Source organism: Tetrao urogallus (assembly GCF_951394365.1).
Source record: "Tetrao urogallus genome assembly, chromosome: 2".
NCBI lineage: Eukaryota > Metazoa > Chordata > Aves > Galliformes > Phasianidae > Tetrao > Tetrao urogallus.
Window position 1 is genome coordinate 96,746,646 of NC_136814.1, and position 288,358 is coordinate 97,035,003.

The window sequence follows — 288,358 nt, forward strand, 5'->3', positions numbered from 1 at the left end:
CTTAAAACACAAAGTACCAATTATCACTGAAAATTTTCTTGTTTCTGATACAGCCCAGTTTCTTCATATGTATGTTATCTTTTTTTCTCCAACAGAGATGAGATGAAATCACTTTCCATTGCAAGTGACAGGGTTTTGTTTCATTAGAAAGAAGGTTGTTGCCCTTAGCCACAATGCAGCAACTTGGGCAGCTGTTTGTAGCCCAGCAGTATTATGTTGCATGCATGAAAGGAATGTGGTGATCTAGTTCAGATCTTCAGCTGGTATAAATCTGCATAGTTGTCTCAACTCAAAACAGATCTCTGTTGTTTTATGCATTCTGACGATACATCAAAGCTACAAAATGAGGTGTGGTGTAGAAATTACTGAAAAGGAGAAAATCTGTCAGTACATACATATGGTGTAGTATGGTTCATTCATGAATTGATCTGAGCTTCAGCATGATGTCAGACACGATCTCATTAAAGCCAGCTTAATCAGTAAGCTTTATTTAAGTGTACTATATTGTGAATGTGACTATCAAGCTTTAATGCTGAGTTTGAACTTGATTGTCTGTTTTGGTGCTACAGAATCACAGAATCACATAAACACCAAGGTTGAAAAAGGCTTACAAGATCATCCAGTCCAACCATCCAACTATCCCCAATAGTACTCACTAAACCATATCCCTCAACACAAAATCCAAACGTTCCTTGAACACCTCCAGGGTCAGTGACTCCACCATCTCCTTGGGCAGCTCATTCCAGTGCCTGACCACTCTTTCAGAGAAGAAGTATTTCCTAATGTCCAGCCTAAATCTCCCCTGGTGCAGCTTGAAGCCATTCCCTCTAGTTCTATCACTAGTTACATGAGAGAAGAGGCCAATCCCCAGCTTGCTACAACCTCCCTTCTGGTAGTTGTAAAGAGCAATGAGGTCTCCCCTGAGTCTTCTCTTCTCCAGAATGGACAATCCCAGCTTCTTCAGCTGCTTCTCATAAGGCCTGTGCTCCAGACCCCTCACCAGCTTTGTCGTTCTTTGAACCCGCTTCAGGACCTCAATGTCTTTCTTGCAGGGAGGGGCCCAAAACTGGACACAGTACTGGAGGTGCGTCCTCACCAGAGCTGAGTACAGGGGAACAATAACTTCCTTGTTCCTGCTGGCAACACTATTTCTGATGCAAGCCAGGATGCCATTGACCTTCTTGGCCACCTGGGCACACTGCTGGCTCATGTTCAGCTGAGCATCAATCAATATCCCCAGGTCCATTTCCTCTACACCACTCTGCCCCAAGCCTGTAGCGTTGCCTGGGGCTGTTGTGGCCAAAATGCAGGATCTGGCATTTGGCTTTGTTGAACCTCATCCCATTGGCTTCACCCCAGCTATCCAGATGTATACTCTAATGTAGATGTATACTCTGTTTCTGGAGCACGAATTGAAATGTTCACTGATAAAGTTCCCATAATTGAAATCTTGTTGCTTTTTTTTCAACAGTAAATTCTTCTTCAAGGGTTTGTTCACTGGATTCTGGATTCCTCACTGCAGCTCTTGTACATGTGACTCCATTGGAATCTTCTGTGCCTTTAACAATCTCCAGGCTACCACAGCTGGAGGTGTAAGGGGTAACCACAACCATCACTGAGAGAACCTTTTTACCCTGATGGTACATCTCAGAACAAATGCGATACATGATCTTACAAGACAATTATTTTCTTACCTACTGAACTCTGCTTCTAGCCACATTTTCTAGGTAGCTGTCACTGTTACCTTCTCCTTGTTGAGCTGAGAGTGTTTTGTTTTTTCAGGTTTTCACCAGAACACATAATCTGCCCATCATGTGTTTTTTAGTCCTTTCTTTCTAAATGCATGTGTTATCCTTCATTATACCCTTCTTTAGACTAGAGTTTTCTGATTAGCCCTTCCCTCTGCTGAAGTTTCTGTCCTGATTCCCACTCTGAGCTCTGCAATGGGTTTTCAGACACTTATTCCCAGTCTGGTCTTCTCAAATCAGACACTGAATCCAGACCCATGTTTTTCCCACGAGGCACCTCAAAAAATAGGTAGATGAGAAGACCTCTTGAGAGTACTCAACTCATCTGTTTTGAGAAGATGTTTCTGCAAAACATGAATCCAACTAAACGTAAAACCTTCAAAGAAATTGGTGTTGTTTTCTGTCATGGTGGCTGAAGAATAACTTCTGCTCTTCTCTGCTGAATTTTGAATTAAGACATAGTTTTGTCTCTGCCATAAGGAGAAGAGTCAGTATCACAAATCCCACTTACAGAAACTTCCAGCAATCGTGACTATAGACTCGGGAATTCTTCACTGGTTTTGGTTATGGGTCCCTTCTTACCCTGAAAGTGGAAGTTCAAAAGAAATTAAGGGCTTTGGTATAACCACAGTGGATAATGCTCCTCAGGATAATCTGATTTACATCTCTTTGGTGTTTATGCCTGCTAAGAACAAGACAACATGGACTGCACTCAACAAAGAAGCACAGCTACTGCATGCTCAACACTATGTCTGCTTTCAGCAACTACAGACAGCTTCAAGGAGTTGTTGGGAGATTCCTGTGACTGCTCCAGAGGTATTGCTTGTGGTCTTATTATTGTCAGAGTTTTGGAAAAGGTGGGATTTATTTTTGTAGGTAAATCATCAACTAAGAGATGTGCTCTGTGGTTGTATATTTCTTATTCTTCTGCTATCTCACACTAGAAACTGTCATTCTGATATTGCTGCAGTGAGCTATGGGTTCCTACAGCAGCTGCCAATCAGAAGCAGAATGAACATATCATTCTTCAAATGGAAAAAGTTAGCAACTGACCTTCATTATTATGTAATTAAGAATCTGATCTTGATCTTCAAAACCTTCAAACTGCTTGGCACAAACTGTTCCTGGGAAGTTTTCCTTTCCAAGCCAGTGGCCACTAACATCATAGCTTTCTGAGAGAACCACAAAAGAAACTTATTTGCTTTAACTTGTTTTTCATTGCATAAATTATTCAGTAGACAAGCAAGTCACAAAAAATAGGAAACAAACCCAATACATATGAGAAATTTTAAACTAGTAGTTAGCAAAAATTTCTCAGACACTACCGACTAGTCAAAAATGCAGAAACAAAATGAAGCATCTTGGAAGGGAATTACTGCTGTATTTTAGACCTGTGCTATCTGAGTGTTACTTTGGTATTTGCATGTGATGGACAGCGAGAGAAGTTGTGCACTCCTGCACATTTGTACACTCCCACTGGGAACATGTTGGTGCTCTGTTTACATTTTTCCCCACTGAACCACTACTCCTTCGTGGCACTTGCACAAAAATCATTTCTTCTATTTTTAGACTCCCCGACTCACACCCTGAGAAGAGCAGTAGTGCGCCGGGCATGTTCAGTTTCATTTATTTATTCCTCATCACTTATTAATAGCGTATAACACATGTATATGTCATTTAGCCTCCTGAATTTATCCCTCATATTTTTAAAATTATGTCATGAAGTCTCAGCAGACTTGGGATGCTTCCGTTTGTTCTTTTTATTTTTATATTTTTCTTTTTGTGCTGGTTTGGTTGTGTTGCCTTTGTCAGAGGGAATACCGTCACTGACTCCAGTGGAAAAGAGAATATTTCCCAAGTGAAATTTTCACCCTGTATTCTCTCCCCACCTCTAAGTTTTCTATTCTGATGAGTATTTAAACTTGACACCAGATCTCTCCTCCGTCTGAAGGGGAAAATATATATTCTTTTAATTGCATTACAAATGAGACCTCAAGAAAAATCCTCAAAACATGAGAAGATGTTTTCTAAATGTTAAAGACCTCAAACCATGCCTATATGGAATATTCAATCTCAATATCAGTGACCTAGTTACTGTTTTCCTCTTAAAATAATAACCCAAATTTCTGTTCTATTACATTGTTATAAGACCAAGCTTCAGTTCTTCAGTTTAAGATTTTCACTTCCAGATAATATGTATAAATTTTTCACATGAAGTTTAGAAAAAAAAAAAAAAAAAAAAAAAAAAAAAAAAAGGAAGAAAGAAAGATAAAGAAAGATAAAGAAAGAACAAATTCAGTTACAAATGCAGTTACTGAACACTTATAATTGTCACTGGTGTTAGTGAAAACTGTGGCTGCATGGCACTCCCAAAAATCAGGCCAGCCTACTATATTTGGTGACCACTGAGTATGTGGTGACCTAATTTTTGAAACTGTTGAGTACAAATACATGTTGATAAAGCCAGGGCATCCTCAGGCCCTTCACGACTTTGGATGTTTACGCAAGCCAATACTTGAACAACATTACTCAGAATTTGACTGACTTTCTACATATCTCCAGGTACGTAATAGAATCTTAATTTGTCTGTTGAGTTCATTCTGTAACACTGATCATGAATTCAGTATGTAGATACAAGAGTGATACTGTTAGAGTTTAGCTACTTCTAGAGCTTTCCTTTTAATTAATTTTCTCAATGAATGTTACAATATGCAGTAACATTTTGGTACAAAGAGCAATGATACATCCTGTACCAGAACAGATATGAATGCTGATAATAGAACAGTGAGGTCTTTGTTCATCTGTTTGAAAAACAACCAGCCACACTTTTAATCTCTCTCTTTGAAAAAAGTATTTTGTGCTCATTCTATAATGTATAAGGAAACAGATTTGTTTTTGAAGAAAAAAAAGTCTCTTTTTTTTTTTTTTTTTCCAAAAACTCAGGAATCTGGAAAGATAAGTCTTTTTTCACTGAATTCAGAATCACAGAATGGTTGGAAGGGACCTCGAGGGTCGTGAAGCTCCAATCCCCCTGCCACAGGTAGGGCCACCAATCTCCCCCTTTAATAATCAACCAGGCTGCCCAGGGCCCCATCCGACCTGGCCTTGAACACCTCCATGGATGGGGCATCCACAACCTCTCTGGGCAGCCTGTTCCAGCACCTCACCACTGTCTCTGTAAAGAACTTTCTCCTGACATCCAACCTAAATCTTCCCTCCCTCAACTTAAAATTATTTCCCCTTGTCCTGCAGTTATCTACCCTTTCAAAGAGTTGATTCCCCTCCTGTTTGTAGGCTCCCTTTAGGTATTGAAAGGCTGCAGTGAGGTCACCCTGCAGCCTTCTTTTTTCCAGGCTGAACAAGCCCAGCTCCCTCACCCTGTCTTCGCTGGAGGTGCTCCAGCTCCCTGATCATTTCTCTGGCCCTCTGGATCCTCTCCAACAGCTCTCTATCTTTCTTGTGCTAGGGATCCCAGACTTGGACGCAGTAGTCAAGATGGAGCCTCATGAAGGCAGAGTAGAAAGGGACAATCACCTGCCTGTCCTTGCTGGCCACCCCTCTTCTGATGGAGACCAGGATTTCCAAGCTGCACACTGCTGGCTCATGATAAGTTTTTCATCCATCAAGACCCCCAGTCCTTCTCTGCAGGGTCAGTTTAATGAGTGTCTGTTCTTTACTCCTCTGTATATATGTGATTGATGTGTGTTTGATTAAATGCTCCCCCATCATCCAGTTGCATTATTCTGCAAACAGAATAAAGACTTAATCTCCACTTTACCTCCATCTCAAAATTTGAAGGATAGTCCTCCTCCTTCTCCCAAAATATATTTAAGTTCATCTTGTGAGAAATTTAGTACTGGAAAATCTCATTCCTCTTTCTCTCTTCAAAGATCTTACATAGTTTTATGTATAAAAAAGTAATATATATACATCTACCTCAGATGCAAATATATTACTTTTTCTTTAACCAATCTGTCCTCTTTTACTCGTATATTTTTTTCCTTTAGAAAAAAATAAGAAGACCCTCTGAGGAGAGGACTACTTGCCCCAAATCAAGGAAAATGCATACCTTTATCCTGTGATATTTTATTACTCTGTCTTCTGGGCCAGAATCGATATTGTCATTTTTCCTTGAAATCCGGAGAGCTCAGAGTTACCATTTTAAATTCCTTAATGTTTTTATTTGATTCATTTTCATTGTTATTACTGTACTGATCTTTGCTCTGCTATAGCCCTGCTTTGTAGTAATCACAGTGATTTTGACAATAACATCTAGCTCATTTGTATTCTAAAAACTCTTTAGGACTGGGAAAGGAGAAAAATGTCTTTGCTACCTTTTGCCTGCTGAAAAGCAGCATTCTGAGATTGTTTTTTTAAAAATTTAATCCAGTAATTAATTTAATGTAGAGGCTTTAGCTAGTTATGTGAGCCATTTCTGGATTGCCCCCTATAAGATTAAGATGACTCCTCCTTTATTTACTCTGCTCAGGTAGTATACAGATCACATCTTGCAGCTGATCTACTCAGAAATATTTTCTTCCTCCTGCAAAATGCTGTGTTTTGATCTGTTTCGGTATTACTTTGGGCACTTTACTGAGCTATCAGCACATGGCTGTGCCTATGTTATCAGGAGATTTGTTTTTTGTCTTTGTTTTTAAATCTGTCGATTTACACTTGATTTGTTGTTCTTTTTTTTCTTTTGTTTGTTTGTTCTTTCTGACATTAACATTAGAAGATTCCAACAACCTCCCCAAATCAAAAGCATTATTATCAGCTTTGATGAGTTATCAGTTGAGTAATTGTTTAGGAGGAAAAAAAGGAACATGGAAAAATGGAGAATCCATGGAAAATTTAGCATAGCTGAATTTGAATTTTTATGCGAGGCTCATCGTATCTTTTAAACTTTGCTGCCCAACTGACTGGTGGGAACACCTCTTTCTGGCTGGAAGTAAGTGCAAGTCAGTACTGTGCAGTGAATGGAATTAGCACCTGTCGGAATAATGTTGGGAAGTCACTGAGCTGTCACAGATCTCACCAGATGTTCCAGGAGAAACGTTCCAAAGAGGCTGCAATATGTCCTCCAGCGCGGGCAGTGTGCTGTATAAAAGAAAGAGAGGTAAGGTACACAAAGACTGTTCCACGAATTAAGCCATTCAACCAGGCAGGCAGTGAAGGGGTGAGTATCACGTGCATGCAGAGATGCCATGTTTTGTAGGAAAAGCCAGTGAGCAAGAGAATAGGATGCTGACTCTTGACTAAATGTCTGGTACTCTTCAATGAGGCTGTCATTGTTTTGTTGTTTATCTAGATTTAGTTGTTAACTGGGATTTGCTCTCTTGGGTGAGTATTCACAGCCTGGGCTGCTGCTAAGCTGCATTTCACTCTCTTCTTCTGAATGCATGGGAGGGACAGAAATCTACAGATGTAGGGAAATTGCAGTTCACATTAGCCCAACACTCCAGAGAGACTGAAGGGTTTGTTCCCAGCGGCTGAGGACACAAAGGAAGAGGGTTTCACATCAGGGCTAAATTCAGGCTGTAATTTGGGAAATTGGCTGCATTCTAGAACAGAGTGAGTCACTCCTCTGGCTCCAAAAGGAGTATCATAAAAGGACACTTTTTGATACCCAGACTGGGGATGCAGACTGCTTTGGCTACACCACACACATTTAAAGCCATCCTCACAGTGTGAAAGGACCACCACCTCCTCTTTGCTCCCAGGACCCCCTTTTGCAGCCCAATGACTATCATTTTATACTCTGCAAGGCCAAGGGCTTTCTGTTGACCAGAGAGCACATGGATTAGAAACATGCCCAGATTTGTCTTGTCTTTGCTTGAGCTGTTTTTAGCTTGTTTTTTTTTTTTTTTTTTTTTTTTTTTTTTCTGTGATAACATTATCTAGCAACCAGCTACCTATTGCTTGCTTTTGTTTTAGTGTAGCTTTAGTTTTAGTGATAACAAGCAGTCACTTGCTGCGGATTGACCTGCGTGACTCGAGGCTTAAATGTGGTGTGTAAGAGGTCCAGTTGCCTTTCCCATCCTCCCTCCAGCAGTCACACTCCTGCAGGGTTTGTGTGACTGCTAGGGGCACTGAGTTGGAGATGTTGCAGTCCCCAAAATAGATATTTTGATGGGATTTCTTCCTATCCAACTACACGGCTTCTGTCTAGAACTGTGGTTTTGCAGAAGGGTGGTTGTTACTTCCATCCTTTGCCCCATCCAAGCACGGGGCATCTCACCTCTAGTTATACATCTATATTCTTCCTACAGGATTCAGGTACCTCAGTTCTTTTACAGACCTAGCCCTAAGAGATCCTTTTTTCCAAGGCCTCCACTTAAATTCTAGGAAAGCAAAGGAATGTACAGACCTGCATTCCAACTCACAGGCTTCTTCCCCTCCTGCATAAGCCTTTGTTGCCTGTTATATGCAGAAGATATTGGTTGGATCAGTAAGCGTTTGCACAACTTTGCTTTTAGAGGGAAAGTTTCAAAATCTGTTCCTACAGTCTCAGGAGAGCTTACATTTTATCTTGTGCTAGGAATAGTTGCTCAAAAAAGAAAAGAAAAAAATGTCGGGAAGACAAAAACTTTGCTTTTTTTACTTTAAATATAACCCCCACCCCAATTTGTTCACGTGGTTCTTTCTCTAGACAGAATTTTAAAGTCCTGACTACTTCTGAAGGAAGCTGCTGCGCATTTCTACTAGTAGGTTATCTCTGTGAAAGAGAAGAGACTGGTAATGAATAACCTTTCTCAATTTTTCTTTTGCTTCAGAACATATTAATTGTGTTCCAATTACTTCAACATATTTAATACACTTCCAATATGTATTTATACAGTATGCAGACAAATGATTTTCCAAAGCCTTGTACAGTATAGTGACTCATAAGTGATTGCTGTTCCCACTCCCCCCAATCAAGGATGAGTCACAAAGCGGTAAAGTCTGTTTCCCCGGAGCGTTGAGTGAAATCCACCTGATCCCAGGCCGTCAGTACAAAGCTGACAGCTGAGTGACATGTGGTGATGCCTCGGCTGTGTGTCTGCCTACACACCTCCTGCCTGCTGTGAATTAGGGGAATATCACAGCCTTTTGGGGTGTGCTGCTTGGCAGCAGACTGCTGATGCCAGTGTGGCCTGTAGCCGCCATGGAGAGGCCTTGGCTGTGGCTGTGCTCCAGCTGTGCACCCTGGGCTATGGGGGTGGATTTCCTAAATTGCTCAGCATCTGGCATGGCAATTTCCAAGTTTCTGGGTTCTGCACGGGGACACGTTTGAATTGGTATTACATCGCTGCTGTCAGCCCTTCAGCTACATCAGCGGGGCGGGAGCTGCCGAGTGGGTTTTGGCAAGTTGCTCATAGCTGTGTGCACATCGAGCCTTTGCTCCGCACAAACACATGTTGCTCGGAGAGAGGGCCCTTGAAATCAGATGCCTCTGGGGGGGCGGGATTTGCTTCCTTCCGTCCCTGGAAATCTAAATATATTTGCTCTCCACAAAGGAAGGGAATATTCATATTCTGTGATTTGGTAGTACAGAGGAAATATATCTTTGAATGTTCATTCCAGGACTCATGTCAACAAGGCCACAAAATAGTCTTAAGGCATGTGAAACTAAAAAGTCATTAACATCTGTTTTTTAAGTTTACCAAAGTACTTTCAAAGCAACTTTTTTAACCTCTCTATATCCACTATTTGAAGAGTATTCTTGGAAGTCAGGCAACGGCACAGCTATTCCTGGCTGAAGTTTTAAGGGTGCAGATGTACTGTTATTCATTTTTGCTCGTATTTATGAGAATACAATGTTAATTTTAATATTCTTGAACACCTTTACACTGCAGTTTTTAATAACTCATCTTTTTTCCACTGATTCTTTTAAAGACTTTCATGCAGACAAATTGGTTAGCTCTAGCAACAAATAAAGGATCAAGTAGGATAACAAAAGTTATCTTTTAAAATATTTTTCAATGAGAAGCTAAATATTTTTTTGTCTATATTTGACCCTTCTGACTTGTAGTCCTTAATATTTTTAACAAAGAAATACCAGTCAGGAATCAAAGCTGTGTTCTTCTAAGCATATTGCAGGCAAATAATCATTCCCATAAATAACAGATAGTGCTAAAAACATATTTATAAGTATTTTATTATGTACACAACATTTTCAGGGGGATAGATGCATTGGCTTCAGCATACTCTTCACACACTTAAAATATCATTTAGCTCACTCAGTTCTGATCATTTGAGTGTTAGATATCTAGTCTAAGCAACTTTCCTGGGTTCCCTCTGCAGTCAGCAAAAAGAGATTCACCTCCAGGGGGGTGATTCACACCTCCTATCTTAGACTTCTGTCTCTTTCAATTGACAAGAGATATAGCCTAGAAAACTGTGTAGATTAGATTCCTATCTCTTAGATTAGGTAAGATAAGTCTTATTCTTGGCCATCTTTGTCCATGTGAATGTACAGAATTGAAGCTAAATTGTTTTAACACCTGAAGTACCTGTGGAGGCTGATAGAGTAATTGACTTATTTTGAAGCTTTGCAAACTGTGAGTGCTAAACAATGACTCATAGAATCATAGAATGGCTTGGGTTGGAAGGAACCTCAGAGATCAAGTTTCAACTGTCTGCTGCAGACAGGGTTGCCAATTGTTAGATCAAATATTAGATCAGGTTCCCCGGGGCCCTTTCCAGCCTGGCCTGGGGACCTGGGCAGGCACCAGGGACTAGGCATCCACAATCTCTCTGGGCAACCTGTTCCAGCATCTCACCACTCTCTCAGTGAAAAACTTCCCCCTGACATCCGATCTAAATCTTCCCTCCTTTAGTTTAAAACCACCCCCTCTTGTCCTATCTCTATCTACCTGAGTCAGAAGTTTATTGCCCTGCTGTTTATAATCTCTCTTTAAACACTGGAAGGCCTTAATAAGGTCTCCCCACAGCCTTTTCTTCTCCAGGCTGAACAAGCCCAGCTCCCTCAGCCTGTCTCCATCGGGGAGGTTCTCCACCCCTCTGAGCATCCTTGTGTCCCTCCCCTGGACCCTCTCCAAAAGCTCAACTTCTTTCCTGAGTTGAAGGCCCCATACCTGGATGTAGTAGTCCAAATGGAGTCTTGTGAAGGCAGAGTAGAGAGGAGCAATCTCCTCCATCACCCTGCTGGCCACCCCTCTTCTGATGTAGCCCAGGATGCCGTTGGTGTTCTGGGCTGCAAGTGCACACTTCTGACTCATGTTATGCTTTTCATCTACCAGGACCCCTGAGCAGGGCTACTCTCAAGAAGGTTCTCCCAGTCTGTATGCATATCTGGGATTACACTGACCTAAGTGCAAAACCTTGCACTTTGCTTTGTTGAACTTCATTGGGTTCATAAAATAAACATCTCTCTCTTTCATTAAAAAAAAAAAAAAAGTAAATGAGAGAAGTAGGAAATATTTTTGTATATGCCCTGCGAACATAAAAATATGTGAGTAATAAATAAATACTTACATTTCATATAAATTAGTAGCAACAAATGACAGCAAAGTGGTATGTATGCTATGTGTGTTAAATTAATACCCTAAACATATGGCCTTGAGTTTTCAGCAGCTGTACATGTCATTATCTACATGTTTTAATACATTGGGTCGGCATTAATATCTGAGACATTCCTGCCTCTTTGTCCTCAGATTTTCCTGTTTGGTGAACCAGCTACCTCCCTTCAGGCAATGCACAGGATGCAAACCCAAAGAGATGACCAACTTTCCATATGGCAAGAGTCATGAATACACAGTTCAAAGCCAAAGGCAATCGGCTTTGCTAAGTGCTTTGTTTAGCATTTTGTAGATTTTTTAAAAATGGCTATATTAATTGAATAACCTAACAAACGTTCTGGTCTACGCATTGTCAGTGTACTTGATGATGATAAGTCAACAAAAGATAAATGAGTAACTGAAAAATCACAGCCCTTGAATTTCAATTATTCTTTCTTCTGCTACCTCTTCATTTCTAGACGTAGGTATTCTTTTCTTCTTTCCTTTGATAACTTTCACTTTCTTTCTGGCTTTCTTATTCCTTTTCTAATTCTAGTTTTCATCCACAGTTTCTAGGAGCAGAGATCATATGTTTGGCTGAGATAAAGGTCTGCCAACTCAAAAATAATCTGAATGATTGACCGCTATTATTGTCTGGGAAGAAGGATGCTGGAGCAGCGACTCCCTTCAACCTTTGTCTCCATCTATCCAGATGAAGGAAAGATCTGCCACAGGGAAGTCTTTGCAAAAGCTCTGCTTTTAATTTAAATAAAAAACCTTGGCTTGCAGTAGGCTGTTTGGATATCAAGGAACATCATGACATTAGGTTGGACATTAGGAGAAACTTTTTCTCTCAGAGGGTGGTCAGGCACTGGAATGGCTGCCCAGGGAGGTGGTGGAGTCGCCGTCCCTGGCAGTGTTCAAGAGGCGCCTGGATGAGGAGCTACGAGATATGGTTCAGGAGCTTGTGGTACTGGGAATAGGAGGGTGGCTGGACTAGATGATCTTGCAGGTTGCTTCCAACCTTGCGAATCTATGATTCTATGATTCTATGACCATGAGGATTAGAGTTGGTTGCACGCATGTAGAGTTAACCTGACAATGTCAAAAGAGATCCATTTTCATTTCCTATTCTGTACACCCAACACAATTCAAAATTCAATGGGCTGATTCTTCAAATACTGAATAGTTTTGCATGCACCATACGCTCTGAATGAACATATCACATGTATTGCCTTATCCATGGTGGCTGTGGAGAAAGGAAAGCTGTTAGTTTCAGGTCAATTCAGAGAAGCTCTTAATAATGATGTGGCTAAAGATCTTGGCAAAAGGAAAAAGTGAGAATGGATTTTGTGGTGTAAAGGGTGTAAATAAGGTGTGATTTACTCTCTGTGATCATTAAGAACCTTGAAGGGTTCTCTGTATGTCTTATTGTACATGTACATCTCTGTGTAAATCAGGAAATACACTAAAATATTCAGGTGCTTGAAACATTTCTGTTCTCCCACATAACCCTATACTGAGAATACAGCATTCTGAATAAGTTCTCTACATTTTGGTGGTTTGTTATAAAAGCTTGGATAGGTAAAGCGAAATTTCAGTGCTGTCTTTTTTAGGTAAAAGAAACTTCGTTTGTGTGTGTGTGTGTGTGTGTGTGTGTGTGTAATGGTGTGTAGCTGGCATATTTTAGCAAAGTATAACAGTCTACTGAAAAGTTCCTTTGCGCAGAATGTAAGTGGATGTAGCTTATCTTGCAGTAAACTGTTTGGCTTAATCTTGACATTCATACTGCAAGTATGCTCCAGGCCTTTGTGCACGCTTTATTTCTTAGGCAATTTTTACTCTGGAAAAACTTTAATTCACTCAAAAATTATGAAAGAGTAAGATCTGAATATTGTTCAGTCAGGGGATGAAAGTCAATTTTCAGAAATGAATTATCATTCTAAAAGATGCACTAATTGCATATTAGTATTCCCATTTATTTATTTTTCTGGGAATCACAATTCTAGCCTTTTTTTTTTTAATTTTTTTATTTTTTTACCACAGCATCCCACATTTTTTTCTTTTTCTTTTTTTTCTTTTTTTTTTCTTCTTTTTTTCATTAAATTAATTAGTTTATTTAGTCCATAAAGCTTTTTAGCACTTCTGCTTACTCACTGCAGTCTCCCCTATTTCTGTTGGCTCTCCTTATTTGGGCATCTGTGGCTCTGTGTTAGAAATATCAAGATTCCAGAACACAGTTAACTGGGTTGCCTTCCTACATCAATTGCCATTAGACTTTTGTCCTGTTCTCAAAAGAAATGTTCTATTCCTGCTGCAGCTAATTGTTAGACCTATGCAGTGTATTTGGTGAATGTGTGCCGCGAGTCTCAGCTAGTTGTCTTTGAGTCATGCTATTTCCTACCCAGGAGAGAGGGTGGATACCTGCTTTGTTGATGAAAGAGTTGTACTGGGAGTGTGGAAAGAACCTCAACTTGAGGTGACATGTCTTTTGCCTGTATTTCAGTATTAACCCTGGAGTCATTAAACTTCCTAAACAAAATAAAAAATAAGCAGGGTATGTGGTGAGGAAGGATTTGGGCCCTACTTCTGGAATTTGAGAGACACGCTCATTTATCACAGATCTAGTGATATGGCTCTCAGGTATTTTGTCAGGGCACGAGCCTGTGTTGTCTGGAGAAACCTAAGCTGGCTGTGCATCTGAAACATAATAATTGTATTAGCACTTAACACAAGCTAATAAATCTTGTTTCTTTGCTGTGCAAATCACCTGGGTGGGTGCAACTCAGCTTCTGGAAAACTGGTGAGCTCGTTCAGAGATAATCTAGGTATTTCTACATTGTAGCATGAGAATAATAACTATAAATATGTATAGATATGTTATTTGTATAAAGATAAATAGATGCATATAGTTGTGTCTTGAAGTGTATATGTATATAATTGTTGATGAGTGTGTTAATACATATGCGATTTTTACATCTCTGTTGGGAGCATGAGAATAATAGTACTTTCTTCACACAAGGGGCACACAAGGGGCTACAGAATGTACTATAAAGAGTGTGAGGGATCATCATGGTGATCATAACCATGTAAATATATACAATTGTTATATAAAGCATGTGATTTTTGTTTTCCTTTTTTTTTTTTCTTGTACTAAATATCTTCTAATAGCTTTTAGATGGAGACAGAGTACTTCCAAAAATACCAGCACATTTTTCCTCATTTTTTCATTACTAAATTGCTTTTCTGAAAATAAGAGTCTACTTTTAAAAAAGTCAGTAAAAATGTTGAAAGATAAGAACAGTAACAAATGTTCAAACACCAAATCAGAGAGATTTCAGGAAAAACAAGCAAACAAACAAACAAAAAAAACACCAAACAGCAGAAATGACCAGAGGTCCAGAAAACATGCCCTTTTTTGAGGAAAGACTGAAGAAACCAGTAAGTTTTAGCCTAGATAATCCTCAAGAATGTGAAGTTTAACTGCAAAGGGAAAGCACACACTGTTTTTGAATAATGAAACTCAAAAACTTATTATGGCTGCCAAGTGGTTATTTGTCCATGTGTTTGAGCAACCCAAACAAACAATGTTTTTCTTCACTGCTTATTTTTTCAGTGTTGAATTATCTTGATGTAAATTTCACATTATTTATGAGAATAATTTTTTTTTCATGACCAATAATTCTGCAGATGATTCTGTTCATATTCAAATACCAAAAAAATATTTATGAGCATTAATTCATGTTCTGCGTAGATGTATGCCTAGAAATAGAATTTATAATTTTTCTACACTTCAATTTTCTGGTAGTTTTTCTGAAATATTCATAACTGTCTATGTACATAACAATAGAAATAGATTACCTTGTGCTAATTATTTCTTATCGAAAATGTCAATAAGAAAATGACCAGAAGTAGCACAGATGATTTTCTTTTTAATCTTTCTCAGTAAATTTACTTCTTATTGTAAGATAGGAGCTAAACACACACACTAACAAGTATATTTCAGTGTGTTGAAAGGTTTTATCCACACTTGGGGAGCATACGTGCAGATGTTGCTTATAATTACCTACCTTTGTTTATAGTAAAAATAGAAAAGTCAGTCCAGAATTAATAAGTGACATAGCCAGTACAATTTAATGGTAAAGCAGCTGAGGCATTCTGACAGCTTTTTCTTGCACTTATGATTAATCCTTTTTTTTTTCTATTAAGGCTGCTGAGAGCAGCATAAAGGCAATCCTCACCCTTTGTCACTGCTGATGTCACCAGCTTCAGCTTAGCACTTTCAACAGACATTGTACTGTACACTTGGATTGAAAATGCAGCCCAAAGCCTGCTAGCAAGACTGATACAAATGTGTTGTTAAGCTCTCTTCTGGAAAGATGTCACAGTTTGTTATATCGATTTTAATAAAATCTCTTCCCTGAAATACCAGTTTCAAGTTGGAGAGTGCAGTTGTCAGCATGGTGTCAAAGCTGAGCAGAAGTGGGAAAGGTTTAATTTTTCAACTCCTCATATCCATCCTGCTTATTTCTCAAAGGAGTATATTTCTTTACATGCTAACCCTTCCTCTGCACAGCCTGTCCCACACCTACACAAAGAAAAGCATTTCACTGCTGTCCCTGGCCTCATGACAGGCACTTTCCTTGCTGGGCTGTGGAGCCCTCCCCCTTTGCTCCCCTTCAGCTCAACCAACAAGTCTCTGACTGGAGTTTTGGCTCACTAGCCATTTTCAACATCAGCAGTTGTTGAACAGCCTGCTCTTCTTGAAACTGTGACCTCCATGGGCTTTTGACATATCTAAGGAAAGGCCAACTGTGTTCTGGGCTGCATTAAAGAAGGGGTGGCCAGCAGGGAGAGGGAGGTGATTGTACCCCTCTACTCGGCTCTTCTGAAGCCTCATCTGGAGTACTGTGTCCAGGCCTGGGACCCCCAGTACGGGAAGGATGTGAAGCTCTTGGAGGGGATCAAGAGGACACCCACTAAGATGATCTGAGGGCTGGAGCACCTCTCCTGTGAAGAAGGGTTGAGGGAACTGGGCTTGTTTAGCTTGGAGAAGAGAAGGCTTCAGGGAGACCTCATTGTGGCCTTTCAGTACTTTAAGGGAGAGTACAAACAGGATCGGGAATGGCTGTTTATGAGGGCTGATAGTGATAGAACAAGGGGGAATGGCCATAAACTGAGACAGGGGAGGTTTAAGTTAGATCTTAGGAGGAAGTTTTTCACACAGAGGGTGATGATGCACTGGAACAGATTGCCCAAGAAAGGTTGTGGATGCCCCATTCCTGGAGGTATTCAAGGCCAGGCTGGATGAGGCTCTGGGCTGCCTGGTCTGGTGGTTGGCGACCCTGCACATAGCAGGGGGTTGAAACTCAGTGATCATTGTGGTCCTTTTCAACCCAGGCCATTCTATGATTCTATGATTCTAATAGATTGCTATCCTCTTTCACATTCCACATTTTTTCCTTGGTTCCAAATCCCATGCTGTGCTTCAGATCTTCCTCAACTGAAATTTCATCCTGTCCTTTTTTTCCACCAGTCACATTCATGCTGCTGTGATAAGCTGCTGTCTTGTATCTTTTCTTTGTCTGTGATACTTGTGTTTCCTGTCAGTTTTTTTGAGACACATGGATTATTGCACATGCTGCTCTATACCCTTGACTTATCAAACTCTCCAAAGCTGACTTGCCATGGTCTTCCATGAAAACTACTCAGCTCTACAGTTTCAGCAGGCAGCTGGATAACATTTAGTCTATTTAGGTGGATGAGATTTCAGGATAGGCAATATAAAGCAGTGGAAAAAAAAAAGCTATTGGTAGAAGTGATGTCTTGCTAAGAGTGAATATGTTATTTTAACCTGGCTATGACGTATAAGTTATCATTTTTTTCCTCTTTCCGTGTTCTCGAGAGGAAGAAGAAATAAGAGAATGAATGCACTTTTTGTTGCTTTCTTCAGACAGCCGGAGGCAAATGAGGCTGACTTTCTTAATCACATAGATACAAAGCGGGTAGTTTCCCACACAAGAAAACCACCTGCATGACTCAAAACTCCTTTCTGTTCAAATGCTTCTTTAGTGCTTGTTTGGATAAGTAGGAATTTCAGTAACACTGAATATGATTCACTCCTGAAAGGGAGAAGGGCAGGAACATTGTGGCCAGCTCTGCACCACGGTAGGGATGGTCATATCACTGCCTGGTATGGGGATTACAGTGGAACCAGATGTGATTCCCATCTCATGTTGTGAATTTGGAAGTCTGTGGGAGGCCTCATTCTCTGTGCAATCTACCTCTTACTTTTAGCTCGGTTAGGAAACAAAGATCTTAATACTGGAAAGTGATGAGATCCCTGGCTCTCTTCCACACATGTATGAGGCATGTGTGAGTCAGATCATTTCTCTGGAATTGATGATGTGTTTAAAATTTAAGCACATGCATAACTGATTTACTGAATTGGGACCAGAAAACCTGGCAACTTTCAGATCAGGGACTGAGCCCTAATCTAAAGCAAGCATGTTTTTATTTTTGGTTAAAAATAAAAATAAAAATTCCCTTTCCACTGCTCTCTGTCCCTGTCCTCTTTAATAACAAATGTTACAATAAAAAATATTTTTAAGAAAAGATTATCTGGAATAAAAATTTCTCTTTAAGGTGATAATTAAGATTCTATCTATTTTTGGCCAAGTTCTGAATATACTACCAGATACCCTCTACAATTATTATTATTATTTTTTTTTTTTCTGGTTAGCTTACAAAAGCAACAGATGATGGGCAGAACTATGCATAGATTGATAACATATGTAACCCAGTGCGAAAAAGAGCAGATTCAAAGCAATAAGGGTTTGAATTTTTTTTAAGCTGCCAAATTGTAAGAAATCTTCAATAATACCATCTTGTATGGTATTTGGATTTCTGTTTACCTCTTTGATTTCTCAGTTGACAAGTTCTGAAATGAACTACTTGTATCTTACATTACTATAAGTTGAGGTTGTTAGGCTGACAGCAGTTAACACTTAGGAATTCTGACAAAACTGTTTGGTTTGGTACAAAGCATTTCAAAAGAAAGGATTTGCATTCAGCATATTTGACTGAGAAGTGGTTAAATATTATCATATTTAATCAAAATTTCTGTAGATCATGCCAAGGAATTTTCCCAGAGAATAACATTTGCCACTTTAAAAATTGTTTTGTAATGTAGGGAGAGAAATACATGTAATATGTCCCACGCTTAAAGTATTATAAGTCCTGGTCAGTGTCTGCCCAGCTCCATGAATTCCCATGGTCCTCTGAATTATATGCATTAGAACTTCAGCTAGAAATGCCAAGGAAATTGGACACTTCTGGAAGGCAGGGAAATTTTTATATCAAAACCCAAGCACAATCCTGTGTAGAGAGTGTGACCTAGAAGTCTCATAAACCATTTTACCCTTGAGTGAGGTATAGGACATACTCTTTAATTCAAAATATAAAAAAGGCTTCTCTTACCAGAAAAATAAAGGCCTCTTTGTTGCTTAGAGATAGCATAATTTTTCAAGAATGTACAGCATTAAGTATTCTTGAGATACTATCTGATCTTTCTGTTGTCATTCTGTGATGACTAGATATGGCTACATCTTTGAAAACAATATTCAGACCTGGGTGTTAGTGCTGAAAAGAATATCTTTGTACTTGTAAGAAGAGAGAGAAATGCATCTTCAGAAAGCATAGCTTTGGGAATCTCTTTCTGTAGGCATCAGAACAATAAATGCCATAGTGTGAAATAGTTGGACATGTTTCATTTCATTACAGAGTTCTGTATATCACCTGAGTACATAAGCAGGAAGTCTCCTGTCCTAAAGACAGACTTACTTGAATCTGTTTATTCAGTTTGAATTAAAGTGGTAGCAACAGCATTGAGCAATTTTTTCCTGTCATAGTTCAGAGCAGAATATTTCTCGAATTATGCGAGTGAAGTCTTCCATTTAGCTGTCCTGGAACACTTGGATTTCATAAGGTTGTGTGCTCTTTTATGCTAGCCTGTCACTTCTGGAAAAGGTGTTCCTACTTTTTGGCAAGTCCTAGGCCACCGTCTATGGCAAATGGTAAAAACTTGATTTCTGAGACAATTTTATGCACAAAATCTACATGATTATCCATCATGAAAATTAGAACAAACTTTTTTTTTTTTTTTTTTAAGTATAAGTGACAAATACTGTTGGTGCTAATGGGAATGGAGAAAGGGATGTGAAGGATTGGCTCCTTTTCAGAGGGCGCTTACTTTGTTAGGTGTGGGTCACCCGTCTTTCATAGACCCTTAAGGAGTTCTTGACCATCAAAGTCAGTGGCCCCCTGTCAAAAATATGAGATATGAAAATAAGGAATGTACTCCTACATTTTTAACTTTTCATTTGCAGGTACATGAAGTATATAGAAACTTCAGTTTCTGGGATCATTGGGTTCTGGGATAACAATGGTCTTCACTCTCCAATATGATATTTAGTTTGAGAAACTTTCTTACAGCTTTATGTTTAGTACTCATTAAAGACAAATTGACCCTAAATGAATACTGAACGAATCCTGTGCCTTATCTACTTTTAATATAATATATTAATATATATAAATTTCCACATACACAAAATCTATAAACAGGCAAGTCTGGAAATACACAACTGCACTCTGCTGAAATTTGCAGGCTGCACAGATGAATATGTTTTCAATATACCTTTCAGTAAGTTTTTGTGGATGGTAAAAACTGCTTGGTACTCTCATGAAGGGTGCATATACCAATTTATGCATTGAGACTTCAGTTCTTGCACTCAAAGGAGGTTTGCTTTCTTACCCTTTCTTTTGAAGCATGCTATTGTTGCAAGGAATAATCAAATCCTGCAGTACCTACAAAGAGCCTGGCTAACACTGTTCACGTCAAGAAGTGTCTTATGCAAGAAGTTCCACTCACTTCAATTTAAATACAGAGGTAAATGAAGATTATCCAAAGCAAGCAAAGTCTGCAAGAGCAGCCCAAAAAGGCACACACACAGAAAGAGTATAAGAAGGCCAAGAGCTTGCTATTCACCATCAGCTGTTATTTGAGAGTAGTTTACTGAGAAGAGAAAATTTTGTCTAAGCAGAAAATAAATAGAGATACCTTGGAAGAACTGAGGTGGAAACTTCTGTCCTACATATGAAATATGAATTCATATTTATAATATATAATATAGTATTTTGAGCCTATAGTAGAAGAAAGGTGGGAAAAGAAAAACAGTTTAGTGTGGACCTTGATATTTTTAGACATTCTTGAAAATATCGGAAATGTAAGTTTGACAGTATCTTTTAAGCTATGTGGATCACCACTTCTGTGGAACAGAGACTTTACAAATTCCTTTCTGACTGTCATCTGCAATTCGTTTGACTGCTGGTAAACAGAACCCTCTATGTTGTCCTGATAAGGAGGGAAAAGCTGGAAATAAGGAATTCTGTCCTTAAAGCTGTTAAGGTAAGTCTTGATGTGTATTGGATCAAAGGGTGGAATATTTTCCAGGTGAACCTCCACATCTCCAAAATCAAAAATAATTTCCAAAGTGTTAAGCTTCAGTTACAGACCATGAGGATTCAATTTAGAATTTTCTATCCTGCTAGGATGAAACCTAAATATGCCAGAAAACTAAATTAAAAAAAAAAAAAAGAAAAAATTTGAAAAAAAAAAAGAAAAAAGAAAAAAAAACCCACAGCCTTTTATATTGCTTACCTTTACAAGAAAAGTTACAGCCCATCAACAGCTATAGATGTTTAGCTTAGAAGGAAAAATCAAATAAGAATACCAATTGAAGTGATTTTTCTGTAATAAGTTTATTTTACAACATCCTTGTGTACGAAAATGACAAGGACAGAGTAGTTTCCTAATTTAAATGAATACTTGAATTTTACAGTTGAGGAAAATGGAAGCTTTTAGTGAGCTGGAGATGATACTTCTACGGAAGTATTAGTCATTACAGTCTTGGAAAGTAAATAGGAATGTCAGTACAAATCAGTATCCATTTAAATTTTAGTACAAGCAAGCCACAGAGATATTTCTGGTTCTTCAGCTTCAGCCCCCTCAGAACATATTGTAAATGTGGTGAGTTTGTGGGTCTGTATAAAATGAACGTTATGCTCCCAGATCCGCTCCTCGGAAGCAGTGACCACATCAAACAAACAAACAAAAAAATCAACCTTACCACCAATGTTAACTTCTGTGTCATAAAGCTGATCATGGATGGGATTATGCTGGAGAAGGAATTGTATTCTCACCTTCTAAGTAGCACCTCCTTACTAGAGGTTGCCTGCCCATCTAGCCGTCCATCCCCATGCGCTGGTTTCCTTCCACCCAGAGTTTGAATCCAGACAGGTGAAGTAGGGTGGTTGGACTTGATCTCTGGAGGTCCCTTCCAACCCCTACAATTCCATAAGAAGGCACAGGCAATGCAGCTGCCCTACTTTCTGGAGAATGCTTTTATTTTCTTCAAAGACTGACATGCTTTAGAGTATGTCTTGATATTTTCCTGATGGATTTTTGTAGGAACAACACAGGAGACATATCTCTAAAAAAGCTCTTTTCCCATCCAATTAAAAAAAAAAAAAAAAAAAAAAAAAAAAGTAGGGAATTAGATTTTATCAAAGAACAGGCTGGTGGATTTTTTTCTGTGTAGGCATAATGCTAAATTCTGTCCATCACGGATTTTTGGTTGAAACATAAATAACATTGAATCATGCAGAATGCAGTGACAATGGATAATCAGTAATCAAGTCAACACAACCTTTGGAATGGAGTTGTTACTGCATATTTACTCTTTTGCTACCAATGGGAAGAGAGCCTTCTACTACTAACCTTGCATCTAATTATATTAACAAAATACAAAAGCAAACAAACAAACAAATAAAAAAATAAAACTCAAAGCAAGCCAAAACCCTAAACATCTAGTAAACCATACCTACTCTAGGGAAGTTGCTTCAGCAAAGAGGTTGGACTCAATAATCTCTAGAGGTCCCTCTCAACCTCTGCAATTCTGTGACTCTGTGATTTGGCACTGTAGCATGAAGTACAATTAATCTACAATAAAAGACTTTTCAAGATAAGGCCTTTATCATTCTTTCTGGTAAGTTCACCCCTTATTGAAAACATGGGGAAAAAAATGAATTAAGAACTCTAATAACCAGCCAGCAGGATATACAAAAATAAATCTAAATTTATGGCTGTGATCTGAGCCTGTATGACTTCCTCTGCAGAGCATCTCAGCCTGCAAATTCTTCAAACTCATTAGTTTGGAATCCTAAATTCCAGCAAAATTCCCCTTTCCCATCTTGCTTGGCCTTTGGCTACTGCTGACCTACTATACAACTCATCTCAGGGCCAGTTCTGAGCCAGATAGAAGTGGGACTGATATATCTCAAATCTACTGCAATCAGTGCTACCTTTTCCAATTTGATGTCGAAGCTGTCAGTACAGACTGTTGCAGTTCTGTAGTTTCAAAATAAGTGTAGGTCATGCTCTTTCTCCTTATTCTTCTCAAGAGGATAACAGTTATTTACATAGTTATTCCCAGGGGTCCATTAGTAAATCTGAATATCTCTGTGTTGGGGTCGTAGGAATGATAAAAGCTGACATGCCTGACAAATGTGTCACTAGTGAGATCCAGTCTCTTTCTGGAAGCAATCTGACAAGTGTTTAAGGTGATATTTCAGGACATTAGGTGTTGGGTTAACATAATGTGCTGTCATGATATTCTCTATCTGATTACAGGAAAAGGCCTAAGCTTTTTCTAACTGGTTTAGAGAAATTCTGAGACTGCATTCTGTATTACTACATATGGTGTTGCAGGAATTTTTCTTGGACTCCTATCATCAGAAGTTGATACTAGTGCACTGTAAACCCTCATGCTGATAGTGCTGCTTGCAGCAACGATATCGTTCTGTTCCCGATCTCATTCCCTTGATGTCCAAAGCATACACTCATATTCTTTTTAAAGTTTATTAACCCTTTAAATGAACATAGCTTGTTTTGTTCTTCATGACAGGCTCAAAACATGGATTTCTGTTCAAATCTCAGTTCGCATAATTCACATTTGAACTTCACAGTTTCAGGGAGATGTAGTCCTTTCCATTTCCTCCTAAATTGTTGTTACTATTTTTAAGCAATGTTGCATTCTATAACACATTTACCTTAAAGGGAAATACTCATCCTGTGACAGAAGTCTCTTGTGGCACTTAGCATTATACAAATTGTTGCAGCTGTTTTAAATGTAGCCCTTTTCGTAGACACAGTAAATTCAAATTGTTTTGGCTTTTGTTTTTGTTTTTGTTTTGCTTTTTAACACCTCCAGCATGGCAATGATTATAGAGATTGTTTTTCTCTTTTACAATAGGCTAACAGTTTATTAGTAATGAATTTATTGTGCTCATTACTACGTGGCACGTGGCAGTCATTTTCCTGGATGCTCATCCCAAACATTCAGGAGGATTAAGTACTAAAAAAAATGTATTTCAGCAACACATAAAAATCACTAATGTTTTTCAAGCATTCTTTTTCTGGCAAGTTTTCACATTCAGTCAGGGAGTAAAGCATATAAAATTAACAAATTGCAGTTGACAGTTTATTTCAATCCATCATGATTTACAGAGGGAACCTCTAAGGAAATCCAAAATAGTATTTCAAAGCTACTGCTCTATGTCTTTCTAAAAACCAAAGCTCACTACATGCTTCAGCAAGACTTGACATCATGTGCATGTACACGTGTGTGTCTGTGTGCCTACAAGTGCATACTGGTTTGATTTCCTTTTTTTTTTTTTTTTTTTCCTTTCTCTATTTCTTATGTCTATTTTAGCTTCTGCACCCAAACTGTTTCCTACTTTTTAGGGCTAGATGAAGCTTTGGAAGAAGAACTGAATTATGTGTTTTATCCACTCTGTGAGCAAACACATTTGACATATAAAGCACCATGGAAAACAGCAGCCACACATCATAACTGGTTAACTGGGACTCATGTTGTTTTGTCATATAAAATATCAGCTGTCTTACTTCAGCTGTGAGAAGATTTAAGGTTAGTAAGCCTTGTTTGTCTCTGCAAAAATACCATTTCCCTCTCTTCTGAATGGTTCCCCTTTGATTCCTCCTGTAGCACTGGAGGAGGAACCAACTGGATGTACAGGAAGCCCTATAGATAGTAGACACTATTGATTTTTGGAGACTACCCATGAGACAGAAGTATTACAGGGAAGTGATAAGACTGAATCATCTCAGGTCTAGGAGGAAGAGATAGTGGGTAAATGTGCAGCCACACAGAGGGGGCTAATGGAGTTATAGACATGAGAAGGGTAAAAGTTATTTTAACTCCACTCTGATAAAAATAATCATGTGCTCAGAGGCCAGCCAGGTGTTTGCTTATGAATGAAAGGAGAAAGAGCAAGTACGGAGAGATTAAAATAAAGCAGAAGTTTGCAGAGCACTGGTACTCTGACAACATATTTTCTCTTGGAAGAATGAAAACATAATATTTCTGTGAGAAATTTTATCACCATATATCCTGGTTGAAGGGTTTTGCCTGTAAGCAAAAAAAAAAAAAAAAAAAAAAAAAAAAGGTAGCCACCCTATTGCCATACTTCATTTTTAACAAAACCAAACTAACTCAAAAATGAAAGACGGATTGAAGAGCCAGAAGTCAAAACAACCAAACAATACTGACCAAATATTTCAGCATTCTAGCATTCTCAAAGCACATTTGTTCCTTAGTTGACATCTGCACATCCTAGGAAGCTGGCAACCATTTATTTGTCTTATTTGTTAATTATCTACTCCCACGTTGCCTATTTAAATGCTACCTGTCTACTTTAAGCTCTTTGTCTAGACTCCTCCTGTAGCTGGTGAGGAAAGACAGGTCAATTGGCCTCACTGCCTCTCTCCATAGATAGGGAAAGTTTTGATGGCTAATTATGACTAACTGTAACTTTCTGATGCACAAAATTCACTAATAGAAATTGTGTTCTGGAGAAGCATAAGAAACTGGAAGAGAAGATAGCAAAGCATCTTGAAAATAAGATTGGACAACATAGAAAAAATTGCTCAATTTAAAGAATACCTTATTTATTAAACTGTAAGGAATATTTTAAAAAATCTGTTTAATTAATATGTAAGTATATAATCTAAGAGATAAAAATAATTTGTAGAGAGAAGAAGAAAAGTTGAGACTGGCTGTCTGGATGCCTACAATGTGTCAAATTGGAGGAGACTGAAATCTTAGCATTTTAGATGAAACTCTTCTCTGAACTGTATTCATATAACATTACTGAAATTATGAGTACTGCATAGGTATGAGGACAGAATTTCAATCTCATAGAGTGTAGTGTGAGATCACACACTTTTGTTACCTGGAAACTGATATGATGGGAATAAAATGCAGTTAAACTATGTGATTCTTAAAATTCTTGGAAAATCTGGAACATGGCTTTTCTTCAAGAGTTGTGCAATGTTTGCTTATTGGTAAAAGAAAAGAAAAACATGCTGAAATTCTCTAAATTTCAATCTGCAAACAGCTTTTATTGCATTTGGCAAAGTATGTCTTTAACGGTTTAGAATGCAGTGCATGTCCTTCTGTTTGGGCACATGGAAAGTCCAAGACTGGGAAAGGAAATTCATATCCTGCCTGGGACTCCTTGAGCCTCTAAGCACAGGAGTGTCCACTCCAGCAACTTCAATTCATAAGGAACTGTTATTACTTCCTGGGATGAACTCCAATCTTCTTTCCAATAAATCAGTAGGAGTTTAGATAATTTCAGTGGGATCAGGTTTGGGCTCTTTGGCATTATTGTCAGCTTATATTCCTTTATGTTCTTTTTATACTTATCTCCCTGTTTTCATTTTCTTTCTTTCATTCTTTCTTTCTTTTTCTCCTTAAAAAATTAAAAGGCCTCCTTTAAAACTGGATTCCTGCTAGTCATTACTATGGTTACAGTTCCTGAATCTTGACCCATTTCACTTTCTTTTGAATGTAGAAGTAATAACATTAGCAAATACCACTGTGCTGAGTTCTCATCAAACAGGATACAACATGCTAGCACTAGCTGGGCTGTAATGGATATCTGCAAAACCACTAATTGCTCTAATTTAGTCTATCTACTGTTACTAGTCTTGTCCTTCATGGTACAATAAATTAGAAAAATTGTTTATTTAAACTGGGATGAAAAGTGTATTTCAGATAACACAGTCTACAAGTCTGGTTAGCAATAGATGAACGTACAGGCATTTCTTTTCCATCACATACTATTTATTCACAGCGCATACTGCAAACTATTAAGTAGCTTTAATAGCATTAACAGTGGACATTTGTCATTATTAGCAGCAACAAAACAACAAGATATTTATATTACAATGGCACTCCATATTCTCAGACTTGAGTTCCAGTGTACTGAGCAGGACAATAAACACTTGTTATCATATATTATCATATAGTTCACTTTCATAATTACTTTCACGAGAAGATCTGAGGACACATGTCAGGTAAAATGCACTTAACCACAGTGAGCTAAATTGGACCCCTACTCCATGGCTTCCAATTTCATTTTACAACGGAAAGAACAGCAGGGTAGTTTGTAGGGTAATAACATGCAGTGCTCTGATTCAAATATTACCAGAAAAAAAGCAACACATTTTCAGCTTTTAAATGGTAACACACTGTGGGATTCCAACTTCACCCTGTCATACTCTTCCCTGCTTTTTAATCCATGGTTACACCAGGTGCATTGTGATAGGTGTTGCTTGCTGGAGGGAGCAGCAGGTGATGTGTTGAGTTCTCTCCATACAGTGGTATCATATCTCCAAGTGAAGTCTGGCAACTATATGGAAAACTGGATGAGTACTTTACATTGTGAAAAAGACAGGAAAGAATCATATTTTATTTTAAGCTCTCATTTTATACGATGGCAGTGAACCCTGATATATTTTCTTCTCTACAACACTTTCATCCTATTATGTAAAGGAAGATTTTGGGGGAGAAAGTGGTTAGAGATTTAGTGCACATCAAGTCCATTACATTCTACTTGTAATTAACTTGCAATCAGATCTTGATTGCTAATACAGTATATTGCATGTTTGTGTTGCCATAGTGGTGAAGACGCAGTTTTATAAGATCTGACTGCATGTTCCAAAAATATGTCGACAGTCCAGGTTCCAGCTTAAATGGCTCCCATGGCCAAGTTTGCCACGTATTCTCATGGTTTGCGTTGCTTTCTCATTTCAGTAGGTGTGCACTCATTTCAGTGCCACAGTTATCATCTTCTTCCCTGCTCACTTCAGTGCCCTTCAGATACTGCCAAGAGAGCCCAGGAGAATGTGTGCTTTCATGGGATGGCTAAAAACAGGGGTGCAAAGGTATTAAACCAAACATACTACGTGACTGCTGCCAACAGCCAGATCTGGAAATGGGTGGTTGAAAAGAATTACAACAGGAAGGTTGATATAAAACTGTTTTTGCTATAGATGTGAGAAATGTGTTACACATCTGTCCCACAGATGACCAGATCTGGAAGACCATTTCTAAGTGTGAAGTATGCATTGCTGCTTCGGTTTAGGCTATATGAGACTTCAGACTGAAGTGTGATTGTAGCATATGCAAGACATACTGAGCTAGTTTTAATTTAAAACTGCATACCATAGGATACAGCTGCCAACTGAATGTTCAGGTTTATGTGCAAGCATAATATTGATTGCTCAAAATTTTGCTTCCATACTCTGCTTGCTCTTAAGCTTGGGTTTTGCTCACTTAAGCTTGGGTTTTAGCAGAAAACATACATTCTGATAGATTTTCTGCTATTGATACAGGAATGAAGAAGATGAGACAGGTAAAGCTACTTCAGTTATACCTGCATGTGCAGCCATCCAAACTCCTCGTTGCAGTGTAGACATAGCTTTCCTTGTCTGTCCACAGAATACTGAGTTTTGCTAAGCTAAATTTATAAATAGAGTCCTCTAAACTGTATCAGTGGAGCATTTATATTTGTGTTGAATGAATTAAAAAAAAAAAAAAAACAACTTTTATTCCACAGTAGGTTATTTCACAGAATTTTACCAATATACACACATTCTAAATAAATAAATAAATAAATAAATAAATAAAAATCATCCCAAACAACAATGAAAAAACACAAACAAAACAACAATAATAACAAAATTAACATAACGAAGATTTACAATGTGAAACTCTTTCATGTTATAGTTCCAAAGGCAAACATTAGCAATGATGAAATTATTTTCTAGGACACATTATCTATATTAGCAGAACAAAAGGTTGTCCTTAATGAGAAAAAAAATAGATGTTGCTGTCCTCTATAAATGAGGGAGCAAACTATGCATGCAACCTTTGAAGGATAGGAAAGAAAATATTCATGACCTATTATTTTTTATTGTATTGTCATCTGTAGGTACTTGAGAAAAAAACCAACATCATTTCATTATAATTAAAACGTCCTATTGTTTCTGTTTTCCAAGTGAATACTGGGAAGACTTTATAAATGTGTAGGTCATTGTGAAAGTAATGGCTCTTATTTATTTCCATGGAAACTACAACAGATACAAAGAGCAAAATGATGCTATTTAATAGAGCAAATTCTCAGCTACAAAATACCACTTTTCAACATACTCACCCTCATTAGCTATACATTTTCACCAGCCCTGACCAAGAGCCTGCATGCTGCGCTTGTAGCAATATGAATGGTTGTCCAGAATGTGCCTTGTCATTCACGTTGCTGTCACCATTGCTGAAATTCACCACCCACAGCCTCACTGTGCTGACATCCATTCTTTCGTCTCTATCAGTGTTTAGCAAGTGTCAATGAATTTCAACAGGTGCCATTTTTTTGTGCATGGAGGCATTCAGTTCCACACCTTTGTTTCATATGGATTTCTATGTCAGAAGCCATTGTGTCAGACTGTCCCTCTGCTGCCATCAGTCACATAGCAATAAAATATTGGTGGTAAGGTTCAACTTCTACAGCTACACCACCATCACCTGCCTCTGACACTGTGGGTCAGCATCATCAAATAGGAAGCATTACTTTTGGAGCCGCCCTGACAAGTTCTTTACAGTCTCTTCCAACCCCACATTACTATGATACATTTATTTATTTTTATTTATATTAAAGGATTAAGGCTACTTCTGCTGAGTATTACACAGTAGCTAGAACAAAGAGAGATCTTTCTGTGATGACTTAACTGTTTCCCTGCCCTAAGGGTCTTAGACAAAACTACACAGATGAGAAGAAAAGCAGACAGAAAAAGGTCACAGCAATCACAGCACTCAATTTGGCTTTTCATAAGCATAACTTCAACATTTTTTCTTATCTCCTTGGAAAGCCAAATCTCATTTACCTACTAAAAGTGATTGTTATTTTGAGATAAGTACCATGAAGACACTAAGATTAGTGATCATTTTCTTTGCAGTAGAATTCCATAATGTTGGGTAAACTTCTGGGTAACATTTCTCCCCATCATGAATCTCACATTTTTCTTTGATAAACACTATTTCATCAAGGTTGTTATATATTTGTTAATAGCAGGAACAATTTTTTTTTTTTTTTAACACAACTTTCAATAACTTCATTCAGAGCTTGCCTTTCATTTTGATCTGGTATCATAGACCTACCATCAGTCTATCAGTCTCTGGCCTGTGGGGGCCTATGGGCAATAGCATTGAGCAGGAAATGAGCTACAATCAACATTACATTTTTTTTTCTCCCTGTGAACTAATGAAACATGTAGAAAACAAAATACTAGATTGCAAGCAGAATCAGAACAGTTTGTAAGTGTAAGATGAAATGGGGATTGTAATGGGTCAGGTTTTATTATGGGGGAAAATTGACTGGCAGAGAAGAGCAGGTTGATGCATGCTGGTTGCACTGGGCAGTACTTAAATGCTGAGCTTCAGCGGCTGTGGAATCCCACAACTCTGTTCTGCAGAGAAAACAAGATTGCTGCTGCCTCAGGTCCATGGCCAAGGGTGCTCATTTGGAGTGTAGCCTTCTGTCTGGCGGAAGGAAAAAATAAATAGTACTGTGCGGGTAGTTTCTTTTCTATAGGAAAAGGGTAGGAGTCTTTTCTATAAACACAAGATTAATGTTTTGAGAAGAAAGACATACCTTTGAGAATAGGTTATCGTATTTCATAGTTCCACACAATGTCTTCCCTTTCCTGCTGTCATTAGATGCATTTTGCTGAATTTTTGTTCTGGGTTATCATTCTTCATTGACACTATACGGGTACTTGAAGCTGAGAGGGAGCCAAGTGCCCTCTATTTTGATATGATTTGGACACCTGCTACTCTCCAGAATATTAACAGATCTTTTGTGAAGAGCAGAACAAAACACTGAACCTCAGCAATACTCCCACATCCAGTGAGATAATGTAGATTAACATATTCCATCTAAATTATTTTAAAATCTTATGAAAGTTGCTGTTGTGGTACGCTACAAACAATAGGAACATTTGCACCTTCTTTCCTGTGCTAGTTTAGACATTAATGAGCTAACACTTGAGATCTTGAATAAATTTGAAGTAAAAATACATTCCCATATATAGATGATCAAACTGATGTTTTGACCAAGTATATTGTGATCCCAGCTTGGCATCACTAAAATAACCCTACCAACCCTCTTTCCTCTCGCAGTTCCTTGAAATGCAAGAACACCTTATATTTTAGCTGTCATATTAATGGTAGATATTATTATAGGGGAAAAAGAGCTAATATCAACTGTTTAATTTAGGCAGGATTTCTTTTACATGGAGACAGGAGAATTTTTCTTCTATAACCATTTTGACTGGAAGTCATAGGGCCTTTGCCAAGAAGTTTCAATTATGCCTTTAAAATATAAATCCTAGGAGTCTTGAAATTACAGGGTGTGGGTAGTGATATGTTAAATGTTTTACAAGTGAGGAGAAATTAGTGCATTTTGGCTTATCCTCAGTGCTGTTAAGAAACAAAACTGTTCTTTTGTTGTAGGTAAAAGCAGTTCCTTCCAAAGATGTCTGTAAAAACTGGAAAGCATTTACATACAATTCAGTGAAAATGACACACAGATCACTGCAGAATGTGAAAAACAAGGTCAGCCACAGAGCCTCACCCAGGACAGTGTTCATCAGGAAGATACGGTATAAACACATTATAGATGTTTTGGCTGCTCAAGCAACCACGGGATTATCCGGGGTGTGTTTTAGCCCTACCCACCAAGTGCATTTTCCATGTGGTGGGGGAAGTGAAAATCTATCCCCTTGTCAGGTATGAAAATATTTCCTTTTTCCATTCTGAGGTTAAGTGCATGCCTTGGCCATTTGGAGGACAGCTTCATCCAGTTTTGAAGGAGAGGTTATTTCAGTTGGGGTGGGGGAATTTCTCCCCACCTTGGAGAGGTTCATATCAGTACTGACTGGGACAAGTGATGCTGTATTGTGAGGTAGGAAGAGGCAATTCATATAACCTTCCTTCAGAGTTTTGGGTTCTGTGATCTTTACTGCTATGCTTTTTGGTGATCACTAGCAAAATTAGTCCTGCATGAAACAAATGTGATCCAGCTTAGCTGTGGTCAGATGACTGTATTTCTGTCACATTAGCCAAAGTATACACCTCTGAGTTTATTTTGGCTTTATGTTTTTTGGTTTTTTTTTTTTTTGTTGTTGTTGTTTTTTGTTTTTTTTTTTGTTTTTTTTTTTGTTTTTTTGTTTTTTTGTTTTTTCCAGTGATGGAAGAACAAATGATATCAGCTTTAGTATGGTGAAGATGAGCAATACAAACTCTGTACAAAGCCCGTTGGTACAAAGTTAAGCCTTCAGGTATTTTTGAATAAATTGGATCCAGCTGAATGAGATAGCATAGAATCAGCCCTTTGCATCTTTCAGCCTTGGTTTTTGAACTGGTACAAGGAACTCCAATGCCTTCATTTGCTGTCTTGTACACTTATGGCCTCAGGTTGTAAAACACATACAGCTCTGAATGTCCCATTCCTATGGGTACATGAATCAGTGAGCTTCAGAACAACTGGCAAACCTGCCAGGCAAATATAGCAAGAGTCACATTCTGGGATGATACTGACACTTGCTGAAGTGGGAATATGAAAATTATCAGGTGCCTCAATCCTCAGGATTGGCCAGTGAGTATATTACATTTCCTCCTTGCACTTAATAAAACTTAAAATCAAAATGTATGAGACTTCATCTCTTTATTTCAGTACTATGAATCCTTCACGTTTATTTAATTATTATTAGCAATAATAATCCCTTAGTATTTTTCTATCCAAAGCATTAGCCTTTGGAATAATGTAAGAAGGCAAGGGGAGTATACTGATCCTGAGTTATTTTAGTCTGTAATCTGTGAGAGGCAGGGAGTAAATTCTTATTGCACTTCTGAAGACTGAGAGCAAAATGCTCTACAACTGGGATTCCTAAGCACAGCTGTAAAATAACAAATCAGCAACAACTATAAATAAAACCATGACCTAATTAAAACTAGTGTACTGTAGGCTGTAGTACAGACTCTGGAGAAGCTGATGAACAGTGGCATACAGATAAAAACACCTTCTTCCCTCAAATGCAAATTTCTGACTTCCTTGAGGAAATATTAGACATCTGCGATAAGCAAGAGATGAAGATTAGATAGATGAACATAGATTTTTGCTGTTATTGTTCTTTTCTCTAAAGTCTGTGAATCTAGAAGAACTGGTGAGTAAAGAGGATGTGAACTGGATACCCAAATGCGTAAACACTTACTTATGCTAATCTTGATGCTGTATTTTTCTTTCAGGTTCCTGTTTCAAGGTGATGTATGCTCATGGTTATAGAAGTAACTAGGAGTTATCTGAATATGGTTAGATTTTTCTGTGAGGCTCAGGCAGCAACTCTCAACTTTCTAAAATTTCACTGGAGTCAAAGGGGAGCTAGAAATGCTGTGCGCCACCCATGAATTGAATGCAAGCTGTGCCAAAGTGCAAACATCACAATAAGAAGCTATGATGAAAAGTAGACATTATCTTATTTTCACTCCCTCTCCCCAAAGTCATCCAGAATTAATTTTGGTGATTTCTATTTTTTAATCTGCTGTTCAGTAGGGTATGTTTTTGTGCTCTTTACATTTCACAATTCAGTGAGATATAAGCTATTACAAAAGCTGATCAATTAAATTTTAAGGTAATCTGTGAGCTTTCTTTAAGCAGGTGCAATCCTCATGCAATTTGTTCCACATTGATAGGCTCTGCACAGGATGCCACTAACTCACAGGGAACAAAGGATTAGAGCTGCATTAATGAATATAAGAGCTGCAGGATATTATAAACACCTTGGCTCCTTGGTATGTGGCCCCTATCTTTTGTCCTATTACACTGAGATTTTGACCTAAGAGTGTCATCATAAATCATTATCAGATTCTTCTAATGCATCAAAAAAAAAAATATATATATATATATGTTTTATCACCTCATCTATGTAAAGAACATCTGTTTGTGCTGAAAATTGAGCTTCTTTTTAAATATATAGCTAAGCAGCCATTAATTTTTAACATTCTGTGTGAAATGCTTTACAATAAGTAATCCAGAAATAAGTGGGAGATAGAAGTTAAAAACTTGGCCCAGTTTCTCAGAAATAAGAGGTAAATATAAATAAAATCTTATGTTATTCCCTCCCTCCTCCTTTGAAGATAAAAAGGTCAGGACACATCCTTTCATTCTTCAAACATGCTGACCCAAAGAGAGAGAAGTGATTTAAAATTCAAATCTGAATACTTTTCTTAGGTCATGCTCTCAGTTTTCAGGAAGATTTCTTGTCAGAGCATTCATATTATCTGAGAAGAAGAGTCAGTCTTGCTAATGTAAGGAATAATTTTCCTCTGCAAAATGGCCACTGGCTTTTCCTCTCTTTTGATGTTGACCTGACATATATAGTTAAAAAATAAAAAATAAAAAGTCATTTATACTTATACAAGGGGATACTATGTAGAAAATGTCATCAAAAAGCTTTGGGGATTTATAAGCAAGTCTAGGGCATCAGCCTCTCAATCTATTGAGGCTTCTTATCTTTATCCCACACTACCTAGTAGTATACAAATCTATAATGGCAGAAGTACTACAGATACTGTAGTTTATAATATCTACAAGAAACAGCAGAGGCAGAGGAGACACAAAAGGATAACTTTGCTTTTGCAAAATAGCAGCCTGAAAAATAAAACCAGAAAAACAAACAAGCAGATGGAGAAGGTGAAGCCTGCAAGACGCAGCTGTGCAAAGTATTTAAATATCCATATGCAAAGCAGTTTAAGGGTCGGGGACAAGAGAAGGACATAGAACACTCTGTATCTCTGCCGCATTATTGAAGAGTTTGCTTTAAATATTCAGACACACTGATAGCTGGTCACTGCCTGACTTTCTGTCAGATTTAGCTGGAATCTTAGATTCTGTTAGAAATCCAAACTTCTGAGACTCCTGAGCACTTCTTAGCATGGATCTGTTACTATGTACGCAGGAGCACAATAATAAATGTGTGGGGAAAAAAGCATTCTCAGCTGGTCTTTACTCAGTCCTCTTTTAGCAAAAGGAATAATAAAATATTTTTTTTAGAATATTCAAAATTGTGTTCTGAAGCAATTACTACCCATAATAATAATTTGCACTTTTACTATATACTGACTCCATCTAAGAGATTCAAGGGCTTTATGAATGTTAATTAGACATCTGCAGGCATCTATTAGGCACCACCAGTTGCTAGATGATGATTTTGGTATGTCATTAGCTCAGAAGATTCCACCTGCCTGCCTCGCTTAGCATGCTGTACCACAGGGGAGGAAGGGGAGTGTGGTGTATTCGCATCATTTGCTTAATACTGAAATGTAGGAAAGGTGTCTCTTGCTCTAAAATGCAGCCAAAGTGGAAAGCACTCACCTAAAATGAGTATCTGAATGAGATTTTATTACTGCTTCAATTATCTTCTTGGGCTTCAGACTCCCTCCTGAGCTGGCAGATGTCCCCTCTCGTCACATCAGTTGCTGAAAGACAAACTCTCATTCCTGACCTCAGTCATGTTGCACATTCTCCATGTATTTTGTGATCTTGTTCAAAGCCACAGATCCAATTTATAATCACTCTGTGAAAAGATTAAACACTGAATGCTTTCTCGCTCACCATGCCTATTTTCCCATCTTCTTCTTATTCTTCCTTCATTCTGCTCTGAGTGAAAAATGGCCAGTGGTCCTATACCAGCCTGGCCAGTGTCAGGGGGAAGACATTAAAGTCGCTTTGTGACTCAGTCACCATGTTATTTATTCTTCCTTTGCAGAGTGAATAACTGCATTTAAAATGAGCCCCAAACTCACTGTATTTTTTGGTAAAGGCTTTTAATCTGCTTACAAGGAACTTCAGAGGCAAGGTAAATAATAAAAAAGAGCTAGGGGCAATGAAAATGGAGTTAGTGAGTCACGTGGGAGCTAGAGTCTAGTTTAAGCATGGTACTTAAACAAACACTGCAACAGCAGGCATTCCTCATAGGAGAGACCTACAAAGCACAAAGAATATTGTTTTCCTGAATTATGATTTCCAAGCTACAGAATCTTTGTAAATTGTGTAAAGTGTGTAGATTGTGAAAACCATATTTCCCATAACTACGGAGATAAAAGCAAACAAACAAAGCTCTATGATATTATTTTGATAGTGTTATATAAGGACAGTCTTCTGATTTCAAGGTGTATTAAAATGCTCTTTCACTAAGATGACTGGTTTTGGATTTCAAGTTCTTTCTATATAACTCTCAGATATCAATTCTATTTGTGTACTCAGAGGTTTACATTAAGCCAAGAACTAAGTTTTACAAACTTTTAAGGATTTTTTCTGCACACTATCACAGGCAGGCTGGATATAACAGAGGTCTGATTCTGTCTTTTCAGTATGCTGCAATACTGAGGCAGGAGGAAGCTTGGAGACCATCTGTAACCTTAGGTCTCAACTATCATTAATTACCATTGGAGTACCAAAATCAATCTGTGAAGGCTGTTTTGACACTAAGCAAGATTGGATTAGACGGAACAAAGACAATATCATTGTGCTTTGGCTGGTTGGATGGGCCAATTCATTATAAATACTCATGAATGTATGAGCTGCAGAATCAGGCTGTCTTTTGTAACTGTAATGATTGATTTGAGAACTTGCAAATTTTGCTGGTCTAGAAAATATCTTCAAGATTTACCAGTAATGGTATTTTACACACCCCGAGATGGTGACTGCATTGTTCTGTACCTTGATAAGGGCAGTAGATTTTGAGTCTTTGCTGGTCTGTAAAGATTGTATAACGTCTGAACACAACGTAAGGCTACTCAGAAAACTGAAAGCTTCCTTCTTGCTTAGCACAGTACATACAGCTGCTGCTGGCAGAGCAGGGCCGGTGGAGTGTACTAGATAGTTGGTAGTAAGTGCTGCAGTCTACCAAGATCCCCTCACATGTGAGAGAATCTTTCTTGATCCTGCAGCATTTCTCACCTGTCTTTGCATGACAAATAGCAGTTTTCTCTGTGGAGTAATTTGCCCAGGAACCTGAGATCAGAGGCAGCAACACAATCTAGATGCTAGCCTTCTGACGGGCTCATCTTGCTGCTCCTTTGCATCTCTGCTCTGCCCGTCTCCTCTTCCACTGCTCATAGTGGGATACAAACAAGTGCTTTGCAAGATCTCCTGCTCAACGTGTAGCTGCAGCATCATTTCCTTATTATGAAATGAATCATACTTTAATTCTTCGGATTGTTACAAAAAAAAAAAAAAAAAAAAAAAAAAAAGGAAAAGCGTGACTGTGAAATACATTCCTTTTTCCTTGCGTTCAAGAAGTGAGGCTAAAGCCAAAGTATTACTGAACATGGAACCAATTATTATTTTATCAGCTACCCAAAGAAAACATATCTTCCAAGGAAAGAACAAACAAACAAGCAAGAACGTAAAACTACATTAAAATCTGTAGATTTTTAAATTCTTGAATCCTTTGGATCCCATCTCTTTTTCTCCTGTTTCCTCTAATACCTATAATAAACCTTTTCTTGGCAAGCAAACAAGATTTCTTTTGTTGCACTCGAACTTTGTGCATGATTCACTTTTTTTTTTTCTTCTTAGAAAAAGCTTCAAGACAAATATTGTTTTCAGAGCCTTTTCTTCCTATGTTTTCTCCCCTCCCCTCCTCAAATCCTTTTTCCCAAGGGACATCCTACTTCATGGTAGCCTACTGTAAACAAAAGAAAGATGATATCAAACTAATTGCTTGAAATATAATTGATGACAGACTTTTACATGTGTAGCACCAGCACTTAGCAATGTCTTTGCATGTACATAATACTTTTGCACACTTTGGTAATGCTTGGAAATGAATCATCCTTTGGATAAAAAAAAAAAAAAAAGAAAAAGGGACCAAAGGTTAAACACATGAGTTCATTATTTAAAAGAACTTAGAAACTTGTAAGGTATATCCAGTGCTTTTCCAAACATGGTCTGTGTCTGCAACACAACAGTTTCTTCCAGCAGATTTTGGAATCTTGCACTTTAGAGATTTTGTATTTCAGACGTTTTATTATCCACCTCTCCATATGCTATCACATATTTTCTGATAAGTTTTTGTTCTGTTTTGTTTTGTTTTGTTTTGTTTTGTTTTGTTTTCCACAGCATACCCAGTAGGCTGCTTGGAGGCCTCTTGTTTTTTGATCTGTAATGTTTTGCTTTAATCCATTCCTATTTGGAAGTCTGTTTTCTTATTCATTTCTCACTGCTTTCATTCATGTTCTTTAAAATGGAAAAAGGTATTGTAAGAGAAGACAGAAGGGAGTATTTCCTCAGCTCAGGATCCCTCCACCTTCACATTCCCCTACCTGGATTCGCTCCATTTCAGACATCTACCCAAATATCCCACAAGGGCAATCACGGCAATTTTTAGTCAGAGTACAACTAGCAGATATTAAACAGATTAGAAGTCTTTCTGTACTAGTCTAGCTGTAGCAACAGAGGCTGTTTAACAACAACCCATTGTGACAAATAATGGTAAAATACCAAATAATTTTCTTTGAAACCAGAAGTGGCAAAAACAAACCAAGAAAGAAAAAAAGTAAACAACAGCAAGAAGGGAAAGAAAAGTTTTGAAATAGCTTTGCTCCATATTTTTTGGAGCCTTGCAAAAGTCTTGCATTATTTGCCATTAAACTCTCACCATCTCTCTTGAGAAAAGCTTTTATCTTCTGCCTCCAAATGGTGTTTCAACTAATTCTTCTATCATGCCTGAATTAACTCTTGTCCAGATTAGACAAGAGATTGCTAGTATCTCCCAACTTATAGATTTATGGTTTATTATAGTTCATCATCATGAGAGAAATAAATGATTTCTACATTAGTACATACATTTCCACTTAAAATCTATAGCCACATGATGCTATTGTACTTTTTCACTTTTTCCCTTCTGTGCGTTCTACGCATGCATATTCAGTCTTAAATTGAGAGATTTATGCTTTGAGACAGTGTTTGAATGAGACTAAGCACAATGAGATGTCAACCTTGATTGAAATCTGCTTGTTCTAGCTCACTACAAACAAATAATAGCAACAACAAAAATGTAAAGATAGTGGGTCGCATCCTGTCCATGTAAGTTAGGGATATAATTGTGCTTTAATTTGTGCTAGACCTTTAGGTAGAAATTTCATTTTATATAAATTTGTTTGCTACTCAGATGGATGTCAAAATTTAAAAGATTTGTTGAGCTTCTCTTTATATTTACTTGAGAAAAGAGACATTTAGATGGACAATTCTGCTCTACTTTAAAAGAATATGCATCATTTCCTCCAATAGAACAGGAGGAAATTTGATGTGATCACAGAATCACAGAATCATAGGAGTTGATAGGGACATCTGGAGATGATCTCGTCCAGGGCACTACTAAAGCAGGTTCCTTACAGTAGGTCATACAGGAAAGCAGGCAGGTTTTGAATATCCCCAGAGAAGGGGGACTCTACAACCTCTGTGGGCAGCCTGTTCCAGTGCTCTGTAACCCTCAAAGTAATGAAATCTTTCCTTATGTTTATATGGAACTTCCTATGTTCCAGTTCATGCCCATTGCCTCTTGTTCTACCACTGGGCAATGCTGAAGAGAACTTGGCCCCATCCACTTGACTTCTGCCCGTTAGATCTTTATAAACAGTGATAAGATTCCCCCCTCTGTTTTCTCTTCTCCATAGAATCATAGAATCACAAGGTTGGAAACGACCTATAAGATCATCCGCTCCAACCATCTCCTCATCACCACTGCCACCACTAGCACTAAATCACATCACGCAGCACGTCATCCAGATGGCTCTTGAACACTGCCAGGGATGGCGACTCCACCACCTCCCTGGGCAGCCATTCCAACCTAAACCTCCTCTGATACAACTTGTGGCCATTGCCCCGTGTCCTGCTCGTTGTCTGGGAGAAGAGGCCAAATCCCTCTTCACCACAAACTCCCTTCAGGAGGTTGTAGATTACAGTGAGGTCTCCCCTGAGCCTCCTCTTCTCCAGACTGAACAATCCCAGCTCCCTCAGCCGCTCCTCATAAGCCCTGTGCTCCAGACCCCTCACCAGTTTCGTTCTCTGGACCTCACCAGCCCTTCTCTGGACACGCTCCAGGACCTCAACATCTTTCCTGTAGTGAGGGGCCCAAAACTGAACACAGTACTCGAGGTGCGGCCTCACCAGTGCTGAGTACAGGGGGATGATCACCTCCCTGCTTCTGCTGGCCACACTGTTTCTAATGCAGGCCAGGATGCTGTTGGCCCTCTTGGCCACCTGGGCACACTGTCAGCTAATGTTCAGCCGAGCATCAACCAGCACCCCCAGGTCCTTCTCTTCTTCACACTCATCAAGCCACTCACCCCCAAGCCTATAACGCTACATGGGGTTGTTGTGCCCAAAGTGCAGGACCCGACACTTGGCCTTGTTGAACCTCATCCCATTCACCTCAGCCCAGCGGTTCCACCTGTCTAAATCCCTCTGAAGGGCCGCCCTACCCTCAGGCAGATCGACACCACCTCCCAGCTTGGTGTCATCTGCAAACTTGCTGAGGGTGCACTCAATGCCCTCATCTAGGTCATCAATAAAGATATTAAAAAAGATGGGCCCCAGTACTGACCCCTGGGGGACACCACCAGCTGGACTTCACTCCATTCACCACGACCCTCTGGGCACAGCCTCCAGGCTGAGCAGTCACAAGTCTCTCAGACTTTCTTCATAAGGAAGATGCTGCAAGCCCTTAATCATGTTTGTGGTCCTCCACTGGATTATCTCTAGAAATTCCATATCTTTCTTGAACTGAGAAGACCAGAACTGTACACAGTACTCCAGATGTGAACTCAGAAGGGCTGAGAAGAGAGGGGAGATCAGCTCCCTTGACCTGCTGGTCATGCTCTTTTTAATGTACCTCAGGATACCATTGACTTCTTGCCAACAAGGGCACACTACTGGCTCATGATCAACCTGTTATTCACCAGGACAACCTTCACATTCTCAACCAGTCTTTCCTTGTTTAAAAGAATCAGGTCCAGCAGCACATCTCTCTTCATTGGCTACTCCACCATTTACATTAGAAAATTTTCTTCCACACATTGCAGGAATCTCCTGGACTGTGTTTGCCTGGCAGCATTGCTTTTCCAGAAAATATCAGTGTGATTGAAGTCCCTCATGAGAAGGAGTATCCGTGACAGTGAGGCTACTTCCAGCTTTATACAAAAGGCCTTATTAATTTTCTCCTCCTGATCAGGCGACCTATAGTAACCACCCATGGTGGGGTTACTGTTAATTCCCATCCACAAGCTCTCCACTCGTTCATCGTTCATCCCTAGGCAGAGCTCTGTGCATTCCAGTTCTACTCTCATATAAAGAGCAACTCCACCACATTACACTGCTAGTCATCTTTCCTGAAATGTACAGAGCCATCCCTGACAGCATTCCAAGTCACGTAAGCTGTCCCACCATGTCTGCATGATCACAATGAGATCATGGCCCTGTGACCACACACAGATCTCTAATTCTTCCTGTTAACCCCCATGCTTCATGCATTGGTATACAGGCTCTTAGAGAAGAAAAGGAAGCAGAAGATGCAGTAGTCTCTAGAGGGATGCAAGAGAAATCCCCACAGTCATACACACCCTTGAAGTGTCTGCCTTTCTGGCTCATTGTGTGGGAGGCAGTTAAGGAACATTTATCACTGTTCTGGTTGGCCTGACTTATTCCACAGTTAGTTGCAATGGTGTGAGTGTTGCCATTTTGGACCTCACCCCTAAAGTCCTTTAGTTTAAAATCTGCCTCACTAGGTAGAAAGATGTGATGTAGCACAGGTATATTAAGGTATTTCTGCCTCATTAAGCTCATGATGTTTTCATGTGGAAGGTATGTCTCTAGGAAAAATGAAATACCATTTTGTGGTTGATGCCTCATAAGGAGATTTCAGTACGGCTATGAGTACCAGCTTCTGATATCATGATGATGAAAGATACAGACAAAAAATGACCTTTATATGCACTTTGAGAAATCAAGAAAACAAAATTATTTGTTGGAGGATGGAAAGCATTTAAAAGATACTAATGCTAATTTTAAAGATACTGGATTCACTCATATTCCTGGGAAAGCAATCAAATACTTCTGGTGATGCTGAGTGCAGAATGAATTATTACATAACTAAAACAATTTTCCTTCAGAAATAAATGTTCTATAATTTCCACAGTCTTTGTAAATTTATCAGTATTTTGTAACATGAAGGAAATAAATACTAGGCTTATGTGTTTTCTTCCATGTCATGGTCTGACTAAAACAGAAATATACATTTGGGCTGGCACACATCTGCAAAACCTGTGAAAATCAAAACTGATGTGACTAACCCACTGTGTTTTGTCCTTCAAATTCTTTCAGGGCATTTGTGGCAAAACATGTATCAGCAGATCCATCCAGAGGATCATTAATTATCCTTTGTTCAGCCTGTTCCTGAAATAACATCTTTGACTCCTTTTAGTCAGTTCCACAAAACATGGAAAAGGTCATTTCAGAGTTAAAATATTAAATACACAACTTAACTTTGAACTTGTAGGAAACAAAAGTAAGAGTGAATTTAATAAAATTATACTGTCTTAAAAATAATGAGATAACAAAAACAACTGACAGATTTATTTTTACTATGAGTATTAAAAGTGACAATATTTTTTAAGTAGTGTGGATATAGATTAAACCATTTTAAACTCAGCACCACTAGATGAATGCCCTGCTAGTCAGCAGAATGTTTTGCAAATCTGCTCTTAAGTGACAATGAATTGTCTGACTACATCTCTCCTTTTTCTAGAATGACAATAATCTTCATAGTTTCCTTGTGTTCCATGTACTCCTAGAAGGCCTCTTCCCACGTATTTATGAATGACATTAACACCTTTCATTTATTAATATATTTTTCTCTGACCCCAAATATATTAGTTGGTTCTAGGATGGGAATATGAAAATGCAGGTTGTAATGATGAAATTTAATTGCATTTAGTATAATCAGAAGAGCATGATAGCCATATAAAGACAGGGAGTAAAAATTACACAAGAGAAGAAAGATACATTGCTTTGATTTTAACCTCTAATTAATTGCATTGCCCTAAACCACAGCTGTATACCACGAAAGAGACTTAAAAGTGATTGTACGACAGTTATTTAGCTATTACTCATTTAACCCAAAGCAACAAACTTATGTCCTGCAACAGCTTTTTCTAATATGTTTTATTATTTCTCTCTGCACAGTGGAAGGAAATAAAATGGCTGCAAGTTCCCAAATATAAGTAAAAACTTTAGAACCACATTTTCATCTATCTTAAGGAATTAGCACAGGATGAACACATTCTTTTTGCAATATTAATTCTAGGCTTGCTCACAGTTTGTCAATGAAAAATTAAGCAACCTGAATTCTTAGGTGTTGCTTAGCAAATAATTTGAAGTCTTTTTTCTTTTTTCTTTTTTTTTTAATGAAGAAAGTAGGAATGAATGAATGACTCTGAAAATACTTGCTGATTTGAAAAGAAAAAATGTGCACTTGAATTTTTTTTTGCCAAACATTTTCTTTATGGATTAACCTTATTTAGAGCACATAGTGCTCCATGCTAGAGCAGTGCCTGGAGGGTGGGCCCCATGGTACAGGGCCATGTCAGAGCATGGAGAGCTTGGAGGGCTGCAGCCTATGGGAAGCCCATGTGGCATCAGCTGGGGAAAGACACATCTCATGGGAAGGACCCCACGTGGAGCAGGAGAAGAGAGTGACTATGGAGGAGCGGCAGAGATTAAACTTTACTGACCGACTGCAGACCGCATTCCCTGTTACCCTGCACTGCTCAGAGAGAGGAGTTAGAAAAAGGTAGATGGAGATATATTGTTTTTAGTTTGGCTTTAGTTCTCATTGCTCTAATCTGTTATCAATAGGCAACACATTAAATTAATCTCCCCATGCTGAGCCTGTTTTGCCCATGACAGTAACTGGTGAGTGATGTCCCTTTCCCATCTTATCTTCACCCTTGAGCTCTTTTCCATGTTATCTCCCCTTCTTCCTTTGAGGATGGGAAGTGACAGAAGTGACAGAACACTGCAAAGAACTTAGTTGGCCATCAGGCAAACCACAGTTCTGTCAACCTTTTTTTTTTTTTTTTTTTTTTTTTAAAATGTTTTCAAAGATTAGACTATAGCAAAGAGTAAGCAAGGAAGAACTAGATTAAATTAACATCAGTCACATTTGCGATTATAAAAGTATGGAGGTCTAAGGTATGTGCTACCTGGGGAATTCCACGCAGTTTTCAGGAGGCAGTCTGTGATGTGAAAGTGACTTCTGATGAAAGTAAACAAAACAGGCCATGAAGTTGAACTTATTATTTTCCCTTCTTAGTTCTTTAGTATGCAAATTGCATAAATAATATGTAGCAGGTATTACAAAGGAAATGAGAGGAGAAAGCAAACACATGGTTCATTCAAGATTCACTCAAAACCTAATGACATTTTACAAAGTTTCCACTTTATGCTTCTTCTTACAAATGTTAAAAGAGTATGTGTGGACATACAAACTCCTTTTTTATCCTATCTTTTTTTTTTATTATTTATTTCGGTGTTTCACATTTTATTTCCCTTATATTTCACTGCAGAGACTTGATCTTGTTTTTCATAGCAATATCAATTCAAGATAGAAAAGAGAATTGCTGCACCTCTGTCAAGAATAAAGCATTGATATGAGACACCCAGCAGAGGAGTGCAACTGCTTTGAGGTTCCCCTCTAAGAGAAGGCTCAGCAGGGGAGGGAGAGGAGTCAGCCTACAGCCATCTCCTGAGGAGCAGCCTCCCATGGGCAAGTCCCATCTAAGTGAGCTGCAGAATTACCTGTCCTCTGGACAATGGAGGATGCTTGCAGCAGCTCCTCTCTGAACTTAAGCACCCTGGCTGTGTACTTACAGTTCAGCAGGATGAATCTGAGCCTACAGTCAAGCTGCAGAAGGGTTAAAGAGTGTTTTAGTTCCTTCTGATTATATTGCTTCTCTGAAAAGTAACAAAAACTGCACGTGTACACATATCTAAAAACAGGTATTACATCTGATATAATACTGGGTAAATCCCTCAAATCCTGCCTTATAACCAATATGTTACACAGTTATGCTCAGCATTACTTTAGGAATAAATTCTGAATGCAAGATCATATTCCTTCAAAATCTGTAAATCTACAGAAGTTCAGAGGATTAAATTTGCAGTTTAATCTATTTACAGCTCAGTTAAAATGTACATCCATTCAAATTTGTCTGATGGAAATACTAAGCATGATTCACTAGTTCCATAATTTGTATTTTATGAATCCCTGTCAAAATATGATTTGTGGCTAACTGAAGACAGCCTTGAGACAAGAAAGCAGAAATCTTTTGTAGGTTTATATGACAGGTGTTAGTCTGAGTTTGTTGCTTGCATTCACAATCTGTAATTTGCATGAGAATAAGCACTCTGATTTCAGCTAGTTAATATGTGCCTCTATCTGTCACGTCAGTCTTCTCCATGGCAGGGCAGATGCCTTGCATAGCACGTGTGTCATCCAGAAGTAACACTGCAAATGCACAGCCCTGTTCTAACCTGCCACTGCTTTCAGCACACTGCTGAGGGAGTTTTAAATTCAAAGCATCCCTTTTTTCCCTTTTAGCCCTTAGAAGAACCGTGCTACTCTAAATGTGAACTGAATGCTTTGCACTATTCCTGAATACACAAGCAGCGCTTGCTAACATAGAGAAGGTAAGAATACTAGGGCTTCATCTGAAAATAGAGAGGGTAGGATGGCCTAAATCCAGGTACTATTTAGTAAGGATGTATAGAGCCTTTTTAAGCATCCAGAGAATCAATCATCTCTAAAGTTACATTGAATGATAGTCTGATTTTAATTACTGGTACTCTAGGTACACCACATTTGAAATTTTCTGCGTGTCATCATCTGAAGTGGATTTCTGAAAGGATTCTCTCCATAAGTGCCATAAGGATCCAATTAGAGGCGATTGCTTGATTGTGGAAACCTTCTGATCAGCCTTTAGTAGTGGCCCACTTCTGAATTCCTCTGGAGCTTTCAGTTTCATTGACTCTCCAGAAATAATACCTCGGCAGGATGTCACTTGGTGCTCTGAGCTCTGATACACCCTCTATTCAGGCACTGGTACTAGACATTATCACGCCACAGCAAGAGTCTTTTGCTAACAGCAATAAAGCTGGACGAAAAATAGGAGGACTGGGATCGTTAAGAACTTTCCAAAGCTTCAGCTGTTGTTCAAAGAAAACAGCCGAGTCCTGTCTTCAGAGAATTATAGTGTCTCTTGCTGAAATCAATAGAGAGCTCCAATTTTTTGTCTTTTGTATGCTTAGGAGACTCAGACAAGAGGTATTCACAACATAAAATAGTTGCAATTCTCCTTTAATAGGAACTGACAGAACAAGCCCTGCATATCCATCTCGGAGAGCCTGATTTACATCATTGTGTTAGAAAGTGGAGAATTTTGCTTAACTTTTAGCTGTTATGCAAACAGTAGGAATAATGTAGACATTTTATAGTCAGATGGAACAGGTCAATCCACTATCCAGTGAAATGTTCTGCTCTGTTCACAGAATCCCATTTCCTACATTTTCATTACGTAGCTCTTTTCCTTGCTCTGAAAGACTGTGGTAATAAAGAGGCTGGGAAAACTTACAAATTTCAAAAGTCATTATGATTTCAAAAGGACAATATTGAGCTAAATATAACAGTTAATAAATCAGAAGAGTTCCAAGACTGCTGCCTACAGACTGATGCTTTTTTTCTGCCTTCAGTAGATAAGAAGACACCGCTAGCAGGATATTAAACACCCTCTAATGTGGATATAGCACCTTGGCTGCAACCTCAGTATTGCATAGCTCAGAGATTAGTTAGTGTTTGTAAGGAAAGAGACAGACCATATGAAAAGTTTCTTCCTCTGGAAAAAAACTAAAATTCTGTTGTATGTGGCAAATACCGGCTCATAGCCTCATAGCATGCCTTTGAAGATTAGGAATAGTTAACTAACCATCCTTTCAGAGGTGAATGTGTTTTGGGAGTTTCATCTTGTAGAAAAGCAGCCTTTGAAACAGTACAATCTTTTTTTTCACTTGCCCTTTTTACCGATGACAGGCTTAACCCAAAATCTTGTTATTCTAAAAGTTTGGCAGGACTCTGCAATGCCACAGTCCTTCAACAAAAATACATTTTTCCACAATGTTTTCCTTCGTTTTTTGTTAAGTGTGAATGCTATAGCATGTAAATTTGTCAGGTGTGTGTGAAATGTGTGTATTTAACTGCTTCCTTTCTATAAAAACATATGTTATTTTTACAGCTTATAGTAACTTCGCTTTAAGGGTGTTTTTAATTCCAGTGGGAATGAAAGAACATGTTGGTCAGACAAGTTATCGTTGTCAATATTCTTATAGTAGCCGGTTTTAATGGATAGAGCTCCTGTAGGATTAATAACAGTAATAAAATAAAATACTTAGCACTTTTGTAAGGTTTTACATCTTCAATGCGTGTGATATCTAACCTGCAAGTGAATTAAAGACTATCCTTCCAAGAGAAAGGAGCTATGGAAATTTAACCTAATAGAGAATAGTATAGTTGCATTTTGAATAGCACATATATAAAAAAGCTTATTTTGAGGGAAAATGTTTCTAAACACAATCCCAAAATGTAAGCAAGAAATGCTTGAAGAAAAAAAAAAAAAGTCAATTGTTTCAAAAACCTTCTCTTTAAATGACTGTATACAGGCTCAGCCATTATGTCTACAGCTTGTTCTTTGACATCTTGGTCTTTTTGTGAACTAGTGGCAGTCAGTGGTTTAAAAACAATCTCTGTTATAAACAAGTGTAACTAGATTCACAAACTGTTAAATGTTTTTAAATGTATTTACCAAGATAATATGAATGGACTCCTCAACTTTCAGGCTTATGAAATAACTTGTCCCAGTTTTTCCTTTATTTATGTCAGTGTAAGAGAAATGTGTTTCAGATGTATAAAAATTGCTGAAATTAAGAAGTAATCTAGGTACTGTTTGTTGTTGTTGATGGTGGTTTTGTTTGTTTGTTTGTTTTTAGAGGAAGAGTACTTTTGTGACTATATGTATTGCAAATAGAAAAGTAATCTTAATACACAATACATATGTATATATTGTCTCCTTGCATGTTTCCCAAAAAGGTGAAAGTTTAATACTGAATGAATTACATCTTTCTAAGACTTTGCTACATTGCATTTTTACCATCTCAATTCTGTTAGACCATCTCATTCCAAGCATTAAAAAATAAAAAGTACAACTTCAACTTCAGATCTTTGTACCACCAAAATGCTAAGGTGTGTGAGCAGTTATATTGATTTGATGAAAATTATTTCCTTAATTCTGTTACATTTTTCAGATATAGTGTTTGAAATGTATATATTATACTCTATATGTTGTATTCGCATTTAGAATATCTTGATGAAATGTCCAGGATTTATTTTAAAAGGAGGGTTGTTTTCTCAGATTTTCTACAAGAAAAACCTGGGCCTGTTTTCCTGCAGAGAGAAAAAAAATGCATCAATTAAAGACCAGCTTCCTACAGCAATACTATATTTGGTCAAAATCCATGACTCATCTTTCCTAGAAATACTACAGTGATATCACAAAGTCTATTTCCTTCTTGCTTCAAGTAGGTTTAATGTCTCAAATATACAGGAATTTGGTTTTCAGAAACTGTTTTGATATCTAATGCAGCAACTGTTCTATTGTGTACTGGGCATGTAAAAAAGCAAGTGTTATGCAGCTCTTCTCCCATGGGCAAAATTAAAGTTGTTTTCTCTACTGGTTGAGCCAAGAGTTGTAACATCTACACCAAAAAAAGCCTATGTAATCTTTGTGAAATATGTGAAATTATCTGACTGTATCTGTCTAATCTTCTTGTATTCTCAGAGAGGAAAGGTAAGGCAGTCGGTGATAGGGAGGGGCACATAGACCAAGAATACAAGTGTCCTTTGGAGACCTTCTGGACGTGAAATTACAGCTGCAGCCTGCAGCAGTAGGATGGTAATATGTGCTTAGATAAGGAAAACAGGATTAAACCCTGGCTGTTTGTCAGAACTTAGGTTTTCGCTCTGTCTGGAGCAGAGAGTATGTAACGGTCTCTAATATTAATGAAGCTAAAATTCACATTTGTGCATTTGCAGAGAAAGCAATTCCTGGTATATTTCTAAGTGTACGGAATAACTGCTTTTCAATGCAAGATGGGGGAGAAGAATTTTTCTGTATCATTTGATTCACTCAGACTGAGAACAGTTGGGTTTCTAGTAAAAGAAAGATACTGAAGACGTTAGTGTTGCAATGACAGTATGAAATCTGTGTGGCAGTTCAGTGGAGGTCAAGCAAAAGTCACAGCTTGTAGCACTGTCAAAGGTCAAACACGTTTTGGGAAATAGTCTCATGATATTAACTGTTCAGAGATAAACATTGTGGAATCTGCAAGAGGTTAGAGATCTTAGATGTGCAGGCCAATACAAGAAACACAAACACCATGATATAAGGGAAATGCAGGAAGTTTTCAATGTCACTGGTTTGCAAATGATCATGGAGCTCATGGGAAACACAGCAGCATCTGTATAAAAATAAGTTGTTATACACATTCCTTATGAGGGGAACAGGACTATAAATGTTTACTTAACAGGAGGACATTTCAAAAGCTACTGAACTTTCAATGCCTGTGAAGGGAAATTATTTTCTTCTGTAAGTACCAAACAGGTCATAACATAACTGTACATGACATGTACTAAATATCTATGCTGCATGTGCATCATGGACAACATTACTTGCTAAAGGATGACAAAGAATATCTCTTTAACTGGCAAACTGAATAGGATTTAAATTAAAAGCACTGCTGAGTCGCACCTGCAGTACTATGTCCAGTTCTCTGTCCAGTACAAAAGAGAAATGGGGCTACTGGAAAGCCTCAGAGATGATGAAGGGACAGGAGCATCTCTCAGTGCAGAAGGGCCTAAAGAGCTTATGAGTCTATGTAATGATACCAGAAGTTAGGGAAGATGGCTTTCACACAGAATACCTTCAACACTGGAAAACAAACCAACAAAATACGAACAAGGCAACTGATGTTTTCTTGGTTTATATTGAATCTGTTACACACAAGAAAACAGGAATTGAATATGGAGAATGAGTAGTTTCTGCATTTCATAAAGTTTCTCAAGAATTTCATCATCTTTATAGAACTGAAGATGCTTTCATAACTTAAATGCCTATGAAACTCTGAGCTCATATCTAAGACAAGAGTGCATGCAACACTGAAAAGCATTTATTAAAAAATGCGGCCATTTGTATTTGTGATGTTTTCTATGCTTATTATCAGCCATGCATATGCATGGACTTTGCATGGAACAGAAAGTGAATAATTTATGACCAAAAGTATTTATCCAAAACCAAACCAGGACAGACCTAGAAGGAAATGGAAGACAAGGATAAAAAGAGATGCAATGTAGTGCTTGATTTATTCAGTCTTTATATTACCTTCTTTATACATGGAATATAATTTGAGTTCTTATAGGAAGTTGCTAAATATTGCTCTGCAGAGGCACATCTATTTTCAGTTTCTACATGAAGCTGCTATTATACAACTGAAATACTACTAAAATACCAAACTTTGTATTTTTATTTTTATTTTTTTTGCAACAGCTGAGCTATTTTAGCCATGCCTTCCGCCAAGAACTGAGACAGATATCTGGCCCAAAATGTTGGGCTTGAGCTGCTGAGTTTGAAAAGTTTGAATCAGAACAGGCTCTTATAGTGATGCACTCTCAAATGATTTTACCCATAGCTAGAGCTGCTGGCTCTTCCTACTACATTTTACAGTTTATTGTGAAGCTGCTAATTTCTTACATCCTGATAGAAAGCAATAATATAACAGTTAAGAATTGATACTTGGCTCTAGACAGGTGAAGATGAATAAATTAGTACTCTCTTAATGTTTTCTTTCTTTTCTATTTTGTAACTAATTAACACATAGTGGATGCCCTTTTCATTATAGAGGAACTTCTCCCTGCTTTATAGTGCTCATGATATTTAACTCAGTTTTAAATAATTTTGCTAAGCCGTGGTTAACCCTTGCCACCACAACAGCCTAATTTCCTACCCTTTCCTGAACCACCCACATGCTTCAGTAAAAACATTCTATGTGGTTTTATCTTCATTTGCAAAAGCAGCTGGTCTCAACCTGTTTCTATGTTGAGCATTTCGTTTCATGCTGAGAGTGTTGCTCCACTTTTGTTTTATCATTCTAGGCTCTAAGAGGCTCCCAGCAGACCACAAAAAAATCCCAGCAATGCAGTGGAAGGAACTAACTCCTTAGCAGCAATCTAACTGCATCCAGACGTCACTTTTTGTCTGCAGCACAGCACGAGGCTTTCAAGACGTCTAGCAATTAAAATAATGCTATTAAGGGGCATGTTGGATGAAGTTTGCCATATCTTTGCTGAGGCCTCATTACCTAGGCTGCTCAATGTTGATCGTCCTGTCTCTTTGAAGACAGGGAAGCCCAAGCCTGCAATTACTTATCTACATGTTTGAAGCCTGATAAAGCTTAGTTTTCTTTAGCACCTCATTCACTAGTATAGGTTTGTTTTTGAGATGTTGTTTTCAGATTTGGATTTTTTTTCAGTTTCTGATAAGAGCAATTTAATCTTATTAGTATATATCTTCCCCAGCATTGTAATGAAGTTTTCATATCTTATGCTGGTGTCCTGTCATGTAGTGAAGGCATTCCTCACTTCAAGCTTTGCAGTGAGGGGTTCAGTCCTGGTAGCTCTCTTTTCTTGCTCAATTGTGTTGCTGCTGGGCTAGCACAACCCTAAGGTTTAACTTCAGCTTCCTTATATGTGGTAGAGGAACCAGCAACATATGTTCACAGAACTGTAGCAGCAGAGGAGGTTACTAATGGAGCAGTAAATATGACAGTGTAGTAAATATGAAATTTGACTGTGAAATGCTGCAGAACTATGTGATAATAGTGAGTCAAAGCAACAGACTAAATATAATTTTAAATACTAAGTGTGAAGCAATGTACATTGGAAAAAGGTTGTTCTTCAAACCACATTTGTAGAAATTGTGATATTCATTGCTGAATAACAGTGTGGTTGTCAGAATTTACATGGCTTCAAAAACAAAAGTAGCTATTAAATACAGACTGGTAATTCAGGCTTAGATTATGTCTGAGAGTCAGGTCAGTGAAGCCTGGAAGGTGCCAATAGAGAATTACTTCAGTGTGCATTAATCCCATGGGTGCCCACAGGGCTTGCTAATAACTCAAAAGTATTATTCTGGATAGCCCAAAATAATTTTCTGCCATCTCTTATACTGATATATTACGTGTATGCCATGAATTTGATATCTCATCCCTCTATTTTGTGTGTTTGTTTTTTTTTTTCTTTAGATCAAAATGTCAAGATACAGACTGCTAGAAGGTGGGATATTTTGTTACTAGAAAACAAACAATATTGTTTACTAACATAGACTTAAAAAAAAAAAAAGACTGTGAGTTACTCATTACTATTGCAGGGTTTTTTTGTTGTTGTTCATTTTTATTTTTTAACAAATGCCATTTTTTTTCAGTTCTGAAGGTCTCCTGTCAAATCTCTATAGTGACAGCTGCATTTGTAGTGCATCAGCCACTCTGCTATTGCTGATATCTCATTTTATTCACGAGCTCATCTATTTGTATCATTTGCAATATAATTTAAAAATGCTTTTTTTACTTGAGTAGACAAAATGGTGCATGACATTTAGGTGGAGAAAATGCAGTATATTATGGAGAAAGATATTGATTTCATATGTGTTAATGATTAAAAGACCTCAGTCTATAACTCTTATAACAATCTATAAATCTTATACACAAATATAAGTATATGCCATTTTCTTTGGCAAATGATTTCAGAGGAAAGGACACTTAAACTTCTGGACAAGTTGCCAGACTAGGACTTCTAATTTGAAACGCACTTCTTGTGCGTTTCCTAGCTGAAAAATGAAAGTACTCCTTCTTTTCATTTTCAAAGATTTATTTATTCATCAATCAAGCCTATTTCCTTCCTTTCCAAGCATCCATAGAGACAGCATCCAGATCTTGTTTGGGATTATTGGATATTTAGTGACAATATCACTATAGTCAGTAATAAAAAAATAATTTGTTAATGGTAGCTTTGCATTTCATACGTATTAAACATGAATATTTTTGTATCAAAAGAAAGAACAACTGAGAACTGAATTTCTGAACAAAATTTACAGCAAGCAATACATGGGGCAGCTAAAGAGAAGAATCTAAAATTTATCAGAAATCAGTTCAGCCATATATTTTTTTAATTCTGCTGAAAGAACAAGACAATTGAGCAGCCCTGTAATTTCATCAGCCTCTTGGATATAATCTAATTTACAAGTCATTGTACTGAGAAATATGTATTCAAAGATTCAGGAAAACAATATAGAATGCAAACTGTTAAAGCCACCCTCAGGTTGTATCTTTATATTCTATTAACTTTGTACAATAGCTCAAGGTTTTATCTTTTTCAGTTTAATTCAAATAAAGGAATAAAACACAGCTGCTGTGTTCTGTGAGTTTTGAGAAAATAGAAGCAATAAACTGTATAATCAAGCTCAGTTGCCTCTTTTGATTTTATGTCCTTATTTTTATGCAGTATTGTCTTAACAGCTCCATGTACTTTTTGGTATTTTCTAACAGTGATGCAGCTCCCAGACCTTTAAAATCCTTTTCTTGAGGTACCTGATGAGTCCCACTGAAGGCTAGTTGAGCCCCATTTGAAGATAACTAAGGTTGTGCGTATCTATGCAGCCCATCTCTCACATCAGTGCCTTCCTCCTATGTTTGTACACCTCACCCAGTGTGCAGCCCTTAGCACATGCTGCACTGCCTGACTTCATCAAGCAGGTTCCTTTCTGTGTTTCTGGAGACGTCTTTCCATAGCAGCTGCTGTTTCTTGCTTCTTCTCATCTTTGTCTTTATGCTGCCTCTTTTGATGCCTGTTTAAGTAACTTCTTGCCTGTCTTTTTCCAGCCACTCCAGATTTCCCCACGGAAACTTCACACTGATCCTTCCATGCTGGTTCCCAGCAGCTCCCATACAGCTTTCCTCAGATTCCCCATTCCTGATTTACAGCCCAGAACATCATCTTGCTTTGTTCAGACCAGAACAGAGCAGGATGAGAGGAGGCCTCATGCGGCTGCAGCTCCTCACAGAGTGGAGGAGGGAGAAGCAGCACTGAGCTCTGCTCTCTGTGACAGTGACAGAGGGAACAGCATGGTGCTGTGTCAGGGGAGGAGTAGCTGGGGGTTAGGAACAGGCTGTGCACCAGAGAGTAGTGGGCATGGAACAGGCTGCCCAGGGCAGTGGGCACATCCCCAAGTGCTGGGGTTCAAGGAGAGTTTAGACAACACTCTCAAACATAGGTTTTGGATTTTGAGTGGTCCTGTGTGGAGCCAGAATTTGAATCTTATGGTTCTCTTCCAACTCTGGATATTCTGTGATGCTATGATCTTCCCCTTCACAATCCTCTCTCTTGTGACTCCCCACTCCTCTCTGCCTTGCCCGGCTCCTACCCCCAGCCTATGGAGGATGTCCTTAGCCCTCCTTCTCCAGCACTATCTGGCTTCTCTGCTCTTCCCAGGAGCCTGCAGCGGAGAGCAGGCAATGTGGCAGGTCATGTCTGTGACAATGGAATGTACTGAAAGAAGATCTGTTCCAACATCAACACATTCGGCATATAATACACCAAGTTAGTATAATAGTATCATGTGCCTGATCCAGTTTCCACTGAAGTCAATGGAAGTCTTTTCTTTGATTTTAGCGGGTGCTGGACCAAACTCTCGTGGCTGGCGACTAATGTTCTTTTCATTGTATATTTCATAATAAAAATAACCACAGATGAAAAGAACCCAGAGAAATATAACGTACTTATTTTTTAATATTCCTTCTCAGCTCTTGGCAAAATCAGTCTAACACAAATATTGTTTTAAAATTCTGTCCAAGGAGCTTGTTTATCTCTATTCTTCACCTAGCAGCCTAGAAAATCAAACTTCCAGTTTAGAAATATTTGACTAAGGAGACATTTATATGGAAACAGACTCATTGAATCTTAGTTAAAATAAAAGAGATCGTATCTTCTACAGCCAAGCTGAAACTCTTTGCTGCCTGGACTCCCTTCCTAGTTCCAGTAAATGTGTCAGTTAAAGTACACGAGACCATCACTCTGTCTCTGATAAAACATTTATCATAGAATCATAGGATGGGCTGGGTTGAAAAGGATCACAATGATCACCTAGTTTCAACCCCCCTGCTATGTGCGGGGCCACAAACCACCAGACCAGGCTGCCCAGAGCCACATTCCTCCTGGCCTGGGATTGCCCCAAGCCTAGTGCAGCACCCTGCACTTGACCTTACTGAACCTCTTTTGGTCTTTGTAAGCCCACTTCTCCAGCCTGTCCAGGTCCCTTTGGATGGCTTCCCTTGTTTCCAATTTCCAACTGCTCAGCTTGGTGTCCTCTGCAGACTTACTGAGGTTGCACTTGATGCCATCATCTATGTCACTGATGATGTTGAAAAGCACCAGTTCGAAGACCAACCCCTGAGGGACATCACTTGTGACCAGCCTCCGTCCTGACACAGAACCATTGATCACAACACTTTGGTTGCGACCAGCCAATTCCTAATCCATGCAACTGTCCATCCTTCACATCCAGACCTCTCCAATTTAGAGAAAGGGATATGCTGTGTGACCATTTACTGTGGACTGCAACTTAACTGTAGCTGTGCAAGCTTGCATACTTATTACGTTAATCCCTAAATTGGAATCTGAAATTCTTATCTTGACCAAAATAAATAGTAGTTGGAAATACATCAGTGTTTCTTTTTTCTTCTGCAGGTGTACTGCTCACTGAATTCAGAGTGAATATGGTGGAAATGATTAACTATTCAAGTCAGTAACAACTAATCCCAGAAGTAATAGAGATGTCTTCCATCTTTACTGCTTTGCTGTATAAGTAAGTAACGGTTGTGGTACAGTAGAACACACAGGATGTGAATATAAATATAAAATCCACAGCCACCTGAGTAAAATGCTTTATAAAGATACAAAATGTAATCCAGGCTCTCCATACACTAATATTGAGCCTCAAGTAATTGGTAGCTAATATCTTCAAAGATTTCATCTCTACTGAAGGTGCTTCTGGCCCTCACAGGTTATTAAAAAAGAAAAGAAATAGTTGTCTCAATCTTTGTCTCTTCAGTTCTCTCTACATCAAATGATAAGAGCACTGTAATCTAATCTTAAATTGATGCTTTAAAAAATAAGTTAATAAATCATATCTATGAAGCACCCACACTCAATCAAGGTCATATTCAGAATAAAATTAATAAATTTGTCTTTATTGCAGACTTCAGATTTGGTGTGCTAAAAATCCCCAGAAAATTAAAAAAGGAGCAACTACATACTTAATGGCAGTGGATCCCACACCACTGAATGGACAGGAGAAAAACAGGATTTTTGAGCGTGATCGAATTGTGGCACATTTCAGCATGAAACGTAGTACTCACTGCCAAGCTAGTCCTAAATTTTGTATTTCAAGAGTGATTATTTTACATTCTTAATTTCCTTTTAATTTTGAACAGTGTTGCTCATTTAGTAGAACAGAGAGAGACCCTCAGGAGGTGTGACCTTGCCTGTTGCCCTGTTCCTTGACTGAGAAGAGGCAGTGGCTGAAATGTTCCATCTTGGCAATGGACACTCTCTTTCCCCAGGACCCCCAGTAAAGGAAGAACATGGAGCTCTTAGAGTGGGGCAAGAGGTGGGCCACTAAGACCATCAAAAGGCCGGAGCACCTCATCTGTGAAGAAAGATTGAGGGAACTGGGCTTGTTTAGCTTGAAGAAGAGAAGGCTCCAGGGTGATCTCAACGTGGCCTTGCAGTACTTGAAGGGAGCACATAAACATGAGGGGGAACAGCTGTTTACAGGGGTGAATAGTGATAGGACAAGGGGGAATGGCCATAAACTGGGACAGGGGAGGTTTAGGTTAGATATTAAGAAGTTTTTCACACAGAGAGTAATGATACACTGGAACAGGTTGCCCAAGGAGGTTGTGGATGCCCCATCCTTGGAGGTATTCAAGGCCAGGCTGGATGTGGCTCTGGGCAGCCTGGTCTGGTGGTTGGCGACCCTGCACATAGCAGGGGGGTTGAAACTTAATGATCGTTGTGGTCCTTTTCAACCCGGGCCAGTCTATGACTCTATGATTCTATGATTCTATGTTTTTTCTATATAAGCTATTTTTTTAACTATATATTAATCTCAGCATGTTTTGTTAGTCTGTTTCACGAGAATAAGATTTGTGTTGTCTCATTTATTATATTGATTACACAATGATGAACTGCTTTGGCCTTTTCACTATGCTGTTAAGGGATTGGTTATCCATTCCAGTTCATTACTGCAAGCTCCTATGGTTTAAAGATGAAAGAAATGGAAAAGCCAGCCAATAAAATGACATAGCTGTAGAAAGGTTAAAGAACTATGCAGCATTCGGCAAAAACTGACAAGCATCAAATTTTGGATTTCTCATTTTTATGACAAAGATGGTAATGAGAAAACAGCAGTATCTCATCCATTTTTATGACAGTGATTGTAATTAAATTGGAAAAGATATGAAAGCAACCTGTTCTTATTATAATTTATATATCCTTATCTTACAACCTTCCCTCTATTCTTGTAATTTAGAGTCAGCTTACCAGGGTAACCTGTGGACAGTGATTCTTTGGGAAGCATGCATGACTTGTATGTACAGACCACTGTGTCAAATAGTAGCATATGTATTTCCAAAGAGATTGATACCTTCAGATATTAATACTCGAGATTAAAAAAGAAGTGTTTTAAAGTATGGATGACGATTTTACAGCCCAAAGTGAGCATGTATGTCAAATGAATCTTTTGTGAATCATTATTCAAAGCATTTAATAGGATTGATCTTTACTTTGGAGTGACCAGTGATTCTAGATACATAAGTTTCTATCTTCCATTAAATCAGACATTAATAAAATAGAAGATAAAAGGGAAATGAAATGATAGGAATCAATCATTTTTATCAGTATGATAATTCATAAAGGAATCCACTTCCTACAGAGCTGTATGAAAATGTAGGACTGACTAAATATTTCGCCATGGAAAATTAAGTTTTGATTAAATTAGTCTTCAAATAAAGACTAGCTTACATAGAAAATGCATTGTTTTAAATAACCATTGTGAACCTTGTGATATCGCATATTGGCAGAGAGTTAGTTTATCCTACATTAAGTATAAGCAATGTTTGGTGAAGTTACTTCTTGTATCCTCTACACAGACAGTTCTGAAAAGTTACTGAAAATTAATAACTGACCGGTCATCATTTAAAGCCTTAGCTAGGCAAAACTCAAACTTATGATCACCTTTAAGCATAGATGCAAAAGTTTAGCTATGTAGAGTGAGACCTTATGGCAGAGCCCCAGGAATGAGATGCCTGTACAAGCATAAGAAATGCCTGTGGCATAAAATTCCAAACACAAATTACATTTGAGAATGGCCTTACGCACTGATACAGCTGAATTTATAGAGATCCTGCTGTTCCTAGACTCATAATAAGGCTCTGTATCTTCTCTCTCACAGAGAGCTGATCATGCTGTTTGTATGACGCCAGTCCTCAGCCTGATGTAGCTGCTGTTGCCCTTTGCTCTCAGGGTTTATAACAGCTCAGTACATTATAATATGAGGACACAAGTTAATTGGAAACATTTTAAGGAAAAAAAAAAGTTTTTATTTTTGTCTGGTATTTAATGTGCTTATCTTGTATTTAGTCTCACACATCACAGTGTTTGGGTTGCAAGCAAGGATATACGAAGTGTCATTTCTCTATTTTTTAAATTTAAACAAAGACGGTTTCCTTTAAAAGTTTCCTATTAGTAAATATTTGTTATGATAAAAAGAACACATCGGCATACTACTGAAAAAAAGAAACAGATTTGTGATTCCTCTACAAGTACTGATCGAAGTTTCTGTGTCCCAGCTGGGGTCATTTCTTTGTTTCTGAGACACTATGCATTTGAAACATAAGCACAGACTGTTTCAGTTTGCAGGATGTGATGGCCACTGACTATTTTATCTACAGTTTGCCCATTTTGTTCCTTTAGAAAGGCAGTGGATCACTGCAAAGATGACTGTTGTTTGCCTTCTCTGGGACAGAAGGAGCTTCTCAAGGAACATGCTGCTCCTTGAAAGCCATTGCACACACAAAGGATACAAGATGGGAAGAAGAGAATTTGTGAAAATGCAGTGAAGGGGGAGATGAAGCACGCCAGAATCTGGCAGGCTTTGAAGCTGATCACAGATCATGTCTGCATAGGACTAGGCATCTGACAAGATGGAAATTGGCCTTCTAGAGTCTGTACGGAGCTTGCTGAAACATGGAAAGCTTCTGAGTTCCTGATCTCTAGTAAATACTAGTCCTTCAGTAAGAAAGTAGTGGGTGAAGAAGGTTCATTTGAGAGTTCTTCTATTTGTTTTGGGGTAACTTATAATAATTTAAACTGTCCTTCTAAACTCTAGCCTGTCCTGGGATCAAGTCAGTCTTTTTTTCAGCTGAAATAGTGTAAACCTGTGCTTTGGGATCCTACTAACTAGATGTCTGCAAATGATGATCCATCCAGAGAACTTACGATGTAAATGTAACATCCTGGGGCGTGTATATCAAAGAGCACTGTGAACATGACGTGAGCTTCTACAGGGCAAAAAGGGGGAGCACAACTCGTGTACATGCATTTTGGTGCTGCGGAGTCTGAGGCAGTTTTAGATACAAGATTAGCCTTTTAGATGTAATAACAGAAGGCAACAGTTTAACTTGAAATTTCAGGTTCAGTTCCTGCAGGTGATGACTGACTATATAATAATGAGGCTGGAGATACAGCGCTGTTGGGATATACTTGCTAAATGCACCATTACTATGATGATTTGTAATTAGACACTAATCACTATATAAAATGCTAATAGAATAAATGTGCTTGGTATTTTTTCATACTCCTGGCAAAAGTCCTCTAGGTGTACCATTTTCTCAAGGGCATGCTGAGCAAAATCAGACTCAACAAAAGAGCTGGAGCATGGCAGTCAGTCTCAGCTATTGTTTCTCATTTGAAAGGAAATTATTGGTGTTTCGAGGATCATTTTAAACTGAAGAAAACCTTAGGTACCATTCTATTCACAGTTGCTGCCTCTGTGTCCTTTGTCTTCCTTGTGTCTACTGTAGCAATTAACTATGGGTTTATGGCTCTACTTGTCAAGAAAATGATCCAAGTGAAAATTAATATTATCTTATTATTGTCAGATTTCATTTCAGACTGCTTGGTCTTCCCTTGTGGTAGGAATCAGCATTTTGTGTGAAGAATGGGGATAAAAGGCATGGAAAAGAGCAAGATATTTCTTTTGGCAATTGTCTTTGCTTATGTCAGCTTAATTTAATCGTAGATTGTAACCTGATTTTCAAGGTAACAGCACTCTGCATGCACCCACATAGTAGCATGTGCACCTGTGCATATGCTGTTCTCCTGTTTTACATCTGGATGGGCTCAGTACACTCAAGGCTAGGTACCCACACAACCTCTCTCTGAATAAACTCAATTTCTATTCAGCTTCTTATCCCACATTTTCATTCATTCCTTTTGTAAATATGTAGGTTAGCAATCTCTGGGTGTAGAGAAGGTTTTGATAGCTTTGGCAGTTTTCCATGTCCGTTAGCAGCACTGTGACATGTGCTTGCCTGGTGAGAAGATGGAGGACTTTGTACCTGATCTGAGCACCCCTTACCATCTGTGGTTGATGTGATGACTAACTGGTTTGTTCAGTTCTCTGACACTAGAAAAGATAACAGAAACAATATCTATAAGGAGAAGTAATGTCTCTTGTCTTTTATTTAACCACGTGTGTTGTTTAGGCTGATTTCTATTCATGCTTTATAGTCCACATTTCAACTAGAAAACTTAGTTCCTTCTAGTTTAAAACATGATGTCACAAGAAAGGTAGGAAAAGATAAGCCACATCTTTGCATTTTCCCTTTTTAAATCTATGACTAAACTACCACAGTTATTATTACACCTAGGGCATATGGAAGAGTAAAAAACCAGTGTCAAATACTCTAATCTTGTAGACAGATGATATTTTATAATTTCTGAATTTTTGTCATTAGGTTATTAATTCATTCTTCACAAAAATATACTAGGAAGAAAATATTGCTGTGACAGGTTCTCAGCATTGGTTTGCTGAATCTCAAGATATGCAAACCCCCATAAATGATTCAAGAGGAATGTAATTGCATACTGATCTGAATATTATCAAGAGCTTGGTTATATTCGCTTCAAGACACATTGTCTTTTTGTATTCCCAGATTCCTAGAAACTTGGCAAAATATTTTCTTGGACATACCAGCAATAACATGCCACCAGTGTAACCTGTTATGTTGTGACATCACTATTTCACTTTTGTGAATTCTAACTCAGATGACAACTCATCTACATGAAAAATGTGAAACTTAGATTAAATAATACGAATAACAGAAGTCCAGACTTTATTAACACTTTTACTTCTCTCTGAAATACTGATGGTTGATGATTTGCATGTTGTGTATATCAGTAATATCTATTATTGGCTTGTGGGAGTTATGCTTAATGGTTTTCGTGGTAACAGCAGATGGTGTGGCACAGGACAAGTCAAATGAGTTTTTAAATAGATAATATTCATGGGCACATAGATACTTCTCACCTTTGTTCTTAGTTGTTTCTTTACTGTGAACAGAGGAAGACTCAGATTTTAGGCGTTTGGGATTGAAACTCTTAATGTCCAGGCAGCTACCCATTAATTGGAATTCAGACCTCTGCAAGAAATTTCAAAAAAAAAAATTTCAAAACCCCTGAAAATGAATGCCCAAACAGCAGCTGGATGGGTAAAGCTTAAACTAGGGAGGTGAAGAACTGCAAATTTTGAAACACTTCAGTCCTGCAAGTGTAAGGAATACAGTCTCACCCAGGAATCCATAGTCTGGACTTATTTCCTATTCCTTGGTCAGGCACATTCATGGAAGATGAACCTCTCAGTGGACAGGTCTGAATCATGCTCTCCTGCCTTCTGTGTGAGTGCTCAGTCTGTTCTTGAATGACTGTGTTAAAGGGGGACTATAGCTGTTACCAAGATCAACAAAATTTCAAATAAAACATTGGCTTGTGTTTTGTATGCAGCTTGAATCAACTAGATCAAAGAAAGACATCTCAGCTACATCAGTGCTCAGTGACTCAAGTGTGGAAAATAAAATTTTACCTTCCTTAGGTATGTATGGACTCACCTCAGGGTAAAGCAAACCCTCACAGCTATGGATTGGGTTGCCTCATTTGTTTGTCATCCTACTTTTTTTTTAATCTGATCCTAAATCTCAGCTTTCAATTGGAATGATGATAGTAATAATAATAACTGTTCAAACAATGTGTTGTTCTATAATCATGTTTTCTTGAAAACAACAAACCTGTTTGGTTAAAAACAACAACAACAAAATCCTGAAGAATTTTGAGAAATCTGCACAATAACTGTTTATCTAGGAGATTTATTTTGATGGTTAATTTCTGTATTTGAAATATCTGCAATTGTTACAAGGTTTCCAAATACATGGTGAACAACATGCAAATGGCTTCAGTTTCCAGCTAAAGTAATTTATGTAGAAGCAAAGTATTTGTTACAAGAGACAGTCAGCTGTAGAGATTGATGAGCTAAACTACCATGGTAAAAATAAATACAGTTAGGTAGGAATTACTGCTGATATTTTTCTGTGTTGTGGAGTTAACAAATCGGCAGTTGAATGAGAGGAGTCTAAATGCTGCATATGCTTTTTGTTACCTTCTTACTTTGGCTGCATGTATTTGCAGAGAGTTTTTGTAGCTTTATTTAACACCCACAGAAGACAATGTCAGACTTTCCATTCTCTTTAAAAGTAGGTGGACTTGTTTATTAGTCATTTTAGCAAAACCCAGTGATTTTCCTGTCAGCTCTAGGGTGCTGGTGAACATAGACTGTTTTAAGAGACATTTTGAAAGTTGTGCAGTTTTGGAAGATGTTTGAAAGATGTGCTATATATGTTGAAAATCTGAAATCACAGCTTTTTATAAATAGGCAAGAACCTACAGGATTACTTACACAGAGAAAACCATATACTTTCCAAATCACTGCTTTCATTGCACAAAAAAGCAGAACAATAAAATAATAGATTTAGAAGTAGCACCTAGCAGTAAAACATTTCAGAAACTGGTAGCTTTCAGAAGATTTGCTTGCATTGTAAACTGCTTGGACAAGAGAATATTTCTCTTCTGTTTCTGAAATATCTCAGCACAAGAAGGCTCTCACTCTTGAAGCCTGAAACTTTATACGATGTTTTAATACAAATTATACATTATTACATAATAATAGTAATACCTACTAATTGTTAATCTAAAATAAAATCCACAGGAGGAATAGAAACTCTTCTTCCGTCTGAAATGGATAAATACACAGCAGGAAGACTTCTTTACCTGAATGCTTATATGTCCTGTAGAAAAGAAAATATACAGCTTTATCAGAGCTTTACAGGAAACATCATAGCTGTTGTTCACTGGGACATCAGATGATCGGTCAGCAAGTTTTTTTTAAAATATGTTTTATCACTTCTGTAAATATGAGCTAACCATGAGATGTAAATATGTTCTGCCCCCTGAGCTTAGATTCTTTTTGAAGCTTTGGAAAGAATCAAATTGTGGTTATTTTACAGACTGAGATAACTCATTCAGCAATTTATAGGACTTCAGTTTGTTTAGCAAAGAAGTCACAAAACACGTGTTAACACAATGTAATAATAATAATAATTGTAACAATAATCAGAATGAATTAAATGTACTGATGTCATGTTTTTTTTCCTAATGTGCTGTTAAAGGAGGAGTTGTGTCATGATGTACTAGCTGCAGACACTATCACATGGAAAATTAACTTCAGATCAAATGCTTCCAGATCAGATACTATAGGATTACATTAACTTGTCGATTGTCTCAGTGGCATCTCTTTCAGATACAGATCTTCAGATGCCTTGATTTCAGTCAATGTTTTTAGTGGGTACAACAATTCAACAGTTACACCTAGGATTAATTTGTTGGGTTTCTTTAAATGGCTTCCTTGCTCCATCAGAGAACATTTGGTCATTCTAGTTTTTGTTACTCTAAGTCTACGAATATAGCATAGCTGCATTTATTAAAATCATCTATGAAATACTAATTAATCTTGATATGCTGCTTCCGATTTTATATTGAGCTTGAATATTGGGCATTATAGAACATTTTAAGAAGTTTATTAAGTCAAATTTTGATTTGATGCAACAAAACATTTTACGATACACCACAGTTTAGATTTTTCCTTTCATAGTCTACTGGTTGTGTTGAGGTAGCCAGGAAGATTTGGCAATATAAGCTGAGCAAATATGCAGTAGCAGTGGTAGAAGAAAGGGGAAAAGATCATCAGGGTAATATGAATAGCAGTCAGGGTTTCACCATAAAATTAACAGCATAAACAGGGACAGAAAAACTTTTCTTAAAGCTATGTTGAAATTCTGACCTCATTTCTACTCAAGTCTTTGCCAGTATTTAAGGCATCTATTTTCTATAAGCCCTGACTTATTTTGTACATGCAAAACTGAATGCCTTGAGCTAGGAACCCACATGTAATTCAGATTACTTTGCTCTGAGGAAGGGTGTGGGGGAAGGTTTATCTTTTTCTATAATTGCCTAGAGGTTAATTTCTTAGTAAATGAAAGGGATTTTGCACATCCAGGATACCATTACCACCTGTGCTCAACCTGCCTGTGACATTTGGTCCACGTAGTGCACAAGCAGCATGTCTGGAAAAACTTTAATTGTAGCCAAGGCTGAGTTCAGATTTGAGCAATTAGGGTACATATTTACTGAACAGTACTCTTGCATTCAGATTCATATTCCCAAGGTTCCATAAAAGTGAAAGCAGTTGTAGTCTGCTATGCAATGTCTAAGTGTACTGCAAACAGTGGAATCTGAAGCACTGTTGTAGGAGACTTCTCTCCGCTCTTGCTTCAGGAGTTACAATTGTATGGCACTCTTCAGCAGTGAAGGTAGCCACACACTACAGCTGCAATCCTTCTTAGCTGAGTGGAGGAAGCCACAGAGCAAAAATCTTTTTTCTTGGTCAAATCTAAGGTCTATATACAAGACAGCAGCTAACAGGAAGGAACTGAGATCCTCCCTCAGACATTTCTATATCAGGCCAGCTGTGTTCTGTGTTACCTGTGTGGTGGCGTGTGTTCTGGCAGAATGGAGGAGCTCAGCATTGCCTTTTCGTTCCTTAGGCATTCATTCACCAGAGACAAATACTCATTTAGGTGTCCTTACAGTGCCCTCCGGAGGTCTTCAGAGTCACCTACAAGTTGTCTTTGTACAGAGCCTGTGCTTACACAGCTGCTCTCAAGTTAGTGGAAACGGGTGCAAGCTCCAATCCTCAGCACAAAACATAGCAAATGGGATTTTCATTAAAGCTATACAAAATCAGGAACACTTAAAGGATTAAGGAGGACAGCCAAAAAGGAAAAGAGCAAAAGTCAGAGAAAGCTCTTCTCCCAAGTCTGAACACGACTCTGAATTGAGCTGGGAGAAGAAGGGAAGTCAGAGAGATGAGGAGTGTGGAGAAAAGTGAAAGAGAGGGAAGATGGGGAATGAACAATATGGATGTAGACCATAGAAGATGAATAACAAGTGATGTTCATTGTCCACATCATTTCCAGTCAACCACTTCATTAATGTGCTACTATCCTACAAGTGTAATAGGTGATTTGTTGTTGAATGTTCTCTACATGGATCGGTTGCTTGATTTACTTTACAGATGTTTTATATTTTCCTCTGTCCTCTCTTATAAGTCACAACAAAGTCTTAATGTGAGCAGCAGGTCTAATTAAATGGTCTGTCTTCAGATTTGCTATTGTTATGTTTAGTTGCTCCAACGTGATCAATCTCAGTGGCCAACTCAAACAAACAAGAAAAAATAGTAAGCCTTAGGTTGAAATTACTTAGAATTTAATCAACGCATAATGATTCCCAGATGAGATACAAACACCTTCTTATATAAGTCTGCAGTGTCTTAACCACAGCACAGTCCACATCTTTCTCTGGGTGAAAGGATAACATTTCTCATACAGGGAATGACATCTAAGAAAAACAATTGAAAAGCCATTCAGCTTATCAAAACCAGGACACGACTTGATTGTCTTCACACTTCAATCAAGTTCTGATCAGACTCATTGCAGGGGAACTGAATACCTAAGACGTAATTTAGTGTGAAAAGACAATCTAAGTGGGATGGCAATTCCCAATAACACAAATGGAAACTAGGGACACCTGCGCACAGATGCTGAGATTTAGGTGTATACCTCTTTCAAAACCTTTGTCTAAATCTGCGTTCTTTTGTGGGCTTCCCAAGGAAGCTTTATCAGACAAACTGATTGCATTGTGAAGCAGAGTCAGGTTGGTACAGCTCAGTCGATGAGTGTAGAGCTATGATAATTCGTGCCTCTACAATGAATCTCGAGATTTTCTAGCTGTCCTTTTGCTAGCAGTGACAAGATGAATTTGGGGGTTTGTTTATTTATTTATTTATTATTGCATTAAGAAGCCTGCTGTATGCTTCATATATTTAACAGCTGCCCTAAAAACAAAGGGCTGGTTTTGTTCAATGGCTCCAAGAGTCTAAATTTAGAGTAATAGCCAAAATGATTGATTCACATAAATTGTAAATTCAGAACATTTGGTAATCTACTTAGCTGAGGCAAGTACTAACACGGTCATTTTTCCAGCTGCATATGAAGCTTCTACAGGTCTCTTCACCACAGCATAGGGTTCCCTGGGATTTCTTTTCCCTTGTTTTGGTACCAATTCATACCTTTTCAGTGAAATGAATTTTAGTTTATACCAGAAGGAAGCAAAAGGAAGGCTTCTTTTAGTATCTTTGGGAAAGGCAAAGTGCATTTCCAGAGAAAACACATGGAGAAACAGGAGGAATAATGTTTATTTTGCTGTCTTCATATAAATGCTTTCATAAATATAACTGAGAAGGAAGGCATTGCTGTTGGCACACAAAATTATATCAAGTGTCTGGAAAACTTTATGCTTTTTGCCTTATCTATCTGTTTTGTAAGCAATATGAATTTCAACTTACTAAGAAGAGGCAGTACATAAGAATGATAGGGAAATCCATTGGAAACACTTGCCTCTAGCTGCCTTTCAGAGAGAAGGGGAGTGTTGCTTAGATATTGTGCTCCTAGGGGAAGGAAGCCATTGCTGGAGATGAATGTTTAACAACAGATGAACACACCAAAATGAAAGAAATTATTGTCTTCTGCCTTGTTAGTTCTTCCTGCTGAGGCAAAACATACCTTTCTCAAATTACAGCACTTGAGTCTTTTCTACATCTTAATAAAGATGTTTGCCCGTCTTCTTCCTATGAGCAGCTTCTTGGACCATTGCTTTTCTCATTAACAGTTCATCCTGAGACTGATAAAACTATCTGAGGCAGATGCTGGCATTGTCTGTATAGAAAAAAATTATATCCAGAATAATAATCCTGTGGTTTTAGATGCCTTTTAATATGATTTAGCAGATGGAAGCAGCAAAGTTATCATCATGTGAATGAATCCTTGCTGTGCAGGCCAGGGACAGTCTTTGTATCATGGCACGTGAACATTTTACCTAAAGGTTTCTCACTGGGGGGTGAAATCAAAAAAATGACAGGACTATTTTGGCATGCATGTATCACGTCTGTGGACAGTTGTGTATCTGGAGGAGGGGCGCTTATTTACTGCTAGCTGCTAGGAATGCAGTAACTATGCTTTCAAAATGCAGGTTTTGAAGATATAGCTCAGCTTCTGGTATGGAAGTGAAGGATGGAGAAAACTGAATCATGACTGCCTTTCTTTTCTGCTCTTACAGGGGCACACAGCTTTATTTTTTTCCTGAATCTTCTGCATCTCCACTCAAAGAGAGAGAAAAAACTTTCCACCTTTATCATCACCCCTCTGCAACAGCTGAAAAAGGCACACATATAAAACAGAGAGAAAGTACCATAATCTATTTCCTAACACGCACTGTATATTGAATTAAGCAACTGCCCTCTGGAAGAAAAAAAACAACAACCAATAACTAATAAAACCCAGAAGCCAAATAATATATAATACAGAACTAGGAAAAGAAGAGGGTGTTTTTTTTGTTGTTTTTGTTGTTGTTGTTGTTTTCACCACAAAGTTGAAATGCATTCTCATTTCAGTTTTAAGCAAACTCTAATATATTATTCCTGAAATAGATGTCTAATAAATTTGTTACAGATGTACAGGGCATTTCAATTCTGTAAGACTGAAATATTTCATTTCCATCTCTACTTTCCATTGGAAAAAAAAAAAACACAAAACAACCATGTCTTAGAGTTAGAATTTGGTTTTAAATGGAAAAATCAGATGCTTTGACATTGGTGAGATCTTTTTCCTTGGGAGCGCGCTACAGACTAAGTGATTGAATTCTGAAGTACTTTGATTTTGACAGAATCATATTTCCTGTCAGAGAACTGCTTAGCTGAAGTCATTCTGACAGCAGGGAATGGTGTCACTTGAGTAAATAGAGTTGAGTAAATAAATTACTCACTTGAGTAAACAGACTAACTGTTGGCATTAGTAGATTCTTTCCTTTAGAATAAAAAATTCATTTTGCTTTCAGTGTTTCAACTATTCCACGAGAACAGAAGGATAGAAAAATTCAAAGGACCAAGAGAAAAATGCACCTTGCAGTGATGGTAGTTTAGCTCTTCATTCTTCGTGCCTCCTCCAGCCCACTCAATAACCATCCCTGTTTGTGCCTATCCATCCCTATTCTCTCTTGCAACCTTGCTTATTACACATAATGTCACCTACACTCATTCTTCACAACTCTGTATTTCTAACTAAGCAATGATTTCTGTGCCATCCATTCTGCAATATCCATATCTCAGCTCCCTTGCCCAGTGGCAGCAAAGAAAGAAGAGCAAGCAGCATATTTGGCCTGCAAAGTGGAACGCGTCCTTTGCAGAGGCCAATTTTATGTCAGATGAACCTACCTAGGTTTCAGCCTCTGCAAACTGCAGATATCAAGGAATCATGATCTCATTGTGTTTTGATCACTTTTACCAAAGGACTGCAATAGGTACATGGTTGCTTATTTATTTCTCTGTCAGCTGGAAAACACAGGGCACTGGAGCACATTGATAAAATGGAATGTGTCTCTTTTTAAAAAGCAGAAACAAGCAACTTTGTTTTTCCTGTTCTCCTTCTTAGGGAAGTAAAAAAGCTCTCATTATGAAAGAAATACTTATTTTGGACAGATCTGAATGTAAGAACAGAAACTAGGAAATAACTGAAAGCTTAAAGTAAAAAACATACATTTACTACCTGCATCATTACTGAATAACTCCAAGTTTTCATAGCCTCACTTTACATGTGCCCTACATGTAGAAAATGCACAGCTTCCCACATGTCCTGTACAGCTGATGACCCATTTACTTATTCAGATGACATCATTCAGGTCACTATTAGCCCCTAACAAAATGAGTCTGGGCAAATTATCCTTTAGATTCAGCAAAATGCATACAGGGGAAATAATTAGTCATGTACTTCCCCTTTGTGAACAGTTCCCTTGTACTCCAGGGTTGTCAGCCTGTAAATTAGTCACTTGCAATCTGCCATTTCTGATCCATACTGGTAAAATGACCGCGTAGCTAAACAGTGTGCAGAATGCTTGAAAAACCTTGTGCTACTATTGACTGCACATGAGTCAGATTTGCAACTGATTGCTTAATCAATCCACACCTGGATCCTGCATGCCATTCTGAATGAAGCAGCTAGATAGTTAAGCCTGATGTGCCTGGCCTTCTGCAAGAAGTAATTTCTTGAAGTTTCTGAACTCTAATCATCCTCTCTGTTACAGGGAATCCATACGACCTAACTACCTGCATTGTGGTCTCCCTCTGTACTTGTACTGGGATCCTCTTCCATTTTAAATGTAGCTAAATCCATTCTTGGGTAATGAGTCTCATCAGAATAAGGGTTTACTATACCAAATGCAGATATTTAAATAAACAGTGGAATTTCAAGTTGTGAAGCCATTTTGAGGCATATTAAGTAGAGTTAAATTATCCTGCTTCCATAGCTGTTTGTCATTTGTTTTATGCAAAATTTAGCAAAAAATTAGACTCTGTATGTGGTTCTTCTGTACATGAAATGAATAGCAGATGGGTTTTGCACTAAGAGCAGGTCGCTCTGTGTGCACTTGACAATAGATTGCAATAGATCAGATAAAAGAAATGGACAGTCTTGGAAGGATGATCTTCTGCAATAAGAGTCTGCGGCAGGGACTTCCTTTTGTCATATGGAGGGAGAACTATGGGGAAAGCTGGAGGTGACCACAGGCAGCTTTGGACAATCCATCATAGGTTTCTCATCATAGGGCCATTTCAGCATTCCAGACTCATATTGCAGCTATGTTGTGAATATGATTGAAGAATATCTAACATCAAGGTTATCACAGTGTAGTAAAGCATGTGGGCTCTTTAAGACCCTGAGAAAGCAGCTGCATCTGCTCTGTTGGAGGAAGGCATACAGGTGCAGAGTATTAGCTGATATTTTAAATAGATTCAGCTCAGTAAAAATAAAGAGAATCTCTACTGGATGAAACTGAAGTAGAGCAGGTAGGAGTGTTTTTCTGAAGACTAATATATTTTAATCTACAGACTGATCATTTTGGTATTTAAAATTATGTTCCAGTGAAAGAAATGGCATTAAAAATTTGTTCTACTTGTCCTGCAGGTGTCCATCCCCCCACTGATAATCTCTTCTTAGATTTCTACACGTTAGGAAAATATGAATATAAACTTTCCTGATGGTGAAAGAGGAGAAAGATGTTTGCAGAACTTTTCCGTTATAAGCTGAAGAACAGATGGGTGCTTAAGGTAGCTTAGGTCTCCTCCGTGCGATAGAGCTGTCCGCTGGGGCTGCGGCTACAGCTTGAGCGTCCGCGCGGCTCCGACGGCGGTGCTGTACTGCCACCTGGTGGCTAAACAGGAAAACGATGCCTCGCCCTGCTTTATGCGCGGGGATTTTAGTCCAGCTGGTTGACTTATCGAGTCCTCCGGTCTACTGGAGCTATTGGGCAGGGTAGGGAGGGATGCTGCAGTGACCTCTGTAGGGTTTAGTAGTGTGGAAAAACCAGCAGCTGAACTGCTGGTTGAGGCCAGGGACAGACCTAGAAAACATTAAGGAGAATGGCAAGAGTTCCAATTTTTGCAGGCTGGTGGCATAATCCAGACAAATTTCTTGGTTGATGTTTGATCACTGCTTTGTAGCCTGCAGTGTAAAAACTGCTGCTATTACAGTAAGGGTGATGAGACAGTGGTACGGGCTGCCCAGAGAGATGGTGGATGCCATGTCCCTGGAAACGTCTGAGATCTGGCTGGATGGAACTCTAAGCAAGCTGATCTAACTGTAGGTGTCTCTGTTCGTTGCAGTAGAGCTGAACCAGGTGGCTTTTAAGGGTTGCTTCCTACTCAGTTCTGTGATTCTATATGGGTTCATGAGACTAAATTAAGGAGTGAGATAAATTACTAGGGGAAATGTTTTTAAAATGGAAGAAGGTAGATTTAGACTAGGTATTCTCTATTTCCTCTCTCTCCTCATGATACATGTGTGTTTTGACCATGAATGTCCTTGTTACTGATCCTCATTACTATAATCTTGCTTTCTGGCCTGTTTTTTATTCTTCTGCTTTAATTTTCTCTTATCTAAAGAAGAGCTTTCTAATTACAATAAATTAATCAATAAATGAGAAGTCCTGAAAAAATTTCCTTGGCAGAAAAATGCTGAGGAGCATGAAAGAAAGGTCTACCTTGCTAAAGCTTCTTATAAAGGTCAAAATATATTGAACTCAAGTGTATTCTTTGGAATTAATTTATAAGAAAGGAGATAAGATGTAAGGAAGAATGATAGGATATTACTTAACATAGAACGTTTGTGGAAGATGAGCTTGTAAGTAAGAGGAGTATCCTATGGAGATAGAAAGAAGTCTGTAGATAATAAAATTTAATGTGAAAACTGCCTATATTTTATAAAAATGAAATATTCCATACCTTGTTTTTATTGTTAGTACATATTCTGAGCAAGCACAGAAATTAAGGTTTGACATAACGAAGATAATTTCTACAACTGTAACTCTTTGTGATATATTTGTTTCCAAAATACGACACTAAATTTTATTTGCTAGCATTCATTCCCATGTAATCTTTCTGAGGAAAGAGGACTCCTAGCTTGGATTCCAGTGCTGTGGGGATGATTATCATTCAACTCCTACAAAGCAGGGGAGGAAAAAATGGGTATAATCATTGCTTGAACAACACAGCCAATAATGTCTGAAATCCTCTCTTGCTCTTCATTGATAAACAGTGGCAATATTGCAAGACATTTGGCAAAACAAGACTTTCAGCTTTATGATATCTGTTTGTGTAAGTGATTTTTGTTATTGCAGTGTCTTGAACTTTAGTGTATAGTAAACATTACTGCATTAGTATACACTTCAGTTCTATGTTGTGAATAACTTTTTGTGTCTGCTTGTTGCTGCAGAGGGTTTTAATATAATATAAATATGTATATGGTGTCTTTTTCCTTTATACATAGAGTATACTTCTTTCACATTAAACATTACTTGAACACTTTTCACTTTGAGTTTAGTAACTTTACCATTGACTTTAGTGGGAATAATGAGATAAATGTGATACAACATTTAAGAATATAATTCACAAGTATGTGAATCAGCACACAAGTGTGTAATCATAAATAATATTTATTGTAAGTATACTAAATATCATTTGATAAAAATGATTATGCAGGTCCTATTCCTAGTCACACTGACAAGTTGCAATATAACTGGGTATTAATTTGTTGATTCAGATAGCTCCATCATAAAACAAGCAAATTATTAATTTCCGATTAACAAGCAAATCTGGACCTTTAAAATAAGGTGAACATCTGAAAGTGTCTCTAACACTGTAACATCTGGAGTATTTCTTTTTTTATTAAACAGCCACTGCATGATGGAGGAATTCAGGCTTAAATTTAATCATATTTCCAAGGACTCATCATTTATCCATGCTTCAGGGTCACTTTTGTCTTTTGGTAATCTTCTGGGTGGGAAAAAGAACTGGCAGAGATGGTTGGAACTATGTCCAGTGTGTTTTGCCAGTTCGTGATTCTCAGCACAACCCATGATCAGGTAAATACAGTAATGACATCAATAATTAGCTTGAATTTTCCAGGAAGAAAAAGCAACATACATTTCGTCAGGTCTAAATATGCAATGGGAACACAGTTCTGCAGTTATGCCAAGATTAACAAGTGATGGAAGTAGAGATTTATTTTTAAGATGAATGGGATTGTTTAGTGCTCTTATTCAACATATGATTCCACTTATCAAAAGATAATTTTTTTTCATTGAACTTAAACATGATTTTGTTTTCTCTTATTTTAAACATGCCCTTAGTTCTGTCATATAATTTTCAACCCTCTTTCCAATTGTGTGACGTGCTTTTTCAATACATTCTATTCATTCTTTCTCCTTAAAATGGACTTAGCTTTATTGCATTTTATACAGGTAGATTACAGATACCATGAAAAAGAAATATTTTGACAGAAGGAAGTGCGATTTTGGTATTCCTCTCCCTTTGCATTTTGTTTCAACAAGATAGCAACACTTAAAATGGAAACCACGCCTGAATTTCTTTTGTTACTCCCAGTTGCTTTATTTCTGGCACACGCTGAGTTTACTACAGCAAAATCTAAGATTGTTGAAGGTGGTGTTCATCAGAAAATGTGCAAGCAAAGGTTCCTGACAGCACAGAGCAATTCTTTTCTTCTATCCCTACTCATCTTGGCAAACCTTAATTCAATTCCTCAGTCAACCATCCAGTGTAACGAGACCTGGGCTGTAACTTTCCATATTGATTTGTGTGAACTCTCTTCCTCTCAGGACTGATTTGTTCTCTTTCTCACTACTGCACTCTCTGCTTCTATTGTTTCCTTGGTCTTTATGTCTTCCTATTTTTGTATTGCTCTATTTTATTATTTTTTTTTCCCAGCTGCTCACTGTGATAAGAACAGAGGCGTTCTATTTTCTTTTTGTCTGTGAAAAGACCTTTTCTATTCAAATGTTTTTTTCATGCATAAATATTTTTACATTGCGGTAAAATTAAAAAGAAGTAGTAGTTCACATTTATGTATGATGAGGGAGCCAATTAATGTTTCAATTTTCTTATGCTATATCAGAGAATTGCAGAACAAAGGTTGAAGTATATCTGGTGTTGCCCAGCCTGTCCCTTAACAGTGTGAGATTATTCAGTTCCCATATGACTCTTTCATGTATAAATTGGTGAAGTAGGTCCAGTTCTTTTTCTACCCAGTATGGCATTTTAAGTGTTTTTATTATTTTTTAATTTATTTTGTATTCTGGGATGTCTCACATTTATGAAAGTCCATTTAAAACAAAATTGATTTTTTTCATAAAGTGTTTCCTTATTTTGAAAGCAAAGCATCTCCATGGGATTATTTATTTTTTTATTTAATGCTTGATCAAAATTAGGTTTAAATCTTTACAGTCTGTCTGTTGCACTGATTTATACAGCATTATCCAAACCTGTTTAGTAATCTTGGTGGATTATAAACTGGCTCTCTAGAAAAGACTGGTCCACTTTCCAGCTGCTTGCAGTACAGTCAGCATGTTCCTCCTTCCACCTTGAGAACTTATTTACTGGTGTATCCTTGGGCCAGGCAAGAAGGAAGGCAGAGCAATGTCTGAGGCTATTAAGGAAGGGAAGTAGAAGAACATAATATTAAGGAGCAGTTGAGATGAGTTACATTTGCTGAGGTTTAAAGAACAGACCTAGATATCGAGGAGTTAATCATGGATTAACACTGCTGGGATTGAGGGAGTCAGCTAAGCTTAGGAAAGTTTGTGCTGGGTAGTGTTTAAAAGGCATTATCTCACAAAAGACAAGCATTACCGTGGTAAATGTAAGCAAGGGCTGCAATTATTTGCATTAAGGCAGCATCACTAATCTCCAGGTTTTGCTGTGATACGACTGAGGTTCCCAGTCTGTTGCTGGAAGGGGTTTGTGTGCATTTCCCTCTCAAATGAATCATTTCAAATTGCCTCCAAGACTTGTGCTATGTGACTCTATGTTCCTATAGAGTCAAAGAAGAGGACAAGATGTACACATGGGAAAAGATTCTTATATGTTAAGAAGAATTATGAAAGCAGGAAAGAAGCTGGCCTCCACAGTGTATGTGACTGTATTAGAAAAGTCATATGTACACTGTGACTTTTCAAAAGCAGTAGAACTGTTAACCTGACAATACTTGTAACTGTTATGCCATCCACATTCACATGGATTCTTTTGAAATGAGATTCTTAAAAATGATTATTAATCCATATTGTATTTATGAATTTATTTACTGAGTATTTTCCCACTGGAAAATAATTACTATTTGAACTAACCAAGGATGAGTACTTGTGTGTGACTGCTTCACTACAGAGTTTTAGGTTAACTTCTGAATGGAGCTATACGAATAAGAAACACTGTAGTTTCTGATCCTCTGCCTTGGAGGACTTGTGTCCTTTACCTTCCCACTCTTCCTTCAGATTCTGCCTAATTCTGCAGGCAGCAGTTCTCAGCAGATGCTAGAATTCTGTGAGAGACTTTAAAAGTAAATATATAAATAAATTTGTGTGGAAAGTAGGCATTTACTACGTTTGTTCTACTGGCATTTCAGAGTTATAAGATGACAAAGCACAGAAGTCTTTATTTTTTGCCAGCAGTCCTGAGCTGATTTACATGTATGTATCATGTGTGTACATCTCTAAATGTAGAGGTATCAAACAAGAGTAGAAACTATCCACCAAGGAAGATAGCATTCTTTCACCAGAAATAAGCAAATGTTTTGTTTGAGCAGTGAGTTCTCTGATGGATTTGGCACTCTCCTGTCTTCTGCATCTTTTAGACAGTGTATCACTGTGCCTGCCAGAGAGCCTGGCTAATGCAAGACATTCTGTCAGCCATGAGGAGCTGATGCTTCATTTAAAGTAATTTATAGGAGATAACAGAGATAAAAGATAGGACAGTCTTCTATCTCAGCACAGGTACCCATAGCTCAGTTATCTAACTGGAGCTAGCTTGGCTGCCTTCCCTTCAGAAACACTTCTTGAGAATGATTCATCTCAGTATAGGATAGACAAATTAAACAGTGCCAAAGTTAGATGTGTCCCATGCTGAAGAAAGATATTTGTTTGTTATTGAGGTCCCAAGGTTTAGTGTACCAGAGACGGCTAAAATAACTTGCTTCCCGTTTCCTCTCCACCCCCTCTGTTCCCAGTATGCATTTTCTGAGAAAAGGTTCAACAACTTCTTTTGAACATCAATCTTATTCTGTTTATGCTTTTGACACTTGCCAGTATCTGAATGGCCACAGACCAGTACTGCTGGTTGTGTGGTTGGTGTCCTGTGAACAATTCTGAATTCTGTATACAATTTGGCCTACACAGAATTTTAAGAGCGATTTCTCTGTAAGAACATGCTTATTTCTGTGCAGTGCAGTTGTAAATTCCCAGAGTGGAAAGGCGCACGCCTGTAGCGGTTATACTTGTAGTCAAGAACACATTTGCTCAAGAATCCATATTTTACATTATGCTCATCCTTCTGGAGCCATCAGCTCTTGTCTGAAGTAGCTCCTTGATGTACCCTATTTGAGGTACTTTGACGTTACTGTTCCAAATGTTAGACATGAATGTCTTTCTTAAACTTAAAGGCAGTAGATTATTTCAGGTGCATTTTCCTGACACAAAGATGGCACCTTTCAAGTTTAGTTAGGGGAAGAAAAGTGTAGAGTGGTTCCAGCAGAACCTTGGTCATAGTTTGGAGATGCACTTTTCAGACAAAGGTGCTGCTGCTGATTGTCCCAGCCCTTTGAAAAGCAGAGGTGCCTGGTTGTCATGCCTGCAAGCCATGACATTGCAGATACCTCTGTATGAGAGCAAAGTGCTGGTCACCCCTGGAGCTGTCTCGTATGTATGGCAAAGTTTGGCAGAGGCAATGCCCCTTGGATCCCCCCAGGCACAAAAAGTAATAGCAGAAACTGTGTGTGCTGCTCCTGTCACCACTGCTACAGCTCAGTGCTGGAGGTTTTCTGCCTATGATACATTTGGACAGGTTTATCATCACCTGCTAATTTGGTTTATTGCTGTAATTCACATTAGTAAGAAAAGTTCCGGATTTTCTTCAAAATGTGTTTTTTTTCTTTGTTGTGTCTGAATTTTTACAGCAGTGGCTTGTTTTCTAAGAACTGAGGTACAAGAGAATGAGAATGGATATCAAAGGGGATATAAAGGATTAGAAAAAAGAAAAGATTTCTTTCAGCTACCACATTGTAAACATGTTTATTGCACTGTCCTCATCATCACAGGTATATTAGCCTCACAGTGCAAGCTGAATTTTATGACCTTTATTATAAATTAGGGAAAACAAGAGGGGGGATTGCAAATTGAAGTGCATAGATTCTTCAGAGTTCCCAGAGAAGGATTCTGTTTCTAAATGTGTTTCATTCTTTGCTTCCTTTCCTCCCTGCGGGCTTCAGTTCCCAGCATGGGGCTCCCTGCTCATTACAGCAGCCGTGATCAGAAGGTCACTGGGCAAGGAGGATGACAATGTCTCATTCCCAGTGAAGGGGAAGGGCTGTGGAACTGGTGCTGCCTCTGGTGAGCACTGCGGTATTCTCCAGCTGTCAGTCATCCTCATTTGTTCCGCCATCGAGCTTACCAGGATTACTGGGATGCTTAAAGCTAAACAAAAACGCAGATGTTTGCAAGGTGAAGACCCAAGAGGCTTTTAAGAGCACAGGCTGTAGTTAATTGCTTCTGCCAGGACAGAGCAGTTGGGGGCATTTAGAACTCAACAGGAGTAATAGTAAGAGCTCCCTCTCTAGAAATAGAGCTTGTTATCATAGTATTCAGAATAATTTGTTACTTCAAAGAAATTGTAGCCTGAAAGGCTTTATCCTTCTGTTCATAATTTAATGCTTTATCAAACTAATAGATTCACATTTGTTTGCACTGTTCTCTCTGGGAGGTCATTAAACAAATTTCTGTCAGTGGAGTGCACTGAACTGCTCATCTTCTGCCTCTTGCTGGTGTTTCATGCTGGTACTGGAGAGATGTTGCTTTCTTTTATTTTTTTAAATGTCTTTGCTTGACTTTTTCTATTTCCTTTTGTGATGAAGCAACTATAATTTGTACAAATTATGCAGCTGATTTAATTTGTGGTGAATAATTTTCTTACAGATTTTGTAACTAGATGCTAATAAATTCCTTCCATGCTCCATATAGCAAACTTTCTCATTCCTAAACTTAATTGGGATGCTACAATACACTAAAATAACTGAAATAAATCTATTAACTTAAACTATATATGTATAGGCTATACACAAATATGATATTAACAAATATATGTGTACAAAATTTGATTTCTGTAATTTTTCATGATATAATTTAGGATACCATATTGATTCAATGTGAAGAAGGCAAAGAGCAAAGTGGAATTCAATATTCTGTGTACTGAAATGAACTTAAGAATATCTCCGGAGTGTCTACACTGGGGACAATGACTCTGTCAGTCCTTGGCAATGGCAGAAACTCTTCTGCCCATTAAAAATGCTACACATGTCATAACAGATTTTATAATGACATCTATGAAGATTTTGTTTTCATAGAATCTTTAAGGTTGGAAAAGACTTCTAAGATTTCTAGTCCAACCATCAAGCCATCCCGACCATGCCCACTAACCATGTCCCTCAGTGCCACCTCTACATGTTTCTTGAAAACATCCATGGATAGTGACTCCACCACCTCCCTGGGCAGGTGGCTTTCATTAATCTCTTTTTGCCAACTGCAGAGCTTTTTCCTGACCTATAGAAGAACCTGAAACCAGCCAGTGTTAGGCACAGTTTAATTTGTGCATCTAATCAAAGCAAAGTTTTCTGTGTTCATATGATATTTATAAAAGACACTGTGTCCCAACTGGAACAGAAATATAGTGAGAATTTTTTTTAAGTTTTCTGCATGTCTGCAGAAGCAAAGATGAACTCTTTTAGGAAACAGCAAAGGGACAGTTTGAGCATGCGTGCTCCCCAATCTGATGATTGAGCTCACATCTTTGCTTAGCAGCAATGTTCCCTTCACATATAAATTAATGCTAAATTCAATAACCAAGCAGAACTCTACTTCAAGCATTAAAGTTTCATGAGATAGTGGTATGATAACTATGCAAAACCTGGCAGAGCTTATTTTAGCAGGTCAATAAAATGAAAAATTAAGAAAATACATCTATTGGATGTTTTTTCCTCTATTTTTTTCTTTTCATTTTGATTTATACACTTCACAAACTGCATAGGAGATAGGAACTCCAGTCACTGGAGTTTAATGGTGCCATTAAAAACTGCATGCTTGAAGATAATACCTACCCAAAGTTTATGCATCTGAAATATAAAAGAATAGGTTAGTGATACAGATTGCCAGAGAACATGTGATATAACAGGACCAAATTGGTCTTCAGCAGTTCAAGAGGATGAGCGATTGCCCTTCTCCCTTCAGTGAGAGAGGCTGGCTGCTTCATGGTGATGCTGTGCTTTCTGGAAGCTCCTGCCATAATCAGGACAGAAACATTTGATGCTTAGACCACATCTTGAATACTGTGTCTAGTTCTGGGCTCCTCAATTGAAAAAAGCCAAGCATTTTGTAGAGAGATCCCAGAGAAGGTGACAAAGATAATGAGGGCCATGGAGCATCTCCTGTATGATGAAAGGCTGACATACCTGGTGCTGTTCAGCCTGGAGAAGAGAAGGCTGAGGGGGGATCTTATCAGTGCTTACAGATGCGTAATGGGTGGAAGCCATGTGAATGGGACCAGGCTCTTTTCAGAGGTGCCCAGTGACAGAACAAGGGGCAACAGACACAAACTGGAATGCATGAAGTTCCATCTGAACATCAGAAAGAATTTTTTTATCTGTGAGGGTAGTGGAGCACTAGAACAGGCTGTCAAGAGAGGTTGTGGACTTTCCTCCGGAGACATTCAAAACCTGCCTGGAAGCTTTCCTGTGTAACCTACAGTAGGGAACTCTCTTTAGCAGGAGGTTGGACTGGATGATCCCCAGAGGTCTCTTCCAATTCCTCCAAATCTATGATTTCCTGGAGGATACACACAAAGGTGCAGGAGAGCCCCAGGTTGTCCTGAGCTCTATCAGGGCCAGTTTTCCTGCAGATTTTGCTTTGGATTTATGCTCTCTCTCTTGTAGCACTAATATAAGGAAATATGCATTCTTGGAAGTGATTACAATTCAGGCCATGTTTCTGACAATGTTAGTTCTGTTTTCTAGCAGAAGAAAATATGGCCTGGCCTACATGGAGTCACCTGTGCTTACAAGGTAAAGAAATAGCCTTTGTTTCTATCTTAATATATTGTGCAGTGTTCCTTGCAGTTGTAGATGTATGTTGATTTCCAATCCAGAGGGGTCTATATTTCAGCATGAATGCAGTGATCCATATACTGTTATTATCACACCATGCAACGCAATCTCTAAAGCACCTTGGGGTCCATCTCTCTTGGCTGAAAAGCATTATAAAAATGAAAGGTATGTTCATAATGGTTAGGAGCAGAATAGTGCATTAGCCTCCTCGGGCTACAGTGATGGATTAAGGGGAGCTGTTGCCCTCAAGAAGAAAAGGCTTGAGTTATGCGCTTCCTCCTCAATGCACTCAGATTGTGCATATATTAGGAGTAGTTTTGTCAGACTCTGTCAGAACGCTCAAGGAGTGTGGGAAGGTGACCAGCTTTTTTTGTAATGGATCTTGAACGTCATTTGTCATACTTGTAACTCTCTTCGAAGTACATGCAGAGATTCCCTCCTGGGTAGAGAGGAAAACAGAGAGATAATGTATGAAAGGAAACATGATTTTATATGTGCTTGATTGAAAGAAAACTTGAAAAGGATTAGCCTCCTGAATTATCAAAATGTTTTTTGAGACATTTCCTTTAAATGACTTTACAGGAGGTCGCAGTTTGAGCAGGGGGAGAGCACTGCACTATCTTTAGCCTCATAACATACTACTTTATTCCCAGCTGAGAGCAGTGAATGCTTTTTTATGGAGTAAAGCATCCTGTGGGATATGTTAGTTGCAGTAAAACTTTCATGGGGAGACTTTTCCTAAGGGAGAGAGAAAGGGAGTTCTGGTTTAGGGCAGTCTGCAGACCTGGGAAGTGGGAGAGCTTGGCTTGTCAGCTCTGTTTCAGAAAATGTCAAAACATCCCAGATGAGTTTCAGAAGTACTTATATCTCTTTATTTTCTTAAAAGAAGTCAGAAGTCTTGGATTTGTTCCAGTCCCAAGCAGAGGATGTTTTTGTGACCTCAGCACGTTCTCCAGAGCAGGAAAATGTATTTCCTGTTCCACTGTACTCTTCCCAGGGCTGATTATCGTGGGGTGGGAACACAGTTATATTGGCATTATATATATATAAAAATATCTAACTGGGCCACATTGAGGATTGGGCTTTAATGTTTTTAATTTTATATCCTATGTCGCTTGTCAGAAACTGCTTATTTTCCTGAAATACAAACAAATGAAATGAGGCTTTTCAGGAATCACAAGAGATGATGGGAAAGCAGCTGGATTGCATTTTGATCAGCCTGCACAACAGACTGCACATCTGAGGAGGAAGTGTCCTTCAGAAAGCCCTGAGGGGACTATGGATTAGATCAGAAACTGGCTTGCCCCAAGCTAAGGGAAGGCCCAGTGAACTGAGTATTAAGCAGTGTAATTTGTTACCTTGTTCTGTGTTGTTGTAGTTTGGATTGAATAATTGTCCAGAAGCTCTTTTTCTTTCATTTTCAATGTATTCTATATTTTCTTCATTTTTTATTTTAGCCTTTAGCCTATCCATCATCCTCTAGATCCAAATGGTATATCTGCTGTTTCATCTTCATTTTCTCCTTCTGTTCTTTTATCTTTGTCTCTAATCATTGATTTTTTTTTTTTTTGTAACATTTAATTAGTATTTCAGTGTATTATTAGTTTGTGTGACATTTTACAATCCATGCAGTTAAATCACAGCAGACTTTTTGAAATAGCAGCTGTTAAAGTCAATGAAGCTAACTTTCCAAGGAGAAACTGTCAGAAACACAACAGAGAAACCTTTGACCCTGTGGAAGTAATCAACTTTGTGTCTCCAAAATAACTAAAGGAATAGAATTTTTCTGGCTTTAATTTTCTTAACTCTGCTTAAGAACATAGTCATTCCCAAAAATACCTCCTACAAGTTATCTGCATAGTTAGCTATGGAGCTCAAACTCTATCCTTTATATCCTGGCAAGGGAGCCAGGCACTGTGTTAGTTCACCTGTGTGGGACCTTGCTGGGTTAGTGCCTTTCCCTCTGGGCTTTCACCAGATCGCTTTCCTCCAGCAAAGTGACTTTTGATCATGTGCCTCCATGGAGAGGAAGGGAGAATTATAAGCTGGAAAAGACTCTAACAGGAAGTTTGGTAGAGCAGAGATCATCCTATGGGACAGCTGAGGTTGTATGTTTAGGGGCTTTGTACTTGTGAGTTAGAAATGATTGCTTAATGGTTTAGAGCAAGGAAATATCATCTGCATCACACTTTTTCAGCACTCAGTAAACATGGATGTAGGGCATGAAGTATGTATATACCTGGTATTTCAAATAAGGAAGCATTAGTTTAAGACCAAATCTTATTATTATATTATTATTGTTATATTGAATGTTACCTTTTACAATTATAAAGAAGTACAGTCTTATTGCTTATGACTTGGATCTTGTACATGCAATATGTAACTGCCTTACACTACACAGCAGCTCTATACATGCTTAAAAATTAGTTATGCATAAATAACCAAAAGAGAGGGATTCATTTTACTAGTGTTAATGCACTGCTCAGAAAAATCGGTATTTTCTCCTTTTTGCCAGTAGATGGCAATAGGTTATAGACTTGTGGAATTATAAAATCCAATGTTAAAATTGCTGGGTTCCCAAGAAGCTGTTTGAAACATTAATTTCAATGAAGAGATATTAAGTGCAAGAAAAGTAAACCCAAAGTCATTAAGTTACTTAAAATATGTTTTTGTGCTTGTACCTCTAATTCAGTGGGAAACTATTGCAGCAAAAACTGAACAAAGAGTTCTTTCCAGGATACAATATTACATATGAATTTTAAGCAGAACAGAAGAATTGCTACACAATTTCTTTTTATGTGAGACTATAAATACCTATATGTAATCATTGTGAGAGCACTGTAGTAAAGTCAACATTTACAAATGTGAGAGAAGAGTGACCTGAGAAAAGAAATAAAATCCCATTTGGGAGAAGGAAGGAGATTAATAGAGACAGGTTTGTTTCAGTTTTAGAAATATCTTCACTTTTACTAGATTTTGAAAATGCTTAACACAAGCTAAGTTAAAGATTGCTGAACGAGTAAATGTGCTGAATAGTATGAATGAAGGGGGGGAAAATGGTATTTCTGGTTCCTGGATTTCAACATGTGACCCTTGCTGGCCCATTAGCATTGTCCCAGCTTCGCTACTTGTTTGTGTTTTCCTTGTGGGCTTCAGGGGAAAACAGGGCAGGAGCTTTACATGCACTCTGGTTCACAGTGTTGGAAGTCTGCGAGAAGTGAGTTGCTTTTGTGCATCCTTTGGGGAACTGCAGCTGCAGGATCAAATCTGAGTAGGCACAGAGCTGCACCAGGGAACTGAGTCTTTCATGCATTAAAATGCTGTTTTCTGCCATAGTTTGTGCTTTTATAAGAGAAATAAACAACATGAATATTCCAAGAGCAAAACTAACGTGTCCAGCAGAACATGTCAGATAACTATAAAAAGTTTGACATTGAATGAACATTCAATTTTATTTTAAAAGGAAAGAAAAAAACACTTGGAATGAAAATCAAGATAATCCACAGTTAAATAATTAAGAGAAATCTTTTTTTGTGAGTGGATGGCATGAGATGAAATCCTTTGCTTTAGGAAATAACCCCTACACATACATATGATAATTTTTATTTCAGTAAGTTTTTATTTTCAGTATTTGCTTCATTTAGTTGCAACTGTTTGGATTTCTCAGGATCTATGTTCACTGCTGTTTGAGACGTTTTCATAATTGGAAGTAATTATAAAACTCATTATTTGTGGGTTTGTTTGTGGGAAGTTTATGAACAAGAAAGCTGAATTTAAAAGTCAACAGCCAGTTTAAAAAATCCATTTTTAATGCCCATCAATTGTTTCTTTCTTATAAAATACATCCACTTTAAAAGGTTTCTTTCTAAACAGTATGCACTAAAAAGAAGATATTGTCTGAAGAGATATTGTCTATTGTCTGAAGAGCAAGGCTCTGCCCTTTTTACTTTGCAAGCTGTCACCTGAACCGGAGATTACAGAATTGGAATTCAGCTGACAGGTTTGCTAATGGTGCATAACATGAAATAAAGGAAAAGGAGGCTTCCTGAACAGTAACATACTGACTTTACAGAGCAGTCAGCTAGAGAGATTTTGGAAATTTTTGACAAGTGTGGGATTTTGGAGAAGGCTTATTTACAATATATATATATGTATAGGTCTTTTTTTTTTCAAATCTAGTTTAAAATTATTACAAACATTTGGACTGAGAAAACTGCTAGAGTTCAGAAGTTGATTAATGATAAATCAGATACGTTACCATCATGCTGAAAATTGGTAGAAAATGCCAACAGTGGAAGATAAATAGGAAGAACACTGTCCTTTTGAACTCCAGAAGTCACATTAAAAAAAAAAAAAAAAAAAGTATTTAGTTAAAAATATAATATAATTTAGAATATTCTGGAGTATATGATACTGTAATCCTTAAGTTAGGGTCTCAGAGACTAAGAAATATTACTTAAAGCTCAAAACAAAACTGTATTTTCTGTTTATTACGTTTTTTGGGACATGGCTGATAAGGCCACTACAAATACATTGAGAATGTGGTCCTTATCTTACTATAGCTCAGAAAGAAATTCAGTTGAATTGGGTGAATTGAGAGACAGAACGCATGATTTTCCTCAATAATTCAACCATTCTAAGATTTCATTTCCTCAAACAAGAGAACTATGGACTTGCCATAATCTCAAGCCAGAGAGAGATTAATTGTTGTATTCAGAGATCTCATACTTTCTACCTGTGATTTTGGGAAATTCGTGCAGATGCTGTGCTGGGGGCATGAAGTGGTTCTACTGCATCTGATTCTACAATAGAAGTGTTCAGGTTCATCTATTAATGTACATCTTGAGTCCATTAAGCCTCAACAGTCTGAGTGTTTCTGGTAAAGGTGTTTTCAATCCTTCAGACTGCTGGACTTTATTGTGCTGGCAAAAAGTGACAAAAGACTGAACACAATGTGTTACAGCTTGCATCTCAGCTTCTTCCTCAGCTTTGAGAACTGAGTTCCTATTGGGGAAGGTGGAGAGGAGCAGGGGAAAAAAAAGAAAAAAAAAGGAAGCAGACATTGAAACTGCAGATAGTAATAAATTTTGCACTGTGCCCTCTTGGCAAATAAAGTGGAGGGGCAAACCATACACACTGGGCTGGAATCCTTCCAACTTTGTCTGTTCTTCAAGGTTGAGTCTTGCAAGATGTCCTGAATTCAATCATCAAATCACTTGAGGTCATTTCCTCATGGGAACACTTACACAGTAAATTTAATAGTATTAAATGTTGTGCTTCGTTAGATAACGTAGAAGTGAGTGAAATGGCTTTCAAAGTCCAAATCAATCATGATGCCTGAGATTTCTTTGATTCCTGTACCAGGAAGAGTGCTCCAGTGGATGTCACTGCAAGCACCCAAGCAGAGCCTCAAAAGGATGCAACAACTGAATCCCTGTACAGGCAAAAAAAAAAAAAAAAAAAAAAAAAAAAAAAAAAAAAAAAGATCAATTTATAATGCAAATTATTTCTCCCTTGCCATGCATTGAGAGATAGGAATAATGTGCTTTTGAGAGCTAAGAAAACAAACAAAAAAGTCCCCTGTAATTTAGCTTTACATTTCGTTGTTTTCAATGTTGTTTATCATCCAAAGTCATGTATCTCTGGTTCTTTTCTATCTAGAACAAGCAAGATAAAAATAACAAATGTACAAGCCAATGATAAATCCTGCTGTGTCCATAAAGTTTCTGCTTATGTTGTTACAAGCAAGAGAGCTGATAAATTGGGAAATCCCTGAAGCACCATTTAGTACCCAGCACAAAAAATATTATTTATGTAGATAAATAGCACTCCCTTAATGCGGTAAATCTGCTAGAGAGAAATCTGTGTGGTTTCAGTATTTGTAATGTGAGCATTTCAAAAGCGTAAGTACCAGTTTATGCAAATAGGTCCCAAACTCATCAGTTTTACCTACCTTATTATTGATATCTATCTTCATTGAAGTCGTGTACTGAGTGCACTTCATTAAGGCTGACAAGCCAAAGGCTGCTCCTTCTCCCTGGGAAATGCCATCTTTTTTATAATGCAAAAGCCATTAAATGAGCTTTTTACAGTAAGTCAACTCTCTGTTTCTCTCCCACAATAGGGGGTAATTTTTTTATTTGACTACACAAATCCTGCTTAAAGAGACATAGGAAGATACTCTACAGCGAAAAAATCGCACCTTTGCCCTTCCTCAGTGGAATGTGTTTATTCCCCATGGTCCCAAGTGCACAGTAAGACATTAACCATGATCTTGTAATTAAACCCTGTGTAGGATGATTTACATACATTTTTTAATATATATTTTAAATATCCATAGCACAAAAATGTTTGTTTTTTTCAATCCACTGATTCTAAAAATATTTTATTTTTCTCTACATGTTATAATTAAGCTGTCACACAGTGATATTTAAAAGTAAAACAAAGCAAAGTCCTCGATATGCAGTCCTCTGGCTAGAACTGCTGAAAGGAGTGGATCTTACAGGTTTGCTGGTTGTAGAGGTTGTTCCGGATTCTTTTCACACAGATTTCTTGCTTGATCACTTACTATCTGTAGCATGTGGGAGAGGGAATGTGCTGACTTCTCTTACAGGCCAGTTCAGTATCTTGTCTATGGGGAAAAGTATTTCCTTCGGGCTGATGTTAAAAGCAACAAACCCTTTAGCTTTAAATTGCTAATACAAACCAATTTTTGTATTTTACAAGCCAGGTCTCTTCCTACCTTAAATAATAATAATAATAATAAAAATCTAAAACTATTGCTACCTTTCATACCTTTCGTACTCTGATCTAAATATATGACTGTTTCTGTGGCTGCATGATTCCACATCAGGTGCCAGAGCTGGAATGTGGTATTTTTTTAACGACAATCGTAAACCTCACAAAATGTTTACCAGTTCCTTTCTTCCTGACCTGCTGCTCAAGCCCTAGAACATTACATTCTGTTTTGTTCTGTGTGCTCTTCTGTTCTATGCACTGTTACTTCTTGGACCAACCACATGAGGGACACTATGGAGTGCAAATGATAAAATGATAGAATCATTAAGGTTGGAAAAGACCTCTAAGGTCATCTAGTGCAACTGTCAGTCCATTCCCACCATACCACTAAGTATCATGTCTCCATACTTCTTGAGCACCTTCAGGGACGGTGACTTCACCACCTCCCTGGGCAGCCTGTGCCAGTGCCTTGCCACTCCTTCTGGGAAGACATTTTTCCTAATATTCAACCTGAATGGTGCTTTTGATCTTGAAACTTTGTCTTAATTTCTGAGGCTTTATTTCTTTTTTTTTTATTTCTTTTTTTTTTTGTAAGAATATCACATTTTTATTCAGTCTGGCTTTTTTTTTCTGACATGTTTTATTGCCCGTAGTAAGACAGAGATGAATTTCTGTATCTTGATGCGCCTGGTGAGCACAGAGGCTGCAGCCACGAGCTGACGGTTGAGGAGAGGATGCTCTGCTCTGCATGCACTTCCTTCAAGCAGAAGTAACTGTTCTCAAGGATTTAACTGGATTCTTAGTTTGCTGAGAAGCAAAGAGGATTTAGGATTAGGTCCCTATGGTAGCAAGGAGAAAAACAAAGCACAAAGCAATTGTGTTTCAGGAAAAAAAACTTCTCTTGGTAAGATTTGTTAATATGCACATTTAAGCCAGGGTTTATTTCACTTCTTTTCAGAATTCCAAAGCATGATTCAAACAATCTTCTAATTCATGCTACATGTAGCTCTTTTTGTCCATGTAATGTCTATGTTTGCAGTTCTGCCAGAGGCTGTATTGCCCATGTGATCTCAGTGTCTGAGTGACAGATTGCAGTCCTGGGCACTATGTGGGGTTTCTCATCTCCATGGGCCACTATCTCAAGCAATGGCAAACAGCTGCTCCTCACCAGACTTTTTAATGATGGATGTGCAGTTGGATGTCTTCCATACTGACTTTTGCAGATGTTCTTCATACTTAGCACCAAGCTAAGTATGCTTGGTGTATGTCTATGTCCCTAGTCTTAGACAGACATTGCTGTTATATTAGGATTATGAGCTCTTTTTTACATCACATGAAATATTTTTTCTAAATAAAATATCACTAGGGACTTGAGATCTATGTCTGCTGTCCGTATACATTATCATGGGCTTAGGTTGGAAGGGGCTTCCAAAACTATCTGGTTCCAACTCCCTGCCATGTTTAGGGCTGCTACTCACCAGATCTGGCTGCCCAAGATCCCATCCAACCTGGTTTTGAATGCCTCCAGGGATGGGGTATCCACACTTCTCCAGGCAGCCTGTGCCAGAGCCTCACCACCCTCTGGGTAGGAAAAACAGTACTAAAGGATTTCACTGTCTTCTCTTAGGTGCTGTGGAATGGGAGAAGAATTTTACAGAAGAGGGGATTTTTTATCCCATTCATTCATAGTTTTCTTTTCCTGCCTCCAGCTTTTGAATGTGAAAATTTCCAATGCCTTAATGTCTGTTCATGACATTTTTCAACTAATTTTCTCTCCATCCTGTTTAGGAGTGACTGGGTGAGGGTCTGGCAGAGAAAATGTTAGTATTGCTTTTCCGAATCAAAAATAATTAGAACATCACTACAAAATGAGAGAGGTTCTTGTTGTTGTTGTTTTCTTTTTGGCATTGCTGTGAAAAATCATGGAAATGGAAGAACATGATGATGTCTAAAGGAGTCGGTGCTGTGAACCATCAGAACTTTTTGGTTAAATTTGGGTGAATGTTTTGTCTTAGCTGCATGGGCAAATAGAAGATATGACTTCTGCTCTTTCCTGCTATCTCAAATTGCTTTTTAGGCAGACTTCCTTAAATACATGGAATATTTAAGACCAGGTCTTCAATTTTCTCCAAATCAGATGGGAAATCAGATTTTAGACATGCATCAGTGGCTAAATTGGGTGTGGGATTATCTCAGTGTGATTAATAATTGTATGTAAAGGTCTCCCTTTTTTTTTTTTTTTTTTTTGTGAGAGATGGTGACTGTTTAATTATTGAATAGATTAATATTTTCTAATCGCTAGTATGTATACCTATATATTTAATTTCTATAGAGCAATCCATCTGTTTACAAAGATACTGCCCAATTTCCCATAAGATTTCTGTTGAAATAATCGTCTTTCTGTGCAGATAATATTAACTGGCACTTCTTTTATAGAATATTTTAGTCAGTAAAATAGAATTCTTGATGGAAAAAATATTATTCATACTTTTAAAATAAGGTAAAGTTCCAGGAAACAGGTTTTCCTAATGTTGAATTGTTAGGATCAATACACTTAGGGATGGATAATAAGATGTATTATCTCTTTCTGCATCTAAGATTAAAGTTTTACCTATCGGAATCATCACCACTGTTACCTAGGAAATGTGCTATTTGGCTCAGTTCCTGCTTGCATTAAATCGATCTGAAATTGTTGTTTTGGTAGCCAGTACAGAAAAGAAATAACCACTGCAAACAGTAACTACAAAGATCCAGCAGAAGTCAGGGACGGCAGTAATATGCTTAAGTGCTATCGAAAACTTCAGAATCTAATGAGATCTATTAGTGAATAGGTAAATCATACTTGATCAAAAGTCTTGTAAACTGTTTAATAATATTTACAGAAAGTTGAAATCTAGGAATAATAAGTTCAAATGAACAACACAACACATCATTATTTTGACACTTTTATAGGAACTGTATTAAAAATATCTTCAGTATTATATGATTACAGCTACAAATTGGAAGAGAGAATGAAAGAAAAGCCAGAAAGCTAGCACAAAGGGAAAAAAATGTTTTTAATTTTCTTCTGTTTTGTTAACTTTGCAGCTGGTTCGGCTATTGGTGTCTCTTTTATGATTGAGAAATGGTCTTATGTTTTCTGTGCTGGAGCATTTTGCCTTTTGTAGATCAAAGACAGAAGAAAATATGCCAATAAATACATCAATTGGAAGACTGCTTGTCCAAGTTATTTGTTCCCTGTTAACCTGAACTTGGCTTTGTGAAGACAACTGTTCGAGGATTATAGCATCTATTGGGTTCTGTTCTCTTCCCTTCCTGTAATCTGCTCCGTGAATGAAAGCATCAGGGATATAAATTCTGAAACTCTAAAAGGCAACTACATGTATTTTCAAAATAAAGTCTCTAATTCTAATGATTTCAGACCTGGAAGTCAGGGGTGTCATAAGAAAATTCAGTACTTAACTCTGCAGATCTGACTTATTTTTTTAAAGAGTTTTCCACCAAAATTCTAAACTGAGAGCAACACTGTGGGCAGAACTGCTTTTGTAAAGCTACTTTGGCTTATTCTGGAACTGGGCTGAACCATGCATAAGGCTAACTGTCAGTTTTAGATCTTGAGAAAGAGATGTGTTTCTTTTGTTTTGTTTTGTTTTGTTTTGTTTTGTTTTGTTTTGTTTTGTTTTGTTTTGTTTGCCTGTTTTTCTGGCAGTATGAATAGGGATGTATTAGGATCTTTATTTAGGGGATGAATTAGGATTTCTATTCAGGAGATATCTTAAATATGAACTTGAAAATATTAACCCATTTTTAGTACTTTCCTGAATTGGAACACAGAGAACTAACTTCTGAGATCCTGTATAGGTGACTGAGGAAAGTTCAAAAATTGTGCTATTGGTTTGTGGAATCCTGTTAAATTGTTCTCTGTCTATCTTTGAAGTTAGAATATTAGTTATAAGCCATGTCATTGTCATAAAGTGAAAAATAACAGCCGATCTAGTCTCTAGATTCACGTTTTAACCTTTGTCTAGGGAAAGGCACTATACTAACTGTACTGATTCTCCTGTGTACACTCAAAAATTTCCTGAGTCTGTATTATCCTTAATATCTGGTGCAACAGAACATGATTATTCTCTCCTTGAAATGCTTTATACTTCTTAATAATCAAGAACTATGCCTAGTCCATTGGCTTTGGAAGTAAATATTGCAAGTCCTACTCACTTGGAACATTATAATCCAAAGAATTTGAATGCAAAGAGGCTGAAGGCTTGAAAGAATACTGAAATATAATTAGGTTTCATTGCATATTTATGTCCAAGCACCTGTTCAGAGCTTGTCCATCATACTTTGTCACAGAATAGCCAATATTTAATGAGTTCATTTATTACTTTATCTTCTCTGCCATGATGTTTGCAACAGCTTCAATTTATCTCAGTAAATTGAAGTTCTATACAAAAGCTCTATTCACTTAAATATTACAGAAAGAAATTGCTCACTTCATTGATCGAGTGTTCCTGCTCTGTCTATTTCTACTTAAAGAAATAATGATTAAGGTACTGCAGTTCTGAAAGGCAAGAATCTATTTTAGTGAGCAAATTCCCCAGAGGGGTGATGGCTCTAAGACACATTCAGAATTTCATTATATTGTAAAGATCTTTGAAAAAATGAAAACTTTACCACAATTCTAGGATTTCTGCTAAACAAGAGGCAGAAACTTTTTTTTATTATTATTTTTTTCTTTTTTTCTTTTTCTTGCATTTGATCTTACAGTCAGGTTTGGAAACACTATGCAGAGTCATTGCACTGTGTGAGTATGACAGAGCACAGACAGCTCTGAGATAAGAATGATTTTGCTCAGTTCTTTTGTGAAAGCTTTAGGTCATGCTGTGCAATCTCAGTAACTAATGTTAAGTGCTTGGATGCTCATTCAGAAGAAAACAATCACAGGAAGAGAGCAGCTTTCAGGAATAAGATCAGACAAAAAGTATCTGATCGCTGGTTGTGATAACTTTCTGGATTTATTTCTCCTCTTCAGATGATTCATCCTTTTCCTTAGTAATTCCTTTCCATTTCCTACTGTGTTTTCGGTTTTTCTTTCCACAGGACTTTTCAGTTATTTTATTCTTTTGCATCTCCTGTAATATCTCAGTATGGCTGGATGGGGAATCTTATGAGGGAGGCAACATCTGCAGCCTTATTTTTCAATAGCAAAACTTAATGCAGCTGAAGGCCTTTGTATGCTGTGAGAGAAAATGAATCTGAAGCAAAGAGCTGAATATTCAGCAAAATGAAATATAGTTTTCTTGGTCATGAAGAAAGAGATATCCACATTGAATTCCTTAATAACAATAACAAAATATTTGAAGGAAATAAGTGATTTAACTCAGATAATGAGATTTTTTTCTTTTTTTTAGGTGTAAGAGTCAGAATATTCTTTTGAACAATCGTGAAAACTTCTTTATTAATTAAAAAGTCGCCTTTTCAAAGTATCACTGTCATTTCTATACTGAAACTTTCTCAGATTTCTGAGCATTGTGGCACTGGTCTGTTGTGAAGGCAGGTAGAGAGCTTCTGGGAAATCTCTTGTCTGTAGTATGGATGTCCTTTTGGCTTGCCTGGACTATATTGACTGAGGAGGAATTGTCTTGGACTGGGTATAAAATATATGATACAGTTAATGTATAGAAGTAACAAAATCTTATTTATTTCTTATATGTATATATTTAAACTTAAAAAAGTAGGCAACAAAAACATAAAACGAGAGGGAGATTTGACCTTCTTCTGTGAAACCAGTGAATGTGGTATTAATTATTAAATTATTTTATGAAATAATGCAAGTTCAAGTTTAATCATTAAATAAGAAAACTTACATGTCTGTTTAGTAACAAAAACCACTTGTCTTCTCAGGCAGAGAGGAGGCTTGATTTAGCTTTAACAACACTGACAGAGAAAGGTCATAAGACCTTTGCAGAATATATTTAAGCATACATCTCTGTTATAGATGTATTTGATGTGATGTTCAGAATGAATAGATATAGACTTTAGAACTAAAGGATGTCTCTCAGCATAATGATGATTTCATTCCTAGACCTCATTATCTGAGTAGATTAAACTTTTAACTCTCTAGCCAAAGTTGGCACTTATGGAAACTATTTTAAGTGACCCAAGTGAAGATTCCATGGAAATAATTCATTTTGAAACAGAAAAGGCCTGACTTACACATACTATTGCAAAATTGCTCTCATATCTCATTCTTTGTCTCTTTCAAGGATAAGGTCCCAGACACATGATGTATTAAAAAAAAAGACAAGCATACCGTTGTATGTTCCTTCATATTAATGAGCATTTGTGGTTAAAATTTACCACCCTGTGAACAATCATTTTACAATAGATATAAAAAATAGTTGTGATAAGATTTATGGTATTCTGAGGAATCAGTTACAAAGTGATAATTTGTCTCGATACCTCAAGTACTAAAAAATTAACTGTAAGGTCTTAGGCTCCAGTGGCCAAGCCTCCTGCTAGTAACTTTGTGGGAATTCAATTATATATTATTATATATTATTTAGTTGTTAATAAATCAATGATAGTAACACAGATATAATGACAAAACCTTACATGTAACTTGAATTTTCAAGAAAATAACACTAGAATATTTTACCATTAAAAATGTGGATTTGATTTGATTGTCTGCTTGTTTTCCTTTTAATAGTAGCTGTTTCATCTGTCTTTTTCTGTCTTTCAGTATTATAAATTGACAAGAAGGTAGATGCTTACATAGAAATGCTAAGAATGTGATCCATTTTCTGTGAAGGAATTTCAGAAATTAGAGGGCAGTGTCTAAGAATAAGCACACTTAGTGAGGAAAGCAATGTCCAAAAGCAAACAAACAGCCTCAGCCATGTTTTATATCACATATGAAGAACACTAGGTAGTTTTGCTTTCATTAACAATGATAATGTATGCTGCTGTGTATTCTACTACCTCCTAAGAGCTCTGGAGATCATAGAATATCAAGGAGCCTTGTATAATTCACTACTATGCTGTGGTTAAAAATAAGTAGATTGAGGAATGATAAATATAATTGTAAAAAGGACAACTCCAATTCTTTCTTTCTGCAGGTGTCCTCAAAAGAGTTCTTTAGGCAATAGGTACAGTGTCTTTGGTTTAGCAGTCACAAAGTTCCCAAAGTGCAGTTCGAAGACTTGAAAAGCTGTTGGGAAACAAACTGTTTTCTTGCCTACAGAAAGACTGATCCTAGAGGTGTTCTCTAAGGTGAATGCAGTCAATGCCTAAACTGCTTTCATCATTCATGGGATGAGTGGCAGCCAGGCTAGGCTTGAAAGGAAAATGTTAGATTGCCAATTGCAGTCTTGCAACTAACAACACAGTACTCAGCACAGGTTAGTTCAGTTAGGCTTTCACTGGGGTGGGCTTTAGTGGAGGCTGCTAAGGACAGAAACTACTGTGATTCTGCAAATAAGGGTCAACCATTCCTAAGATGACACTAAAACCTGTTTGGATAGCTGTAGCTCTTCTCACAAGACAAAACAAAACAAGCAGAGCTTTATGTAGATATATCTAAGTTGCACTGTATCATAATCATACACTGTAGTGCATTTTGTTGATTCCAAATGAAGAGGTAACAGCAAAGTTTTTACATCCTCTCAGCACTGAAACTGCTGATCACTCTTGTCAGCTGAGCTGCTCCCTTGTTGGCATTTAGTGCTCTCGTGAATTTCATTGTTTTTTTGTCATCTGTATAAACTTTACTGTAGTATTCTTCTTCTGATTAATAAACTGAAGAATTATATCAGGGCTTTCAAGGCTTTCATTACATTTTCCTTTGGACTGACTGTCAAAGTTTCTTTCTATGGGAAAGGCAGGGGAAGACTGAAAGAAATCGTAAGCTAATAAATTCTCGCAGCACAGATATAGCTAGTGGACCTGTAAATAGGTATCACATGTCTGTGCTCTCTCTACATATATACTCTGTATGTAGTGAGAGGCTCAAAAAAAGGATATTTTATATGTTAATGTGTTGTTACAAATAATCCTCACTACATTTTTCTACTACTGGTATTCTCAAGTCTAAAAGTAATTCCTGAAGAAAAGAGAAAAGCCTACATTTCTAGCTTATAGTAACAGAACTAAGAGATTTTTGTGTGTAAATTGTGTATGGCTTACTTTTCACTTTCTCTACCAAGTATCACTACTCTTAGTATTTCTGTTTTCTCAATATAACCATCTTATTTTTAATCTACCTCCTTTTTCTTCTGCTTTTCATTATTTTCAGTTGTTTCTTTCTTGCAAGGTTTGGTACCATTATCATAAAATATTAAGCTATTTTCAATAATGCACACTTTCAGTGTTCTGTACAACAGAGTTCTAAATATACTTGTTTATTACCTTATTAAGTTGCCTTGATGTGTAAAAAGGCCAGTGTAAATGGCCAATGTGCTAACTTAATAAACACAGCACTAATCAAATGCTGTTCCTTACAAAGATTCTTTAACTGCTTCCCAAATGCAACAGAACCAATGCTCTCCACGTGTTTTTGACAGAGGTTCTAATTATTACTTATTTTCTAATGGAGGACAACGAGGAAAAGCAGGGTAGAATAAAGTTGTATTTATGGTAGAATTGAGTAAAATAAATGATTATTTATGGTCCTACCTTCTTCCAAGAACGGTACGTTTTTTCCCCCTTTACATTGCAGTTTATTTAAGTTAATACATTATTTTCCCATAGAAGGCTAGGTGACAACTACACATTTTAGGAAGAGAAAAAAGTAAGCAAGCAGAAAACTAGACCAGGCTGCCCAGAGCCACATTTAGCCTGGCCTTGAATGTTTCCAGGTATGGGGCATCCACAATCCAACAATTTTCAGACTTCCTTTTTATTGTCACTGGGACAAAGGTGGCTTGGGCTGTAGCCAGAGTACGTGGAAGTTACTTGGGCAGCTCTCTGTGTGCATGCTGGGTGGATAATGTCTGAACTATTATCATCTTTTCATCAGAGGGAGCACTTTATGCATTTAGCACTCTTCTGGATTTCACTGACACTGCATGAGGTTAAAAAAGTTTATGAAAAAATGGGAATGATTGGGCGAAGAGAAAGTGTAGCTAAACAGAAGGATATTGTTCACATAAATTATATTTTCTCAATTTTTATAAATGAGATGAATAAAGACTTGGAATAATAATTTAAACATGCCCCCTTGTAGTCATGTTCATAGAATTGCAATAGAATTCCAAGTGTGTGTGATCTTTTTAACTTTTGTTTCTACAGGAGTATCTAAGACCCTCAGTAGGGATTAGGGCTCCACTATACAACAGAACATCAACATCTGGAAAATCACAATAAAGCAGTTAAATAGAAAGTAATAGATTCAGAGTACAGTTTAACTACTTTTCACCCATGAACTGGTGCTGGGGGAGAAAGGAATCCTAGCCTCTGATCTTAACTCTTGTTTGGCTATATTTTTCCTCTGTCCTGTCTTCCTTTTCACTGCACTCTCAAGCACACATGTCATGTTCCTTTTCATCCAAGGAAAAGAAAAAAAAGAAAAAAAAGAGGAAAGAAAAGGAAATGATACAGGAATTACTCAAAAGTTTCCATGATGCAGACACTGAGAACAAAAATCTTTTTATATGTCTTCTCAGAGGCCAAGCAGTGTGAACAATTGGTTCATGAACAATTCATTTGCTGTAGACTTCAACAGTTAGATGTGTCTGGTTAAGGAATGTGTCGTTTAATTCAGGGATAAAATGATTATTTGGCTAGCCCAGTTAAAGTCTACCATATCACTGTGAAAAAGTGCTACTTCAGTCTGGTACCTGAAACATCCATAAGGATAAATTAAACTAATATGATTTTCTCCTGTAGGAAAGTAGGCTGCAGAAGAGACTAATTTCTGATTTTAATGCAGTTGATGTTACAAAAAAGCATCAAATATTATCTTAGTTTTCATATTTATGTTGCCTATTTTATTTTAATCTATTTTATTTCTTATTCTTTGGAAAAACATATTCTTTGACTTGAATTATTAATGTAATTATATTATTTAGTTATATATAAAAACATTATAAAAAAACCCTAAAAAATAACCTTGTATCCTCTCTAATTCTTTCCAGTTCTCCCATTGCTACTTCTACCACGAATCTGATAAATTCCTGAATGTGCAACTGAGTGGCGGACCAAGTGCTTCAAGTGCTTGAAGCTGTACAAAGACAACAGAAACAGGTCGCTGCTTCTTTGAGCAACTGTGCTTCAGTCACACTCACTTTTATTTTTATTCAAGATTCAAGCATATAAAAAAAAAAAGTGTAGCAACACTGGTTCAGCTTATGGACTGAAAACGATTTTAAACTAGCAATGTAAACATGCACTCCATGAGTTGTCTACCTACATCCACTCAGACCTTGGAAAACATGTGTATTTAAGTGAGGATTTATTTTATATACTGTTATAAACTATAATGGTAATACAGTACCTTCTTTGAGAAGCTTAAACAAACTTACTTGTCAGGATTACAGTCTCTCTCACTAACTCTAGGACTGATGACTTGGGCACCAGAAATTTCTAGCAGTGATGGTAACACAGTGAAAGGGAAGGTGATGGATTGGTGTCAACGGTTTACAGGCTGGTTCAGCCTGCTTCTGTGACTTAGTGGGGCAGAAGGATTTCGCAAAAATCCACGCCTCCGAAAAAGGGAAACAGGGGACCCTGAAATAATTGAAAACAACGGCAACGATCTGAGGAGAAAGAAACTAATTTATAAATATAGTACCGGAATGCAAGATAACACACTATAGAACAATATATTTAGAAATGAAGCTAATAGATCAAATATAATGAGACAGAGTGTCCAAAAGTCAAAAAGGCCTCACCATAACACTGAGGTTGAGCAGCAGGGAGGAAGCTTGATGAAGAAGAGCGCATCAGGTGACCTTGCCAGGAGTTATATCTCCTCTCTGACCGCAAAACCCCCTGGGGTATGTAGTTCTTTTTCTCTTCATGACACGTACCTGGAACTTGAGCATTAACACTTTAAGTTCCAGTGATGTAACATGATGTTATGATGTGGAATACTGATAACCAAAAATCATAAAAGCATGACAATTGGTTTTGCTTAGTTTCCCTTGCTGCAAGATGTTCCATTGCTGTTGATACACCCAGCATCTGTGTGAGATAATGGTTTGTTCCTCTGATAACGGTTATTGGCCAAAGGAGGATCTCATGTCTCCCAGCTCAGTAGTGGGAACAGTTTTTATTACTGTCTGGTTGCATGAAGAATTTCAATGGACAGTAGAGCAATACTGAAATTTGCGAATAAGAGACTAGATTGTAGGGCAAAAGTTTTTTTTTTTTTGCCTGCAAATGTTATCATTTAGCTGAACTAATAACAAGCTACACTTTTTGAGAAATGCAGAATATTCTATTCTCTATCCATAAGAGACAAAAAGATAAAGTGAATGCAATTGTATTACAATACGAGAGTGGCAGAAAACATTTGCACATTATTTATTATTTCTGTTCATCAAAGCTTATCTACATTGTTAATCTCACATAGTAAACAGTGTCTATGTAAATAAAGACTTTTTAAGAGAATAACCATACAATTATTATATACATAATAGAAAATAGAAATGTGATGTAAACTTACTGAGTCAAAAATTGTTAATGTCTGATAATTTTAAATACTTTTTGCTGACTCAATATGAATATTGCCAATAAGAGAGAATGTATGGAACTTTAGAAACTATGTTTCCAATTGATTTTTCTGGACCACCTTGAGAAAACAGTTTTTTTAGTTAAATCCTTTTTTCTCTTTTTTCCCCCCATAAATCTAAGATGTACTAAGAATGTTTCTACCATCCTCAGCTCTCACAGTGTATACATATTCTTGACTCTCAACTTGATCTCTTTTCATGAACTCACAAAGACCTTTTGAAATAATACTAATCAAAAGAGTTAAGTACTCTTCATTAAGACAATACTAAATGAAAAAAAAATCACTTGGATATAAATGAAATAAATGAGGAAAATACTAGGAAAAAAACAACATTTTTCATCTACTACTAGTAAAGTACTGAGATACTTGTGAAAACAGAAGAAGCTGACAAGATTTTTTCAGGGAAGGGACCAAGTGTGTCTATTTTGCCCTTTAAAATTTTTCTACTATACAAAATACACTAAATAACTAAGAATGTTATAACACCCTTTAAGCATAAAATCATGTCTCTATTGATGTTATAACGTGGGAGATAGGCACAAATAACATTTTTGAAAATAGGGGATCAAAGAAGTACATTAACGTCAGACGACTAGGAGTTGGACTAGCCAACTTTAATGACCCCTTTCAGCTCCAAGGATTCTATGATTCTATGAAATTAAGTGAAAAAAATGCTTTTCACTATTCTGCTAAGAAGTTATAAGGAATAAAAATCTAGCAAACCTTAAAATTACATTGTTCAATCTATTTACTTGTGTTTTCAAAATACATAGTTAAATAAGCAACAGAAAGCAAACAAACAAAAAAAATAACCCCGATCCTAAACTGATCCTTAAATCTTTGATTTCATGATTCCTCATTTCAAAGAGCTCTTATTTGTGCCCTGAAACCTGTTCATGATAGGCTTTACATTTGGAATTGATGGTTGTTCAAACAGTTCTTTAACAGTGCTGTAGAAGGATGTGTCATAATGAATCTTGGCCTGGAGCAATCACATGGAGGTTATTTGCAGAGTGGAAGCAGATGACAACAAAGTGTTGTCAGTACTGTTGGTTATTTGCATCTTTGTTTGTTGTTTGAATGGCAGACAGAAATGGAGCAACTGAATAATGTCCATTCTATTTCTTCGTATGTGTGAAAGCTCCATATTCTTCCATGCCCTGCAGCCTTGCAGTATCTCAGCAGTAAAGAAGGCAGAGAGACAAGAAGAACCCGGGCTTCCAGGCTGGAAGAGTCTTTCAAAGGCTAAGAGTTAAAGCCATCTTTGAAAGCATTGTAGAGCTGATGGAAGAGGAAATTTATGATCTGCTTTTTTTGGAATGTACATCCCTGCATATGCTTAAAAACTATTTTAGCAACCAAAGTAACATTTCTGAGTCTTGCCCATAATTAGCTAGCTCCTGTACTACTCTGATAATGTTAGTTTTGAAAGAGTGTAGGAATTCCTTCTGTATTCTGCCATGTCTCCTTTCTGCTGCACAAACAGTTTAGTCCATTCTGGAGGACTGTGCTTATTCAGGTACTCATTTTTCCTCTTCTGCACTCTACTTTCTCATTTCACACAATTTGAGAGCTTTTATTCACATATGATGCACAATATATAAATATCACAGAACCAGAAAAGTCAAAATGAAAGTTCTTTCATCTGAAGTGTATCGAATCTTACATTTCAAAATGTTCTACTCAGCTACTACATTTTTCTAAGGCAAGCAATACTGGATCTGTTCAGAAAATATCCACTAATGACATTTTACTGTTCAGAGATGTTTCTACTTTATGCCTTGTCTCTGAACCATGGTGAATATAAGACATCTGGATGACGCTTGTGGAAACATATCATCAAGACTGAGAATAGGTTATTTCCAGAATAATTACGCCATTTCAGAAACAATGATAGCTGACATTGCAATACTAAGTGGAAGTTTATTGAGGCAGTCTTACCTCTTTACTGCATTTCTGTAGAATAAGTCCACGAGCTCCTGTTCTTTCAATAGTATCTCTACAGTATACATTTGCTAGATAGATGCTCTTGACTTGACAGAAAAATCTTTTCTGGTTGTAAACTAGAGAAAATTATTTGAAGTCAACAACTCTATATCCTTTTTGACCATATGGGATGCAATGTTATTACCTGAAGTTGAATCCTTTGAGGCATATATAACAGAACCTTTGTAATTCTGTAGATGAATTCTAATTGAGAGTATATTTTTGCCCAAACAATTCCTACTTTGTTTATCACTTTTAATGAGGAATCGCTTCAATTACCTAAATATGTGCAATAAACAGATTGTTTTTCATAAACTTACACAGTTATTAAAATCTCAGCTTTTATGAAGCATGAAAGGTACTGTATTGGTCAGATAACAGAATCACAAAATGTTTGATGTTGGAAAGGATCTCTGGAAGTCATCCTGTCCAATTCTCCTGCTCAATCAAGTCACTCTGTACCCTTTGCACTTCTTAGTCATTTGCATAAAAAAGGAATTCTTACTGATGTTCAGATGGAACATGTTGTGATGTGCCCACTGTGTCCAGTGTCTATTGTTCTCTTGCTGGACATAACAAAAAAGAATTTGTCTCTGTCCTCTTTACACCCTCCCTTCAGATATTTGTAACATCATTTAATGAGCCTTCTCTTTTCCATGCTGGAGAGATGCTCCAGTCACCCAGACATTTCCATGGCCATTTGCTGGACCCCCTCCAGAATGTTCATGTCTTGCTTGTCCTGGGCAGCATGGAACAGGACACAGCACTCTGGATGCGGCCTCACCTGTGCTGAGTAGCGGAGAAGGACTCTTCCCTCAACCTTCTGGGAACATACATCCTAATGTAGCCAGAATAATATTAACCTTTTTTCCCTCAAGAACACACAACTGTCAATGGTCTATTTACTGTTTTCCAGAATCCCACATCTTTTTATGCAAATCTACCTTCCTGCTGGATGACCCTCAGCATATACTGATACCTGAACTGTTTCATTCTGCCAGGCAGGATTCTACACTTCTCCTAAGTGAACTTTCTCTAGCTCTAGACAGCTGATTTCTCAAACTGTGCAGATCCTTCTGAACAACCACATGATCCTGGGGTACCAGCCATTCCTCCCAGTCTTATGTCAACAGCAGACTTTCTGAGGTGCCCCACTGCCTGGGTCCTTAATGATGATGGTGAGAAGTACTGGACCCAGTATTGAACCCTGGCCTCTGGATTTCTACTGGACTTTTTGCCATGGATCAATACTCTCTGGTCATTCAGATGGTTTTCATTTCACCTCACTCTCTGCCCATCTAGTCTGTACACAAACACCTTGTCTATTAGAATCTTATAGAGGACATCATCAAAGGCCTTACTGAAGTCCAGGCAGTAAATATCTACTGTCTTCCCTCCATCTGCTAGGCCAGTCATTTCATAATAGTTGGTCATGCCTCACTTCCAGTTCTTGAATGTGAGTAGACTAGTCCTGGTGGTCCTGGTGGTTTCTTTGCCCTTCATATATCTGGTAATTGTTATAATTGTTTCCAGAACCAGCTGATTCGTTACCTTTTCTGAGACTGAGTGTGAGGCTGATTGTCCTTTAGTTCCCCTAGTCCTCCCTTCTTGTCCTTCTTGAATGCATGAAGAAGAGTGATATTTACTTTCCTATAATCCTTAGACATCTCTCCCATTTGCCATGATCATTCAAACATAAACAAGAGTCTCAGAATGACACCTCAATCCTTTCCCTCAACAGTTGTGAGCTCATCAAGACTCGTGGATTTGTGCATTCATAAGTATTCCTTGGAATAGGCTGCCGAGAGAGGTTGTGGAGTCTCCTTCTCTGGAGACTTTCAAAACCTGCCTGAACGTGTTCCTATGTGAACTAATCCAGATGTTTCTCTGCAGCAGGATTAGACTAGATGATCTTTTGAGGTCCCTTCCAATCCCTGATATTCTGTGATTCTGTGTGATTCTGTGATCTTTGCTGCAGCTTTTTCCTTAGACTATGGAATCTGGAATTCTGGAAGTCTGGTACAAACAAAGTGTTCAGTACATTGACTTTTTTTCTGCACAACCAGATCTCTCATCTCACTCAACAAGGGATTTACAGCTTCTCTAATCCTCCATTCACCAGTAATGTAATTTCTGAGGCTGTTCTTGTTGTCTTCACCATCCTATTCAAATTCGTTTGGGTTTAAGATTCCCTAACCTTCATTGTCAGAAGGTCTCTCTATATTCCCTCAATTCTATCTGTCTCTGCCAAATTAGGGAACTCTTTTTCTTGAGACATTTTTGAATTAAAATGTTAATTTTCAAAAATTGTTCTCTTCTAGTTCCCACCTCCACCTTTCTCTTGTGATTTCATAATTTTATCAGTGCCAGCTTATGGCCAGTTTTTCATTTAATAGAGACCTACTCTTCCAATTTAAATTGAGTTTACTCTGCTTGGCTTTCGGTATATTTGTACCCACATTTGTATAACCAATACTGAATAATGAGATAGACATAAATACGTAGCTATTTGTCTCTATAAATACACATACGTATCTGCAGAGTAAAGAGTAATAAAGTCACATCCAACAGTCAGATACTTTATATTCTGTGAGGAGTTGAGATTGAGCACTATATGGAAAGGAAAATAAATATTCACCAGTTTGTTCCAATTAACTAAATATCTTAGGCCTACAATAAGTTTTTCAGTTCTGCATAATTGAATTATAAAGTATTTTACTTCCCTTAATCTCAGTCCAAGAGATCAATCAAAACTCCTTTCCAATTACATGGAGTTTATGGATATTGACAGCTTGCAAGTACTTTTGTTTTGAATAATTCATAGTCATATATTTGACTTTGTTTTATATATTGGTAGCATATCTTCTTGCAAGAAATTCCTTTGCAGAGCATGGATGGAGATTAATGTGATTAGACATCTTTTAAAATAGAAAAGAATCTCATATTTCTTAAAGAAACACAGTATAGTCAAAGTGTAAGTGGACTATGTAAATTAAGAACCAAGAAAATACAAGATTATCATTCTTTTACTGGGTATTTTGTTAGAGTTTGTGCTGGGAGTTTGGGTGTAAACCAGGATAGTTATGTTCCAATCCAGAAGAGCTGAAATAAGGATATTGATTGTGACTCTATCAAGAAATGGTAGGAAAAAATAAAGTGAAAATTGGGATATGAAATCCAGGCATCACAGGCATAGTTTTGGATTTATTCTGTTGCCAGTAATAAGCTGTAACAATTTATACTTTCAAGTATTTGCCCATTCTCCTCTTAAGCCCACAATCTTCACTTTATCTATCTATCTATCTATCTATCTATCTATCTATCTATCTATCTATCTATTTACCATCTACTGCAGAAAGAATCTCTTTTTACTTAAAAATTATCTTGTTCTACACTCATGATCAGTATTTTTTTTCATTTATTTTTTTCTCGCTTTCTTTTTTCTGCCGTATTATTCTGTTCATATCTCCAATCTTTCTATCTTTCCTACTAGTTCTCCATGATTTTAATTTCACCAAATATATGTGGGATCCTGACGAATTTCTGCACCATGAGTGTGTATACAAGACTTAACTATGGTGCTCTATAATGGATTGTACCGGGAACCAGTGAGATGATTTTATGTAGTGCAGTCCAGATCTTCTCACAATGAAGAAGAGATATTACAACTATGCAGAGAAGTAACATCTCTGTTTTGTCTGATCTTCATGACTTTCAATGTTAATCAAATTTCTTCATAGCTTTAGCTTCTAAAAAATCATTCATAGCAAAACTCGCAATTTGCGTTAAATTCTATTTTAATATTGGATTTATTATGCATAATATCTTGAAAACAAAATATATTTATCTATTTAATCTTTGAAACCTGTGTTTGTATACAATCAGCAGTAGCTGAACTCTTAATATTTGCATTAAGTAATTCTGTTAAATAATAGATGTGCCACCACTTGATTTCTAAATTCCAACAAGTGACTTCTTGTTAATATTTTTTCAAGTTTATGCTGACAACAAAATTCAGTAGACAGAGTTGGAAGAAATGGAAAAGAATAATTGTCATAATTATAAAGTTCTTTTGAACAGTTGTATCCTTATTCATTGTTATGATAATAAACACATTGGCTGCAAGCAGAATTTCTCCTCAACCCAATGGTTGGGTAGACTGAAAATGATGCAAGAATAGTAAAAACAGGAGGAGTAAGAGTTTTCACTTTGACATTGATAGAATATCCATTGAGCTGTTCAGAGTAGAAAGGATAACCATTGCTTGCTTTCTGAATGTATTGGTCAATACAGAATAGCTTTCCTTTCCTTAAGCCGAATTAAATGGAACAGTTATGGCAGCTCAAAGCTTCTAGGATTGCTATGAATCACATGCAAGATTGTAATGCAGAAAAAGCTCAGAAACTTTGTGAGTTCATCTGTTCAACTTAGATAACACTCTCAGGATTTTTTAATACATAGAAAAATAATAATTAAAACAATTTTATTTGTAACAATTCTGTTAAACAGTAATTCATAGTCCAAGTCCCATTTTAATTTCCCTTATATGATTCTATTCTATATTTTGTAATAGTATGTAAACAGACCGAAGAAGACACTAAAGCTTTGGTGCATAATGCAGTAATGATTTTATAAGATATTTTATAATATCTATATTTTATAAGATAATACTAATGATTTAACGGTACAAGATAGTTTTTGAAACAATAGAGCAAAAAACACATTTTCTGTTTTATACTTGTGTTTCTCATAGAATCATAGAATCATGAAATGGTTTAGGTTGGAAGGATCATCTAGATCCAATCCCCTGCTATAGGCAGGGATGCCTCCCTCTAGACCAGATTGCTCACAGTCCCATCCAGCTTGGCCTTGAACGCTTCCAGGGAGGGGGCATCCACAACCTTACTGGGAAACCTGTTAAGGTATCTCACCACCCTAATAGTAAAGAATTTCTTTCTAATATCCAGTTTAAATCTACCCTCTTCTATTTTAAAGCCATTTCCCCTTGTCTTTTCACTACCTGCCCTTACAAAAATAAAAAGTTAACTACTGGCAGGCATTACCTAATATGTATTCAACATATTTTTTCAAGGTCTCTATCTCTTTTTTCCTGTCCTTTCCATATTTCTTTGGGAGAAAGGCCAAAAAAAACCCCTTTTATCTTATCGCAGAAAAGATTTATAGATTCTGTATACGTTTTATTTGTGTGATGATTCTAAGACCTAGATCTAACAGCTATAAATTAGAATCATAGAATATCTTGAGTTGGAAGGGATCCACAAGAATCACTGAGTCCAAATCCCATCTCCACACAGAACCACACAAAATTCAGTTTATTTCTCAGTGTGTTGTACAAATAATTCATGTACTCCAGCAGGCTTGTGCCCTGACCACCACCCTGGGGACCCTGGCCACATTTTGGTAAAGAACTTTTTCCTAATACCCAACCTAACCCCCTCTTACTCATCTTCATGCCATCCATTCATGTTGGGGGAAGTTGAAAAAAAGATCCAAGATTATGTTACATTTTTACAAGCCCGTATACAGTTTTCTGACTCAAACTATAACATCAATACTTTGCTTTGAAAATTTCATAGGAGTAGTTATTGGTAATTAAACATTTTCTCATAACTTAAAATACAACAGTTAAAATCTACTCGCATTTCAGCATCATTTTTTTAAATTGTTGCAAAATGTTCTACTTTTGGAATAGACAAAGTTGCTCTCTAGTTTTATGCCACTTTATTTCTCTCTCAAAATTTACAGTAGAAATCAGAATATGATCTATATAAGTATTGTTTTCACTTAATGTTTCACTTCTATGCTTTATTAGGTATAAGAGAAAAGAATTCTGTATGTGAGCAAAGCTCATGAAACTCAGGTAACATAATACCTAATCTCTACCTGATGGACTAAGTGGAAATGAGAACAAACATCAATTACAGCATTGTTTCCCACCACAACTTAATAACACTTGTCACTTTTAAGTATCTTTTGGAAGATTTAGAGTTTCTACTGAGCAATTTATCTAAGATCAAATTAAAGTCTCAGACAATTATGATACTCTCATTTACTCTGCATCGATGAATATCTATTTCGTTCAGCACAGTGGCCTGAAAGTGCACGGAGAATTATGTCTTTCAGTTACACTCTTGGAATACCATCTTTTCAATTATTATCATTATTATTATTTTAAACAGACTACATCTTTCTACTGTAAAAAGTAGAGAAAGGAAAAATGCTATTATCCTTGCATGAAAACAAACAAGCAAACAAAAATACAGTGTGATATTCTGGCTGAATTTCCTCTTTGAATTTTACTCTTCCTGGGCCTGCCCTGAATGGCACCTTCCTCATAGTGGTGCAACCATAAACCTGATCTGGTTTTCCCATACTTACCAAGTATATTTTAAAGTTTTGTCTGCCAGAATGCTTCAACAACATATTCAACATTTTTGGAGGATTCAGATTGGGCTTTGATACCATTCAAACTAACAAAGTACTAAATATCCAGTAAACAAATTTACAAATGTAGCAACAACATAAATGTTATGATAATTAGCTTATTTTAACTTTACAAGGAAGGAGAGAATGTTCAAACCCGGGACGAATTTTTTTCAAAAAAGAACTGAATTTCTCAATGGGAATATACTTATCATTTATCTTAGGTCCCCCAAATTTGATGCTTCTGTAAACAGTGTGACTGAACCCTGGCGCAAGTTGTGCAGTGGGTTCGTGGAGTCTCATTATTGGAGATATTCAAAAGCCATCTTGATGTGGTCTTGGGCAGCCTGCTTTGGATGTTCCTCCTTGAAGAGGAGTTGACTTATATATGTTTATAAATATCTTTCAGTGGTTTGTGGGGCCAGGACAAGGGGAAATGGCCATAAACTGGAGCATAGGAAGTTCCACACCAATATGTGAAAGAATTTCACAGTAAGGGTGTTGGACCACTGGAACAGGCTGCCCAGGGAGGTGGGGGAGTCTCCTTCTCTGGAGATGTTCAAGACCTGTCTGGATGCCTACCTATGTAGCCTGCTGTGGGGAGCCTGCTTTGGAACGGGGGTTGGACTCAGTGATCTCTGGAAGTCCCTTCCAATTCCTACAATTCTGTGATTCTGTGACTTTCAGAATTGCCTTTGAACCTTGGTCATTTTATGATTCAAACACGTGAGATATCAGTGCACAGTTGGCCATATGGAGTGTTTGGGTAGTTATTTTCTGCCGTGTGGTCAATGGAAAGGCACAGTGAAAGAGAAACAAAGCTGATGTCTAAGGAAAAAGCAGATAGTTGGGTTAGGCATCAAAAGTAAAGCTCTTAACATTTTCTGTAACTAAAGTTCAGCTCATTAACACTGTAAACAAGAAGGATCACTTTAAGACTCCAAACATTTTTCCTTCTAGACCTGAGAGAAAACAATCTATTGATGTTAACTTTACTTCTTAATGCTTTTAAATAATATATAGAGAAGATTGGTTTGGAGATTTAGAAGAAGTACTCATTAAAAAGAGTGCATGATTTCCTCTCGTTCAAGAATATTTGTATATCTGTCCCTTCTTTGGATAACTCTGTATAACTATTAAATTCAGCCATATGCTACAGATAAATGTTGACACGACACCCTGTTTCAAAACAAAGTTCTTAAGAATTTTTCAATATCAATATCATTATTTAGATTAAGTATCACTGACTTCATTTGCCTTCTATCAATCATGACAAAATAATTTTACAAAGGAACAACTTCACCCATCCATGCAGAGAAAGCATCAATAGATTGAACTGAATACCCTAAAATACTACAACAACAGCATGAATGCTATTTACTACAAAGCCCTCATTACTGAGATGACAGCACAAGAATTTACGAATGAAAGAAAAAAACCTGATAGGAAGGAGAGAAAATGGTCAGAAGACTTTGGAAGTGGTAGAATTTGAAGAGTGATTCTTAATATTTATATTACAAGTTTGATTGCACAATAATTATATTACTAGAGCATAAAGACCTTGGACAAAATACAGGTTCAGATGTGAGTAAAAAATGCAAAACATTGACTTATTACCAAAGAATTTATTTGTTAAGTATAGCAATTAAATCTCCTATAAATCAGAGTCTGGAGTAGGATGGGGAAAAAAGATTTAAAATGCACTCAAAAGGCTTTGTAAAATTTTAAAGCAGTAGCAACATTTTATAAAAGTGATTGCACAACAGTGAAGGTATGAAAAAAGAGGCTTACAAAGTGGGTAGTTCAGATTTAGCATGTGAAATACTCATGCACAGATTTCAGTCTTAATATGTAGAGGAAATTGTGTCCAAAACCACATGTAAAATGCATAGGTTCATCTCTCACAGAAATTAATGCTGATTAAAAATGTGCAGAGGAATATTTATCTAAATTTACAGCATAGAGGTACTGAGTGTTTTCTGATTTATATATGCTGAAATTGTGCAATTATTCATGTTCTTCTTATTTGATAGATTATTGTGCTTTAAATCATAACTAAAGTAATAATAAATCAAAGCCTCATGAGAGTTTCTTTTTTATTTTTTTCAAAGTATATTTTCTCACATTTAAACCACATTGATTCTCTTGCTTCAATTTTATAAACCATCTAAAATCTGTTTTACTATAGTGCAGCTAAGGGTTGGCACTCAAATCTAAAGGTGTTTTCTTGCCTTTTTCTCATCTTTAAACTAATCATAATGTATGATTAGTATTAGTATAATGTATGAAAACACTGAAGTGAAACTGTGGCTATGTCACTCACTGCTTAAGCACCTTTCTAATCATAATATATACCTCAGTACACTATAATGGCTAAAGTCAAGTCAGCATTGGAAACTAATAGCAAAATGCATTTTCTTTCACTAAGACTGCAACACCTCTCTTTATAATCTAAATACAAAACATTTATTCAAATATTTGCATTATATCTAAAGTTAATTTTTCTGCAGTAGCACAACAGGCTTCTTGGATTGACAAACATCTTGATCATCAGAAAATTTTGAAGTCTAATTAACGTACCAGTCTCTATATGTTAATCTGTTTCAGAGCACTGCAGTAATACAGAAAGCTATTATGGAGATACAAATTGAAGTAGTATAAAAATAAACTACTTTATGAATATTTACCAAATTTGAATGACTAAACGGGATTGTTTTCTTCCTTTGGATTCTGTAATATACTCGAGACTTACATCACTTCTATCACGTTAACACTGATAAGGTCTTTCACATTCTTCACTCTTCTGCTTCCTTCATCAGAAGAAAAATATGAAGTGAAAAATTAAATTATCATCCCAAATTTCTTACCTTTGTTACAATGGAGGATAAAAAATTGCAGCTTGGTATTTACAGTAGGAATGATGTGAGTGGTCTTAAATTACTGGAACAGACTATTTGTACTTAGACTTGCCTTCATGAATATGTCTTGCAAGAAAAGCTGTTGGTTCTTTTTATTCAGGAGGGAATTGTTTGTTTTCTGTGGAATAGTTGCTAAGGGTTAATTCAGAAGGTGTAATAGCAACAAAGGAGATGCAGTGTTCACAGGGATGGTGAAGTGCAATAGCTGTGCTACAGATGGAGAGACAACATACCTACCAGTCAATATCAGTGACAGACACAGAAGTAAAAGCGATGCATTCAATGGATACTCTGTGTTTCATTACATACATATGAATAACATCTGTGCCAAAATTATAATCGACTTTGTCATTAACTTTTCAGGTTTTTTACCACTGCTCTACAGGCCAGTAGCCAGTGGCCTACAGCACGTCATTGAGTAGTGAATTGCTTTATCCAATACATACAAACATAATTTCATATGAAGCTACAATATACTAACAGATGTCTATGAGTATAGTGTAAGAAGATTATTGAATTTGTTTTTCTTTGAAACTCTGGTTCAACTTTGTTTCATTTCTAAAGGCAGTTTTGAGTACCTCCAACAGTTAGCATTTAGTTTTTGAGACCTTTTGTCATGATAAGTTTAAGAAAACTCCCTTCAGGAAAGAAATGAGTGATCAGAAAATGTTCATCCTAATTTCTTCACCCTTTATTAACTCTGGACAGTGGAGCAGATGGAGATTTGAAGCAGTCTCCCCCTTTCTTCCTCTACTTAGGTTAACCAAGACACCCTGCACTTTTTCTTCTCTGGCAAGAGTACAGCCAAAGCTGGTTTAATTTAAAGACATTAAATATATTTCCATTAGATCAATATATCCATATAGTGTTGTATTATGGAATAGTTATTAGTTATTATGAATTAGCTAGTTATTTCCCTTGTTTTGTCACTCATGGCTCTCAACTACAGATGACGAAAAAGAAAGGCAGCATTGTCCTTTCCTTGTCTGATGAAACAAGAAAAAAAAACTGAATGATGTCCCAATAGCAGTGAGTGAAAACATTCTCTAGGCAGGAACAAATTGACTAGCAAGTCTGCCTGGCTTCTGGCCCTCAGGTGAGGTGTTCAGAAGCCATCTGAAATCATATGGAAGACCTACTGTACTTGGACCCCACATCCTTTCCTTAAGAAGTCTTTTGTGGTGAGGCAGCAGTCAGGGAGTGACTTTTGGTGTGCAACAGCCAAGCTCCTTTAGATACAGAAGGACCATATTGGTATAGCTGCTATTGCCCTAGAGCATGTACCCTGCTTCAGCAGGTCTCGGTGCTTCAAGTGCAAGCTTTTGCTAATAAGTACAGAAGATCTGCAGTGCACCCTGTCAGCTTGAAAAGTAGGCACAACCAGTCCATGCCTGATCCTGTATGTGCATGGTGTCCCTTTGAAATTTATTCTCCTCATTGTCCAAATTTTCCACGTGTCGTGGTTTCATGAAAAAGATCTGATTGAGATTCATGGTTTTACATGATTTCTGCCTTATCACATTTCTTTGAACTCAGCAAGCAGATTGCAGTCCTTCACAATAATGAAAAGTAACTGATCACTTGCAGCAAGATAGGTAGAAGCTTGCAAATGTTAACACTTCTGTGGGGGAAACACACAGAAGGCACATAAATGCTGACTCAGGTTGATTGATTATTTCTCAGCTCACAAAATTGTTGGTGTGGTTTCAGGTCTACTTTTACTATTGTAATTTTAATATTGTAATTATGTGCCTTCTGTGTGTTTTCCCCTATATTCAGCACTCGTCAGGCCGCACCTCGAGTACTGTGTCCAGTTTTGGGCCCCTCACTGCAAGAAAGATATTGAGGCCCTGGAACGTGTTTAAAGAAGGGCAACGAAGCTGGTGAGGGGTCTGGAACACAGGCCATATGAGGAGAGGCTGAAGGAGCTGGGAATGTTCAGCCTGGAGAAGAGGAGGCTCAGGGGAGACCTCATTGCTCTCTATAACTTCCTGAAGGGAGGTTGTAGTGAGCTGGGGGTCGGCCTCTTCTCTCGTGTCATTAGTGATAGGACCAGGGGGAATGGTTTCAAGCTACACCAGGGGAAATTCAGGCTGGACATGAGGAAGTATTACTTTTCAGAAAGGGTGGTCAGGCACTGGAATGGACTGCCCAGGGAGGTGGTGGAATCACCGACCCTGGGGGTGTTCAAGGAAAGACTGGATGTTGCGTTGAGGGACATGGTTTAGTAGGAGCTATTGGGAATAGGTGAACGGTTGGACTGGGTGATCTTTTAGGTCTTTTCCAACCTTGGTGATTCTATGATTCTATGATTCTATGATTTTATGGGTGGTATCTATAGAGTGCAAACGTGCAGTGAACAATATTAAAAACAAGCAAACAAACAAAAATAGCTAAAAAACAAATAAGAAGAGGAATTTTTTTTTTGGTTGATTGTGTTATCACAAGCTCTTGCATACATACTTAAATACTATTGGTTATGTATTGCTTTATGTTTTACATATGTGTTATACATGTGTTTAAAGTTATACAGGTGGATAATCATTAATGGCATCATAGAATCATAGAATCATAGAATCACCAAGGTTGGAAAAGACCTAAGAGATCATCCAGTCCAACCGTTCACCTATTCCCAATAGCTCCCACTAAACCATGTCCCTCAGCACAACATCCAGCCTTTCCTTGAACACCCCCAGGCTCGGTGACTCCACCACCTCCCTGGGCAGTCCATTCCAGTGCCTGACCACCCTTTCTGAAAAGTAATGCTTCCTAATGTCCAGCCTGAATCTCCCCTGCTGTAGCTTGAAGCCATTCCCTCTGGTCCTATCACTAATGACACGAGAGAAGAGGCCGACCCCCAGCTCACTACAGCCTCCCTTCAGGAAGTTATAGAGAGCAATGAGGTCTCCCCTGAGCCTCCTCTTCTCCAGGCTGAACATTCCCAGCTCCTTCAGCCTCTCCTCATATGGCCTGTGTTCCAGACCCCTCACCAGCTTTGTTGCTCTCCTTTGAATACTTTCCAGGGCCTCAATATCTTTCTTGCAGTGAGGGGCCCAAAACTGGACACAGTACTCGAGGTGCGGCCTGACGAGTGCTGAATATAGGGGAACAATCACCTCTCTGCTCCTGCTTGCAACACTGTTTTTGATGCAAGCCAGGATGCCATTGGCCTTCTTGGCCACCTGGGCACACTGTCGGCTCATGTTCAGCCGAGCATCAATCAATACCCCCAGGTCCGTTTCCTCTACGCAGTCCTCCAGCCACACCGCCCCAAGCCTGTAGCGTCGCCTGGGGTTGTTGTGGCCGAAGTGCAGGACCCGGCATTTGGCCCTGTTGAAACTCATCCCATTGGCTCCAGCCCAGCTCTCCAGCCTGTCCAGATCCCTCTGTAGGGCCTCGCTACCCCCAGGCAGATCCACGCTTCCAGCCAATTTGGTGTCATCTGCGAATTTACTGAGGGTGCACTCGATGCCCTCATCGAGGTCATCAATAAAAATATTGAAGAGGACAGGCCCCAGCACCGACCCCTGGGGAACACCACTCACGACCGGTCGCCAGCTGGATTTGACTCCATTCACCACCACTCTCTGTGCCCGGCCCTCCAGCCAGCTCCTCACCCAGCCAAGAGTGTACCCATCCAAGCCTCGGGCTGCCAGCTTCTGCAGGAGAATGCTGTGGGAGACAGTGTCAAAGGCTTTGCTGAAGTCTAGGTAGACCACATCAACAGCCTTTCCCTCATCCACCAGTTGGGTCACTAGATCATAGAAGGAGATCAGGTTGGTCAAGCAGGACCTGCCCTTCACGAACCCATGCTGGCTAGGCCTGATCCCCCGCTCATCCCGCACATGCCGCATGATCTCCCTCAAGACAATCTGCTCCATAACCTTCCCTGGCACCGAGGTCAAGCTGACAGGCCTGTAGTTAATGTACATGTCGTCGTATAAACAGATTGAGAAGATAATGTGTTCAAATGGAAGTGGAGGACCATAATGAGGAAGTCTAAGTCTATTTTAGATGTACTAAAAAATACGTTGGTGTGCTTTTGTTTTGCTTTTCAGTAATTTTGGATACCACTGATTTCTTACTGCTGGAGTCATTTAATATTACTGGTGTTCCAAATGTAAAATCTCTTTTATATTCATAGCAAATTCAATTTAAGAGTACAACTCTTCAGCATGGAATTTGTCATATCTTTGAACAATTTGAACAACAACAAGCTCATTATGGACATACAAACATTCTTCCCAGGAGAATAAAGAGTGTAAACTTTGGAAGCTTAAATTTATCACGTGCTAAGAGAAGAAAAATTGACACTGACTACTGTGTCTGGTCATGGAGAGACAAGAGTTTAGCAAAGATGACCAGGGTTAATATTCTCTTGAATTCTATATGATGCTGAGAGACAGGAAAAGTATTTCTATTCTCTCCAGAGACTTTGGTTGTGTAGTTCTCTTCATCACATACAAAGATCTGCAGAGTAGTTGTCTGCCTTTGAGCTAGAAACTCTAAATTCTCATTACAGTGAATGGAGAGAAATAGACAGTTTGAGAACAATTATGCACTAAAAGTATGTATTACTTCCTCTTGACCAGAAAAGGAACTGAAATTAATTAGTTAAAGTGTACTCTTTCCACATACAAATGTAGATCAAAGTATCCTACGACTGCTCATTCTTCACTGTGCTAATGAAAAGAAGAATAGTGAATGCTGGAAAAGAAAAAAGGGAAGGAGACAAAGAGAAGTAAACATATTTGACTTAACATACGGTTTCAGAGGAGATATAAAAATGCTGCATATATGATAAATTCTATTCTATGCTTGAAATAAATGAACATATTCTGCCAAGCAGCTACTGTGTAAAATATAGTTCTGGACTACATACAGTTTTAATAATACAGTTATAAACTTGTTTAATCAAATAGCCTGCCACTGATGTGTTGGGACACATTTTAGTATTGTTTTTCGTCATCTGAAATCACTACAAACAAGATTGAAGAGAAAAAATTAAGAAAAATCAGTGGGAACATTAAGAAATATTGGTGGGAAGGTTTCACCTTTGCTACCATACCACCACCATCTGACCTGTGGTCATAAGTCAAGATCATAAAATAGGAGGCATTACTTTTGGAGCAACCCTCATATTGGTTTTTAATCTAGTTGTGGCAAGTTGTCCATCTCTATTCTCTATTGCCTGCAGATGAACCTTAATTCATTAGCATAGACTAATCTCCTTACAGCTGAATAGCTTAAAGATGTCCCAATCCTGAAGTAGGCATTCTTCACAGAATCACAACATTGCCCGGGTTGAAAGGGTCATGAATCTCCAACTCCCCTGCCACAGGCAGTGACACCAACCTCCAGTATGTAATACAAAACCAGGCTGCCCAGGGCCCCATCCAACCTGGCCTTGAACACCTCCAGGGATGGACGGGGCATCCACAGCCTCTCCGGGCAGCCTGTTCCAGCACCTCACCACTCTCACTGTAAAGAACTTCCCCTTGACATCCAACCAAAATCTTCCCTCACTCAACTTAAAACCATACCCCCCTGTCCTTCTGTTATCTACCCTTTTAAAGAGTTGACTCCCCTCTTGTTTATAGGCTCCCTTTAGGTATTGAAAGGCTGCAATGAGGTCACCCCGCAGCCTTCTTTTTTCCAGGCTGAACAAGCCCAGCTCCCTCAGCTTGTCTTCATAAGGGAGGTGCTCCGGCCCTTTGATCATTTCTGTGGTCCTCCTCTGGATTTTCTCCAACAGCTCCCTGTCTTGTACTGCGGGCTCCAGACCTGGACGCAGTACTCCAGATGGGGCCTCACAAGAGCAGTGTAGAGAGGGACAATCACCTCCCTGTCCCTGCTGGCCAATTCTCTTTTGATGGAGCCCAGGTTACCATTTGCTTTTGAGCTGCAAGGGTGTCCAAAGTGCTGGCTCATGTTAAGCTTTTCATCCACTGGGATGATAAGGAGCACCGGTCCCAAGACAGACCCCTGGGAGACATTGCTCATTAGCAGCCTCCACCTGGACATAGAACCATTAATCACCAAATTGTTTGCGGCCTTTCAGTCAATTCCTTATGCATCGGGTAGTCCACCCATCAAATCCACATCCCTCCAATTTGGAGATAAGGATGTGGTGGGAGACCATGTCAAAGGCCTTACTCAAGTACAGGTAAATGACACTGGTCACCTTCCCTTTTTCCAGCAATGCTGTCCCTCCATCATAGAAGGCCACCAGATTGATTAGGCATCTTCAGAGTTACCTCATTTCATTTCAGTGTTTGTGGCTTAGATTATTATTTTAAAGAACTACCTGAAGAAATGTTTAAGATTTAGTCCCCAAATCAGCCATGCAAATTAAGCAGTTCTCCTTACTGTTTTTTAAAATCAACTCTTTTAATTAGCATTTGTTTTACGAGCCAACATCAATAATATTTATATACAAGAAGACCAGATGAGTTCTCAAAACACAATCTGTTTCTCTCAGTTGTTTTCATGGAAAATGTCAGATATAGTGACTGATGCCACCTGGCTTTTTGTTCTGTTATAACTTTTGATGTTGTGTTATTATTGAGCCTCAAGTTTAAGGGCCATTGCAACAAATTAATTCAAAAATGCATGGCTAGTAGTGCATACGCAATCGTGCATGTTTTTGTGGAAAATGAATGGTACATTTTAAGAGTGGAATTTTACTATGAGATTTGTGTGTTTTTGAATAATAAATCTCAATGTCTTTAGAGATTTAATAAATTGAATAATTTTAACAAAGTAAAACTGATTAAAATAAAAGTATATTTCATATTTTTATATTTTCTTGTCTATAAACTGGTAACACATAATGAAGTATTCTCTATTTTCCATTTTTTTGTGATGATTTGAAAAATGTCCCTTCCTCTTAGGTAGCTCAGTAGAGTCCTGGCTCAGTTTCAGATATTTTCATTTTGGCTTCAAAACCTGAAAGAAAATGGTAAAAAGTACTGCTTACAATGTTAGAACATTCAAATTCATGAATTTCAGACAAGCTGTTTTGTATCAAAATTAAAATCCCCAATTCTTGATTCTTCAGCAGCTAAACATAGACAACATAGTGAGGGACAGTTTAACAGCAATAGCACATAGAATAAGAGAAGTAATTTTGTGTCATTATGGCCTAAGAGTGATCCAAAAGGAAAGGCTGAAACCATCTCAGAGCACTCTTGAAAATTACTGTTAGATCTCTGGCATTCAAGATAAAAATAAATACATAATGAAAACCCCGCAGAGACTTAATCTGTACATTCATATATAGCTATTTGTAGCTTGCCTATGAGTGTGGCCTTTGATATTTAGTCTACATATTCCCCTAAAACTTATTATGGTTTATATGTACACTCCTTCTCCACTCAGATTTTGTTATAAAAGTCAGAATTATGGGCTGGCAGATATACAGTGTAATAAAATGGCAAAAATACCCAATTGAGTTCTAATGTTGCAATACAACATTTTAAAGTTTACTGACATTGACAGAAACCACCACAAATCAAAATTTGGAAGCAGATGTCTGTAAATGTCATTAAATACATAATATAAGAATTGCCACATACTTTACAAATTCACGTTCAAAATCACTTTTAAACATTGAAGATAGCAGTTACTGAGTAATGGGTAAAATCAACTCAAGTTTCACCCCATCAATGTAATTTACATTTATGGAATATTATTTGTATGCATTATTTATAGAAGTTTTCAAATGTTACTAGTTGTGTTATTACTTTTAGAGGTTATTTTTCTACATACAAAGAGTATTATTCCAGCAGAACTCATCACAGCTGGTTCAGTTGCCTTTGCAGTCAGTTTCTTCTTTCAGCCCAGGCCAAATCAGCCAGGAATTGAAACTCATGACTGGCAACTTAAGGCTGCCTCCTTCAGGGCTGGCATTTTGCTGTGATGTTCTAGCCAGGTGGAGAGCACCTCTCTCTACTGAAGCTAAATGCACGCTAATTCACCAACTGATGGCCTGGGGGATCTGAATTCTCCTTGGCTATGTCTACAGTAGTTAAAATTGCCTTTTCATATGTAGTGGTTGTGTGAGTCTAATGTGTATTTGGAGCAATTGTTCCAGTTCATTTTTTGGAACAGTCACTGGTATGGAGGGAGATAAAATGAGCATAAATGTATAGTGCATCATATTAAGTGAGATTCTGTGCTTCCATAGGGGAACTGCAATAAGAGAGTTGAAGGTTGTAATCTGATGTCTATGCTGGAGTGCTTGGCAGCTTACTTGCTCTTCTGAACTGTATATTCTGTTGTATCTATGAGTCTATAATGTTGTGCTTTCTCAATTTATTTTTTTTAACAGTTTTGATTTTTATATAGGGAAATTTTTGGCTATGAGGGAAGAACTACAATCAGACTATTCAGATCCACTTCATGGCATGATGGAGGCAGAAATCAGCTGGATCTTCCCTGCTGGGCTTTGTCTGCAGCAGAGATGTAAAGGTGACTCCTGTATCTAATTGTAGGCAGTGCTAATGGGACATAAAGCTTGTACCAGCTGTTCCCTAAGTATGCCCTCACATTCTCCTTTATTTTGCTTCCTCCCCCTTCGAAAAACTCAATCTGAACCCACCTGAAGATTTTCATCTTTCATTGAAAGGCAGAATATTTTCACAGTGCATATATGTATTTAGGTAAAAACAGGTAATAGCTTCCTCATAACATAAACTCCCTTCCTCTCACTCTGAAATATATGCATACATTTTTGTCAAATGAACTCAAAACTCAGAAAATTATGACTGTTGAGGAAAGGAGAGCATGAGATGAACTGCTAGCATTTCAAATGCGCTAAGATCTGACTACAATTCATTAATAAACAATAAGACATCAAGAAAGGGAATGGTTAACACAAACTAAAATAGGAGCTCCACAGATGAAGAATGTTGCTAAATTAAATCTGTGAGAGAAAGTGCGACATTGAAGCCTTCTGGCTTTACTGCTCTTGATTTCTGCCTTTACAGGTTGATTCTGGTTCATTAACTGTAGATGTTTTGCATATCATTTTCCCAGGCTGTGTGTGCATAAGAGAAGAGCAATAATCCAGAGCAGTATGGCTTGCTCAGGTTTTGTAAATTCTTTTCTTTGAAGCTTGTAAATTCCTTTGTTTACAGTTATACTAACCTACAAGACACAACATACTTCAGTCTGATTCTGGTGCACAGCTTAAACCTCTAAACCAGCTAATGAAAAAACATCTGAGCATAAATTATCTAATAAAACAGCTGTGCTCTTCATTACATATGCATCTACATGTACCCTTAGGAGCAAAACACATAACTTTATTAAACTGTTGCTATTATATTTTCTCAGGCTTTAACTTAATTTTTGAAGCAAATGCTCTTTGTGAATTATTTTTTTTTCAGAATTCAGCCTTGTGTAATATCTTAGTACATACATTACAAAAAGAGCAAAAAAGAGAAGCACATTGCTTGCAAAGGTACAATCAATTTGGTACTTTGCTAAAAAGTGAAGAGTAGAAAAGCACAATCTTTGTGCACCTGGGGCTCTGTAGGCACTACACTGATTTATGCATCAAAACTTGACTGAAAACTTTTGATAGATTTCTGCTAATTTCATGCTCTAATAGAAGCAATGATGAATTTTTGGGCTGTTTTTTTTTTTTTCTTTCCTGCCTCTTACAGCTGAAGTCTGTTCTTTTCTTGCTGCTGAATGGCTGTTCTCTCCCTGCGCCTGCAGTATGTAGTTCTATACATTCCTATGTAATTTCTGTGTCCATGTGTTACATATTTACGTGCTCAGTATTTTTCTGGCCAGGGAATTCTGTCACCACTCCTTTCTTGAGCAAATTTCTGACAGGCTGGCTCATGTGAGTAAACATTTCATGTTTGTGAGATATTTTCACCTTCTGTGCCATGTTTACTTCAATGTAGATTTTAGGTGAACATATACCATCTCTCAAGCAATAGCAATTTCTGCCACTAAAGCAAGGTTATCTCGCAAGCTTATTGGTTCTTCTTTGGTTTGGGGAAGAATGTGTCCCTGATAAAATCGTGTTCTCAATTATCTTCACTGTGAGGTAGTTTCCTACCAATAAAATCAATCAACATTAGCAGATGTGTTTAAATAACCTGAACATCTAGTTCAATTTAAACTTATTTTTTAGGCTGGGAATAACACAGTTAAACCCACTGAGCAATGTAGTTTCTCAATTCAGTTACAAATGCCCACATCATTAATTTCTTATTAATCTTACAATTCCTAATGTAGTAAATTTGAGAATGTTGTTAGGTCACTTCTAAAATTTTAAATCTATTACTTCATGACATAAACAATTTATCCAAATGGCAGAGTTAAGATTAATAAACGGTCTGTCCTTGGAGGCTTTTTTTTATTTGACTCTGTAATATTTTAACTACTGTTGTTCTATTTGAAACACAGCTATAGTAAATTCACTATTTTTTAGTAAAATTCTGCTTTTATATATCTGAGTGTTTACTTATCAGCATGTTTGTTGATCTGCTCAGAGTCAAAAAGATGCAGATATAATCTCAGTATAACTGTGAAGGGACTTCTAACAATTCCCCAGGAAAGTTAAAATGAATGTGTTTTCTCCCAAAAAATTTGCATATCATTTTTCACACAGATTCTTAAAGTCAGCAATTACTTTGAGAGCAATTCCCAAACAGAATGAAGATGTCATTTTCCTAGAATGATTTTGGGTTGATATATAGTCTGCTTAAAATTCACAGTCTATGACCTTAGTAGATGAGCTAGAATTTGTGAAATATGTGTTACTAAGTACTGAAGAACTTTTCATGGACTTGTGTAGAGATTTCATGTTTGTTTGTTTGTTTTCCCAGTTAAATAAACAGATAAGCTACAGTTGGCATGGGTACTTAGAAAGCCACTAGTCTTTAGATCAAGAGACATTGAAAGTAAAGACAACCTTGCTTACATCTCCTAAGACAACATAAGCCCTTCCTTAATGGCTCTGTCCACATTTTTTGTCTGCAATTCATGTATTTCTAATAATCTACAAAAAAATGTCAGCAGGTTCTCTAATGGGCTCTTGTGGAAAACCACTTCACCCTGCAATACCTATGGGCTCTGCTCCATTTCTTAAAATTAGGCCCCTGGGCTTGATGAAGAAACTAACCTCATTCTTTCACGTAGAAGATAAGTTGGAGTAGGTAAAGTATATTGCTAATGCTGTTAAAGCAGTTCCATCACAAAATCTTGATTTTCTCTTCTTTCTAATATTTCTAATATTTCTAACCCTTTCTCTTTGCATATATCCATTAAAAGAGGCAAGTAGGGTTTTGTTCAGATTTGCAAAGTACAGGTGAAGGCATTTGTGAGGAAAATGAAGATAGATCAATGTAAATGTGTGATTTTAACTGTAATTAAAGCAAAGGTTTGCAGAATTGGTCAGGCCCTATTTCTGTGCTCCTCAGTCATAGGTGCCAATGTCTAAGTTGGAAAGTAGTATGCTTATGGAAGGTGGCTTTATCTAACTGTCTAGCGAAAAAAAGTGTATCTTTTTACTACGGGGTGATACACATGGGACTTACAAAACAAGATGAGTCATTGATTTTAGGAGTAAAATGTGGCATTGTGCTGCTATTGCATTTATATTATATATTATATATATTTTTGGACTTTAAATTTTCTTTTTAGTGGAAGAAACATGGTATTCTTTCAATGATATAGACACTAATTAGCTTGTGCCCATGTTTTCATATCTATTTCCGAATTGCTGCCTTCACTTGAGTCATTGGTGGTATTAATATTCTCTTATTAATATTCCTTGCTGTCCTGGTTCTACCAAAGACACAGGTGTTATATTTTCTCTGGCTTTTCCAGGGAGCTGAGCAAAAAATTCTAACAACCCACATCCAAGAACAAAAAATGCTATGATTTTGCCTGCCACACATTCTGTAGCTGCTTTAGCTAGTGAAACTTCTCTGTCAAAGAGACACAAGAAATCAACAGTTTACAGCTATGTACACATAGACAGTACTCCAACTAAATCCAGGTTGTTTAATTAACAACACCTGTTGTCTCCACAGTGTGACCTTGTTCTATATCTATTGCATTCTCATAGGTACTCTGGTTCTAATGGAACGTGTAACTTAGTTGACATGTCCATGGGCAATTATACAGCTATATTAACAATGCTCCTGTATAAAAAAAAATAATAATAATTCATTGGATGTACTATGAGAAAAGAGATTATTGAATTTAGAAACATCTAATTATAATGAGGCCAATAGGCTTATAAATGATGAAAATATATTGTGAAAAGAAGAGCTAATAATAGTATCTCTTAACTGTCAGGACATTTAAACAGACTTTAAATTTTACATTCTTTTTACAGGTTTGAACTTTAAGACTGATTTTGTATTGGGATTTTTGGGTCACAACTCATGTTCAGTTCAAACTATTGAAGTAACTCCAGTTTAATTTATTCTTAAAATGGAACATCTCTCCTTGCTTTTTGGTGGAGTGGTAGAATCACTTCCCTTACTTCATGAATCAGAAAAAGACCAGTATAACCTAGCACCTTCAGAGGCTGAAATCCCTCCCTCTAAAATATGTAAGAATCTTCAGCTTCAGTAGCTTAGATGAATTGTGTTGTGATGAACCCCTTTAATTTCTGTTGACTATAAAACCAAGGCACAAATTCAATAGAATGAATCCCAGTGTTGCTGATCTGTAGAAAGAGGGAAAGAGGAAAAATAATTTCCAGGTCCATCCTTACTAAAATACAAAATAATGCTTATGACACGTACAATACTGTCAGAGATAAGTAGAAAAATAATGAGTGTACTTAACATTAATAAGTTACTTCCACAGATTGATTTGCTTAGATATAGGTCTTTAAATTTGTATTGCAACGTATGCTAGTGGTTGGATGGAAGTCTGTGGATCTGCTGACTGAAAAAGTAGAAAAATTCTACGAAATTTCATAATGTCCTTAAGGGATTCCATCTTCTTCCATTAAGATGTTTAATTTAATTTAATGCAAATTAAATCTTCTATGTTATGTAGGTGAATGTACATCTCCTGATGATGTCTGGCAGGAAATCTTTTGGGTATGCCATGAGGTCTGACCTCCCAGGCTAAAGACTGTTTTAAATTAACAGCACTGAAAGGCAACTTTTGAAATTAAGAAAAACAAAGTTACAGAAGTCCCTCATCTGAATTTTAAGGTGTTTCACCAGTGTGAAACAGAACATAACGTAACTAATAATACAAAGTAAGCATTAAAAAACAAGTCCCTTCCTCCCTCTTCACAGTTCACATTAAACTGATATCAAGGTCAAGCCACCATGGGTTTTCTTTGCTCATCCAGAAGCTCATTTGTATAAAACATATGTGGTATTTCATGGTAAGTATTCCTAAGGGAATATTTCAGCCAAAACTACTGTAAAAAATTAATAAAATTATATTAACCACAGAATGCAAAATGAGCGGAAACAAAATGACTCTCAATACTACTGGAAAAAAAAAAGATAGAAAAGTATATATATGTATATTTACATAAGTGGCCAATAAATGTTTCAGAATAAAATTTTGTTTTGAATTATAATCATATTTAATTATGTCATTATGTTGAATATAGTAGCTTTAATTTCCGACTGGATTCATCAAAAGTGTATGTTGAAGCTCACTTATTTTGACATCTTCAAAACTGTCTGCAGTTTTTACTTTGTGATGCCTCTTTCAGTGTGCCAACTGTATATGTTGAGAATAAAACCATCTTCTCCTCTTTACAAGTTTTAAATCCCTTTGTGAACTGTGATCTTGAGGTTTACAACTCAGAAATAGTATTTCACCAGATTTTCAGAGGAAAGTTTCATTTAAGCAAACCATATTATTGAAAATACTTCTTGCTTTATCTTTTCCTACATCAGGAATGTGTTTCTGAGTGGATACCTGGAGAGATGACGGAATGCACCCAGGGCTGCAAACTTTGACAGAATAAAGCCACACTCAAAGGGGATAATCTGTTATTAGAGAAAAATAAATCTTGTGGCTATCTGCCAGAATTAGAAAACTACTCTCTCATTCTGTAGGATTAGTTTTGACTGACTGTGAATTTTTAAACTGGGTTACCTTGAGGGCAGATCAAGTACAAGTAAAGACGCATTAGTGTTGCTCATTTGGCAGCAGATAGAGTTTGAATTTGATTAAATATAGCACTGAACTTCACCTGAATTTTCTGGAACCATGAAGTTCTAAGGAAGATCTTTATTCATGTTCATCCTGTTTAGAACCCTTATTAATATGGAACATCTATATCTGTAGGAGATTAACTTAGAGTATACAAAAGTACAACAAGATCAAGGAAATTTCAAGGGGGGATAAGTGTAATGATCTTGTATGGTAGAAATGCAATGGTATTATTGCTTTTGGTTATCTGTATTGCATCTTTTGCAATTTGCACCTTTTTTCCAGAATCAATTGCATTTGATTCTGACAAGCATGATTAATGCTCCACTGGGATTTTATCCACAAAACCAAGCCAAACCAAATGGAAAAGTTCCATGTGAAAGAACTTGAATGATATTGAGTTGGATAGATGAGAATTCTTGTGTTTTTCTGTCCTAATTAAAGAAAGATCTAGCAGTTGTCACCTGTGACAGGGGGGTTGGAACTAGATAATCCTTAAGGTCCTTTACAACCCAAGCTTTTCTATGATTCTATGAAAGTTTAAATTAAGAATAAAGAAAATAGTTGAAATTGATCTCTGGTCTTAATAGTTACAGTTCTGATGAAGTCAGTGAAGTTGTGCCTGCAATTAATTGGGCTTGCAGTGTAGTTATTTTCATTCACCATAGTGGTTACTTTTTTGTGTTGTTTTTGGTTTTGTTTTTATTTTTCTCTTTAGTCATTTTTTATTTTCTTCTTAAAAAAACCTCTTCTTTTAGGGACATCTACTTGTTCCAGTTGACAGTGTTTCAAGAAGGAGGATTTTAGTCTATCAGTTTTAAGTTCTGGAGTGGAATATTAATATTAACAAATTAAAGTTTTCATAAAAGCTACAATAATGAAGAAGGATGGTATGAGCAAAAGCAGCGCATTCTAACAAACCCGAAGCATAAAAATATTCATACTATAGCTGTAATAAGAGACTGCATATATAGCTGATTCAAGAAGATATGACCAATTAGTAAGTCTTCGTAATAACAGAGTTCACAAAATAGGAAATCTAGCAAGGCTCTTGGGCCTGCTTTCAGAAAGAAAGTCATTCTGTGGAGAAAAGAGTACCTTACTGTACTGCTTCTTCTTACATAGCTCATAAAATGTCATCAATCTCCAGCTGGTGAGGAGCAATATATATGTACGCATAAAATAAATATGTAAGCTATGCACACAGTAGTGATGATAATAAGGTTATTAGTATTAATGATAAACATCTGCATACTATTGCAATAGCCAAATAGCATTTTGACACCTTCATCTACTGAAATAGATCAGTGTAGAAATGTATAATTTCACTTAAATAAGGTGATAATGAAGTTTCTTGTCATGCATAGGAAATGAGCAGAGAGCTACTTCAGGCAGCAGCTTTGCCTGCTCCCTCCGTAGGTAATAGGCTCTGTGAGCTTTATGTGATAAAACAGTAGAACACTTCAGGGACTGCATAAAGGGGTAATGTTAATGAATAGGCAATATCAAATTATTGGCTCTCTAAATCAGACATGAAACTTGCTGTAAAGAAGCCACAGGAAAAATTACAAAGGAAGATTTTAACTTACTATATTTTATTTTCTGTTTTCCAAAAATATGCCGTGCTTTGCAGAAGCAAAACTAAAACTATGAGTGCAATGACCTTAACTTTTTTAGTTTCATTTGTTTAAATAATGGGAAGAACTATATCCCCCTTTGCTGTTTCTCTCTCTTTCTTTTCTCTTTTTTCTTGCTTAATTTCTCGTTTGCGCTGTAAAAAGAACAGTTTTAGACAGTTTAGAAGAGTTATAATCAAACTTTGGTGCGTGCTGTACGTTTTGTTGCTGCAGAAAATTCATGTTTTTTTTTAATACTTGCCATGAAGCATATGCCATGCATCTTTTTCTACTCTGGCATTTAGAATGTTTAAATGGTGCATTTATTAATAGTTTGGGGCTATGGATGATACTCATCTGTCAGTGTTGAAAGCATTATTATACATTGAGGATCTAGACCATTTTTAATGTAACATGAATTTGTGGATTTGTTATTAATATCATAAAGAGATGACACGTTATCATAATTATTATACCTGCAGATATGTCTTAATTCTACTCAGAAACTTCAGCTGGAGGTAAATAATTTTAAGTTAGAAAAACTGGTTCATGTGGATTTTTTCTGGTTTCTCACTGGCAAGGAAAGACTGTCCAATAAAGAAACCTAGAAGCCCTAATTTTCCACATATATTTAGTGAGTAAGGAGGGAGGAAAGCAGCAGCAGAAGAAAAACACTATTTAGGTTCTTCCACATTTCCAGATACAAGACTCCCACTGAAGTTAGTTGGAGTTTAATATCTGTATAGATTATCTGATGAATCTGAGAGCTGAAGCAGAGCCTTTTTGTGGCTTTCACCACTTGTACTGACTTTTCTTCTTTGAGGCATTCTGCTTTGCGTCAGGGAGCACTTTGAATGATTGGTTATAATTTTAAATTCTTGATGTGATTTGAGCTGTATAATACGCAATAAGATAAATCAGCTGAAAAAATGTTGTATAAATCTGAAAGTCTGCAAGAACAACATTCTGAAAATGAACTGTTAGATTCTGGCATTTCCTTCCACATTTCATGCTTTCTCGCTTGTATGTCTGATGGAGGCTAGACAGAACTTCCTTATAAGGTTAGGAATGCATGAATATGGAGAGTCTGAATGAAGATGAAAGATGTCTTGAAAGTTGGTATGCAGATTGCATAGGAAATAATATACTTTATTGCTGTTCTACTTTCATTCCCTGTCTATTCTTTTAATTTGGAAAAAAGATCAATTTATTGAGGAATATTTTCTATCTCTACTGAATTTTACAGTATAAACATACTCTTTATTGAAGAAAAACATGTCTATGCATGCTGAAATTAAATAGGAAATAGTAAATTTCTGATCAGTTTTACCTCTAAAAGGCCAAACTATTTTTATGTAATTTATGTCACCTTTAATGACATATATGGACATATTTATTGTATATTTTGTATTAATTTATAGCACAAAGAGAAAATAAGAACCTAAATGTATGAAAGACAAAGTGTGATTTCAATCTCACGCTACTGTCAATAGATAAAAGACTACAAGTATCACATTTTATCAATGAAATACTCAAATATCAAAAAGCCAGTTCCATTATATGAATTTAGGAAGCTGTTAGTACTTTTTTTAATGATGCTGATTACCAGCAATGGTATCATGATAATGATTGAAGCTATCCATAATTACAGGCTACATTTCTGATATAGTACGATCATTACTGACATTTCTCTTTCAGTCATGTCTTTATCCTTTTCAAAAAGGCTTTCATTCAATTGGCTTGGTTTCCTGTGGGAATACAAGAAAAACTGTTCAGAGCAGAAGCTGTGGAGCAAGATAAACAGCATGTGAATCAAGGATACCTCTAAAAGGAGAAAGAATGTCTCACAGCTCTGATTGGATAAACGCCTGTGTGAACGGTTGAAGAGTGCTTTGTAGAATGCTCTCTTGACATGTAAAGGTGGATGGGAAAGTTGTAGAGGTGGATGGGAAAACTAGAAAAAGAAAACTTGAAGGTATACTTGTGAAGGTATATAAGTGATGTGAGAACTTGTAAAATACGATTTGGATCATTCAAATCTGAGTCCATGCATCAGACGCTGCAGTTTCCTTATCACATTTGTATGAAGTTTTGATTATGTGACAATTTCAATCACATTTGACAAAGTACGAAGTAGTCTCCGGTTCCTCTATGTTTAGAGAAAATAGACACAAATGTGTGTCCCTATCATGAAATTGCTGCATATGTTACTAGATCAATAGAGATATGAGTCCAAAGGAAATAGTAACAGGAGACAAGACTTCTCAATTTCATAATAAACCTTGGGTTTTAATGAGATCAAATAAATGTACCTGCCTATACTATGAATTCCTCTCCTTGAACTGAGTTTTAAGGAATTTTTCCTTTTGCTGATTTGAAAATTTAAACATAAACGTCTTGCTGCAGTTGCTATTTTAATGATAGTAGAATTTGAAGTTAAATAAGGTCTCTGAAATGCTAAGTATATTCCTAAACATCTGCAAAAACTAAGGCATCAACACACCTTTTTCTTTGAAAGATTTGTTGAGAAATTAAGTAACTTGAGAGGTGTGCACATATTCCAGAACTATAGAGTCAAGTATACGCTAGATGGCACTTGAAGCTCCACATATTCCAGTTAAATTACTATAGCTGCAGTTTGGGTTCTTAGCATTTTTTGTAACTGTTTGACAGGATTCATTAAAAACTCTAAAAGAAAAATTAATGGTTCTCACAAGTAACAACATAGGAGGGAATAAATATTTAATGTTTTACCATAATAAAACATTTTGGCATCCTACATAAGCCTCTGGAGTAGCTCTGTGGCATCCTTCTGAATATCTTTTGGTGCATTCCAGAAAAACTTCTACTTTAAAGAACATTCATAACTGTCCTTAGGCAATTTTCACAAACTTTTCTGTTTACTCTTGTGTCACATCTTGTTAGCTGGAGGTGATTTAGAAAACAACAACAACAACAACAACAACAACAACAACAACAACAACAACAACAAAAAAAAAAAAAAAAAAAAACCAAAACACAACAGCCTTAGATTGTGTACACATGCCTCAGCTATGGCTCTGATAACATCTATGAGACTGCAAGGTTGGCTTATACTAATGTGCTCTTGGAAATAAACCTTTACCATAGAATCATGGAATCATGCAATCATACAATCACAGAATCAGAGAATGACCTGTGTTGAAAAGAACCTCAGAAATCATCTAGTTTCAACCCCCCTGATATGTGCAGGGTCACCAACCAGCAGACCAGGCTGCCCAGAGCCACATCCAGCCTGGCCTTGAAAGCCTCCAGGAATGGGACATCCACTACCTCTTCAGGCAACCTGTTCTGGCTTGTAACTACACTCCGTGAAAAACTTCCTCCCAACATTTAACCTAAACCTCCCCTGCCTCATTTTAAAACCATTCCCCCTTGTCCTATCACTATCCACCCATGGTAAATAGCCGTTCCCCTTCCTTTTTTTATGCTCCCATCAAGAACTGGAGTAAGTCAAGAAAGGTTGCTTTGCTGGCATTAGAAAGTACCTGAATTTAAAATGATCTCACTTTTTTCCCCAGGAAGTCAGAGATATGTTCTTCTTATTATTATTCCTATTGACATTTTTTTCTGTTATGGTAGTGCCCAAAGCACGGTAACTGCTTTACTGGAGCAAAGGGCCAGGGTGTTTCCTTCTTATTTGCTCTTGTCCTTCTAAATAGCTGGAGCAGAAGTCAGCCACTCCTCTAAAAAATTCTAATATATTTAGTATAAAATACAGTTGAAGATAACACCATGCATATGATTGCTTAATCTGAAGAGGGAATATGATGAATGGCAAATCAGAAAGTAGTACTGTTGTTTTTATTTTTCCAGTGAAAGAGGTGCTGTGGATAAGAGGCAGAGATGCTCAGGTCAGGTGTCCCATATCGGGGAGCAGGGGTTGAAGCAAACTGCTCCTGTTCTTCCACTGTTCCTCTCCTAACAGGTTTTGACTTTGCTTTTTTATTGGTTCTCTTATTTGCGTTCTTACCATAGGAGTGACATTTTATGTGTGTGGGATGTATGTTTTTGCAGCACCCTGTATCAGAACTTATGCAGCTCTCAAGATTGTACTGTTTTAGTGACCAGTAATAGACCATTTGTGATTTATGTCTGTATCTTTGAGTGCTGTCCTGCGCCTGTCCTCTGAAGGCCTCTGCTGTACTCCCTAGAACACCTGCCATGAAGGTTTATTGTGTGTACATTTGAACTCAGACAGACCAGTTCACATTAAGACAGACTCATCCTCTGTCCTTCTTTATGATCAGCCCGATGTGTGTCTCCTTGCACTTTAATCATCCACATGTTTAATGGCATAACAAATCCATTTTCTACTGAACTGGCTCTTAGAAGTGCTAAGCACAATCCCGCAGAAAATTAATGACAGTGTTAAGCACTGATTCCAAAATATCATATCCCACCTACAATGAGCAGTTGTGCAGAGGCAGTTATGCTTAGTAAGAGGTATAAGAACCCTTCAAGGTGAAGAACTGCACTGTAGATGACTCTTAAAACAAAATCTCTTAATGGTAAATTAGATCAAGCATCCCATGAAGCATTAAATCTCCTTTATTAATAAAGAAATCAATTATTACACTCCAGCAATTTAACATTAACATTCGTTCTGCATCACATAACATATTGAACAATCATAATTGTAAGCAAAGAATAGAAACAAAGAAAAGTTGTCCCCTAATTCCCAAAATGGTGTTTTAATTGCATTTCCTACAAAAGAAGTACATTCACATTACTAAAAATTAACATAAATCTCAAGGTCTTTATCTGCTGCCTTAGTTTTGAACTTTTTTATTATTTATTGTTGACATAATTTCACTTTGTTAGGCAAATGTTTTTAAATGCACCTTTTATCCTAGTCTAGACAAGTATTCAGTCAGTATAATAGTCTCCCAACATGTGCCCCATAGCCTCTACCAGGTAGGGAGTAACCTGCATGCTGTGCTTTAATCTATAGAGCACATTTCCTCTCGGTAGCATTATGAAGATGAGTAGGTTAATACTGTGTTCCTCAGAAACAATGGCATCTCATCAAGACACCACAGCTTCCTTTCAGCTTGGGAAAGGGGTAGAGTTCTTAGGAGGCAAAGACAGAAAAAAAGAACACAATGAGCACACTTTCTGCATCAAAGAGTCGCAGACATAAATAAATGAATGCTTAGAGAAGTTTTAGCTGGTAATTTCTTAAGGTGTGCCTTATAAAACACTAACATCAGAAAGGAAAGTTGTGTTTTAATGCATGTTAGTCAGTAGCGGACACTTCAGACTTTTATACAGACCAAACTAACTCAAGGTTTTGCAAATAAGAAAATGTTGTTTTGGCCAAGCCTGTGTTGATGGTTTCACATTGTTACTGTTTCAAATGCATCTGCTTGGCAGCTCTTCATTCTTCCTGGTATTCACAATTTCCCATTTTTAACAGTTACGGAAGATTATGCAATTCTGAATTTTCTATGAATGATTTTATATACCAAGGTCATATAAAGCTGTCACTTTGTTAAGCACTTTATGGAAAAGAGGTTTGTATTAATGACATTGTCTTGTATTTATTTAAATCAAATAGTGACAGAACTCTATATAGGTGATCTGTTTCTTTGGGTTAGCAGGTGCTCCCTCCTTTACAGCTTGGTTTACTTTGGAATCAACAGCAAGAGGTTTGGGTGCAGCCTTGGTGCTGCTTGCTTTCTTTTGCTGCACTCACATGGACTCATTCTGCAACAAAGTCATTTTTCAGGACCCTCTCTTCCTTGACGCACTCTCAGAAATTGAAGAAACCTCAAATTTTGTTTAGACAAATTGAGTCAGAGAGTAAACGTTCAGTGTGTCATTGTCACGGAGTTGACCAGATCAATCTATGTCCGTGACAGGGGCAACAGGCCTCTGCCCTCCCCCCCCACCCCAGTCCCACAAAAATGGGAAGGAAGAAAGGGAGGAAAAGAGCAGCGGCAACAATCTATGGAGGAAAACTTATTTTACTATAATATTGGAATACAAGATAACACAATATATACAATTTAATTGAAATTGAGATTAATAAATCAGACAAGATGAGAGAGAGAGAGAGTTCCCGGGACCGATACAAACCTGAAAAGCTTGGAATGGCTAGGAAAGCACCCTCCAGCACCCACTGCAAGGCAGCAAGAGCGCCTCCCCCCCACCCGGAAGGGCCAGATCCCGTGACTGCTGTAATGTACAGGGATAGGTACTTGGAACTGGGGCAGTGACACTTTAATGCCCCGTACACTACATGATGTTTTGATGTGGAATACTGAAACCCAAAAACAAAAAACAAAAACAAAAAAAACATAGAACCATGACAGTCATGACTTCTCACTTTCATTCATGCATCAAAAGCAAATAACAGCTCCCAGTATGTGTTGACAAGAATGAACTTTTCTTGGGACATGGAAAGAAGAACCTTGGAAAGTTTACATGGTGACATCAGTAGGAGACACTTGATGTAATTAGTAGGTATGGAAAATCAGTTTGAATATTTTCAGTGGAAAATTAGGCAAAACACATAGAAACATGAAGTTGTGCTTTTAACTGGAGCTTTTCTATAGAAAATAATAAATAACATCAGCACAACATTTGAATTGATGCTTTAGAATTTGAGGTTCGAATTCAGCACTGAGTTCCATCCACTAATATGCAAGGTCTTAATTACAGCAGAAGCCTCTGTGCTCAAACTGAACAAAACAACTTTTGCCACAGCAATGGGGAAAAAAAGTTATTAAAAAAAAAGTTATAAAAACTAAACTAACACAAGCATCTGCTTTAAAGCACTTTGCTGTTTTTGCTGGGTTTTTTGTTTGCTTGGGTTTTTTTTAACAGAAGTGACACACTGTTAAATCTCACAGTAATGTAGGGTTTTGTTTACTCTTTCTGTACCAGAGGACTTCCGACAATGAAATGATGTACTCAGAGTACTATGATAATTAAAGTGTTGTAGTTTGTAGTGCAGGACTACTTGGGTTCTGTGTTATCATATTTTTGTGTTTTAATGCCATAAAATTGCCTGCATGTTTCATGTACGTATATTAAAGAATGGAAAGAGACTGAGTAAGAGCACTCAAGCTTCTTTGTCTTCTGATGTCCGTGAGCTGCCTGAGGTGAGAGCACAGCCCCATCATTTACTCTCACAGAGAGAGAAAAAGAGGCTTCTATGAAGGGTGATTCAGTCTCTATAGAAATGACTGTTTCCACTCCATAAAGGAGGAACCTGGGGCACTGTGATGCTGATTTGAACAGCTCAGTGTGAAGAATATTTTTGCAGAGAAGTGTCTTTCTTTGTTTTGTTTTTATGTTTGTTTCTGATGATTTTGTAAGACCAACTTTCCTTTGTTAATCAAATTATCGGAGATATCTCTCAGATTCACATGAATATTTTTCCATTATACTGAGTATAGGCTCTACGCCACAGTTACGGCTCCTGTTGTGATCCCCTGCTCACATAGATTGTATATAATGAGAAAGAAGCCATGGAACAAAGAAACTTGATAATAACATCAAATTTTAGTTTTGGCAAAGGTCTTCATCACTATCACTGTCAAAAGGGACTATCAGTGTTTGAGTATATGTAATTTTGGAATGTGTATTTGAAAATCTGAATTTGAATATGTTCATATTTCAAAATTACTCTTAGATTGGAAAATAATGAATTTCTTAAAATACAAAAATCCTAGATGTATCTAAACATGTTACTGTGTGTTGAAAAAAGGCTGCCACTTAACCTCTTGCGGTATATTCTGAAAGTGTAAGGGAACTGTTATGTCACAGTTACCTCACTGTTATGCTATGCTATGAACTGATGATGGAGAACCTTGTGAAGGAAGTGGCTGACCCAGGAAAAATAGATGCAAATAATTAGTCTGTGCTTCCCAGAGGGGGCTAGCATCTAGAGGGAGAGTGCCTCCTGAGTGAAGACTACTTCTTCAACAGGAGTGTTCTATAGGCAGATACTCTATCTTCCCCAAAATTTTTCCTTAATGTGACTACTGATATTCCTAACAGCACTTTGCTTGGTATCACAAAGAACTTATCAGAAAAATTTCACTGCTTCCAAGGACCAACTTTTTTTTTTTTAAAACTGATGTCCATTTACCAGTTTTTATTAATATATTTTTGAATTTATGAACTAGAAGCATTACAGAAATGATACCCTAAATACTTTCATTCCATTATCTTGTAAATGATACTTTTAATATCTAATGTAAAGCTAAGTTATCTTCTGTCATCAGACTCTTAAATATTGGGAGAATAACATGAGAAGTGATGATGTTATAGCACAATTGTAGGTAAATCAATAGAGAGTCTGTGAAATACCTCACATAAACAGGATATAAACAAGCACCTCAGAGTTAGTAGAATAGACTGTAGCATTCAATTTTATCACAATGAAACCAGTCTCAGGTGCAATGGAAAAACAGTGCTTAATTAAGAATGTTGAGGTAAGCACTTACTTTGACTTATGGTTGAATTCAGAATCTCTTTTCATACTATATGGAGGCAATGATGTGCTAATGGGTGTGTTAAAAAGATTGTGGCCAGCAGGTTGAGAGAGCTGATTCTTTCCTATTCTGCCATGGTGAGGCCACAATTAGACTATTGTATCTCGTCCTGGGCTCTCCAGTTTGAAAAAGACAGTGATCTCCTCAAAGGAGTCCAGTGGAGGGCCACGGAAATGATAAAGGGCCTGAAGAATCTCTCATATGAGGAAAGAATAATTAATCTGGGTCTCCTCAGTCTGGGGAAAAGAAAACTGAGAGGGAATCTGGTATATGTTTATAAATATCTAAAGGGAGGTGGGAGGCAAATGGATGGAGGCAGGCTTTTCTTGGTGTTGTGTAGCAATAAAACGGGGAGTAATGGCCTAAAACAAAAACATAGGAAGATTCATACTAACATGTAGAAGAACTTATTTACAGTAAGGGTAATGAAGCGCTGAAACAGGTTGCCCAGAGAGGTTGTGGAGTCACCTTCTGTGGAGACTTTCAAGATGCATCTGGACATCTACCTGTCCAATCTACTGTATGGAACCCGCTTTAGCAGGGGGATCTGACTTGGTAATCTCTTATGTCCCTCCCAACCCCTGCAATTCTCTGATTCTGTAATGATAACACAGTTCCACATTTATATTCTTTTTGGACAAGTGAGAGTAAACAGAGCAAGTGAGAAAATGTCATCCTCTACCAGTCTCTATTGAATGTACGGGATGATAGAATGATATTTAGAAGTTATTCATTTCCATAGAGATCACCAAACTTCCTTACTGAGGAATAGAATTTACTCCATGAGTTCTGAGAGTCTATTTCAATTTGAATTTTCCTTGCTGCATGTCTTTTATGAGTAAGATGAGTCAAACACTCGGTGAAGGAAGTTTTGGGTTGTTTTTTTTCCACGGTAAATGTTTTAATCCTAGAATGTGTCAAGGGATTTTGTTTATTGACAGATATTTTTAAGGACTATAAATCATGGACTGTGATAGGCTAATAATCTTGGGAAAGCAGAAGTGAGTGTTTTGAAAGAAAGCCATACTTGCCTCTATACAAGGTTAGCAATAAAAGAAAATGGTGAGCAGATATTCTCTTCTCCCATGGGTGCAATTACAGGGACACACTAATATCAGTTACATGGTATTGTCGGTCAGTGGTTGTTCTGGGGATACTTCTCTGAAAAATCCTAACAAAACATTTGCACTTCCTTACTCAAAGTGAAAGTCAGAGGTCCAATGTCCTAAAAGATCATAGGTACTGCAATTAACTATCGGTTCTCTACTTATGGTCTTTAGGTTGTAAACATGGCTATTTTTTTCTAGTAAAAAACGTGTAGTGAGAAGTAATCTTGGGATTTCTAGATGCAGCTGTTACTAGAACTTGTCAAAAGCTTTTGTGAATAAAACCTTTGAAATCATCATGCCAAAGTGACGTAGTTAGAGATATCCCTCTGATTTCTACGTTTACATTCCCAAATCTATTTGTCTGATTTCTTGAAATATGAATATTTTGTTCTCTTGACATTACAGCGTAGGAAGGTGTGATTTTGTAAGCAGCAGTGTTGCGGCCTTTCTTTCTCTTGCTTTCTTCTTTGAGCATCATGGGTTTCTTCTGCTACAAAGTAGAATGCTAATGTAAGGGGGAAGAAAAGGTGGGATTTCTACTGCTCAGCTCCTTGTTTTTGCAAGAGTAGCAGCAAATTAGTAATGGGTTTTAAAGACAGGTTAAGACAAAAACTTCACAATACATTGACTAGTATCAGACAAATTTGATCTTGACAGACAAATTGACCAATAAACTATACTCCAAATGTGATTTCCTTGAGAATGAAATATTAGCCATCATATATAGAAAGGTTAAAACAACTGAATTATTTGTGTTGAGGGGAGAAAATAAATGACAATCATTATATCATGTTTTATTTTCTCTATGACCCCATGATTTAAGTCCATCAAGGTCAGTTTATGAAGATATTTTACACTTCTTATTGATCAAAATTTATTTTGAATTCCTGCTTGAGATGAATGACAATCTCATTTTATTTTCTTTCCTTAGTAGTTATTTAAAGTAAAATGCAAAGTAATTACAGTTTTTTTTTGTTGTTCTTGTTGTTGTTGTTTTGTACAGGAGTAACTATGGGATTTTCAGTGGATTCGCATTCCCAAATCTGTCTAGTTATGCTTTTTCAAGTTTTCAGTAAAGTAAAATTTTCCGAGTCTGCTGAAATCCTCAGAAATATTTACTGATTTCCAATTGAGGTAAACTGTTTCATGCCATGAACTTGACTGTGAGAAATTAAAATAATAGGATCAATGTGATGAATGAAGTGGTGGTTTTTAGCCATTCAGCAAGAGCCAGATGAAAGGGGAATCATATAAGCATCAAGCCACCCCAATGATCTTCAGAGGTCAACTGTGGTTCCAGAAGAGAGCCTGAGGGAAGAGGAAGAAACACCTTTATAATCATATCCTCCTTATGTGATCAAAGAATGGGGATTTTCTTTTCTCTTGTGCCTCTCTCAACAAACAAACAAACAAACAAACAAACAAATATGATTTCCTGCCTTAGCCTTAGCAGACTTATTAGTCTCAAGGGAAAGGCATGAAGTAAATGATTATTCGCAGTACAAATAAGGATCTTAGAAAAGGAAATCAAAGTAAGTCTTTATGAGAAAATGATAAATGTATAATGATGTAAAGACAATGATATTAATAGCTGTTTATTATGTTAGGTATTCTAGCTGATCAGAGAAAATTCCGTGTGATTAAAGGAAACCTGTCAGAGAATCTAAGCACTGGCATAGCAATTGAGAAGGAAATGAAATGATGATCTGAAAAGCACATTTCAGGCTTGATGAGGCTTCTGCAGATTTCTTCTAGTACAATTCTTCCAAGTCCATCTTTAGCAATAAAACTTCCACTGAAGGCTCACTTGGGCTTTTTAAAATTCTATATATATTAACAGATTGACAGAGCTGTGCCTTGTAATAATACATCACATCATCGAAAGACCTCGCTGTTATAGTAACAATGTGCAGCAGTAATAATTTGATTTAAAGTGTTGTTTTGCTAAAAAGGTTGATGGCTACCAGCTGCTATACTTTCACTGAAAAGACGATCACAACTCTTATTAAACCTTAGGTATGCCAAGCTGTACCATGAAGACTTGAAAAAGAAGAAATAATAAAAACTTTTAATGGCATAAAAGCATCTGGTGGTGGGAGTGAGGAGGAAGGAGCTCTCCCTGAGGAACTGTGATGCAGAGCAATGTGACCATGTCTGTGATCATTAGGCAAGAATTAGTTTGTCAGCTGGAGATTGTGGACATGCATGCACTGGAGGTAGAAATCTGGAAATAAGTAATGAGGAAGAAAAGAGACAGAGCTTTGGGGATAGGCTGCAGTTTGAAGAACTGATGAGGAATATTCAGAACTTCTTGTCTCTGTACTGTTCAAAAAAAAAATACTTCTCATATTTTTAAATGTAAATAAATTTAAATGAAATAGTGTATGTAACTTACGTACACAATTTTTCTCATTCTAATTGAAATAACCTTTCAAGGCCCCTAATTAGAACAAGTGGTCTTAAGTCAGAGGAGCAATGGCATATTTTTTACTACTGTTTTTACCGTTCACATAATGTGTCAGTACTTAAGTTCTTTATTTCTTTCAATGTGAAATTATATAAATCTAATAAGATTTTTCTTATTGAGGCTACTGATACAAAATTATAATAAAGCTTCAGCAGTGTCTTGAAATTTGTTTTCTTTAGGATTTAAATAATCGCTCTGCCTACCTTTCCAGAATGAAAAATATTCAAAAGCTTTAGAGATCTGACCTGCTGTTTCTCTTACTTTTTAAACTTTGAAAATTTTCTTGCCAAGTGAACTGAAGAAGTGAACATGCTTTATAAGATGTCATTCTGTGAGATTTACAGCTTTCCATTTCTGTTTAGAATTAAAGAATGATGGTGTAGCCCTTTCCAGAAAAGTCCAATAAAACCAAAGTGATGCACACTGTATATAATGAGAACTAAGTGGAGCTTTCAAAAACACTAGTAGTTATGCATCTCTGTCAAGCTGTCATTTATCACATAATCAAACTTTAAGCAGGAACCAAGACATAAAACTGCATTACAAAAATACATTCTTGAAGCCTTGCTGAAAAGTTTTCAGATGAAATTTGCCATAAATGCTATATTTCTTTAGCTTGCTTAATGGAACTGCATAGTTATTATCTAGGCAAATATTTATTGAAGAGTATGAAAAGTCACATTTTCTACAGTTTGTAGGGATTATGATTAATTTAGACCTGAATGTTTGAATGATGTCTTCCAATAGGTAAGACCTCTTAATAATTGTAGTTCAAACTCATTAATGTAAATAACATTTTGAATCTCTTTTAATGCTTGTCTTCTTATGCAGCAGAAAACATTCTGTTTTCATGTAACTGTTGACAAAAGAACTTCTGCAGGCCATATTGTTGAGGCTCCTGCTTGAAGCAGAGCTGTCAGCAACAATTGGTCAGCCCTCAGTTTGTTAATGTGAGTCCTGGAAACCTTCAAGGAGGAAGATCCTGCTCCTCCTCTGTTTAAAAGTGACACACCACTCTAAAAGTGAAGACACTTTTCACAAAATTCAATCAGCATTTCCTCAACTGCAACTTGTGGCTGGTACTCTTTGCTCTTATGATTGCTACTTCTGGAAGGAGCTTGCCTTCAACATCTTTGTGATTTTTTTCAAATAGTTGTGGGTTTCTATGAGGAAGTAAGACCCTTAGCTCTTCCTTACGCCAATGTGCAATCCCATTTCCCTCAACCTCTCTCCGTATGATTTTGGATACCTTAGTATCTTGATGATTTCTTCTGGACCTTCTTCAAATTCTTCATATACTTCCTGAATAGAAGCAGTACAAGCTGATAACTTCCTTCAGTCTTCTTACTACTTTTCTTCTAATGAAGGTCAATAAGAGGTTAGCCTTATGGAATAAGAATGCACTGCTTTTTGGCTTACACTAAATGTAGCGTCCACAGTGAGCCCTCTAGCAGAGTACTCTCCTCAGCCTGCTCTGATGCTTGATGTTCTCCCACCCCAGCTGTAAAAATGGGAGCACTTTCTTGAACCCCTCAAGACTTCTTTTGCCCCAGTTCTCATGTTCAACCATGTCACTGTAAGTGGAAATTCAGCCAGGTGTTTTCAACCCTCATTCAGTCCACTTCGTCAAATATTTATTGTGTCTTGTTACCTAAACCACTGATGAAGATATTGAAGAAGTCATAATTGGTCTCTGTGGTATCCTGTTCATCCCCAGCCACCAGTCACTAATTGCCATTACTTCTGCAAGGCATAATACCAGTGAACATTGTGTTTTCTCTGTTTGATTCCTTTGAGCTTCTGGTAGCTTAAAAGAAAACTTTCTTTCAGTTTCCAATAATAAATTTTTAAAAACCTTTCAAAAGAATATCAGAGGTAGAGTTCCAAGATCCACAATAGTATTCAGGATTCATTTCTCTCTGAGTTAAAGAATTAGGCTCCATATCTTTGTGTTTCAACTCATTTCTTATTAGGAAATATATATATACATATTTCTTCAAAGAGAACTTTAGAGATGCCAAATTTTTCTGGAGACTAGAAGAAAAATCACCAGCAGAGTCAAAACTGTGGAAATATATACATATATATATATATAGTGTTGCTGTCTTTATTTTCTTCTTTCAGAGCTGTTTTCGTCACTGCTGCTCACAATTTTTTTCTGCCTGCAATTTAACTTAGTCATCTTTCCTTATGATTTGTCAGACATTTTAATGTTTGTTAAATTGCAGGTAAAAAACTCCCACAAAGTTAGATCCCCCACAAGACACGTCAAGGTCATCTTGCCCTTTTCATTCTGAAAAGTACACTCATATTTGTTATTTTTAACTAGCATTATGTATAAGTAACAGAAATATATTTTCACTTGCGTTTACAACATGAATGTTCACAGATAAACTGCTTAGACACAGTAGAACATGATAAAATGCAGCATAATAAGATTTAGAGGGATGTCTGTGCTGGGGACCACAATATGAATATTTTCTGTAAAGCAGGCTGAAAAAAGAAAAAAGAGGGTAAATTTTATCTACCTTCAAAGCCACTTATGTCCTGTCATTCAAAATGCTGTCAAATTGCATATCTAGATACCTTCTTCCTTGCAGAAGCTGCCTTAGACTTGCATTGGAGGAGTGTATGAAAAGTGTCAATACCTTGAAGAGCCAAATTGCCCACTGGGGCATCTCAGCATCTCTGGGAGATTCTGTCCTCTGTTGGTGGCTTTCACTAACTTGGAAAATAATATAGAAAAGTTGTAAGCAACAACTCTTTAAAAACAAAGCAAACAAACAAACAAAAAAAAAAAACAAAAAAAACACAACAATCTGGGGAATATTTATTAGCATCTTCTATCAGTCTGTATCTCCATTTTGCAATTGTTAAAAATAATTCAGAGATTTCCAAGTACCACTGTGGGTCATGAATGAGTTAGTCACCTATAAAAACAAACTGTTTAGTAAAAAAACTTGCATCATAGGGCAAACATGTTACATAAATATCTGAAAATGGCAGTGTAATCTCAGTGAAGTTAACACTGCCTTGATTTTATTCTTTTCACTCCACAGAATGATATTCCTGGAAGCTGGAATAAATTAGCAATTCAGAGAGACCTTTAATATGATCTGTGCTGCTTAAGATCACTGTAGTATTGGCAAAGGTGAGTATGGGAATGATCCTTCAAATTTACTGCCACCTAGATTTTCATTTGGCATTTCTGGAGGCAGTGATCCAGTGGGTTCTGCATGCTTTAAAACAACAGGCACTGCTTTCATGCACAGCATAGAGGTACTTTTTTTTTAACAGCTTAACTGGCATTGTCCAACTTTAACTTTTATTTGTTTGACTTTAAGGAAGGTAGAGTGATGTTAAAATCATAAAGATAGAACTCTGACTGGAAACTAAAAGAATAGAAAAAACAAGACAAAAAAAATATTTCTGGAATGGCTGTAGTTTCTTTGGCTTTTCCCATTTTATGTTCTTAGGAAAAAAAAAAACAAAAAACAAAAAACAAAAAGAAACAAAAAAAACCCCCAAATTTAAGAAGTTAATGTGTCCATTTTGTATAATTTTTGTAGACCATAGCATTGTCTGGCTGGCTAAAAGTCAGCAGAGTTTTTATAAAAGAGATATAAACTTATAGAAAACGCAAGCAGAGTAACAGCAGCAAATATTGTTAGATTCAGTTCAAAGGTAGAAAATACACGCAGAGCTAGATAAAACCAGATCCAAATATTACTGAAGTTTTCAATTACTTGGAACAAAAAAATAAGGGCCCTCATTCTTTCTGCTGTTTCCAAGTAAGATTCAAACCTGTGCTGTAGTAAGACTCACTTTCATGTCAAAAGTTGAAGCAGATACTAGCCTTGTGCAATTTTTGATTTGTTCCTTTCTGCTGTCTTTCTCTCTTAGCAACCTTTCCATTGATAACCGGTGTAATGGAGCAAGGCAGTACAATATTGTATACTAGGTTTGTGACAAAAGTAACGTCTCCTATTTTATTATATTGACCCACATCATCAGAGGTTGCTGTTGGTATGGCTGTAGAGTTTGGACCTTCCTGCTAATATTCTGTTACATTTTAATGCTGTGCAGCAGATGGAAGCAGAGGGGCACTCTGACAAATTGTGTTTGTCATAGAAGTACATACAAAATAAAGGAGAGTCATTAAATAGCTCCACATGGAAAAAAAATAAAGATCACTCATTGACATTAAACAACATATACTGAACACTGGTGGAGACCAAACAGTGGATGTGAGCATGGTGAGGTAGTGTGTAGTGCATTTCAGCAGTGGTGGCAGTGATGTGAAATATAAGCCACTTTCCGGATATAAATACATGGCTGTCACACCACAAAGACCATCTCGATCAGCTCATCTGTGTGAATCAGCTAATGGTGATGAGTCAGCTGAAAAACAATATTTTGTAGCTGAGAATTTCCTCTGTCAAATAATGTCATTGTGCTCTTTATATTTGGTGTAATTACTGTAGAAAGAAGTAGGAGGCATCACTTTTGGAGTGACCTATGTAGTTATGGCACTGAGAGATTTTCTCTTCCCAGGAACATTAAAAATATAGTTTCCAGATGATTACATGCATTCTCTTAACTATCTCTAACACTTTTAATGTTAGACTGTCATTTATCTACACTTCAGTGTCTTGAATCCTATGTCCTGAAGGAGTTACATGTGATATTTTTTGAATGATTGCTTTCTAGGTCTATTTGTTTACCTGCATGTTTCCATGTGCTGTGGATCTCAGCAGGTGCTCTCTTCTGCCATCCTCACCCTTTGAACCTCTGTAGAAATAGAAAATTTTTAGGGTGACTGAAGGAATGTCAGCCACAGTTTTTACAACATTCTGGCTGCAGCTTTGCATATTTTGTCTTCCTACTTTAGGAAAAATATATTAAACTCTACTAGCCTCAAAGGTGTTTCTTGTGCTAATAGTCTGTGGAGGAATATCGCTTCTACCCAGAACTACAGAACATGTTCAGTCCGCAATTATATGTGCCTATAACAGATAGCTTTCTGAAAGGAAAAACTAAGGGGAAAAAATTACCTCTCCATATGGACAAACTATAGAAATGGCTGTCAGTAAGGTAACAACAGTAAGGTATACATTAATTGAGAGTGCCCAAATAATATTCTTTAAAAGCTACTGACACAGGACAAAGAAAAGTTCCTGTTTGTAAAAAACAAGTAAAAAAAAAAAAAAGATAAGTTCACAGAGAATAACAAAGAAAACATGAAGATAAAGGATGCAAGACATCAGAATTTATGAAGATTATTTACAAGTATAAAACTTGGATAAGAATATTCATTCAAAGGCAAACCTGTGAGAAAACCTATGGAGAAAACTGCAATGAAAAAATGCCCTATCTCTAGGTTAATTATAGCCTGAAAAACATTATGTCAGAGGATGCAGACAAGAAAAAAGAAAGCAAGCAATTCATCACACTGGGGACATAAGCAATTAGTTAAAGAATGAGACTTTGCATAAATGTAACCAGTTGAAAAAAAAAAAAAAGGTTTGTAGAGTTTGATGTAACATTAGCTATAAAGACAAGTTGGCAGAAGAAAAACAAGTAATTGAAGGCCAAATAGAAAGTAATGTATGGGGAAGTTCATTAGCTTGAAACACTAGCCTTTTTATTCAAAAACTTGTAATTTTACTGAAGATGTACTATTCATATTTAGCAGAGCAAGAAAAATGCGCAGCCTGAAACTTCAAGCGTACCAGAAAACAAAGGAGCCAACACTTTTAAGTAAAACTGCTGCTGCATTTCTGTGAAGGTCTGTGACACCCTCTAGCCATGTTATACCTGAGGAAGGGTACAATGCTTCAACAGACATAGCATCTTCTTTTAAGTGTTCAGAGTTTCTGGGGGAAAAAAAAAAAAAAAAAACAACAAGACCCCAGCCCAAACCAAATAAAATAAAACCAAAACCAACAACAGAATAGAAACCAGTAAGCAATGAAACAAATTGGAAAAGAAAACTTCAACTCAGGGGCCCCATGTTGAATGAACAGCATGACAGTCTATAAGAAAGCTCTATTTTCTAAAATTTAAGCAATTTATGTATTAAGTCCCCACTGCCAAGTAATTACAATGTGAAATATTAGTTCATTATAATATGTACAGCAGGTGAACGTATTTATGTCGTCAATTCTTATTGCCAAAGGTAAATATTGGGTAATAATACTGCATAAAACAAGTAATTAATTGGTACTTGGCAGGAGCTTTGGAGATTTTCTATAATACAAATGCTATGAATACCATTTGCAGTCTATTAAGATAACTGATCTCAAAGTGTGTCAGAAGCCTCACAAATAGGCTGTAAATCAATGTACAATAGATGTTTCAAAAATAAAATGTGTATAGCATTACCCTGGAGTGTTGCTATTATATCAGGTAATGATGAACTATCCCCTAACATATGGAAATATTACAATGTAAATGAAGGATTATTCATACAATATAGTGCTGTGAAATGGGCCTTGGGCCCTTCTTCCTTTAAAGTCTGCTTGGCAGTTTCTGTATCAGGTGCAGTGTTGCCAGCAGAAAAAAAGATAAATGTAAATTAGAAAGATCTAGCTATCTGTTCCCTTGTAAAAGGGTTTTAAAACAAAGCTGTTTGTAAAATGAAGCACGCTTCTGCAGGGGATTCTGAGGATGCTCTGCTGCAGAATTTGACGATCATTTTCCACCCTGCCCCAGACTGTAAAAATATGCAGAGGCCTAGATCTAGCACTTGCGGCTAGATAAAGAGCTCCCAGGAGGTAAAAGGGCGGGTCCTAGCATCTCCAAGGACAAATCAAGCTCTTAAGGAGCTTGTATATAGTAAATCTTCATTCAGACTCTTAAGGAGCTTGTATATAGTAAATCTTCATTCAGAAAACATAGCTAAATACTCTCATGTACCTCTGAGTGATGGACGTTTGTGAAATAAATTGTTCTGCTGAGCTTTGTTAGGGAGAACAACAGCCATTTATCGATTCAACAGGTATAATAGAACGAAGAGATCTGAAGAACCTGACCTAGGAACCAACCACATGCACTGAGTCAAGAAAGGCATGTAATGTAAACCCCTCCCCTCCCCTCTCCTGTTTTCTCTTTTCATGTGAGCAAACAAAGCTCCTGTGCAGTGTGCAGTGCACAAAGCACAGGCTACAGCCTAAATTGGGCAAACGAATGACAAGATTTACCAGCATTTTCTATCCCAACTCCACTTACAGGTCATCTCCAAAGTATACTATACAGCAATCAGCAGCTGAAAGAATATGAAATTTCTTCTTCTTGGATTTGACAAATTCTTCTAGAGGAGATAGACCATTTTTCCAGGTTTACAATCTGATTTTAAATAACTAATTCCTATTTTGCCTCTTGGATGCATATCCCAGACTTTCTGAGTAACTCAGTTTTCCATGTCTTTTATCAGTGGTTATAATTTATCAGGGAATCTAGGAGGTAAAGAAAAGAAAAAAGCTGCTAGTTAACACAAACTTTTCCTTTGCGAATCCAGTCCTGTCTTTCAAAAATCACTTTGTAGAACTTTGTCTAACTTCCTACAGAATGTTATGCCACACAGAGCAGTGATTTATTGGACACAGTTTTTAGCAGCATTTTCTTAAAGGTTAGGTTGTCTTTTTGTCTGTCATTTTCCAGCTGAGAGCAAAAGGACAGAGGGAGTAGGTTAATACTGAAGGGAAAAAGTAGAGAGGAACTTTGAGGGAGTTTAAGGAAACAGAAGTAACATGGATGAAGGAGAGGTCATGAAGGAAAAAGAAGCAACTGCAATTATTGCTGAGTAATAGAACACTAGAATCTTAGGTGAGATGGAATTGGATGTGAGGGTGTCATGGTTTTGTGTTTTTTAGTTTTCGGTATTCCACATCAAAACATCATGTAGTGCACTGGGAATTGAAGTGCTAATGCTCCAATTCCAGGTACCTATCCCTGTACATTACAGAAGTCATGGGATCTGGCCCTTCCGGGTGGGGCGCTCTCTTGCTGCCTTGCAGAGGGTGCTGGAGGGTGCTTTCCTAGCTGTTCCAAGCTTTTCAGGTTTGACTCCGTCTCAGGAACTCTCTCTCTCCTATCTTATTTGATTTATTAGTCTCAATTTCAATTAGATTGTATTATATTGTGTTATCTTGCGTTCCAAAATCATAGTTAGTAAAATAAGTTTTCCTCCATAGGTTATTGCAGCTGTTGTTTTTTTTTTCCCTTCCTTGAGCTCAGCTCCCATCTCCCTGCCTCTTTTCCCTTCCCCTTCCCATTTTGTGAGGCTGGAGGGGCAGGAGCCTACCGCCCCCTGTCACAGGCATAGATTGATCTAGTTAACTCCGTGACAGAGAGATAGTCTTGGGACTGAAAGCTGATGCCTCAGTAACTCCTAGAAGAGACCAGAACAGTATCCAAGAAACTGCTGATCATGAGAGGCATCTGGTGTCACCTTTTTGGTTTGACTGATAGCCAGTGTCTCAGCCAACCTTATAACAGGGGCCAACTACATCTATAAATAAGAGCTGGGGTGGGAGGGGGAGGGATGTTTGGAGCATCCTTTCCCCTTTTCCTTTTGGTACTATAAATATGGACTAGGAGGGACCAGCTTGCACTTTTTGTTTTTCAGTGCCTCTATCCCACATCTGCTGCTGCTGCCTTTCTTCTTCATGAGGAACACCCTCCTGCTGGAAGGCCTGGCAGTGGATTCAGGACTGGTGATCTAGATATCCCCTTTGATTTCTCCTCTTTTCCTTTCTGTCTCTTTCTCTTTAAGTAGTTAAGTAATACAAGGCTTCCTAGAATTTCCTATAAGATCTCACAGCTTAGGTATATATAACTGTGGGAGGACCAATGCCTGAGGGATAACTGTTTTGTAGAATTCTCCTATTAATATTGATTTTTTCCTCTTAAGTATGGATCTTGAATATCCTTTCACCTTAATTTGACTGGGTGCATTTGTGAAACTGGTAACAATTCCCTCCCTTCATGGACGTGACAAGGGGAGGGAAACCAGGCTCTATTATTTCCTCTCTAACAGCTACTACAGTGCAGCTGCTATTAGCTAACAAACACTGCACTTCCTCACAGCTGCACTCCTCCACATATGCTATGACAGACAGTTTTCAAGAATAAAATTGGATTCCTTTCCATGGCAAGCCATTATATTTCTTTTTAAAAAGTGGAAAAAATGCCAAAGATTAAAAAACTTGTGATCTAGGATTTATCACTTGCTGATATACCATGATTGCCATATTCTTCTCAGATTAGTGCTTGCATTTTTCTTGAAGAAAGGTGTTATGCCCTGATTATAAAAAAAGCCATGACTATCACAAATTGCAGACTGATTCAGGAAAAGACAACTCTTTAAGATGAAATTGCCTTTGTATTGTTTAAAGGCTGAAAGATAATCAGTTGCTCTGAAACTGCAGTGTTACATGCATCTGTGTGCTGTTTACTCACGGCAGTACTTTTTCTAACCTTTGTGTGCAGACATTTTTTCCTTCAAAATATCCTGTCGCTGGATTTGATTCTGATAATTCTTTTTTTTCTCAGTACTGATATAAATATTTTTTCACTGTACTCATCAATTTATATTAATCAATGTTTTGATCAGTGTATGATTTGTTCAAAATAATCTGTATGCAGGAGGTATTTCTCGTATCTTATTACATGCTTATCTCACGTGCTGTGGGCTGGTATACAGGACCAGAGTGTCAGGCCTTCGTTTTATGACACTAAAGTTGCGTAAGATTTATAATCTACTTAAGAACAAGTTTCTACTTATTGTCTCTACAGTAGTACAGGAACAAATCTTAAGTGTGTAACATTGTGACACCACCACTGTTGCAATAGCTGATCTGGCCAAGAACTCTTCTGCAAAGAAAATCTCCACTCATAGATAAGATTTAAAAGTACACAAGTATTTCTGAAAGTGATTATTTCCATGGAAACTACAACAGATACAAAGAGCAAAATAACAGTATTTGATACAGCAAATTCTAAATGACAAAACACTATTTTTTGGCTTAGTCACAACCAGTAGCTATGCATTTTCACCAGTGAAGCACCAGAGCCTGCATGCCACGTTTGAAAAAGACTGCACCAGTAGAGATGACCCACTGTTGATGTTGCCATCACTGAAACATATCACTCACTTCCTCACTGTGCTCACATCCACTGTTTGGTCTCCATCAGTGTTCAGCAAGCATCAGTGAATGTCAATGGCTGCAGTTTTTTCCACATGGAGGATTTCAATTCCACCTCTTTGCTTCCTACACTCCTCCATGTCAAACATCATTTGTTGGACTGCCCTTCTGCTTCCATCTGACATACAGCAACATTATGTAATGGGATACTGGTAGGAAGGTTTCAACTTCTACAGCTATACCAGCAACATCGGCCTCTGACGCCATGGGCTGATATAATAAACCAGATGACATTACTTTCAGGGCAGCCCTTCTATCTCAACAGGATTCTAAAGGCACCTTCAGAGAGTGAAGTGCTGCTCCTCTGTGGGATAGAAATTTGCTAAAAATAATTAAAATGGTAGCAGAGAAGACAAAAGAGATTATGAGGAGGTTTTCTCGACAAACAAAATTTGTTGATACACTTTATCATGGTTTTGGGTTTGCAGCTACTTGTAAACATCCTAGATTGGAAATAGATAGGAGTTCACCAGAGGTTGAAGAAATCTTTCTGTTTCTTTGTTTCATTCTAAAGTTGAAAATACAAGACCACACTCAGCTAGCAATTATGTTGTGCACTCAGAACTGTGAAAATACATTCTTGAGATAACATGTCCTCCCACACTTCTATTATTTTTCTCATTTTTCATGACCATAATTGCTGGCACATTTCAGAACTTCATGGCTGTCATAAATAAAATGCAGGAAATCAGTTCACTGACATCTGTTTACCAATGGATAAAGCAGGTGGAATTCAATATATTTTCCCTCAGAAAATTCCTGCTTAAAGCACTTTATTATATTTTAATTTCATTTTATGATACTTCATCTAGCCATCATACTTAGGAGGGGCTTGGATTAGATGGCCTCCAGAGGTCCCTGCCAGCCCCTATGATTATGTGATACCATTACTATCAAACTACATGCTGATTCTTTTTATTTTTTTTCTTTAATTAACCTACTCTTCCCACTAAGACTGAATGGATGTTCGGTGCTATTTTTTTTTTTTTTTTGTATTATTTTTATAATACAGTTCATTTAATGTTTTTTACCATGCTCCTTCATGCAATTTTTTTAAGTGGTTAGTGTAAAAAAAAAAAAAAAAAAAAAAAAAAAAAGCAAAACAAACTTTCTTTTATACAGACATTAGAGTTGTTTTACTTACTAATATGATTATATAATTAAATTGAATAGTTAATTTCTTGTAGTCCATGTATTATTATTATTGAATGTCTCATCATCTTACTCATCATCTTATCTCCAAGAAATTGGTGATCAATGTAGATAATGTTTTGAAAGTTAGTTGGCTGTTTAATATATGTTAAAAAAAGATTTTATTTTATTTTATTTTATTTTTGGTCTTTATAGATGTATACGCATTTGAAGCCACAGAGTCCACGAAAGTAAAAATCATAATGAAATTTTTTCATTTGGTATCACTATGAATCACCAGATGTAAGGGTAAATGCATCACAGACATCAGCAGCTCCAAGCTCTTTTACATGATGCACTTTTTGCTAATACTGCAAGTACAACAGTGAGTATCCGCTCCGTAACCCAGTGCAAACATCTGAGGCTCACTGTTCCTGAGTGCAAGTGCTCACTTGTGCCAAGAATTTGATGATATAAGTGGCTCGGTTAAGACTAGGATAATTGTTCCCCAAACTGTTTCTTTCTTCCTTGGATTATAAACAAATTCCTCATTTTCATTGTACATAAACTTATGTTATGTGTTCCTTCTTTTTTTCGTACAAAAAGTACCCATAAAAGAAGGAGCTTTCAATGAATCATCCTCTCTACTGCAGAATAGGAGCAAACTTAACAAATGATTTTTCAGTTTCTTTTAAAGATATGAAATGACAAATGCCTTCTCAGCATTTTCAGGTAGGTAACTTCTGAACTTCTGATATTGTTTTAATTAGAAAATTTTCCTTCCACTTAAAAGTAAATTCATTCTTAATTTTAGCCTATTAATCTTTATGTTTTATACCACAAATATGAATAAGAGATCATAATTTCCCCTTTGAAGTTGCTTTTTGTAGATTGTATATAATCTATTAAAGATTCTCTCAAATATCAGGTTAATGGATAAAGTCAGGCTCATGCTTTCCACTGAAAATTGACATTTTCCAAGGAAGATTAGTTCAATTAAAGAAAAAAAATCCAGTCAGCTGCAATTATATAATAAGTCATACAGCTCTTTATCTGATAGTGTACAGCTTCATATGCAGTAGGTAGACTTTTCAAGATAGCTGCAACAGTACTAAGCCAAATGAATAACAGGAACAGCATTTGACCATATAAGTCTTAATTCATGCTGCATCACATTGCATGCAGAATACACATTAACATCAGATTACAAGAAACTAGTAAGTGTAGTAAGATGCATGTTTATACATTTTTATACATTTAGAATAATTATGGAATTAAAATGGAAGAATAAACATGTTCATAATTAGGGAGTATGTGTAGGTTAAAAAGGATGTTAGGATTCAGTGTTTTCCAAGTGCTACCTCAGATCTGGAAATAGAAGAGTGGTATTCTCCTAGTTCAGTAACCTCTGTTGTTGTTGTTCTATTATTTTATTACTGATTGTTGTTGATGTGACCTATTTTGTTTTTATTGTCGTAAGACCATCAATCATAGCTACATGTCTCTCCTGTTCTGAGGACTCCACATCTGAACACAGTACTTCAGGTGAGGTCTCACCAGCACAGAGCAGAGGGGCAGGATCACCTGCCCCCATCCATTGACCATGCTTCTTTTGATGCAGCCCAGGATATGGCTGGCTTTTTGGGCTGTGAGGGCTGATTGTTGGATCATGTTCAGTTGCTATCTACAAGTACCTCTACTTCCTTTTGGGCAAGGTTGTGCTCAATCCTTTTGTCCACCACCCTGATAGCAAGGGTTGCCACAACCCAGGTATAAAACCTTGTACTTGTATTTGTTGTACATCATGATATTCTCCTGGACCCACTGCTCGAGTCTGTGTGGGTCTCTCTGAATGGCATCTAATCACTTAGGCATGTTGATCACACCACGCATCTTTGTGTCATCTGAAAACTCATTGAGAGTGCACTTGATCCTATTGCCGATGTCACTGATGAAGATATTAAACTGCACTGGTCCCATTTCTGTCCCTGAGGGACACCAGTTGTTGTTGATCTCCATCCATCATATTATGGTTGGACTTGGTGATCTTAGAGGTCTTCTCCAACCTGAATCCTACAATTCAATGATTGATTCTTTATTTTTTTAAATGTGCATCACTGCAAAACAGGTTTGTGTACAATGCACATATTATACTCATCAATTATTATTAACAACATTTTTGTTTTCTGTTTGCAAGTCATGCTGGAGCATTTTCCCAAGTATAAGATACATATTGCTAATTAGAGAGCTCCACTGGGAAGAAAAATCTTGACTTGAGAACGAACACTTATTATTTAAAATTGTTCAAATGAAAATTCATGGACTGGCAGTTATTGCAGATTATGAAAGCACTAGTGAAATGACTGTTTGCTAGAGTAATAAAAAGAAGGAAGGTTTAGATTAATATTTTATCTATTTCATTTCCTTCAGGTGATTTAAGTAATTTTGCATGTCTCTAAAATAGTTCATGGCATGTGTTTATTCTTAAGAACATTGCCAGCAGCAGAAACAGGAATCCTTACTGTTGCACAGTCTCAATTCATTTAAATTTCATAAGGACTTACTGATATTCACCATACCGTCTTCCAAGCAAAAGTCAAACAAATCTTTAATTAAAAAGGGTTCTTATATTTATTATCCTGATGTGGCACCATTATAGAAAGCTTTCCTTCATCATCCCCATTAGGTGGAGTTCAGTTTGTGATGATCAAGAGAGAAGCTTTTGTTTTGCTCAGACTGACGATGGGGAGTTGATGAAAACTGGTAGTAGGATACAAAACAAAACAAAAGAAAACAAAACCACAAAAATATGAATAGTTCAATGTTCTTTCATAAAGGGATTGTTAATACAACATGCAAAGAAAAAAGAAGAAATAATACAGTTTAGCATATAAAACAGTTTATCTCCCTGTAGCAGTGGGAAACCGCTGTTCAGTAATGCTCAGTAGTGTTCCTTTTACTGAGTGCCCAGAAAGATTTGAACTTGATGACTCCTGGTAACATTACTTACCATGAAAAGGACTGTTCATTGTTGCTCAGATATGATACATGGTGAATTTTGAATTACAAACAAACAAACAAAACACTTTTTCAGCTCTGTTGGATTTCAGAAAATGTGTGTAAGGCACATTTTGGGGTCAAATTTTTCTTCTTTTGCTGAGCAGTACAGAAATAGCTGGGGCTGGACATAAGTTCATTCTCTTCTGCATATTTGGCAACGTGGAAATAGCCACAGTAGGACTTGGAAGAGCATATGTGAGCCAGAATGAATTGCAGATTCATGCAGTCAGCAAAATGTAGCTGTTGACTTATGTTAAGGGCTGTTACCACACAGATTGTAATCAGCATGTGACAAGAGAAAAAGGATCATTGCTGTTGCCATTTGATGTCCAGACTCATATAAAATAAAGAAGAAGCTAATACCTGTAGCATAGAGTGTTTTTGATTCCCTTCTTTCAGTGCTAGGTCTAACTTTGATAATCAAGACAGCGGAAGAAAGTCTGCTTTTCTCCTCTTATTCTGCAAATTATTTTTGGTTTAGTACAGCTGATGTTTACAGGAAAGTATACTGACCTCCCACTGTGGTATGCATGGGTTGTAAATGTAAATGCAACTGCATCAGCTTAGGGAGATCTGGGAACAACATCTGGTATTAGATCCTTCAGCATTTATTTTATTAAGTGAAAGATGCTCTAGAGATCAGTAAGAAGAGCAGCACTGTCTCCTGTTGTGTGACTTTTTAAAGCTTTGCAGGAGCAAACCAGTGACTTCAACTGTGACTTCTACACTGACAAATTATTCATTTTATTTCAAAGACCTTTGGCTGCAATGAACATCCCTTCCCACAAGCTTTCATATCCAGTATTATGTCACTAGTTTTTCAAAGGTTTATAAAATAGCTGAGCAAACTGCACTGGTCTACTAAGATTAGAAAAGAAGAGTGACACAGGGGCAAACTCATTACAGATGAAAAACAAAAACAAAAACAAAAAAAAAGAAAAAAAATACTAAAAAAAAAAAGACAACAGTAAAGACATTAAGAACTTACTGTATTTTCTTGGGTAGCCTGTAGCTTGTTTTTAAAATGAAACAAAGTATAGTGACTATAATTCAGTGGCATTACTGCTTTATATGAGAGCCGATTCAAAATTAATGCCTCCGATTTTATGATGTTGGCCCATGATGGCAGAAACAGATATCTGTGGCATGGCAGTAGAAGTTGAAGCTTCCCACCAACATCCCAGTATATTTTGTTGCCAGGTGACAGATGGCAGCAGAGTGGCACTCTGACAGAATGGTATCTGACATGAAAGCGTGTATGAAACAAATGCGTGGAATTGATTTTCTCCATGCAGAAAAAACTGCACTCATTGACATTATTTGATGCTTGATGAACACTTTTGGAGACCAAACAATGGGTGTGAGCACAGTGAGGAGGTGAGTGGTGCAGTTCAGAAGTGGTGACAGCAACACGAAATACACACGAGGTTTCTGGACAGCCATGCAGATTTTGATGAGCGTGGCATGCAATCTCTTGTTCATGTCTGGTGAAAATGGTAGTGACTGCTAAAAAGATTATGTTTTGTAGCTCAGAATTTGCTATGGAATAGTGTTACTGTATTCTTTGTATCTGTTACAGAATCACGGGGGTTGGAAGGGACCTCAAAAAATCAGAGTCCAAACCCCTGTTAAAGCAGGTACACAACGATATGTTTCACATGTAGGCATCCAGACTGGTCTTGAAAATCTCTGTAGAGACTCTGAGATATACTCTGAGAGTCTCTATAAGAGACTCTGTAGAGACTCCTCAGCCTCTTTGGGCAACTTGTTCCAGCGCTTACTGTAAAACCTTACTGTAAATAAATTCTTCTGGATGCTAGCATGGAGCATCGTATGTTCAAGTTTTAGGCCTTTACTACTAGTCCTATCACTACACACCACTGATAAGAGCTTACCCCCATCCATCTGCCTCCTACCTTCCTTCAGATATTTATAGATATTTATCAGATCCTCTCTCAGTCTTCTTTTCCCCAGGGTGAACAGACCCTAGTTACTCAGCCTTTCCTCATATGGGAATTGCTCCAGGTCCCTCATCATTTTTGTGTCCCTGTGCTGGTCTCTTTCTAGAAGACTCCTGACTTCTTTGAACTCGAGAGCCCCGAAGTGGATACAGTAGTCTAAATGTGGCGTCACCAGGGCAGAGCAGAGAAGGAGGATAACATCCTTCAACCTGCTGGCTACATTCTTTTTAATGTACCCAGGATACCATTGGCCTTCTTGTCCACAAGGTTATACTGCTGGCTCGTGGTCAACCTGTTGTCTAATAGGACACCCAGGTCCTTATCCACAAAGCTCCTCACCAGCAGATCATCCCCTAAACTGTACTGATACATGCAGTTATTCCTCCCAAGGTGCAAGACTCTGTACTTGCTCTTGTTAAACCTCACCAGGTTCCTCTACGCCCAGCTCTTCAGTCTGTCCAGGTCATTTTGAATGATGACACATCCTTAAGGTGTGTCAGCCAATCCGCCCAGGTTTGTATCATCAGCAACCTTGCTGAAGGTGGACTTTATCTCTTTAACCATGTTGCTGATGAAGATGTTAAACAAGACTGGCACTGGCACAAATCCCTGGGGAACATTGCCAGTTACAGGCCTCCAACCAGACTCTGGGCCACTGATGACCACTCTCTGAGCTCTGCCAGTCAGCCAATTCTCAACCCACTTCAATCCGTTGTAATTTCCATGCCATTACTTCAAACTATGCAGTTGATAAGAGGTGAGACCTACTCAAAGTCCTTGCTACTGTACACTGCCTGTCTTTTGTTCCTACTATACACTGCCTGTCTTTTGTTCACTCTAAACTCTACTGTCCCTTGCATCCTTACTCTTTCTGTCTTTCCATATACTTTTTGAAGATGGATGTCAATCTTTTTTAATTTGTTTGTATTTTAAGAACAGATTTTTACAGGTGTTATAGCAGTGTTATGTAAAGAAGGGAAATTGTATGCCAATACTCTTTGCTTTCTGCATCTCTTTGGTGGGCACAAGTGCTGGAAATATTTTTTTTCTAATCATTAATACTTTCCAAGTCAATGTTATTATAGGGCAAACCAGTTGTAAAGCATGAAAGGTGTCAGAGGTCACTCACTCAAGATATTAATAGGGTAATATCATACTGCTATTTTTATCCAGATGGAAGACTAGAAGGAGTTTTCAAAGATAATTCAAAAATATGTTTTCTTCATGTACTTTTGTCTCCCTTGCTTGATCATAGAACATCTCTGTCTTAAAAGACTCACATACCATTCATCTTGCCTTACTGTAACTGAAATTGGGCTGAAATTGTGTCATCCATGGTCAGATACTCATTAGGAAAATTTTGAGCACATATTCTAGGGAAGAATAAAACAGAACTATCTCTGTCATCTTAAAAAGCCTAGACTCACTGATTGATACTGCTTACCTTAATAAGTGGTAGGTAACTGCAAGATGAATTCCATTATTAGTGCACAAAATAAGCAAATGGACTATTTCACTGAGATTTCTAAATAGCTAAAACATTAGATGAGTGTGGCTGGATGCAGCTCTGGGCAGCCTGGTCTGGTGGTTGGCAACCCTGCATATAGCAGGGGGGTTGAAACTTGATGATCCTTGTGGTCCTTTATAACCCAGGTCATTTTCTGATTCTATGATTCTATGATTCTAGGAATACTGAGTGCCATATGTTTGGAATTCAAATCTTATTATGGAGAAAAGATCAAATTAAATTTGTTTAAAGAGCAAGAATGGGAGTTATTCAAAGAACATATTCTTAAGCACATTTTTGTAACTAATTATTGGTAGCCAATATGAAACATACGCACTAAATTGAGGGGAAGAAATATTAATATAAAAAAATCCGGGTTGGCTGCCTTGCTGGAAAATTCAGCCGTTTCTTTTTTCCACAATATGTACACTTTTAAGCAGTTATTGTTGACTATTAAAACATACATTGGTGAGAATAAAACAGTACTATGTAATTTTGTTGAATTTTGTAAAATATTAGTCATTGGATTATTCTTTTTTGCAAAGTTCAATTTGCAGGTAAAAGAGAGAAAGAAACTGATGTGTCACTAAATTAATCCATGTCTTATAAACAATTTGTCAAGAAAATATTACAGAAATAATTAATTGCTGCACTACCAGTTTCTAAACTTTTGTATGTCTTTTCAATTGCTAAATCTTAACGGAATAATTACTTTAATTTATAGTGGTATACATAATGAAAGGTTTGAGTTACATGAATTCCCACTGTGGTTTTTTTATCTGCCGTTTGTGGGCTTTTTGGGGATATTGGTTTTAGCAGAAAATGCATTTAGCTTTTTCCCATCCGAAGTCCTTTTAGAGACTAATTCTACTAGATTCCATAAAACATACATTTTAAAATTGATATCACACGTAACAGTTAATATCGCATGAAATTGTGTAAACCTTGGGCTTTGGAAGATGCAGTATAATGTAGGAGGACAAGGTGCAATAATGGCCATGGTAGAGCAACATTACAGAGTGTAGGAGATCCAGGTTGTGACAATTTCACTTTGTTCAGCACTGTAGCAGGAAATTCATTTCTAACAAACAAACAGAATTCTGAATTTTTATGAACAACCCCTGGGGCCTAACTGAATGATCATGGAAAGAATGAAATAAAGATAACTAAAAAGGAGAGTAAAACAAAAGCAAGATAAAAGGCTTATCAAAGCACAAAAAAAAAAAAAAAAGTCTAATTTCTGTCACACAAATAATTGTACTAGGAGGCTGGATTTTCTGTCCTAGGTGAACCAGCTTCTGACACCATGCATTCTATTTCCCACACAGAACTAACAAACTTTTTTTCCCATGTTCCATTGGTATGTTAGAATATTAAATCAGAACATATACTTGTGCCTTGGAGAATCAATACGTGATTATTATTGACTGTAAAATCATGGGAGAAGATTGCTAACAATGGTGCATGCTGGTGGCGGTTGGGTTAGGAGATACCCTCAGATTGATTTTTTGTTTGTTTTGCCTTTGTGTTGCCTTTGATTGTTATTCTGTGGTTTGGAAGCTGAGCACTGGTCCAGTTTTCTTTGGAAAGAAATCTAAGCATGTGGTCAGGAAAGAAACTGAGATGAAATATAGCTGGTGCAATCAGGAGTCCAAGGACAGTACCAGAAACAGTGGTACCTATTTCAGAGGCAGGATGTAAGGAGGGCATGAACTTGGGGACAAAAATTATGATGCTCATTCACATCAGGCCACTATAATGTTATCTGACTTTTAGTCACCTGGGTCCAGCCGGATGCATTTGAGCTACATCTCCCCAACAGAGAGAAACACCATTCTAGCTTCAGGGTGATGATTCAGTTAGAGAAAGAAAGACACATGCCTAGACAGGCTTCTCAGAAGTCTGGTTTAAAAAAAAAATAAAAAAACCCAAACCTGCAAGCTTCTTCTGCAAGTGCGTATCAACTGGTAAAAAGTACCAATTACAGGGACATATGAGCTCTTAACTCATTTTAACTTAGCTATTTGAGACAGAGCAACACCTAATTTGCTCTGATGTTGACCAGAGCAATTACTGAGAAGAGATGAGAGTTATTCTGCAGCTGAAAGGCTAGGCAGACTTAGGATATCTTATATTCATTCTTTGGGGTTGCAGCAAAAATGTAACTAGATTGTGGGGACTAAAAGGAATGAAAGAGAACATAAATGCTTTAGTGTGACTTATAGAATCATAGAATCATTTGAATTGAATGGGACCATTAAAAGTCATTTAGTCCAACTCCCCTGCAATGAACAAGTAAACCTACAGTAAGATTGGGGTGCTCTGACATCCGTCCAGCCTGATCTCAAATGTCTCCAGGTATGGGGCATCCAGTAGTGTTCTGGGCAACCATTGTCTCACCACCCTTATATAAGTAAAAAACTTATTCCTTATATTGAGCCTAAATCTCCCCTCGTTAAGCTTGAAACAATTTCAACCTGGTTGACCCTGGTGAAGAGTCTGTCCCTTACTTTATTACAGCCTCCCTCTGGATACTGAAAGATCACTTTTGGGGTTTCCCCAGAGCCTTCTCCTCTCCAGGCTGAACAGACTGAGCTCTCTCTGCCTTTCCTTGTAGAAGAGGTGTTCCATGTTCCAACCCTTGGATCATTTTTATGACCCTCCCCTGCAAATACTCCAGCAGGTTTATGTCTCTTCTGTTCTGAGGACTCTCAGTCTAGCCACAGTACTTCAGGTGAGGTCTCACCAGCAAAAAAGAAAGGGGCAGAATCACCTCCCTTGCCCTGCTGACCATGCTTCTTTCTCAGCCTAGCATGCCAAAGGTTGTCAGCCCAACCCATTGGGCAGGGTTGCCAGGGTTGTGCCCAATCCTTTTTGTCCCTAAGCTTGTACTGATAGTGCAGAGGTGCCACATCCCAGGTGCAAGATCTTGCAATTAGCTTTATTGAACCTCATGAAGTTCATCTGGGCCAACTGCTCCAGCCTGACTAGGTCTCTCTGGATGACATCCTGACCAAACCACACAGCTTTGTGTCACCTGCAAAATTCCTGAGGATGTACTCAGCAAGGGTTTCTTCTGGTTTCTGTTCCATAGGTTCTTTTGCTTTGTACACCCCTTGGTTGCAATTTCAAAATATTCTTACAAACTTACACACTCCACTGTATGTCTCTACTTGCTTACTGATGTCTTGGTCCAGTGATATGCTGTTCCCCCTTGTGCAGATACCAAGGCTGGAAAGCTTGCATTTCTAAAGCTCAGTATGAAATCCAGCGGGTCTTATCTCTAGCACTTATAACTTTCTTGTGGGAAAATAGAAGGTCCTCCCTTGTACTAAATGAAATGCATTAAATCATAGAGCATGCCACTGAAATTTGATGATATAAATCATTCTTGGAGATGAGTGAGAAACTGCTTTGAAAGATTAATATACCTGGTATTTTATACTTAATCTGTAAGGTTAAAAATGAAAGATGTTCCTTTCTCTCTTCTGATTGCCTCTTCTACATTTAGCTTATTTTAAGTAATGTTTATTATATTTCCACTCCACAAATTTTCATGTCAAGCATGAGTCTGTTGACTATTGCAAGAATACTTTATTGTACTTAGAAAACTTATGAAGCTGAAGTGATTTGGACTATGAAAAATTAAAATGTACTGAGATCCACATTTACAATCAAAATAATGAATTTATTCTTCAGTTTCTGTATTGCAAAATAGGCTTCTTTCTGCTGAGGATAATAAAGTTTTAACTAAAATACTTTGTTGCTTCTCTTCTAGTGAAAATTTTTCTTTATAAATGAGTAAATGTAGGTTTTCCTGCATGTACTATTTGTACATATATTCACTTAATTTTTTTTTATTTTCTTTTTGCAGTCTACCTAGGAGTCTTACAAAATTAATTGTTGAAGTAGATTCTGTCTTACCTTAAGTTATTCTCCATGTATTAAACTCAAATTCCCATTTCGACTACTCATCCTTTTTCATAAAAATTCTTCATAGAGAGTTTTTTTTTTAGAGCAAACGACCACTGAAATGCATAGGAGATTTTGAAATTTCCATCATGGGAGATCTTTAAGAACAAGTTCAGCAAACATCTGTCATGTACTGTTCCTTCCACAAACGAGAGGGATGATCAAATAATCTCTTGAGGCCACTTCTAGACAATGAGTCTATTATATGTGATTGGGACTGCTCCATGCATGAGCTGTGTCAAAACTATAGACACTGATGAAGTATGTGAACCAGTACTTAACAGGAATAAAAGGTACGGAAGGATAACTTAAGTAAATGGATAAGGTTAAAAAAAAAAAAAAAAAGAGAGAGAGAAAATTACATAGATCAGACTTAAAGTAATGCTTCCTATTTCCATGGAAACTATGTAGATTTTGTCACTTTTGCAGTTCAGTAACACAGTTTGATGATGATTTATCAAAGCAGATATCAAACGTGGATTTATTTATTTTATTAGGAAACTGTGATGTCATTTTCATCACTTCTTGCCCACACACCATAGCATGAGAGCAGTTTCCAAAAGCTCCTCATCAGCAGGCTTGTGAGAAACTCAGTGAGGCTCAGGGCTGTTTATCAAGCATCATGATGGCCACTGGAAAGCCTACAGACATCAGTAAGTTGAAGCATTATAAAAATAATCACTGTGGAAAACTCAGTTGCTTCTAGAATTTCTCTTTTCATGATAGTTACATGGTTGCTAGGTTTTTAAAATACTTCAAGTTTATCATATAGAATGTTTAATCAGCAGGTTTGATGCGTGCTCAGCATCTCCAGAAATACTGATGCTTTAAGGGTATAAGCAGTGTAAAGGATGAATTGATACCTGAAATTAAGAACTAATTTATAAAGATATCTGGTTAACAATTGTTCCACATAAAAGATAAACATAGAACCAAAAAAAATCACAAGAACAAAAGGCAGGAAAAATAAAAACATCCAGATACACAAGTTCAGATACGTGGAGAAATTTGAGATGATAATGAAGATGAGGTTTCCCAAGTTGCTCATGTCCGGGCCAATGAAAGAAACAGCCCATGTGTAACATTTGCAAAGTTCAGCTTGAACTTTGCAATTGATAAGACATGGCAAATAAGATTACCACAGGCAAAACACCCGTTTATGAGATATTTGAGAAAATATATTTGAATAAGAGAAAAACAAGTGTAGGAGAGTAGCGAGTATGGAAACAGAGTAAGCTGGTGTCAGCATATCTGTCTGTCCAAGATCCGTGCCTCATTGCCATATTCTTTCCTTAGTCATTTGCATTTCTATTTCCTGTGAAACCACACTCTTGTACATGCGTGTGTGTCTGCATATCTTGTGAGCAAGCTCCCAGTTTTGCTACAGACACACACGGGTATAGCAGAAATGGGAACAGCACAAGGGAACAGCAGAAATCAGTCTAGGAGGAAGAATCCCAGTGACTCTGGATTTGCCTTTTTTTGGCTGTCATAGTAAACAGAGTTATGAGCTCATATTTGAATAAAATATGGCTTTACCCTTCAATGTGCTGAGATTTGTAGTTCATATTCATTCTGTGAGTACAGAATTTACTTTTCTTTCAGCCGCAAGGTTCCAAGCCATCACCTGCCTAATCTGATCTGCCTAAAATAATTCTGGGGAAGCAGTTACAAGGGCATATACGTACAACTTTGTGTCAGACATTACTCTAACTGGGAAAATACGGTCTGTTGGAGGAAAAATAAAAAACTCTGGCTTATTTGTTGTGTTTGTTATATATCTTTTACCTACAATAATCATTTGTACTTATTTGAATTATATGCCAAATTGAGAGAGTATTGAATACTTCATGTGATATGTTAAGAAAAAAAGTACAAGAAAGACATGAGTATGGTGACTTGAGAGATGCCTTGCCAATGAGGTCAGTGTTAGCTGTTGAATATTCATCAGAAGAAAACAAAGAAAGCTCTCCTGCCTGAATATCTTAAAACTGAGCTAGACAAATCTCTAGAAAAATAGATGAAAAGAGTTGAACAGGACATTTGAATTTCCAGGTGCACATGAAGCCCAGTGCTTTTGAGAAACAGTGCGACAGAAGTGACATTCTTTTGTTGCCCAAGAATTTTATAGGAATCTGGCTTTGATCTGCTACCTTGAGTGGTTAAGTAGGAACAGTAGTGACAAGGACTGGAAGCCTGAGCTTTCAGTAAGTATGAACTGCTATTCTTCCAGCAGATCCATACAACATGCTCACATATTTACAAGGCTTTAGAGGTGGTAATCACACTATCGGTCAATTAACAAAACTGAAAAGAAGAAAATCAAACAAGTAGATTGATTCCAGGAAATGCAAAATAGGATTCCTAAACCTCTAGCAACAAACACAGACACAGTAGTCCCTATTAGCATTTCAGTTTTCTTGCAGTTTTCAATCCTCCTTCTAGTAAGAATTTTTTTTTCATGTTTAAACAGAATTTCCCGTATTTTGTTTTTACTCATTGCCTCTTCTTCTGCAACAGGGAATAGCTGACAATTATTATTATTTTAAATAATTTTTGTTCAGCTTTTACTAACATGAAATTATAAAGAAGGGGAAAACTCAAAACGCTGAGCATACTGCAATAAGTGGAACTGTAGCATTCTAACTCGTCCAACATATTTGTGCCATTAGTGCAAATATAACAGGGAGCACAACTTCTCTTCTTGATACTGCAAGATGTCACTCTGCAAAGAGATTTTTCAAATGCTGCATAGCAACACTTTGTATTAAATAGGATTTATTTTTTTTTAATATCTTGTGGTTGTATACCAAAGCTTAATTCCTTCAATGACTTTGCTAAAAACATCATCTCCTTAGCACAGATAAGCAGAACTTTCAGCAGATCTTTTTTTTCCTTTTTTTTTTTTTTTTTGATCCTTTCTGGCATTTGAATAATATATTCACTTTAAACTTATCCTTGTTTTCTTCATACACTAACTGCTATTTGTCCAATTTCATTTTTAGCCTCTTCCCCTGTTTTACGAACCATCTGACTTTCAGAGGTGCCTTGGGATGATTTTCATAGAAGGATTTCTGCTTTCTATTTTTGATGACATTTTTTATCTTTTCCTTTTTTTTTTTAAATCACTTAAGTACGTCTTTCCACAAAATTCTATGTAACAACTCTTCAAGATTTCCATGCAACACTGCAAAATGCTAATGGCACTACATAAAACTCCCCCATTTCTTTTATTTTCAGCATTCAGAACTTTTAGAACTCACACTACAGGCATCAGATGTGCAGAATTTTTTACCACTGTGAAAAAATGCCCTGCAATATGTAAATGTAGTTTTTAATTCTCCTGCTCATGAGGCCATTACCAAAATCTGACACTTGTCTCCCCTCAAAAAGTTCTGTCCCTGTGCCTGTGTCACTCCTGGTTGTCTAAAGTATTCTCTGTGTTATTCATAAAGTAATTTTGATGGCATCCCAGAAAATGATGGTTCACTTTGTCAAGTCATTGGAAAAACTGAAGAACTGTTTCTCAAACATTGAGCAGTGTGGATTATTGGATGGTATGCATAGTATAGGAAAGGAAAACTGTGATGCATGCCTTTTATCAGCTGGCTTACATGGAAATCATAAAACTGAAACTTCTCATGTTTAAAAAGACTTATAGCCCTCATTGTCAGAAGTTAGAGGCAAAAGACACCAACTTTTATTAGTCTCTACTTTAATACGGCCATTATTCTCTGCAGTTTAGCTCTCATATTACTAAAAGCAGTTCTTATAATATTATACAGTACTGATTTGCGGAAATTGCTTTTCTGTCACTAAAATGTATTTTCATTAAGTATTTGAAGGATAGGAACTTTTTGCCTTTAATCTATAGAGGTACTGTCTTTACACAGGGAAATGACATTGAGAAGGGGTTATATTTTCATCTTCAGGAAAATAAATCTTTAATTCCACACTGTGCATGAAATTTCAGACATGCTGAAGTCAATGACAATTTTGCCATTGACTTGAATGGAGCTATAATTTCACCTTCATTTTTAACTTTCTCTGTGCTCAGGTAACCATTTTGTCTTGAGACCTTTTCTTGAATCTAACTTTAAATGATCAGCAAAAAATATGTATGTGTGTATATATTTTTTGCAGCATTAAATTATGATAAAAAGCAAATAATGAGTGTAAAGTTTTATTTTTTAAATAATGAAATATAAATAAAAATAAAAGATTCCAAGACTTTAGTAGTTAATTCCACAAACAATAAATATTCTTGAGCTGAAAATTAGCATATATGATTATTTCTTGTTTGGAATACACTTTCATGATTTTGACACACACAGTGGACATATTCCTAAGCTTGATTAGGAGGCTTAAGCAACATAAAGTCATAGAATCATAGAATCATAGAATCATAGAATCGCAAGGTTGGAAATGACCTGCAAGATCATCTAGTCCAACCACCCTCCCATTCCCAGTACCACAAGCTACTAAAGCAGGATTTGATAACCTATTTTATAAGAATCCTGTGCCACAATGAATTTCAGGATAAAAATTTACTCACTCTTTCACTTCACCCTCAACCCTGGCTGAAGCATGATCTTTAATTACACTTCATCTTTCCCTTCAACTTACTCTCTCTTAATTCTAGACTATCTTTTCTCATGTAAACATTGATGTGTCTACGTGGCAAGAAAAAAATAACAAAATATCAGCTAAGTTAAATTCTAGCCTGGCCTATCACAAGATTTTAATGATTGATATTCTGGAATGGGGCATGTCATTACATGAAGGGTATGAAGAAGGGATCCTATAGATGTGCTCGTATAAGTCTTTGCTGCTGAACATGAAACCAAAGACTGTAGGATGTCATACATAAATCTTTCCATGATTTCTTTCAGGACTTTACTCTAATTATTTCCAGTGTTGTGATAGTATATCAGCTTCCCTTGGGTACTGTGTAAATGTATAGTAAAGACAATTCCAAACCCCAAATCTGACAATCTTGATAGACAAGACAGAGTACAAACTAATGCTCAGAGGGGAAAGAATAGTCTTCCTAAGGTCATGCTGAAAGACTGTGACAAAGAGAATAATTACAAGTCTCAGACCAGTGCCTGAACTACTGAGCTGGCAAAGGCAGGTGGGAATACTTCCAGCTGTATGTGGTAGGAATCTCCATTAGCAATTTTCTTACTATTACTTAGTCATAGCAAGTGAAGGTCTTTGAAGTTTTAAGTGTCTGCCAACCCATATATATTTTTCACATTGAAAATGTTCTAAATTGTTCAATTTTATTTAAGATGTGATATAAATGCCATAAAAAGGAATAAATGCAAAGTGTCACTTCAGAATGACCAGGCGAGTACTGTACATGTGGTATTTTCATTAGTTACCTATTTAAATTAGCTAGATAAAGAGAAAGTCTTATACTAAGCATTACACCACATAATGGAATGGCACATAGAGCCTCTATTAGTTATCATGAATCTCTTTAATACTAACTGTAAAGAAGGACAAGTCAGAATGAAAAATTAATGACTGAAGACCAAATAACTAGAACAAGATGTAGAAAACATGCATTCCTCTATTTTGCAAAATATATCCATTTTTCGAAACTCATGTTTTTCTCCATTAGTGCAAAAATAGAAGTTCTAGAGTTTTATCCTTGTAATAAAGTTTTGAAAATAGCATGTTTTCTTCTTCTTTTTTTTTTTTTTTTTTCATTACAAAAGATAATAAAGCAAAACAGAATACAAAACAAAATGTTATTCTGGAGTGTATTATCATGGCATGTGAATTCTATAAAGAATAAATATAGACTTCAGAGAAAGTATAAGACAGAGTGAAAATTACTACATGTCATGTAGAAGAATAAAACAACAGTTGAGACACTTCGAGAGAAATCTCAGAAAAGCTTTCTTGTTGTTATTGACTTTTAAATTTTGAGGTCATTTTCAAGGTTCACGGGCAACGTGAAAGTTGCCGGAGGAAATTGGTATGAGACTGCTTATATTGCATCTTTCAATCAAAATGTATTCCGATATAATAATTGAACTAACATTATCCTTCAGCTGGATGCTTTCAAAAATGTTCCTAGTTTGAACTGGTAATGAGCAGAACAATTTCTAGTGCTCACAAGAAGGGTGCTTCTTGACAGAGCAGCAAGGAAGAAAGATTATGTGAAAGGTCAAAATAAATGTCATAGAAATAGAAAATTGAAATTTTCTGTGCTGGTTGTATTATTTTAACTCAAAAATTGCTATTACTTTTAAGATATAAAGGTCTTGTTAAAATTACTGTGAAATCTTTCCATGACTCAGAAAAGTCATTCACACTTCAAAGACTGTAGTTCTTAAAAGATATTATCACAACAAAATATATTTACATCAAAGAAGGACAAAAGAAGGACTTACTTTATAAATGTGTTCCTCTTCCTTTCCCTGTTGTACCAATACTGAATTCTCAAGTAGTTTACAACCTTCTTTAGTGAACAGGCTCTCTGTGCATAGACTAACATGAGAGAACTGTTAGAAGGAAAATCTGTTTCCTTAAACTTATCTCCCCATGGGATAGATCTGCAAAGTAATAGCAAAATTGAGATTATTAAAGAACAGTTTCTCATTACAGGAAAAATACGCAAAATCCTGATTGAGTGCAACTTATTTTTTTATTCATCACATCTTGAACAGAAGTGATTAAGCAGCACGCAAACAACTGGGAACATAGGCAAAGCTGACTTCCCAAGAACTAACTCTAAGGATAATAATGGAAGAAACAAAAGTCTTCTATTTTTCTAAAAAATACTATTCTTCAAAGACTGTGCAGATATAATAGCTTCAGTTTAATAATTATCTCAGCAATATCTAGTTCTCAGAGATCAACAGTGCCAGCATGTGTTTGACCACCTTCAACCTGTGGCTCATCATGAGCTTGATGACTTGCACCTTTATACCCAGCTAAGCCAGGTTCAGTCTTATGTGGTCTTCCTTGGAACATGTAGCTTTTACTTCAGTATCAAAGATACACCAACGTAATTTGTAAAGTTCAGTGCTATTGCAGATTTTTATTTCTGTCACGTGTACTTGAATAGTGAACAGGAGGATTTATTTCAGGGACTGAACTGGGAATTACATCTTTCTTTTATCTTACTTTATGCCTCGTGTTATTCGCTTCACTTTGCTTTAGCTCCACAGCTGTATTTATGCTAGTTACTTGAGCAGGGCTGAGGTACAGGTCTGAATGCTGGTGTGTGGCTCATCCTCAGTTGTTTTATGCCATCTAAAGCAGTGTGTTCTGGGGTCAGCACATAAGTTATTTTGCTATGACTGCCTTGTTGCAGTTTGATACATGAGCAGTATGTGCAGCCATATAGGCTACCTACTGACTGCAAGCTCAGAGAACAAGTTCTTGCCTACTTCATCCCCTTTTTATAGTGTTATCCACTGTCATAGCCTTTAGAGACAGCTCAGGTTTTATGATGTAGAAATGCTCCAGGTATAGACTCTCAAATTCTGGGAAGTGAAAAATTGATATCTGAAACAGCAAATTACATCATATAATACACCAAAAAGTAAGCACATTTACTCAAACTGCTTAGGTGTTTTTTGTACAAATGTTGTAGTACCTCATTAAGCCATTCCAAATAATATATATATATTTTTAATCCAGAAGCATGCTTTCAAAAACTATGTTTTCATACTTTTCTTCAAAAAAATATGTCATTTTTTGTCAACTTACCCTTGAGTTCTAAAAAAAAAATGTTACAAAATAAGTTGTTCCATTTGGTGTGAAAAAATATGTATCCTCTCTACAGTGCTGAGGTTTTATGAAGAAAATGTAACAATTGGAGTCAAAGCTACCTCCTGCAATAGGAAACCAGCATTTTGATGACTTTTGATCCTCAAAATAACATCGGATTGACAGTTAAAAGCTTAAATCTGGTCAGAGCTCATAAATAGACTAGCTTGTAGATACACAGCAAGGTATAGAAGCTGTGAAGAAAAAAATTTATCTACACATATTATGGTTCATATCTTGTTTATGCTGATTAACACAAGAACTGCCCAAACCAACTCTAAATCTAAGAACTTGCACTTGCTATTTTCAGTATTTCAGTATTATTAAGTACTAATTTAAAACTAATATTCACATCTTAATTATTTCTCTTTCTTCTTTTCTCTGTCTTATTTTTTTTTCTTCTTTTTCCTTTCCCTCTCTCTTTCTTGTTTCCCCTCTATTTGCATTCAGATTATCTGAATTTCCATCTAACAATTGTATAACTGAGATGCTTTATTCTCCACTGGGTGCATTTTTCAATAGCTGGTCTGAAATTTCACTGGCTCATAAAGTTTTAGAGCTGCATTATCACATAATCATTGGGCTGTCACTCACTTGGAACATATTATAGAATTTCAATAACACAGGAGTCAGGAGCTTCCTTAAGGAGAAGACAAGCAAATTTTGGGGCACGTTTTTCATGAAGGACTTCAAATAGCTGTGTGAATGGGGTCTGTTTTACAGTTTGCCTAATACAATTTGCTTTTCTCTAGATTACATTTTTACTTCAGCAAAGTTAATTTCAGTCCTAATCAAGGTAAACTACAATGAAATAAAAAGGTCTTATGAATGTCTCATGGCAGTATATGTCTAAATTATCATCTTAAATTGTGCTTGGTAGACTGTGAATTTTCCATGAAATCACACTTTTCTTATTTTTCACCTCAAAGAATGAAAGATAACCAGGGAAATATTTCTGAAACACCAAATACAAAGTTGAGGATTTACTAGGGTTTATTATGTTTGAAGTCTTATGAAACATAAGAATTCTTAGCACGTCTACCACAGTAGACACCAGATGATACAGAAACAGTCCTTACTGCAGAAAGTTAAAGTAGTACTCCCATTAGCAATGTTGTGTTACAGTTATACACCTTTTTGGATTCCTTTTTTCCTGCATCATGCATAGATTTAGATTCTGGAGCATAGGAAGTTCCACACAAACGTGCACAAGAACTTCTTTACGGTGAGATGACGGAGCACTGCGACAAGCTGCCCAGGGAGGTGGTGGAGTCTCCTTCTCTGGAGATGTTCAAGACCTGCCTGGAAGCCTACCTGTGCGACCTGCTGTAGGGAACCTGCTTTGGCAGGGGGTTTGGACTCGATGATCTCGGGAGGTCCCTTCCAACCCTACTTTTCTGTGATTCTGTGATTCTGTGATTTAACAAGGGAAGTAGATGGTATCTCTCCATAGGACATATAATGTACCTGAAACCTTATCTTGCGGAGGTGCCTACAACCTGAGTGAAACAGATTTACAGCAGTAGTTTCTTTTTATCCTGATTCATTTCTTGATGTATGTGACTGCTTCTTGGCGTGATAATTAGAAGTCCTAGCTGAGTGTCTCATCCTGCAACTCTAATACCTGGCTCAGGCTTTTAAGTGACACGCTGGGAGTCAAGCATCTGAAACTCAAACTTGTCCTCAATTCCATTCATATCTCCGAGATAAGAACACCTTTCAGTTCATATGAACCACGCTAATGGTGATAGTGTAGACACAACATACAACATGACAGTTGCCCTTACGAGGCTCCCTGTGCGTATGCTGATATTACGCAAAGGAAGCATGAAATTTTATTGCCTATTTTTGAATTGCCATTTTTTCCTGCCTCCGTAAGCCATATTTTGAGGCTGTTTTTGTTTGTTTTTCATCATCTCACTGTGTCTTCTGTTGTTTACATATCTTGTTGTTCAGTGATTGCTGCTTCTGTATTATTTTCCCCAAAAAATGCTTAATCATTTGGAGTGATTCTAGAGCTGTCCTAGATACCAGAGATTACTGAAGATAAGAACAAGACAGAATTTGAAATGTGTTTCTACTTCATTTCTTCTTGTATCTAAGTCATGTTTTCTGTATGCTTCACTGCCCTGTGGTACAGTGCTGACGTTAAGAATGTGGCTTATGAGAAGATGAGGGACTACAAATTAAATCTTATTTATCTTTTCCACTGCAATACGAGTTTGTTCCTTTTCACAGTAATGTGTTAGATATGATATTCTAAAATACTTCTTTCCTAGCTGACTTTTCTATCCCACACACTCTATTTTGTGACTTTTGTTTTGATTATATTTAAACAGTTTTGGTTTTTTTTTTCTACCAGAAATGTCACTCAGTGAGCTAATTTAAATTCTTCTTAAACTAATTAAAAATTGTCAAATTAACTTTAATATTCCAAACTGTAAGAATAAATACAATACAATGTGAATTTCTATGAGCTGCATTCTGAAATCTGGTGTCGGTTTTTAAGCCTGGGATAGGTCTACATGGATGTGACAGACAGACTATAGCTCACACTGCTGCTTTCCTGCTAAGAAGAACAGGCATAAAGTGATTCTGATCAAGAAACCAGCAAGTTGTGGTTGTCTGTCATTTTTGCATTAAATTTCTTTCAGAAACATATGCTGATTTGACTCAGTAGGAAAGGGCTACCTCTTTATGATAGAAAATCAGCATCAAATCCAGAAGATGTTAGGTTACATTCTTTGACTTTAGGGAGAGCTGTCTTAAACATTTTGTCTCCAAACAGAACTATCACATTCAAGTTGCCTATGGAGAATGATTCCCTACTCCTTTGAATTCCCAAACCACATTTGTGAATAGTCTGGAAGAGTATAAAGTAGCCAAGGCCAAAGCAGAATCAGATATTATGCCAAGATAACAGAGTAGATCTTAATGTACAACTGCAAAATCTTCTGACTAGGTACTAGCTGGTTTACTAGTAAACGTATGTGCTTGTATGTGAATGAAAGCTTGAAACTTATTTCCAAACACCAGTTAAACACCTTGATTGTTCTTCAGTGTGCCAAGGAATAAAGAAATTGCTATTCTCAGGTACTAACTACATCCTTAAGTTACTACATTACTCTACAATTCTAGTCTTGACTTTCCAAGGTCATAAAAGCAGTCTGTATTAAAACAAAGAAAATACATTTTCCAAAGCCACATTTAGCAGCTTACTCAATGAAACATCCCTTTTTTCCATTAACCTAAAAGGACTTGACTCAGAAACATAGATCCATTTAATTAGTCTCAGGTTACAAACTGAAAATCAATAGTTATTTTCAAAAGATAAATATTCTGTTTGAAATATGTCAAGATATTCTGTGAGGTAACTTTTCTTAAGCAGGAAAAAGCGATCAGACAAATAGCTATCCAATTCCAGGGAGCAGAATTTCTTTTCTAGTAGTTATTAGACATTTCAGACAAGCACTCCGATTACTTGCATGTACGTAGGTGATTTAGAACTTTCCAAGAATGAAGCAACCAACAACAATGTAACAGCTCAGAATCAGGTAATTCAAAATTGCTTCAGCTTCTCAATCCAAGTAGACTGAAAAAGCAAAATCCGTGACTGAAAGCAAAATATGTAAAATAAAGCAAATGTAAATGTGTAGAAAAAAATATATATTTCATGCCAAATAATATATTTTTTTACTCTTCTCAAAGTGAAAATACAGAGTTGTCATACAGAATCAGATTGTGCTTTACATGTTCATTACATCTATTAATGAAAAGTCACACATATATAAGTAACCTAACATAAAAGATAAATTATTATTCAGGATAATAGTTGAGATAAATATCTGTGGTTTGTGACTGCAAGAACCCTAAAACTGACTGAAGGTGGAAGAAAAATAATTTAAAAATATATATATTTTTAATACTACCTCTTTCAACTGCAAATGAACAAGTTTCTGTCAAGAGTGGGCAGTGAATTGTGAATTAAGTAAGACATATGAAAATTAGTTGCATCTATCAATAAATTACTTAAAAGGTGTTGTAACAGCCTTGAAAATACTATAGACTTCATGAGATGAAAACTAATAACACTGTTCTAGTAAGGAAAGAAAAAAAAAAACAAACAAAGAATTAGAGAAGTCACAAATCATTGTTAATTTTCATTTGACTGAATGGCAACATGTAACTCAAATCAGATTTAGGGAGTGAACCCAGGAAGAATTGATTTGGAAGGAGTCAATACTGTAGTAAGAGGAATACGAAAGTTCAAGTTTATTAGTCATTCCCAAGAAAGAAGATCTCAAATATTCACCTGAAAAAAAACAAAAAATGCAGTGCAGAGAAGCAGTTGAAGATATTACCCCCCTGCAGAAAAATAAACAACCAAACAGTTTAATTTATAATCACATTTTATTAGTTTAATCTTTTGTTTTTTTAACTTTTCTTACAATATTCATCTATAGTCATGAACAGCTTCCTTAAATTTACTAAGGAGGATAACGCCTTTTTTTCTTTTTAAAATTTTCAGTTTTTAATGTTTAAAACAAATTCAGAATAAAGTGAAATAGTTCTAGTTCCCTGGAGCTGATACATTAAAAAATTGCTATGTTCACTGATGCACTCTTTTAGTGCCTTGGGCATGGAACAGTTTTAGAAATCTGAGGAGCTGAAGTTGTTCCTGTTAGGCATCCAGCTGCCAAATATCTTAAGGGAAATTTTAAGTTATTGGGTGAGTGAAATAGTGTCCTGTAAGAAGTGTCAGCTAACTCTTGTTTTTCTAAAGAGAAAGAGGTAAAAGAACACATGGCTCTGATTAATCCATTGTTTTCAAAAACATCCCACAGGCAACTCACAAGATTATGGATGTTTTGCTTGTTGATCATCTTAATAACTTTTTTATCAGTAGAATATTGTATTTTTCTTCTTTGCTTCTTTACTTCATCTACTTCTATGGACTGTCTCCTGTAATGGTATACTTAAATCACCACAGAGCATGAATAAAATATACTACAGTATTTCCTAATTATTTCTTATTTCTTATTCAGGAATTTCTATTTTCTGATTATTTCTATCACATTTCAGGTAGTGATGTAATATTCTAGTTACAATCAACCATTCATCAAAATGTAATGCATCTGGGAATATTTTAGTTTATGCTCATTCACTTTCTCTAAATCTTTATCTTATAGGGACATTACAATAAGTCACCAAAATACTGTTACTATTATTCTAACAGGCCTGGACAATTCTTACTTGACACATTTGAACCAATTTTTTTTACATTTTTTTACAACATGCAGGATTTCATAGCTCATAAGGATATTGAAAAGGAAAAAAAAAGAGAGAAAAGTCTTGTGTATGTTGATTGGAAATTAATTTGAATTCTGGTCCAAGTTTCTGATTGTCAGAGAACAAGATTAACAAACATAAGGAGAAAAGGGCAACTTTTCCCCTTTCTTTCTTTCCCTTTATGTAGAAAGGGGAAAAAAAAAAAAAAAAAAAAGAAAACAGCTGGGTAAGGGAAATTTTGTAGGACAGATAAATGGAAATGAAGACATAATGAACTGAAATTCCAATTAAAGACAACATACTGTTAAGAACTAACCGGTGATACCAGACAAGATCTCAGCACCAATAGTCCTTAGGGTTAGAGGACTAGAAAAAATGTTTTTTGTTTTTTTTTTTCTCTTAGTAATTATCACAATTAATTTTAAAAGAAGATATTTCTAGACTTTGATAAAGAATAATCCTCAAAACTTGCTGCCAGTGACTTCTGTACAATAATTAATATTTTCCCTTTATAAGAACAAATATAGCATCCTTGTGTATCTGTGTTCTCTGGTTTATTTCAGTAAGAGTTTAAGAGTATGTGATGCGTGAAAACTACCACAGAAAAGTTGGCTTCTTGATTAAAGAGAGGTCTTGTTTAAAATTTAAGGACATTGGAATTCATAATTCTACCTATGTCAGATGGCTATCAGCAGGATAAGAAAACCATAATGAGAACATTGTCGGAGGTGTATTAGAAGCAGACTCAGAAAATTGAATCACTACTTGAAATAAATAAATTTTCAGCTGGTTGAAGGATCACCGAGATTTTTGAGAGAAGCACAGGATGTGCAGAGGAAAAGTGATAATTTTGCCACCAGAACTAGAAACTGAGAAATAAGCTTATAGAAACAGGAACCATTTATACCTACTGATATTCTGCCTGGAAAAAAAATAATAATAATAATAAAAAATCATTGAACAGCTGTGAACCACAACCATTTCACACAACAATTTCTCACTGTTTGGGGAGAATCATAGAATAGTTTGGGTTGGAAGGGACCTTAAAATCTTCTATTTTCATGTTCCAGTTCTCTTAGGTCAGGTTACCCAAAGCCCTATACAACTTGTCTTTGAACATAACTTTCGAAGGCAACCTGTTCCAATATCTCACTATCCTCTGAGTAATCACAGAATCAGAGAATCACAGAATCGTAGGGGTTGGAAGGGTCCCCCAGAGATCATCGAGTCCAACCCCGCTGCCAAAGCAGGTTCCCTACACCAGGTCACACAAGTAGGTGTCCAGGCAGGTCTTGAACATCTCCAGAGAAGGAGACTCCACCACCTCCCTGGGCAGCCTGTTCCAGTGCTCCGTCACCTCACCGTAAAGAAGTTCTTGTGCACATTTGTGTGGAACTTCCTATGCTCCAGCTTCTGGCCGTTTCCCCTTGCAGTGTCTCTACACATTACAGAAAAGAGTCTGGCCTCGCCACTCTGCCATCTACACCTTAGATATTTATAGACCTGGGTCAGGAGGACTGAGGATCCCTCTCAGCATTCTTTTCTCAAGGCTAAACAGACCCAGTTCAGTTAATCTTTTTTTCATGGGGGAGATGTTCCAGGCCCTTCACCAACATTTCATTTCAAATATTTTATCTAAATCTACTGTCTATTAGTTTAAAGATGTTACTTCTTGTTTGTAGGCCTCCTCTATGTTTTGAAAGGCTGGTATAAGGTTTCCCTGGAGCCTTCTCTTCTCCAGGTCCAACTCCCTCAACCTGTCTCCATATAGGAGGTGCTTCAGCCCTCTGATCATCCTCATGGCACTCATTCAGATCCATTCCTACAGGTCCATGTCCTTTTTATGGTGAGGATCAACAGAATAAGCTATAAACTAACTAGGGAAATTCAGGTTACAGAAAAGGTAACTATATTTATCCCAGTAAAGCTAGTATGCTAGACACAAAGGGAAAGAAACTGGCTGTGTAGTTCTCAGAGGTATTAAAGGAAATTGCCCTTCGAGGCCTATTCAAACATGGAATAGGTAAATACTTTTAGAGTGTATTTTAGCCCCAGTGATAAATTTGCTTTTACATACAGAAGATTTAATTTATTTTCTTGATATTCAGCCTTCCTAGCATGTCTCACAGAGTACGTGTATTCAGTTGAGCAAATGATGCTATCTACATTAACAAAACAGTTATAAGACAAGCAGAAATGAATAGCCAATTCAAGATCATACAGAAAATTTCTCCCTCAAATTACATACTTTTTGAGGTATGCCTGTTATTGCAATTATTACTGTGAAAAAAACTGGATTATTCTTGTGACCTGGAGTCTGACAGACTCCAGTGCTTTACTTTCACATGTGAAAAACTTGCCGGAATGAAGACAAGAGAGAACATCTGTCGACTTTTGTAGAAATTAAATTTCCCAATTCTCTCCACAAGTTATTAATAATATGTGAAGCAAACTAATATTGACCAAAGTATTTTCAGTAATAACATTACTAAATATTAACTAGCTACTCCTCCATTCACTTCTATATGCTGGTCAGAGAAAGACTAACTAAAACTCACAGGTGTGCTGTTTATAGCACAAACTAAAGTATTTAACTATATATGTATCACATTTGAAGAGCTAGTTTTACCTTTCAAGTATTTATAAAGCAATTTCGCTGGCGTGCTACAAAGCTGTGTTAGATTCACTTGTCAAGCGTGTTAGAAATGTTTCTCTTAGGGCAGACAAATCTTTCAGGAAAATCAGCAGGGATTTCAGTTATTTCCTCTGTATATCATCTTTCTGTTTCAGCATCCTTTTGGTAGCAACATCTTTTTGCAGTGTACAATCACATGCAAGCCTAGCTTTTCTGAAAACTGCAACTGTTCGGAGTCTGAAGACTAGGCCCAAAAAGAATAAAGCAGTATATAAAAAAAATCATTGTAGTCCTTTTGCAATAGTGGATTGCTTACCTGACAGGTTGATATTAAATTACAGTGGCACATTTTGAGGCTAACAAACTAATTGGCCAGCACTCTTTATCCACTACATAATAAAATAAATGTGGCAATGAAAGCTCATTCACATGTCTGAAAACCAGGGCAGAAATCCCAGCCACAGAAATTTATCAGCAAGCTTTCTTTGACAATTATTGTTGGATTTCATTATGTGATTATAAATATCGAAGCTGTGAAAACTAGCAAATATATTGCAAAAATTTCAAGGGCCACCTGTGGGATATGGCCTGTGATTTAGTCTCTGAGAGCCTTGCAACTCAATTTTCCTTGCAACTCTTCATTTTCAGCTGTTAAATATTTTTAATTTTTACCCCCTTCTAACAAATATCACCAGGAAATCTTAAAAATCCCATCAGTTTCTAGATTATGGGCACACAACCCAAGGCAGACTAAAGAGAAAAAAAAAAAAGTCTGTAAAGAGATTTCTCTTTCATTTTCCTTTAATGGTACTGCAACTTCTTGTAATTATTGTGGGACTACTTTTTAAAAAGTGCTTCCTATGGCATCTTTTGGGGTAGTGAGGCTGAGTAGTTACCATTAGACACATCTAAGAGCTGCCTTTAGACAGATGCACTCACGGTTTTCATTTCCCACTCCTATATCTCCTCTAGTGTGAAGAATTGGCTCAACTGACAGGGCAAACCAGAAAGCTCTTGGAGTGAGATACATTAGAGTGGATGTAGTTGTCTTCATCTGAGCTAGATATCTGATGTCCTTTTATAGGTAATGGAAGGAAATATGCTATCTTAGATATGATTCATCTGATTTATTTTAGACATTTATTTTGATGTGAGATGAATCACAAGTAAAGTGTGTTTATATCTTTCCACTGACATTATCAAGAGTCTAGACAACTAATTCAGATGCAGATGTCTATATTTATCCTGATTAATCCAGTCCGTGGGGATAAAATACTTCCAGCAGCGTTTGAAATGAAAATCTATGGTCATATCTGGGGAAAGACTGAAAAAAATACACACATCTAGAAAAAGCCTGACTGACTACAGGAATTATTTTTGAACCTGAGATGAAATCTTATTCCATTTAGTTTGGATCATTTCCATCACATAATTTGGATGCTGTTCCTCTTAGTTTCAGGGCCAAAGGAAAAAATATCCTTTGTTTCCTATACAAGTACTGTCACCATGACCAAGTTCAATTTTCCTGATTAGTGGATTAGCACATTCATCTGAGTACGTCATTTACTGCTGGGGCTGTAAATAGTCTATAGAATGTGCTTTTATTTTTCTGGAAAACTGAGATTGGTTTTCAAGCAAAACAAATGTGTATACTTTTTTTTCTTAGAGGCACAAAGGAAGATCATAATGGATGACTGGGCCTCATATGCCTAAGGCTGACTGATTAATAGAGTCGTCTGTACATGCCTTGCATCAGTATGTCAAGAATTAAACCTTGTTAATCAGAAAAGATTAGGCATTAGAAATAAATTCAAACTGTTGCATGGGCCAGAAATGAAAGTGATATTTCAAAATATCACTTTTTATCAAAATATTACAGCATTGTTTTTTCTTGGAGGACTATTACATGAATAATTAGATTTGTAACATTATAATTAATATAAAGCTCTGTCTCATCATTTTTAAATTTAACAACAAAATTTTATCACAGAGTCACTTTCCAAAAAAAGTCTTGTAAAAATCATGAGCTGTGTCTTTTTGTCTATTTTATTTGCAAGTTTATGAGACAGAGAAAAGAATCCTAATCTTATATGGCATTGAATTGGGAATTCACCCATTTTGAAAGCCCACTCAATTTGTTTTCAGTAACAAAATCTACAAATTTAACGGAAATGTTAAAACGTGCTATGTTTTCATATAGAGAGAAGAATGGGGATTTTTTTCACCTAAAATGAAGTTTTAGAATTTCTAATAGATCTAGTAGTTTTAATTTACTGACACTTTAGTAATCTAATATTTTTCATATCTATAGAAAATTGTAAGAGAAAATGCAGCTTAGGTTCAAATTATTCCAATCCTGTTTCCACAAAACTAATTTTCCTCTCATCCCGAATTACAGGGCTGTCAGTCTACACTTGGTGCCAATAAGGGCCATGGAAAAGATTAGCTTGAATTTCATCACACAGCACTTAAAGGACAGCCAAGTGGTCAGACCAAGCCAGCACAGGTTTATGAAAGGCAGGTCTTAAATGACTAATCTGATCACCTTCAATGATAAAGATGACCCAATTAGTGAATGAGGGAAAGGTTTTTTACTTGGAGTACACAAGCACTGTGGTCACTTTGGGCCTCTCACTATGAGAAGACTATGGAGCTGCTCAAGCATGTGCAGAGAAAAGCAATGAAGCTATTGAATGGACTAGACAACAAGACTTATGAGGAGTGGCTGGAGAAACTAGGCCTATTTCCTTTGGAAAAGGCTGAGAGGAGACCTTATAGCTCTCTACAACTGTGTGAAACAAGGCTGTAGTAAGGTGGCTGTTGGTCTCTTTTCTTGGGTGAAAAATGACAGAATGTGAGGAAATGGTCTCAAGTTTAATCAGGGGAGGCTTATATTGAGCATTAGGAAAAAAATTGTTGTGGAGATGGTGACCAAGCATTGGAACAGGTTGACCAGAGAGGTGGTAGAATTTCCATCCCTGAAGGTATTTAAAAAATATGTGCACATGGTGATTAGGGGCATGGTTGATTGGACTTGCTGATCTCAAAGGTCTTTTCCAACCTAAATGATTCCATTATTCTATAAAATACATTGACTTAGTACTATAGTTAATAAAGTACATCTTTACTGCAGTGTAAATAAAGCTATAAAGGGATTATAATAATCTCCAGAACATGTTTTATTAATTCAAAATGAAAGCATTGTAAGCTCAGGTTTAAAGTTAAATGCAAATTAAATACCAGTATGTTAAATGCAAATCCTTGCAAATGATACCTACTATTCCTTGCCTTCACTCTCTAAAATAATGACTCCTATTTCTTTCTATGGAAACTACAACAAAGAGTAAAATAACACTATTAAATAGAGCAAATTCTCGGATGAAAATCACTAGTTTTAAACATAGGCATCACTTCTATGCATTTTCACCAGTCTGTCTCACTCCAATTTATAGGAGGGAGAGGAGGTTTTTTTTATTATCTATATACCCGGGCATGAGATTAAGAAACAATGGTTCAAATGTTGGTCCAACCAGTTTATTACAAATCTTAATGAGGGAAATGGGGAAGGGAAGGACGGACACTATTATGAATTAGGGTAATGGGGAAGGGAAGGAGGGCAATAGAAAAGCCAGAAAAGAAGAAGCAAGGAGTCTTGATAGGAAGCAAGGGGGAGATAGTCACCACCATGGATCCAGCGAGGCTCATAGTTCAGTCTCTGATCTTCAGTAGTGGTGGGTCGTCAGGCAGAGTTGTTCTGTTCACAACAACGACGACCATGGTGATGACGGCCCCTTTTCAATAGTTTCAAAGTGGTTGAGTCAGTTGTCTTTGGAGTGACAGCTCAAACCCAAAGTGGTTGAGTCAGTTCTCCTTGCGGTGGCAGCTTCTGGCTCTGGGATCTCAGCAGGAACCTCCTTTGTTCTTATCTTTCTGGCCTTCCCAGCAGATAAGAGGAAGCAGGGAGGCACCAACTTGTATCTTGCCTTCACAGGATACAATGGTATCATCCCCCAGCCTTCCATGCTAAGCTGGAGTGGTTTAGTCACAGGCCAGATCTTCCGCCAGTGAACACTCCTGAGCACTCTCTTCCGCTCTTCTACAGAGCAAGCAGCTCTGGGGGAAGGGGCTTTCAAATGTTCCCAAAGCAATATCGATTGTCACACGTTTAGCACCTATCACTTGCCTCCTTGACAAGTCACTCAGAGTCTTATCACAAGAAAAACCTCAGGAAGCAAGCTTTGAGCCAAAAAAAACAAAAAACAAAAAACAAAAAAAACAAAAAAAAACAAAAAACCAACCAACCAACCAACCAAACAAACAAAAAAAAAAACAAAGAAGTTTTCACACCAGTCATGAGCAAGGGCCTGCATGCCAACAGTGAAGGTGATCCACTACTGCTGTTACCACTGCTGAAACACACCAATTACTTTCTCACTGTGCTCACATCTGCTGTTTGATCTCCATAAATGTTCAGTAAGCATGGATGGATGTCAATGGGTGCTAGTTTTTCCACATGAAATAATTCAATTCCACACCTTTGCTTCATACACACTTCCATGTCAGATTCCATTTTGTCTGACTGATCCTTGGCTATCATCTGTCACATAGAAACAAAATGTAACAGGCCACTGGTGTGAAGGTTCAACCTCTACTACTGTAGGACCAACATCCACCTTTGATGCTGTGGACCAAAATGATAATACAAGAGGCATTATTTTTGCAGTAGCCCTTCTATTATGATTTGTCTATATTAGCTTACAAAGCCCAAATTATAATAGCAATGTCATTTTTTTATGACTTTTTTTTTTCATTTTATTTAACTATTGAAGTCATTAAAAAACAGAATTATTCTTGTGCATTTGCATGAATTTTCACAAGTTAAAAAAAATACGTGTGTTTACCCCTGAATCTCCACTGTGCATTTCCAGAAGGTAACATCTATTAATAGCTTGTGGTTGCAGTTGTGTTCAGCTTCTTGGTTCTGTCACACAGTTTCTCTGTGTTTGTACAGTACTTAGATCTGTGATGTTGTGATCCTTTATTCCGCCTTGAAACAGGTCAGCTCTTCATTTTTTCATTCTGATAATCATTCTGAACAACTTTCCCTAGTATTAGACTTCAGCTGCTCCCACGTAGCATAGCTACATTTCCCAGTTGGTAAATTTTGATATTTCAAAAGGATTTATTTTGAATTTTAAGACCAAACTATAAAAAAAATGTTATTGTCTTTTTATTAATTCCTGAATCCAGAGAGATGTATAAGTAAATTTATAAATCCTTCTTAGGATACATGATAATTACACAGGCATCATGTAATTCTCAACACTTTTAAACTTTATCATTAAGATTTTCTGGGTCTGACTGCTCCATTCAATTAAATCTTATCATCCCTATCACAAAAATTAAGTATGTTTTGAGATCAGGAACTGAACAAACTTAATTAGAATATTTTGCTGTAAAATATGAAGTAAAATCTTAATATACGGAACAGAGTATTTCACAGATAAACCATATTGAGTCAACACAATTAAATTTCCTGAGGATATTATTATTTTTATCTTGTTATGTCATTCAGTTTAATAAATGATTATACAATATTTCTATTCTTTTGCTAGTTTTAATAATCGTCAAATGGAATAAAATCTTACCTTCTAGAAGAAGAATGCCAGGTACTTCCTAATCCTCTTAATTTTTTTGGCAACTCATGCTAGATAAAAAGCAGAGAATAGAGGAAAGCAATACAAATCAAACACTACTAAATCCTGGATGTTTGCAACTTAGTCCCACTTCTTGCCTAATAAAAGGTCACTGAGAGTGACATTTAGCATTCCTTTATACTTTACACAGATGTCTCTGTAAGAAACACAAACAAAATCCAAGCCACAGCAAAAATCTGGTCTGGTTCAGAAGAAATTTGCCTGTCATTTACCTGTTTTTCAGTAGTTTATTTTATCAAAAATAGACTTGTGCTCCTGCCAGAAGTTGTTATTTTGTGCCTTATTTAATCACATTATCATGCCTATGTGGCAGGCGAGACACAATGATCAGACAGGTGCTTTTCCCAGGAGTTCCTTGTATTCCTAGTTTGCTGACACTTGCAATTTCCCCAAATGTGGGAAGCTCTGTGATGTAATTTGTCATAACAGTGGGCTGTATATGCACTTTTCTCTGACATATGTTTGAGCCAGGGAGCACTGTCATTTTAGGAAGTAAGAGGGGAACCTCAGTTTTGGCTAAGAGGTACTTGAGATGGCTCCTCCAAGAAGGTAATGCAGCCAATAGCCCAGCTGAATTGCCTCTACATCATTGCATGCAGCATGGGAAATAAACAGAAGGAGTTGGAAACTATGATGAAATTAGAAAACTGGCCTAATTGCTATCACAAAAACACTGTGGGATGAAGCGTGCAACTGGACTACTACTACTAACAAGGGCTACGAGCTTTTTAAAAGAGACAGGGAAGGTGGGAGGATCAGGGGTGTTACACTTTATTTTGAGAAGCGGATAGACTGTGAAGAGCTCCCTCTTGTAGACATTCATGACCAGGTGTGAGAATCCTTTGTTTTTTTTTGGCTCAAAGCTTGCTTCCTGAGGTATTTTATTGAGGAGGCAAGTGATGGATGTTGTGTGGCAATCAACATTGCTGTGTGGACAATTTTACATCTTTGGAGCTGTTTGCCTTCGGAAGATAGTGCTCAGGACTGTTTACTGGCAGAAGACCTAGCCTGTGACCAAATAACTCCTGTTTGCTATGGAAGGCTGGGGGATGATACCATTGTATCCTGTGAAGGCAAGATACAAGTTGGTGCCTCCCTGCTTCCTCTTATCTGCTGGCAAGGCCAGAAAGATAAGAACAAAAGAGGTTCCTGCTGAGATCCCAGAGCCAGAAGCTGCCACCGCAAGGAGAACTGACTCAACCACCTTGGGTTTGAGCTGTCACTCAAAGGAGAGCTGACTTGACCACTTTGGATTTGAGCTGTCACTCCAAAGACAGCTGACTCAACCACTTTGAAGCATTGAAAAAGGGCCATCATCGCCATGGTCGTCCTTGATCGTCGTCGTCAATAGAACAACTCTGCCTGACGACCCACCACTACTGAGGATCAAAGACTACGAACCTCGCTGGATCCAGGGTGGTGACTATGTCCCTCTTGCTGCCTATCAAGACTCCTTGCTTCTTCTCTTCTATCTTTGCTATCGCCCTCCTTCCCTTCCCCATTACCCTAATCATAATAGAGTCCATCCTCCCCTTCCCCATTTCCCTCATTAAGATTTGTAATAAACTGGTTGGACCAACATTTGAACCGTTGTTTCTCAATCTCACAGGTATATAGATAATAAAAGAACCTCCTCTCCCTCCTATAAATTGGAGCGAGACACCAGGGTGAGAGCTTTTAGGTTACAATTAGGGACCAGAGCATTGCATGGCATCTGGTGACTGAACTATACTACAGGCATCTGAGCCTATTGATGAGTTCTTCTTGCTTCAGCTGCAAGAGCAGCAAGAATGCCTACAGGCTCTCATCCAGATGGGGGCTTTCAGCCACCCAAATATCTAGTGGGAAAACAACACGGTGAGCTGCAAGTAGTTCAGGAGACTCCTGGAGTCCGTTGAAGATAATGTCCTGATCCAAGAATAGACCAGACAGAAGTGAAGCATTACCGATCTGGTGCTCACCGGGGAAGTCCCAGGGAGCTACAGGCCAGAAATACTTACATCTTTGGGCCCCTCACTGCAAGAAAGATATTGAGGCCCTGGAGCATGTTCAAAGAAGGGCAACGAAGCTGGTGAGGGGTCTGGAGCACAGGCCATATGAGGAGAGGCTGAAGGAGCTGGGAATGTTCAGCCTGGAGAAGAGGAGGCTCAGGGGAGACCTGATTGCTCTCTATAACTTCCTGAAGGGAGGTTGTAGTGAGCTGGGGGTCGGCCTCTTCTCTCGTGTCATTAGTGATAGGACCAGGGGGAATGGTTTCAAGCTACGCCAGGGGAAATTCAGGCTGGACATGAGGAAGTATTACTTTTCAGAAAGGGTGGTCAGGCACTGGAATGGACTGCCCAGGGAGGTGGTGGAATCACCGACCCTGGGGGTGTTCAAGGAAAGACTGGATGTTGCGTTGAGGGACATGGTTTAGTAGGAGCTATTGGGAATAGGTGAACGGTTGGACTGGGTGATCTTTTAGGTCTTTTCCAACCTTAGTGATTCTATGATTCTATGATTCTATGTGCCTGTGAAGATCATGGAACAGATCTTCCTGGAAGATATGTGAAGGAATGTATGAGACAGGGGGGGGATCTGAGACATACAGCACACCTTCATGAAGAGCAGATGATGCCTGACCAATCTGGTGGCTTTCTACAACGGAATGACGTCATCAGTGGATAAAGGAAGGGCAATTAATATCATCTATCTGGACTTGGGCAAGGCTTTTGAAATGATCCTGCACCACATCCCTAACTCTATATTGAAGAGATATCGATTTGAAGGCTTGAATATTCAGTGAATAAAGAGTCGGTTGGATGGTCAGAGCCAGAGGGTTTAAACATATCAGTAGCTCTACATTCACGTGGAAGCCAGTCACAGGTGTTGTCCCCCAGGTCCATCTTAGGACTGGTGCTCTTCAACATCTTTAGTATCAACACTGACAGAGGGATCAAGTATACCCTCAGCAAGTCTGCTGTTGACATCAAGCTGAGTGGTATAATCAACACAGTAGAAGAAAGAGATGCTATTTAGGGGGATCTAGATAAGCTTGAGAAACAGGTCCAAACAAACCTAGTCCAGTTCAATAAGGCCTAAAGCAAGGCGTTGCACTTGAGTTGAAGCAACACAAATATGTGTGCAGACTGGGAGAAGAACTCATTGAGAGCAGTCCTGCAGAGAATTTCTTGGGGGTCCTGGTGGATGAAAAGCTGAGCATGAGCCAGCAGTGTTCATTTGAAGCTTAAAAGACTAACCATATCCCAGAATGCACTGAAAGAAGTGTGGCCAGCAGGGAGAGGGAGGTGATTGTTCCACTCTGTCCTTGTGAGGCACCATTTGGAATACTGCATCGAGGCCTGGGGCCACAGAGCAGAAGAGAGATGCAATGCTGCTGTAGCTGGTTCAGAGGAAGGCTATGAAAATGAACAAAGGGCTAAACATATCTCTTATGAAGAAAGGATGAGAAAGCTAGGCTTGTATATCATGAAGAGAAGCCTCCAAGGAGACCTCACTGTGGCCCTCCAGTGCTTAAAGGGAGCTTATTGGAAAGAAGGAGACTCACTTTTTACTTGGTTTGATAGCAATAGGACAAGGGGGAGTGATTTTCAACAAGAAGGGAAGATTTAGGTTAGATGTTAGGAGAAAAATCTTCACTCAGATAGTGGTGAGTCACTGGAATAAGCTGCCCAGAGAAGCTGTAGACACCCCATCCTTGGAGGGTATTTAAGGCCAAATTGGGTGAGGCCTTGGGTAGCCTTATCTAGTGGGTGGCAAGGCTGCCCATAGAAGTTGGGTTGGAACTAGATGATTTTAATGGTTGCTTTCAACTTAAGCCTTTCAATATTTTTTTATCCTATTTTAGAATGATGGATCTACCATCCATTGCTTTGGAAAGCAATCAATTCAGTAGGTGTATAGCAGCCATGTCAGTGTATTGAGTGTGAATTTTTGGCAAGAGCATGTAATTCTATTATTTCACAGATAAACTAGGACATATCAAAGAAAAATTGAAAGGGAATTTTGCCCTCGTTTGCAACTTATACAGTAGAAATCACCATTTATTTAGTGTCCATTTCTGGTAACTGTACTTCAAAGAAGGATTAGGTATTAAAATTATTCAGAAAATAAATGCAGTGATAAATGAACCAAAATCAAATCCTTATTTATGAGATAGGAATTGTCAAAGGAACAACCAGGATCTGTTGGAATGAAGGCCATATTTTTACTCCTAAAATTGTTGAATTTCAGTATAAAAACAGGCACTTGATTTACCCATGAGTACTGTATATTTTGCCTTGCCTGAATGCCTGGCTGTTGCTCATGCAGTATACCATTGCTTTCTTTTGTTGCTTATCTGTTACTGAAAAGTAAAGTCTTTTCTGAATCAAAAGTCTATTTCAAATTCTGTGATGATAGAATAAGATTATTTGCCTGGGACTGGACTCGATGTTTTCTAGAGGTCCCTTCCATCCCCTACAATTCTGTGATTCTGTGGTTATAACAAAATACTATGCTTGGTTTTCAGACAGATAAATTCACATATAAGTAGATCAGATGGTTCTACTGAATGTTCCAGCTAATGTAAATGCTAAAAATGCTCTAAAAATATGACACAGATTTTATGCTGACATATTAAAATGTGTTTCATATCAAACTTGCAAGGGAATATTTGCTGGAAGTTAAGCCGACTCACAAGATATAAATTTATTAAAAGGTCTTGAAAAGACGGGCTACCTTTCTTTAATACTGATTTCATTTTTCACTTTGCTTTTGGTAGTTTTCCCCTCCTTCCAATTACATCTCCCCATCTCTCAGCCTGCCACTGCTACTCATTATTTTCATTACATGTTGTCACTCTCTTTCTCCTTTCCAGTTGGTACCTTAATAGCACTGTCATAACCAGGGAATCAAATAAGGAAAGACAAAATATATCTTACTCACATTCTATAGTTTCTGTAGGTGCTTCTAGCTCAGCCTCTTGTGGCTTACAGTTCATCCTGTCCTCTAGCTAATCAAACTTGAGATGATTCGGTACACTATGTCTGAAATTTCTGTGAAAAAGCTTCCTGAAAGTAACGTGATAATATGGTTATGTAGAAGCTTTGTAGATGAACCCATGAAATACTTCCATGCTACAGCAGTATTTCTTTTAAATTCTGTTATATTATGTATTGCTCATTCACAATATTGAAGAGCTGCATATCATGCAAGTGAGAAATGAATACTTGTTGAAGTTTTTTGAATATTAAATGGGGTAAGAATGAGAGAATGGAACAATACCAAAATGCTTAATAATTAGTCCTAGACTCATAGAATACTAGAATCACAGAATATCCCAAGTTCGGGCGGAATCACAAGTATCATGAAGCCCAGCTCCTGGCTCCTTGCAGGACTCTTAGTGTCTTCCTAATGCACTTCAAACTTTGGTACTTGGGGCCTTGCCCACTGCCTACCGAAACCTAATTTTTAACGGAGAATGCTGTATCAAATATATTACTATAAAATATTTTTCTGGCCTGCCATTATTTTCTTAAGCAAGTTTTGTGAAACAAATATTTCACTCAACCCATTAAAAAGGCTTCAAACAACCTTATTGCATACTGATAACATTATAACATAAATAGTGATGAGTATTGCTGTCTTTAGGTCATTGGCGAAGAATTGCTACTGTTTTCAAAAAAGTGATTATGAATTTTGATTTGTTCCTTAATAAATAAATAAAACTAATGTATTCAACGAATGCATCTTTTAAAACCTTTAAATAATGTGCTCCAATTCTTTCAAGTCAATAAAATCACAGCCGATGGATTTGGAGAAATTATTAGCAAAATATCTGCAAAAATTAATGGATGATATTAAAGCATTTGAAGGTAAAAGCAGTTAACAGTTTGTTTAAGTTCATCTACTGCATTCAATTTTGTTGTGAAAATGGGTGCAATGTGAAATAAAATTTTTAATTTCTCTATTTGAGCTCTTCATGAATAAGCGTACTTAATAAGTTATGATTCAGTGAAATATATAGAAAATATTTTTTTAAAGGGGACTGGATTCCTTTTCCATATATACAGTCATTTATTCAGACTTTTAATCAGACTATAAAGACAGTGTACTAGAGGGTTAATTTAGTTTCTTTATCTCCTAAATATTGCAGAGCAGAGCACTTTTCTGTCAACACCAAGACTGATTACTATGCCTGGATAGAAGTTCCTTATGGAAGATCAGGCATACTGGTATAAATAAACACTCAGCCTCCAGAAGAAAATTATACTGCATCACGCAGATAGCACTGGCAATTATTCAGAATGCCATTACCTGTTGAGGAACCAAATAAGGAGTCCTAAAATAAAATATATGCATAAGGTAATTTGCACTAGTTACAGACTATTTACCCTGGGAACACTTTGTTCAGCTGTAATTATAATCTGGAATACTTTTTAAAGTTATGTCTTAGTCAAAAACAAAATGAAGCAAATTCTAGGGCTATCATTCATTAGTTGGAAAAATAAAGAATTTAGAATTATCATGTCTTAGATTAGCAACACATAAATACTAATTTGAAACCTTGGTATAAATTATCATTTTAAAAAGTGTTGCCCTGCACTCAGAGTGATCAGGATTTATTTCTGAAGTGGGTTATTCTCCTGTTGACACAGCAGCAACATATAGACTGAGTGCTTTTCAAGTACTTTTCATTTTACTTAGGATGCGCTTACCACTGCTGTTACTACTTCTAACAAAAACAGGTTGGAAACATGTAGATGCATTCAAAGGATGTAGCAAAGCACAAATGGATTTAAACACTCCACTTAAGTATTAACTAGCCTTTTTACTGTTTCTCTTAGTATCAGTTTGAACTGCATCATCTTAAAGAATTATTTAATTTCTATCCTGTCCAAAGGGACTGCAGCCCATGGAAAGCCTCTGCAATACCAGCCTGGGCCAAAGCTGCAGCCCATGGAGAGCAGCCCACAGTGAAGCAGGAGGGCTGGGGGAGCTGCTACCTCTGAGGCCCCATGCCAGAGCAATCTCTGAAGGGTGGGTCCTGCAGTACGAAGTAGTGTTGGAGCAGTGCTTGAAGAGCTACAGCCTGTGGGAAACTCGTGTGGGATCAGCTCAGGAAGGACAGGAGGTGTGGATGGAGGACCCACGTGCAGCAGGGGCAGAGAGTGACCATGGAGGAGTGGCAGAGAAAAAGTGTCATGGACGGAGCACAGCCCCCATTCTGTTTCCTAGAACCACCTGAGAGGGAGAAAGGAAGAGGAAGGTAGATGGTGGGAAGGAGATTATAATATGCTTTTAATTCTCTCTGCTCTCATCTGTTAGCAGTTGGCAATAAATTATATTAATCACCCTACACTGGGTATATTTTCCCGTGACAGTAATTTATGAGTTATCTCCCTGTCCTTGTCTCCACCCATGAGCCCTTTTCCATTCTATTTTCTCCCCCTCTTCCTTCGAGAAGAAGAGAGAGAGGGTGATTGTTGCAGAGTTTAGCTCTGCATCCTGGTAGCCACCACACCGGTTCATTCAGTAGAAATTAATTCTGTATGCAAAACAAGCACATTTATTCTTGTATTAATTCTGTAAGGGGAAAAAAAAAAAAAGAAAAGAAAGACAGCTCCACTTTATGCCTTCAAGCTCTATGTTAGTTATTATCAAAATTCTTCATTCTGTTGTCTGAAACAGAATATCATTCTGGTCTATGTGAAAATATATTTTTAATGTCCTGAGTAACTGAAATTACTCCATCATTTAGTGGAATTTAATAGTCTACCCTACTGCATGTATCTCCTCAACTGTGTATATTTATTCACTTTAAGACTATTGAAAATCCCATTTTACTTCTGAGACAAAACTTGCAGGAAAGGGAACAAGAATTTGTTCTTCTTATCTATAGTTTAAAAGGACAGGTAGAATTATCTTAATGAGAAGGATGTCCCTGTTAAATATACCTTAATCTTTACCTTCTGTTTCTGTAAAACATCAGTTCAATTGTGTTTGTAATAATGGTCTCTAACTGCCATCTAAAATGACTTTGAACTGACTTTGAGGGATATTATAACACTAATCCTAAAAATCCTAATTTTTATTATTTTTTTTTATTTATTTTTTTTTTTTAACATCCTTAAAATATTGGGCTTTAAGTTTCAACAACTTTATGGATGTCTTGTTTTCTTTCAAGCGCCCATCAGCAAAATTGATACTCCTGTGACTCCTAAAATATCTTCATAAAATTAGTATGAGATGCCCACAGTATGAATGCATGTGCTTGCATATAGAAATGTTTGTAAGCATGTGTAAGCAACCCATAAATTCATTTATGAAAATGTCACCAAACAAGTGATACATAATTGAAACAGAAGTTCAAATCCAAATGTCCACATCATAAAGCATTGTGGAGATACTAAACAAGTTCCAAATGTTTGCAAAGAGTAAGGAGAGACTGGATCTTAAAATATGTACTAAGTCACAGACCCCAGAAGGCATTATGTCCTTGGTACTTACAGAGAAAGGCAGGCTTGCCATATTTAACTTGCTGTTCCTTACTTTGCAATACTGTAGGAGAGTGACCCTATGAAGAATTAGTTTCATTCGTTACTGTTATTTTTAACATAAGGCACAATAATTGGATCAGGGCACAGTGTAAAACACGTAGTTATTCTTAATATGTCCTATGTCATTAGAAGTAACAAATACCAAAGGAAAAATCTTGATAAGTGTGGCTGCAGGCCTTGGCATAGTCTTAGGTTGGGAGGTTTCACTGTGTCATCAACATCAATGTTGACATCCTGAGAGCTTACCAGGCTATCTCCACCTCCTCAGATGGCAAGGCAGCAGTTTTCTCATGCTTTGCCCACTATTGCCACATCCAATAGTGTCAGACATAACTTGTCTCTTGTGTGCACACCTTGGCAGTGGCTTTTATTGTGTCTAGAACAATTTAGATTTGTATTCAACCAAATAACTTTATTCCTTGAAAAATCTCATTAGAAATGGCATTATTTGTCATACATAATGAATTTTAATTGCACTATTTAAAGTCTCATAGTGCTTACATTAAACTGATTTAAATATAAATGGCAAATCAAAGAGTTTAATAACAAATTTTGCTTACAGATTTTTACGCTAGTATTGCTTTTACTTAATATTGTAAATGCTGTTTTAATCGAAAGTTTGCTGATTAACAAAATTATTATGCAAATAAATTAAGAGTTCCTACACAAATGCAGAAGACATTTAAACAGCATTGTAAACCAGAGACTCAATTTGGAAAACTGTATGCCACTCATAAGTATGAATACAGACCGGAAAACTCAAATGCAGTACAACTCTGATTATGTTTTGATGTGCAAGTAACAATATTTGCATCCTTACCAGAAATCAGAATCTAAAATCAGACTCCAGTGATCAGTTTTAGTGTGGTTCTTCACATTTCCAAAGTTATCCTCATGCATCTCCTCTTTCAAGATCATTTGAAGCCTTATCTACATATTCCAGAAATTTCTTCCCAAATATGCTTTCATTTATCAAAATAAGTTGCTCCTAGTGGGATGGTGTGAGTATATTTCTCTAAGACAAAGACCAATAGTCTAGTGCGCCATATACTCATTTTTTACCTTAGAGAACAAAGTGCTTTTTCTTAGTGGATAATTTTATTTTTCCTACAGATATCCTCTTCCACAATTTTAAGACAAGAAAATGATCTTTCCTAGGAATTTGTCCATTATGAGTGCTAGCAAATCTCTTAACGTGTTGATATGGTCTAGGAGCATGAATTTTATACAGTGTTTCACTTAGAAAAGTAAAATTGGATAATTTTAAGCTTGTCCTAATGTGTATTATATAACCACATAGATATATAAACATAGAAGTGTTTTTAAAATGGATTTACTTAATATCTGAATTATGATTAAGCACTGGCAAGTTAATTGCAGAAATAAATTTATAATATTATGTGTTTGTTTTACCACATCTGTCTGTTGTATCTTACAATGATAACCTTTTCTTGATAAAAGAAGGATAACATTTTAAAAAATCATGGACACCACTAGAAGTAGTGAAAAATATTTTGCCATTCATCTCATTCTTCATCACTTTCAAAATTATGTGTTTCCTACAGAATTTTCTCCTTTTGATACTCAAGGAAATGGCGACTTAATATTCTGAAAATAATAAATTTTAAAAATATACATAGAGCTGAGATTATAAGCCAAATGATTTTAGAATGTTGTTAATGCCTCAAAATTATGTTAATGTGAGAGAAGAGGAAAATTCCACAGTTGTTGAGAAATTTAAACTTTCATGGCCATAGGGATTGTATTCAGTTCACTACGTGCACATTTCCATTCTTAGTACTACTTCTCTTCCCTTAGGTTCATAAATCATGCACACCAGCCTTCTGAACAGCTCCAGACTTATCAACATCTTTCTTGTATTTAGCAAACCAAAATCTGAAACATTTTTCCAGGCACAGTCTAAGAAATACTAGGTAGAGAAGTGAGAGCATTTCCCTTGGTCTCATTGCTCTCCTTGTATCAGTACTGCCAAGGATGCTGTTGGTCTGCTTTGCAACCTATGTCTAATGCTGGCTCATGTTCAGCTTGTGTCTACAGGATCCTAGGGTGTGTTTGGTGGAGTTGTTTCCCAGTCAGGCAGCATCAAACATTTGTCACTGCAGAGAGTTCATTCATCCCAGGTGGTGGAAGCTTCATTTGCCCTGAGTTACACAAACTTCCTCATTATCCCCCTACCATTTCAGAGAATTATAAGCATAGATAAAGTAGCTGTAAAAATATTGCACTTGCTTAAGAAAGGGAGGAATAGAATTTCTATAGGTAATTCTGTAGAGGATTAAAATCTAAAGAACTGTGATATTTTCATTATGGGTAGTTTTTTGCACATCAAGAACCACAAATGTTTTCTGCTCAAAAACCTGTCTTCTCTAATAATGATGGACAAGAGATAAAATAAGTGTTGCAGAAATGTTCAACTTCAGGTACAGTTACATTACTAATAGTAATCTCAATCATCAGTGAGGATGAGTTATTACATCACTGATAAGCCCATCACTAAATATACTAGTCATAACACATGCGATACCATGCAATACCACAACCTAACAAGGCTTTAAAGGTAGTTTTCATAACTTGTAGAAAATGAAATGAATAGCCCATCTAAAAGGAAAAGATAATCATACAATATGATTAATGATAAATATTACAGGAAGCAAATTAGGTCCCTGAAATGAAAAATACAAAAAAAAATTTGAATATTCAATTGAATTACTAAGAATTACCACAGTGCATACCAGTATAAATACTGGAATATCATACTTGTGCTTTCGGTGTAATACCAGTCTATAACACATTAAAATGATAATATGAGTGAAATCACATACTATTGTTCTGAACCAATGTTACAGTTTCTGTCAGTAAGTAAAGGAAAAGAGGTACTATTCATGGTGTTCAGCAATGGTTAGCAATCACAGAGCTCTCTGATGAAATATTCCAATATTTAAAAGCGAATGGAATCACGTGGTAGTGTGTAGGCATACAGTTAAACAACAGCAATTATTTAGATAGAAAAGGTGAAGAATGCCAAAGATAATTTTCTCAGACACAACAAAATAAAAGGAATAAAAGGATAAGATGTGTTTCTCTAGTATTACTATAAAAGCCAAAACACTGAATATGAAAAAAGTAAGCAATAATATCTATCAAGCAACCTCATCACACACATCAAGTAAATGGCTTTCTTATTAGACAAACAACAATGTCAATAAAATAAAAAGGGCTTCAGACATTCATTTATACTGAGCCTCAAGCCACCAGGAATCAGTGGCAGTGGTGATTATATCAACAGAATCTATTATAATACTCCCTTCAGTGCCCTCTGCTGACTAGCTGCCTTTAATAATCATAAACTGTGGGACAATATTTGTGAAATAACTATTACCATTGAACTTTATCTCTGTAAGTAAATATGCATTTAAGGAAAAACTCCTCTGGGGCAAGAGTGTAAAAATGTGGTTGCTCTTGCCTGTAAGATATTTCTCTTTGTAAAGATATTTCTCTTTGGTGAATGGTATTGTGAAGCTATGCGGAGTGTAAATAAGAATCCATACACTCTGTTTTCTCTCAGTACTATCATCAAATATTATTATCAAATAAATGTCACCACAGTTATTATTTCATTAGCAGAATGGCTGTATATCAGTAAGAAAATTACAAACACAGGCTCTCTGGGCTTTTAGTTATAACCCTAAGCCCCCACGTAGAGGCCTCAAGCAAGGCTGAAACCTTTGAATTTTTCGACTGACCAGACTGATATTTTTGTTTCAGTCTCTGATATTTTTGTTTCAACTCATGCTGAGTTTGTCATGATTAAATTTAGGAGCTGTAGAATTTCTAAGTATTAGGAAATTCAACAGTAGATTAGGACGTCAGGGGTTCAATTATGATCAGTTCAATGGCAGTTCTATCAATATACTGTCAATATAAAATGTGATAGAGCTTTACAAATAAACTTGGTTTGAGATAAGGCATGTGGGTAATAGCAAAGCTTAACAGCTATTGCTCATTCTAAAAGATCTGTCTTCTCTCAGTTATTGGGATAAAAGAATTTTTCTTGGATGCTCTGGAAAAAACTCAGATCAACACCTCTAACCATCTGATTTCCTTCTAGCACTGTGAACTTGCTTTGGAAATCAAACTACCCTGACATATTTGTGTCCTAGTTGATAAACCAAACTTCCCCAGAAACAGCAATAAGAAAATACTTTGCTGAGAGAAGACTTCTCCACTGCCTCTTTCTTGAACCAGTTCCCTGGTGAGAGCATTTCTACATGGTTTTATCTGAAATCCAAGCAACACAGCTGCATGTATATCCAGAGAAAAGGAAAAAATATCTAGCTACTGATTCCTGGAGCTCCATGTTGCTCTAATTTTCAGCTACCTAAATTTCTGATAGGATGGATAAAAGGACCAATGAGGGTGACAAATTCAAACTAGTTCCTCCTGCTGTGAAAGTAAAAATATTGGCTGGAATCTGTGAATACATCTAGCAGTGGTAGAAAGTAATAAGCTCCAAAAAATAGTATCTCCCATTCAATTTATAATTTATATTCTTCAGCAATGAGCTGTGTAGCATTACTGGAAAGTTGCCAAAATTTAAATCACATTATCTATACTGATTTACAGGACGTATCTGGGAGGGGCATGTGAAAATGTTCTGTATTGGGAAGTGTGTTCAAAAATTATATTGTTTGGGAATATGAAGAGTGCTTCTCTGAGTTTAAGAGCTCTGTTCACTGAAATTTACCATTCAAAATGTATCATTATTTATAATTTTAAGAACACATTGCCAAATTCTGCAGTACTGATTCAATCTGCCTTTCTGCTGATATAGTCAGCAGAGCAGCAAGTATACTCACTTTTTCTATCCTTGTCTCTTTGATAGAGTCTGCATGAGAGAAATGATGTCTGCTGTATCCCAAATAATAATATTTGAACACAAATCTATCAAAATATCTCAAAGCAGAAAGGAATTGATTAGCATCCAGCAGATTTGCTATCATTTATACTTTAACATGTACTTGCCATTACTGGTGTGGTGTTAGACAGGCAACAGACAGAAATTAAAATAGTTCAACTGTCCTAAACATTTTCTTGGATGAGTAAGCTTGTATTTACCAGCTGATATGAAAAGGATATAGGTAATATTCTCCCTTATCATTTCTCATTCATTCCTTTTGAACAGGAGATCATACAACACAGGAAAAGTTGTGAGGTTACATACCTGTGAGGTTATGGAGCAGATAATATTGAGGGAGATTTCACAGCATGTGTGCAACAGCTGGGGAATCAGGCCTAGCCAGCATAGGGTCATGAAGGGCAAGTCCTGCTTGACCAACCTAATGTCCTTCTGTGACTAAATGATTCACCTGGTGAATGACTGAAACATTGTTGACATAGACCTCCTAGATGTAGGCAAAACCTTTGACACTGTCTCCCACTGTATTCTCCTGGAAAAACTGGCAGCCCATGGCTTCAGCAGATACATTCTTTGCTGTAGTGAACTGGCTGGATAGTTGGGGCTAGAGAGTGATGGTGAATGGAGGTCCAGCGGGTAACCAGTCATGAGTAGTGTTCCCTGGGGGAGATATCAAGGCCTGTCCTGTTCAATATCATTATTGATGATTTAAATGAGGGCATTGAGTGCATCTTCAGTAATATTGCAGGTGACACGAAGTTGGCTGGAAGTGTTGATCTCACTGGGGATAGGAAGGCCCTACAGAGAAATCTGGACAGACTGGATCACTGCACTGAAGCCAATGGGATGAGGTTCAACAACACCAAATGCTGGGTCCTGCACTTTGGCCACAACAATCCCAGGCAACACTGCAGGCTTGGTGCAGAGAGGCTGGAAAACTGAATAGAGGAAATGGAACTGGGGTGTTGGTCTGCACTTGACTGGACATGAGCCAGCAGTGTGCCCAGGTGGCCAAGAAGGCCAATGGCATCCTGGCTTGTATCAGAAACAGCGTTGTCAGCAGGAGCAAGGAAGTGATCATCCATCTGAATTCAGCCCCTGGTGAGGACGCACCTTGAGTACTGTGTTCAGTTTTAGGCACCTCACTAGATGAAAGACATCAAGACCCTGGAGCATATTCAGAGAAGGGCAACTAAGCTGTTGAGGAGTCTGGAGCACTGGTCTTATGAGGAGTGGCTGAGGGAACGGGATTTTTAGTTTGGAGGAGAATAGGATCAGAGTAGACCTTATCGCTCTCTCCAACTACCTGAAGGAGGTTGTGGTGAGGTGGAGGTCAGCCTCTTTTCCCACGTAACTAGCAACAGGACTGGAGGGAATGGCCTCAATTTGCTCCAGGGGAGATTCAGGTTGTATGTTAGGAAATACTTCTTGTCTGAGAGAGTGGTCAGGTGCTGGAGTAGGCTGCCCAGGGACGTGGTGGAGTCACTGATCCTGAAGGTGTTCAAGAAATGTGTAGATATCATACTGTAGGACGTGGTTTAGTGGGAAATATTGAGGCTATGAGGATGGTTGGACTGGATGATCTTAGAGGTCTTTTCCAACCTTGATGATTCTATGATTCTATATTTGTGGCATTGCAATTTCAAGGAAGATACCTTGATGTGGATCAAGGCTAGGAGATAATAAACATTGAACTTTGGTTCACAAAATATGAGGTTATAGTTTTTCATTACCAGGACCTTTGGGCCTGCACAGGGATGGGAGATATTTGTTCAGGAAAAACAAACAAGCAGCAACTTTTAATGGATTTTTCTTGCCTTTGTATTTTTCCTGCCTGCAGCAGGAACAACCACAACTTTATGGTAACTTTGACATGGAAATTTTTGGGGTAGTTATGACCATGAAACTCCTGCGGAGTTCTGAAATAAGGATATTAGGAGTTTCTTCACAGACTTGATTCCCATCATATTGCAATGCATTGATGCACACAGTATCTCTGTAAGGTCATGAAACATTATTGATTATCACTCCAGTTCTATTTTTCAGGAACTTAGAGAGAAATTAGATTATCTGAGGTTGCAGAAGCAGTAGTCAGGCTTTTCCTCTTGTCTTCTGTGTTTTGAGCTTGTTCTTTAACCATAAGGTATTGCAGTGTTGTCTCGCTCCAATTTACAGGAGGGAGAGGAGGTTCTTTTAATATCTGTATACCCGGCATGAGATTAAGAAACAATGATTCAAATGTTGGTCCAACCAGTTTATTACAGATCTTAAGGAGGGAAGTGGGGAAGGGGAGTGTAAGATATTATTCTGTCAGCGTCTGTGTCTCAAAGTTTGCTGGGGACACCGATGGACTTGTTCAAGTCCAGACAAGTCCCGAGCAAGGACGGTGAAAACCTTTGTCTTAAGGAGACAGATGGACAAGTCCAGGCAAGCCCTAGGCAAAGGTTGTGAAATCCTTTGTCTGGGGGAACGCAGATGGGCAAGGCCAGGGGCAACGAGAGCGAGATGAACTGCAGCTAAATAGCTGTGAAGTGCTCCTTTGTGTGGACCTATCTCAGGATGATGGGCCATCTTAGAGGGTACTCAATGACTCTTGCTCGAAGCCCATCCTTGTCACGTAGGCAGGAGAACAAGGAGGATAAAAGAGGAACTGAAAACCACTAGAGGAATTCAGGGAGAGAGGAATTCAAGGAGAGAGAAGAATTCCGGAAGATAGAGGGATTTCTGAAGATTGAGGTGATTCCTGCATACTGTTGAACTCTCCTGAGCCTGCTGACGGACTGCTGTTGCTGCTTCAAGAATTGGCTCCTCGACTTCCTCGTCTACCTGCCTGCTGCCCAAGTCCGGCCACGCTGCTGCTCCCCGTCTTCTGCTGCGTTCTGCCCGTGACCTTCAAACACCGTGCAACGGGACCGCTGCTGGATCCTGCTGGTGACTATCCCCGCTTTACGCAACTCCTGCTTCTTTTCCATCTTTTCTATCGCCCTCCTTCCCTTCCCCGTCTCCCTGATTAGGTCTTAGTAATAAATTGGATGCAACAACATATGAACCGTTGTTTCTTAATCTCACACCGGGTATACAGATATTAAAGAACCTCATCTCCCTCCTATAAATTGGAGCGAGACAGGGAGGACGGACACTATTATGAATTAGGGTAATGGGGAAGGGAAGGAGGGCGATAAAAAAGATAGGAAAGAAGAAGCAAGGAGTCTTGATAGGAAGTAAGAGGGACATAGTCACAACCATGGATCCAGCGTGGTTTGTATTTCAGTCATTGATCCTCAGTAATGGTGGGTCATCGGGCAGAGCTGTTCTGTTGATGATGATGACGATAAGAACAACAACCATGGTGATGACGGCCCCTTTTCAATGGTTCCAAAGTGGTCGAGTCAGCTGTCTTTGGAGTGACAGCTCAAATCCAAAGTGGTCAAGTCAGCTCTCCTTGGAGTGGCTGCTACTGGCTCTGAGATCTCAGCAGAAACTCCTTTGTTCCCATCTTCCAGGCCTTGCCAGCAGATAAGAGGGAGCAGGGATGCCCCTCAGCATCCTGTTTTTCACAAAACGTGATGGTATCATTCCCCAATTTTCCCATATCTAGCTGGAGCTGTTTAGTCACAGGTCAGATCTTCCAGATCAAACACTCCTGATCACTCTCTTCTGGAGGCAAGCAGTTCTGGAGGAAGGGGCTTTCAAATGTTCCCAAAGTGATGTTGATTGTCACATGGTAGCACCCATCACTTGCCTCTTCAACAAGTCAATCAGAATCTTATCACAAGAAATACCTCAGGAAGCAAGCTTTGAGCCAAAAAACAAAGAAGGATTCTCACAAGTGTCTGCATTATAAAAACAAAATTTAACAAAAAGGTGCTGTGATTTATATGGGACATTTTCGAAAGTGGATGCAAGGCAAACTCTGGGCCACAGAAACCTACAACAAGTTTAGATTTTTCACATAGGCTCAAGTGCATTTAGTCTGGATACAGTGAGCTCCAGTGGGGAATGTGGCATGCCTTGCTTCAGTCCCTCCTTACCTCTTCATATATTTTTTATGTATATTTATGCATATACATATATATAATCAAATATCCTGACTTGAAATAGTCCAAAAAAAAAAAAAAAAAATCAACTAGTCCAAAATATGTTAGATATGTATATATATACATATGTATATATATACACATATATACATACTTCCACTTTAGTACATAGCATTGTGGTAGAGTATTCCATTAAAAATATTTGTTTACTATAAACATTTTAAACACAATTTTTTTCTCTATTTAAGATAATAATGACTAAAGATATCAGAATATAGAATACATTAATGTGCAATAGAAAAATCCTGTGTTTTCCCTGCTAAAGAAATTCTGAAGAATCTTTTTTAAGATGCTTTTGTTTTAAAAATCTCATTTGTGCAGGTTAATTAAAATAGCATAGTGTAGTACAATTTCTTAATCATACTTGGAATTCTGTATTTCTTTCAAATATCTCCACTTAAAGATTTAATTTCTTCTCAATAAAAAATTATGCAGTAATCATCAAACTTGTTGAGGATGTGCTCTATCCTCTATCCCTTCACACAGGTAATTGATGAAGATGTTGAACAAGACTAGACTCATAGACTCAGAACACCTCTGGAGTACAGTGCTAGCTACAAGCCTCCAACTAGATTCTGAGCTACTGATCACAGCCCTCTGAAATCTGCAGGTCATCCAGTTCTCAGTCCACCTCACTGTCCACTCATCTATCCCACACTTCCTCAGGTGCTCAATGCTGCTGTAGAAAGCAAACTGTGTTAGAATTGTGGACTCATATATACAAGTCTCATGGTTGGCATTGTTCATATTGTTGCCCTTTTTCTTGAGTTAAAAGACTAAATCTAAATAAGATATAAGTTAAACATCTGCGTATTAAAATAATGCAGTTTTTCCTCTTGATCCATTAGTTTTTAGAGAGCAAAAAACCAATGTGAGTTGCAAATTCCTTCCTATGGTTTTCAGGCAACCATAATCCCAACAGAGTGTTACAAACTGTGTAGTGCACACATTTCAAAATATTGTTTTATTTTAAAGGAAGGAAATATCCTACATCCAAATCCACAAAATTACGTGGTGGTAGTTACTGAGATTAATAAAATAGTTTAGAGAAAGGTGGTAAAAGTACAGTAGGGCAAAGAGAATATAAAAGTAAAGAGAAGTAGAAAGAGTTGAAAATATTCCTGAAATTGAGAAGAAAGAATGGTAATTACTCACGTGGTAGTTCATGTCTCTTGGAAGAGATGAGTTTAAAACTTTTGAATGATCATGAATTAATGATGAAGTCTAGTAATTCTCCCCTGCTCTTTCCTTAGGAAGAATGGCTGATTAAATTTTTTGAGTTGGTGGATCATTGGAACAGTTTTGCTGCAGGCTGTCTGTAATAGCATGGAAAGATTCGTTAGTCATACTCAAGGACAATTCAGCAAAAAAATCATTGATTTTATTATGGTCATTGCATTTGTGAATTCCTTACTATACTGATTTCACAGTATCTCTGATTCTCTTGGATATCATATGTTATGCCAGATTCACACTTATGAGCATCAGCATTTTAAAGATGAAATCTCATCCTTCTATTAATACAGCATCAGATCCAGGCACATTCAAAGGATCTGCAGTGGGCAGATGAAAACAGTGAAATACTATATGATATTCTTTCCTACCACAGACAAAGAGTTTAGTAAAAAGCTGTTTGAATGTTAGCCTACCAAGTCACAGTACCCTGACAAAATTGAAAGCAAAAATACTTTCTGTCAATGGATTGAAAAAAAAAGAAGACTGAAAAAGAAGGAATGAACATTTGACTTAACAGATGCATCATTTCACTGTCCTAAAGATGCCAGTCCATCCATGTACAAAGGAATAAAAAAAATGGAGGAGTTATGAAATGTGAGAATGCACAGATTAAAATTGCTGAATTAGCTGATTACTTTTCAGGTAATCATGTACACTTCTCTCCTTATTTCTTTCCTTTGTTGCTTTACTTTTCTTTACTTCTACTCCTATTGTTCACAGATTATTACATTAAACACACATTAATAATTGTTCTAGATAATCTGTTCACCTATTAGAGTACTGAATCATAGTATTTACTTCATAGGACACAAAAATATAATTCATTCCTGCATTTATTTATTGTTTTATGTTTTAACATGCAAAATGTTTCTGCATAAAATTCATTTCTGCCTCCATTTCTTTCAATACAATAATTATCTCTTTTATTTGTGTGCTTTATATATTCAAAAATTGTAATCTACATGAACTTCTGAGCTATCATAAAATCTATGCATTTAGTATGGTATGGAAAGTTTTTCATTCCTATTTCATGAAGTAGTACAACTTTTGATGATACAAAAGAAGAAAGCATTCTACTTCTTGTTTAGGTAAGCTTCCCAAAACAGTTGAATTTATTGTATTTACACTTCACTTCCAGTGAAGCCAGTTTTGGAGGTGAGATTGGACTAGATGTTCTCTAGAGGTCCCTTCCAGCCTATACAGTTCTGTGGTTCTGTGATTCATTGCAGGTTGATAAGGATAACCAGAATCAGAAGGCTATAATTTGTATACAGTTTTTCCAGAGATCTTAGGAAAAAAAAAAAAATCTACTTTTGATTTGATTACTTTAATAGGGAAAAGACATACCTAAGCTGATATTTTGCATAGATGGAAGTTTAAACAAAGTCACTGTGTCTATTTTAATTTGATAGAGGAATCCTTAGAGAAATTATTCTGGAAATTATTCCTTGTCTCTTGGAATTAATTACTCGTTCTCATTACTCATCATTACTTCACAAGTGAGGTGCTTCAGTCCTTTTATCCTCTCCATGAAGTTATCTCAGATGTTTCATGGATGCAAGCTCTGCAAAGACAAATGGTTTCAGAACAAGAGAAATACTGTCTCTGGTCTAGTGTTCTTTTTTGCCATTGCATATTAGATAGACGTTGCATGCTCCACATCTGTCTAATACTAGATTTCTAATTTCAGCAGTAATTTAAATACTATTTGATATGTATGAAGAGGAAAAAAAAAAAAAGGAAAAATAGAGAAAAAAAGCTATACTCTGTGAGATTATTACAGATTACGCAGGTTTAGATCCCATCTTTAGAAGCAGTTAACTCCCACAGCCTTTGAATCTAATGTGTAAACTCAGAATCATTGTACAACATATTGTCTTGCTGACATCCACACAGTTGACCTTGGAACAAGACTTTGACTTTGTCATGGAATGAAGTCAATAAATAATAATAAAAGAAACAATCAAGTACACCCTATTAGTAATACATAGAGCCAAAACTAGAGCTCCAATTTTTGTGCACATCCTGAAAATTTTGCTCTCTCACTGCAGTGTCTACTCTTGTTTGTCCTGTATATCTGATCCTCTCACTTTTGCATTCTTAGTCTACAATAAATTGTTTGAAGCTAGATGAGTCATATGCAGCAGGCATCACTTTTACTTGCCCCTTCTGATCCTTATGCTGTAGATTGCAGGCTGAAGTGTTTTTGACAAGTGAGAAGTGAGATTTCACTATGGAGGTAACTGAATCCAAGTCTTCTGTTTCCTGATTGAGAGTCTTAATCACCAAGTTTTAATTTTCTCATACTGTTTTGAAAAGGAGAAATCTAACTCACCTGCTTTTTTCCCCTAAGAAAAAAGCTCTGTTCTGCAGATAGCCAAACCTGTGGCACTTAAGTATGTGTTCTGGATATTTTCTTTATGGAAAATTTTCTCCTTGCCTCTGAAGATACTTTTTTTTTTTATTTTAATCCAAAAAATTGGATTTTTCCACTAAGGGGGTGGGGGAGAAGGGGGGTAGGGGGAAAATCAGTGAATAAATATCATGTTATATGTGAAAAAGGAGAGAAAAATCTGCAGAGGAGTAGCTTAATTACAGTAATTTATCTTTTCTTTTCCAGTGGGTAAAGGAAAGATATTTAAACTGAAAAAGAAGTTGAAAATAATAAATAAACCTTTTTCAGCTGCCCACATCCTTAATATGACATTGGCAAGGGAAGTTTGCATGAATGTCCATAAACTGAGTAAAACAAACAGAATATTTGTTCTCCTACAAAATTAAGAATAATGTATAGTAAACAGCTTTCTTGTTGCACTAGTGTGTTACCTTAGCAAAGGTAAAAGGAGTGAAGTCCATGCAACTAAATCACTTAACCTCCAAAACAGAGTGGAGTTATGCTTACTTCTTATCATGAAAGGCATCTGTCATTAAAGGCATCTGTGCTAATTAATAAGCAAAGGATCTTTCCAATTAGTATCATAGACAATCAAGTTCACTAACACTGCGTAACTTATATGCATATATATATACATATATATATAAATGGACATGCATAAGTAAAACCACTTTTTTTATAGCCTTGAATGAGAATGCCTTTCTAATAAATAGTCACTCTGGTAAATCAGAACGGGATTAATCATCTGATATTTCCACATGATGTGGTTTGATATAAGGAATAAGTTTTAGCTCTAGAAACAGTGGAACCATGTCACCAAGTGCTACACACAAGCAAATTCATCAAGCTGGAAGAGATTATATTATGCAAAAAGACAACGCTCTTACCAGCCTTCTGTGATTATATGTACATACACATTTCCAACCACAAAATAAAAATAGAGATCCAGAGTATGTCTCAGAGAGGACTGAAAACTTACTGGAATGCTAAATGCATTGTCTTTAGTATTAGGTTCTAAAGATTGATAAGTACATTATAGCATTACATACTACAAGGCATCTTTTTTCTCCCCAATACTATATGTGCTATGTGGAGAGGAAAAAAAAAAAAAAAGAATTCAGGTAAAAAATCTGGTCACTCATTAGCAGAAATAAGAGATAGGTCAGAATTCTAGACTCGGAAATAAGTAATAGAATCACAGGATCGGTTCCTAATTTGTTGAAAGGGAATTTAAGGAATTTGTTGAAAGGGAATTTCATCTAGCAAATCCCGTGCTCAAAGAAAACATACAATTAGTAAGATCAAATCCTTTTGTCAGTTTTTGTCAAATCTTGGCAGTCTTCAAAGACCATAACTGCATATGAGCTTGCCTGATAGCTACTGATCGTGTCTGATCAAGGAGAAACTGTCTACATCCATGAACTTCGAATCTCCTCCTTACAGGAGATTTGAATTCTGCTGTGAGAACACGAGGATATAAGGTTTCTGAGAACTTCTGGTTTGTGGCTATTAACACTAAATGGACAAATAAACCAAACTCCCAGTCAAGGCATAAATTAAAGCCTAATAAATGCAGATAACAGAGACATTAAGATCAAGTGTCTTATATCACTGGTGTTTGGACCATTTGAAGGATCTTCATATCTGTAGGCTTGATGTGTTTAAGCTGAACTTTGTAGCTGAGAAAACATTGAACACTTGGGAAAGCAAACTATTATAGGATGTTACAGAAGGTAAATGAGATTGTGTAAAAATTACTGTGGGAAATTTAGGAGAAAGGCCAAAGACAAGGAAAGAGTGGATCAGAAAAGAACAAGCATGGAAGACTGGAGAGAATGGAGAAAAAAGAGGTTAATATGGTCTAAACCAGTCGATTTTTGGTCAAGCTCTTTGCCTCATCACTGCAGCACATCCTGTTTTATTAAAAATCCTGTTCCAAACTGTTTTCTGTGTAACCCTGTTCTTTAATCTGAATGTGAATGTATTTGTGAATATGGTCAATTATAAAACTTCAGGCTGGAGTAGCTGATAAAAAGGTTAAATCAGAACCTGGAAAGATCAATTTTTACATACTCAAAATGCACTCAAATTGAGAGGGAAATACAAAGTAGTCAATAACATGAATAGAAACAGTTCTTCCCTTGGGAGAGAGAGATTCGGAGCGTTAGCTGATGCTTCAAGTGTTTTGGAAGTGTGTAAAGTTGATTTTATGTGTTTTGCAGTGACACAGCTGGTTGTCTGTCTCAGTGTAGCATTTGCTTCTTCACATTGGATGTTGTTGCTGTTTTCAGTGCAGTTTGAAGCACAGTAGATCTCAGACTCTTTGCCATTTAGTCAGGTCTTGTCATGCCATCCCACTTAGCTACAACATATTCTTGTCAGGGATTAATTTCACTATAGGTTTTTTGTTTGATTATTTGTTTGTTTTCCAGGACATTTGTTCAGCCTGGCAAGATCATTTTAAATTCCAGCCCTTTCTCCCTTTTAAATTCCAATAAAAGGAATATTCACTCTTCCAATCAAAGAATTGCAATACAAAGAACTATATTTACTCTTCCATTCTATTGCATATTAATGACAGTATTCAATTATATTTCATTCAGAAAAGATCTTTGCTCTTTGAGCTTCACTGAACAGAGTTGAGCAATAAGAATTTGTTGGTGTTTAAGGGAAGCTGGAGACTGGTGGTGTAGCTATCTCAGAGCAAAGGTAAAAACATTAAAACTACAGAATGATCTATAGAGCTTTGCACATTATCAATCATTCTATGCTCTTTAAATTGGTACGTCTGTGTTCTGTACTTGTTCCTACTATTGAGGTATAGGTTTTTAAATCTGTTTTGTTCATCGCTTTTAAATTGCAAAGAAATGGTTTTCTTTCTGAAATTATCAGTATTGTCAAGCATTTCAAGTTTCTGAGTGTGAGACTGAAATAGTAATGCTGTAATGATTTTTACAAGGAAACTTAGAAATTAAATTTAGGAATATTTCCTATCAGTTTTCACCTTGCAGAAAATTTACATGATAAGTATGTTTATTGTTGAGTGGCAGTACATTTGAAAAAATGTCAGTTCTGTTTTTATGTAACAGTTTTCAGAGTGAAAAGGCAAATAGAGAAGGTCTGACTTTTAGTAATGTTCCCTTTCAGATTTGATTCGGAGTTCAGCACCTTTTAAAAGAATACAGCTACATGGATGATGCAAGAGGACTGTGGTATCATGACGACTTTTAAAACTCTGGTGCCTTGGGTTTTCCAAAAGGATGCTGATTTATCTGAGAAAAAAAAAAAAAATCAAAGACTTTTGTACCATTCTTAGGCAGCTTAGAAAGCTCAGCCTAGGAAGGTGCCTTGAACAAGGTGACCTCACTGGCCATTTGGCAGGTGAAAGCAGAATGCTGCTGCTTAGCTTTTACTAAGCACCGATGGATTTTATTATCGACTCTCTGTCATACAGTCTGCTTCTCTAAGGTTCAGTTTGACATCTTACAAACTAGACATCATGATGTTTTATTGCTATACCCAACACATCTGTCTTCTTCTCAGAAGAATTAATTTTTGGACTGTGATTGCAACTACAACATTATTCCTTATTAACAGATGTAAATTAAACCTGGATATCACCCTTCCTGCATCAAAATCAACTAAAATAGGGATATCTACTAAAATAGAAATAGGGATGGTTAAGATCTAGACTTTAGATTTGGACTTCATGGAGACAAGGCCAGGAGCCCTCTGAGGTGTGTACTATCTCACCAATTTGCTCTCTGACTTTGGAATTTTCAGTGGATGCTCCCCTTTTATTCAGACATAAAAGGGAATGAATATGCTGCAATTATTTCTTTTTGAACTTTTGTGTAAATAGTACACTTTTCTTAGAAGTAAAAGTGTTTGGAAGATTGCAAGATGATTATAATGCCCAAAATTCAAACAAAAATAGTTGAACAAAGCAAATTAATTAAATTAATGTCAATTTCAGCAGTCTGATAAGTTTTCTGTAAACAAAACAAAACAAAGTAAAACAAAACACATGAAAATCAACTGAAATTTCTGAAGAATTTCTCATATTTTAACATTAGTTTAAATGAGATGCATGGTACTTTGTTTTAATATTAGTTTAAACAAGCTGCACAGTACCTCTGTGTGAGTAACACAGAAGGCTAAATAATCTAATGTCCAAACACTCTAAACAAATGTATTGAGAGAGTGGAAACACAACTGATTAAACATGACACATAAATAACAATGTGGAGGGAGAAATTAAGCCAAACTGTTAAAACACAAAACGTTTTAAGGAAAGATAACATGGCCCTAAATAACAAAGAGGAAATACTAGATAATAAACCTAGGTTCTATAATGCGTTCATCCTGGGAGTGCCAGGAGGAAGAACAACAACACAAGCTTTCAGAGCCAGGCTGGAAGGACTTCAGGATTTAAATACAGTGGAGGTCTCCTACAGAGAAAGCCACTCCATCAGAAACAAATGAAAGCAGCTCAAATGTGGTCAGAGAAAAAGTTCTGTTTGTTTGTAAAAGTATTTTGAGACATAGAGTTATCCTAATGATCACAGAAAGGGTTTCTCTCTAAAGGACAAACTAATCTTTTCTTCCTAAAAATATGACCAAAGGCAAAGACTGTGAATTTCGAGGCTCTGGAGGGTTTCTGTTGATAAAGCTGATGACTTCCTCTTCCTGCTTAGTTGAGTCTCATAGGCAAGCTTTTCTTACCCCACTAGACAAATACTAAAACAAACAAGAATATAGGATGGAAGAAAGAGCTGTGAAGCAGTCATTATTAATGTTTTAATAAGAAATAGATCTGAACTGCAAATCAGGACAAGATCTGCAATGTAATTACTTCACATCTTGGAACTTTGCAGTAATAAATGTGAATTTTGTTAAATTCACTATACAGACAAAATCTAGTTCTGAGATTTAGATCGGGCTTGGTTCAAATTCACAGTTTCCCCTCATTTTCTATAGTTTGGGTACTGTTAGTCAAACTTATAGCTCTATGACAATATATATATGAAAAAAAGAATTGCAACCCTTAGAGAATACAAAATTAAAGTAAAATTTAATTACTTACATATCATTTTATCTTTAGTCTGGAAAGTTTTATTTTGTTTTTGTCTAGCAATAATAGAATATAAATTAGATCATATGGATTGCTCATAGAAACATACATGGAAATGTTTTAGGTTTTTGAAGGGCTGAAAGACATTTCCATAAAAAGATATGTTGTAACTCATAAATAGTAAGGAAATATGTAAGTTAGGTCCAATGCTCTCTTAAATTTTCTTTAAGAAGTGTTGTGTTAGGCTCCTTTTATATTACATTGTGTTTTGCCCTCAGAATTATGCAGTATTTCATTGATTGTTGTTGTTCTTCTTCTTATTATTATTTTTTAAGTAAACTGTGCCAATTTAAGTGAGATTGTGCAATTTAGTATTAGGAGAAAATGATTAAAAAAAAAAAAACAGGTTTTAGAATAGTGATATGAACCATAATGTCAAAAAATAAAATGAAATTTCTTTCTTTTTTTTTTTCTATGTATGTGTGCGTGTGTGTTCTACTATCAGTATATCTAGCCTGGAGAAGGACCACACATTCTTGTAGTGTTATTCTATGAGTAGAATGTTAATGGCTTCTACACATGTAACAGATTTGCCTGTAGTCTCATTTTGCACAAAATTGACAGCATGCTTTGCAGTTGTTGACAAAATAATGTACTGAATTTTGTTCCCCAATGTGCAGGTGTGTTTTTTTCTTATTTATTTGTTTGTTTCACAAGTATTTGTACTGCTACTGGGAATGCATGAAAAATATATTGAATCATAACATTTCATAAAATTTAGCATGAAAATTTATCCCTCAGGTGCATTATTTTGCATTTGCTTTTCATCATTCTCTTATTTAAAAATGTTCATTTACTCATGTACCATCTGAGTTAGGTGAATAATAAAAGTAAAAACTACAAAAAAGTAAACAGAACAGTCAAAATAAGTAATTTACTAATAAACCATAGTCTCAAAGTCACTGATGCAAGCATTCAACAAATACTAACAAACTACAAATGCAAAACAGTGCTTAGATTCTGTTTGAAAAGTAATTTATTATGCAAAAATCAGGCAAAGAAACTGTTCTATGTTAAATGCCTAAAAAAATCACCTTGATATGAAAACTGGTGAAACCAGTAGTATTTGTGAAATATTTTTACTCATGCATCACTCTAAAGAAAACTTTCTGTTGTGAAAATTTTTGGTTGTCACTTAGGCTTTTTTTCTCACTGAAGAAGCCCGGTAAAGTATTTCTGTAATAGAGTGCTGCCTGGAATCATGACAATAATGAGCACGGAGTGTGGAATGAATGGTGTTATTCACCAGGCCATGTAATTTAGGGCCTAATAATAGACTTTCTTTTGATTTCTGGGGACTTAGGGACTATCTCAACATCACAGTAAAGGATAGATGACATCTCTTAAGGATGGTGATTTCTAACGATGATTTTATTTTTTATTTCTATCATTTTAAAAAGATTAGTGTCTAAATTGAGTACTTGCCACTTTGGGTTTAATAAATTTGGCATTCCTTCTTCTTCAGTTCACTTGCTAATATTTTCATGCTTGGTGTAATAAAATTAGGTTAGAATTCTTTAATCTTTGACTATCCATAAACTCCATTATTATGCATGCACATGTTTAAAATGCTTTTAAATATCTGCCTTAATATAATATCCACCACAGCTTTCCTTATAAGTTAGTGCCCTCTGAATAACATTCTTGCTTTTTACCATTTAAATAAATATGCATAATTTGTGCTGCAACAAGAATTATAGATATAATTTTTGACTATAATTTCTTTAAACCTCTTAGAAATAAACACGTTTTGCACTGAGTGGATGACTAGTTTGTGAACCATCTGCTCTCATCAGTTCATATGGACAGTAACCTTCAGTCATTGCTTATCATGAGGTCTATTTGCATCTTTATCAGAGCATCAATTCTGAAAACACATGTATGCTTCTTAATATTCATATTCAGATATTCACTATCCTGTTAGAGGAAACTGTGTTATTCACATGAAAAGTTAACCATATGCATATAACAGGGTCTTTGAATAAATGCTTAAGATTTGTATGGCAACTTGTCAACCGTTTACGTGTCAGTCATTTACAGGCTCGTTTGGATCCACACTGCAGGAGAGGGAGGAAGGGGAAAAGGGGAAAGGATAGGAAAATGGGCCTAAAAACAAAACAGCAGCAACAATCTGAGGAGGAAAGATAATTTACTAAATATAATATCTGAATGAAAGATAACACAGTATAATATAAATGGAATTGAAATTAATAAATCAAATAAAATGAGGGATAGAGTGTCTAAAAACTGAAGGCCTTACTCTAATACTGAAAGTGAGACAGCTAGGTAGCACACATACTGCAGAGACAAGCAGAAAGGAAGATAAGGGGACTTCTTGTGATTTGCAAACAGTTTTATCTTTCCCTCTGAACAGAAAATGGATACAAAAAGTCCTCTGGGCTACCTAATTCTTCTCTTACGAGAGCCACGTACCCAGAAAACTGACAGTTCATGGAACTGGAGCGTTAACTCTTTAACTCCCAGTGCTCTACATGATGTTAAGATGTGGAATACTGATAATAAAAATCATAAAACCATGACACAACTCTTCAAGGTCCTATTGTATCTGAAGATATATTACATTATGAAAGGAAAACAAAAAATAGCACATCAGGTTAGACCAAATTCTTTTAATAGTTTTAGACTCTTCACAGAATCAAAGAATTGTAGGGGTTGGAATGGACTTCCAGAGATCATCGAGTCCAACCCCCTGCCAAAGCAGGTTCCCTACACCAGGTCACACAAGTAGGCGTCCAGGCAGGTCTTGAATGTCTCCAGAGAAGGAGACTCCACAACCTCCCTGGGCAGCCTTGTTAAGCCTCTTGTTATGCTGTACTCCACATTTTCAAGTATTGATAACAGAATGTCTTGCAAAATTAAGACTTGTTAATCTCATGTCTACTGCTCCTTGCCATTGACAATTTTCCAATACCATCATCTTCAAAAGAACGTACAAGAAGCCTTCCTACAGTAATTTGTATTTGAAACAACACTATTATTATTAGTGTCATTATCATCTTCATTATTATTGTTATTACAGTTGTAGTTGCTGATCTTACAAGTAGTGTTTAATCTAATTAAGCAAATTCAGGATATCTGAAAGCAAAGGGAGCCAGCATCATAGAGTCATAGAATCATAGAATGGCTTGGGTTGGAAGTTCCAGTTCCAACTCCCTGTCATGGATGGAGTTGTCATACTGTTCTGCCTATCCAACCTGGCCTTGAAAACCTCCAAGGATGGGGCACTCACCTCTTGTCTGGGCAGCCTACTCTAATAAGTCAATCTTCTGAGTAAATAATTTCCCCCATTATCTAAGCTAAATTCCTCCTCTTTTAGTTTAAAGTCATTTCTCTTTGTCTTATCACCATCAGACCATGTAAAAGTTGGTCGCTGTCCTGTTTTTAAGCTCTATTTATGTACTGGAAGTCTGCAGTGAGGTCTCCTAGTAACCTTCCCTTCCCCAGACTGAAGAAGCCCAACTCCCCGAAGCTTTCTTTATAAGAGAGGTGCTCCAGCCCTCTGATTATTTTTGTGATCCCCGTTTGGATCTGCTTCTAAAAATAAAAAATCAAGGTTGTTTCCTTTTTTGTACATTTGAGTTATCTTTTGATCCTTGAAATAGTCTACTGTCCATTTCATCTTGAAGAGTCCTGCCATACATAGCATTCTGAATTTCATTTAGAAAATAAATGGCAACCAAAACATAACAGTAAATATATTCCCCTCACAGTGCAATAAAAGAATAGATAAATAAACTATTTATGAAGTAAAAGATAAATGTGACACATTAGCCATGTGTCACTGCATGAAAAGATTGAAGCATAAAACTTTATGACCAGTGTCTGTTATTTTATCAAAGCAGCTTAGCCAGAGCACAGAAATCGTGAGATTGACATGATCATTTATATTTAAAACAAACAAACAAACAGAATATTTAAGTTAATAACTATCTTAAACTCACTTTAGAAATAAAATTATTCTTATTAAAAAAAAATAAATGAATGATAAAACCTCAGGTTTTATCTTACCTACCTGAGGTTCTTAAGCCACAACTTCTCTATAATATGAATAATCTACACTCCAATGATATTTTTAAACAATTCTTTCTCTCAATCCAGAAAAGTTCATTTTTATTGTTTTCAAAATTACTGGAGATTGTATTTAGCACTCTCTACATTTTATACATTGAATAATGCCTGTGATTTTGAGTTAGCTTTGCATGTAGCAAAAAAGTAGGTGATGATCTGCTACTACTTCTCCTGTCTCTGGAAAATTATTTTCAGTGTAGGAAATTGAATAGATACTATCTAATTAAGTAGCCTATTTTTGCCTAAATTTTAGGGCTCCTGAGAAGCTGTCACCCTAGATTAAGTATTAACTTTCCCTGCACAGTTGTTGAGCAGACTCAAATGGCTTTAACACCTCCAGAGGGAGACCTACTTTTGTGTATACAATGGCTATTGCTACTAGTGGACACTGAGTGACGTCTCAATTAAACATTTCAGCTGGGCAGACGGTTAGTGAAAAGAGTAGCATTCTTCATACCTGCATTCTGCTATAACGATCAGTGCTAATGCTGGAATGGAAATGAATTTTTTTTTTTTTATGGCATTTCTGAAAAATTACAAAACTTTTTTATGCCATGAACAGAGCTATCAGTTGGCAGATATTGGAAAGTTTGCAAGCACACTGAAAATGAATGATATACTTCATCAAAGAGAATGCTGTTGTCTTCCACGTCAGGCAAGCTTCCTTTTGTTCCCAATTAGATTGTAAAATATGTGGCATCAACTCACATTCTTTGCACTGATTAGCAGTTACCCATCTGCCTGCATGCACATTCCCTCCTAAAATTCCTGATTCGTTTGTGTGCAAGGAGACAAAATTATTAATTTGAAGGACAACCCAGAGTTGAAGGAAGAGTTTTTAATATAGATGCCAAAATAAGTTTTGTTTCCATTGGTTTGCTAGGCAAAACCCCACACAGTATGTATTCACTGAAGAAGCATTAGGAGAAAGAGTAAAATATCCAGTGTTAGCTGAAAAGTTATAAGGCACCTCAAGAATTTGACATGGTTATGAAGGTTCCACATGTTGTTTAACTATTCCTGTAGATCAGGGATTGTCTTTCATGTTTACTTAGCTGATGAAAGAATACTCTATGTACGTATAAAAGCTTGTATACACAAAAGCTGTTTGAAATATAAGTGCAAGAAGTAACATATTGTGGTTTCCTACTACATGGAGAAAAATTAATTATGTCCATATATACCAGATATGTGAACTTTGCTTCCTGCAGCTGGATTTCTGCCCGACATTTTCATTGCTTCACAGAGACTGAAATGTTCAAAACCTTATTGAGGAGGAATATACCACATAGATTTATGACTGCCACACACATTTTTTTACTGCAGTCTGAATTGATTTCTGCCAACAGTGTGACTATGGTCTTTTTCTGAATTGCTCGGTGGCATCAGGTGATTTATTTACCTCAGGAGAAGTAAGTGACTTTGGTTTAAACTCTTCTGTTTCTACATACATACAGTTCAACTGGTGTTGCTTATTACTTTTTATGTGACAAATTCTGCAAAGTTTAGCGATTGCACTATTGAAACTGGTTTACTCCCTCTTTACGTTGTCAACCTCATGGATGTTATGAGAACTGACCCTTTGTGATGGGATTGACTGCAATAGAAAGGGAGTCTTGTGTTCCTATATTCCATTAATATTGGTGCATTTACCAGTCTTGTATGAAATGAATCCACAGCCTAATTACTCACAAGTGTATGTGCACACACACACATAAAAATCTACAAAAGAGTAAATGTCATCAAATCTGGAATGTTCTAAATTGAGCGGCAGTAACAGGAGAGTAAAAGAAGAGTGCAAGAACCTCCTTGATATTCAGGCATTTTAGAAACTGAATCCAGTTCCACTGCTGGAGATGTATGTACCAGAGAAAGTGGCAATGCATATAGTATTGTCTGAGCCAAAGGAGAAATAAAGTCAATAGTGTATCTCTGTCACTACCTTTCATTTTTCACTGTTTGATAGAAACATGAGCTGTGCTTGGCTAGGTATCACTACACTTTTCATAGCATCATAGAAGCTACCTGTTTGATACAGGGGAGCATGGAGCGACACATGACATTGTACAGTGATTCAATAGCACGGTATGATTAATGGTAATAATTTTAACATGCCTTTTCATTTATGTTCAATTGTATGTCTACATGGCCTTTGCAGACTTTTGCATCCAGATGTTTTTTAATCTCATGTTTATTAAAATATAGATGAAAAGAAGTATACATGAAAAGAAGAGCCCCTCAAGAAATCAGATTGCCAGTTGCTTAATAAGTGTGCATCTAAACAAAATGCAATTTTTTTCTGCTCATTTTCTTGTCCTGGAGACAACAAACACTTCACTAGCACTGGAATACAAACTACTCTCAGCAGCAAACGGCTGGTTTTAGTTTCTAATCAACTCAACATAAATATCAAGTTTATTATTTAACAGCACAGACTTCTGGAGATATTTTCTTCATAACGCTTATTTAGCCCATAGAAATAAGATTTATTCTGTTTACCAAGAAACTTCAATGTTTATATTATTTTCCCTAGAACACTGATATTTCATTGATTGTATAATATTCTCTCAGAACAGAATCACCAATATTCTAGCCATGAAATTACTTAAGAGTGCATATTTATTCATTTTAGAAAAACATTAGAAGAATTTTCTGAAAGTTGCCCCAAACATAGTCACTTTATTCTGTTCATATATGTATGTCTAAAGAGATATCAGTATATAAATTATGTACTGATGTATTAGTTGCATTTTTTTCCACATAATTTTCAATTAATATGTAGAACATTGCATGATGAGGCAAAGGTTTTATGGCCATTTCATTTTAATCGGAGTGACTGATATTGGTCTGACGCTTCAGGTTATGATTTTCAATTTCCCTCGAGCTTTCCAAATAAATTTCCTTTTTGCCTTCAAGTAAATATGGCCATTTTATGATATGATCAACATTTCAACCCATGCTAGAGGAAAACTAAAATAGACACTGTTTGCAAAACGTACCAGAGAGTTTCTATATAATTTATGCACCACCAGAAAATTTTGCCTTGAGATATACCTGTACTATACCATTCATTTAAAGGGCAGTTTCAATTCCAATGTTATTTATTTATTTATTTATTCATTTTGTAAAGGCTTGGTTAAATATAAATGTTTTATTAAGAAATGCCTGGAGGTTCATGTCAGCCTGCATTGTGTCACCTTTAAACCTTAAAATTATTTTCTACATCAAGAATTCCTGTCCTTTTTGATAAGTTTTACTTGCCTTTTTTAAACAATCAGAGAATAAAGAGCTGCTTCAACATCTTATAGGTTTTAAAATCTCTCTATTTTTTATCCTGGAAGATTATAAGGAATATTTAAGTTCGAAATGCTGTTACTTACTCAGTATCCTCCCATTTTGATATTTAATTATGAAGTTTTAAAATGTTTTCCTTGTTTTATTAAAGCAGAAGTGATCAGTGATGACCTAAATTTTTAATACAAAATAGTCTATTTTCTGCTTTTAATATTCTGTGAAGAGGTTTGTAAAGTGACTCTTATTGTTATGTGCTTTGGGTTCTAGGGAAGCAAATTCACATTTACTTTTGTTCTCACTACATTTTTCTCATTCTGCAGTTTCACATTGTAATTTTTACATGCTTTGTAATGATACAGGTTCTCAAAGATCATTAAAATGGCTTCTTTTATCCAGTGGTTTAGTGTTGACACAAATGATAGTACCTACATGTCTAATTACTTGATCAGTGAATAGAAAATAAAGTTTAAAACATGTTCTTCACGTACAGAACTCAAGAAAGGACACCAGTCGTAAATTTCTTGTGTTTAGCTGGTAAATGTGCTCATAGTTGGGTGTTGTTTACAGCTTTGCTTACGTGCAACTTTTATTTTTTAGTCACTCTCCAAGTAATTCAACAAAAGAACAGTGAATAAACTACACAGAAAGATAAAGTGAATCCCTACTTGATATACCTTCCCAGTTTCTGGAAATATTGGCTGTGGCTTCTTGTATATATCTAGTATATAAATAGTTGTCTATAGTGTCTTCTGGTCGGAAGCCTACCTAGGGTACTGATGGCCTAGTTGAACTGCTGAATCACATCTTTTCCTTCTAAAATTATTTACTTCTGAGTACCTTTTACAATTAGGTAGCAAGAACAAAATCCTAAAATTAATAGCTCTTTCTAGATTCCTTTCCCTCAAACATCTTTCTGTAATCAATTTCCTTGCATTGTTTCCCCTTAGAATCCTCTAAGGATTCCCCACCTCTACTGTCACAGAGATTACTGTCTTCATAGATGCGGTAAGCAAGCAGGAGTTGATTGACAATGTAATCCACATTTTTATGTGATTAGATGGCAGCTGCTTCCCAGAAGTAATGTGTTCAGGACTACGTCTTTTACATAGAGATCAGTGATAAATCTCCCATTTTCAGTCTTGATATTTAGCCTGGGAAATTGACTCTGCTTTTTTCTGTACTCAAGGGGACGTTGTTAAACTTGATTCAAGTTTTGAGAAATGCTTGTTAATCATTTTAGGCTCTCTTGTCAGTATTGTCATAAGAGGATTTTGAATTTCAGGCATTTGCTTGACTTGTTGTGATAAATATGATGTATAAAATGCAAATAGTCATTTGCATTCAAATTGCTTTTTAAAAACAGTCCTACCATATTGTGAGCACAAAATCTGCACCACTAACCTGAGCAAGGTGAGATGCTCATGTTAGTTTCTTGGGTGAATGCACTGTGTATCCCAGAGTTGAGCATGTTAAAAAATTAAATATGCGTTTCAAGTAAGTTCTGCTCACGCTTGCACTGACTCTAAAACATCTTTTACCTCCTTTATATAGACATAGGTTTCTACAGCATGTTCAGTTAAAGCAGATGATAGATGAATTAAGTCTACTTGTCTACTTTTTGATCTGACTTGGTATTGATACTCTCAATTAAGACTCTCAAATAAATAAATATATGTGAAACAACTTGTAATGTTGTAGATACATTGAGTTTTAATCATTTGAGCTATTAGTCACAACACATTTTTTCATGGAAAACATTTTAGTCAAAGGTAAAATCTTCATTAAAAAATGCCTTGCTGCTGCTCAGGGTGCACGAGGAGTTTCCTGGGATCAAGGTGATGGGACTCACCAGCCAGGAGCAGGGAAGTCTGCAGTGAGGGAGTCTGTAGTGAAGAGCAACAGTGGGTTTGTTCAGGATGAAATACATTTTTCTCCAGAAATTCCTCTTTCTCTTACTGGACTGCAGTGTCCAGTTGGGAAGTTTCCCATTGTTTGAGTGACTGTTGGAAAAGGTTTCTGAAACCACACTGTTCTTCAAATAGAACAGAGATACTAGAGCTGTTTAAATTATACCAAGGGAGAACAACATCAGACTCATCTGTCTCTTTCAAGTTTATCAGCCGATATTATTGATTAGAAAACCATTTTTTCAGTGCCTTTACTTTTACTTTTTTTTTTTTTTTTTTTTTTTTTTTTTAATGTATACATATAACTATGCATATTACCATAATGCATCACCCTGGAACTGATTTTTCAGTTTTTTGTTTTGTTGCTTTAATTCAGGTATCCTATTTCTAGCTGTGGCCAGGTCCTTACGTTCCAAAGGAAGGTGAACCTCTCTTTGTCTATTCTAATAAAGGATTTAAACAGTTGAGCAATGCCTCTTCTGACAGCTGCAGGCAATGCCAAAAAGTGAGCATACACTGACATAGTTTCCCTGGTTTTGTAGACAGATTAGCAAGCATACTTGTCTGTTGGCACGTTAGGGGTGTAAAGATAACATATTATCCCCTTTTACTGCTTAGTTAGCCACAGTGCATTTCATGCTTCGTACCTTGGCTGATGTTAGAAATCTTCAGCTGACCTATAACAAAATATTGGAATTGAAACGTCCAGCTTCACCTTTCCTTGTATGCCTATCAGTTATGCTTAATTATCCTGCCTTGCTTGCAGTGTCCCAGTGGGCTGTAAGTGGAGGATGTTTTGCATACCAATGCTCAGCACTCATGATTGCTTACACTTTGTCTCCTTGTCTCCTTTCCCAGCTAGCAAGAAGGGGGAGTGACAGTGTGTTTCCGAAAGACTGAGCAGTAGCAGCTGCATCAGAAAACTCTTTAAGGAAATGTGATATTTTGCTTTATAAGCTGTACTCCTTTCCTTGAACACTAACAAGTATTTTAGGTGGCTTGGCATTCAATGATCCTTTGGATCCCTTCCAATCCAGCCCATTCTATGATTCTATGATTCATGAAAAAAAAAAAACAAAAAAAAAACCTAAGAATATAAGATACCTAAGAATTCAAGAAACAATGAGTAGGTAGAGTATGTGTTACTGAATGTTACATAACATGCAACCATTTATTCTCTTCTGGTTGAATGTTTGGTTCATAGTTCTTCAAGTAACTTTAACTCACACAACTACAATTTTTGCATGTTTCCAATGCTAGTGTACAAGATTTAGCATACTTTCACTGATGTTATTCAAAGTAAGTGCATAAAAGTCTTAGTTTACTCTTATAGAAAGCTATTTTGTCTTCTGACAGTTCATAGAAATAGAGAACAGAGAATCATAGGGACTGGAAGGGATTTCTGGAGATCATCTAATCCAGCTCAGGCTTCAGGTGGGTGTTGAATACCTCCAGAAAAGGAAACTCCACAACCTTTCTGGGTAGCCTTTTCCTGTGCCCTGTTGTCCTCACAGTAAATAAGTTCTTCCTCATGATTACATGGAACTTCCTGTGTTCCAGTTATTGCCCCTCTTTGACAGTGATGATATTTTCAAGGATTTCACCCAATTTATGGCGTAAAATTAACTTGCACTAGCATTACTTAATATCAAGAGTTCCTTTAAAGACACTGTATAAATGAGAATATGCATAATATTTGTTGAACAGAAACCAAAAGAGTTAGACATCTTTGCCACAGCTATATCTCAGGGTTCTGGAGAAATGTGGCAGGCACTACATCCTATTCTTGAGGTCACTGAACATGGTCTTTTATCTACCAAAGTTTTTATTTTGAAGCAATGCATCTATTGTTTTTAGAAGAGACAAAAATCAGTATGGAGGACTGGTGCTTTATGCCTAGCATCTTTAGCTGCCAAGACACTTGAGTATTTCAAGAGTGAAATCTTGTTAATAAATGATGAAGATACTCTTCTACATATTGCATGCTCTTGCTGTGCAGGGAGTTATACAGCTGGTTTGTATAAAAAGAAAGCCCTGTTCACAGAATCAATTACAGAACGACTTTGGTTGAGGGATCATTAAAGAGCAACTACTTCCAATTGCCCTGCCATGGGCAAGGTTGCCAGCCACCAGATCAGGCTGCCCAGGATCCCATCCAAACTGGCCTTGAATGCCTCTGGAGACAGTAAACCCACAACCACTCTGGGCTGACAGTTCCGACAACTCACTACCCTCTGAGAAAAAGAATTCTTCCTAACATCCAAAATAAATCTCCTCTCTTTTAGTTTAAAGCCATTCCTACTTCTCCTTATCACTATCAGAATGCTTAAAAAGTCAGTTCATCTCCTGCTTGTAACTCTCTTCAAGTACTGCGAGGCTGCAATGAAGTCTCCCTGGAGCCTTCTCTTCAAATGTCTCAACAGTGGTAAAATAATAGTGATGTAAATGAACAAAAGTAGCATTCTCATAAGTAAATAATTCACACCCTCAGAATATTAATACGACTTTACAAGTAAGCTACACTATCAAACGTCAGGAGAGCTTGCTGCATACCTTTTCAAGCCTAAGTCAAAATTTCTTTGGTTGGTTTTATTTTATCACAGTACGCTATTTAAACAAGGCCAACAGTACTTATTAGTTTGGTGCATGCTTTTTGGAATCACAGGGCGTATCACAGGATTTTACAGTTAATAAATTACAAGCCTAATTTAAACACTATTCTTCTTATAAAGCAACTGAGCATTACTACCCTCTATATTCATTCTTTTTTCTTTTTTCTTTTTTTTCCAGCTATTTGCTAATGCCCTTTGGGAATTACCTATAGTAACTCTCCAACCTCTTTCTTAGTCAGTATTCAGGAAATCAGTTATTCTCTATTTAAAGCTCCTCTTTATTCATTGTTTAGTGCAGTACATGAATTCTTAGACTCATTAGATCGTATTTAACTGCTGATTTCTGTAAATATTTTAGAAATAATTTGTCTCAGCTCCTCCAGAGCTGTTAATTAGAGTCACTCTTTCATACAATTTCTAATTTAATTGCAGCACTCTTGCTAATTGTCTCTATGTGAATGGTTGCATGTCTAGTTTCAATAATTCCTATGTTTTTCTCAAATGCTTCTTGACAATAATTCAAAACACATGAGTAAAAGTGTGTGTTTTCCCAAGCATGGCATCATTATTAACTCAGTTCTTCCATGCTGATGTAACTCTACTTCAGGGATGGTATATTAGCCTCAGGGAGTAGTTTCTGTTTCTCAGCATTTATCCATGGGAATATTTATGATTCTGAACAGAGCAGAACCAAGACTTTCTAAGGTCAAAATATTTTCAGATCCTTCTTCTGTAGTAATGCACTGAAGTACTTTCCCCCTGGTATTTTTAAATACCATTTTTATTGCCTCAGCACTGCATAGTAGCAATTCCTTTTATGTTTATACTTTTTGTCCATTCTTGTGATATCACTAAAAGCTGTGCAGGAAAATTCTAAAAGGCTGTTGATCTCATACAGAGATGAGAAGGAGTAAACATTTATTCTTGTCTTTTCCCTGCCATCTCTACAAGTACTGTTTGTTTGTTTGTTTGTTTGTTTCCAGGATGGTTATCTTCTACTGCATTTTGTTTTAAACTCAAATCTTTTACCATGCTCTTATGATTGGCCACATTTTTGTTTCTGGCATTCTACTTTATTCAAAAGATTGTACTTTCTTTCCAAAGATGTACTGAGTGGCATTAAATGCCTGTAGCCTCTTTTTCTTCAATAGCTCCATGAGTAGCTTAAATCTTTTAAGTCTATGTAATATGTGAGACAAAGCTGATCAATAGAAGAATGGTTACTGTACTGCAGTCTGTGAGGATTTGCAGCTTGGCCTCCATAAGGTTGTCACCATCAATAGTGAGGGAATGGCTATACAGCTGATTTGCGTCAGTTCTCAACATGTGTTAATTAAATCTGTATTATAGCTGCTAGGCAGCCAGAATTGCAACCCTCATGGACAAATCTGTCATAGCAGTTCAAAATATTGTAATTAAAAGAGAGATGTGGTGACTAATACATGCACAAAATAAGCATGCTTCCACAATCACTTTCTAGGATAAGTCAGCCACCTCAATGCCAAACAACTATTCCAAAATCCTCCCTTCCACATTAGTTCTGTGTAGATTTGACAGCTAGATTTCTATAATCACTTTTTAATGTAAATCTTAAGTCTCTTTTGCTATGCTTAAAGATTATTTTTGAATGTGCTATGCTATTATTTCACTGTGGAAGGGAAATTTTTATTTGTTCAGTTACTGACATTTGGTTAAGTCTGTGCCCATAAGTGTTGTGACTGCTTGCCAAGCCATACACATGAATTACAAGAAACAGACAATTTCAAAAACAAAAGAATTCAGTAAATAGCAGCGTTTAGAAAGAAGGTAGTTTGTTTGGAAGTTTGGGACAGAGTTCAGGTTATGCAAAAGCCTTTTCTCTGTAAAGCTTTTGCACATATTCCAGCTAGACAGTGATGTGTGTGATTGGGAAGACCAAGATGTAGTCCTTGGAATCAACTTAGGAATGGGCTTATTTGTGTCCACTTTTTGGATGGATGTAATAAGGAAAAGTGATAACTTTTGATTTTCCCAGGGATGATAGCCAAAGTGTGGCTCAATAGTTGAATTTTTATACTACTACTCCATTTTTTGAACAAAAATGATAAGTGGCAATCTGTAACTGACATCTCTGTTTCTTTTCTTGAACTGCATATTCATGAATGAATGATACTCCTAGAAACTACAATCTCTCTCTCTCTTTCTCTCTCTCTCTCTAACATTAATACACTGTCAAATGTATTGATGGAATCTCCTCCTTGTTTTCAGAAAAGACCAGCTTCCAATAAAGTCCCCTAAGTAATTTGAATAAATTCTGGAAACTCATCCTCCACTTCTCTGTCCCTTTCATGCATTGCTGAGTTCAGTAGAAGTATTCTCATCCAAGGGAAAATATAACACAGAGCCGCCTACCTGACTTTTCCTTCTCCATTACAACACTGGAAATACCTTGAAAACGGTTTTATTCCTATTTTGAGAGAGATCTGAGAAGAAAAATCCTGTCCACTGGAAAAGGCTGCCCAGTGGAGTCTCCTCCTCTGGAGATATTCAAGACCTGCCTGGACACCTACTTGTGTGACTTGGTGTAGGGAACTTGCTTTGGCAGGGGGGTTGGATTCAATGATCTCTGGAAGTCCCTTGCAACCCCTATGATTCTGTAATTCTATGATTCTGTGAAGGGCATTTCTAAGGCACAGCACTTATGGGTTGCCTCAGACTAGAGTAAGTCTGGTCAGCTCTGTCAGTAAATTGTGATCCTCATAGCAACAATTGATATTGATATTGTATGTTGAAGCTACAGTTCACTACTATAAAGCAACATATTTTCACAGTATCACAGAATCACAGAATTGCAGGGGTTGGAAAAGACCCCAAAGAAATCATCAAATCCAATCCCACTGCGAAAGCAGGTACCCTAAAATAGGTTGCATAGGTAGATGTCGCCGTCCCTGGCAGTGTTCAAGAGGCGTCTGGATGACGTGCTGCATGATATGGTTTAGTACTAATGGTGGCAACGGTGATGAGGAGATGGTTGGACTGGATGATCTTATAGGTCGTTTCCAACCTTGTGATTCTATGATTCTATGAGTCTATGTCTAGGTGGGTCTTGAATATCTGCCCTGGTAAGGCCTCATCTGGAGTACTGCATCCAGTTCTGGGCTCCCCAGTATAAAAAAGACAGGGATCTCTTGGAAAGAGTCCAGCAGAGGGCCACAAAGATGGTGAAGGGCCTGGAGCATCTCTCCTATGAAGAAAGGCTGAGTGAACTGGGACTGTTCAGCCTTGAGAAAAGAAGACTGAGAGGGGGCCTGATCCAGGTCTACAGATATCTAAGGTGTGGGGGGCAGAATGGTGAAGATGGACTGTTTTCAGTGGTGAGTGGAGACAGGACAAGGGGAAACGGCCAGAAACCGCAGCATAGGACGTTCCACACAAATGTGCGCAAGAACTTCTTTACAGTGAGGTGATGGAGCACTGGAACAGGCTGCCCAGGGAGGTGGTGGAGTCTCCTTCTCTGGAGATGTTCAAGACCTGCCTGGATGCCTACCTGTGTGACCTGCTGTAGGGAACCTGCTTTGGCAGTGGGGTTGGACTCGATGACCTCTGGAGGTCCCTTCCAACCCCTACAATTCTGTGATTCTGTGATTCTGCGATCTCCATAGAAGATTCCACAACCTCTCTGGGCAACATATTCCAGTGCTCTGTCACCCTTACTGTAAATAAATTCTTCTACAAGTCTATACAGAACTTCCTTTGTTCAGGTTTATCATGCTGTACTGCTACTATTGCCCATCGCCATTCTGAAAGCAGCCAGAGTCTAGGGCTACAGGGGAGGAATTTGCTGCCTCTGCTAGCATGGCACTGGAACAGAAACCTGTTCTCAGACTGAAAGCTCAGAAAGATTACAGCTATATAAAATTCTGTTGTGGGCCTCAGTGTTTACCATGATGTTGCCTTTATAAGCACATCACAGGCAGACATTAGGGCTTTCTTTTGGTCGCAGCCTCAAGAGGAAAAGAGAGAAATCCCTTCAACTACTGATGAAGTTCTACAAAAGCAGCTCAGAAACGTCAGAGGGTTTAATACAAATGTCTTGCGACAGCTGGTCAAGAGTTATGATAAACAGAAAGAAAAGTAAATATCTGCCTCACCTCTTCTTTATATAGTTTATGCCCACATATAGTGGCTGTTTTACAAGTGCAAACTTTGCCACTAAGAGTTACGTGAACCTCAGAATCCTAGTATATTATCCTGTTCATAGCACATTTTTGCTGTCTCTTAGCAAGAGAGAAAATCAAGAAACAGATATTGCCTACATTGACAGTAGGTTCACCAATTATACCTCTTGATTAGAGTTATCTCTGTTGAACAATTAAACTAATGCAGGCAATAAATTATGAGGAAGCAATCCATCTAAATTTGTTTACTCAAAGCATTTGCCAGACAATTGGAAAAGCAAACAAACGGCTGGATACCATAAATTCGTGTAAAAGATGTTTGTCATCAATAATTTGATTTGCTCTGTTTATTTACATGTGCTAAACTATTAAACATTATGTTTTTATAATATGCTTGTATCTAAACTTACTAGAGAAAGGATCCACATTTTCAAGCTGGCCATACAAACTAAGAGGCAATTAAGTTAGGTATTGCATTGTACTTTAACATATAGTATAATTACTGTGGTATTTATAGGACATAAATAACTCTGTAATTGCTAGATTTTATGGTCACATTATACCTTCTAACAATTACATTATTACGGAGTAATTGCAGGAATTAAATTATTTGTGCATTACAAATATAAGCCTTCTTGTTGTCTGGATTTACATAACGCACAAAATCTAAAAGTCTTTTACAGTGTTAAATTGTGCTGCTTGTTGGAATGTCTCTAAACCTTATTCTTCATTACACAGAAGAATATATATAAGGGAGATAGATACTGTATATAGATACACTTTTTCTCACCCCTTTGCACTACTGAAATCCAATCTAATGAATAATTTATTTCTTTTGGAAACAGTAAAATAAAAGAACTGGAAAACTTAAGGGAATTCCACCTTTTGATAATTACTTTGAGATTCATCTAGGAAAGCAGCAACAAAAAGTTATTATTGCTTGTGTGTCCTCTGACAGACTGTGTGAAATGAGTTAGTGTGCTCCTTTACTACTACTCCTGGGCTTGTTTCTGTCTCAGTAAGAGTATGTAAAACCAAATAAGAATTTAAGAGACAGTGGGGGAGTATTTTTCAACTGAAATCTCATAGTAATGTTTCATATTTCTTTTGAACAGAATTCTTTTGTAAATAACCCCCAAAAGCAGTGATTTGTCTGTTGACTCTTAGGTCATGATGATGGGTTTACATCTGCCCATTTCTCTCCAACTATATAGTTTATCTCTTCAGTAACGATCTGAGGGAGCATTTCAAGGGCTGGGAGTGTAATTGAGCTCCTAAGTCCATTCAGCCATCTATCTTTGGGGACAGGAATATAATTTTCTCTCTTTCGTTCTTCCCCACCCCCTCAATTGCCACTGAAGCTTATGCTCAATTCTCTCTTCTAAGAAACTAATGCTGTTTATAGCCCATTCAGAACATTGCTTTTGCTTTCAGAGTACAATTGCCTCTTGAACTCCCTCAGCATTCACAATGCTTTTCGGTTTTCATTTTCATTTTGAGAGAATTCTTGCCTTTTCAATAGCTTATTATACGCACTCTCTCTATGCCCTTCAAAGGCAAATGTGCTCTCCCAAACAAACATGCAGCCATCCAGGCCTCCAGCTTCAGAGAGTGCTAAAGCCTCTCACTGGCATCATTAGACAGAAGTGAGAACAACTACATGAGTTACAAGCAGGTGGACAATCTGCTCAGCCTACTGGGAAGGCTAAAAGATACAGTAGATAAGTTAGGAAGTGTTGAGGAGTCTGAAAAATAAAGTAGAATGTTTGTATATAAAATTGGATTTCCAAAGCACTTAACGATTTCTTATGTTCTCATGCAGGAGGTTACTCATAGTTGATTTTTTTTTATATAAAAAAGACTTTAGTCTCTCCTGACATTTTCTGTCCAGGCTGTAATAGATATGCAGTGATTCCATGCTTTCTGTTTTGGATGTAGATTTACAAATGGTGTATAACCATATTATGTCACACATACTTTTTGTCATGAAGAGAGAATCCATCATCTTTCACTTTTTTTTCAATTTCCTGGCATATTCCTCATTTAGAAACACTGACATTTTTTTTCATTTTCTTTAGAATTTAAATTTCCTTTTGTTTTTCCAGTACTTGCATGTGAACATGAATAGTCACACATATGTGTCAATCTTCACCCCACAGTGATATTTTCACAAAATCACAGAGTCACAGAAACACCAAGGTTGGAAAAGACCTACAAGTCATCCAGTCCAACCATCCAACTGTCGCCAATAGTATTCGCTAAACCATATCCCTCAACACAAAATCCAAACGTTCCTTGAACACCCCCAGGCTCGGTGACTCCACCATCTCCTTGGGCAGCTCATTCCAGTGCCTGACCACTCTTTCAGAAAAGTAGTATTTCCTAACATCCAGCCAAAATCTCCCTTGGTACAGCTTGAAGCCATTCCCTCTAGTCCTATCACTAGTCACACGAGACAAGAGGCCAATCCCCACCTCACTACAACCTCTCTTCAGGCAGTTATAGAGTGCAATGCGGTCTCCCCTGAGCCTCCTCTTCTCCAGATTGAACATTCTCAGCTCCTTCAGCCGCTCCCCATAAGCCCTGTGCTCCGGACTCCTCACCAGCTTTGTCGCCCTTCTTTGAACCCGCTCCAGGGCCTCAATGTCTTTCTTGCAGTGAGGAGCCCAAAACTGGACACAGGACTGGAGGTGCAGCCTCACCAGTGCTGAGTACAGGGGGATGATCACCTCCCTGCTGGCAACACTGTTTCTGATGCAAGCCAGGATGCCGCTGGCACTTCATAGATCTGCATTTACATTTAACATCCAACATTTTATGTATGCTGTGGCTCACATATAAATTATTTATGGTCATTAATTTTTTTTTGTTACTGCCATTAATTTTTTTGTTTTGTTTTCCTATATGTAATTCATACTGATTTTAAACTGATGCAACCTGCCTTTGTAGAAGTAGTGCATTCTAAAAGATGCAAATAGACTACAGGGTTTTGGAATTTAATATTTATTTATGTATATATATACACATACATATTTTCATTTGTGATTCTGAATGCCAGATCGTGCCATACCAGTTAAATTCATCTATTTCTCTACTGTCATGCAATCTGCTGATTTCAGCAGGACTCCTTTAAAATAAAAAGGAAGGTAACCATAGTTAAAATTTCTGAATGAGATGATAATGATGAGATATCCAGAGGAGTCTGTTTTTTGTCTAGATATGTAAACTTACACTTCTGTTTTTCTTTTTGTTTGTTTACTTGTTTATTTACTTATTTTTTAATGATGTTATATTCACGCCTGTCTTCTCTCTAGAAAACAGTTTGCAGAATAGAATTTATTTGAAATGAAGAAGTCCCAGTTTTCATTAACTTTTAAAGATATTTATCAGTAACTTACTCAACAATATAGAATGTTTCAGTAATTTTATATTAATTTTAAACCTTTGATAAGTTTTTTAATGAAAGAAAATGTAGATAGCTTATTCTCTATAATTGCTGCCCTTACTATCAAAAGGTGAAATTAGTAAATTAGATGGTTTTTTTGAATGTAAAATGGATGAAAAAAAAAAAAAACAACACATGCTCTTTGTATTTACTATCTCTTAGCTTCTAAGAGATAGAAGCTTTTAAAGATTTTCTGCAATACCTTTGGAAATAAATTCATCACCTGTAGTTGTCTCAGCAAAGATGATGGTTTTCTGTTAAATTTTCTTGGTCAAACTGGGCCACTTGGCTCATCTATTCTTTGGTTTTGATCTTCAGATGTATAATGCAGTTTTTATATTCAGGAATTGTATGTATAAACTTGGGCATTTCATCTTATTAAAAGAATGAATGTCCAAAATATTTTTAGTGTAGAAGTTAAATGTCTCAAACACACCTAATAACTTATGCTTTCAAGTCTGTTTCTATTTCTATCTCCTGAAAGTATCCCAAGTTTTCTGTCTGTATCATGTGTTACCTGAATACACCAGTTGATTACTATGGGAGATTTTAAAGTATATTCAAATGGTAATCGCAAAAAAAAAAAAAAATAATAATAATAATAATAATAATTTGACATTTAAATTCTTTGAGAGTATTGATTATTAATTACCTTACTTCAGGCTCTCAGTTTGAGCTATTATTTATGCCTACAGATGTTTCCTCTGTGAAGCCACATCAAAGAATCTAAAGATAACATATGCACATTTCTTCATTCTTTCTATTCTTAACTTCAATATTTCAGAAGTGATTTTCATTGCACTGAATTCATATGTTTCTATGGACAAGATATAAAAAAGTTGAAATTCATTCATTTCAATATGTTAGAAATGAGAATGTGTGGGTTTTTGGCTTATTTATTTTTATTTTTGAGACAATGTTTTAAAGTTAGGCAATATTTCCAAATCCTTATTACTTAAAAATTTTTCTTCAGCTTCCAGGTTGGAAAATTTGATTTGTTTTATTTAATAATGTGAAACGTATTGTCCACAGCATATTTTCAACTTGATAACTGAATATCATACTGAATATCATATTATCCTGAATGATTTTTTAATATATATTTCTACTTTTTTATAATTATTAAATATATATCCAGTTTTGACTTGAATGGCATTGATACAATACTCTGAGCTGTCAATTTTCAGGAACTTGTTTTACAAATCTATTATAAATAAACTGATAATATGTGAATCATCACAGAAATGCTAAATTTTTTTTTATGCCAAGGACTTTGGTTTGGCTCACTATGTTTATTTAAATGCCAGACACTCACTTTAAATTTTATGCATGTCAGAAAAAAATCCTAATAGTGTTCTGGAGCTAAAAACAGATTGTAGTACAATTAAAAGAAAATCTGGAAATTAATGTTGAATAGATCAGCATTTATTGGAAATATAAAAGGAATTCTTGCTTATTTTGGTAAGTAAATATAGAAAACTAAATCTATCACTATTTAAGATAAATATATTCAACAATGGATCAAAAGCACTCTGCTAAAATGAGAGAGGTCAGCTTCTTTTGATTCTCTTAAGCCAGCTGAAATAGATTAGAACCTTTAATAAATTTAGAGTTTTCTCTGCATTCATATTTCAAAAAGATCATCTACATAGAACATATGATGGTACATATGATCATACATAGACTTAGGTAATTCCTTATATGGATCTAACAAGCATATCACCTCATATTGGGCTCAGTTTTCGCAAATAGCAACTACAAAGCAAGCAAACAAGCAAAAAACAAAACAAAAAAAAAAAAAACCACAGGCTGAAATAATAATACTGCTTTGATCACTGGTTTGTCTTCCATTTTCCTTTTTTTTTTTTTTTTTTTTCCTCTTTTGCCTTTCCTTTTTTATATTTTTTCCCAAATATTATTTTTCTTCTCGCTTCTTTCAACAAAAATAAGTTGTGTTGATTCACATCACTTTCTTCCTTCCATCCAGTATTCAGTCTAACTTGATTCATCCACAATTTCCAGCTACTGCTTTCTACCTTTCTTATTTTTTCATAAGAGTAATAATGATTACTTATGTCCACTATTGGAACAACACTGTAATATGGGAGGTATTGTATAAACTCATGCCAAACAGAGGTCCGGGACTGCACCAAATAGGTGTTGAGAGGCAATAGGGATATACAGAGATGATTGTGGAGAGAGGTTTTTTTCAGTAAAAATGTAGTCCTCAGGAAACTGAACATTTGCAACACACGATGTGAAATATGTAGAGTCGAAAAGATGTCATGTAATGTGCAGAGATCTGTACATTTCTTTTGTTACTGTACTCTGCTAGCCAACCTTGTAGAGATGTATCCTTTTATTCCTTCCTGACTGTTTTTTTCATCAATCACATTATACAGCTGTGCAGTTGTGTCCCTGTTGGCACTAAGAAACTGATTAAACCAGCTGGCTGTAGCTGACTATATTCTGTTCTGTAACATATGGCACTTTAGGGCAGCATATTTGCATAGAGTTTGGGTGACAGATCTGGTTTCATAGTGTATTTATTTACTGAAGCATGTATTTGTTTTGGCTTCTAAACTGACTGGTTCTGAAAGTCTTGTTTAAGGCTCTTATTTACATTTTTTTTAAAATTTACTAAAGTTATTTTGCATTCTGTTGACTGTTATTTGTTGATATCCTTTGACATTCAGCTTCTCTGCCAGAATAATCAAATATAGAATAAATCTCATTCTCTCTTTTCCTAATACATGTATTTCATATTTCTGCCATTGAGGTCCTAAATTAACTTAAGTGACTTTCTCGACTGCGTCATTTTCCATTTCCTAAAGAAAAAACAAAAACCACAGCATTTTAGGGCCTTTTTTCATTAGTGTATCGGTAGAATTATGCTTAGACTTTCTAGGTCTGTACGTTTCTATAATGTGGCCTTTTCCATTTTTATTCGTTTGCTATAATTATTTGTATCATGTATTATTTCCTTTAGCTTATATATTTGTTACTCTGTATTCTATATGTAGTGCCGAGAACATGTGGTTTCCTTAATCATTGAGAGTACCTTCGTTTATCTATATTATCATTATCATTATCAAGTGATACATTCAGTGTCTAAGAAGATTAAAATTTTGTTTGCTGGTATTGCCTTCCTAGAACTGTCATACTCCAAAATTTATTTCTTTCTCACTTTGTAATAAAACAAAATTCTTCATTTTCATCTCATCTACACTTCAAACACGTTCAGGCAGTTTTGGAGATTATTTGCTTTTGTGTCTATGATCTCATGCTTGAAGGAATCTTTGTTCTCTCCTTTTTTTTTTTTTTTTTCCAAATGTAAAAGTAACTCATTTTGTTACTGCAAATAACAGTATATCATTAATCTTATGTGTTTTGCTATGTGTCAAATTAAGACTAGTTAATTAAATCCTTTTTTATCTTTTCTTTTTCTTCTCTAGCATATATTATATTCTTATATGGATCTCCTTCGGGTTGTTTTTCCCTACAGCTAATTCCAGAATGACAGACTCTACAACTTAGATATATCTACCTTCACTTACGAATAATCATCAGGGACCCTTCACTTGTGGTTTCTCAGGAGGTTCTGTCTTACTGATTTACCTTCTTCGAACTACAAAGTTATTACCTCATTCTTTTTTCTCCTGAGCAATCATTTCTATAGGATGATATAGCCTTTGTCTGTATTGATTTTCATTTCCCCATTATATTTCACTTAAACTCTTTTGTATTCCATTTCTATTCACAACTCTGATTTAAAAAATTACTTATCATTGTCATGATTAATTTATCAGATTGGATCAAATTGCTTGTTTGAGAGTGTAAACAGGTCTCAGCTGCAGGCTTATATGTCCTTCAGCTGGAGAAATTCATACAAGTAATAAAACTCTGCCAGATGCTCCTCAGAGAATTCTCTTCAACTTGTTTCAAAATTAAGTTTGTGTCACTGACTAAATTTGGACTACTAATTCTTTTGCTCTGAAATATCCACACATGGCAGACACAACTATATAGCTGCTCAAAATGCTTATGCCATCTACCCTTGCTCCATCAAAAAGAACTGAATATTGTTCACTACAACTAACAATAGCTGTTGAATTAATTCCTTCAGGAAATCTCAACAAGCCAACAAAACTCTTGACCTTTTTGCAAATGTATTTGAAACAATCTTTCTATATCTGAGGGAAGACACATATATTCTGTTATGTATTTTTGATATTTGACAAGTTCTGTGTTCTAAAGTAATCTTTCCCTTTGTACCCAAATGTTTATTAAAGTTTGGAAACTGAATTAATTTTCCTCTCTGCCAGAGGTGCATACATCTTTTCATAAATATCCTGCTTCAGACACACAACATTTCTGTGATCATTGAGATTTTTTTGGAGAAGATCAGTGAAATCTTGGTTAAACAAGTTTAAGATTCTTTTAAAAAGACTGCTGTTACTGAAAGACAAAGTTATTGCTACCTAACAAGGCTGAAAAAAATTGAATCTCAGTGATTCAATAAAAGTTAATAGTTGCCCTTTCTTCAGAGCTTATATCTTTGTACTGAAAAGAGATGTTATGCTGTACCAGTGAAGAAGATGAAATGACTTCCCTTGAAGCCAAAAAAGATATCAGAGATATTATCACATATCTATTAGTTTTCCTACCAGCTTCATTTTTTTTCTTTTTAGAAATAGGATGAGAGTACTTTCTGAGGGAAAAAAAATAATCATCAATAATAGATAACAGTTCTTCAGGCTAACCAGTATTTCTTTTTAACAAAATGATTGAAATTGTTTTTACAGCTGACAGTCACCCTTCATACCTGGTATGTAAAACTGTTATTTGATTCACGTACCTAAGAATAGCCAACAGAACTAGTCTTTAAGAGTTTTTTCAGTGCTATTACTCATTCAGGTGGACATGTTGACTTCAAAGGTACTACAGTAAAGCCTTCAAAACTGATCCTTTAAACTTTTACTGCAGTGCATTACAGTTTTATAAGATATTTTAATTATAGAATAGAGCAGGAATGCCTGCTTTAAGCTTTTGATTCCAAAATATGCATACAAAGTAGGTAAGAATTAAGCACAATAAAAACAGAAAAATAAAGCGACTTGTCCAAAGAAAGATTGGTGATGAAGTCTGGAGGAAAAAAAAGTAAAGGAATTTCTGCTTAGAATCATAGAATCATAGAATCACCAAGGTTGGAAAAGACCTAAAAGATCATCCAGTCCAACCGTTCACCTATTCCCACCTATTAGCATGCAATACAAAAATATTTGTTTGCTTTTTTTTTTTTTCTTTTGTCTTCCTACTAAACATTGAGTGTAATTATTGATTTAAACTCTGTAATTAGTTCATTTAAAAATTTAAAATACTATTAGCTTCATCTCTTTTTTTTCTTTTCAGTCATAATTTTCCTTATTAAATAATGATTAAATAAAACTGTAATTATGAAATGAATGATTTAGAACATTTTTGTGATGAGTTTTCCTGAAATTGTACAAAGAAAGACATAAATTTTAGTCTGGTCTTTTTGCCTTTAGACAATCTGATAGGACTTTTGCACCACTTAGTTCTGAATAAACTTTCTCATTCTTGTTCTGAATAAAATAATCTTTCTTTGAATTCTATCTACTGTATTAATATCGATGATCATTGATTATTAGAATAAATTTATTTATTGTTCTTTAACATTTTCTTGTAAGCAGCTCATTAATATGTTGAAAGAATTCTGAATTTTATATTTCTCTAAGAAATTTCACTATGAAGCTGTTGATATTGAAGATAGAGACAGGTATAAATATGGCTTTGTTACTTAGGTTTTTAATAAAATAATTGCATGTTTGAAATGAGATACTCATATGAGTGCAATAGCATCTGCCTTTTATAGTGATTCATTGACAGTTTTGTTTTTATCTACTTTGGCAGCGACAAAAGATGACTTTCTGCCAAGTAGAATCATGTCACCATTCTCTGTGATCAAACCAGCTGTGCTCTGTTTTCAAGCAAAGAGCAAATAGCTTTCAGTGAATTCTATCTCTTATAAGGTTCTAATATACTGAATAAATTCACACTATGAAAGCATCACTAATGATATCTACAATCAAAGATTTTATGCAGCCTCATATTTGCTCATCTATAATATCAGTACCTGAGGCTCAGCACCAGAACAAATATGCTCTCCTTTTTTCTGGATGCACTTACTAAAATTTTGTGTAATTTAAAGTAATTGCTATGATTATGTTCTGTAAGAAATATGTATTTTTAATGCATGAAAAGGTAATACATCTTATCCAAACAACAATGTTCCTGTTTCCACCTGTTTTCTAGTGACTTTGGGTAAAGTTCAGAGCTGATATAAGAATGTAGCAAAGCTCTGAAAAATATTCTTTTGCACTTCTTTCAATGAATGGCTTTTGTCATACTTTATCACAATTTCATTTTGAACTGCTTGTATGTGGTACCAAATTGATTCATGCCAGTTCCCCAGTCAAAAGCTGTAAGACTGCACATTCAATATCTATCAGTTGAAGCGTTCAGCAGAAGAGCTAATTAAATGGTTGTCCTTTTCAGCATAAATGGACTTAAATTGACTTACAAAATAGTGCAGGTATGTCCAACCCTCAGCCTGCAGGCCACAGATAGCCAAGCAGTTTGCAGTGTGGTCCACCCCCTTACCACAGTTTAAGTTTGATGGCTCTTCTCCACAGAGTGGCTCTGGGCACAAGCCCATTGCTCAACAACAGCCAAAACATCATTGCATTATTAATGCTGCTGCATCGGCTGAAACCAAGGCATGGGGAGGGCAATGCTGTGCAATGCTGACTGAAGTGATGACACGTAACTATCTGCATTTTGATACATTGGCTAAACACAAGGCTCTGAACACTGAAGTATATGCAGCCATGCTTTCTGTTTTGATAAAGGAATTTGAAAATAGATTCATAGAATCACGGAATTGTTTCAGTTGCAAGGGATCTAAAGGTCATGTAGTCCAACTCCCCTGCAATAAAGAAGGACATCAACAGCTAGATCAGGTTGCTCAGAGCCTGGTCCAGCTTGACACTGAATAACTCCAGGGATGGGGTATCTGCCACCTCATTGGGTAGCCTACTCCAGTGCCTCACGACACTTACTGTAAAAAACTTCTCTTACATCCAATGTAAATCTTCCCTCCTTTAGTTTGAAACATTTTTCCCTTATCCTATCACAACAGATCCTACTAAAGAACCTGTCTCCTTTCTTATAATTCCCTCTAGCTACTGAGAAAACACTGCTAGTCTCCTATGCTTCTCCACGTTAACCAGCTCCATCTTTCTCCACCTGTCCTTGTAGGAGAGGTGTTCTATCCTTTGGGTTATTTTTGTGGCCCTCCTGTGGATACACTCCACACTTCACCTATACGGAGGACTCCACATCTGGACACAACACTCCAGATGAGATCTCACGAGTTCAGAGTAGAGAGGCAGCATCACCTCCCTTGACCTGCTGGCCACTCTTCTTTTGATTCAGCCCAGCATTCAGTTGGCTTTCTGAGCTGTGAGGGCACATTGCTGGCTCTTGTCCAATTTGCCATCTACTAGTACCCTTAAGTTATTTTTGGCAGGGCTGTACTCAATCCTTTAATCCCCCAGCTTTTATAGATAGGTGGCTGTTGTCTTGACCCAGCTGATTGATCTTGCATTTGAATTTGTTGAACCTCATGAGATTCTCCGGAGCCCACTGCTCAGCCACATCTAGGTCTCTCTGGATGGCATTCCATCCCCTGAATATGTTGACCACACTCCACAGCAAATTTTCAAATGGAATGTATAGAGTTGCAATTAGATAGTCAATTAAAAAGTCTGATCATGTCTCTTTACCAGACTTTCATAATCCCACCTCAGCAGAGAAAAATATTCATCACTTCACAGTCATATCTTGTTCACGTCATCTCTCTTTGGCAGTACATATATTTAAAGCAATTATTGTCAATGATGAAGTGCGGGAAGAGTAAAATTTCATCAAATATATCTGATGAGCACCTTGAAACCTCACTAAGGATTGCAACCTTTGCCATCAGACAAAAATGGTGTGTTTCAGAAAGGCAGGGTCAAATATCCCACTAGTTTTATGTTGGTTTTTTTTTTTTTTCCTCTATCTTCTTTTTTTTAATGCTTTAACAAAAATATTTTAAGTGTTTTCATGCTTATGTATTAATGATATTTTATATTTTAAGAGGGCTGATCCACCAATATTGACTCTTGTTTTATTATGTTGGCCCATAACATCAAATGTGGATATTGGTGGTATGGCAGTAGAGATTGAACCTCTTCACCAATATCTCATTACATTTTATTTCTGTGTGACAATTGGCCACAGAGTGGCAGTCTGACAAAATAGCACATGACATGGTAGTGTGTTTGAAGCAACGGTGTGCCATTAAATTCCTCCATGTGGAAAAAAAAAAAGCCAAAAGATTGGATAGCCATGAACTAGTGGAAACTGAATGCTTGCTTCTAGCTGATAGCCTTACATTGGTCTATGTTCTCTTATTTAATATGCAGAGAAATGCAAAAATAAGAAGTAAATGTTTGTACCAAGAATGCATTAAAAAGAGAACTCTCACCTCATGAAGACTGTCAGGAATTAGGTGTTATTTTGTGACATAGAAGCTAAGGAGAGTTTCAACAACAAATCATATGCTAAATTAAACCTGCCAAAGGCATGCTACAGATGTATACAATAGATTTTTGAACCAGATGATAACAAGGGTTTTAAATAAATGGAGATAATTTAGATCTAATACTTCATTTTTTCTCCTGCTTTCATTAATGCAGTGGAACAATGCCAAATATAGTATGAGCAACATCAAAGTGAGAAAAAAAGTTGTACAAAGGATTATTACTGATAATCAGATCATTTATTATTAATAAATCAATTAGACTTGAAGATATAATAAGAGCTTTTAAAAATAAATTAGGAGATTATAGAAACGTGTTTGAAGATGAAATAAATATTTCAGATAAACAGTTTTTTATGTGCCAAATAAGTATTAATTCTTCACAATATTTTTTTAATATTCATTACTATTATTCAGTCTGAAAAATCAGGGTACTTCATTATATTTCCTAATATCACAGTCTTTCTCCTAAGTTTTTTCTTTTGTTAAAACACAATATGTCATGAATAAGATGAGAAAGTAAACAAAGGTAACTGAATTTGAATTAGCTTGCTGAGAACCATATTGTCCATGAGAAAATATGGCAATAGGCTATAAGGAAACATTTATAATAATAGCTCAATTTACTAACAGCCAACTTCGATGTTCATCTTGTAATGAATGTCTACATAAGTGCTTAATTTGCACAAAAGATTCATACTAATCATGCCTGTTGGTATTTCAGAACTGAATGGTCATCAACAAGGTGGAATTCATCTCACCTAATATGAAATTTCTGCAATGCATATCTGCAACCTCATGCTGTCGTCCTACGTTCCTTTCTGAGTTAATGGAGAGAGCCAAGTTCACCTCACCCATTAGAGAGGTTTCTTTCCTCAAAGTTCACCTAGGATTCAAGAATAGGTACTCAATATATTCTTCTTTAGAGATCTCATGCAGCCTACAGATTCTGAGAGACCAATAGACAAATAAATATCAGAGAAACGTCACACAGGATTTTTGTTCTAAAAAAGCTTGAACATTTGAAAAAAAACAGAGTCTGGTTACAATGTTGTGCTTCATTGCCATATTCACTTTGTTAGAGATATTAGCTGATGCTTACATAGGCACTAAACCTTACAGGAATCTTGTCCTTTGTCAGCCTCCCTTGCACTATGTTTTTCTAAATGGACAAAGAAAGAGTATCTCTTCTACTTTTGTCACATTTACTAATCATTCAACTGAGTTACCAGAGAACAAAAAAATTAAAACTACAGTTCAGTGTATCCTGGTGAAGATTTATTAAGTCTAGATAACTGAAAGTGATGATTCTGTTCAAAGTTTCTTTTCTAAGCTCTGTCCATTAATAAGGCATAAACCTTCATTTAAACAATCTTCCCTCTTACCGTTTTCTTAAGAGAGAATGAGGAATATGTTCTTAACTTTTATGGTATGAAATGTAAGTGGAAACATTGCAACCAAATAGTATACTCCTGGAATTTGTCAAATATGTAAACAGCATCATTCTGATACTTAGGCAAAAAAGTAGACATAACAATAGATTGATTAGTCATGGAATTCCAATACAAAGGAAAAGCCATAGAAACAGGAACAGACTACAAAAGAGAAATATATAAAAACTGTTTAGGCATGGTAGGAAAGTCAAACCTCACGTAAAATTGGCATATGCAAGGGACATCAAAGCAACAGGATCTTCCATTATTACTTTAATTGTTAAATTGGCCCTGTTGTGGAACTTATGTAATAGATGATACAGTGAAGAAAAGCCTTTTTTATTCTGTTTTGCCAACAAGGTCTTCCAAGCCTCTGTGTCTGGATTCAAAGAGAATTAGTAGGGATGTGGAGAGCAACTGAAGTTTATAGATCATAGAATCACAGAATCATAGAATCACTCAGGTTGGAAAAGACTTTAAAGATCATCGAGTCCAACCATGACCTAACCATACTACCCTAACAACCCTCCGCTAAATCACGTCCAAACAGTTTTCAAACACATCCAGGGATGGTGACTCCAGTGTTTAACAACCCTTTCTGTAAATAAGTGTTTCTTAATATCTAACCTAAACTTACCCTGGTGCAACTTAAGGCCATTTCCCCTCGTCTTGTCACCTGTCATCAGTGAGAAGAGACCAACCCCACTCTTGCTGTGAGCACCTTTCAGGTACTGGAAGAGAGCAATAAAGTGTCCTCTCAGCCTCCTTTTCCCCAGTCTAAACAGCCCCACGTGATGACATCAAATAAAGAACATCCTGTATGCAACGCATCAAGAACAGTCAATGTTGTTATGCTGCCATTCAACCTAGTCAGGCTGGAGAAATAGCCTGATTGAAACCTAAAGATGTTCATCAAGGATGAATGTAAAGTCCTACACCTGCCAAAGAAAAAATACTTCAAAACAGCACAGACTGAGGAAGCATCTCTGTGGAAAAAGCCCAGGGATTTATTTTGGGCAGCAAATACCATGAGCCAGCAATTCACCCTGGCAGGATGACAGGTGTTCAGACTGGATATGAGAGAAACTTTTCCTTCTGAGAACAGACAAGCAGTGAAACAGGTTCACTATTGAGGTTATGCAGGTTTGGTCTTCAGGGTTGTTCAAATATGAACTGAATAAATCCCAGGGAAACCTCAGCTTTCCTCTCCTATGAGGACAGGCTGAGAGAGCCAGGGCTCTTCAGCCTGGAGAAAAAAAGGTTTTGAGGTGACCTGATAGCAACCTTTTAGTACCTAAAAGGGAGCTACAGGAAAAAAGAGAATAGAGTCTTTTGCAGGATCTGTGGTAACAGAACAGGGAGAAACTGCTTCAAGCTCAGGGAAGGTAGATTTAGGTTAGATATAAGGAAAAAATATTTTACAGTGAGGTGGCGAGGCACTGAAACAGGTTACCTAATGTTGTGATTGGTGCCCTATCTCTGCAGACTTTCAAGGTGAGGCTGGATCAGGCCCTGGGCAAGCTGATCTAGCTGTGGTGTCCCTGTTCATTGCAGGGAAGTTGGACTAGATGACTCTCAGAGGTCCCTTCCAACCCTAAGGATTCTATGTTAAACCTGTTCTGACCTTAGCACTGAGGTGGCTTTCAGAAGAAATCTGGATTTAAGGTCTTCTATGTCCAGCCAAGCTTGGATAATGCAGTGATCCCATGATTACACTCTTTATTGGAAGGAAATTATCAAATTTTTCCTATTTTGAAGAGCAATCTAAGCTGCTCAATAAACTGAAAAACTGGACTGTACTATTACTCTCAGTAGTAAATATCCATGTTTCTGAGTAATACATAGGATTCTGTCCACGACTGCCCCTCATTTTAAATGTCAAAAAAGATTTTCTCTGATCTCTGTGTCAAGATTTGCTTTGATTCCCAGGTGAGTTCTCCATTATTTTTTAAGCTTTCCAATATACTTTCATGTTTTTCCATTCCACTATTTTCATTATCCAAGCAGAGAGCACTTTGACACTAGTCTCCTGTCATGCAAAACTCCCAGTATTTCCAGGTGAGGGGATACAGGGCCATGAGTGTAACATTGGAAGGAACTCTTGTGACATGATGATGCACCTGTGAACTTCGAAGCAGATGAAATACACAAATGTATAAACCCCTGTTGTACTTAGTCATTAAATAAATTTAGAAAACTGTTGATAATAACAGGAATAAAATGAAGGACATTATGCCCTCCACACTGTACCAACAATACAGTACTTATCTTTGAAGCAAGCACCTACAACACACTGTCTTTATAATGATCTATCCTATCTGCCTATTTTACTGATGTTAGAAGTACTTTAAGCCTTTTTAATTCTAATTTCCCTAATTGGCATTGATGGTTCCTAGTGAGATTAATAATCTGAAAATTAATATATTTATAGGAAAAGTGATGTTGATTAACATGGAAGGACTTCTTTAATTGATCACATGCTGCTAACATTTAAACTAAGATAGTAAATAATACAGACTTTTGAAAGCTTGAAAAAAGTAAGATCTTAGCAAAGGCTTGTGTTACAGCCCACATCTAACAGACAGAAGCTAAAGTTAACTGGTATTCAGAGGCACAGACCTTCAGAAAATTTTTGCAGCCAATGCAAACTGCCTGCACTTTCCTTCTTTTAGAATCGGACAGTGTATACATAGAAGAAATACCTCTCCATATTTTAACTTCACTTACTCCTTAACATCTACATAATAGATTAACTTGATCCTAATATCACACTTCACAACCATTAATTACATTTATTAAAATGTACAACACTCCTGAGAGGTATAAATGCGCTGTTATCACCACAATAAAGGTAGTGAACTGAGTCACAGACATACTGACTTCCAACATTAAAATAAAAATCAGTGATATAAGAACTAATTGAACATAAACTGTACAGTTTGGGGACGGGTACTTCCACTATCATTTCTTTTTCATGTGATAAGTTTTTTTTTCTTATTTTTTTGATTATTTGAAACTATAAATGTGTTAATGAATGAGTACAAATCGTGCAATAAATGTGAGCTTTCAGATTTTCAGAAGGATTATGTAAACATTCTTCTAGCATCCCTTTTAAGTCACACACAGGTTGCTCTGAAAGTAATTCGTCCTGCTTGTTTCCATGGAAACCTCAACAGATATAAAGAGCACAATGACACTATTTAGTAGAGCAAATTCTCAGTTACAAAATACTATTTTTCAACACAATTCCCATTGTTAGCCATGCATTTTCATCAGCCATGAACAAGAGACTGCATGCCTAGTTTGTAAAAGTCTGCACAGCAAAGAGGGCCCACTGTCACCTCTGCTGAAATGCACCACCCACCACCTCATTGTTCTCTCTCAAACATTCTTTGTTTGGTCTCCATAAACATTCAGAAAATATTGATGATGTTAATGGGGCCATTTTTTTTCTGCGTGAACAAGTTCAATAACACACCCTTGCTTCATATGCACTTCCATGTTAGACACCATTTTGACAGGCTGTCCCTCTGCTTCCATCTCTCTCACAGCAGCAAAATGTAATGAGATATTGTTGGGAAGGTTCAGCTTCTACTAAAATACCACCAACATCTGCCTATGATGATGTAGGCTGACATTATAAAATATCTGAAAGCAGCCCCTGCATAATATACTGTAAATTTGTTTTATTTCTGATACATTTATTTTCTATGCTAATTTGTTTCAGATTTAGTATGCCTTTTTGGATTCATATTGGCAATTCATCGTGAGCATGTTTTAATCCTACTAATTCTGACCTGTTCCCAGCTGAATGGAGGAACATGAAGGAAAGAGCAGTTTGGACAAGGTTGCATTGTGTCTTTTTGCTGCACTGTGCTTATATTATATAGCAAATATGGTATATGCTTATGGCTAATTTAGACTTGTTTTCCATTATTTTGCCTTTTCTTTCTTATTTCATCTCTCCATTAGTGTTTCTGATAGGAAATATAGTGTATAAGCTTTCTTGAAGTTTTCCTAAATAAAATTGTTTAGTCATCCTTTTATCATTTTCCAGTTTACCATCTTAAAGCATTACTTGACATTCACATAATTGCATCTGCAGATTTAAATAAAATCATCCTCTTTTTAGACCTTGTTTTCACTCTGTCCTCTTTGTTTTTTCTTTCATTACCATCTACCCTCCAATTCATAAGTTTTGAGGTCCTATTCCATGTTATGAATCCTGCTGCCCTTTCTCGTAAATCATGTGCTTTATCTGCATTATTTGACACCACGGGAACACTGTAGCAATTGATTAGTAGTCAGTTATTAGTTCAACAATTGGTAGAGATTTGCTGAGCACCAAATCATTGATTACCTCCCCACTGATGCCTTCACAGCTGGATACCTTTTAGTGTGCCATTACAGGAAAGGGAAGATAGAAAATGGAAATAAATCTATTTGCAACATACACAAATGTGTATAATTTCATAAATTTATATATTTAACAAATTTCCTTTCCAAAGAAAAAATAAAAATAAAAAATTATTTTGACAATATGATCACAAAGAATGAGGCAGAAGAGAAATCACGGGCCAAGAGTAACACAGACAATGAAATCCTTTGGCACTAATAATATAAAATGTTGTGAGCTTTTTGAACCAATAATATTAATTATGATCTATTCTCCTGTATTAAAACACACTTTTGATGCATTTGCACTTCCAAAAATACTATTGGTTCTTTGTTATGTGATATATCTTGATCCTTGCTGTAGAATTTTTTTTTGGGCTACATTCAGATGAGTCTACCAAGGCTGATATTTACTGTGAGATCTTGCAATATAACAACATGAAGAAAACGCAGAGAAATAACAAGACAGAATGAAAACATTTTATTGAATGAATCACTTAATTGTCTGAAAATAGTGTGTTCAACAAGGTCCTTGGCTTAAAACAACTATATATTTTTTTTTTTTGCCATTTTAACAGCTCTTACATATATTCTTTTCTCACATATGACATTTACAAATTAACAAATTTTGAGCAAAGTAAGAAAAAAAATTAAAACAGAATTCTCAAGATCAGTCTATCATTCCTTTCTTTTGTAAAGACATTTGTACTTCATTTACAGGGCTTAAAACTAAGTAACAGGGAAGAAAGTTACACTTTCTACAACAGACCTTTAGGGTATACTACTGCTCATTTGCCTGATTCCTATCTCTATGGAATAACTATCTTTTTGCACGAAGTATATCTTGCATCATCTCAAGTACTATCAACAGAAGAGCTATTATGAAATTTAGAGCTTTTCATTCATAGTAATAATTTTATGTTATCATAAAGTAACTAGTTCTGAAGAGCAATTGTTTACTCCACAAATAGCCCTATTTACTTTACAGCTACAATTAATAAAATCTGTTTCTGAAATATAATTCTTAAAATCTGCCACTACCATTTGAAATTTACATCAATTCATAAGCGTGTTAACATTTTTGAGTGCCAGTGGCAGTAGTTCTTTTTCAAATGTTACCTAAATTGTACTTCAGTGTATGCAAAATAGCAGTTAGCCAGAGAGATTTAAGGCTGTTAGTCTAAATCTTGGCATTCACTGAAGGAAAAATTCAAGAGGTCAGCATGGTACTTTGCTTATTGTTATCACAAAGTCATTACAGAATCTTATGTTATTAAATTAAGCATCTTATCCAGTGACTATGCGATGGTTCACTCAATAAGCAGTAAGTTCTGGTTTCTAATAATGTCTTTTATTTAAACATTTCTAAAGCACATAATCTAATAAATGTGCTCATGAGAAGAAAAGATGGAAGTTCTTTACGTTCTGCACATTGACTAGGAAAAAACAGTAATTCAATTTTCTGGGTGAAAAATAACACCAATGTGAAAGCAGAAGTAGAAAGAAGGCAGACAGATCCTTGACTAACCTTACGTTTTCTCCTCCTGGCGGAAGAATCACCATTAATGGTGCCCACTTCAGGCAATACAAATATTTCCCTCCTATTGTGTTTGAAGCTGTCTTACTTCAACAACTTACATGTTTCAATGATGTATCATGCTGCATATGACTCATTCACCTATTAACCAAGTTTAAAGCAATTTTTACTGGCATGTTTAAACATCTGCAGTGTGTGTGATAACAGTTCAAGAATCATTTATGTTTCCTGAGTTTAACATTATGCATTAATAAGTTTTGAATATGTTTCACCTGGTGTAATTCCAACATCTATAGATTAATAACATCCAAAAAAAATGTTGTGTTTTTTTTTTTTGTGGTTCTTAAATAGCCATGATTTTCTAATTTCTTACTCTTTTTACATTTCTTTATTTTCCATACAGTCAAGTTGCCAAATCACCATTGGGTAGCTGTGAAAAAAAATTCTGATTTTTAAACACTCCAAAATGTTTCATGTTTAATTTAAGGAACTTTTCTCTTTTTCATTCTGTTCTGTTTTGCTTTTTTTGCTATAGGTGTTTAACCCCATCATTCAGAACTTTCACTGCTAACAACTTGCCACAGGCTGTGTCTCAAGTTTTCAGGGCCTCAGGCTTGTAAAGTTCATTCTGTTACAAAAATGTTGACCTCTGTGCAGCTGTTTTATTGATTTAGTTGTGGCAGTGATTTTTCAAAGTGACTAGGTCACTCTGACTATTTGGTTTTAATTTTGTCTCTCTATGGTTCTATCATAGTAATACATAAATATGCGGTATAGAGAAATACAGACCTGGGATGCCAAGAGAGGCCTTGAGAAATGGAGGCTAAATAGAGTACAGCCTTGGGATGATGAGAGGACACAGTCTTGTCACTAACAACCATATCTGTAAGCTGCTCACCAGTAAAGAAGTGTGGACCTATAACTAGAGCAAAGCAAGTTTTAGTGGTAAGAAATAGAACAATTTAACAGACCAGTACAGAGCAAACAAAGATATAAAAATGTGATAGCAAATGTTTTGAAAAGACTCTCGTGGATCTAAAACATGAAATGAAGAACAATAAAACCCGCATTATATAAGTTTAATTGTCTTATTAATGCTATAGGAAGCTACTAAAAATTCTTCTGAATGGAAGTATCCCTTCTATTTTCCTGTTTTAATTAGGTCAGGGCTAATTCTTGTATTAGACTGTTAAGACTTCAGTTACACTGGCAATACATTCTTTGCTTTATATATAAAGACCTTTGTTATCTCTAGCAAACAGAACTCCTTTCTCACTCATACCAAAGCAAAATTAAAATGATCAAGGCTTGAGTTAGCTCCAGATCATTTTTGTGTCCAAAAAAGTACAGTATATTGTTAGCACAGAAAAAAAACAAACAGCATCTAAAAATCCTTAGAGAACCCTATAGAAAACTTTTTTCTATTTTAAATTGTAGAGTACCACATTTATCTAGGTACACATACAGATCTGCCTATCATCGTGTATATATTTTACATTTCTCTTTAAAACAATCTTTAGAGGGAACAGTTATATACATGTATGGGAACTGTTAGATCATGGCCAGAACCAGTGATTGAGTATCTGGTAAAGTGGAAGCAATTCACCTGTGCAACTGCAAAGGGCGAACAATGGGTTTATCACTCTCTAAACTCATTTAAGGTCTAGCAGCTAGGAGATGACCTCTTTTGGAGTGTTTGGTGAGTCCTGATTCTCCAAAAGATGTAAATAATTCATTCTTTGTTACTGGATTATGATCTCAGCCTTTGTTGGGTGATCTGAAACTGGTTTTAAGCAACTATAAGTGCTATTGCCTATCCTTACAATGCATACATACATATATATATGCACATATAAAATAACTAAAGGTAAGCACCATAGAACAGTTAATTCTATTGATGATAGTTTTAGTGAAGACAAATGAGCAATATCTTTGGATGCAAGATAATTGATCTTTTTAATGAACACACCTGATTGTGTCCTGTTGGTATCAGTAAAAAAAAACAATATTCCTCCAGTGCTTGATCTCATCAGAACTTCTTTGTGAAGTTAAATATCTTTTTTGACAAGTGCACATTCATCTTTCAAACCTAACTTCTCTACAGGGAGGAATAGAAGTAGAGTTTGTGTTCATTATCACTACTCATGACTAGGAAATAATTATAGAATCATAGAATCATTTAGAGTTCAGAAGTACATCCGTCACATAACACTGTCAATTTCACCACTAAACCTTCTCCTCAAGTTCCATGTTCATGTACCTCTGAGAATGGATACTCTACCACTTCCATAGGCAGCCTGTTGTAATGTCTAACCTCTCCTCCAGTGAAGAAATTCTTCTTGATTATCTTACCCTCCTCTGGCACAATGTGAGATTCAACTTCATTCATGAGCATGCAGCTGAATGCTCCTGCAAAAGTTTAGGGATGCAAATGTGAGACTGGCAATGGCTATGATACTATAATGTGTGATTATGAAAAGCCATCATGTCACATTGAGATTCATCTAGACTGTACCAAGAAAACATCATTGATGAAACACTGTCCCAATAGGCTTTAGAGATCCAGATTAAAAGTAACATTTCTCAGCAGACAATAGAGTCTTGTCTGTTTAATGATAGTGATAAATCTACCCCTGACTTTAGTTCACGATGCATTCTCTAAAGTGTACAATCTGTCTCTTTTGCAGACAGCTCATTTCCATTTGAAAAACACTGTATTTTTATTGATTTATCATCTTGATTATACTTATGTTCCAATATATCTTTATTTCCTTGATGTTTTACCAAAAAAATAATGATTCTAGTTTTTATTTTTTTCCCTTTTCCACATAGCATACCCTTGAAAGTCTGTAATTGATATCATTTGGAAGTTGAAATAATAAATTACTGAGGAATCAGTTTCAAGGGTCATATTATTTTGAGAACAACACTAGTTCATCAGATTATGATTTTTAATATTACAAAAAATGCAACTGTTATAATTCTTTTTCATCATCCCAAATTTAAAAATACCTTTAAGAATCTTTCATTTGCAGTGTTTTTGTAACGTGTTTTGGTTTTTTTTTCTTGAAAGACTATTAAGCATTCTACTTAATGTGAGTGCCTCAATTTTAGCTCTTTAAAGTGAACAGTAAGCTAGATTTAATGATGTATTAAAGGGAAGGAAATTCAGTGAATAAAAATCAACAATTCTTTAGCTAACTTTTTTTTTATGACAGCATCTTAATAATAGTTACTCTAAATTTTAGACAGAAGCTATAGCTTCTTAATTGTTTCCTTTTGCTTTTACTATTTTATTTTTTACTTTTATTATATTTTATCTTTTTTTTATTATTTTTACAGCACACCCTAGCATCTGCTGTTCACTGATTATAGAGATAAATAGGTGAACTCAATGAACTTTTAGTTTTTTATATAGAAAGCATTCATACGTTGTCATACTACAAATATAAATAATAACATATATGTAAAACATTCTCAAGTCTCTGTTGAATTCTCTGTATATATATTTTTTTCAGACAATCAACTTTTATATTTAGATAATGCTGTTTTGAAAATCATGTTACTTATATTTCACTTCATTATTATCAAATATATTACTATTTTGAGGAACATGATGATACTAAGAGAGTCTTCTCAAAGATCTAAACCAATTTGAATATTTCAGATTATTTATTCATTTAATTTATTGGCATTTATTGCTTTTTGTGATCAATGTACATATTCTATTTATGAGACTTGGTAGGTCTGGCAAGGGACTTGGTAGGTAGTCAATTGGATCTGATCTTGAAGGTCTTTTCCCAACCAAAATAACTATAATATTCTATCATGCTATATTTTATCTTTAGCATTTGTCAATCCTCTAGGACTTCGAATCTTCAAGAATTGTTAAATGGACACTGGACTCCATAAACTCCATCAGATTTTGCAAATTCATTCCTCAACATCCCAGTGAGCATCTTCAGTCCTTAAATCTTTTTTCCCTATCCTGTTTTTGTTTTGTTTTGTTTTGTTTTAAATATATCCATTTCTTAATTGTCTTTTAATTCAGTAAACATTCCTTTTCTATTTTCTTTTTGGTCATTTTAGATCCAAAGTATGGACTGTCCTGACCTACACTACTTACATACTTGAAAAAACATATTCTCCTTTTCATTATGCTAATAGTATCCCACTTTAATACTTTAGCTTTTTGTCTGAATGCAAATCGGCATTATTTATACCTAACATATGTAATTTTTTTTCATATCTACGTCCCTCAAAGCTTTTTAGTATTTAGATTGTTGTCTGTAATACATTGACTATTGTAAAAATAGAATATTCCTGATATTCCTTTTATTTCTCCATCTTCTCTTGTTTTTAGACATTACACAATTACATGTTTTATGCCTCTATTTTTAAAGTCTGTCATAAACAAATTACTTCTCTTGTCTTTTTGTACTCATAATGAAATTTAATGCCTTTCACATTTCAAAATTATTTTTATCTGTTGCTCTGATATCCTGAATAGATCCATCTGATTTGCTCTGAGCTGTTATTCCCGTGCTGTTTCAAATTTCTGGAAGAAAATCTTTTTCACATAATTAACTCATTAGTAACTCACATAAGTAACTTTATTATAAAAGCTATATGCCTTCCTGTGTTAGTATTACAAGAAATACATATGCCATTAAAAGATGATTGCAGACCATAATATCATATCCACATGGCAAAGAAATGTATTTCACAGTATTAAATAAATGTGTTTCTATCTACACATATTGTGATCTATAAACACTACTAAATCCCATGTTATGCAGAACAATTGCCATTTTAAATTGATTTTTTCTTTTTTTTTTCCCATAAAAGGCTCCTTATGAAATCGCAGTTTCACGTAACATTCTACAAGAACCAAGCTTACAAGTAAAGCTGCAGAAAGAACAAAAAATCCCAACAAAACCTGCCAAGATACTCAACAAGGGACTGTGTTTTAGACTCCCACTATCTTTTAGGTTCACAACCCAATTATTAATTAAAATTCAAAGAATTTTGTCTGCTTTTTCACTGTAACTGCGGCCAGATAAGCAGTCCTCAGTGAACAGTAATAAAAACAGATTATTTTTATGACTTCAGACATTTTTTACCGTATCACAAGGTTTCTCTTAGTTTTGAAATAGATTACCACTTTATTTATTAATAATTATGAATAGACATTTAATTTCCCAGAACAACGCTGCATATGCCATATAGAAATAAAACATTCTCAAACTTTTAAGGCCTTTATAAGCTAAGCATTTAACAATCTTTTAAAACACACATATTATTGTTAAAACAATGACAACAAAAATACCCACAAAATTCCAATTTCATATAGTTTAGGATGTAATATTTCCTTTAGGAAAAAAAGTGAAAAACCTTTTTTTTTTTTTTAAATTTGGATTACAGGTACTGATTAGAGAAGAGATATATCCATCTTAATTTGAATTTAATTTAATCTCAAATTTTAAGCATGCGACACCAAATGGAGTTCTCAGCTACTTCAGCTTGTTACAAACAGGCACGTATCATTTATACTTAATGCAAAGATGCAAATTATAGGACTAAAAAGAAACGAACAAAAGGAAAAAAAAATCACCTTAATGCTGTACATCACTTATTGATTGAAACAATGCCCTGGAGATAAAAGCTAAAAATAAAAATAAAATATCTGCTTATATACTAACAAGGTCAGTTAGTTCAATTCAACATGAATTGAAATGAAAAGCTATATCGGATCAATCTTTCCAGAAATGCAGTTCATACAACAGAAATGTGAACAGGGAATTTAGAGCTCTTGAAGCAAAATTAATTCTTCTATCTTCTAAAGGGCTATCTTGTATTCTAAACCAAAGAATCTAACTTTCTTGTCCCCTGAGGAAAATGAAACTTATGTGGCATGAATCTGTATGTTTTTGTTCTTTATTGTTGTGGTTTAACCTGACAAGTAGCTACGCACCACGGTTGTTCATTAACTTCTCCTCTTCAAAGGGGGATGTGGGAGAGAATCAGGAAAAGAAAAACAAAGTAGAACTCATAAGCTGAGATAAAAATTTACTAAGATAGAGAAAAGGAAAAGTACAGAACTCTGAGCAGAGAACTGGAGTCAGATAAACTCTCACTCCATTCTAAAAATTCCTTCTACATGATATTATATAGTACAAAATATCCCTTTAGCCAGTTTATCCCCTCCCAGCTCCTTTGCTGGAATGGCCTTGGCTCTCTGTACCACTGCTTACCAGCAACTATAAACAGTGGATTTTTATCAACACTGTTTTTTTTCTCCTAGAACTAAATCATAGCATTTCCTACTAGGTACTCTGAAGAAAACAGTTCCATCCCAGCTGAAACTAAGACACTCATATTTCAACATATTTTGAAACTACCTAATTCCATAATTATCTTATTCTTTATTATTATTGTTCTAGTCAGGCACCTGAGCTGTTATGTGTATTATTAAACGAAAGTGTCCAGTATATACAAATCAATTGTTTCTACCCAAAATCGAATATAGGTGCTAAAGGCCAGAAGTTGATGTCAATAAAGACTTTTAGCCTTTGAAAGAATGTACCCATTTAAAAAATAGCTGTTAGAAATAGGAATTGGCCAAATCCACAACTATCAGAGACAATCTGAACTGAACATTTCAGATGATTGAATCACAGTGATGGGAATGGTCCTTGCCACTTTGAAATTTACAAGTATAGACATAGTCTAAATTTATGTCTCTGGGTAGAATCCTAATGACACCAACATGCACAGTGTCAGAAGGTAGATAATACCTGCCAAGCAGAAGTTTTCAGAGCACAGATATCATTTAAAACTCATAAAAATGCAGAAATAACTAATCGGTAAGAAATTTAACTTTTGCTTGAGCACTGGTCCCAAGACAGACCCCTGGGGGATGCCACTCAATACCGGCCTCCACAGGCCGGTGGAGGCTCCAACTGGAGTACTGCATCCAAGTGTGGAGCCCCCAGTAGAAAAACGACAGGGAGCTATTGGAGAGGGTCCAGAGGAAGACCATGAAGATGATCAGGGCACTGGAGCACCTCCCCTATGAAGACAGGCTGAGGGAGCTGGGCTTGTTCAGCTGGCTGCTTGTTCAGAAGGCTGCAATACCTAAGGGGAGCCTACAAAGAGGAGCGGAATCAACTCTTTGAAAGGGTAGATAACCGCAGGACAAGGGGAAATGGTTTCAAGTTGAGGGATGGGAGATTTAGGTTGGATGTTGGGGGAAATTCTTTACAGAGAGAGTTGTGATGTGCTGGAACAGGCTGCCCAGAGAGTTGTGGAATGACCGTCCATTCCTGGAGGTCAGATTACATGGGGACCTGGGCAGCTGTGATTGTGTGATTCTGCGAGCTGTGGGAAGTATTGCTTCCAATACCCACTTTAATTCATCTGGAGCAGGGATTAGAGTTGAGATGTCTTCTGAGTGTAGCTTGATCTGAAGATTGCTTTAAATATGAGAGCATAACTTTTTGGAGTATGTGACTCTATGTACTAATATAATAAAAATAAGAAGCAGGGTAAGAATAATAAATAAAGAGAATGGTTTTTCACTTGAGTCTTCCTAACACATGCTGAATTCATTTGAATTCCTGCTCTTTCCAATCTGATAGGTATGTTTTGATTCCAAGAGAGGCGGGATTACTTTATACAGTAAGAATAAATTCAACAAAAAGTGTGAAATAGCCCCTTAATAAATTATAGCTCATTGGTCAAGGTATGTTGCAAAGGGTGAAGGATGGCTGTTGATATGAGAGGTAGCTGTGGAAAGAATACAGATTGCTCATCTGATTCCTCTGTGAGGTACTACAATAATAGTGAAAGCCTATTTGCATCCCTCCAGATTCAATTGAAATATTTTAAGCTTAGAATTCTTGAGTGAAAGAAAATGCCTGATTTTCCTCCAGAAGATGATATTTGTGTCTTGCTCTCTCACAGGCAACTTCAACTTCCCAGATTTATTTGTATCATCCCAGAGTGTCCTATACAGAGTGTATGTCCATGAGGATTTGCAAAGCTGGCCAGTCTTATTTGGACTTTGGCAGTCTTTTTTAAGCTTGATGAACTAGAAAAGACAATACCTGTTCTTACTATGGTTATAATATGAAAGGTAAATGAATCATCCATCGGGGTGTTTGTTTCCTTGCAAGTAAGAACATAACTTTTTTAAAGTTATGATTTCAATATTGAAAAACTTGGAAAATGTCAGTATGAAAAATGTAGTTAAAACACTCTATAAATTTGAGAGGTAAACACACTTTATGAGCTTATACAGGAAACCTTTAATTTTCATTTATACGCATATAATTTGTGTTTCCACAGTGCTAGTAAAAGTAGATCCTGCTCTATGACTCTGACTCTGTAGTACAATAATGCAAACAGAATAATTACTGTAATTTTCATCCCTTAATTTCTTACTTTTGCTTAATTAAATGTGCAAAAATACCACTGTCCCCTTGAGATTTTAAATGTATTGAGATTTCTTATATTGATATTTTGTCCTGACATATTAATCCCAGTTTCCAAGTTTTAGTCATTTACTTGATAACTTCTTGCAGCAGAGTGGTGGACAAGTCTGGAAGATGTAGATAACAAAAAAATTATTATTTTTCTTGATTTCAGCATAAGGTTGTCCAAGCTGTTTCAATTGATTTGCATGAGCAAGAGCTATAGAATAAACAAAATGGTGTTATACAGCCAAATATCATATGTAATAAAGTTAGGCAGTTCAAATACCTTAATTAATGCTTCTTTGTAGGTTTGGAGCAGGAATGGAATACTTTCTTCAGAAGAAGTAAGATCCAGATCATATTCAGCACATACTCCAAAAAATATCTGAACTTATGTTAAAGGTCAGCACTTGCCATATCTGCAATGGTGTATGCAAGCATATGACTGAGTCTGAATCTGCAGAAGGACTGTGGAAAGAGCTTATAATTTTTAACAGACAAGTTCATGCAGCTAAAAAAATAAAAACAAAAATGTTTTCAAGGCACATAGATCTTCCTCTTGAAAGATTCATTCCTAAGTTGAGAAAAACACACTTTAAATCCAAATTTATATGCAAATTCAAATTTCAGGTAAGTTTTGTATTCAATATGACCCAAATTCTCTTTTTTTTTTTAATTTTTTTTTTTATTTTTTTAAATTATCTATTGTAATGGAAGGATGGATCTCTCCATCCCAATGGACAGCTTTGATATTGTAGACATACACCTGTGCTCTGAATAAATAAAGCACCAGTTAGCTGATCGATGGACTAAATAAATTCAAAGCAGCATATAGAGTCTGAGAACAGTGAAAGAGTGGGTGCTATGACAATTAAAGACAAGGAAGATATAAACTACACCATATGGAACTGAAAACAGATTTTTTCTGTCAGGAAAGAAGTTTTAAATCCTGATGACTTCCATTTTCTGCAAATTAATATTAGAGTTAATATTAAATCATTCTCCATCACTACTATATATACATGCATTAGAATTTGCTGGTGAAGTTACACATTTTGGTGATTTTTCATACTGTGGTAAACTTCATGTTATAACTGGGGTATTTAATGTTTTGTCTTTTTATATACACCAGTTGATGACTGAAGATAATACTTCTATGGTTTCATTGCAGACTAAAATCCTGGTAAGTTAATTTCTGTAGTTAAGACTTCTCAGAATATTTAAATTTATTAATGTATCCTAATAGTTCCTAAAGTGTCATTACGCACTTAATGAAGTACAGCCATGAACTGAAAATAGAGTATTTTATGTAATTATATAATCAACAAAAATCAAATTAAAGAATGTGTTCAGACACTGGAAATACCGAAGTGATCCTTGAATAAGTCTAGAGTTACTGTGACATAAATTACTTTCAGTGGACTGTGAAAGACTTCTAGTTTTGTGGTCAATAAAGGGGAAAAAAAAAAAAAAAAGAAAATAGAAAGATACTATAAAAATAATTAAACGTAAAATAGCAATGATCAGAATAATTTCTGCTGCTTATAGATATTTCTAGGTATTGTGGCTTCTATTACTGTATTTCAAGATTTCAAGATGCATTTAAATCAGCTATTTTACCAAAATTTGTATTTAGAACAATCTCCAAATGTGTTGGATGTAATTCAGCAACTATGAAATTCTATCTGTACAAAAGGTTGGAAATAGAAATATGTCACTTAAATACATATAAAAATGCAGCAGTTGGTTGGTTTTTATATATTTTCTTGTAGTGTATAGAAGTACACAAACTTGATTAAAAATATATAGGTATATAACATATGTGTAAGCTATTATATAAAGTGATTATCCCTAACAAGTGGTGTGTTTTCAGAAGATAAAAATTAGTTGGATTCCTAATGCATTATCTCAATTTTTGCATTTATTCCCAGTAGAAAAGAGGGAGGTTTAGAGAACAAAACAAAAGAAGATAAAGTTATCTAAAACAATACTTTCTTTTTTTTTTTTTTAATTCTGCCTGCTTAATGTATCCAGATCCTTTGTGAAGATATTTTTTGGATTATCATATTTTCAGCATATAATGTTGCAATGTTATTCTTAAAATCTGTTGGATTTCTCATAGCCAACAGAAAAGCTTGCTTTGTCATTTCTTTATGACTATTTATTTGTTTAATTATTTATAGCATCACAATGAGATTAATGGACTGAAATTTGTTTTCTCTCACACTGCAGATAAGGATGCCATAGAAAAGTACCTACCCTTGCAGTAACTTGTGAGGATCTTTAAAAATATACTATCCTTACTTTTTTTTTTTTTTTGTAAAAGATTCACTAATGTGCCGTTCCCACCTATCCAAATAAAGTGAAAGGATAGCTTATGCAATCTGGTCTCTATGTTACTATTGAGCACTATTTACAGAGCAAGACTGAGAGACAGCCTAGCAGAGGAAGCAATAAAGACTGCAGCACTCACTGCAGTGCAGTCTAGCTCAGTATGTGCCAACAGAAATGTTCTTCCACGTGCAACATGTGTGCAGCTGTACTTGAGCCAGAAGCTTCTGGTCAAAGCTGCAGGATTTGGTAGCACTGTCTCTTTCAGCAGGCAGCATGGTGCAGGAACATTGGACATTGCTTTTAGAGATAAATGTTGGTGTGCACATTCACATCCCTTTTCAACTTTGTGAGGTTAAACAGTTTGTGCTTTTTCTGGATTCTCTCAGTGTAAGTTTTTATTCTACTTATCATCTTAATATATTTTTTCTCTTCCTTTTCATATTCACTGTTTCTGATTGTAAATTATGACAAATATATAGCAATTTAGATGTAATTTCCATTGCAGCACCACTACTTACATATTACAACTGGAAATATATTTCTAACACTGACTTATCACACAATATCTGATAAAGTTTGCCTTTTTGCTTTGGTGTCATTCTGGAGATGACATTAAACTATTATATGCAAGTAAACTATAAACTATAAGCTATGAATTATAAATGCAAGTAAAGAACTTTCTCGTGTTCAAAGAAAGACAGGGAGATATGTACTAGAAATAATGCATCACAATGTTTTTTGTTATCGTGTTTCTGCTATTTTCAGTTCAAAAAAGAATTTGACTACTTTTGTTAACAATGTAAGGATAGGTTTTATTTCAATTAGTTTTTGTCGCATTTTATTTTACCTACTATTGATTTTTTCTTCCTTATTTCCAAGCATCTATCTCACTGTTTCATAAGGCAACATAGGGTGATTGCATAAAGATATTAGATACTGCAAATATTACACACACTAAGGTGACTCTAAAATAAATCTTTTTAAAAAATAATCTGAAAGACTTGAGAATTAAAATTATGATTATTTTCAGTGAGAAACATGATAAGCCCAGCCTGTAGGTTTAAGCAATCTCTTCTTTTCCTTTTTTTTTCTTTTCCTTTTTTTTTCTATGTAGAGCACTCTAAGACTCTTAAGCACTAGCAGATGTGAAACAGTGTTTACTAAACTATAGTCCAGCTGACAAATATATATTAAAAAAACACAGAACAATAGTGTATTATATAAATCTTATATTAACAAGAAGTATTATTATGTTTTCAATTTATAATTAGCAAGTTGGGCATTTTGTGCCCTCAACTGTTTTGTCTGGAATAACAATGTATAATATAGTTTTTCAATCTCAGGAAGATTTACTGTGTTAAATCCTGCTGCATTTTATGGCGTATATACATGTAATTATATCAGGCATCATTTCAATAACACATTTCAGAGTTGGAATTAAGAACATAAATAGAAATTTGATCCGGTGAAAAGATAAGCAGTACCAGAAGGCTTTTCATTCTGTCCAAATGTAGGGACCTAAAATAAGTACGATAAATTGCCATCTGTCTCTTTCTATTCATAGCAGAGGACTGGTTCGAAGTATGTGCCAGACTTTCATTTAAACAAAAAAGCATTAAACTGATCACAGGAAAAGCTTAAGTTTTTGGTGTCAAAATTTTCCATATATCTAAAATTCTTCTACTAGGCGCAGCAAGAAGGAATTAGTCTTGACAAAAACTTTCACCTAACTGTTATCAGAATCCATGAATTAGGCAACCCTCTTCTGACTTCATCTGACTGGCTCATCTGATGGGCTCATGAGGGTAAGCCCATCAATGGGGAAAATGTGAAAATGTGAAAAGCACTGAAAGACTCATTGAGGATGCTGTACTCAACAGATATTGAAATTCTGTGACACTCATTTGCACGATGTCCTTCTTACATATCTCATTTGAATAGACAGCTTTCTTGGAGGAGGATAGATGACATGATAAGATAGGGGCACAAACATGGTAAAGGGCCTGGAGCAGCTCCTTTATGAAAAAATTCTGGGTGACCTGGGTCTGTTTAGCCTTGAAAAAAGAAGATTCAAAGGGGATCTAATTAATGTTTATAAATATCTTAAGTGTGGGAGATATAGGGACATGACAAACCTCTTTTCAGAGGTCTATAGGGACAGGCCAAGAGAAAATGACCATAAACTGGTGCATAGGAATGTCTGCACTTATGTGAAAGTACTTCTTCACAGTCAGAGTGAGGGAGCATTGGAACAGGCTGCCTAGGGAGGTTGTGGATTCTATTTCTCTGGAGATATTCAAAACAAGCCTGGATGCCTACCTGTGCAACTTGAGGTAGGGAGCCTGCTTCGGAAAGGGAGATCGATTCCGTGATCTCTGGAGATCTCTTCCAACCCCTACAATTCTGTGATTCTGTATGGGGAAATAGAAAAGTACCATTTTTCTTATCCAAAACAAACTCCCGATCAGAAAACTTCATAGTGAAGATATTACCACTTGTTAACTCCAATAATCAGCTGAAGAAAGCTTCATGCAGTGTAGGTTAGGATGCCCAGGAGCACCAGTGAGTAATAAAAATTCTCTCTGAAACTTGCCTAGAAAAGAAGCATTTTACCTCTCAGGTTATAAGGTATTAGAAAAGAAGTGCCTGGAAGATTGTTGTTTTGTTTTGTTTTTGTTTTTGTTTTTCAACTACTCAGTTGAAGTTGAATTCATGTTACCATAGACATTATGCTACTATGCTGTCTACCTTATAAGGCTTCAAAGTATACCTCTTTATCTTACACCTATGCATACAAATGTCTACAAAGTAGACAGCAACATCTCAGCTACCCACTCTGAAGTCCCTCTGTAGTCCTTGAAAAACAAGGACACAATTTCTCTGCCTCATCTGAAATATAAACCTTAAGGCAATTTCTTTGTCTTATTTGAAATATAAAACTTAAGGTGACATCAATGACGTTTCACAATGCCTAAATCTTTCCACTGACTGTAAAGGGAGATTGTTTTGTATTCACACCCACATGTCATCTCATGAGCATCATAACCAGTGCATGAAGGCAATTTATGTATGCATTTTTTAATTTAGTGTCAGAAAACTCTAAACTGGCATTTAATCCTTTCACGGAACTGCCTTGAACTGGTGGACAGCCCTTGCAGAAACTTAGATGTTAGAGATGCTATTGAAATATCACACTAATATAACTAGAGTTGCTTTATTGTTGTGGTATACTATGTAAGTTGTTCATTTCATCTAAGAATATCTTCTACAAAATTTGACATTGCTGGTTCTGATGTATCAGCCCAGTTATTGAATGTTGAGAAAGGTGTGGTGTTCAAGATGAAATGGAAAACTACAGTATTGATCCCATGCAAGTGTCAAAAATTTAGTCATATTCATATTAGCCTCCCAGAAAAATCATGACAGCTTCTATCAGTCCTGCCATCTAACTTTTTGAAAATAATCTTCCCTAAAGTCTGTTGTTCAAAGCAGCTGCTGCAGTGATCACTGAATGATAGAAATGCTGCTTTTAGGGGATTGCTGCAGGTTTTCCTGTTCTTCTCCCACTTGTTACATGGCTTGTGACAATCAGGTCATCTGTGGCTTTATCCAAAAGAGCCTCAGATATCTTTAAAGATAAAGTGTTTTCCTCAGTTGTTCTAGCAAACTTGCTGTTGAGCCTCATTACTCATTAATGAGGAATATTTTCCCAGTTGTCTACTCTGAACCCTCCAATCTGCAATTTGTGCTCATGTGTCTTCCTTCTACCATTATATATTTATTGAGCAGAGATTGACTCTTGTTTATAACTGCACTTCAGGCAACTGCATCTCACTCTTTGAGCCTCCTTTGGGCTGCAAGCTTGCCCTTAAGTCTCCTTGTCAGATGGAGCAAGCCCAGCTCTGTCAATGGCTGTCTTTATTTTTAGAGTGTGAATAATGGTCCAGGAGACTTAGATTAATGAAATCATAGGGCTGGAAGTGACCTCATTTAACTTGTCCATTCTGCCCCAAGTAAGATCAATTGCATCTATACCATTCTTGACAGATTATTTCTCTAATCTAAACATTTCCAGTGATGGAGGCTCTATAGCCTCTTTGACTTGGAGAGCTGAGCTTTCTAGCATAGTTTGTTAGAGATAAATTCAGCGGGTTTCTGGGCCCAGAAGGATTTATCCTTTCTCAGTCCACTAGTTGCAAGGCTGCTGAATTTTCATGCTCTGAGGTCCAGTCAGCTATGAGATCAAGCAACGCATCTGTCTCAGCTTTATTCCTCACCTCCTGCTCACCAGGGTTAAAGCTGACTGAAGGAACACTCACTCACACATCAGAATGGAATCTCTCCTGTTTTAAACAATCAATCCATCCAGCAGTTGCTTTCATGTCCTCAGTCCCCTCTCTCCAGAGAGGACGGAAAGTCAATGTCTATCACACAGACCACTTACCCACCGCCTTTTTTGGCTGTATGTACTCTAGCATATATACAGAGTGTTAGCTAAAGAACACACATCCATCCCAAAGAGAGTTAGAAAGAAGATTTTATAATACTTGATAGACTGCAGTTAACAGACACATTGTTTGCTTGGGTGAACTTGTTGACCAATCACTACTTATAGGCAATTGCCCCCTTTTATCATCTTTTCCTTTATTTTTGTCTAAGCTATTTTCTCACTGATCCTCCCTGAAATCTTGTTTTTCCTCTTTTAGTTTTTCTCCAAAATATCACGTAAGAAGTTTCACATTTCCAAAATTATATTAAAACACTCCAGCTACTTCCTACTGCATCCCAACAAAAAATCCTATACCTACTTAAGCAATAATTCTTATAGTTTTCAAGCCCTTCATGTTCCTTCTTTTCTTGATGTGTCTCAAGGCTTTTCACAGCAGGGGTAGTGATCTAATTGCTCTTTTTTGATACATTTGGCCTGCTATTGTCCTTTGATCGTTTCCAGGTCTGTGTATTCACTGTGATTAGTCATTACCCATTACAACCTATGAGAATTTAAAGCCATTGAGAGACATGAAAACAACAGTGTGAGATACCTCACAGCATACTGCTGTGAGTACAAAACATAATGCCGAATGATGCACTGAAGGGTTTTGCAGACTTGTTTTAGATGGTACGCCCAAAAAAGGTTTTATCCCAAAGGCATTGTTCATAAACTGGAAAGCTGAAGAGAAATAACAGCATGGAAGAAAAAAAAAAAAAAAAAAAAAAAAAAAAAGGAGTAAAAGTAATTTGAACAAAACTCAAATCCAGCAGGCATTCAGCCACAGTATGATACCTGAAGAAGCATCACATATTTTTAGAGAAATGTTTCCATAGCTGATCCTAAATTATGCTAAAATTCTGCAAAAAAAAAAAAAAGAAAAGAAAAAAAAAAAGTAATGTAAGAATGCACACAACTGAATTTGTCAGCTAAATAATAAGCTGAAGATCATAAAAACAGTGCTCTATTGCACTTACATTTTACTCCTACGCAACCTTTAACTAGCTAACCACATGATTCGATTTCTCTAATCTCACTTTTGCCTTCATTCTACTTTTCTTAATGTGCTTTGTTGTTTTAGATAGGTCATTTTGGTTGCTTGCACTACATGCAAAATGATTATATTGGAACTGCTCGAGGGCATAGAAACTTGCATTTATACATAGAGAGCATTCACCATATCTTTGAGTGCATTTTGATATTGTTTTACGTAAAACTAAATGTAAATACACAAGCATAAATTCAGTAGGTTCTTTTCTAAGACAATATTAGAAATAATGCAATTTTATAAAGTGGCATCCTGTCCTTATTGTTGAAAATTATTTTTCAATCAGTCAGAGTGCTGAGGAGAATGAGTCAGGAGAGAATATTCTGAAATAGAGCTTCATTTAGAGGATTCAGCAATAAACACAAGGGTTGTTTTTTTTTTTTTAATTTTTATTTAGATATGGCAGACTCAATTAGCATCTCATTAGCAATAAGCTGTATAAATAGGCATGTTCAGCAAAGAGGGAAAAAAGTCAATAGTCTGTTGGCAGCCACTCGGTATCCTAGCACTAAGCTTTCAGCACATACAGAAGCTCTAATTAGAAGCTTGTCCATGTGCAAGCATCACTCATTAACTGCCTCTTTACTGAAAAGGAATAATGAATTGAGCCCTTTAATCTGACATTAATAAATTGCCACCATTTTGGGAGGTATTTAAATGTAAAATGGTGATGTTCATTATCAAAATCATGTTTGATGAGTTGGGTTTGTTCTGGCTCATTGAGAGAGATAATTTTCATACCACTAGAGCTCCTTCCAAAAATCATGGTTTTAGATGTTTATGGTATCCTCCACAGAACTTTAAATGACAGTCTGTATCTGTGAAGAACAAATGTATAAATTACACATATGTGTAAATGTAGAGACATTTTTCCTGTATCGTCTGGCTCAGTACAGAAAGATAATTGAAAATTATGGAAGGTAGATCTTAGGGAGAACACCACTCATATCCCTTGGGCGATATTTATTGTGTACAATCTTTTCCAACATGAGCAATTCTATAATTCTATGTTCTATGATTGCTAGTTACATGGTAGAAGAGGCCAATCCCCACCTTAATCCCCACCTCACCCCAACCTTCCTTCAGGTAGTTGTAGAAAGCGATAAGGTCACTCCTCTTATCCAGGACCCTCCTCTTCTCCAGACTAAACAATCCCAGTTCCTTCAACTGCTCCTCATAAGACCTGTGCTTCAAACACCTCACCAGCCCTATGGACTTTTGGCAGTCCAGATGGAGTAGTAGGTTTCTGTTTCTACCTGAATTGTGTAGGTTTTATTCTCCTCCTTTCCAGATCAGAGGGTAATATCATGTCATGTGTGAGGTTATTCAAAGATTGATATGCGATTTGATCCCCTCTCTGGTGCAAAGGAAGTGTGACCTCACACTGCAGTGGAAAGTGAAGAAAATGTTATAATTTTTTCATTTGAGAAATGCTCTCAGAATGTTTTCCTTTGAGTTTGTATTTTGTGATGGACATTTACGTCCTTGGCCATTCAGAAGACTACCTTCATGAGTGAAGTTTTCACATAGCTTATAAGTAATAGAGAATGAAAACTGACAAATAGAAAGTTAATAAAGCAGAACTATTGTGGTATATATACAACAGTAGATAATTTGCTACTCCAGAAAGTATAAAGGTAAAAAAAATATTACTCAAGTTAGGACTGAGTAAACTGCATTCATCTGTTGCTGTAAAAATTTCCTAACTGAAACTATGCAAAAACAAATATGAGTTTTCGCCAAAATAGGTGCAAACAACAGGTAAAGTCAAATGTATTATGGAAAAATATTTTAATGTTTTCTTGTGATATTCAAAGAACATAGGAAATAACATTCTTCCACGACACAGCTACCAGGAAAAGACATTTAACGAAGGCTAAGAGAAGTATCGTGGTAGATAATACTGGTTGGTTATCTACCAGTAACATTTCTAACATTTCCTCAGCAGGCCACCAATTCATCAGACTGGACTAAACAGCACATTCAAATATGACTTCTGTAAATTATGCTTATAATAATATGAACACAGCAGATTGAACAATTTCTCTTGCTCTTATTTTTGGAACTTCTTTTCAAAAGAAATATGACATGAGAGGTATTTCTGTATATCTGCTTAATAACATTCCAATTCTTTGTGACAAAAAGAGTGACTACATATAATATTACATTTTGTTAAAATAATAGTAATAAAAATGAAAAGGCTCATTTTTATTTCTTTTTCTCCATGCAGTAGTGTTTATTTTTTTGTATTGGAAGTAAAAAATAATTGTTTTCTTATATCAGCTTCTACTGTATTCTAATGTATTCTAATCTTCAACTTCAGAGTGAACAGTTTTTTTAACTGTATATAAAACTAATCTTGCATACATTGTATGCAGTAGAAGATTCTTTACAGAATGCTGTTTATGCAGTAGTAAGGATTTTTTTTTCCTCTAGGGATTCAGCATTCCTAGCAGTTGGATGGAAAAGAAACAGAATATACCCTCTGAATGATTTTTTCCAGCTGCCATGAAACTATAGGCAATTAATTATATAAAATTAAATGTATTGATTAGGATGATTCAGAATACAGGCTTTGAAATAACAGCAGAACAAGAAGTGAATCTGTGGCATTTTTTTCTTGCCACGTCGCATCACCTCTGTTTTTCTTCTCAGCTTGACTTTGATGCATAGAATAAAAGCTTCTTGGATCAGGACAGTATGTAAAGCAACAAACCTCACACAGCAGGGAGTTTCGATTGCACTAATCTCAAAGCAAATGTGTTTTTGGAATATAGGAGTGATTGATTTCTCTTAGAGAAGTTATTCAGGGAAGTTACTGAATATCTTTTAATTCTTCGAGTAATTTAGTGTAATTTAAGATAAGACACTAAGTAGAAACTAACAGCTTTAAGTGGAAGTTAAATAACAATTTTGTTTGGCCTTTTCTTTACGTATGTCAGTAAGCAGCTCTAGAATATTTTGTCCTTGCTTTCTCAAGGTTGAACAGGAGAAAACACTATAAACTTAAATTCTCAATAAGTCAATATTCTTAATTAAAATCTATTTCACTAATAGTCTGTCTAATCCTTGGCAGTGCTTTATCTCCCTGAAGACTCCAACAGATATGCGACAGAGGATTAAATCAGACAGCTGAAACAGACAGAGCCACCAGTCTTTCTTCCCACCTTGCCCTTCTGATTGATGCTCCGAGCAAAATGTCTGAAATCTTAGAAAAGAAAGTTTCTAGTACAAAATATTAAAAAATAAAAGTGTTTCTAACCTAATGTATAAAACGAAATAATGTCCACTTTCTTCTTATCAAAATGAATATTGTAGCTGTACAAGACCTAGAATAGAAATAACTCAAACATCTTTACCTTTGGCTAATCACATCTGCCTGAATAGCAGAAATGGTTTGGGATTAGCAGCTTTAGCTATCTGCCTGCCGCCATATACTTTTACACCTTGCAATGAAATATGCTGCTGGTAAAACATCCTTCTTGTATATGTCCACTAGTTAAAATATCTTTTCTGTTGCACATGTTATTTCATTAGACATCTGGCTGAAAAGTCCTATGTTTATGGTTGTGACTGCCTAACCCTATCTCCATCTACTTCAGAAAAGTATTTATTTGTTTTCTTCCTAGGGTCCTGTTAAAAAAAAAAAAAAAGAGAATCTCCATTGATATTACCCAGATTAAAAAGGAAAAATGGCTTCCTAATTGCCTTGTTTTTCCATGGTCTGACATCTGCTTTTTCTTCAGCTGATGCCAGATCTAAATCCCAGTTAATCTTTCTTTTGTCTCAGAACTTACATCAGATAGCTTCCTCTGTAGTCAGTAGAGGGAAGCCCACACCATCTTAATGCACTCCACCTCAGAGATAGTTGACATTTCTTTTAGGACAGTATAAACTCTTAAACTGGCATGTGAGAGCCATCTTGCATTGTCATTAACATAATGGAGACTAGAAAGAACACAGAACAAAACATTTCAGTTTCATGTAGGTTTTGAGGTATATGACTCCAATATCATTTTAATACTTTTCCACTTCTCTCTAACAATATTTCCAAAGCTAAAATTAAAATGTTCTTTCTTTTTTTCTTTTTTCTTTTTTTTTTTTTAATACTTTTAAAATGAGACTAGAATACAAAGCATTTGGTCATGTGCATTTGACTAAATGAATTATATCCTTCACATTGAAAAAATTATCAAAGAATTACATGAAACAGCATGCTTCATTGGAGAAAAAAACAAAACAAAACAAAAAAACATTAAATGCAAAGTTGGCCTTCAGCAGTTGAAAATATAAGAAAAAGCTCCACCTTATTAACAGTAAAAATGTAAACACTGACATAATACTCTTAAAAATGTATTCTAATTGAAATATGATTATACTCTGCCTAGGGCACACTTTTAAAAAAATATGTATTGTAGCTCAGCGTTCCGTGTTTAAGAAAGTGACTGACTTCAATAAATTTTGCTTTAGCAGCAAGAAAATGCCTATTATCTTAGGTGTTTTTGGCTTGTAAGTATGTTAGTAGGTCTCTTTATGTAAATTTCCGTCTTTATGATGAAAGTTTTCTCTCAAAGAAAATAATTGTGCTAATTTGCATAATTTAAAAAAGGTAAACCTCTATCCAGGTCTGTAGTCACAGAATTTGGGTATATTTGGTATGCGATAAGAAGATATCCCAGTACTATTTAAATAACAATTCTAAGAAAAATTTATACTTTCAAATCCTTTCCAGTTTTAAGAGGCAATATTTTGGTGTTCTTTGCTCTTAAGTCAACAATTTTAAGTTATTTTTTAACTGAAGTGGAGAATCAATCATAGTTCTGAAAGGTGTGTTTTAAGCCATGTACTTTTGAGGAATAATCATTCAGTATATCTGAACTAATTGTAATTGTGTATTTGGGAGTCTGTCATTCAAAAGATTTTTAGGCAATATTACATAATAGAGTTAATTCATTTTAAATCTACAGCACTAAAATAGCATACATTAAAATAGTTTAGACTTAAGATGAGGGATCTTGGGGAAACAATGGCAAAATACACATCTGGAAAGAAGTATTCATTAAAAAGTCTGTTAATACTTTATTAGTACGGTATTAGTTTAAACTGAGTACACTGAAATTAAAATATAATTATATATCAATTATTTAAGGAATAGGGAGATTTGGTTAACAACAATAACACTAGAACTACTTCTCTAAAATGAGGATAAACAGGCAGAAATATATGATGTAAAAACAGAAAAAGGAGTGTCCTGACTAACTCAAACTGGTAATCTCTTACTCAATTGCCTATTCCTTGCTTCTGTGCAGCAGTCGTCTGATGCATGCACTGTTGTCATAGTCCTTACATTGTCTAACATACTTGGTCCATCCTGAGGGACTGAATTTGCATGGACACAAACATATGAAACTCAGGCTGAGGTGGAGATAAGCCAATCAGTGACAGAAATCAGATTAGTTTGAATGAAAAGAGGGCAAAGCATGGTTGGAAAAATCTAAAAATATGCTTTACCTCCTAACTTCACAAGCAACTCTACTATCGTAGGACAACACGCATTTTTCATAACAGCATTGCTGAAAAGATTAATAAAGGCTAAGAAGGTACAGGAAAAGGAACCTTCTGTGGATTCTTGTCTTGCTTTCGTACAGTGTACTAGCATTGCAGTTCATAGCTAAGAAAAAGAAAAGAGGAAGGAAAAACAGACTAAGCCTGAGACAAGATGCACGCTCTGAAAATTCAAGATCCACATTGTCAAAACCTACTATGCATATGCTGTATGCATATGTTGCATACAGAGGATGCTCAGCTTGTAATACATTGACTGGATTACAGCTATACCACAAGAGCAATAAAAATGTTTTCCATCTAATTTCCAAACTTGGCTAAACAGGGAAGGATTAGACGCAGCTCTTGCCAGCATTACTTTTTTTTTGAGGGAGTGGGGATGTAATATTGGAAAAATATCCTGCTATTTAAAAAAAAAAAAATCAACAAAGGAGCGGTGTTTAGTCAATTCCTCTGACACCCAGGTTATTTCTGATGCTAATTTTTGCTTTTCTTTTTCTCTGGGGGGAGGGGACAAGGGTGCGGGTGGGGGTGGAGGTAGTAGTGGGGTCTTCCCATTAAGACAGATTTAATCAAATAGGAGGAACAATCAATTTTATTTCTTACCTTGCCTTTGTGAACAGGCCTTTCATGTTGACAGTCAATACAAAAATAAGAAAAAACAGACTTTCCTTGGAAAACCTGCTGCCTGTATTCAAACGATTTTGAAGTTAATGAATACTAAATAAATTCAGAAAAAATAAAGGAAATGATATTTTAATACAAGTCTAGAAAAGGTTGAACTCATTGCATGAGTTTTCTTTACACTACTAAACCAGGGTAAATTTGATGCAGGTGTGATTTTTGCACGAATTAAAGGACTACTTAATTTGACCATTTTTAAATAGTGGAGAAAATGCTTTTTGAAAAAAGGCAATCAAGCTAAGTTCAAACAATTTTTAATATTATAAAAGGATGTCTTTAATGACTTATTTAAGCAATAACTAGTCAGCAAATTTTTTTGAGCTTTCAGTTGAGAGATATACAATTTTAGGAATGACAGTGTTTTGGGAAAACATGCAAAACCTATTAAATGTGAGGAAGAAAGGACGTCCTGTGATAGCAGTCTCAGAAATCTTCAAAGACAGCAAAGAACGTCAAGAAGCTGGAGAATAATTCATAGAATCATAGAATCATAGAATGGTTTGGATTGTAGGAGATCTTTAAGATGTAGTTCCAACACTCCTGCTATAGGCAGGGACACCTCCTTGTAGAACAGGTTGTTCACAGCCCCATCTGGCCTGGTCTTGAATGCTCCCAGGGAGGGGGCATCCACAACCTCACTGGACAACTTGTTCCAGTGTCTCACCACCCTCACTATAAGGATTTTCTTCCTAATATCTAGTCTAAATCTACCCTCTTCTAATTTAAAGCCATTTTCCCTCATTCACTCACTGCATAACCTTATAAAAATTTAACCGACTTATTTTAATCACTTGTTTGTGTTGGGGTGAATTTTCTTTTAAAATGTCAGTATTTATCTTTTCAGTTACTGAAGTTAGATGAGATGGATCCTAGCAAAGAAGAAGGAAATAAATTTATTTTTCATATATTTAGACACCTTTGATTTAGAATCAACAGCAGTGTAAACCAATGCAAATGGTTTAATCAATTCTTCACTGTGTATAGAAACAAAAATAAGATTCTGTATGCTTAAAATTAGGGATTAGATGGATTAGATATGTTGCTAAATATATTCAGACTTCTGAATAAAACAATTTTTTTTTTAAGTGTCATACGAGCTTTTGGATGTTTCCTTTTCTCACACTTTTTGAGCTCTAGAGATTCTTGTATAGGCTGTTTCCACTTAATATTTCTAAGGAGTGCAGAATAATAAAAGAATATTTATAAGTCATTCATAAAAAATTTAATAACTATAAACTAAAATTTTCCATCTTGCATATCAAAAATTCACATGTATAATTGTGTATCTTTCAATTGGAAATGCGTATTTTATATTTTCTTTGACATTTACTCAACTGACTGTGCATACTAATTATTTTTCAGATCACTTGTGAATAATGGCTATTCATGTAGAAAGGTTTACAGCATTTCTATGTATTTCATTTGATAGCTGAAATTGTTTTAGAAAGAACAATAATAAAGCAATAACATTAAGCTCAAGTTAATTTTCTTTTCCTGAATATACCCACGCCACATTTCTGTCAACACAAATCGTGAGGGAAAGGTACAGAATATGTAGCCATATTATATGGTTATGTAAACATATTAAACAAAACTAATAGGTAATGTAATGTCAACTTTAAAATACTCTTACTCAATGTAAAGAAGCTTAAGCATTTCCATTAAAAAAAAAAGCAAGTAAATGTAATTTATAGAAAAAAAAATAGACTGCACACACAGTGCTTTTATTTCTTCAGACAGTAGTTATAAGGAGCCTATCTTATATTCTCCATTTTATTTCAAGGAATCTTCTGGATCACTTGTCACAGTAAACATTTCCATGGCAAAACAGGTGCTGTTGTGTGTCCTATTTAACTTTCTCAGTAGGCATCTATGTAAGATTCCATGCACTTTTGAGGAAGTCTCAGTGTGGGAACAGATTTCATCCCCAAACAGCCTTCTAAACTTCCCTATATTGTTTCTGTATTTTCCTTGAATGCCTTTCTTCATTAAAAGCAGGCAAACAAACAAAGAAATGTTTGTTTGAACACTTCATTGTTGAAAGAACAATAAAAAGGTAGTGATTTTTTAATGCGTTTTTATACCTCTAACTTCCAAATTCTTTTCCTACACGGTTACAGTGAAGTTTTCATGTTCCCACAGTGTTTGACATAGTTATTCTCAGACACAAGACCAAAAAGAAAGACACAGACCAAAAAAAGTAGACCAAAAGCCTCTTGAAATATCAATTAGAGATAGCATTCTATGTCCAAGATCAATAGAAATTACATTAAACGCTCATGTTTAGGAAAACGAATCATATATTTAATGGAAAAAATATGATTATCTGGTCTTGGACATGACTGAATTTGATTCAGTATTCAATTCATTTGTCAATGGAAAGAAATAATATGCCATTTGAGAAGCACAGCTCCTTAAGAGTTTTGTTCTAATGCTTCAAGTCACAAGCAAGGACAGAAAAAGCTGTGAAGATGGAAAAGTTTGAATATGGTACTTGCTTGTGTGCAAAGTGTTTATCACTTTTTTGTGATTTTCAAGTTTCCTTTTTATCAGTGACATTGAGAAATTGTTCTGACCCCAAATGCAATAGTTGTGAAGCATTATATTCCAATTTAAGGTTAAATAACGATAAGCAAATAGTATATAGAAGTTTGCTCTTCAAGTATCTATACCTCCCCTGGAAAGTAACTATAGATTTAATAAATATAGATGTTGAAACCTACAGATCTAAGGTATTTTCATTTATTGATCTACGTGTTTAGCTATACCAGCATTTCTTGCTACCTGGTAGTGTTGCTATGTCTGAGGATTACTTTCTGGAAATTTTAAGCTAACCACTGGAACAAGACACATATGATTTAATGTGCTTCTAAGCTGATCTGTCTCCTAAAATACAATGCCTGTGTTTATTGTTGTGAAAGTTCATTTTGTACTTAAATATATATTCATGAGTCATTCAAAATATCCCTGATGCCTTACCTGTTTATCTAGAAAATATTAGCAATCTGGCCTGCATCTTCAGCTATCATTTTCTGACATATATGTACTCTTGATATAAATGTATTGATATGTTGCTTTTCCCAAATTCACCTTCAGAAGCATTTGTGAATGTAAACCTGATTCTGAATCCCCTGCATGTAGTTTGTAAAACATCTCCTCATTGTCCTGTGTGTCTGGCACTTTTTGTTCAGTGTTTATTAAGATTTTGTAAGACTTATTCTGAATTGAATCACAGCAAAAATTAAATACGTAATGAGTATTTTTAAACTCTTGTACAACATGTCAATATTCTATGAAATAATTGAGAAAATGTGAGCTTTGTCTCTTTTATCCTTACATGTTTAAATTTTAGCCATCTCAATCTATGCATAGACACATCAGACTTCATCTGTAACCAATTGGGGGGAAAAAAAACAACTCAGAAGGTGTTTTGATTGACCTTATCCAAATCTCCATTTCAGACTGTCATAAATCTTTGTTTGGAAATGCCATTTTTTTTCAATTAACCATAAAGAGAATTAGTGCCATTAACTCTCAGGCATATGTCGACTTTTAGATATGCCAATCTTGGAGTAGACATCTTGTGCATTTTATTATTTTATTCATCCTTTTTCCTTTAGTATTCAATGTCTTATTCTCTTTTTGTTACATTTTACAATTAAATAAAAAATCCTTCAAAAGAAATCCCACAGGCATAGGGAAAAATATATTAAATTTATATGACAAAAATCTGCTGTCTGCATTACCGGGCAGATCATTTAACCTCTATCCATTTAATTTTGTAATGTGTGACAAGAAATTGCATACTTGCACAGTATGTAAACATTCTTGATCTTTTAGTTGCTTTATGTTAGTTTTGAAATGAATAATATATATGTGTGCGTTCCTTTTACTAAGTTAGAACTTTGCACGCCTTTCCCAACATTTCTGTTCATTTTTAGGTTATCTGGCACATCACTGCACACTTTTTCTTACAGCTTACATATTCTAGTTCCCTTCCAACTTTTTTTTTTTTTTTTTTAAGAAAGTGTGTTCAATTTACACATTAAACTCATTCCCTGTTCCTTTCCCTAATTTGAATATTCTATATATATTTTTGAAATGCTAGTTGTACATTAACATCTGCTTTCAACTGGAATGCACAAGGCAGGGTGATGCCTACATCATGAATGTTTCTCAGCTTCATAACAAAGAAAATAAAGCCTAACTTATAGCTGTAGATGTCCCAGGCTTGAATGTAAGCCAAAGTTCCTTGTCCAATCTGTCACTCCAGAACAAAAAGGGATTTCATGGGGTCAGACAAGAACTTGCAGGTATTCCAAACTGTAAAGAAACACTGTCCAGGGACTCTGCAGAGAGAAACAGCAAGAAATAAGACGGCCTCCAAGTACCACTGCCACATCTCTGAAGCCACTCATCCCTCAAGTAATTTTATAAACATTCCTTTAAGAAAAAATGGATGTGATTATCTGCTGTAAAGTATAGCACACAAACCTTCAGACAGCTCAAAACATGTTTTTTTTCTTTGTGCAATACTATAAATTGTCATGAATGCTATATTTTATCTATAACAGAGAAGTCAAAAAATGAAAAAGTGCTTGTTATAAGTGGTCTAGAAGATATTTTTATGAAAATTGTATTTTATCTGGCATGGACTGCATCTTTAAAACAAAAGTGTCAAAGGCACTAATCATTCTGAAATGTTATTAAAAATCTCTGGCTTTGCTCTCAGTTGTGCCTCTGATGTTTCATTAGAGCTTTTCCAGTTTATTTGCTCTGCGATACCTTTTTCAGGACATTCTGATTCTCAAATGAATATATAGAAGTTTTGATTTGATTATTTATCTCTTGTAAGCTTCATTTTGTAGGGTTTTATTAACAAATCACCTTCATAATCAATGTTTAAGCATACTGAAATTGGAATTTCTTAAGCTTTTATCTATTTTAAATATTTTTTTTCTAGGCTGTCCAAGTAACTCTTATTATCTTTGTTGATGAAGCAGTGCAAAATATTCTCCTGTATTCACAATGAACAAAGGACATCCTATTTTTTACAATATGATCTGAATAATTCCCCTCCTTCTTTCATTAATTAATACATGTATAGTATTTATTTCTGTTATCGTGCATAAGAAATCACAGAACATCTAACTGGACAAAATGTGATTTTCTTCTTCCCTCCCTTTATACAAAAACACCATCAAAACTATAGAAAGTTACAAAACTCCTTTTGAATTTTTTTTTTGTAGGTTAAATTTATATCTGTATGATAGTGATAATTTTTGAAGACTGTAACTTTTTATTATTTGCTATATAAAGGATTTATTAAATCTTCATTTACTTCTTGAGTTGGGTGACTTCATAATTACAAATATAAGCTACTATATCTTAAACACAGTGGAAGTTATAGACAACAGAAAAACAACTGAAAAAAAAGTTTTAACAAGTAAGAAAAACAAGCAGGAATTAGTGCTTTTCCTCCAGCAGGAATATATAGTCAAGTAAAGACCAACAACCTGAAAATTGTCAGGCTTCATCTTTCTAAAGAGGGTGGCTACGTAGAGAGAGTCTAACTCCTAAAGTCAAGCCATTGAATAAAGGGATGCTACTTGGGCAGGTCAAATACTTGCCTAGAAGCAGATCCGCTATTTGCTTGTTCATTTGCTATAATTCTAGTGTTTTAGAGTCCTGACTTGGTGCTATTTATTTTCCTATATGTGTATATATGTAGCCAAAATATCTCTCTGCACTTCCACATGAAAAGCGAGACTTTTTATCTGCTGTAGAAAGTCCTTTCTGCAATCCAGGCACTTCATCTCTCATAGTGACATTTTGCAGATTGGTAGGAAATAAATTTCTAGTCTATATTTCAGAGATAACAAATCCAAATGAGATTGTAGGTGCTTGTACCTACAAGCTGTTTGGATGACTGCAAAGTTTGGAAATCCTAGAAGCTCTGCAATATTTTTTATCTACAAATGTAGATTTGAAGAAATAGTACTTTTAACTATTGTAAAAATAAGTTTGCTAACCTTGTAAGAGGGCTGGTGGAAACAAGATCTGGTGCTGTTCATCTTGGAGAAGTCTGAAGGAGGGGCTTATCAATGCTTATAAATATCTAAAGTGTGGGAGTCAAGTGGAGGGGACCAGGCTCTTCTCAGTGATGCCCAGAGACAGAACAAGGGGAAGTGGGTACAAACTGGAACACAGGAAGTCCCATACAAATACTTTTTTACCTTGAGGGTAACAGAGAACTGGAAGAGGCTGCCCAGAAAGGTTGAAGAGTCTCTTTCCCTGGATTTTCAAAACCTGCCTGTGAATTGTATCATTTTTCCTAGCCAAATCTGTTGTTCTTATAAAATATATCAGAAACATGCAGAGAATCACAGAATCACAGAGTTGTAGCAGCTGGGAGAGACCTCCAGAGATCATCAAGTCCTACCCCTCTGCAAAGCAGGCCTCCTACAGCAGGTTACAGAGATAGGTGTCCAGCCACATCTTGAATATCTCCAAGAGAGAATCCGCAACCTCCCTGTTTCATTGCTCTGCCACCCTTACTGTGAAGAAGTTTCTTCGCATACTCGTGCAGAACTTCCAAGTTTATGGCTGTTTCCCCTTGTCCAGTACCCACAAACTACTGAAAAGAGGTTGACCACATCTCTGACTCCCATACTCAAGATACTTATAAACATTAATCAGATCCCCTTTGAATCTTCTTTTCGCAAGGCTGAACAGACCCAGTTCACTCAGCCTTTCCTCATAGGGGAGATGCTCCAGGCCCTTTATCATCTTTGTGGCCCTCTGCTGGACTCTTTCCAGGAGATCTTTGTCTTTTTTGTACCAGGGAGCCCAGAAGTGGATATAGTATTACAAGTGAGGCCTGACCAGGGCAGAGTAGAGATGGAGGATCACCTCCCTTGATCTGCTGGCCACCCTAATTTTAGTGCAGACCAAAGGCTTTCTTGGCCACCAGGGCATACTGCTAGCTCATGGCCAACCTGTCATCTACAAGGATCCCTATGTCCTTTCCCACAGAGCTCATCTCCAGCAGGTAAGGCCCCAACCTGTAGTGATACTCATGGTTACTCCTTTCCATGTGCAAGACTCTACACTTGCTGTTGTTAAATCTCATCCAGTTTTAGACTTGTCCAGCTCTCCAGTCTGTCCAGGACTTGCTGAATGGCAGCACAGCCTTCAGGTATGTTAGCCACTCCTCCTAGCTTTGTATCTTCAGTGTACTTACTGAGGGTGGACACTATCCTCTCCTCAAGGTTGTTGATGATACTGAAAAAGACTGGACCCAGCACTGACCCTTGGGGACTGTGACTAAACTAGTCACAGGTCTCCGACAAGACTCTGCACCATTGATCACAACCCTCTGAGTTTGGCCAGTCGGCCAGTTCTCAACCCACCTCAACGTTCACTCATCTATCCCACACCTTTTCAGTTTCAGTATCAGGATGTCATGGGAGCCAGTATGTGAAAGCCTTGCTGAAGTCAAGGTAGATGATATCCACTGCTTTCCCCTCATCTAATCAGCTGGTGATGCCATCATAGAAGCCTACAATGTTGGTAAAGCACAATTTTTCCTTGGTGAATCCATGCTGATTATTCCTGACGGTCTTCTTCTCTTCCAATTGCTTGGAGATGGCATCTAGAACAAGATGTTCCATCACCTTTCCAAGGACATGGGTGAGACTGGCTGGCCTGTAATTTCTCAGATCTTCCTTCTTGAAATTTTTGAAGACCAGAGTGACATTGGCTATCCTCCAGTCTTCAAGACTGTTCTCCAAGACCTGTCAAAGATGATGGAGAGATGTTCGGCAATCTCCTCTGCCAGCTCCCTCAACACACGTGATGCATCCCATCAGGGCCTATGGATTTGTGCACATTGATCCCACTAGACACTTCCGGATCACCTCTTCCTCAATCAGAGGGAAGATCACCATTTCCTGAACTCTTTCTCTTCCCTCCAGGGCCCAGGAGTCCTCAGGGACAGTCTTTGAAGTGAAGACCAAAGCAAAGGAGGCATTCAGCATCTCCGCCTTCTCAGCATCCCCCGTTACCAGGAACACCTCCCTCATTCAGCAGGAGACCGATATTATCCCTAATACTAATTAGAAGACTAATTGAATGGTGAAAACAACTTCTGTGAAAGATGTAACTGAAAGGTGTTTGTGACAAAGAGAAATTAAAACCTGTGTTTTGGGGAAATGAAGTAATGTTTGCCTGTTATTTTTTTCCTAATACAATTCTGTAGGCATCAGAAGAAACAAGTAGACATTTAGAAAAAAAAAAGAAAAACAACAAAGGTTTTATTACTCAAGATATATCTAGACTGTAGAATTCACGGCCACAGGTTTCTGTGTATTTCAGAAGTTTAAAAAACTTATATTTAAAAATATTCAGGCAAAGAGAAATTCATAAAGGTCTGTTCAGTGGAAGGTATATTTTAGGAGGCCCTTTTAAGCTGTGGATTGTGCAAAATTTGGATATGTATATTTGGAATATGTAAGGAAATTATCACTTGCCATATGTTTTTTAGCTACATACTTTTAATTAGTCATGGGCAAAGACAGGATGCTGGTCTCATCTGTTACTGTATTTCAGTATATACATCCTCAAACCATCTCAGTACCCAGGAAATATCTCCCTCCCACACGTATGTGAACCTCAGCGTTCTGCAACCTCAGCTCAAAATCAGTTCCCAGCTATCACTGAAATTCAGTTTGATTTCTTCATGGATATCCCTGTAGCACTTCCTAATTGCCCACTTTTCTAACAGAGAGTAGATAAACAGAATCATTGGAGAGCATGAGCATTTTAGGAAGAAAGAGCTCTCAATATTACTATTTCTGAACAAATAAAATGCTGCATCTCTCACTGGAGCAAGATCAGTCTTCAGCTTCTTTTTATTACATTTTCCCTCACCCACTTTTGATTAAATGTGATGTTGAAGTTAAGTGCTCTTCCAAGCTAACAGCCTAAGGCACTGAGGGAGATAAAAATTCATTAGCAAGGAAACAAAAACAGCAAGAGGTTGAAAATACTGAATGACAGTGTTGCTCCAGAAACTTGTTTGGGTTTTCAGTCTTGTCTATCAGCTTTATACTGGCATCAGTCTGGTACAAACAGACAACATGAAGCAAACTCCAAATCCAAGTGTTCAAAAAGAAGATTATCCCATTGCTTTGATGCATTTTTAGTGTATATTTTACTCTTTTACTCTTTTTCTCTCAAAACTTTATTCCCTAATTTAGAAGAAAAAATGCAACTTTTTTTTTTTTAATTTTCATTATAACTCTTCTGACCTACTCAGAAAGTCTGTATATACACTTAAGACAAGTTTGCAACACATAGAATCTCTTTTAATAAGTGTCAATATTTATACTTCCAGTATAGTCCATACTTGATACTGCTGGATAGTTTTGAACACTGAGCTCAAGCTGTGTAGAACTATTATCAGACTGGAATGAGTACAAAATGTCCAAAGCAGAGGAAAGATAGGCCTTGGAACAGCACTTCCTAAGCTTGGATCCTGTGTCTGTCAATCATTGTAAATGCATGTGAGTTACACCTGCCTTTTAGAAAATATAAGCAGTATTTTTACCCCTTTATGTATTCGATTGGCAAATGTGGCATAAAGAGAGACAGATTTTCAGCATGATGTACATACTATTTTGATCATTCTTTGCTATTCCTCTGGTGATAATATAACAATTTAAATGTTAGGATTTTAGAAAGAATACTTAATAAGAAACTACACTGTGTTCCCTAATAAAGTTTGGTTATTTTTTTTTTCTCATCTTCAGCACATATTAAAAATTTAGCATTGAGATTTAAATATCAGCCCTTTACATACAGAGTTTAAATGTTAACTTTGGATATATCTCCCTTACTCATAATAAGGTCTCTCCCTGCAACATGTAGGTTTTTTTTTAAAATGAAAAATAAAACAAGCAAACAACAACAACAAAAAAATTGCAAGCATCTCTCAGTTTTAGGATGAAATATGTATACTGCTATGTAAAACTTCATAATGCACATACTAGGATATTATAGCTCAAATTGTAAAACACTACAAATAATCACTGAAATAAAGCTTTAGTATGAGAATATAAATCATTTTGCCCTGCAACTAATGTCAGAAAAGTGATTATATATTTGTCTGCTTTTCAGTAATTTTGGCATGCCATATTACATTTTTCAATATACATTTGTGTGTGTGTGTGTGTAAAAAAATGTGGTTTTAAACAAGCCAAATGAGATTCTTTACCAAACAAATGATTGCATGAGACTTTTAAACTGAAGTGTTCAAAAATAGCTACTGAAAATCTACCAAAGTTGTCTCTCTAGAGTGTGGTTTTTCTCTACAGTGTGCTGTTGCTCATGACTGGTGTAAAAAGGGTTATGACAGAGGCTTATAAACTAACAAATGGTAAACTGGCACTCATATTTATTTTCATGGAGAAAGAACAAAGGCATTTACTAAAATTGATACACAACAAGCAGTGATAAAATGTAACAGATTACATAAAGTGCATAGAAATCCCCTAGCAAGTAATGTCACACTAGCTTTTAAAGCCAAGACTTCAACCGTGTTCAAAAAGAAAAGACTTTTACAGGTAGGCATTTAGAGAATAATATAATATAATAGAATTAAAAGATGCTACAACTCTCACAGTTAATTGCAGGAATGAACTGCTTGAAGATTGTCTAAAACTCCAGCTGCACTGCAAACACAGATTTTATATATACGTACTCAGAAAGAGGGATTCTAATGTCTGTTACAGGAAATCTACTATTCAGAATTTTTTATTTTTTTTTTTAAAAGTAGATCAAATTACTTGGAGCACTGATATGATCCTTTCACATTCCCTAAACATTCAAAGTATCCAATCCTTAGACAGGATTCTACTTTGCTTTGTGAAGTCACTGACTGCCAGTGTTTCAATGAATATTTCTTAGCAATAGAAACATTTGCTTTTGGGAACTCTGTTCCTTTGAAGTAATAAATCTAAGCATGAGATAAAAGAATGACATAAGGGAAAACAAATAAATGAATAGGTAAGACATGGAGACCATCAGTTACATCACAAATGAAGAGCATGTTGATCTAGAGTCAGTTCTTTGCAATCAACAATACCTTAACAACTGGGTACTGCAATGTTTCATGTGAATATATAATATTATACATATATGTATATGTAAAATACCTGTGCATTTCTGAAATAGAACAGATAGTTAATCATTCTAAAGGAGTCAGGATTTTTTCTGACAGCTTTGGTTGTTGAATTATCCTCCCATCCCTGCTAATAAGGCAATGGTAAGATATTTAAATGCTTTATGGAGGGCTATATGGAACAGAGAGGAAAAGGAAAAGCTTTCTGCTCCCCCAACACACCAATCTACTATTACTAAACACAGGGTTTAAATATGAGTCCTATGCATCCTGTTATTAGATGTTTTTGTTGTTTGTATGTTTTTTCCCTTAAACCAAAAATCTACTATATATGACTGTAACAAACACTATTTAAATATTTGATGAATCCATTCCATTTCCACAAAAAGTCTGGTAAGAGTTAACTGATAATTTTATGAGTAAAAGCCATAGTCCTCTTTTTCTCTTCTTTTATTTCTTTTTTAATCATCTCTAATCTTAATGTTCCTTTGCCATAAATGAGGCTTGAAATAAATATGAACATAAAATAACCAGTTCATGATCTTTGCAAATTGTCACATTGTCACAGGAATAAGTATTAACTGTAACCACTGAAGCATAAATATTTCACAAGAGACAGTGCTGTTGCTCATCCCAGTTTTATACCAGATTTAATACAAGTTCAAGTTCATTGACTTTGCTGGAGTTTTTTCAAGTTTAAACCAATACAAATGAGAACAAGCAAGACTGACAGCCAGGAATAAATATTCTCAAGTTTTGAATAAGACTATTTTTAATGCATACTGCATCCATACCTAATTTTTTTTCTCTGATAGTATAACATTTGTTCAGAAAAGAGATATTTACATTATGCATTAGTTTTGAAGAATTCCTTATGAAACTATTGTAAAGATTTTAAAATTCTAAATATTAGAGTATGTTTACAATTTTAAAAATATATAATTTAGAAATAATTGAAATGCTAGACATTTTTATTCCAGGTTGACTGCCAACATATCTCATATGCCTTGCAACATATTTCTCTGCAGCATAGTTTAAAAGTAATTTTTAACTGATTATAAGTAAGTGAATGATAAAGAAGTCCCAGCAGGTGAGATTTACAAGTACTGATTATTCATTTTACTGTGTGAACACTCTAAATTTATTACATACGATTGAAGGTGGGCTTTTTTTCTTTTTTCTTTTTTTTTTTCCATAATTAGTAGATAAGTCAGAGCCAAAGATATAACTTTAATTTAAAAAAAAAAAAGTGATAATGTCCATCTATTGACAAAAGTTCCAAATAAAGGTATTTTGCAGGATCATAGAATGGTTTGGATTGGAAAGGACCTTTAATATTATCTTATTCTTCCCCCCAGCTACAGCTAGGAACACCCCCACTAGACCAGGTTGGGACCTCATCCTGTGAGAAACACTCCAAGTCAAAAATTTCAGGTTAGGCAAGGATCTTAGTGATAGCAGCAAATTTTATTTGTTATTGCAATAACAGGCCCACTCTCACTATTGGCAAGGGAGAAATTGTGCACCGGTCATCAAAATTCGCTCCAATATATACCCTAAACCCAATGCTGGTAATGCTCACTGGTTGAGCGTCTCACACTCAGAATTTCACAGAATCACAGAATCATAGAATTGTAGGGGTTGGAAGGGACCTCCAGAGATCATCGAGTCCAACCCCCCTGCCAAAGCAGGTTCCTTACACCAGAGAACCTGCAACAACATCATAGCAACAACATCCCTGACGTTGCTATGATACATTTCCAATTAAGGCCCCTTACCAACCTACTGTTTCTTTGGTATATTATGTACTCTTCCATGGAGATAGGAGGGCAATAATTCCAAGCATGAGCACGTTCATTCTGTCCTGTGCTAGGTGCTCTCTCCACCCTACATATTTGTCTTATCTTGTACCTGGCTCAATTCTACTACAGTCAGAGCACCCCAAATCTTAATTTTTTTCTCTGTTCAGCAGCTTTTCTTAGTGGAAGAGAAACAGCTATTTCACAGGAGGGTTATGAGTTCAGTAAAGGCCTATACTACATACAGAAAATACTGGAAGTTGGGAGCTTCTACTGCAAAAACACAATCTACCTCTCACAATTCCAAGGACTTGGCCTTGAATACTTTCATGGTAGATGCATCCACAACCTCTCTGGGCAGCCTGTTCCAGTGTTTCACTACCCTCACAGTAAAGGATTTCTTCCTAATATCTAGTCTAAATCTACCTTCCTCCATTGAAAGACATTTCCCCTTGTCCTCTTATATATGCACTTATACCCTTTCTCCAGCCTCCCCTCCAAAAAGAAGACCCAAATTTTTCCACGTTTTTTGTGAAGTATGTAAATTCTTTCTGAATTATTCCAGTGAATTTTTAGATATGTTTTTTTAATTAACTGATTCTTGATCTTAGGAAATTCCCAAGTAAAAATCATTTGTGGTTTTATGCTTGTGCCTGTGTGTTTTGGAGTAGAGTTGCTACAGATTATGCAATTTATTGGAAATATATATAATATCTGAGAATATTTCATGTTTCTCTAATTTCTTGTGAAAGGAGAAACATTTCCTGACTGCTTGAGCAGTTATTTCAGGGCTTTCCTTTGCTCTAATTCCATGGGTTTTGTTGGCTGTAGTAAATTAAACTTTGCTCAGTCAATGGCTCAGGATATGAATTCAAGCCTTTGTTCTTTGAGATAGTTAAATGTTTCCTTGTTCAGTTTTATCTTGACACATCCAAAGTTTGTTTATGAAGTTCCCTTGCACAATTTTGGAGTTAACACTGTTCAGGTGCCATGTCCTGTAGGCATTTTCCTTGTTTTGTAGGATTAGGGGATATTCTGTGTTAACAATTGAAATGGAACATGCAGTTGATCTCAGGAACAGAGAACAAAACTTTTTGCTAGAACAGATTTTACTGCAATACTTACCCTGTTTTGAAGAATATCATAACTCACATCTCCACCTCAGCAATGCCATAGGTTTCTTTAACGAAATATTGTCTTCTACATACTATGTGTTGATTCTTTCTGTTAGAAGTGTCGATGTAAATTTCTCCATCCTAAAACTAAACCTAAAATATTGTGTAAACAACAGCACAAATTGCAGAAGCAGATATACAAATTCAAGTTCAATCTGATTACTGAATGACTGTGAGCAATTTCAAGTATCCTTCTGTTAGAATTTTAAAGCCAATTAATTTGTTAAAATCATTATAGTCATTATTTCTGCAAATGAATTACGTTGGCAGGTATAGCCACTTTTAGTAAAACAATTATATATGATTGTTTCAGATTCCCTTCTAACTAGCTCTTTTGGCAACTTTGCTGCCATTCTCAATGAGGTAGATGTAATGACCATGAAGACTAACTGCCTGCTTTATCCCCTGTGGGATAAATTTGGGTATGTGGAATACAATTATGCTAATCCAAATTTGGCCCAGACAGCAGAGCTAATGTTAGCGGTCCTGGTGGGATTTTTGCCTCTGTAACAGTGCACTAATCTTTCATTAGATTCTCTGGCAATATCTACATCTTCAGCACGTATGTGTACTGAAGCATAGTACAAATCTTTCATAAGGATAAATAGTAAATTAGAAACACTCTTAATAGTCTCAGTGGAACAGGTTCTTAAGACAGCTTCATTAAAATTGCCTCATTTAAGAAATATTTTTATAGAAATTCAACAATTCATAACGCTCGTGCACATTCTTAAAAACTATCAAACAAATAAATAATTCATAATTAATAACAAGATTTTATAACTGTGGAACTTATCAGTTCAATTTGCTTTAACCTTCTCTTCCTTTCTCAATTCTTTAATAAATGCCTCGTTGAGTTTTTCCTCCTGCAACATTTTACTGCTTTTTACTGAGATTGCAAACCTGAATATTTTCAAATTTAATTTTGAAATTACTTCTATTACATTTATTTGGGAATGGACCCGAATGAAGTTCAACAAATCCAAGTGCAAGGTCGTTCAGCTCACTTGTGGTAACCCCCAGTACCAGTACAAGCTGGGGGATGAAAGGATTGAGCATAGCTCTGCCGAAAAGGTACTTGAGGATAGTGATGGATGGCAGGCTAGACGTGAGCCAGGACTGAGGCCTCACAGCCCAGAAAGGCAACAGTATCCTGGTGTGTAAAAAAAAAAACACATGGCAAACAGGTCATTGCAAGCCATCCTGCCACTCCATGTTCTGTGCTGGTGAAACCTCTCCTGGAGTACTGCATCCAGGTGCGGAGTCTTCAGTACAGAAGAAACATGGACTTGTTAGAGTGCATTCAGAGGAGAACCTGGACTCTTCACAACCTGTCCTCTGTCTCTATTCAGCTCTCTTTTTGTATAATATTTGCTTTATGACTGAATAATTTCTACCTACAAAAATAGTGGCAAAGGTTATGATGATGATCCTTCCTCTTCTAAGGTAAACTCAGGTGTCTGCTAGCTCTTTCTTTGCAGGAAAGTATAGAGGAAGCCTGGAGGGATCCTGGAGGGACCCTGAACACCCCTTTTGTATTTAGTTCTTCCTACTGTCTAAAGATGAGCTTAGTTGAACTCGACAATAAAATCTTACTTTGGCACAACCTTGAGTGTCATCCACAGCTCTAAAATAGTAGTTTTAAGTATGAATTTAACAAAAAGAATCTAACGGAATTGGATTTTATTTTTTTTACAGAGCATAACTTTCCATTCTAGATCCACAGATCTTGATGCTTGTGTACAATATTGATTCTGTGTGCTTTCAAAGAAATATCACTACAGACTTGCACTAATATTTATATCTTATCAGGTTTGTATGCATAAGTACGCATTCCATAATTACTTTTCAAAGTAGTTCTGTCAGACAGATCATGAAGAAAATATTTGGGGACTTCAAGGAAGTGTCTGCACATCCATCTAGAGGTTGTCTTTAAACCTTTTAGATTTGTGGCAAAAGAAATCAGAAGAAACCTTCTAAAAACAAAATTTGAGTATCGTGGTATCTTTTTTGAAAAACGTTGTTATAGAGCTAGCAATTAAATCACTGAAAATTATAATAAATAATTTCCTGGTCTTACATTTCCAAGACAAATTCATTGTCTTCAGTACCTGTACTTGTATACATATTTATTTTAAATTCCTGTGGCTATTCAGTTCACAATAATATTTGTTGTGTTCTGTTTTTTACCAAGTTACATTAAGCAATTACCCACTCCTTATCTTTTGGAGAAAATTCATTATTAAGATGATAACTATAGAACTAAAATCATATTTTAATATAATTGCATCAATTCTTTTTTATATGCTATGAGAACTACGTTTTTAAACACTAATATAGAGATCAGTAAATAGTTACATCTGACACAATAATGACCTTTCTAATTAGTAGCTGCTAATTAACCTACTCAAGTAGGCATGAGCAATTTAAATATTAGTAGGACATCATAGTAAGTTTAAGGTTTAACTTAAAATTTCTTGGGTTTCTACGCTTGCTAAACGTGTGACTCACCTGATAATAACATATGGGCACTGCAAAACTCAAAGAGAAGAGTTTGCATAATGAAAATAATCTGAAATTTATAAACATTTTTTCTGGCTTTTCAGATTCACAAAAATTAAATATTTCCACGGCAACTTTGATAATCTTGCCAGGAGATATCAGACAGAGAACCAAAGCAACCTTTAATCTTGGAACTGAAGCAACAGGGAAAATATATTACTGTTTTCATATGTGCAGGGCCAGTGGATAGGTTTACATGCTGTCTGATGTAAATATCCAGAAGATATCAGTGTGCTCTTTAGAATGGCTTTGGCCAGATCATTTCGCAATCCACAGGCTAGTTCAGAGTTGAATGTGTGCAAGGCATTATTTCTACTAAGCAGTTTTGAGATTATTCTATATTTGGAAAAAAAAGAAGATTTTGTGTCTATGGAATCAAATCATGCAATTTCTGCCATTTTTAATCTGATACAGAAGTTATATATATAGCCTGTTACAGATTGGGCTTTATATATTTTAGAGAAGCAAGTGACAAAACTGATTTTCCAAGGCAATCAACTGCAGACTCGTGGAGAACCATTCTGCAAAAATATGGACAAGTTCATTAATTTATGGAAGATGCTTATGGAAGGCGGAATCTAGCAGTTAGGTCCTTCTTAGCATTTTTCTTCTTTGTCATATAGCCTGTATCTTTGCGTCTGGGTTCCTGTAGGGCAAAACAAACTCACTGAATAACACCTGTTCCTCAAGAAAATTTTCTTTGCAGTTCCTGCCAATAAAATTACTTCTAAGACAGAGAATGTCTGGATGATAGTCTTCTAATAAAGTCCTGACATTAATTTGAAGCATGCTGTGTCCATACAAGGACTTTGACAACTTCTTCACCAGGTTTACACACTTTTTAAACTCGTCAATGGCTTTTGTTTATTCTTTTGTTGTTATTGTCACCTTATTTGTTGGTTGCTTGTTTTATCTTATGCATATCAGCCTGTTCAAAAGATATCGGTGCCTAAACTTCGCTATCAGATTTTAAATGCCTACCTCAGGAATCTTTTAGTTTCATGTTGGAATATCTGTGTATATATATATAATAACAACATTATTGTACCTCTCCCTATATATTTCTGCAGAAACCATACAGTTTAGTTAACTTTTCAACTAAAAGTTCAGCTTAATACTAGTATGAGTAATGGAAGAATCAGGTAAAATCTGGCAGTGTAGACACTGCTGTGCTGGGTGTGACACTATCAGCATAAAATGATATCTTTTTACTGGACTGAATTCTAATTGTAGCAGTTGCTATGATCTCTACTTATATCAATTATCATCCATTCACAGGTTTGCAAGAATTCAGGTTTTTCATTTTATTACATTCCTTTTTTTAATTGGTCATACAGTTTTTATTACTATAAAGGTTGATGGAAATGCAAAGTACAATAGAGTTAGCAAGATGTGTAGACTTGATGAATTTGGCACTGAGAAGCCAGTTCTGTAGTGCATTGCATTGTATATAAGATTCAAAAATATGTGCTGCACTCAAGCAGCATTTCACTGCAACTGAAAACCACCCAAAAATATTCTGTGTTGAATCAATATGTAATTTTCTTGGTTAGTGAAGTATTTAGGTAGAACGTGAGAAGATTCCTGTTGGGTTCAGAAAAGGCTGTCACAATTGTTCAGGCTTTGATATCCGAGGATCAGAAAAGATAGCAGTGTCAAGCCCAGTCTGAAATTGGCTGTTCCACCAGCAGTGAATAAACAAGTTACTAAAGGAAATACTACTCATTCTGCTTGGTAACAGTTTAAAGTATCTAAAAGCTTATAATAATAATAATAATAATCTAAAAGCTTAAATTTTAAATTGGAATAATCTGTATGTAATGGAAATACATTTATGTTGTAATCAGCATGTACATAATTCAGAACAAAGACTTCCAAAGATAATAAAATACCGTCAAAAATGCAATGATAATTTGAAATGACAGTAAGGTTAAAAAGTGTGAAAAAAATGTTTTTATGTTATTATCTTTTTTTTTTTCCTTTTAATTAAAAAAGCCTCAGTGAGGTCTTCCTTTGTTCTCCACTTCTTATACTTCATCAGGGATATCTTCCTGAAAAAGTTCTTTCATATTAATCAAAACTGCGCAATGTACATTCTTCAACATGGAAAAATGTCTATCCTTTTGCATACCCTGTGAAGGTTTCACAAGTGTAAGCAAAAAAAAAAAAAAAAAAAAAAAAATTGGTACAGACAAAATCAAATTACAGTATATGTATTCTACACTGCATGAAAAACAAACAAACAAACACCTAACTGTTATCTGTTACGTGTAATGTATGTGAACAAATGGAAATAACAACAGTTCTTTTTCCAGGGATTGCTGTTCTATTTCCCTTATTAGAAGAACATTAACATATTTTCTATAATCTTCCTGTTTTTCCTGTTCCTTCTTCCTTTCTTTCCACATCCTATCTTCATTTTCCTACAGTTTCCTACCTTCTCTTTGCCCCCTTCAATTCTCTTCTACCACTAAATCAAGGAAATCTTGCAGCTGGTTAGAAAAATGGAAGTGGGGTATGTAAGTAGCTTGGCTAGCAGTCAAAAAAACCCCAATAACTCTTGCACAAACTTATTTCCTTGGTGAAGGTATTACTCAGCATTCCTTTTCCCAGCCATTGATCATGTTTCATAAAATTTAATATTTCATAGAAATTTATTATCTTTGAGACCTTAACCCACCTGTCATTTTTTTTTTTTTTTCCAAGTGCCCAGTGAGATCTAAAGTTACTAAGGGAAACTGACAGATGTGGGGAGAAACAGATGGACAGAAAGGCAGAGCTATTATGTAAGTTTTATTTACTTAGGAAATTAAATTAGAAACCCAGTTTGGGATTAACAAGTGACACTGAGCAGGTATATAGTCCTTTTTACATTCCACAAAATGTTTATTGCACTTTTGAATACTCTTAACTGCAGCTTATCATGTATCATTAAATCTATACCAGAATACCTTCCTATGAAGCGAAACGCTTAAACAGTATATCATAATACAAAGCAATTATTATTGGATTCTAAAAAATAAAAGCAGTAATTATCTTTCCTTAACTACTCTAGCTGAGGTATTTTGCTCTCCTTGTGATGGAAGCCCAGCTTCATTGTTTCATTTACTTACATAAAAAAAACACTTTACTCCTTTAGTCTATGTTTTATGGTTTATATCTAGGGGGAAATGGAACTAAATCTCATATATTGAGCCCTGCAATTACATCACGTGCACTTAGAAAAATATCTTACTGAAGGAAAAATGTACTTTCTTGCTAATATAGTTATGACTTCCATGGAATAAACCTAAAGGCTCTTTTTGCATCCTAATGGTTTTGCCTTGCAGACATAGACTAATGCAGTCATTTAGTTTCATTTTTTCCATCTTGCTAAAGCATCCAACAATCCATCAATTAGAAATAGTAGTGGGAATGTGGACACTGTCAAAATCTTGGACTAATAATTGTAGAGGCTGAAAAGATAGCTGTTCATATCTCTGAAGGAGTTCATTGTCTATACTATTATTGTGTTGTCTTATGTAGTAGAAATCCTACATAAAATGTACAAATGACCTAAATTCCTCTGGTAAGTCCTTTGAAAGTTTACTTTTTCAAAACTAAACTAATCTTCATTTTTTCATCTTAGAAAGCCTAGGAAAATATTTTCTTGAAATTATTCTAAAATTCTTCATGCATTCACACTGCCATTTAAACCAAATCTCAACACCTGTTTTCGGTCTGAAAACCAGAACACTAAATGGGAACATCATCTTGTATGGTAACAGCGCTCTTACTCTATTTCATATAATATATTGAAAATTTCTTTTTTGCCACATCTAAAAAACCTGTAACGTTCACTTCCACAATTAAAATCTCAGAAACTTGCACAGTAGATTAGACCACAACTAGGCCAATTTAGTTCAGAAAGATCGGTGGAAGCTAATTATTATATGTCACTGTCACTGGCTTTGCCTGGGTTTGAACAAATAGAGTTGATCGCCAAATTCTCTAGCTCATCTCCACCGATTTAGCAAACTCAACACTTTTTGCAATTCATTCTGTATTGAAGTATGACATTTTTAAGATGTCACTTGTCTACTTTGTTGGACAAATTACAATTTAGTTAAATGTTGTTGACATGTACCTACATCAGTGAGTTCAACTACCAATAGAAAAAAAAAAAAAAAAAAAAAAAAAAAAGCCTGTGAATGAAATTACAGAAATGAAGGAAATAAAGGATTATGAGTGGTTTGCAAATTGTAATATATGAGATATGACTTATAAAAATGGCACCAATTTGTGTAAATGTAATTACAATAATTGGGAATGATAAAAAGTCTGTTTTCAGACTTCTCCCACGATAACTTCCATTGAATGTTTTTTTTTCCCTCTCTTGTTTAACAAAGAAAGAGATCTCATTGATATTAACAAACGCCAATAAAAGCTATTTTTATAGTGAGTGGATAGGCATTGCTGTAACTGAAGAGACACATCATTAGAAACAATTTCTATGCTCCCATAAGACACAGCATAATTGATAAAATATCAGCATTATAGAGAGTATTTGAGAAAAGCTAGACTTTAAACCTACTAGACATTAATGAAAATGAACCAAGGTCTTTCCCTTCCCTTCCCTTCCCTTCCCTTCCCTTCCCTTCCCTTCCCTTCCCTTCCCTTCCCTTCCCTTCCCTTCCCTTCCCTTCCCTTCCCTTCCCTTCCCTTCCCTTCCCTTCCCTTCCCTTCCCTTCCCTTCCCTTCCCTTCCCTTCCCTTCCCTTCCCTTCCCTTCCCTTCCCTTCCCTTCCCTTCCCTTCCCTTCCCTTCCCTTCCCTTTCCTTCCCTTCCCTTCCCTTCCATTCGAAAGTACTTTTCTTCTCTTGGAAATACTGTAATGAATTTATAGATGTGATCTTTTTTTTAACTGTATTTGTATGTTTTTATAAAACTCTTGCTCTTCTATACATCACAACAGTCTTCAGATGTCGTTTGTGCTCTTCTTACATCTTTTGATTCACATTTCATGAAGTAATTTTTGTGTATCCCCATGTTTTGCAGCAACTGAAGTTCAAACCATGGCCTTCTACAAAAAGAAATCACTGAGTAGCCTTAAAATTATCAAATGAAAATAATGTAGATAAAAGATGCTTTGGAACCAAATTTTGTCCAAATTTGATAAAAGATTTTGTAAACATGGACCATCCTTACAAATGCAAATTTAATATGCAGATTTCAGAGAACAGGATTTCAGTTAGTGTGTTTTTCCTTATTCCAATATTTTTCTCATATTTTTAGTTTACTTATGATAAAGTCCCTTGAAATTGTGTCAAAAAGATTTTTAGAGTCATGATACTTTAATCACCTACCCCTTTTCCACTAGGACAAGTCTTATGTCATGGCAAGAAATTAAGCTAATTTTACATGATGTACTTAATAAATCCATGCTGTTTTTCCTTATCAGTTCATTATAATCTATTTCCTTGATGTCTGTTGAAAATATTTCCCTTACATTTTCAAAAGTTATTTACAATATTGTTTTCTCATTCCCTTCTTTATTCTGTTCAGAGATAGGCACCCTGGGCTGCCCCTTGCCACTATTTGGAATGTCCTCTGCTTACTCTCTTAATGTTTTAGAGACTTATGTTGTTGC